The sequence below is a fragment of the Zonotrichia leucophrys genome, chromosome 10 (assembly GCF_028769735.1).
Source record: "Zonotrichia leucophrys gambelii isolate GWCS_2022_RI chromosome 10, RI_Zleu_2.0, whole genome shotgun sequence".
NCBI lineage: Eukaryota > Metazoa > Chordata > Aves > Passeriformes > Passerellidae > Zonotrichia > Zonotrichia leucophrys.
In genome coordinates this window covers 10,369,255-10,657,612 of record NC_088180.1, presented here as the reverse complement: position 1 = coordinate 10,657,612, position 288,358 = coordinate 10,369,255, and the positions used below count along the sequence as shown (strand labels likewise).

General features: G+C 40.9%; 8 protein-coding genes and 1 long non-coding RNA gene across 24 annotated transcripts in view; 1 reads left to right on the top strand and 8 right to left on the bottom strand.

Moving 5' to 3' along the window:
- The window catches only part of PDE8A (phosphodiesterase 8A), a 120,866-nt gene extending 19,146 nt beyond the window's left edge, over nucleotides 1-101,720 (bottom strand). Inside the window, exons 1-9 of one of the 5 annotated variants that reach the window (XM_064721925.1) lie at nucleotides 101,529-101,720; nucleotides 92,070-92,590; nucleotides 11,793-11,849; nucleotides 9,219-9,409; nucleotides 8,017-8,073; nucleotides 6,543-6,600; nucleotides 5,087-5,175; nucleotides 4,777-4,855; nucleotides 3,023-3,160 (exon numbers count right to left, since the gene is read on the bottom strand). In XM_064721925.1, coding sequence (XP_064577995.1) covers nucleotides 3,023-3,160; nucleotides 4,777-4,855; nucleotides 5,087-5,175; nucleotides 6,543-6,600; nucleotides 8,017-8,073; nucleotides 9,219-9,409; nucleotides 11,793-11,849; nucleotides 92,070-92,330 — 930 coding nt within the window. In that variant the 5' untranslated portion in view covers nucleotides 92,331-92,590; nucleotides 101,529-101,720. The other 4 variants (XM_064721927.1, XM_064721928.1, XM_064721924.1 and 1 more) reach the window with 4 other exon arrangements.
- Nucleotides 101,721-126,541: 24,821 nt separating this feature from the next.
- Nucleotides 126,542-149,719, bottom strand: GATM (glycine amidinotransferase). 2 transcript variants are annotated; one of them, XM_064722407.1, is made up of 9 exons: nucleotides 149,658-149,719; nucleotides 138,540-138,755; nucleotides 134,189-134,384; nucleotides 132,853-133,043; nucleotides 131,453-131,590; nucleotides 131,000-131,164; nucleotides 129,255-129,318; nucleotides 129,043-129,159; nucleotides 126,542-127,585 (listed from the first exon to the last, which is right to left on the bottom strand). In XM_064722407.1, exons 3-9 carry the CDS (start codon nucleotides 134,283-134,285, stop codon nucleotides 127,473-127,475), a joined length of 885 nt encoding a protein of 294 aa, XP_064578477.1. In that variant the 5' UTR covers nucleotides 134,286-134,384; nucleotides 138,540-138,755; nucleotides 149,658-149,719; the 3' UTR covers nucleotides 126,542-127,472. The 2 variants fall into 2 exon arrangements, with proteins under 2 accessions (XP_064578477.1, XP_064578476.1); XM_064722406.1 differs by lacking the exon at nucleotides 149,658-149,719 and adding an exon at nucleotides 139,115-139,252.
- Nucleotides 149,720-151,592: 1,873 nt separating this feature from the next.
- Nucleotides 151,593-161,269, bottom strand: HDC (histidine decarboxylase). Of its 2 annotated transcripts, none has more exons than XM_064722012.1 (12): nucleotides 161,160-161,269; nucleotides 160,185-160,357; nucleotides 159,038-159,151; nucleotides 158,170-158,292; nucleotides 157,225-157,359; nucleotides 156,183-156,326; nucleotides 155,862-155,928; nucleotides 154,964-155,126; nucleotides 154,769-154,859; nucleotides 153,510-153,608; nucleotides 152,729-152,830; nucleotides 151,593-152,547 (listed from the first exon to the last, which is right to left on the bottom strand). In XM_064722012.1, exons 1-12 carry the CDS (start codon nucleotides 161,185-161,187, stop codon nucleotides 151,786-151,788), a joined length of 2,001 nt encoding a protein of 666 aa, XP_064578082.1. In that variant the 5' UTR covers nucleotides 161,188-161,269; the 3' UTR covers nucleotides 151,593-151,785. The 2 variants fall into 2 exon arrangements, with proteins under 2 accessions (XP_064578082.1, XP_064578083.1); XM_064722013.1 differs by lacking the exon at nucleotides 161,160-161,269 and adding an exon at nucleotides 160,966-160,997 and having other exon boundaries at nucleotides 151,597-152,547.
- A 2,694-nt stretch (nucleotides 161,270-163,963) lies between these two features.
- On the bottom strand, nucleotides 163,964-183,972 carry GABPB1 (GA binding protein transcription factor subunit beta 1). 5 transcript variants are annotated; one of them, XM_064722590.1, is made up of 9 exons: nucleotides 183,932-183,972; nucleotides 177,193-177,300; nucleotides 176,222-176,389; nucleotides 175,566-175,760; nucleotides 174,358-174,469; nucleotides 173,864-173,977; nucleotides 172,034-172,219; nucleotides 170,623-170,738; nucleotides 163,964-165,741 (listed from the first exon to the last, which is right to left on the bottom strand). In XM_064722590.1, the coding sequence occupies exons 2-9, from the start codon at nucleotides 177,298-177,300 to the stop codon at nucleotides 165,589-165,591; spliced, it is 1,152 nt and encodes a 383-aa protein (XP_064578660.1). In that variant the 5' UTR covers nucleotides 183,932-183,972; the 3' UTR covers nucleotides 163,964-165,588. The 5 variants fall into 5 exon arrangements, with proteins under 5 accessions (XP_064578660.1, XP_064578657.1, XP_064578661.1 ...); XM_064722587.1 differs by lacking the exon at nucleotides 183,932-183,972 and adding an exon at nucleotides 183,694-183,824; XM_064722591.1 differs by lacking the exon at nucleotides 183,932-183,972 and adding an exon at nucleotides 183,630-183,761.
- A 3,526-nt stretch (nucleotides 183,973-187,498) lies between these two features.
- Nucleotides 187,499-208,715, top strand: USP8 (ubiquitin specific peptidase 8). Of its 3 annotated transcripts, XM_064722585.1 has the most exons (21): nucleotides 187,502-187,626; nucleotides 190,575-190,676; nucleotides 192,154-192,324; nucleotides 192,984-193,128; nucleotides 193,631-193,716; nucleotides 196,218-196,362; nucleotides 196,987-197,044; nucleotides 197,772-197,916; nucleotides 198,176-198,338; nucleotides 199,472-199,616; nucleotides 199,801-199,994; nucleotides 201,121-201,738; nucleotides 202,959-203,048; nucleotides 203,671-203,751; nucleotides 204,121-204,383; nucleotides 204,982-205,194; nucleotides 205,639-205,849; nucleotides 206,177-206,413; nucleotides 206,921-207,063; nucleotides 207,431-207,563; nucleotides 207,777-208,715. In XM_064722585.1, the coding sequence occupies exons 3-21, from the start codon at nucleotides 192,221-192,223 to the stop codon at nucleotides 207,960-207,962; spliced, it is 3,360 nt and encodes a 1,119-aa protein (XP_064578655.1). In that variant the 5' UTR covers nucleotides 187,502-187,626; nucleotides 190,575-190,676; nucleotides 192,154-192,220; the 3' UTR covers nucleotides 207,963-208,715. The 3 variants fall into 3 exon arrangements, with proteins under 3 accessions (XP_064578654.1, XP_064578656.1, XP_064578655.1); XM_064722584.1 differs by lacking the exon at nucleotides 190,575-190,676 and having other exon boundaries at nucleotides 187,499-187,626; XM_064722586.1 differs by lacking the exons at nucleotides 190,575-190,676; nucleotides 202,959-203,048 and having other exon boundaries at nucleotides 187,499-187,626.
- On the bottom strand, nucleotides 187,991-200,731 carry LOC135452480 (uncharacterized). Its single transcript, XR_010441624.1, has 4 exons — nucleotides 200,530-200,731; nucleotides 192,137-192,191; nucleotides 189,129-189,321; nucleotides 187,991-188,367 (listed from the first exon to the last, which is right to left on the bottom strand). It is a non-coding gene; the product is annotated as an uncharacterized LOC135452480 (long non-coding RNA).
- A 1,308-nt stretch (nucleotides 208,716-210,023) lies between the features above and the next one.
- On the bottom strand, nucleotides 210,024-213,775 carry USP50 (ubiquitin specific peptidase 50). The gene is given in 5 exon segments (XM_064722592.1): nucleotides 210,024-210,393; nucleotides 211,490-211,632; nucleotides 212,104-212,301; nucleotides 212,907-213,102; nucleotides 213,508-213,775. Coding segments are annotated over 5 exon segments (1,095 nt in total). The 5' UTR covers nucleotides 213,696-213,775.
- A 3,109-nt stretch (nucleotides 213,776-216,884) lies between these two features.
- On the bottom strand, nucleotides 216,885-267,673 carry TRPM7 (transient receptor potential cation channel subfamily M member 7). The gene is made up of 40 exons (XM_064721868.1): nucleotides 267,545-267,673; nucleotides 248,822-248,901; nucleotides 247,352-247,390; nucleotides 246,704-246,902; nucleotides 245,356-245,569; nucleotides 244,701-244,825; nucleotides 243,927-244,098; nucleotides 242,949-243,123; nucleotides 242,128-242,251; nucleotides 241,528-241,600; nucleotides 241,187-241,287; nucleotides 240,202-240,336; nucleotides 239,394-239,447; nucleotides 238,694-238,834; nucleotides 238,083-238,217; nucleotides 237,199-237,479; nucleotides 236,500-236,728; nucleotides 235,110-235,265; nucleotides 234,829-234,972; nucleotides 234,118-234,246; nucleotides 233,163-233,447; nucleotides 231,965-232,139; nucleotides 231,284-231,416; nucleotides 230,287-230,471; nucleotides 229,534-229,666; nucleotides 228,342-229,057; nucleotides 226,258-226,334; nucleotides 225,363-225,422; nucleotides 224,276-224,357; nucleotides 223,831-223,901; nucleotides 223,309-223,346; nucleotides 222,338-222,363; nucleotides 221,958-222,008; nucleotides 221,804-221,869; nucleotides 220,860-221,143; nucleotides 220,465-220,547; nucleotides 219,938-220,143; nucleotides 218,909-218,960; nucleotides 218,709-218,815; nucleotides 216,885-218,409 (listed from the first exon to the last, which is right to left on the bottom strand). The coding sequence occupies exons 1-40, from the start codon at nucleotides 267,545-267,547 to the stop codon at nucleotides 218,279-218,281; spliced, it is 5,670 nt and encodes a 1,889-aa protein (XP_064577938.1). The 5' UTR covers nucleotides 267,548-267,673; the 3' UTR covers nucleotides 216,885-218,278.
- A 10,182-nt stretch (nucleotides 267,674-277,855) lies between these two features.
- SPPL2A (signal peptide peptidase like 2A) overlaps nucleotides 277,856-288,358 on the bottom strand; it is a 23,649-nt gene continuing 13,146 nt past the window's right edge. The window contains exons 9-17 of one of the 4 annotated variants that reach the window (XM_064722217.1): nucleotides 287,997-288,078; nucleotides 287,663-287,737; nucleotides 286,975-287,031; nucleotides 286,764-286,817; nucleotides 286,197-286,296; nucleotides 285,300-285,377; nucleotides 284,838-284,998; nucleotides 282,708-282,741; nucleotides 278,030-278,191 (exon numbers count right to left, since the gene is read on the bottom strand). In XM_064722217.1, coding sequence (XP_064578287.1) covers nucleotides 278,160-278,191; nucleotides 282,708-282,741; nucleotides 284,838-284,998; nucleotides 285,300-285,377; nucleotides 286,197-286,296; nucleotides 286,764-286,817; nucleotides 286,975-287,031; nucleotides 287,663-287,737; nucleotides 287,997-288,078 — 673 coding nt within the window. In that variant the 3' untranslated portion in view covers nucleotides 278,030-278,159. Of the gene's footprint in view, nucleotides 278,192-282,707; nucleotides 282,742-284,837; nucleotides 284,999-285,299; nucleotides 285,378-286,196; nucleotides 286,297-286,763; nucleotides 286,818-286,974; nucleotides 287,032-287,662; nucleotides 287,738-287,996; nucleotides 288,079-288,358 lie in introns of all 4 variants that reach the window. The other 3 variants (XM_064722220.1, XM_064722219.1, XM_064722218.1) reach the window with 3 other exon arrangements.

Sequence of the window (288,358 nt, the reverse complement as noted above, 5' to 3'; positions counted from 1 at the left end):
CTCTCATAATTAAAAGTATGCACATCAATAGTTTCCTGACAACCAGGATGAGGTAGAGATGAGTAATTGATCTCTAACCCAGGTAATAAACCCAGGATGTGCACAAAGGGGTGAAGTCATAAACTACAGATTGGATAATTCCCTCATTGAAAGCATATCCTTTTCAAGGCAGGTTATTCACTAATGTGTTCTTCTTAGGCAACAGATCGATTTTTTAACTTGTGAATTTCTAAAACCTGTGAAACTGTGGCAGGAAATGTGTGAGGGAAAAGGTCAGTGCAATTCTGAGAAGCAGGAGGTCCCAGCCAAACTCCTGCTGGTAGGTGAAGTTCTCCCAGGGATGTCACTTAAACATATTTTAAGAACACCATATGCTCCCTCCCAGAGCCTCTGTCAGCAATCCAGCAGAGAGGAGCTATTCCCAAGATGTGCTGTCACTCAGGCCCATGGTTGTGTCTGCACTGGAGCCACACAAGCTCCATGGCCAGCTCCTGCTGTGGGGATGCTGGGATCAAACCAGAGCAAAGAGCAAACCCCAGACTGCCATTCCTGACAGAGGGCATCAGAGCTGAGCTCCCAAACTCCATGAGGAAGGCACTATCCACAGTGAGGAACCCCCCAGCTCAGCCTTCCTTTTACACTGGGGCTTCCTGCACCACACAGCAAAGTTCAGCAAATGCTTGCAGAAAACAGAGCAAACCAAAATAAACACCATGAACGCAGTCCCACAGAACTGCAGGCTGAGCTAAAAGGCGCTGCCACAGACCTTTATCAAACACCATGGACACAGTCCCACAGAACTGCAGGCTGAGCTAAAAGGCGCTGCCACAGACCTTTATCACAGAGTGGGATTGCTCTCCCACCCCCTCTGCAAAGACCTTGCCAACAGTTCCCAAAGGGGGAGAGGAATTGCATGGCCTGTCTGCTTCATCAGTAGGTGTTCATATCACTGCAGAAAAAGCAAAACTAAAGCAGGCTGCAGAGAGCAGAGGCAGCAGGAATTCTAGTCAGAACTGCACATCTTAATGGATGCAATTTGAATCATGAAACAGTAGAATGAAGGAAAGCACAACTCCTTTTTAACTCCTCAAGTATGGATGGATGAACATTTCAATAACATTGGCTTGTGGCAAATTACAGACAGCTGTAGTAACAAAAAATTAACTTCCAGAGATATGTTTTTTGCTAAGAGAACCTGCTCACAGCACTATGCTTGTCAGCACAAGAGATGAAATGCTGCAAGAGTCCATCTTCCTAAATTCCATTTGAAGACAAGATAAATTTCATGCAGTTTAGATTTTTCCAAAGATCAGAAAAACTTGCTTTCTATTATTTTTATTACTCTGTATGTATAGTACCATATTTGTTCAAAACAAAAGTCAAACCTGTTGACAGGAGATTATCACAGCAGCAGACAGTTTCCTTTTTTTGATGTGCTGTAACCTACACCAACCTACTTTGCTGTAGCCAAAATATGACCTATTGTAGTGAGAAGCAACTTCTAAATTTAGGATATAAAGAAATCACAAGTCTGAAAACTACACAGAGACCACATCAGAATGATCCAGGTAACTCAGGAACCTCTGAAAATGCTGTAATATCTTGACACAAATGATGTCAAAACTTCAAGTATTTCAAAGGTTGTTCCTCACAGTTAACCTCTACTTGCAAATGATTCCTGTAATAATTTAATTGGCAATTCATTTTTATATTAACACATAAATTTAAGGTTGTATAGATTACATATTATACAATGTTCCAGAGGGAAACACAGAACACCTGCAAACAGAATATATCCACCTAAAACAGCTTAGGCTGCTGAGACAGGTTTAAGTAGGCAGCATTTCATTAGCCCTCACTGTTAAAGCCACACAGTCAGGAGTAAAATTAGTACAAGGAAGGAGATGAATTAGATTTAGATTTCTATCACTCATAGAGTAAAATATATTTCCATTATTAATGAATTTTTTATCAGCTCACTAAAATATTAAAAAATTTTATCACTTTATATCTTGAGAATTGATGGTGTGGATTTAAAGCCTGACACATCTAATGCATTTGAATTATAACTTAATAAATACTCCCTCCTAACATCAGTTTTGTACTGCACACATTTACTGAAATAACTTCAGTCAGGCAACCAAAGGGTGAAGCACCATAACCCAAATTACTGCCTGGGACCTCTTCCAACAGGCCAACACTGGTGGAAATGAGCAACACAATCTCCTTGAAATGCACCTGGAATCTGCACCCAGCTTTTGCCACTGAGGCTGTGCCAGCACCCTGACCCCCAGAGCAGGACTCACCACAACTCTGCATTTGTGCTTTTAGATCCAGAGTGACTCCCTTGGGCACGCCCTGCCCTGTGCCAGTGCTGTGCTGCCTCCCAGGACAGTGCCCCTGACCCTGGGCCATGGAGCATCGTCCCACACAGCCCTTCCCAAACCCCTCTGTGCAGCCTCCATCCCCTGCTCCTACAAGGCACTCTGTCATGTTCAATGACAGCAGGAACCAGCTCGTCTCTGAGCAGTGAACCCTTCTAATGGAAATCCATTAGACAGCTCCCATGCCATTAGGGAATTAAACAGACTGGCAGCTGGCACTGCCAGTCACTTCCAAGTGATATTGCAAATGTCTCCTTGGTATTTTTACATTCTGAACTTGCAAATCAGCTTCCACATTTCATGGTGAAATTCTTCAATATGGTACTTTTCCAATTTACATAGCACCAGATAACATGTGCATCCATCTCATTTTTCTTCAATACTCCCACACCATTTGCTATGAACAGCATAAATTATAAAGAAACACAGCAAGTCACTTATTTTTGTAAAACAAGTATCTCTACCAAGCAAGAAAAGAGAAAGAAGCCCTTAAAAATGAGAAATTTTTTACTTCCTGTTCTTGTTTTAAGTTGCAAATGCTGTGTGTCTGTGAAGCTGCAAGTCACAATGTGTTTCACTGCTGGACTACAATAACTTATACAGGTAGCAAATAAAAGTGATTCAATTCCATTACTCACCTTTCCTATCTTTATGCAGGAATTAATAGTATCTAGGAAATCAGCTTTTTTTTCATTTATAGGCACTTCTGTTAATTCCTTTTCTATTAGTTCACCTATTTGATAGCCCATCATTGTTTCAAAAGCAGGATTGACGTACTGTGAGATAAAAAAAAAACAAAAACAAACACCCATTCAACAGAATACTTAAAACACAAGAGAATCCCTTGTTTTGCTAGCTTAACCAGGAGGTCTCTTTCCCAGCCCGAAATAAGTGTCTGCATGTACTATTCCTGAGAGAGATGCTCACATTTTTTTGTTGTGAAGCAAACCAGGAATTTCCATGCTAGAGCAGTTGTGCAGAGTGTGTGCATGTCAGCAAAGAGAGGGAAATTACATAAACAGCTGAGTATCACATATCCACAGAGTTTAGACAGACAACATAAATTCCTGAAAAACTGGCTCTGTCACTTCCCAAACCAATAAACCTCAAACCTACCTCAGTGTTCCTAAAAATCACCAACTGGATGTTGGAATACCATAGGAATATTATCCATATCTATTGGCAAATTCATCACCTGATTCTGTGTCAGGGCCAGCCAGCCCTATCCCCCTGTCCAGGCCAGGCCCAGCCAAGCAGAGTGGAAGCAGTGGGATTTAATAAAGCAGGCTGCTCCCTAAAGTGAATGTTGCATTTCACTGCAGTTTTTGGCCCTTGCCCAACAAAGCTGAACACTGGTACCCACAGTCCACCCTTCCTGGCCTCTCACTGCTGAGGTACAAGCACAGTCCTGGCACAGCAGCTTCTGAAAGCCTTACAATATTTTACAATATTAAACTTACAACTTACAATGTTTTCATGTGAGAGAAAGGAAAAAGAGCCACTCTACATCTAATGTTCTCCTCTAAAAGCTCCATCCCAAAGGATCCCTTCCTTCCCCTCCCTGTGCCTGCTGCAGCTCCAGGACTCCTGCAAGTGTCACTTCTCTCAAACCCTGGGGCTGTCAGCAAGTCTGGTCTGCAAAAAGTGTATTTAAAACAACCTCAGGATGTGTTCTGTTATTTTTGTAAAAGGGATGAAGGAGGCACATCCTTCAATGAAGTTGCCATTGTCAAGATTTGGCTCAAGAAGGCACAATTTGTATGCATGTTACAATTCCCAGGGGCTTAGACTCAAGCTCTTTACTGATAATAAAATCACTTGTCACTGCTTCATGGCTAGGGATGGAACTAACTCCTTTAAAAAGATGATGGTTTTCAGAACTGCAAAACTAAGCACAATTTCTTTTCCCTGTTTTAAAGATATTTCTAAGAGAGGATTACATTCAAAAACAGTTGGCCCAAAAATTCTGATACATCAAACAGTATCAGATTTTAGGAAAAAACAAGTACAATTATTTGAATAGAACATCCATTCAATTTTAAAGAGCATCAAATTAACATCAAATATTTTTGGAAAAGAGTGCACATAAGCCAGCGGCTGTATTCATTCTTGATACAGAGAAGGAATGAATAATAGAGATAAGGAGTCAATACAAAAAATAGAAACAAGAGAGTAAATTCTTATTCATTCAGAAACAGCAATCTCCATTAGAATTTATTTGATTTATGCCAGACACTTTAAATGGAGAAAATTCTACTCTACAGCTAAAATCACTTCAATCTTTCAGAACCATTAAGTTAGATTAGATTCTTGTGCTGTAAGAAAGAGTAAGTGTAATCATAGACAAAATAAAACACAGAGGAATTTTTCTGTAGTTATGACTGGAACAAACCTGTATTACATGGTCTTCACTTGTGATCTCAATGGCTTCTTGACTTTTCTCTAATGCTGTAAATAATGAATTACATGCCCTGGAGAAAAAAGAAAAAGGCATCAAAAGAATTTTATCCACTTTATTCTTCTTATATATGAAAATAAAGTATTACAACTCCATACTGAATAATGTTGTAGTCTAACAATTAATGTATTTTCTTCAAGTAACTGACATTCTATAATTAACTACTGCAGATTAAAATAAATACTCTATTAAAGATCTGGCAAAATTGAAAATTCTTTGTTGATAATAATGTTGGTAAAATTACCTTAGTTTGAATTGTGCCTGCACCTGTCCAAATTCCAGCTGAATCAATTCATTGTAACAGGCCATTCTACTAGAATTTTCTACATATCTCTGCAAATAGAAGGTTAGAAATATTTCATTAATACACATTCCTGTCTGCAAGGATTTGAAGGTCTGATTTCTTTTGCTTGCTAAAGAACCAGAAGAGAAGCAGATATGCCAAAAATGAACATACTGGGACAAGAGCAATGAGAGATTATTTTTTGGTACTAGCAAAATTTTTCAAGTTACTGCATTTTGAAAAGGTGACAGATCCTCATGGCAATGAGGTTCAACCGTCCTGTTTATTCTCTGTGATTGTTGGCAAGATCATTGTAATTTTTTTTAAATCCACTTTTAGCTTTCTTAAAATAATAATGAAATGTTAAAATTTGAAATTATTATGAGTTTCCAACTGCTAATATACCAAATTTTCTATACAGATGACAATAAAATTTTCTGTGAAATACACCTTTATTGACCTTGGGGTTTTTATCGCAATGATCTCAGTATTTTCACTTTTTAAAAACCATTTCATATTTACCAGGTATGAGCCTGAATGTTAAATCTTTGTTCACACTAAACTCCCACAGACATGGATATTTTGGGCAGGACAACTGATTATCACAGGTAAGCCACCACAATCTAAGCTGCTAAACAAAATTTTCTATGCTTTGCCATTAGCCCCATTTCCAAGGCTCTGAGCCATAAATAATTCAGAACCTGTGTTGAATTACTTATGTGCCCTCTGGAATGACTCTGTTCATATAAATGCCATTATCTTCAGGCTGTAGCATTTCCTGGATCAGGCCCATACTAGGAATAAGCAGATGGGCACAAATGGAACGTGATGGAACAGCAAAAATCTGGAGAGCACGCAACCAAATATTTGGAATTGTGCTGTGAACCAGGCCCAACCTTGTTCTAGTGTCAGCTGAAGGCAATAAGGTGCCCATTTAACTGATGCACTAATTAGCACCTTTCCTGCTCAGCTGGAACAGTTGCCAAGGAACAGATGCAGTGCAGTGCTTCTCAGGTGCCTCCAAACAATAGCTAATAGCACTTGACAGTGTGTGAAACCTGTTTACAATGGGAATTGGCATTTGACAGAAGAAATTTCCCACAGCGCATTCTGTTGTTCACTGCAAGCTGCTCTCTGACTCTGCCACTAATCAATTTGTCAATGTCAACTTTTCAAGGGAACGATCAAGCATTTAATCTGAAATTAATGCTTGAAGTAGAGAAGTCAGTCCCACTCCTTACATCCCCAAGAGTGTCATGTCAACGCTCAGAATTGGGACACAGAAGAATGAGCAGCTCAAAAAGAATCTACAGGTCGGATCACTGTCACAAATGGTGACTGGCAGCCAAACTTCTGGAGAGCTTCTTGCATGGCAATGTTGGAATGCCAGAGCAAGGCAGCCGAGCACAGCACATACCCTTGTGAAGCCAGCAGAGATCAGGGGCAAGATGGATGACTCCTCACGATCAGGGTGCCTTTGAAACAAGGAGGATAAATCAGAGATTCTGTAATTCACTCAGACCAAATTTCACAATCCATTCATCTACTTGTACCCCAGATGTCACACTGAGCCTAATACTGCTAGATCCTTACAGGATATAGGAATAAAACATATTTTTTGTAATTTTTATAAGCTTTCGTCTTTGGCATAGATAAGCCAAAATGTTATTTTCCTTCGTGCATGTAATGAGCTGCTTACATCAAAAAAACTCTAATGCTTCAAGGAAACCAATTATTGAGCTAGATAATTGGACTTTTTCTGTACTGGATCCTTGTTGTTTATGCTGGCATTAGTCAGCACCTGAAAGTCTGCACAGCCAAAGTTTTAAGAAATTACTGTTATCTGAATGTACCAAATCTTAGATGGGCAACTCAAGGTGCCTGAATGAAGATGGATTTTCTGGTGTTGCCTACCCACTGCCTTCTAGTAATTCACATTTGGGACACATTCCCAAATGAAGTATCTGAATACTCAGGCTATAACTGTTAAAAAGAGCCTTCAACATACATGAATGTATGGCTGGAATCAGGAAGAAAAGCCATTATAGGAAGGGTTTGTCAATAGGCAGATTGAAGCTGGTCATGTTTAGCACATGGCACAACAGCTTTGATTTATGCAGGAAGTTTTGGATCTTGAAATGTTTAGGGTCCTTTTTTTTTTGGTAGAGATGGTAGTGTGTTTTTAATGGTAAATTTCAACACCTCAGAACTGCTTGTCAGAATTAATGTGTTCTGAGAAATGGCCATTCCCAAATTATACTTGGAGGAAATTATCTTCCACTTATTTCATTTCATGAAATACACAGAATTTCTTTATTTTTTACATTTACATTATTTTACAGGTAATGATTTCAAAGGAGGGGGAAGGAAACAGCACATGCAGTACTTTACTGAGATGTCATAATCTCTTTTGCTTTTAAAAACTGCTGTGGTCAGATAACGCTTTGTACTGATCAAATTGTTCTATGTCACTTTTCACACTCAGCAGATCTCTGGTTTTCATATTGAAAGAATATTGAAATATTGAGATTATTCATATTGAAAGGTAGATTAAGAAAGGTTCAAAACACAAGAGAGTTTTGTACAGGATGTGCAGAAGTTGTTTGAAACATCCTGTGAAAGCCTGCAGTGATGGGGGAGTGTGAGGAGGAACCCAAAACAAAACTCCAAGTGAGATTCTTGAGTTAAAAACCTAGAAATTAAAAAAAAAAACAATTTCTGTCCCAATCCTATGGTAAAGTATAGTAAAAACTATGGTACAGCACATTATTATTAGCACAGTAGGAAGATCTAATTCAGGTTTTTTAATGTTAATGTTTTTCAGGTTAACTTTTACAATGGTAAGATTCACAGTTTTGATCACAGGGAAAAGGAAAGATATGAGTATTTACCTTTGTACTACACAAATAATGACTGTGTTTTCTGAGGCTTTTGTTGTTCTGATAGACCTTTAAATAAAAAACAAACCATTTAAATTCTTTTTAAGTTCACATTTCAAAAAACATGACTTTATAGAACCTTCAGACAGCACTTTTCTTAAAATATCTTTTTTTAATCATTTAACAACAAACAAATGTCAAATCCTGAGCCTGCTGCTAAGAAAGGAGAATAAATGATATCTGAGACTCCATGAACATAGATTAATCTACAACTCAAGTACTCCCAGTGGGGGAATAGCAAAAAATATCCTCTCTGAAACAGCATTTAATGGACTTGTTTGAAGGGCTTGGCCTCACTCATTTAAGGTGCATTTTACTGAATTCTGGGGCAGATTGGTAAAAATGGAACACAGGGAACAGCACTGCTACCTAGTGCTGGCCTGACAAAGATCTCACCCACTTGTCCCAGCCCAGCGAGAGCCTTTGGCCCAGCAGAGTCCCCAGGGCACACAGTGTGACCCTGGCACCCACCCCACAGCCTTGCTCACATTCCCAGGGCGATTTCACTGCGGAGCCTCTGGAGCAAGGCACTGCTGCCTGCCCAGGCTCTGTGGAGAGAGACTCAAATCCTTCCCTCCTTTTTTCACACTTCACAGCAGTTTCTAAAGTTATTTTTGGAATCTGTTTGCAATTTTGCTCTTCATAACGTACTTTCAAATGTTGTAGGTATGGAAATGTGCACACCAAACATTGCCTGTTAGCACTGGGAGTTATTCAACAGGAAGTGACATTCCAAAAAAATTAGAACATTAATGAAGTTAATTAATTAATTTAGGTGCTTTGTGGCACATGCTATCTTTGCAGTTTATTTAGTGTGAAAACAAGGAACCAGGTATTTGAAAAAAAAAACCACCAAACAACAAAATGAAACACAAAAAATATCCAGCAGTTCACTATGGCAACAAACTTGTACACTGTGGCTCCAAGCCAGATGGAGCTTCAGAGACCCTAGGACACAACCAAAAATGCTGCTGCTATCAGATGTAAAACACTGAAGTAACAGTATTTGATGCTGCCAGTGCACACCTGTCTAAAACCAAAAAAAAAAAAAATCACTGCTCTATAGAGTTTATAAAAACATCATATAAAAGCAAAAAACCTGATGCTGTGTTAACTATATTGTTAAGCATTAATTACACTGAAATGGTGCTTACCTGCATAATGCTTCGGCATCAAAGTATCTGGAATGCCTATGGTCAATGATGATAATGTCATGGTGCTTATCTAGAAAACATTCCAGTGCAGACTGGGGTGTCCTGGCAAGGTTGCAGCGGAATCCAGCCTTGTCACACGCCCAGCGGAACCCGCTGCTCTGCTCGTCCTCCTCAGCAAACACCAAAAGTACCTGGGTGGGGCATCACAAACAAGCCTTACACTTACAGGGGATTCTGTGACCTTTTCCTCTTCTAAATATGGCTTTTAAAGCCACTTTTGAGGCTTAATCCATTGTTTTTAAGAGAATTGCTTTCTACAGACCACTGATTTTCTTATAGTTGTCTGTATACAGAGGTGTTTCAAGTGGATGCGACAGTCTGCCCAAGCCATGGCATATCCACATGGGAAGAACAAGTTTTGGAATTGCCTCTCTTGTCATTATCTATAGAAAGAGCTCAGGCAATCTGAGACAAGATGCCTGAGTGTACATGAACTGACAGTGAGTCCACTTCTCTGAAACTGTCTCACATGCAGCCTTTTTCTTGGGGTTTATTTTTCTTGCCAGGATCATATTTCAGAAAAGGGAAAAAAAAAAAACCCAAACCAAACCCAACAACAACAACAACAAAACCCCACAGTTCATCTTATGTGAATAAGTATTTAATGCTGCTTCAATGGCATGACAAAAAAATCTGCTTTCCTTTCCATCTCATCCTAATCCCCCAAAGTAGTGGATGCTGCCCACTCTGTGGGGTTTCTGCAAACTCTGGACAGGCTGGTCAAAAGGAACTCATGCCAGACTGAACTCATAAGCAGTACCACTGTATACGGAGTATGTCCCTATGTGACTCCTACACAAAGCCTGCCATGGGATTTATATGACAGAAGGAGATTATCATAGCTGAAATCCAGAACTGGAGGTCAGACCTGGGAGCCACTATTGGCTCTGCCCTAACTTGCCTTGTAATTGCCAGTAACTAATCTCTCTAAGCCTTTTTAAAATCAACACAATGCCTATAGACTAAAAGTATGATAAGGCCCAATTCCTTTAAAATGTATTTCCAGTTCTAGGATTTAATACAGCAAAGAAGATTAACAAAGTCTGCAAAGGAAGACTCACTGCTGTAATTGTACTTTGTGTCAGGATAATGTTTGCAGAAGAAAACTTCTCTTGCCTGAAAGGATACAGCAGGGCAGACAATGGATCTGTGCTGATTTTGGGGATGGCTCAGCACATGCAGCTTTTTGGGAGAAATGGGTAACTAAGCCAGCATTTGGTCTGTTGTCCCAAGACACCAATCTTTCAGAAGTTGAATCAAGCCACACTCAGATATGTTTTGGTCAGGCAAAGTGAAGCAGGTGTGACTCCCATCACATCCCACTGCTGTTTATCTTCTGTGTGATTTTAGGAACTCCAGTGCTGTTACAATTTGGACCAGGCTGGTGAAATGTACACCAGTAAATCTTAACAATCCCATGTACTGCATATTTTTGTAAGAATGAAGGATTTTGCACACATTCAGTTCAGGAGCCTGCAAAACTGTTTGCAAAAATTATGTCATGGCTGTGTTTAGTGAAGTTAATCTATAACACTCCTTAAGAGGGGGAGAACGGATTTCAATAATAGCACAGAAACTCAGGAGATCTGAGTTGTATGACTGACTCTGGCAAGAATGCAATGTTGCCTACCTTCTCCCTCCCTCACACCTGCCAGCTATATTACCAGCATAAATCAGCAGCATTTCAGAGTGGTCTGTGACTGTACAAAAGTGACACAATCACTAAAAACAATACAGGTGGCAGAAATACTCAAGGACTATTCTGATTTTGGGGAACAGCTGGATGAGGATGTCCTAAGATCTGATTTTTGATGATATTGCTGTTCTGACAATGGCTCGAGAAGAAGATGGTTAACTGCAGTTCTTAAGACAGACATTTTCAAATTATTTGGTCTACATTGCCTCTGCTGAGGAGTTCTGCAGTTCCTGACAGAGGAACACCTGGGATGATTAATGGTTCAGTATGCCTTGGGTTATGGGGGAATTTCCAAAGGATTCCAAAAGAATCACAGATCTCTAAACCTCATGTCCATCCCAGGCAAAGTAAGGGAACAAATGACATAAACCATTTATTAATAAAGGGATAAAAAAAGATTAATTATTGTCAGTCAGTAATGAACAACTAAAAAATATATTTTGCTAAGCTCACTTCATATCTTTTGTAATGATATTACAAGTTTGGTTGGCTTGGTATCAGTTTGATGAGATTGTGATTAAGAATTTTACTACCAGTAAAATACAAAACGAGGCACAAACTAAGCTGATTACAAGGTAACTGATAGCAGAAAAAATAAATAGCTCTATTTTTATGAGCTGAGAGATGGTTGGAGAAAACAGGCAGAGGTTTTAGGACATCACATAGACAGAATGCCATTATAAAAATCTGTTATGTGCACATTATCTCTTGATCAAAATTCTCTGTGAAGATCTCTATAATCCAAGAAGTTCTAGTCGTAAATTTTAACATCTATGATATTTTAGAAATCAAGACTTCAGTTTGAACTGCTGTGTTACCTGAAGTTGATCTTGATGAAGTCTCATAGGGCCAAACTGCACATCTGTTACTGGTGCCTAGAAGAAAGAAGAAGGGAACTCATTAATGAATAATACCTAAGGAAGAAGAAAAATGATCTCTGTTATCTCCCTCCTCCGTGGGAAGGAGGGCAATGACCACAACAGCTTCTCTTTTATATCATTAATCAAACTTCAACATGAATGACTCTTCAACTGGTATAAGACTACTTCTAAAGGAGTTAAACACATAAATACAGAGGGACACTCTAATGAGATTACACAGGTTTGGTTCTTTGAGAATTCCCACCAGGCAAGCATCAGCACTTTCAATGTACTTAAATATTTTTTACCTCTTGTCCCAGAAATAAAAGCTAAAAAGCAGGAATAACAACGTTCCCCATGCAAGACAGGAAACAAAGTCCAACCATTGGTCCTTGGAGTCACATGGACTCTTCAAAAGTAACTGGAGTTAAGAAATCAGAAGAAAATAATACTTGGCAATGCAGTAAATGTAAGGTATCTCTGAACTGAAACATTAAAAGAAAAGGGCTGTTGAGCACAAAGGTGGCATTTTTACATTGTTCTTTTTCAAAATTAAAACCCACTCAAAGATCAGATTTATTGCTTTGCAACCTATAATTTTTCCAGTAAGTAGTTTCAAAGAATCATCAGCACATCCCACAGAAAAATCTTTTAGAACTGCACACTCCACTCTTTCCATGACCTTAATGCTCCATTGCTCAGCCCTAAGGGTATGTAATTTGTGTTTTTATTTATTTATCAACTTGGAAGTCATCACTGCAATATTAAATAAGCAACAAACACAAGTCAATGCAAAATGGCAACACAGTGCTTACAAAAGCATGCCAGGAACCAGTGTTTGCTTGTCTTGCTTAAGTGGGTCTTTAAGAGATGAAATTAAAATGACATGGAGGGGTTTCAGATTTATTCAGCCATTGGGGTCAGATTGGCTTCGTTTAAATACACTCCAGTCATTTCTGTTTTTCTGATCTTGAGACCAAAACTCTCTCTTCAGTCGGAAAACTCAAGCTGCTTTACTCTCCCCTGTGGTACACCATACAATTATTCAAAATCTGCACTACAAAACAGCAAAGACTTTTGCTGGTAGCACACATAACAGGGGAGAATCCAGCTCTTTGCACCAGTGTTACTGGGTTTGCAGTCCTGAATCAGTAGGATCAGCAGAAGTGCCTGAAGGCCATGGAGAGAGCATGTCACTTGAGTAAAAGACACCTAAAAGATGCCTTTTTACAGTTACTTCTCTGACCAGAACTGCACTTCTAATCAAAGCTTGGACTTTTTGACTTCTACCTGGCAGCATAAAACAGGGAGTGTTCCATGTCACCAGGCAATGGCCTGAGCTGGAGGGTTCAGATCCAGAGCTGAACCTCACTGGCAGCTGGGGGGATGCAGAATGACTCATGGAAAGAAGTGCCAGCATACCCTTGGACCATCAGTCCCAGCTCAAAGGGAATTTTAACAAATAAGATAAACACACTATTGCCATTTACTGCTTTTCAGATGCTTCTTTCTTCCAGTTTATGAACAAACAGTAATTGAAGTATTTAAAGGACTGAGCCTGAAAACCACTTTTCTGGCAGAAATCTGTGGCTATTGCTGCAATGAAAATACCTGTCTATGCACCATTTACGCCTAAGTCACAAGAAGTGACCAGATGAGATAACCTGGCTTGTTACACATTAACTTGCTGTCCTGAGTAGAATCAAAGCCCTGGTCTGCATCTCAGCTGGAAAATTTTGGTGAACTCCAGTTAATTCTTAATCCTCTTGAAATCTGCTCAAACAACTTGATTAATCATTTAAACTTTTTGTGTGCTGCAGGTAGCACTGAGGAGTAACATGCCAATTAAGGATTGTGTCAAAAATCAAGGCTTCAGCAAGGATTAACAGAAACTCTCAACTATTGCTGAACTAAATGAGCTTTTAAAATACCTCTAATGCTGCAAACTTATAACAAAACCAAACACAGCCAAAGCTCACACTTGTAGTAACTGCACAAGCACATCTTTATTCACTCACACTTTCTTCTACTTCTTCCTTGGAATTTCTTGCCTAGTGGAAGAGCCCGAGTACATCTTCAGATCGGCAGACATGACTCAGGCATGTGCCAGCCTTCCAGGCAGGCACAGATTGGGAAGAGTGTCTGAGGAGGCAGAGGTGGGACTGGCTGTGGGTTCCTGGAGCTGGCTGTGATGGGCTGGCTCTGCTGCCAAAGCGCTGCTGACGCAGAGCCCGTCAGCGCCGCGCGTGCGGCTCCTCCAACACTCACAGCACCTGCAGCCCTCTCACACCCTCCGACCCCTCAACTACTGCTGGTAGCACTCACTGCCCCTCAAATTTACCCTCCTTATTTGAACACTGAAATTTTTTGTCCTGTGGAACCAGCCCTGCCTCTGGCACAAAGTGGGATTCAGCCCAAGGCAATAGCACGAGCTGTAAGTGACTGACAGCTGTCAGCAGGGAAGGTCAGCCCCTGACTGCTGTGAGCAGCTCAACACTCAGAAATGATCTGTGTGTTGTAGCAGCTGCACTGCAAACACTGGAACTGCTGATAGAAATAGTCCATGTTTCCAATGCCCTGAGAAAAGTGAATGTTGGGTAAATAAAAACAAGTGAAATAAGCTTTAAAAACACAGACCTACACAACTGTGACTGATCTCATTAAAGTACAACAAAGTCAGCCCTGACCCGATGTAACCTGCTAAAGTACTTCTTTCTATGAGTCATTCTTCATATTTTACCAGAACAGAACCTGCAGGAATAGTCTGTTCATCACTGCTGGATTGTTTTTTCTTTCTTCCTACTGCTGGAAAAACTTCAGATGCTCAATGAATAAATGCAGAAAGGAATAAAGGGTGGACATAAAGCCAGCTTGATTCACATGCTCCCTTTGGTGATAAATTGCCTGGCTGGTGACAGGGACAGATCTGTGCAGCCCGTGGGTCTCCTGTTTGCTAGAAGTGGTGTATCCTGGCATTCTCCAAAATATCTCTTACCATTATCCATTGAGGAGGAGAGCACACCTAACATTTTGGGCAGAATTAGCTCCCAAAAGATCCTTTGGCTATTAACCTTCATGCAATACTCCTACTATGGAGGTGCAAATACATTCCTTCTGGAGGCTGATTTTCTTACAAGATCTCTTAGCTGAAGCTTTAGTGGGATGTTTTAAAGCAGAGCCCTGTGCGGCCCAGGGCAACACTCGGCACTGCCCACCCACAGGAGGGGCTGCTGGTGCCTGGGGCAGCAGGAATGACACCCACAGAGCTCCATCCCTTCCTTTCTGCCACGGCAGGAGCTGTGCTGGTGCCAGGAGTGGCTCCTGCTCTGCCCATTCCATGCACAGCCTGGCAGTACATCCCCCAAGGGCAGCTGGCAGCACTTCTGCTCCTCTGCCAGGTGGGCACTGCTGCCCTTTCCTGCAGCTCACTGCAACAAAGAGTGCCATCAACTTCTGCTGAATGGATTGCAGATGGGAGCTGCTGCTGGAGGGCAACATCTGCATTCAGTGGGCAGACAGTCAGAATCTCTGACTCACTGTAATATATGACAAATAACCTCAGTGATTAGACACATGACTTCACTGTTAGTCCTATTGGAATACAGCCAACAAAATTCATCATTTTCCTCAGATTAATGTTTTAAGGTATCATCAAAATTTTTTATCTGATTTTAAAATACATACTTATATTTTCTACATATACTAGGTACATGATATGAATCTGCATGAGTTGACTCATGACACAAGAATTAACAGTCTTCATTATCAAGATATGCTGGAAGCCACAGGACTGTTAACATAAACTTAATTTTTGTAATTCTAAGAAAACCAGAGATGCATTTTACAAAGGAGAAAACTCCTTTCTCTTAATCCACCATTTTAGGCATAGATTTATCACCCCAGAAAACAAAGCTCAAATGAACTGATAGACTTATACAATTCCTTAAACTTTTATTGATTCAGGTTCTATTTGCTGCAAAGAATTGAAATCTGCATGAGAATATACTTCCTCAGAAACCTTAGCCAAATCTTCCTGGATGCTGAAAGCTGGGAAATAGACAATTTCCTACAAACTGGCATGGCAAGGTGCAGGATCTTGTCCAGCCAGGTCATGCCAGCATGGTTCCTCTTTCTCAACAGGGAAAGGTGTTGTGACTTGTTGCAGCTCATACTTCTGGGCAAGAAAGTCTCCATGTTCAGGATCAAGTTTTCACAATTCACATTTTTCTTTGCTTATCATAACACTCATCACTTTTTGAAGTATATGAACACGAATCCAATCCATGTTCATTTACCTACTCCTTTCTCCAACAAAATGAACATCTGTAGATGACTTAAGACTCAGCTTCCTATTTTCCATGTGCTTTCTGCTGGACACTGAACATCACTGTTCATGTCTTCCTTGCACACTTTGACAGCACTCTTTTGTTACCAACTCAACATCAGTGCAAGTAACATCAAATGCTGCCCAAGCAGATCTTCCTAACAGGCACAGCATAAAATTAATTTTATACTTCACAGACTGAATTCCAACCTGGTTAGCAAATCCAGTGAAATCCAGAGCAATTCAAATACAATGAAAATATACTGGATTTACTTCAGTGTAAATGGAATGGGAGTCTGGCCCTGTGCAGCTATTTCTTTTGTTGTTTGGAGGCCACAACAGTTTGAATAAAGAATAAAGAGAACAAAGTGTCCAAGGTTTCTGCCTTTGCTCAACAGACTCAAGGACAAAGGTAAACTTGGCCTTCAAAGACCCTGTGCTGAACAGTCAGTTTATTCTTTGCTGAAATACAAAGACATGAGTTCTGAAGAGTGATTAAAATTTAGCAAAACTGCTCTTCAACCTGGATGAAACCAGTTATTCCAGTCCTTGATATTTTTTCCTATTTCTGCTTCATGAAAGATGTAGACAAATGTCACAGACTCTGAACTCATAATGTTGCATCCTGACTCAGTGCTTTGATAAAATCTAGCATTTAGATTAATCTAAATCGTGTTTTCACTGATGCATCTCTCTCAACAAACGAATACAGATTTCTATCTGTATCACAAGGCCTGCAGATCACTCAATGTTTTGTTCTGGCATAATTTTTCTTTTATCTATTTCCTGGTTTAAATTGATTCCTAGAAAAATTACCTACAATGCTGCCATGTAACAATACAGCAGACAGTAAGTGATGGGTAACACACCCTCTGTTTTCTTAATCTTAAGTTTTAGTACCGTTTTCGGACGCATTTTACATAAATGAGCTCTTGAGAGCCCAACTCTGGCCTCCAATTCACATCATTCGCAACACACAATTTTGACAGCTTGCAGTTTTTGTGAGGAGAAAAGCTTTATTGAGTGTAATGAGTTGCCAGAGTTCTCACATGAGGATGCTGGCCGTTCTCTGGGCATGTAACCAGACACGAGACCAAATTTCTTATTCCCAATGAACTGGCAACACCTTCCCTCTGCCAAAATCCAGCAGCTCTTCCATTACTCAGCCTGGGGGCAATTTTTGTGTTAACCCAGGCCCTGAGGAAGCCTCCCAGGAAATTTACACCCTGGTGGAACTGGGACTGCTTTATGGGAGTGCCATCCAAGCTCCACCAGGGCTCTCCCTGGCACAGCTGATTTTTGGCTTATGTTCAGCTTGCCAACATGCCAACCACTAATATATATGTTTGTTTGTTTGTGTTCTGGGCCTGGTTGCCCACTGCATTTCCTCAGTGCCAGAGTGAAGCCAAGTTGAACTGAACTGCAGCAATGCTGTTGTGAAATCACACTTGCTGCACACTTCAGACATAATCAAGAACTCCCATTCTCTACTGTTTATAAGTTCTCCCCTTATGCTTTACAGGAAACTTTCAAACTGCAAGCGTAGCACATGCAGAAGTGAATCATTCTGTTTGGCTGGGAATAATTAACAGTGCTGTCCCAAAGTTACTTGGATTCTCATCTGCGCTGTGGTGGGGCCTGCATGGCCTCAGGCCCAGACCAGGGGCCCTCTGTGGTCACGTTGTACAGTGACAGCAGAAAAAGCCAGCCAGCAGTGCCTGCCACTGGAAAAGGGCTGAACTTTTACACAGAACAGCCTGACAAACTGGGGGATGCTTTTAGGTCCTGATACAGTATTGAAATGATAAAATAAATGTCATTATTGCTCATGTCTATGGAACAGATCTTCAGCCTTGAAAAGGGAGGTTGCTGGTTTCATTTTGACATTCAAAGGAACTGAGGCACTGAGAGAGAGAGACGACTCCATCTCCCCTTGTGCTGAGCCCTGGCATCCCTGGGCAGGGTGTGCAGTGCCCCTCCTTGCTGGCCAACTGGTCATACTGGGACCATTATACTGGGACACACCCACTTATTTCTGAAATTCAACATTGTGTAGGTGATAACTCAAACAAGTTATATCACATCTCAGTAATCACAGCAGTACTGCAGGTTTCTAAGCTAAGCAGGTACAACTCCCACAAAGCAACTCTGCAAATCTCACACTACACACTTACACAAGAGTGCTCACTGTCAATGAATCACACAGCAAAAAGGGATGGAATACATCAGCCAAATCAGAAAAAGAGAGCCCTTTACTCATTAATCCACACTGACTTTTCTGTCCAGTGAGAACAAAGTTGAATGGAAACCAGTCCTCATATCAAATCCAGCAAGTTATATTTGCTGCAGCATCCACCTGATTCAAAGACCCCTTTTAGACCTGCATTTTATCAACAAGTACACTGGGCTTGAAATTTCATCTATTTGTCTGAGAAAAAAAGTGAATCATACACTCCACAACAACAAGTGTGAATAACCTTAACATTGGTCTGTCTGTGCTTCATGGTTGTCATTTTGCCAAACCCTATTCTGACCAACCAGCCCAGAATTTAAAGTGCCCTAAGTCTTCATAATCTCAAGATTTGAGATGGCTCACTGGGGTCTTCATTAAGAACACCCTTTCTGACTGAAAGTGCTGGCAAGAACTTCTCCATTTGGGCCAAATATGCACAGAGCTTTGTCTGGAGGCTGTGAGGTCTCCCCATATTGAATCCCTGGGCTGCTCACTGAACTGAAGTCAAGTATTTCTGTGCGGTGAGGGCATGCTGTGGAGCATCTGTAGTTATATCCTGCACTAAGAGAAAACCAGCTTAAATGATCTGGCCTGTACTTTAGAAGAATTTTTTAAACCCTATAATAATGGTTTTCTATACATAGGTTGCAGAAATTGATGCCTTTATCAATGCAAAAAAAAAAAAAAAAAGTAGTATGAAGATTTTCAGCTGTTCAAACAGGAACAGATTGTGCAACATGGAGAAACTGAATTGCTTCAGATGAAGCAAAAAGAAAGAGGTCATCTTTAAGGCACTAGCACCTAATTCCATGTTTTATTAGTTTCTGACAAAATTCAAGGTCAGATACAACACCCTGCACTTCAGAGTGAATGCCCTGCCAAGTCAGGCACCCCTGGCACTCTGGGCTTACATGAGGGGAGGGTTGTGATTGCTCTGTGAGATGGAGCCTCATGGGCAGCTGGACAGCACATCTGGGTGGGTATTGCACCTTGCTGAGTTTCCCTGTACTCCAGCAGCCCTGAGGCTCCTCCGTTTTCCCCTTTGCAACCAGGACCAGCCACGCTGCCTCTCACAAAATGCTTTAATGGCAGCCACATAAAACAATGTGCCTAGCAACTCCCAGAAGGCTGAGAGTCTCCTTTCCTCTCCCCTCTTCCCCTCAGCTGACACAGGTCTGGTTATTCCACTGGCTGGGAGAGCTGTAGCTGAGCTCTGGGGACCAGCTCAGCCTCCTACACCAGCATTTTACAAAAGTTTCACTGTGCTGTCCTCTCTCATCTGCTGGCAGCAGTAACTTTCACCCAGATGCAAAGGCTGGCCAAGTCAACAGAGAAGAAATTGGTCTGTAAGTCTTGCAGGTCATCAGCCAAAACATGTTCCAAATCAGAGCATTAAATATATTGGGGTTCATGTAACTCCAAACAAATAAATGCAGCCTTTGGCTTTACCAACACCTTTGTCAAATGGGAAAGAAACTTCTCACTTGTCTGCTGTTGCCTCAGGTGTATTAATTTTACAGGCAGGCTGTGGCTGACTTTCCATCCCCCCAGCTTGAGCAGACACTTCAGTACAAATACAACATTCTTCTGGCCCTGGGGGAAATTCTTCCTGCCTGCATTTTAACAGTTGAACTGCACAGCACTCTGGGAGACTTAAATATGGCACAGTAGTTCTATTGTTTAATATGATTAAAACTGCTTGCTCTCTTGTGATTCTGTAAGATCCTGAAGTATAGCAGTAAGTGCTAATCTGTTTCCTATCTATCAGCTAATTCTGTTTTTTCTGGCGGATACCACTTATTAATTTTATTTTAGAGAGGATTAAAGATGCATCAGAACACAACAGAACTCCATTATCAGTTTTCATTTTTTCCTTATGCATATGAATTTCAGTGACAGTTTTCTTTGAACCATCTGGATTTGAACAGACTCATCTGACTAAAAGGAAGTTCCAGTCTACCAGGAAGTTTTCCAGCTACTTTATGCCAGACAAACTTTTCATGGCTTGATCTACCAACACTGCAATCGTCACAAACAGACCAAGCAAAGCAAGAGTGTACAGCCCAAAAATAGAATTCAGTCAGTAGATCTGCTGGGCTTCCTAGAAATTCTCCATATTGTCCTAAACCTCCATTTGTTAAGGAATAAACTTGCTTTTCTATTGTCAGTAGTAACATATTTTGTGTGCTGACACAGTTCAGCCTTTACTGACCACTGTAATTTTTTCCACCTGCTGCCATCTGTTATCTTTATCCCCATTTCTCCAGCCTGTGCAGAAGTGGGATCCTGGATGTGCCAGTTTACTGCTCCAAGACTGGATGGTGACAGCATGAAGCCACCTCCTCCTCCTCCTCCTTCCCTCTTCTCCCAGCCATGTGGCACACACAGCACCCTCACACAGCTCACTCAGGGGTCTGGGAACCTGCTGGGCATCACCAGAACTCTTTGGGGCTCCAGGGGTGTGCCCTGCCCACCCTCAGGGCACACAAACCCACCTGTGCTCATCCAGCGCCCGCCTGGGAGCTGCTCTGAGCACCAGCAAAGGTGCTGTCTCTGGGGTGGGATGTTGCAGGTAGAATAAATGCAAAGTCAGGGGACAGCAGCCAGCAGAGCAAAGGAGAAATGTTAATTACTGATAATGAACATAACTGTATTTTTGTCTATTGAGTACATGTTTCTCAGACTGAGTGGAACTGTCAATTGACACTTGAGAAAACCAAGAGGAGTTCTTGGCAGTCAAACCTTTTCTAAATAGGGAACTTTGTCTCCAGCAAATGAAGACTTGAGACTGCAGGCATATTCAAGATGTCTTGTTTTTAAAAACTGAGGAAATTCACAGTAGAACATTCTTTTTTTCACTCTAAAGTTTAGCATTAATTTTGCTTGTTCGCAGCTATAACCAATGCGACAAACTAACTTCAAGTTTTAAGATAAGGATGAAAACAGACAAAAATATTTAAGAGTCTTGGGCATCCCTTTCTTTTGACCACTGGGAACTCCACTGGCAGAGGGGAGGAGTGACTGGCCCCTAGTACAGATGTCTCTTCATTGCTGAGGACCTACAGGGTAGTCTGAAACCCGACACCGTTTTTCTGCCTGACTCCTGTTCACTAACTCACAGTGCTGCTGCCAGCCCACAGGGCTCGTTAAACATCACACGCCTGCGATGGGATCACGGGGTTTTTTTTTCCTTAAGTATAAAACCATTTTATAGTTATGCCAATCCTCCTAACTCTGCATGTCTTTAATAAAGTGGGATTTTCATTATGATCAGAACTGCAATTAAGTAGAATTTATTGCAACAAAGCAGTTTTTCATTCTAGTTTTCTTGTAAATATAATTTCACTCTATCTGGATTTGTGGTAGGCACACTTCATTTTATTTCATTTAAATGAAAGAATCTGTGTAATTATACTATTATCTTTGATACAAAGCAATCCTGCATCTTCTGCCTACAAGTACCATTTCCTTTACAAAAGAACTGCTGGATATGCCAAAGGAGATGCGGCTGGTACAAAATAAATTATTATTTTGTACCAGCAGCACAATTTTCTCCATAGAAACGCAGAAGCAATCAATACATTACCAACTCCTAGTAAAGTTTCTCAGTGTTAAAGCTGGGGCAGGCCTCAGCCCAGGAGCCTCCCACAAGGCAGCTCTTTAATAAACAACCCATCATCAAGGAAGCCCTTAAAGCACTCTGACATTGCTTTAACTGGGAAACAAATCCAGCTGGGTATCAAATATCCACTTAAGATGAAATCCTGCCCTGCTGTCCAAACATACTCTCTCCAGGTACCATGTTAGCATTCCTCAAACTGAGTGCACAGGCCATAATTATCCAGATAACAATCTATACGTGTTGAATAGCCTCATATAAATTATTTAACCTTGAGATTTCCAGGAAAGAGAGATAACATCTGGAGATACTTGCATCAAATACATTTACAAGTTGCATGGCATCAGTGAAGCTTTGTCACAGAGAGCTGCTGCAGTCACAAAGTTTGAAAGATTTGCAAAGATCTGTAACATGGGGGGTAAGAAGAGAAGATGCAAAAACACTGAGTAAATCTTTAATGTAAACATGTGTTCACCTGCAAACTGCCTAGCATAAGTGCTCCATAAACTATGAAAGCTTATAAGCAGTGGTTGAAAGGTGCATTTGGTCGAGCAGATGTGGACTTTTCATGTGTCATTTGAAGAGACATTATAGAGCAGTGCTTGTCTTGTCTATAACAAGGGTAGGTGTCAGAAATTTTTTTCTCAGCTTTATGAGACTCCTCAGGTTTCCCACTCCTCAGACCCCTGAGTGGGCCCTTCCACAGGGCCTGTCTGAACAGCAGCATCATGTGCTGCCTCTGAAACAAGTAGATTCTCTGCTCCTCCCTGCAAGGACTGCCAAAATGTGAGCCGACACTAGGGCAGCAAAAACAACTTCTCAGATATTCGGATCAGCAGGTGCCTTATCACCTTCTGCACAATTTTATTGACACCTAAATTTATCTGTCTCATCTAAAAAGGTCTGATGTTGCAGCTGAGAGTGGCACAAATACTTTACAACAGGAACCAGTGCTGGGGCTGTGCACGGGTGGCTCTTGTGTCACAGGGAACAGAGCTCCATAGGGCACTTCCAGCCAGGCAGTGACATCCTTATTCCACTTGGACAACAATGATGAACTAAAAGAAGGAGCACCATGAAAGAGAGAGGCTCCACTTACTCATTAAATAACTAAATAGTGTCCACTATGCAAAACTCCCATAATTAGCTGCAAGGAAAGCTGGCCTCTATCCAAAATCAATCTCCCTCGAGATCCGAATTCTGGCATTAACCAAGCCTGTCTAATCTGTTTTGCAACTACCCAGAATGTGTTTCTCACTCTGCTGGCTTTTCTAAGGAGAGGATGCAGCAGCCCTGGGCCTTCTATTGAGAGCGTGAAAGCTTTATGCCAAAGAACAAACAAGAGAAAACAGACATTAAAGCCCTGTCTGGCGACACCATTAGCAAGTTCACAGTCACCATTTCCTTCTTCCTCCCCTGCACCAAGTGCTTCTTCCCAGACAGTGATCCAGACTGCTGATAGCTCTGGCTGGGAGCTTTTACCAGAAATTTTAGCAGGAAATGTTAATTTGCAAGCCTCGGTGTCCTCCCCTGGGGAGGATGGATGCTGTATCTGCATGACCAAACTGTGGGGACTCAGACTTCCTCAGACCTGCCTGCACCAGGCAGAAGAGAAACTCCTCTGTATCTGCAGCAGAGCCGAGTAAAAAACCAACTGTACTCATTTATTTTCTTTTGCCTTTTCCCCCAAGCTACGAAATACTAGGAAGAACGTCCAAAGCAAACAGAAAAATTCTATTAATGAAATATGCAATTTAGTGCAGTTCCGTGGGCTGACTCTGAGCTCAGCCAGACTTCTAGGACACAAAACGTAGCTGGAAATTCACAGAACTAGAATAAAACAAAACTATTGCTTTGCATAAAAATTATGCTGCATTTCTATAAACCAGTTTAATGGGAAAGATAGCCTATGAGAATCAGTAAATATAAACCATTACAAATAAATTCAATATCAAAGATAAATAGTTTTTTAGTATAAAGTGTAATGTCTCATGTGCAAGCAACAGAAATGAAAAACCAGACTCACTTTATTAACAGTTCCAATAAAACTACAGTAAATCTATAGGTTGCTTTGAGAATTAAAAAATAAAAGTAAACCTATAAACTCACTGAAGAATGACATAGATCTGACTCTTTAAAAGTTTATTACTCAAATATTTCACCTGATTTCTTTTTCTTCCTCTATGAACTTTGAGCATAAATCTGTAATTACTTAGTATAGATGCAGGAGAGAACAGTGTCCTTAATTATGGAAGCTTTTCTCAATCCTGGGAAATTTCATTTGGCTTGTTTTATGTGTTTGCATGCTCCTTTAAGCCAGGACAAATGTTCTTACCACATTCATATTTGTGTGGTTAGCAGCTTTTTCTGCATGTTTTTTGTCCCCATCCTCTAAAGACAAAACAAATGGTGTGCTGCTCAGTGTTGAACTTTATAATTTTTGTAATGGCTTGCAGCAGGAATATGTTTTGACTAACTCTATAGCCACTACCACGTACAGTCTGAGCACCTACCATGGAACACCACAGTTCTAATTATTTCCTTCACTGCTTAATTTGAACCAATATGTCATACTCTGGATGACTTCAGAATATACTGTGAGACACATAATTTAATCCACTCATATTCTGTAATCTAATTTTGCTAAGGACTTTCAAATATATTCCAAAAAAAAAAAAAACAAAAAACCGCACTCTTTATGTGAAACAGCAGGAACACATTAGAGGTGGCATCAAACCACTATTCCATTGGACATAAATTACTCACAGTATGTTCCCCACCAACACAGAGTAACAAGATTTGTAGGCCACAGTATGAGGTTGTACCCAGAAATACTTTCCAGATGAAGCAAGCAAGATTTGCAGCGGTTTTGTGACAATTTCCTGCGAGTGGCAGAGGTTATCTGGGGCATTTGCTGCTGGGATTCTGTGTCCTTGCACATCTCCTTGTCTGAGCTCCACAGAAAGCTGCAGAGGGCACTTGTACAAACCAAGGCCCATCGTGACTCTGTGTCCTTCCCTCTCTGCCCAGCTGGCCCTGAATGCTCAGTAATTGATCACCTGGGAGTTCCTTTGTCAGACAAATCCAACAAATCCATTGCCAACCCACTGTGTGTGGTATTCCAGCCTCGTGCCCTTACGTATTCTTAAATAACACAGCCCATTGCTACCCACGTGCTCTTCAGGAAGGAAGTGAAGCATGGCCTGCTTGTACCATAAATGAATGCTGCTTACAACATTTAAAACAAATTTAAATTTTTTACAAGATAAACATGCCCGTGTTAGGTAAAATATTTTTCTGAGACTGTAAATATGAAGCCATGGGTGCCACAACTCACACTGCACATATTACATTTCTGCTTCAGACCAAGTTTCAAGACAGAATTTTACAGTGTTTATGACAACTTAATAGCTTAACTGATGATTTTGCTTTGCAATTACACTGCTCTGTATTTTCAGCCCATTCTATTTTTTTCTAATCTACATGGCACATAGGGCATGTAGAATTACCAGGTCTACCATTGGACTGCCTTGCTATTTTCTTCTAGAGTAAGAATAATCTCTTGGCTCTGCCAGTCAAAGAAAAACACTTCCTCCCCCAAGTCTGACTTGGAGAATTAAGCCAGAGCCTTTGCAAGCAGCACTGTGCAAATCAATGCTTCCCACATAAGAAGCTTTTCGGAGTCAGCAGCAAGAAGCACCTTATGGTAAGTATAGACCTGTTTTTTGCAGTACATGATTGCATACTTTCTGAAATGCTCCATTATTTCCACTTTTTCTGTCATACAAGATTATTTTAATTTTCTTTTAAATCTAGTTACTACTATTGTGTCATTGCAGTGCCAGCCAGTTGTTTTCTCAACTCAACCCTCCCAGTCTCATCTGGAACTCTCTCAGCTTCATCTTATTAGAAAAACTTTTGTCCCTTTGACTGCAAACCACTGGCAAAGGTAAGCATTCATTTCACTCTGTCATCTAACACAAGACTGAATAACTGGAGCCCCAAGCTGATCATATCAGCACTGGAGGAGTTAGAGGCAAACATCTGGAATTGATTTGTTAGAAATAAAACGAATGACATCTTTTCAGGAGCTTTAGCTTGCACCTGTACTTATAAATCTCCATGAGGGCACGTTGTGAATACATTTAGGCAGGAGCAGGAGGCAGAGGCTCAGATTTTGAGCCCAAGGGCCCCAGGAGGGAGCTTGGTACTCGGATGCCCTGGTGACACAATTTGCTGAGCTCTTCCACTGCAGGGTAAGGAACAGAGTGCCTCAGGCTTGCTGTGTCCCCCAGGCTGGCAGAGCCCATGTGCAGACAGCTCTGCAGGGCATGGGGGGCACAGCCCCCCCGTGCCCCCTCCCCAGTAATGCAGGGCTCCATCCAGCCCTGCAGTCCACACAGGCAATGGGGAGCTCTGGCCACCTTTGCCACGGGGGGAATGTACCCCTGAAGGTTGTTTTTGTAGGCTGTAGCACCATTAGAGGTTCAAACTTGGCAGAAGGGGATAGGGAATGGAAAAGGGCACAGGAGAAATTTAAGGGGACAATTCTGCCAAAAGAATAGTAATGGGGGGAGGGGGGCAGAGGCCAAAAGAATCCAACACCAGCACTGTTATCAGATGGGAAGGCACAAAGATACAGGATGAACCTCAGAAAACATGGAGAACAGGGAATACATAGACAGGAAGAAGGGCAGAGGACAAACAGAGATAGAAACCCCTGACAATTGTTTGGACAAAGCCAAGGCACTGAACTCATTGTCTGCAGCCATCTCCTCACCTGCTTCTTTCCTGAGCCCCCTCAGCAGACAGAAGGTGACTGATGTGGGTCCTGCACTATGGGCAGGTCTGTACCAGGGACTAGATCAACTTCTTTATTTCCATTTGTGTGCAGTGCAAGGTTTGCACCACAAGGGTTTAACTGACTGAGGTGCAAGTCTTGGAAAATGTTCATGTTTGGGCATTGGTATGATTTTATTGAGACAAGCCCATTCAGAATGCAAGCCCACACCTGGAGATGTAAGGCAGATTCTCACAGGTACCCAAGGCTGGGTACTGCATCCAGCCCAGCTCTCTACATGCTGACCGTGGGCCCCATCCTGGATGCAGGATGCTGCAAGAACAGGAACCTGATATTGCATAGGAACCCTCTCATATTCCTTTCTCATTATAATGGAAGATACTCTGAGGCAAACAGCATTTTTGTCTGTGCAGAGATCCAAGCATGAAGATGTCAGAAGTGATGACAAGAGCTCAGCATTTCCAGGAGGTGCCAGCCCACATGCTCCACACTCAGTACTTCACACACTCAGACTATTTCCAGTCACTGCAAGCATCAGTGAGACACTGCAACAAAACTGAATTTAGTAAAGAAATGCAGCAAGCAAAATGTTCTGGCTCTACCTTAATAAAAACCTTTAAAAAATAAAGACAAACTCAATGCCCCCAGTGGTGGGATAGTTCCTATAAATCACTCCAGCATACCCTGTAGTTCTGTCTGTCATCAGATACTCCTGCATTTTTTCAGTGCTCTGCAAGTTGACTCCAAATGTTCTATGTTGTGGGATTTTTATATTTCTGGTATTTGGGTGGGTGGGGCAAGGAGGGGGGGAAGTGCTTTAGGTTTGTTTTGTTTTGTTTCTTTGGAGGGGTGTTGTTTTGTTTTGTTTTAATAAAGGATGTTAGGAGAATCCTTGCAAAAATTGGTTTTGTGTAGTGATTAAATGCTCTTTGGAGAAAGGAAAAATTGAATTTCAAGACAGAGCAACACTAAGTTGGGGGGAGCATGACAGACCTACAGAAGAGAGGGGAGCACAAGACTCAGCTAAAGGACACAGCATCCCCTATTTCACAGAGGTTGGGTGGGTTTCTAACAATAGATGCTCCCTCTTGCTATGGATGACAGGAGGCCAAAATGACAATGTTGGTGTTATCAATGAAAGCACCCCAGACTTTGCCTGGAAGACCTGTTGAACCAAAGCCTACTCTGCTCATTGCTGGTGCTTGCCCAAGTGGAATTTAATGCCCAGTGGCAGTGGCCAGAATCAAACCAAAAAGGGAAGGGATCAGCCCCTGGCAGTGCCAGCACCCCTGGGCCCAGCACCAGGCTGAGGAGTTCCTGATGGAGCTGAGGAGTCACTGAGGTGTGTTCCTGATGGAGCTGAGGAGTTCCTGATGGAGCTGAGGAGTTCCTGCTGGACACACTGCTGGCAGCCCCTCTGCCTGCACAACTACAGCTGTGAGCACCTGACAGAGGTGTTTTCACACCTACATCACACAGCACCACATCATAAACTATTTCAGGCTGCTTCAGGAGGCTGCTAACAGAAACTCACGGGAAAAGATCCAAAAGCCATTAAAACCCCCCACAACCTGAAACAAGTATTTTATCACTGCTCCATGTTTGAGCTGTCAGCTTTATCCCCCTAGTTCACAAGTGAACACCTCCTTTATTTATTTAGCTCTGCTGCATTTAACCCTGCATCCTGTCTGCTGGGTGCATCCGCTCCACGGAGCTCCACGCAGCAAAGCCTGAGCAGAAGGTGGGGGAGCTGCTTTCCACAAGCCAAAAAACAGGAAATTTGATGACATTGTTCAGTGAGCAGACGTCAGCAGAGAGTGATACAAAAGAGTAAACAACTTCCTAGCAGCAGCAGACAAATGGGCCGGAACTACTGGAATCCTGTGATGTCTGGTGTGTTTTGCATGAAAATTACTGTTTCAATGAAACAGGGAGAGATCTTTGGCTGATGCAAGTTGGAGCTGCTCCTTAGAAATCTAGGAACTGCATCTTAATATCTAACTCCAAGTCCTTACCTTTCTGATCCTGAAAACATAGTTTTTGAGAATTCATATTGATATTCTACATATTTTGCAAATATGTACATGTTGATATTCTACATATTTTGCAAATATTCTTATTATTTTAGAACACTCAAAAATTTGAGTAGAAAGGATAAACTTCAGTGAAAATATGGAAGGCAGTACCAATAATGCAGGTGCCACTTCATTATGATCATATCACCATCAGTCTTGTATATACAATGGATATACAGACACATAACCCATAAACTTGTGTGAATACTTTGATATGATGGAAGCACTTTGCTGGTGGAACTACAGCAGACCTACACTGTAGGTCTGACATCTCCCTTTTGGATTTCAGTATTTGCTTTGTGCAATCTGCTCTCATATTTTCCAGCTATGGGCAAATATCAAACGTGATCCAAAATAATTAACCTCTCAGGTAGGCATGCAATGAAGGCTGTTCAAAGCCAGGTTACATCAGGCAGGAAGGAAATGTAAGGGAGGATATTTCTGCTCCAACAGAATGCCATTCTGCCCATCTCTTGACTGCAAGAAGTAATATTTGACCAGTGACCTCAACCATGGAGCTTCACCAATAAATTCCAATCAGAAAGATGGTAACCCCTGGAAAAACTCTCTTGCATACACATCTACTTGTAGAGAGACCACCAAGGCATGTAATTTTGCTGTTTGTACTATCTCTTTCAAAGGGATGTAGAAAAATTAAGTCCTATTCTGAACTAGTTTTTAAACTGTTGACAAAGGACTTAGCTGGGGCTTTATAACCTGGAAACATCTGGGGATCTTACAGAAAATACACAGGGATATTCTCAGTATCCAATCCAGTAGGTACCAAACCCTGGATGCTCATCTCATCCAGGTATCCCTCTAGCCAGAATCTAAGCAGATCTGACTCCTAAGACAAAAATTGGCAGCTAAATTTAGAGCTGTCCATGAGGCTGCCCTACTCCCAGTAACAGAAAGAGAGAACAACAGGAAAGAGCAAGATGCTTCTCAGCTCTCCTTGCCAAATTCTCCTCTCTTTGGAGACAGAAAATGTCCCGCATAATCGTGGGGAGGAAGACACACCAATAACCATGTCAGCAATGCAGCCAAATGACAAGGCAAGCACACTGGGCCAAAGCTATCTGCAGTATAACCAGTGAATTCAGCAAACTTTGTTCTTCCTAAATACTGGCAAGTAGCTACAGGCTAACAAACAAGTAGGCAAAAATAAATAAATACAAGCACTCAAAGAGCAACAAATGCCAATAAAACCCAGCAGGTCTATAAACAAAACAAAACTGTTTTTCACTCATCACTCTACCTACATCAGAATCTTCCTGGCTTCAATTAATTTGTTCTTTCAGCAAAGTATGAGTTTGCACCAGTTCTGTCATTCTTCCCTGACTCCTTGAATGTAAGAATTCAGAGCTTAGAAAACAAACTTCCCTTTGAAGCTAATCATTCCCAATCCTCCTCTCTTTGCTAACAAGGTGAAATTAGAAGTACATACATCACTGGCAAAAACTTCCAAGAATAAGCAAATCAGCCTGGAGGAACTCCAAAGTGTTTATCAGAGAATGATATTCACCTGGGCATGCCAACAATGCCAAGTCAGTCCTGTCAGAAGTCAGGTTTTGTGCAAACCCCACATGGCTTCAGGATGAAATCATTATTTTTCTGTAACTCCCCTTCCAACTTTTCCTTGCCCTAAGGCTTGTGGCTAGGGAAAAAGACCCTGCTCTGCCCTGCAGGAGCAGTGGTGATGGTGCTGTGACACAACCTGAGTGGAGATACCTGACTGTCCACGCCTGTCTACCACAGGCCCCACTGATTTAGGGCCTTCCATTGTTAGGGTGTGATTTATACCAACAGAGGTGACCCAAGGCAGCCAGCCTGTGGTTTTAAATCTGAATGAAACCATGGAATCCCATGGTGTGCAAGCACAGCATGGCAAGGGTGGGTGGCTGTGCTGAGCATTCTGTGGTGGGGTTAGTTACTAACTCTTCTCTATAGGATCTGGCACAAAGGAAAGCAATTTCTACAGAAATTCCCTCCCCCTTTCAATGGTCTGAGGCCCCAGACCAGCAGGTATGCCACAAAACACAAAATACTTCCCAGTTATCTCCACAATGCCATGCTGCTAAGATTGATTCAGCAGCCACCATTTACCATTTCCTGCTTTTTCCTGTGCACCTAAGCAGAGAACTCCTTTTAACTTTCTGTGCCTGGGATCTGTTATCATCCTCCATGTTCAATTAAATTTCTAGGTATGATTTTATTTCATGGAGGTGTATTTTGGAATGTTATTTCTTCAATGTAATGTAAAAGCACCTTTTAATAAGATTAAATTAGTAATAAAAACCCAGCCTGGGTTTAGAGGGAAGTGAACCTGAAGACCACTAACTATGGCATTTCCCCAATTTCCCCTTTTCAGGTCACTTTACATTAAATTAGCAAATTGACTGAACTGAAATATGTTCTGATATAAAGAAAGTTCTTGTCAGGAAAAGCAAGAGCTCCAAGAGTTGGATGCACCTACCATGTGCCATCCACAAAGGGGAATGTGTTTCTTACAGGATCACTGCACAGTGCTAAGCTTTGTTTCTGTAGAGATTTTGACATATGGCTGAAGTTAGACTTAAATTAGAATATTCCTCTTTGAATTGAGAAATGATCTTTCTGTGCAAATGAATAGTGCATTCAGTGTGAATAAAGCTTCTGCTATTGCACAGTTCATCTTATCTACTGATGTCATTTCCTCTTAGCTGCTTCTGTAATATTAATAATCACCATACAGCCAAAGAGGTCATACACCAGGAATGTATACTTAAAAATTCTTCAACATCACAGAGGAGTTGGTACAAAACAAATCTATGTTTCTGCCTACATGAACACACTGAATGACTTGCAAGAACATGACGTTACGCCATTTAAAGGTGGGGATAAAGAAACCTGTCTGCTCAGGGGAAAAAGACTCCACACTGCAAGAGAAACACAAAAATTGAACTGAGGAAGGAAAATCATGAATGAACAGTGAACCTAAGCTTCCTAAAAAAGGGGCACAGATAAAGTAATCATGCTGATATAAGTAAACATTTGAGCCAAATAATTAACTCTCAAGAAATAGCCTCAGAACACAGTAACTGGAAACTTTCAAGATGGGCTGATGAAAAAAAAACCCTAAGAGTATGATCTAGCAAAAATTGCAGTGATTCCTTAGAATATTACAGAAGGACCAATATCTCACAAATATGTTCTTTTTATCCTTTACTTTGGGTGAATCTGAGTCCATGGCAGACACTGTGCTCTTTTATGCACTGGACATCATTCTTTTATGCAATTTGAAGCATACTGTTCTGAAAAACTAATTATTCCCTCCTCAAATTTGAAGGTTGGTTGGTTCATAGAGATAAAGGACTTGCTATTTTTCTTTAATTCAAAGCATTTAAAAACATTTTAAAAGCCACAAATAAAGGTTGTAAACCCTGTTATGGTAGCTGTATAAACTACAACTGCTGAGCAATAGTCCAAACTAGTTTGAGCAGAATTGTGGGAGGGATTGCAGAGGGGTGCAGGCACACACAGCTGGACACAGAGGCTGTATCTGACAATCCTGAATCCCAGTTTATAGCAAATGCCTAGGGAAAGCACAGTTCTCCTAGGGAGAGCTGACTCCCATGGAATTCATTTTGTTGAAAACCAAGGCTCAGCATGTCCAGCACACAAATGTATCTTATTGCAATCAAGAGAATTTTAAGTTAAGCTTGTGCTTAGGTTCTTGCTGAAACACAGCTTGGTGTTGCACACAACAACAAGTTTGTAACAAACATTCATTTTCAATCAGACAACCTAGACATTGTAGGAATGACATCTTACTCTTAGGATTGCACTTGGACTGATTTTGTCAGTCCCCAAAGAGAGAATTCCACTGTTTATTACAAGAGCTGGGATTAACTCTGCACTCTAGTAAACACACTAGAAATCCTAGCAGGATGTAACTGTATAATTACATTTCTCACAGATATCTCAGAACAAAATACAAATCTCAGTTAGTGCTTACTGACACCCCCAGAGCATTCAAACTCATAAATGAAGTCTTTGTAGATTTATAAACAGATAGAGAAAAGCTTTTTGGAAAACAACAGACTAGCCACACTTACCACACAAACTCAATGAGGTTCTGGCAAACTAGAAAATATAAAGGAAATAGTTGCATAATGCCTAATAACTGCTTAAAATGGAAAAAATGTTTCTTTTATCTTGGCTTGTTCTAAGGGGATGGTCAGAGAGTACAACTCTGCTCCAATATGAAATCATGGCTATGATCAGCTGCAGCTTTTAAAAGCTGTGTGCAGGTGCTGCACAGACCAGGTTAGCTTTGAACCATGTTGAAAAGAGAGTAATTTCTATTTGCTGGGAAGCTGTGGTTTTAGCTTAACAGCTCAAAAGCAATACATTGACTTTCCTGCAACTAAGCCAAGAAGGATGGAGTAAGTTATTCTCAGGATAACAGGAAATAAATCTATACATACATTTATATCTCTGAATCTATTTAATACTGATACATCTATATTCCATTTCTTCATTCTCTGACTTTCTATACCTTAAACAGCTATTGAAAGCTACCAAGAAACTGTCATTATTGTATAGTTCCAAAGCTTCCCACTGTCATTTATCCCAGCTTCTGGAAGGTGCTATCATTGGAGCACCAAGAATGCAATGAGCAAGGTCTCTGTTTGCCCAAGGGGAATCTTTGTGGGGAGCAGTCCTTGGTACTGGCCCTGCTCAGGAGATGTGAGGCATGTGCTGCCCCTCAGCACAGCTTCCCTGAGAGTTACAGTGCACCTGTTTCAACACATGCATCAGAAACAAAAAGGTAAATGTAGTCCTGGACACAGCTCTCACAGTCCTGTGTCTGAGCTGTCCCAGCAGAAAACTCTGGTTTATACCATATAAATAGGTTTTGAGTGTCTACAAACAATATATTCATTGTTTGCATTGCAATATTGTGCCTTATATTGCATATGCCAACCATAAATTCAGGCTAATGTACCTAGATTTTTCAGCTTTCATGCTAAGAAAAACACCTCCAGTACTTCTGGTCTTGAACCTTGCATTTCTTGTTAACTTCAGATCCATGTCTTCTGAAGCCAAAGTGCTTCTAGTGCACCTACAGTTTATTGCTGTTACCATCACTCAAAGAGGTCTAATTAAGTGGGATCAGAATATTACATTAATGAGTATGAGTAGTGGTAGTAGCAAAGACACCCCCAGGTGAGGACCTGACCCTTGTGACTATTATTTTGGAAGCTGCACTTTTCACAGCTGCAACTAACTATGGCAAACAGCTTTCTACATGTGCTGTAAAGCTCAAGACTCTCTAACAGATGATAATAAAATTAACAGTCCTTAAAAATAAGAAAGGCAACAATGGCAACACGCAGGCTCAGCATCCATCTCATCTGTTTACACTGGAAAGCTATAAAGTCACCATTCATTATTTCACTGCTTTAGCAATTATTAATCCCTAGATTTTAAATCCATTTTAACATGGATGGTGAGTTTTTAGTACTTTAGATTCTGCTGTGCAACACCTTATTCCTTGAAAGTCTGGGCAAAATAAAAAAATTGGCAAACCTGATCTAAACTTGAAACTACCTTGGAATATTCATTCTGAGTGCAACTGCAGCAGAAATCCTTACACGCAGCTCTACAGCCCTGCAGCATTTCTAACAGATATGCAGGAGCAGTCGGCACAGAGCCTGCCTGAGGGATGCAGGAGAGCATCAGCAGCTGTCACTGCAGAGCCCCCAGAGAGCCTCACAGGGGCTGTGCTTCAGCACAACTTCAGTTCTGTGTGAGTGAACTCTTGTTTTTTCCTCACTAGCTGCACACATGACTTAGCAATTCCATTTTCTGGAGCGCCCCCAGAGCAGCAGGCTGCAGTTCATGGGGTCAGCGCTGTGCACACCTGTGGCCAAGGCTGTGCTGCCAAGCCCTGGCTCAGCAGGGACCCAGGGATGTGAGACCTGAGAGGGCCCTGGTCGCATCCAGCCCAAGTTCAGTGGCACTGCCCTTCCTCCTGCTCAGTGGGGAGGAGCTGCTCACAGCTGCCGTCTCCCAGGAGCTGACAAAATGTGAGGAGTTCCACCCAAACAACACTTCACAGGTGACAATTCCTACAGAATTCAGTTGTGGGGCAGTGTGGCAGGCACACCTGACCGCAGGCTGTGCTTTGGTCCATGCTGATGAAGGTGCAGCAAGCCCTGTGTGAGCCTGGGGGCTGGCAGTCCTGGCTCACACACACGGCACTGAAGATGCCTCAAACATATTTTAAAAGGTGGTCTCAAAGCCCAAAAATGCCAGATAATCCAAGTACAGAACAAGATATCAGAGCTAAATCAAAATAATGTATTTTTTCTATACTATTGACTAACAGCCAACTACTTCACTCTATAAATATTGCCCTGAGCTCCCCTGGAGCAGGGATGCCTCTCCAGGTTTGGGATTCCTTACCCAAGAGAGCCTTCCCTGCCCAAGGCACAGAGATCCCCTCAGTGAGTGACTGGAAGCACACTGAATTAATTCTAATGAAACATTATTAAATCCGTGTAGCTACTCAATATTCATTAGCATAAACTTAATAGAGATAATTATTTCATTTGACTACATTATATCTTTGCCCAAGTCTGAGACTAAGATTGTCCCAGTTGCACCTGCAGTCCATAAGGAGCTTAGAAAGCAGGGGGGTCCACTCTGAACCTTGTGACTCAACAGGAAGGTCTGTGGTCTCTGTGTGAATCATTCCAACCAGATTCTAATCCAATTTTCCTTTTGATGTTTCTTCCACACAGTAATTAATAAGGTGAACCTTGTCATCAAACTTACTGACCTGTAGCAAACCCCTGTTAATTTTTATTAAATACTATCCAATTTATTGAATGCTGTCGAATTATTATTTCACCTTAATAAAACATACTGCTGCTTCTGTCTTCTGAATGAGGTGCATTCTACTCACCCCCAACAGCCAGAATAGCTCACATTCCATGACAGAGTAAGAGCAACTAAATCTTCATTCCAACATTTTGAACATCTTTTTGGGCCCCAGTTTTGTCACAGGTACTAAAGGCCTAAGGCTGTCCTGGAGTTAATGCACCCCTTCTCAATTCATATCCTCCACCTGGATACTGTCCCTGTGACAGATGAAATCCATCCCTTTCCTTTGTTGTTTGTCCTCAGACAACAAAGAAATCTCACAAAGGGTCAAAATGTATCATCTCTGTTGCCAGCTAACAATTCCTTATCACCATTACTCATTTATTCTGTTTATGTTTTCTCATTGCCATAGTAACAACACAGCTACAAAAGGCTTGCATGAAATAAATCAGGGGAGTCTGCAGACGTGAAAGCTGCTCAGTTAAACAATGGCTCACCTCGAGGGGAGAAGGTGAGGCACAAAACCTGTAACACAGTAATGCTCTGACAGTTTTCATCACGCACTGCTAACTGACAAACTGTGGCTAAACAAAACACTGTCTAAAGAAAACTCTTTATTAAAATCTAAGAGAGAATGTAATACAAGGAGAAAGACTTTAATGAGATGATTATGAGTACTTATCATTGTTGTAACATATTAATTAAGCATGGATATTACATGCAAACACCCAAAATTTGGCCTCTAGCCTAATGACCCTGCAGTCTAAGAGATCCAGCCCTCAATCTTTCCTTATACTAATGTCCTTTTTTATATGAACAGCCTCACCACATGCGATGCAAAACTTCCACAATCAAAACTTCACAACAGATAACACATACAGAGAAAAATAATCTATTTTTTTAGATTCAAATGGTGATCTGTTAAATACTTTGAGGAAAGCATGGAGAGAGGCTTTTGTATAAAGGGCACATAGGCAAGTTCTGTTCAGTTTGTTTTAGTTTTTAACCTGCTCTCCCTGGTTTTTCCTTTACTACAAGTCTCAAAATACATCTACTGTTAGTCTTTGTACTTATAATTAAGTGCATCACAATGCTGATGCACTAACAAAAATGCCCAGAAAGAGAACTTTTAAGATCCACGGACATTTTAATCTGAGCACAGGCATTTTGCCCCATTTGAGGTGTCCTGGTATCTCCCACATGATGTTCCCAACTGGTCCAGTTGTGTGCTATGTGCACCATGTGGCAGCCCAGGAGGATCAACTGAGCTACAGCAGGACCAAGTGGCCTCAGGATCACAGTCTAAGATGTGAGAGAGATCTAAACCAAGTGAGGAGATCTAAATCAAGTCTCCCTTTGGTGGATTTGCTCCTTGTAACAATCTTTACCGCTGTTGTTGCAACAGGAAAGCCTCAAGTGCCTTTTCAGCTCTGAGGCCCCACCAGCTCCTCTGTTGATGTTTATTTCTATCACCAGTATATCCTGGGATGCTGTTTTGCTGGATCACCAAAACACAATGATGGGCAACACCTTCCAGATCAAGCACAGAGGGAACAATGGGGTGTGACACAGGGAAAAACACAGACTGTGACACAGACTGGAGACAGCCATGCTTCACTGGGCCTGGCATGGCTGCTATTGCCAGCAACACTGGCAAGCTTTCAGGGCAGCAAATAAACACAAGCAGGTATCAGCTCACTGTAAATAAGTTTAGGTTTGAAATAAGAAGGATTAGAAACCCTCAGAAAGAACAACCTTCTAATAGAAACAGGGAAAGGCTGAAAAGGAATTAGCTTCGAGACAGTACAGGATGCATTTATCAAAGACATTTAATGCTGTGGCTACCCATAATAGCAGAGGGCTGACCTTCATGACCCAGGTCATCCTCCTACTCCAACAACTGTATGTCCCCAGAACACAAAAAAGGCCAAAAGCCTTTATTCAAAGCCCTTTTTCCTCTCTGTGCTTGTTGTGTGCTTAATCCACTTCTCCAGTGGCCAGTGAACAAGCAGCTTGAAAAAAGGTTTTAAATCCAAGAAAATGCATAAAGCAGAAACAAAGTCACTATATCAAAACCCCAAATATGTTCTCTTTGAAATTTAACTTTTAAATCTTCCATCTCCAACTCCAAAGCACAAGAGCACAAAAGTGATTGGGGAACCAAATCTCCTGGTTTTATGGTTGTCATTACACAGGTCATAAAAATTACTGACTCTGGCTCTTTACGCCTTTAATACATTAAACATAATTACAGCCATGCCCTGACTGAACAGCAATCTCACTAGTCAGCATGTGATTGTAGGTTTTGAAGGAAATCAACTGCTCAGCAGCACACAGAGCTCCCTCATCCCAGAGCAGAGGAGCAGGCAGCTGCACAGCCTCGTGACTGAGCATCCCACAGCCCTCTGGCCTGGCTAAAATCCTTCTTTACCATCATCACCTCAACAGGTAGTTACTCCTGGAAAGTACAAGCAGGTTGCTTGAATTCTAAAGAAAAAGGGAAGAAAGAAAGTTTTTTGGAGAGTTGGGAGGAAAAGGAAAAGCTTTTCTTTATACTCACAGTATAAAGAAAAGCTAAACTCCCTTCAAGAAGTACATTCACAGCATGCTCTAAGTGTGCTATTCATTCCTGCTCCATACAGAATTCCCACAGGTACTGAAGGGGGAATGGGACTGAGTCAAACATTCAGACAAAACTTGAGAAATTACTTTCAGTTCTAGGTGCCTTCCATTTTGAGACACTCCTACAACTGATACTTAAAAGGGTACAAATTCACTGTTTATCTTCTTACCTTCTTACCCAGGCAGTGTGATTCTCAATTTGGCAGCTCCACACACAGGGAGTCTGTTAGATCTGCTCTGGCAAAGTAAAGCAAAACTCAGAGACCTCAAGTTCCCTTTCCACAGCTGAGGCTGCCTTACTTCACATCTGTTACATCTTTACATCTGTTCAACTCAGCTAATTCTGCTTAACTCTACAATGACTGCAGAAAAAAATTTATCTTAATTACCTTTAAGAAAGCAAATAATTTAGCATCAATCCTCAGAATGAGAAGATTTGTTTCTGTTTACAAAGTTCTATAAAGCCTAGTTCAAATTCAGGAGCAAATGACAAAGGCACTCAAATGACATTTCAAAACTAAAGCACAGACAGCCCTTGGTGCTGTCAGCATGCTCAGCAAGAATGGGATAACTCAGCATCTAAATAGAGTATTTCTAGGTTAAAAAAACTCAAAATCCATTAATCTTTAAGTCCCTCTTTAAAATCACATCATCCACCCTTGGAGTTAATGCCACATGAAAGTCTTCTCTTATTTCCTCTTAACATTTCATTCCAACTGCCTAACTGCAGGTTTAAAAGCTCTTCCATCAACACTTAGTTTAGAAAATTGCAGTAATTTACTCTCACCTGAGATCATATATAGTAATCTGCTTGTTACCTCTTTGTTAGAGTGCCCCACTGTGAATCCATCAGCTGCAAGGGGTATTCCTGCTCTCCATCCCATTTTAGGCATTTGCAATTTTATCAGCTTTTGAAGAAGTTGGGCTGGGCCTTGGCAGTGAAGCAGGAAAGAAACTGGCTTTCAAGGACTTCTAGTGTGAAAACCTCAGCAGCTTTTTGTTCATAAAAGTCTATTCAAGGATGTGGATATTTAAGGTGCTCTAAAGATGCAGTTACAAAACCTCTCTGTTCACTATTAGGTTCCTGTGGGGTTTTTTTTTTCCACATGGTTCAGTATCTGGATCACAAAGCAGTTAAGACTATTTGACAAAAACATTTATCAATACTAAGCCTTCTTTGTAAGTACATTGATATTATCATATTAACTTTATCATACACAACCACATCAATGGCTTACATTTGCTCATGGCACAAAACTACCTGTGTCTCATTTTATTGACAAAGGAACAAAGATGTCAGTACTATAATCAGCAGAAACATTCTCCTTCACTTGTCAGTCAGGGTTAAAGGGGGATCCCTGTGACATCTGCATCACTTAGGCCATGGCCAATCAAGAGGAGACTTTCTGTTCCTCACCCTCATTTTTGGGCTGCAGATGCTGCAAGGGTGAAGCAGCAGGAGGCCCAGAAGCAGCACTCATCACCATGGGACGTGTCATCTGCCACAGCATCTCTGGGGCCCTCTCAGACCCACAGCTGAGCAGCACTGCACCCACTCCACCAGAACCTCAGCAACTTCTCTGCACTCTTCCTCTGGACAGATGAGTGTCTCCAACCACACAGATGGGAACTCCTTCCCTTAGCTCTTCAATCCACCTCAGCATTTCCTGGTTACTCACTCTTTTGTTCTTTGAAAAATGATTGCCTACTAGCTCCTGTCCCCGGGTCATCACTTCCCATCTGGCAGAGAAGCAAAGCTGCTTTCTGGCACCAGCACAGCTAGTGCTGCAGCTGAGTGACTTCCCTGGAAATCAGTCTGCCTGGTTAGCCCCTGTCTCTCCTGTCCTACTGCAACAGAGAAATATTTCTTCCTATTTCTTCCCATCCTCAAGCAGCATGTCATCCACATGGCACATCCCTTCAGCAGAAAAAACAGGTTTTCCAGTTAAAGGCTGAAAACTAAATTACAAAAGAACATAAAAATTCACACATACCCAATTAATGATCTTTGGCAAAGTATTGCTTGAACACCATGATGGGGTTTTACAAGATTATTGTTATTGTTTGGCAAAGCTTTTAACTGACTGTTACATTATTTTTAATAAGTATTAATTAAAGGGGAGTTTGCTACTGAATTTTAATTTGAAAGACATTTTTCTTAACACATTGGTATATTTAATTGGCACACAGCAGTCCAGGTGAATGCATGCACACAGCAATGCACACCTTTCCCACCAGCAACTGCACTTATCCTGGTGCACATGGCTGTAAATTTCCAGGAAAAAAAAAAAAAAAAAAAAAAAAAAAAAAAAAAAAAAAAGAGAGAGAAGCAGAACAGGAAGGAGACAGTCACAAGACACAGGGCCCAGCTCTGAGACCAGGCAGTAAGATCCATAGCTCAGGTCTGCCAAGAACAGGAAAGCAATAAGTAATGAATCACAAACAGCTGGGGGTAGGGGGGAGTTTTGGACCGGATCCTTTCTAACCCAGTCCCAACCAAAGCAAAGTCCACATTGCCAGGCCAGGGGAACAGCAGGAGGAGTCTGACACGACTTTGAGGCAGGAGCTCAAACATCCATGGACCTTGAAATGACTTGCAAAATCCTTCAGTGCTGCAAACCATATTTACCACCCTGAGAATGGTCTTTAAACCCATTCTGACCTTGCCTTACCACAGCCAGTGGTGCCTCTGTGACAAACAGTGCATCTGCTTGCCACAGAGGACAGGTCATGGGGAGGTAGAGATGCTTCAGAGCTGGCTCAGGAGGGTCAGGGCAGCTGAGGAAGCAAGCATTCCTGTTCATTGTTTGTCATACTCTTGCTTCCCTTTTTCCTCATTGCCCACCTTTTCTCTCCTCCCTACCTCAGCGGTTTTTCCTCTATTTTTTTTCCTTCAGTGCTTTTTCCTTTTTTTCCCCTGCCTCACCTCTCCCTTTCAGTCCTATTTATTTGCTCCCCTTTTCAAGCACCCACTTGTGCCCCTGCTCCCATTAACCAGGATGGATGAGGTCCCAGCCAGACCAGCAGCAGCCTCAGCAGTCAGGGGCACAGAGCTGCAAGCCTGTCCTTGGCCAGCACAGCCTGTGCCACCCAGTCCCCAGCAGGCTGCACCCAGCAGCACAGCAGCTGCTCTCACATAAATCTGTTCCATTTCACTATTTTTACATTCTGAATGCCTCTGCTTCCCAGCTCCATCACTACAGCCAGGGATCATCCTCAGTCACTCATTTTCCTTCACAGGGAATTTCTGATACTCTGGGCAGAGCCCAGGAAAGAGGATCTACCACAAGCAGATTAAGTTGGGATTTCCCTCCCTTTCCAGCAGAGCCTGCTCTCCCTGACCCGTGGCTGGTGATGCTGGCAGACGTGTCAGAGACCGTCACCCCTCCAGCAGGGCTGCCCTGCAGCTCCTAATCCCTGTCCCTGACAAAGCCTCCAGCTCTGGCAGCAGCCCCAGTGCTGGGTTATTGCATGCACAGACCAGTTCAACACATACAGTCTCTATGGCAGTAGCTGCAGTGGAGTGTGATTCTATAATCTTAAGAAGGCTATCATATTTGGGGCCTCTTGAAGATCAAAACTGAAATCTCCCCTCATAAATACTCAACAACCCATTATCAAGATGCAGGTTTGATTTGTGGAAAACTATTTTTCTCTTATTCCCAGACAGCACTAAAATCCTGAAAGATTTGGCTCTGAAGAGTCTCCCTCTTGGAAACACGACCTTTGGGTAGGGCAGAACAAAGACTTTTTCAGTTTCCTCCACGTGTGCAAGGCATCTGCCCTGCTGGACATCAAAAAGAGCCACCATGATGATAGGAATCTTTACTTTGGCAGAAAATGGCATGTAGCACACAAACAACATGCAGACTAAGAGGAGAGCTGCCCTGCTGGGGTTGTGTGCGCTGTCTGTGCTCCTGTACATGCCTGTGTGCTGGCTTAATTTTGATTTACTACCTCTGCCTCATTTGTGTGGATTCATTTAAAAAATTCTATAAAGCAATAAATAACTAAACAGCTAAGGGACCTGAGGATAACTGGACACAGAATGCCTCATTTATACCACATACTTGTATTCCTGCTGACCACTACGTGTGATTTGTTGCTAAACCATAGAGATTCAGCAACTTGTGATTGTATTTAGTCTGTCTGACAGTGCCTGTTTTGCTGACCCCTGGGGCTCCCTGCAAGGCCTGTTTGCCCACACTCCCAGAGGGGTGCACAGAGCTGAGTGTCACATTCACTGCAGGCTGGGCAAAGATGAGGCCTTTGCTCGTGGCTGACATGTGTCAACTTTAAACCTGTAATAAAGGCATTTTTAGAGGCACAACTGTCTGGGTGCCTTTGTCTGGAGCTGTGCCACGTGGACAGGAGGCACATGAGGAGTGAGAGGTTACATAAAACTCTTTTATGGCAGTGAATCCATGGGGCATTGGGAATCAGCTAATTAGAAAGGAAGAATCTGCGTGTACACAGACATCTTGCTAATTGGTGATTATGGGAAAGAAAGGATCAAGGAAATACACAGCAGCTAAACAGGATTTTAACATGATACTAAAGAGACAGAAAGACTCTTCCCTCAAGGCCCAATAAGCATAAGAGTGGCAGATATGGTTGGTAAGAGCAGGCCTGCCCTTCCATGAACAGCAGGGTTGAGCTCATCTGAAGCTCAGGGCAGAGGATGGACCTCAGCCACCTCAGGCCCTAAAACAACCAACATCATGGCAAGGGCCCTCAAAAATATGCTGATTTCTGTTTCAATTCCCACCAGAGGACAGTGCCCCACTGCACAGATGTGACTTCCCATTCACATGGGATAATTCTTGGGGAGAGTCAGGGACCCATCAAAAGCTCCAGAGAGCCACTGGCACTGTGAATTCCTGAATGGACCATGCTGACACAGTGAAGGCAAAGAGAAAATAGATTACATCTCTGCACAAATACCCCAGCCAGGGAGCTTCAATCTGATTTCTCTGAGAGTCTTCTGACTTCCATGGTGTTTATACACTGACTGTGGCTTTTTTCACAATGCTACCAAGTTCTCTCTCCCTCAGGCAGATAATGCCTTTGAAGTGGTGTACAAGACTGTGTAAAATTGTCCTCCTTTTTCATTTTTTAATCAATGAGAACAACAGATCCTTAAAACACAGTATCAGACCTTGAAAAAACAACTGTTCCATGCTACAAAAGAAGACCTTTCAGCACACAGCTCCAATAGTCTGTCCCTGCACACAAAACCTGAAGCACAGGTTAAAAAGATAAAGCTAACATGCAAAATAATTAAGCAACAGTAAAATGTAGCACGGGTGAAAGCAGCAGAAACTTTTAAGTTGACATCTAAGACTAAGTAGCAGAAGTTCCCCTCCCCAAGCTGAGTGTTGAAGCGTACAGGGTTTGTAGAGCAATAACAAGAATTGTCCCAGGAGGAGATGCAGAGCCCTGGCTTTGCACCATTCACTTGTGCAGGGCTGTGCTGCTCACAGCCTCAGTGGGAGCACACTCACCCCAGGGACCATCTGTTATCCTCTGCTCAGCAACCACTATTAACTCATTGTCACTGTCTTACTAACACATGGAGCTGGCTGTTCTTCCTGCAAAAGAAAGCTGTTCCATAAACATAAGGACTTATTTCCAACCCTCAGCATTCAACACTTGCTTGCTTGCCTATTCCAGAGCATTCATTTTTAAAATCTCTTCTTGTGATACAGACTTTGAGGAAGAAATAATTTATTCAATAGTTTGCTTCTGGTCTTGAACAGCCCTGATGAATAAAAAAATCAAATTAGTGTTCCCTAAGCTACTTGTCAAAGTGGAGGCAGAAAATTAAAACATAGCCAGTCTCTGACAATGACTAGATAGAACTGCCTTCAGTGGCAGAGATTTACTCCTCACCTTCCTCTCCATAACATTATTTACTCAAGGAATGTTTTTTCACAGACTGGGACCCTTGCTCATGCAAGGATACTTGTGCACAAGTATCACTTTATCTCAGTGGGATTCATTCAGAGAGATAAGTTTGCAGAAATCAGGGCTACAGTTGCACTTCTGAATGCTGCTGCAGAATAAAGACTGCAAAACCAGACACAGTGTCAATAAAACCTCCAGGCAGAGCAGCTCCTTGGCTGTTGACTGAACTGTGTATCTCTAAAGGACTACAAATGATGCAATCGTGGCATTTCCATTACTGTACAGCAGCACTCATAGCTGGAATGGCACTGGCAAAACCAGACTTAAGGTAAGTCACAGTCCCCAGCACCCCTTTAAAAAACAAAACAAAGACAAATAAACAATTTGAGACAAAATAATAATCTGAGCTGACTTTGCAGTATTTGACATGTTTTCAAGACCATTTTGTGTTTTTAGAAAATACAGTGGATTCTGTACTCTGTGGCGTTTCCAGCGGACACAGCTCTTCCTGTGGTATTAGACCTGGCACTGCCACCAGAACTTTGCCCCTGATTGTCTCAATGAAAACACCACAAAAAGGAACACTTTCCACCACTGACTGAAAAATCTTAAATATACATCTGTACAGGGATACATTTATGTAACCAGGCATGAAGAAAAAGAAGAGAAAAACCTGGGAAATAGATGAAAATGCAATGAGAGATTTTACTAAAATCAAATAAAAAGACAACGGGGAATTGGGGAAGGATTTGTGTTTGTTTGTTTGTTTTTGAGAGATTCCAGTCAGGCTCAAAAGCTTTGCTCATTTTTAGCTGGTGGATTTGAGCCAGAGCCTTTCCTTGGCTCTGACTCAACTCCACTCTATAGCTTTGATTCACTGAAATCAGCTGCAGCTGGGGGAAGGGAGGCAAGCTGGTGCTGCTCCTGCCAGGGCAGGCAGGAATTGGAGGCAGCAGCTCCCCCAGCACTGTCCCTCTCCCTCCAGCAGGACATGGGGTCCCTGCTCCTGGAACCCACTCAGCTGTCCCTGCCAGACAGAGCTGCTGGATCATCGTTATTTGATGTGAGAAAGCAGAGTCAAAGGGAATCAACCCAATTATATACAGATATCATCGGGTTCAGAGAGGTTCCAGTAATGTCACACCCCATGGGAGCTGGTGAGGATGCTCTGCAGCCACCAAACAGGGACCTCCACAGCCTGGAGGGACAGGGCACTCACACGTGTCCAGAGCAGAGCTTGGCTTTTTCTGTCGAGTGTAAATCAGTGTTTGGCTGCACCAGGTCCCCAGCACAGCCTGCCAAAATGCCCCAGCCCTCCCCAGGAATGACCAGCTCCATGGATGGAAGTGATGTCTCTTCACCTCGTGGGTTCAGGGATTTGGCTGTGCCCTCTCCAGCGAGGCTCCCAGCACAAGCCCAGCAGGGTGGGGTGTGTGAGCAGCAGAGCCAGCCTGAGAGCTGCTCTGAGCACTGCCTGCCTGGAGAGGACACTGACTGTGCAGCACAGCCAGATATGCACTGACAATACAGTCTACAGCTTTCATTCAGCTGTTTAGTTACCCAAGTCACACATTTCCCTCTGTGAGCTCAAAAAAATACATTCTAGAGAACGAAAACTGTAAAGGGAAGCAGGTCAGGCTGAGACAGACACGTACACTCTGGGGCACGTGGCAGGGAGGCAAGGAGAGACACACAGCTAATTGCAAATTGCTGCCATTGCCATATTAGTCATGCAACATAAATGCTGTCAAGTAACAAGCTTTATGGGAACAGACTGATTTCTCTAACAATGCCTGAAAGTGGCATTGTGGCTAAAGGCTGTAAATGAAGCATTGTCAGGGTTAGCAGCAGTTTGCCAGGATCTGTTGGCCAGCAGGGGAAATGGGCTGGAAATGTATTTAAGAGCAGGCTCTTTCTGCAAGCATGGCTGACTGGGATGGTGCTTGGGATGGGGAAAAGGCAGAAGGCAAAGAGAGGCAGCTCAGTGGCCAAAGCACACACATAGTCCCAGACTGATTCTGTATGCAGAAGCCCTGGAGAACTCTTTCTCTGTGAAAAGTAACCAAAATCTAAAGCTGCTTGGCCAAATACTTCCCTTCTTTTGGTGAAAACAAAATCCACATTTTTTTACCCACATTTTTCTCTTCATTAAGCAAAACTCTTGACTTCCCTTATGCCCCAGTGCTGCATCAAGAGGGTAAAGGTACAGCTGTGAGACTTAGGCAAGTTGTGCTTCCTTCAAAAGAAATTATTTAGAGATTTTTCAGATTTGTTTGACTGCATAAACAGTTGAGCTTGCTGCATTTTGCTGTACTCTGCAGTAATTAGTATCATGACTCCAAAATGCCAATTTACAGATTCTCACTCAGGAAGTCTTGAAGAAGATGGGAGTCAGATATTTTGCTTTCTGGCATTTATCCTCATCCAAAATGAATCTATTCTTAACACAGAGCCATGTGGCAATGGCAAAGAAATACAGACCCTTTCACCCCAAGTGGGCGATTTCATCAGAATTAGCATCTCTGAACCTACAGCAAACTCATTTTTGTGCTGCTGTGGGAATCCTGGCTGTGGGACCTTTCCCAGACTCCCCAGCTAGGCTCCTTCTCTAGTTTTGACAGCAGTACCCAGCCATCCCACTCTGGTGATGAAAAATTCTAGAAGTGTCTGCAGAAAACACCAGCCAGTAAAAACAGAAACAAACAGAAAATGCAACGTTGAGATTAGAGTTGCAAAACCTGAGAGAGACCATCACTCCAGAGGGGTAGCTAAGCAACAATTGCTTTGTTTTGTTTTGTAATCTATATGAGGAATAAAAATACCACCAGTCCAGAAAAAATATTCTCTGTTCTGAAGAAGAGCTGGGGCAATGTCAACCAGTCCAGCTGCCTGCAGTGCATGAAAAAATGTTTTAAATCTGTTTTAAACCTGCCATCCCAGAGCTGCTATTTACAACCTTGCATCTGACTGTTCAATGTGTCAGATAACGATGGGATGGCTTTACTGAAGTTTGTGTGATGATTTTTTTGAAAGCATTGTATTTAAGTTAGGTGTGCTATTCTTGAAAAACCTGATAGTAAGTCTGATAGCTTAGACTGCATTTACCAACAGAAAAAAAAGCCTCCCTTAGAAGGGACATGTTTTGAGTGGGTTAATTAACCTAATGAGCACTACAATAAAACCCTATTAAACCAGGATGCTCCAAACATCCATCAAAGGAAACATTACCCTACCCAAAGTCAAATGTACTCTTAAGCTCATTAAAAGCCAAAATAAATGAATTTCCAGCTAAATTCTGCTGGATGAACTCTGAAACTCAGGCCAAGGGTGAGACACCTTATACAAGAAAGAACTGGAAAGTGCTGTGTAATTGTTTCAGACAGTAATGAAAACTTTTACCATTTCAAAGGACAAACTCTTCCCCACCAGCTAGCAAGTCCAAGCATCAGAGCAACACTCCTAGCTCCTTAAGCCTCAGGCATGGCCACCTGACCAGCCAGGAGCCACAGCACATCTGTTGCCATGCAGCAGAATTCTCTTACAGAGGAGAAAAACACTGAGAAAAAGGTAACAAAAGATATGCTTAGCCTCCTAAACTGAAATTCCTAGATCTGAGTTGAAGTACACCGTTGATATCAAGGTAGCTTCCCAATTAAATCTTTACAAGGTTGAGATTTTCTTAGTGAACAAATACAGGGATAATCTTTATGGGTGTTTGAGCACACAGAGAGGTGACTCATAACTTCTTAAAGCATCCAAGAGAATTCAGAAGATGAGTATTGCTGAAAATCCTAGCTGGTGCCCACGTGCATTTCAGGAACCTGTCAAAGCTTGTTCTTTAATCTCAACAAATAATCAGAGAATGGTTTGGGTTGGAAGGGACCTTAAAGACCATCTAGTTCCAACATTTGCTTTCAGGCATTTACTAAAATCTTTTTTACTGCTGGACCATTTTGAATATTGTGATGGATATAGGAATATCTGAAAACTGAATGAGCTTCTCTCATTTTTCTACCTTTCATACGGGTGTAACTGTATCAGTAGTAATGGAAGAAAAGAACTCATCCCAACGTTTATAGGCAGAATTCTGCCTTTATCACAGGAGCAGAAAAATACAATCACATATTATTTTAACATTTAGAAACACATTTTGCCCAAATGGCAGAGCTGCCCAATCCCTGCTAAGTCCTGTGGTGTCCATGACACGCTCCCTACCTCAGCAGGACAGGCAGAGGTGGAGAACTCTCCAGAGAACGTGCTGTAGGGTTAGGAGGGAAATCTCTCTGGGGAGGAAGATTTTGAGCAATCAGGCTCTGAGGAGAGCTCCTGGGAGGCTGCACAGCCCTCTCCAACTCCAGCCCCTGGCAGCAATGCACACTGTGCAGTTTGGGTGAAGTGGGACACAAACTCCTCCTATTTCCAAGGCCCAGCTCTGTTCCTTACCAAAGTCAGTGATCGCTCTGATGGGCACTGGATCCTAAGCAATTTATATCCCACGTATTTCTGAGTACTTCAGCCTGTCTTTAAGGAGGCAGAGTCTGTGTTTGAGCACCTGAAGAGGTCTTGCCACAATTGTTATTTTCTAGCGAAGACAAACTTCTGCCTCCATGGCAAAGCACACCATCAAGCCACTGCTGTTGCTGATGTTGGTTAAACTGAACAGAGTGCAAGAAGACCATAAAATAAAATTACAATTTCCATGTGATGGGCCCCAACAAGAAGCCATTGGGGCTATGCCCTTCTCATTCCAACAGATGGAGACAGAGACCTTTGGGTTTAAGCACCATGCCTAAATCTCAATATCTACAAATTTAGATATCACCCTGATTTATCCATGCACTCTCCCAAAAGATTTAGATTCTCACTAACTTTCAATCAAAGGAACAACAATAATAAAGGGGAAAAAATCAGTTCACAGAAATATCTATAGAAATAAAATGGAGGCATAAATTAAAAAATTATATATATATATATATATATATACACACACATATATATCTTGTCCTGTCCTATACTACATTACACTCAGCCGTAGCCCAAAAAGCAGTGTTAGGATGAGAAGCAATAGGTTTTCCTAAACTGTATTTAACTAACTTAACTAAAAATATTTGTGAGTTCTGGGAAACAGTCTCATAGTTGGAGGAAAAAACACAAGCCAAACATTTTCCCTGTTTATTGTACTTTAAAGGTTTGGATACTCTTTGTGCTTCATAGCTGCTGTTTAGGGAACTGAAGCCAGTGAGGGCTCTGAGGTGCTCAGTGCTTCAGGAGAGCGTGTCACACCCCCACAGCATACTGGGTTCCCAAAAATAACCTTAGGAAGTGGAGTCTGTGCATCTGAGCCAACCATGGAAATGTTGCAGTAGGCCCTGTTGTGACAGTGCCTTCTCATGGGCTCCAAGGAGCCTGTCCTTCTCCTTCTCTCTTTGTCTGGGCTATGTGAGGTTACTGAACTCCAGATACCTTTCAAAATATATTTATCTGACTTTTTTTTTTTTTTCATATAGCTCCCTGTGCCTTTTCTGGGAATAGCAGTGCATGTGCTGCCATTTGAACCATGACATCTCCCTCCTTTCTGAAGTCATCTGTGTAAGCATTTTCTGAGATGTTGCAACTGGCTGTTATTGCAACACGCACTTCCCCCCTCCCAGTACTCTCTATTGCTTCCAGGTTGTGACATCCACCAGCAGTTTGCCTCTTTCCTCCCTCCAGGCTCAAGGTTTCACCTTCAGGAACCTCCCAGCTCCTCTGGCCCACAGGAGAAGGAACATGGGCTGGTTCTGTGCTTGGTTTTAATGAAACAATCCACAACACTGCCAAGTTTCCAGGCTGACCATTTGCAAATCAATCTAGTGCTATACATGCCATGTACTTCTGATCTGTGCAACAACCCACACCATGAAGCAAACAACAGAAACAGTTCTCCTTTGATACATCTATTACTCTACTTTCTGAACCTTTGCTGGATTTCATCTAAAAATGGCAGTGCTGATTAAAATATAGAAAAACTTGTTTTGACTATTTAAGGCTGGAGGACTATGCTTAAAAATCTTTGCCTTGAGGCTGAAAGCAAAACTTACGGTTGTTTACCATATCAGTTTTACAAACAATTTTCAGAACTAGACAATAAATTCACTCTCTAGGTATGTCCTGTGTTTCTCCTCTCCAGCAGCTCTAAGCTGTGCACTTTCCTCACTGCTAAAACTCTTTGTTACTGGTTCACCATCTTGACTGTTCAGCTTTTATTTGTCCAGCTTCCCAACCTCCAGGCTTTTCACTCCACCCTAAACTGAGCAGCTAAAATCTCTGAATTTCTCCAGGAGTTTCCTGTTACTGCTGCAAACTAAAGAAGCCTTTTCCTCACAGTATTGTCAGTACTGTACATGTTTTTCACACCATCTGCATCTTTGCTCCCCTCCAGCTCCTTCCATACCATTGTCCCCACTATTATTTTCTCAGCTTTCTACCTTTCCCTCCAGAGTAGCTTCTCACTTTTCTTCAGCCAGTTTATGTAAGACCTTTTTTTCTCTTTACTCATTAACCACCAATACTCAGATTGTCCCCTAAAGTACTTCTTCATGGCTTGATTTTGTCTCTCTCTACATTAACTTCTAACTCTTCAACACAAGAATCCCATCCTGAGCATAATTTCAGCATTTCTTCACAGGGAAGAAAAGGTTGGAACAAATAACCGCAATGCTGTAGGAGTTTCTTGAAGGTAAATGTATTGAATCCCACTGGGAGTTCAAGTTTCACATTAGAACACAGAAGCAGCTCAAAATTAAAAAATAGAAGCTACTTCATAAAGGCAATCATTAATGTAGTTACACAGTTACAGGAAGAAATTGTGTGTATGAGAGATTTTACTTAACTGTAAGCAAATCAGAGATGCACATCTCATATATTAATCACCATCACTGTACTTTTAGTTTTTGCTCAGGTGGAAATTCACAGCTCTAGATGGACTTACAAGACAGCTCCCCTTCCTGAAGTGTTGCCACCCTTGAAAAGCTGATCACATCACAGAGGAAAGAAAGAATATATTTTAATAGCTTCAGTGTAAAAGTAGTCCCTTATTTTTGATTTCTAACACTAAAGTATATTTTTCACTTGGCATTGTTAACTAATTTTATGCTCTTTTTTATGCAGTGACCACAGAAAGCCAAAACAAAGGAAAATTACTTGAGCAAGATTAATCAGTCACAAAGAATGATACTTATTCTGGAAGCTCATTCTATTGTCTTTCTCCAGCAACCTATGACTATGATTTCATTTGTAAGTCTTCCTTTTTTCTGAAGGCACAGTTGAAAACTGAAGATGAAGAAGTTAATAAAAGGCAAGCTCTGTGCTTCACCAGGGACACTTCCAGCTGGTCTAAATCTGCACTTGTTCTAGTGCAGCCAATGCAGTGATGACAGTTCACCAAGGAAGGTTAACTTTATTTTTTGCCTTCAAAGATGTATATTTCCTTTTTGTTTTGCATTTTATTTCATTCCACAAGTAGTATTGATTTTGGCAAAGCATCCAAAGTATTGTTGTCCCCTTTTAAAACTCATGTAGACTGCTGAAAAGACAGGTCCAACAGGAACAGTCAAAGCTAAGACAAAACCACAGGATCAACTTCCTGATAAACAGAACCAACAAAGATGAGGCACAGCAACCTAAAATGTGCAAGGTAATAAGCATGACACAGCTGTCTGAAGAGCTTGCTGCAATCCATGAATAGGGTGTAATGTAACATATTAAAACACACCTCTAAAAGAATTAATCATGATTGGTTCCAGACAATTGTTCATGTAGAGACTGCAGCAGTATTAAGCTTTTATAAAACCTTGAAAGCAACTCAGGCAGTGGTTGAGTAAGGCTATGAAATGTGGGATCAGTAAGGACTACCAAGGTGTCACACGTGCACAATAAAAACTTATTGAGAATACACTCAGAGACAACTTTCTAAAAAGGTAACAGTGATCAAAATCAACACTTCGCCCTTTACTCAAGTAAAAGATAAATAGATATCGATTTGTACACATTGGGAACACAGATGTTCAAATCTGCCTTTTTTTCTAGCCATAAAACACCACTGTTTGTGCACAGGAGAGAACAGACAGAAACAGCCTCACACGTGTCCAGAGGTGGAATGCTGAAAAATGAAAGAGGAACCTCCACCCCTCCACTGCTCACTCAACAGACTGTCAGCCCCTGGATTCTGGGGATGGGAAATGCAGAGACAGCAAATGCAGAGACAGCAAACGCAGAGACAGCAAATGCAGAGACAGCCTGCTGCTGCTAACATCGCACCATGGGCTCAAAGCACCAGGAGGAGGTGAGGGCACCAGGCCCTGGGCACAGCCTGGCTGTCTGGCCCTGCTTCCCCTTCCAGAGTGGTGGCTGTCATAAAAAGGTGTCCCACAGCCACCAGGGGTACAGAACAAACCTCAGGTCTGCATGTGACACACGGCCCATGACAATGACTGAGCAAGCATGAAGTGGAGCAGGTTTGATTTTCATGGTAAGAAAAGTGAGCACAGAAGAGCTGCCAGGCAGCTCAGGAAGGCAGGGTTCAAGTTCCTGGTCGGCCAGAGATTGATTTTGTGTGACCCTGGTGGAATTGTTTATTCCCTGCACGCCTGAGCAATAACTCCGTGGGTGGTGCAGAGAAATTCATTAAAAACCAGGAGGTGTCTGGACACAGGAGTACCCAAGAGCTCTAGGACTGGCATAGTTATACATACAGAGAACATTCAGAGACAGTCACTCAGAAAGCATAAATGCACTGACAGCAAATGTTAAAGTAAGCATAAACAGAGGAAACAAGGAGGGGACACAAGAACAGTGATGATTTCCCTCATGGTCCTAGACCTCAAGAAAAGGTCTTTTCTTACAAATCTAGCTTTTTTTCTAGGTTGGTTTTTTTGTTTTTGTTTTTTTTGTTTTGTTTTTTTGGTTTTTTTTGTGAGGGATTACAGCTGCCCATGCAAAGGATGAGCAGAAGCACACCTGTGTGCTGTGTCCTGTCTGACCTGGGATGGCTGGAAGTGGCTGCAGAGTAAATCAGGGTCACCCTGCAGCTGCAGCCAGCTTTGTGCAGATATTGTAAAGCAGAGAGCAGGAGTTCAGCTCTCCTCCCGATGTAAACACAGGCTGGCTCCTACAGCCTCTGCCCAGCAGCTAGCAAGAAATCCTCATTAATCAGAGAGAATACAACTCTCGCCCAAGAGCTCACTAGCATTTCTTGGGACATGCCAGCTGAAAAAGCAAGACTAATATATTTTACAAATACACACCAAGGATTTTAATTTTTGACAGCTTTTATCTTAAGTGAAAAAAAATTTAACAATTACGATTTAAATGTGGGAGAGATTTTGAGTTCAAATATTGTAATTTGCCATACCAAAAGCAAACCGTAAACTTATTTAAAAATTAAATTCTAATTGAAAAAGGGAACATGTGCTTTTCAAAGTGCACTTCTTTTCTCGTTGATAGGGTAGTTTTAAAAGAAAAAATATCACAAGAGAGAAAAGTAGTACACAATTACTTTTTTGCACCCCACAAAAGTTATAGGTTTTTCTGGGAAAATGTATATCGTAGTGTTAAAGAAGAGGACATTTTCCCAGCATCTTCATCTTTGTTTTTAAGCCAAAGGAACATGATGTTAAATTCTGTGCAAATATAGCACAAACCACAGTCCTTTGTGCATGTTCTTGAACTGTTTCAAGGAGCCCTAGAGATATCACACATTATCCCATGATTCAAACCTTTAACCTTGAGGGAAAATACACAAAGCAGCTTCAGATTTTTTCCAACTCAATACAGCATTGAAAGTACTGTAGCAGCTATTTGATAAACACAATGGAAGGGCTTTTAAAGTGAATACATCTCATTGGCCATGTTTATAGTAAATGCCTCAGTAAAAACTGTTTTAAAATGCAAAACATATTTAACTACTCCAATATTTTTACTGTACTGATTTATCTGCTTTAAGAGAAATCCAAGCGTGTCTCCAGTTTGAGGAATGCAGTGTCACTCGTTTACTAAAAAGCTGACTGATAATTTTTAAAACTAAACAAACTTGGTTTTAATCATCTTCACCTGATATAAGAAATATTTTAAACAAAATACATTTATCCCAAGTACCTAAAATGATTCTAAGGGCTGACAGAGTGGAAAATCTCCTATGGCATGAACACAAATGCACCCCCTTTGGGCTCATGAAGCTTGAACTGCAAGGTAGCAAACCTTCCATAACTCACAGCCACTTACTTATGTTTGCTTGTATTTAGCAAAATAACTGACATAGCAACAAAGTTTTCAGAGTAAAACTATACTGAAATACCCACAAGTAGAATATTAAAATATTTCTAGTCATGGTGCCTCACTTCCTTATAAATGTGAGTCTTTAAAATTGAAAAAGGCCCCCCTAATATTATGCTGCTTTTAAATTCGCTGTTATTGCTTAGGAAATATGTATGATTCTTCAGGAATTTTAAGGAACTTAAACACATTAATTTTCATTTCATCATCATTCACTCAGCCCAGAAATGGCAAAGTAACAAATTCCCTTTTTTCTGCCTTATTCTGCAAATTACCTTCCAAAGGAAATGCAGAAGTCACAACTCTCATGCATTTGAAAAAATAAAAAAGAAAACAGTAGCAGTGTGAAATAATCATTGTTATCGTATTTCTACAGAACTGTGAATTCTATTGGCTTACTGACATGGAACCCTTGGTAAAATATTTTTAGATGTCTGTTATGTAAATGTTAAAAATCAAGCTAAAGTTTTAGGCAGTTTTTTTTTCTTTTTTTGGCATGAGATATGGGAACCAAGATATTGTAGCATGACAATAACTTTTAACAAACTCTTCCTTCTGCATCGTTTTTTCACTACGCCAAATAAACATCTGCGATCCACATGAAGAGAAGCTGGTGGTCTCAAAGAAAAAAAAAAAAAAAAGGCTTCTGAGTCTGAAGTCTGTCATAAAATCAGTGTCTTTGGAGGCCCCAGTGCACAGAGCTCACACTCCATCCACCCTCGCCCATGCCCAGCCTGGGACAGGAGCAAGAAATACATTCCATTTTAGAGCAAGCCAGACATTGCAGAACCACTACTGTATTTATTTCCTCCTAGAATCATTAATAATTTACCATCTTTTTTAAAAAAAGCAGCACTGGAGCTGCATCACTGCATTCTGAGCGAGTTCTAGGTATTCATACAGTTGTTTGTTTTCCTTTATCTCTTAGTTCAGTCCTGAGTTTCAGCCCCACTGGCCTTTTGTAAATCCCTGAAGATAGCTAGATGGAATGGAACCCAAGGTTTTATTAAGCTACAAAAGAAAATAAATTATGCTTAAGCTCATGTGAATATTTAGAATTTTTTCCAAACGCGAGGATAAATATGCAGGACTTGTGATGAGATACAGGAAAAAACAATTCCATTAAAGGGCCACTTATGCCCAGAGAGAACATTCAGAAAGTTGATGGGGAAAAAAAAAAATAAAGCAGATGACAATGTCAGGGCTTTAAATACCCACTTGCCTGTCCACCAGGGACAGGACAGAGCTTTCGTGGGAAGTGCTCACACCTTTGGCACAAATTGAAATATGTTTCTTCTCCACTACTTTACCAGGAACCCAGACCTTCATGAAGAAAATGGAAAGCTCCCATTGGGCTCTGCTGGGGACAAACCAGACCCTCCCAGCCTGGCCTGAGAGCAGCCAGAGGGAATGTGGGCACCTCACAGCTCCCTGCCCACGGGCTGTGGGCACGAGAGGGTGCTTGCAAGGCTGGGAACACAGCATAAAGCTCCAGACAATGATTAAAAGTCTCAGCTGTGGAGGAGAGATTCTTCCAAACAAATCCTTTCCTGTTGTGAGATATTTATTTTTTTTCTTAGCAGACATCAGAACTCTCTCATTTGCAAATGCATGTACAAGTCTCCAGAGGGAAGTTTGAACTTATCCTTAAATTGCTGAAAGTTTATTATTATTATTTTCTCATGGAAAAAGTCACGGATGTCTTGTAATCCCTCATGTTCCCATCTTTTATAATTAAATGCATCTTGACCCAGAGAAAAGCTTGGGAGCCCATTAGAATAGGAGGTGAAAGACAATTCTGAAACAATTTACAAGATGTTCTTTCCTTCCAGACTTCAATGTTATGACTCACAACTGGGTGCTGGAAGTACCACAAGAGCAGCTAGGAATCTATACATTCAGTTTATGAAGTTTCTGGAGCAGCAATGGGCTTTTTCTGTGTTTTACAAAGTGATGCAAAACATTTTTTGTCAAAAGAGCTAATCTGCCCCATATCTTGGTAAGCACTGCTCAGTCTGGGGTACAGATCTGACATATTTGTATTTCAGAATCACAATATCTATATATTTTTAGGGGATGGAAAGAGAAATGGTAGAGGCTGGGAGGCAAGCAGTGTGACAAAAAGCTTTGTCTCTTCTGTAAAATGTCTAATGTGTTTTCTTAGGGCCTTATCCAATCCTTCTTGAAACTAATGGGAATCCCTGCAGAGTTTTGCTTTTACACTGCTGTACACATCCTTATCACCTCTGCAATTACATTCTTGTCACATCTGTGGGCAAAATGGCTGAGAGAGGCTCTGATACATAAAATACATCTATGAGAGTTCTGCCAGAAGAGTTTGCTTTCCTGGCTTCTGCATGGTGCTGTTCAGTGCCTTGGTTAAGCAAGCAAAGAAGATTCTTGCTTTCTGTCTCTTAAAAAGACTTGAGGGAGACGCTATAAGACAGTGAGTAACAGGACTACAGCTGATCACCAAAAATGCTCATGCCAGTGATATTCTGTGCATGGATGGCAAGTAATTTTGCTCACTTTACCATAAAAATGCAGTCACATCAGCTGCACAGGTGCCCTGCACCTCCTGCATTGCAATGCCAGGGATGGACACACTTTGCCCTGCAAAGGAGGTGCCCCCTGCCCAAATGTGTGCGTGGTGGCTGGCAGCAGGCATCACGAGCCCAGACCCTTACAGAAACCAGATAAAACCACCCAAGAACACAGGCTGCTCTACTTGAGTGTTCAAGGAACAGCCTCCTCTTGGGGCAATCCACCAACCAGAACGTAATGCTAAGAAAAATCAGTGTACAGGATGAGATAGTCTAACAAAAAATGCATTATTTAATTATTTTGGAAATGCATGATAGACTCATGTAAGACATGGTGTAAGGGTGTTTTGGATCTCAGTTGGTACAGCCTGTGGAAGAGCTCAGGATGGAGCTACCACCGACCAGGTTCCAGTGAGCTCCAGAAGTGCCATGGCAAACATTCCTGCATTTGGTTTGGGTTTGCTGTGGTCAAAGAAGCCAATGCAGAGGTTCAGAATTAGCATCAGAGATTATGGGTACTATGTAGGTGAGATCTTATCTTAGTGATATGACAGCTTGTGGAAAATATGTAAATATATCAAGTTACAGTGCACACAAAAGCATTTCACAATTACACCAGATATTTAGACAGTTGATCCCTCAGACAACAAATGCAAGTGATACAAGCTCTTAAAACTACATGAAACAAGACTCTGCTTTTTTGCCAAATTAGCTGTAAACTAACACAACAAGCTTTATCTTGTTCTTATTAGCCCACCTGTCTTTGCCCCTTTAATGTCGGGCTTTAAAGAGGAAATGAGTAGTTAACTGATACTGTCTCTTCAAAGGAAATATTTGCTTCAGTTACCTTGCATTTTTAATGAGACTGTTTAGTCACAGCTTGGCATCAGTTCATAGTATGCACCATATCAAAGCTTTCAGGTTTTCAAAGCACAAAAACACATCAAGCAGTTTGAGCCAGCAAAAGTGAAATTCTTCCTGGTTGGCATAAAATCATGGAGATGTTTAACTCCTGTCCTTGGTCAGTGCAAAGACAGAATCAACAGGAGAAAGTTATTCCTTTAATAGCAATCTCTGTGCCATTTTCTGGGGCCTGTTCACAGAAAATTCTCTGCAGTTCAGATTCAGCTGAGGAATCACCCAACCAACTGCAATTTGCTTACGTTTGGGATGAGGGCAGGAGGTGCTGAAGTGGCCTTAGCACACCAAGGAGCCTGAATTTACTGTTATGTCATGCTAGTGAAAACTTTATAATAATGTAACCCTAGGTAGCCTCTTTTTGTTAAAGGGCACCATAAAAGACATCGTATCTTTATTTGCTCTTTGTTTCCTTATAGGCCCCAAATCAAACATTTTGCTTTGTATGGCTCTGACTCAGCACACAGTACACACATCTTTGACAAGCAAGGCATCTTCTGTACACAAAGACAGAAGTCCTGAGAATATTTACTGACTTAAACCAAAATTACAGCTCCAGCCATCATCTCAAACCCTCTCACAGTGCACATGTAGGCAGGTGACCTGCAGCTGAAACATGAAGTCTTGCACGCAAAACTTTTTTTTAAAAAAAAAAAGAAACCACTCATTAATATTTTACATCAATACCCATGTTCAAAACACATTTCTTCTAAGTTATGCCCCTTCAGTAAACACCAGAATGGTTTCATAGGGGAAATGATAAAAAGCACTGGAAGATTTACAGAAAGACAAAAGCACCCCTCTGCCTTTACACCTTGCCATTCAAAGAACAAAAGCTACAGCAGCAGCTGAGGAGGGTACCCTCCCTAATAAGAAAAATTTCCTATTTTTTACCTAACTTTTGTACACAGTTTCTGTGGCAAACACACATGCCCAAGAGCCACCCCCTGCCTCATTTACTCTGGAGCAATAATTAGCAATGTTCATCCTCCACTGACTGAATGGGCTCGTTCATCTGAATGAGGCATGGAACAAGCAATATTTAGGAGGGAAGTGCTAAAGGATCTTTGAAAGACAAAATGAATGCACAGGTAGAAAAGCAAACGAGACTCCCTTAGACACAGCAGCCACTGCAGACCTGGGCTGTTTCTGAGAAGCTTCATCTTGTTCACTACCACAAGTGCTGGGAAGAAATGTATCCTGACATCCTCCTTCCCCAGAGGGAAGGCAATATGATGTGCTAGAAAGGGTGAATGAACAGAAAATAAACTATTTGCACATGAATACACAAGTGTCTAAAAGAACATTAATGTCTCAATATCCTATGTAGCAAACAAAGTGCTAAAGGATGTCAGAACTGCTAACAAAAGAGGTTACTCAATAAAAACCCACTCATTTCAGGGTACTGGAGTATATTACTCATAGCAAACATTTTTGGGTTTTTAAATCAATAAGCAATCTTGGAAATTTAGACCCATGAGCTCCTGCAGTTATGCCCAGCTCAGAGGCCAAAATGGTGGAACCAAAATAGCATCAGGCCTGGAAAAAAGATTATATAAAAACCAAGGAAATGTTCTGCAAAGTACCCATGCTTCCACTCAAGTTCTTTGAGCAGTATATTAATGTACAAAAAACCCAGTAAATTCTGGATACTGTAGTTGTGGCTTTGAAACTACAAACAAAGGAGATGCACCAAAAAGAAACCATGGGCTAACTGAAGATACCACCAGAGATGAAAAGGGAGGAAACAAAACCAGAGGATTAAATGCACAACTCTCACCATGTAAACAAAATGTGTTGCGTATCATTTTGCACCAGTATTTGCTTTCAACACTTCATTTACCAGCGGCCCCACCAACACCAGCCTGGCTCTAGGGAAGGTGCACTTTGCCTACACCAGCCCCCAGAGCAGCTCCTCTCCCTCCCTCTGCCCACACTGGCCAGGCTCTGGGAGGATGAGTGCAGGGGCCTGCAGGGATGGCACAGTGTGGCCATTTCCATGCAGGCCGAGACACTCTCAGCAGCCTCTCACAAATGCATTAGCCATTAGCTCCTAAAGCTCCTTCAGCTTGTTTAATGGTGTGTGATAGAAACGCTTAGGATAACAGCAGCCAGAGAGATCCACATTAAATAACAGACAACTTGACCTGCAGGTGGGATGGGCTCAGCCATGTGGCTGGGTCTTAATCAGCAGAAATTGGATTTCAAACTCCTGCCTGTTGTGTTGCCTTTTCTAATTGATTTTGCAAGGCTGAACTGAATCAAGTCTTATGCTAAAATGCAAATAGCATTGGGACTTAATTTAACATGTACTTTTATAATTGATGAAGCTAAAAGCAATAATGTGTAGTAGACATGGCGGTGCATTCCCTCTACCCCTCCACAATATCCACCATAGTGTCCTGATGGCTGCACTCACCCTAGCTAGGATTTTTGGGAAATGAATGGTAATTCAATAGCAATAGGCTGTCTGGAGCAGCAACCTAGACATTTTGCTAGTATGTAAATATGACTGTAAGTCAGTTATCTTACTCTATAAACAGTGGGCAGCCCAGGGCCCATCGGGCTCTCCCCTTGGGCAGGGACTCACCCAAGGTTCTTCTTCCAGGCTGAGATTCCTTCCTGCAGCAGATCCCCAGTGAGTGGCTGAGAGCCTGCTGAGCTTCACTAACACTGCATCTCAGTGCACACCTGATCCTTGAGACAGAAACCACTGAGCCTGTCTGTGCCTAGATGGACCCAGCCGACCTGGACTCCTCCACACAGGAGCAGTCTGTGTCTCATCACTCAGTGAATCTCCCTGACACATGTGATTTATGCTACTCTCTATGCACTAAATAATTAAGTGTACCTTGCCATCAAATCTTGTTAAACCACTGTCACATTCACCACTGAACTTTGTTGACTCCCTGTATCAATAAAAGATGCTGATCCTCCTGTAAGTGAAGTGCCTCACTCCATCTGGGACAGCTGACAACCCCAAAGGTCTCAGAGAATGCAAACACAAAAAGGACAGAAAATGTTTTGCACTGATTTAAAAAGGTAGGCTCAGATTTCTAATTGATTAGTGGTAATTTAGGCAGCATTGTTAACTTTCAAAGCCAGCTCTTAGAAACACTTGTGTGTGCGTAGCCTCAGGAGGATCTAAGCCTTATGTGCTGTAAAGAACTGAAAAACTTCCTTCAGGCAAACAGAAGTATTTCATTTCCAGGCTGATGCCAAAGGAATTCCAGAATATATGTCCACAGAAGAGTCAGGATATCCCAGAGAAGCCAAACAATACTATTGTCTTACTTACAATTATTCATTACTGCTGCATTATTCATTCTGTGATAGAGGCAGGGACCCAGCCCTACGCCAGAGCTCATTCAGGGCTGGGCAGACACAGAAGTGAAGCCTTTAGCCTGAGCAGTTCAGTAGTGAAGTCACTCAGGCACAGACAAGTACAATCCTCCTCAACCATGAACTCACCTTTTCACTCGCTCTAACAATGCTGCCCATGTCACAAACTAAAATAAGTGACTTCTGGATTGCAGTGTGGTGAAAGAGTTAATTAAAGCCTTGCCAAGTCACCCAAATGTCTGAGTACCTGTAAGCACAAAAGAGGCACCACCTCTAAAAGCACTTCCATAGACCAGCTCCTCCAAAATCCTATTCCCTGTCTGTCCCTGGGCTGCCCTCTTTTTTGAAACACAGCTAAATTAGCATCAAGGAGCATGACAAAGGGCAGGAGACAGTAGGCATTACTCAGGCCTCTAATTCTTGGTGACACTCATAATGATACATCAGATGATTATAATTCTTTTTAAGGCTCTGTTCACAGTAAATAATTTTTGCAGTGCTGCTGCATTTCTGGTAACACACTCATGAGCACACTAAATCCACTTCAATCCTCCCTCCATCAGACCACACCACACTACTAATTACATTTATTTGAACTTTTCTGAAAATACTTTTCTTACCAGATAACTCATCTCTTCAGCTTGAAATATTGTTTTCATCCCTCAATGACATTTTTATCTCTACATTGAAGAGTTTATCCTAGCAGTTTGCTAGGCAAGTAGAACTAAAAAGAAATTAAAAAGCAGCCACAATTCCTAAAGTTTTGATCTGTTTTTAAATGTATCTCCATAGCTGCCAGTCTACAACCAGGAAAACATGTTACCCATGGCACATATTCAGAAAAAGTGTGTGTGCTCTGCAGTATTCAAAGGAGACAGAGCTTGAGGTCTACTCCAAATCAAAGCTGAAACAGAAATTTTCAGATTTTTTCCCCTTTAGCATCTTCCAAATCATTGGTTTGTTATTTCTCATGTGGGTTGGTGTACTGCTCATTCCATACACTCCAGTCTGCTCCCTCCTCTCCATCTACTTTCCATAGCATTTCTGTTCATTTTCTCCAGTTTTCATTTTCCATCCCCACAGATTGCTTCTCATCTTTCAAAATACTCTCATCTATTTGGGTTTCTTTCCTTTTTTATAACCACAGGGTCCTTCCCTCACTGTCCCTGCCCACAGTGGGAGCTTTACCTGGGCAGCCTGGCACAGGAGATCCAAGCACCTTCCAGGGGAGGAGGTGACAGCTTTGGTGCCTGCTCTGCTGACAGAGCCTGAGCTGGCTTCCCATTTTCACAGCAGGCCACTTTCCCTGTGCACTGGAAGGCCTCCTGCAAAGCTGAAAACTGCATCTTTTAGGGTTGTATAGACTGAAAAACCTCAAATATTTTCTGTGGGATAGAGCCCTAACTAAGGGCTCTATTCACCAGAAATATGATGCCATGGACTTCCACAACCCAGCATGTAGGCAGACTGCACTTGATAAATGTGTGTTTATCATAGCTGCACAACTCAGCTCTGCTTTTCCAACCTCCTTTTCCCTTAAGATTGGGAAGATAAAGGTCACATTTTAAAAAGACAGGCCTTTAAAGCTATTTTTAAGTGCTAGCAGCTAAATTCTCAGTGTGAAAATATCCCATCCTTTTCTATTAAATTAAGCTGCATTAAATCAACATGTTTTTAAAGAACTGGTACATTACTGACAAGAGCTTAAGAACTATTTAGTTACAGTGATACACAGAGGGTAAAAGAAAACTTCTGCTACTGAAAAAGGAAGCCCCAAAATACTGAACTAGAAATTCCAATATGGGTATGCATTCAGATCATATTCCAACCAAAACTCCTGTACTAATTAGAGATTGATTTTTACAAGGCTTCAGATCCTCTGTACCTCAGGGTTACAGAACTACCAGTTTTCTCTCTTACTCTTTGGACAAAGATTCATTTTCTGCTCAAATCAACACAATCTGTTGCACTCCAGCCAACTCTACACCTTTAAAATACACACTCATACTCCATTTTAAAGATAGCCAAAACATCCTCACCACCATCTTTTTCATTTCAGCAAAGGCAGCACTTTGGAGTGGCACAGAGCAGAGGCAAAGCCAACCTCACCCTTGGGGGATGGAACAGAACTTTTATGTTCCCCACTCTGCACCCAGCAGGATAATTGGGTTTATTTTCACAATCTCTGCTGCCCCTTTTCCTAACACAAGGTGTGTTTCTTCTCAACATGTAAAATATGCTCAAAGATTTCCTTATTCTTTATTTACACCAAAATCTCAGAGAGCAAAACTGCTACCATTAGGCAAGAGGTGAATTTTCAGTTTCTTAAGGGAATGTTTGCCTGCTTACAACGCCATCCTAATCTGCTGTCCCTCCTTGTTCCACTGGATATCTCCTGACTTTCCAGGCAAGGAGTACGAGGCCAGTAACTCTGTTCTCCTGACTGCCTTGGGCTCTGGCAAAGAGCAGCTGAGAAGAAAGACATGTTACATATTCATGATTAAAAGATAACTGATAACCAGGATCCAGATGTTGGTCTCTGCTGGCCAGCACACAGTGCAATTATTATTCCGTTTATAGAAAGAGAAGTTGTCCTGCCTTTTCCAGCCAACCCAAAGGTCTTCCACAAAGTGCTCAAATACTCTGAAGAGAGGCATTCAAAACAAGGAACGAAGAGGGAACTAATCATATTTGCTCCACAATTATTGCATTATAAAAAGTTAACGTGGCCTGAGCCCCAGAGCGTTACCCAGTCCCACAAACTCCAGGCTCACCATGTCAGGGTGAGCTGGGATTTCCCTCTGCAGCCCAGCACCGGCTCCCACACGGTGCCTGTGGACAGCACTGCAGCCCCCAAGGGAAAAGCAAGCAAAACGTGGGCTGGGAGAGAGGGGAGAGAGGTGAGAGCAGCCCCTTCACACCCACAGCCAGGGCGGCCGCCAACGGGGTCAGCGGGAACAGGCACAAATTGTTTGAGCCAAATGAAGTCCAATGGGGTTATTAAAGCTCTTCTCCCTCCGAGCTTGACCTTGGAAAAACTTCCAAATTTGTTTAAAGAACTGAATGGTATTCTAATTCCCTGCGTTCCTGACAAAGAGCAGGACAGCCAAAGCATAGGCTCTCTTTTGGGGTTTTTGGGTGGTGAGACTGGGCTGGAGGAAAGGGAGGGAATAAAAAGCAAGTGAGACTGAAAGGCAGAAATTTCTCAAAACAGTGACTGTATAAAAATTATAGTTACCAGGCTGAAGAATGACCCACAGCTTTAACAAATTTTAACTGTTTGACATCTGGCTATCTGGCTATAATACTTGCATGATTTGTTTTAATAAATTGTCAGTGTATTAAGTCCAGTCACGAATTATACCAGTAAGTAATACATTTTGGCTAAAAGCATCCACAATTCCATAAAGAAATGCAAGTGAGAGAGGTTAGAAATACTTGAAAAATTCTGACAATCACTATGAAAGAAAGCCTGTGAAGTGTACAAATTTACACCATCTACTCAGACTCTGCACACTAATACATTAGTAATCTTATTTTTCAGCTGTGGACAGGAAAATATATAAACTGTTAATCCATTATATACAGCCTTTTCCCTAGGGTAGTTCTAAACAATGGGAAAACAGAACTTACTGAACTTTTAAAATAACTTTTTGTATACCAACATTTCAGTTTACTTAAAAAATACGCTTTTTGCAGCTGTAGAATCACTATGTATGTAGTGGTGATTTGTTTACTTACTATCATAAAAAGTAATAATGATGAAATGTTGTGGTTCCTATTAACATCACAGTTTTATATTTATACTGTGCATGCCATTTCAAGCATTAGTGGAACTTGACACCAATATGATTTTTTCCCAATTCTCACGCATTTTCTCCTTTCTCTGTCAACAGTTTATTTCCTAAAATGTACAATATGCAGCAATTTCTGCTTTGACTAAATAATCTGATTTTAATTTTTTCCTCCTATTATAAACACTGTCTGTTCCCACATAACAGTAACATCATTTGTATGACAGAAAAATATTTACAGTCAGATCATTCAAACAAAACCCCAAAATTAATATAGAGAGCTACCCATCAAGTTGTTCCTCCTTAAAGTGCCTTTTTTTTTCCCCCATAAAGCCTCAAATGTGTTTAACTCCTTAATGACAGCACAGATCCACCAAACTTCAGATAATTATCAAGTTTCTGGTCCCAAGCTAATCACAGATTTTAACAGTGAACATTTACAGGAGTCTTGCATGGCCCAAATTCATATTTTCATGACACCACTCTTAGAAACAACAGCACTATTTTGGCTGAAGATTTTACACACAACCAAACAGAAACACACACTACCCCTGAGGCAGACCCCAGACTAATTAAAGTCAGTGCTTGAAATCTGATGAAACAACAATAAAACAAAATAAAAAACCCCAGAGCTTACTAGTGTACTGTGTCAGGAAACATTTACAGCAGTGACTCTACACACCCCACCACAAAATAAATTCCTGCCCAATTACGTTTGCTTTGGCCTCTGTTAATTTGAGGCAATTTCAGTTGGATCTTGGTGGTTTGAGCTCTGTCAGCTCTCTCAGGCTTCCTCAGCAGGGCAGGGAAGCAGGGGGACCTGGATGAGCTGCAGGAGCAGCTCAGGGCAAACCCTGCCTGCCCACCCATGGGTGCTGCCCCTGTCCCAGGCGCTTCCCACACTGCAGGAGCAAAACCCTCAGCCAAGCACACACAGGTGGGTGTGATACAGAAACACTGCAGGGGAAATATCAAGGATTTTACCCTCCCATTGTTTCAATTTAAAAAAAAATTTAAAAAAAGGAATAAAGAAACATAAAAGGGCAAAAATCACGATCTATATCAGAGTTCTCTAAGGAAGCAGAAGCTCCTGGTACTGCAAAAATATCTCAGAAATTATAGCTTATAAAATAAAGCTCATTCATTAACTCATTTCCTCAAGGCAGTATTTTCTGAGTATTCCCTTTCTCCTGTTTTACTCACATGACATTATATAACTATTTTATTACTGGTCTTATTTAAAACTTAGAAACTGAAGCTCCAGATAGCAATGCAGTCACCATTAGCTCATTTAATGGCAAACTCTTGCAGGAACTGTAATTGAATTCCAGCCACTTTCCAAATTTGCTTTGTTATTCTCCGTATTTGAAGAATTAAAATTTTACAAATTATTTTTTTAAATATTCATATGAATGATTATTCAATATTCCTTAATTTTAAAATACATATTTCTAAATTTTATTTTTTAACTCAGAAAACTCATCCAAACCATTTTCTTTGAACATTGAATTGTGAAATAGCTCTAAGGTCTCTACTATAAACAGTTCAAAACATCAGAAGGAAAAATTTAATCATTTAAAAGTAGATGCTGTAAGTAGCACTTCCATTAAAAATTGCAGCTCAGTTGTCTATACAAGATTTCTAAAATAACATCACAAACTACTATAAATCTCAGAGTTTTGTATATTAAGAAATTGTATTGCCAGTCTCAAAAATGCTCTGTTTAAAAGAGGAAAATAAATAGTCTTTAATTTTGTTAGAATGAACCAGCAAGTCTTACATTACATACACAACTGGGTAGCTGCAATGTTTATAGAAAGACAGTCATTTAAACCTCCACTGAAAGTACTTAAATCTTTGTTGCTGACAGTTCAGAAGACAGGGAGGAAAAGGCTTTTGCCAGAATCTGATGTTTTAAGAGAGCAAGACATTCCCCTTTTGCTAAAACACCGCCTGAGATTGTGTAGAAATATTTATGATTATCAACAGAAAGCATGCAATGGAAGGTGTGGGTGATTGTAGAAACAGAAAATTAATTCATAAATTGTCTTCTCAGCCAGGTAGCATTAGCTTCTGTTTCTGATTTCATACTCCCTAAAGAAACATTCCATCTCCTAAAGAGAAAACACTGGGCTTGAGGATATACCACTAACACTGAAAAATGAAAAAAAATTAGCTGCCCAGGATTCCACTAAACTGCAAGAACTACAAGAATTTGTAATCTCCTGATGATTTCACCGCTTTTTATGTTTAACTGTACATTTTTCAGCAGAGAGTACACTCACCTATCAGCTTCTCACGTTTGGCTGCACAGACAGCTCCTCTTTCCCAGGTACAGCTCCTGTTTTACTTAAACACCTTACCACCTCAGAAGGCTTCAAGCACCTGCCCATGCAGAGTAACACCACTCCACTCCAGAAGCTTTCAAGCATCAGCCCATGCAGAATAACTCCACTCCACTCCAGAAGCTTTCAAGCTCAGCCCTTCTTGTTCTTTAGCCCTTCTCGTTCTTTAGCCACACCTTTCATCCCCCTGCTGTTGCTGCCCTGCCCCTGTGTGCCCTCTGTTCCTGTGTTTGGTCAGTGCCCCTGGGCACTCCCTGGCTCATTGCTGGCAGTGCTGTCAGTGCTGCTCACAGCTGTGCCCACTGGGGATGAGGCTGCCCCAGCCCCACTCCCATCACCACAAACTGGGGACCTACAGCACAGCCCCACTCCCAACTCCCCCAAATTGTGCCCCCACGCTCTGTCAATGGGTGACACAGGGAGCTCACACCCAGCTCTCCACTCCCTGGGTTCTGCCTCACCCCACAGCCCTTTCCTTCCTCCTCTCTGCTTCCTGAAGGTTATCTGAATGCAGGGGTCATCATCCAGAGACTCTGCTTTTTCCCCCCAAACAATCAGTGTTTTCAAACTGCAGATTATCTGTACTGCAGCTTAGGTGCATGAAAACTGGCATGCTGCTGTTTAAAATCCCCTTTTCAATAAAATGCATCAGCAAACCAATGTCTATTCATGTAAGGAAATGATGATCATTTTTATTTTGGACATAAACCTAGTATTTTATCAAATATAATTTTGTTTAAATCTTACTAATGCTGAATGATTAAATCTTAATAATGCTGAATAAAAAAATGGGTTTTTTTAGTCTTAGAGATTTACATGCTTATAAAACTATTCTGCTTTAAATCTCAGGCCTGGCATAAAGTAAATTTCTGCTCTGCTTGGTTAAAAAAGGTATCAGTTTACCAATTCTTCTTCTGGGTACAATAATTTCAAGACAAAATTAGGTTTACTTAATGTAAAGGCTCAAATTACTTTAAAAGACAAGAAAAGGGATGTATTTCACAGCCTTATGTCATCTTTTTTCCTACGAGTTAACTTTCTCCTTAATCAGTTTCTTACTAAACAAGACACTGGCATTTTGCATCTCTTCTTTGTGTACATAAGAACTTCACCAAACTGGACTCAGTTACAAAATGCTGCCTTTTCTCAGCGACATTTCCCTAAAGTGATAATTTTTCATGGCGTGCTCTTGAAAAGCAATCATATAATCTTGAAAATATGCCCTATTTGAAGCTCTTTTGCTGCACTTGCTGCATGGGAAGGAGGAGAGCCCTGTTTTCCACAGCAGCTGTGGTTTCCATCCATGGCACCGAGGGCACAGAGCCTGGGCTGGGCTGCAGAATGCCACTTCTTGTTGGAGCCACACGAGACTGACACACACCAACAGTCCTGGTACAGGGCTCATGCTGATCAGCCACATGCACAAACAAGAGTGCTCAACCCACACAAGTTTTTCCAATCTGCATGGCCCAGAAAATAGCTGCTCATATCCAGAACGTTGATTTTTAGGACTATTAACTATTTCTTCTCTGTTTTTTTTTTTTTCCTCACAGTGGCTCAAGAGCCACGTTTAATTCCCTGCCATGAAACACCAAGTTAGTTTTCATTTAACAAACCCATCTTCTTTTAATACTAGACTGTAGCACCATTTGATCAAGGAGAGCAGCTAAGACACCAGCAGCCTTCTTGCACTCAGCTGCAGATGACCCTAATTCAGACAGAAAATCAGGTACGTGGCATCTCATCAGCAATGTGGAGATGCTTGAAGTTAGCTGAGACTGTACAGCAAATTTTTAAAAATCTAGCTGTTCTTCATTTCCTGAATTTCTCTCTATTTGAATAGCAATGAAAGCATCAATGTGTCAGCTGAAAGGTTAATGCCTCATCAAAAAGAAGAGCATTTGTCACACTGAGATGGATCATCAAAAGCAGCACTTTGCCGCTGTTTTATCCAGAAAATGTCATCTCCTAAATCAGGACTGTGTACACGTTTTAATTCCATAAGTGAAAAAAATTAGCTAATCTTGAATAGGAAGAAGAGGTATGTATCACCATGCACATCCAAAAGTTTGAGATTTTTTTCAATACAGTAAATTGTGGGAGTCTGCAGAGCTTCTCCAGTATTTTATAATGATTTAGGACATGGTTAAGAGGCATCCACTCTTAAATTTTTCAAATAGTGTTCACTTTCCAAAGGAAGGGTATCAGTACATTGAGTGTCATGAAGAAATAGTTTGCACAGAAGCACTGAAGCAGTCTGAGCCAGAAAGTTTGACTGAACTCTCAGCTTTAGTTAAACTATGCCAGAAATAAATGGGAATAAACAAACAGATTAGGCAAAGAAGGCAGAAGAAAGTAATAAGAGTCGTTAACGTAATCTTCACTTGAGGAATGGGACAAATGTAAACTGAAAGGGTCTCTGTGTGCAGCAGAGACTATAAAAGGAAGACTGTTTGGTATTAAAACTGTTTTGTGTAGGTTTTTGAAGAAAAAAAATATCCAACTAGCCATCCAAAACTTTACACCTGGTCTGTGAGCAGGTTTGGTCCCATGAAGAGGAATAAAGAAACCCCTAAACCTCCCCTAGAGCCTGGAAACTGGGGCCTGTAGGCTTTGCAGGAAAACTGAACAATGGTAGAAAGATCAGAGCAAGCAGGATTTTCCCTGCCAGAGTCCCAGCCATGGCCTCAGGAACAGCCTCTGCCATGGGATGGGAGATGCTGTGGCAGCACAGTCGCCTCCTTTCACAGCCGGAGCCCAGGAACCACAAGGGCCCTGCACAGGGGGAAACCTCAAACTGGCAGTGTCTAATTTGGTTTTGTTTATGTTCCTATGTCCTCATTGATGTGCACAGGACTGAGAATCAACAGCTAAGGCCAGCAACCTCCCCAGCACAAACTGCAGAGGCAAAGTAATCTCAGAATAATTCTTGCTGCTCCAAATCAGAGGAGACAATCAGATCCAGCAGCTGGCACTGCTGGAAGGGGCCCCAAAGCCCACTTGTGACAAGGCTCTGCACAGAGATCAGGGTGTGTTTCAGTCTGGTGTTGGGATCTCTGTTGATCACAGCAGAGGCTCTCCCAGGCTTTTGAATGAAGCAGAACAGGCAGCATCCACGGAGGCAGTGCCTCAACCCCATAATGAGGTGAAACAGGTTCTCAGTAGAACGAGTGTCATGGGGAGGAGAGAGAGCAGGAGAACAACAATGTTGAAAACAATCCTTTGGGAACACTTTAACCCCCAAGTGCCTACTGCCAGAATCTCTAATTAACAGATACACTGACTGCAAAACAAAACACGGATATCTATCCTTTAACAAGAACAGGGACTGAACAGCCTGGACATGCCACATGAGAAATATCTGACAGTCACTGAGACGTGTCCCACTAGAGAAGCGTTCACAAGCTCCTCAGGAGACCAAAGCACACAATATCTGCACAGTAAGGCATAATCCTGCTCTCACCACATCATCTCATTTTTTCCACAAATCTTAGACTCTTAACAGCTTTCTATAAATTCCAATACAGAAGGCACAGCACATCCAGTGGTTAGAAAAGCCCCTTTGTATTTGCTTAAAAGGAAAACAAGTCAGTTAAGAAAGGCAAACCAAAATATCCTGCTTGCTGATTTTCCATTAGATACTTGTGGGACTACCCCAGGTCTGTGACCAGGCAGCACGTCCACCAAAAAACACAAAACATTTTGGAAGGTCTTTTCTTCCTAAATAAGAATACTGCAGATTTCAATGCTGTCAGTCTAATTTACAGGATACAGATATTAGTTATTCTTTGAAACAGGAGCCCTTCACACACAGGGTTTCATCTTACAGAGAAATCAGACTAAGAAATCTTTGTGGTGGTACAGATCACCCTGCCTTTATGGAGCCCCTGGAGGGCCACATTCCTTCTCTTGTCACTTAGGAAGAAATTCATTCATCCCTGAGCAAAACCCAGGCACCAGATAAGGTGCTTTTCCAGCACATGGTGTGTGCATTCCCAGCCAGCAGGTGCCTATGCACCAAGGTATGACCATCATTTACCAGATGAATGCCCAGTATTTGCACATGAACCAGGGTTCTTCACAGTACAGAATAACAAATAGCCTTCAGCCCCTTCAGAAAAGAGAGCAGTGAAATATTAGAACAATTTAACAAGTCCATGGTGTCCAAGATCCATGAAAGCATGCACACTTGATGTTGCAGCTCTGTTCCTAAGCTGTACACAGAGCTTCTCAAAGTAATTCTCCTCCCCCAGTTCCATGTTGTATATTCAGGATTCAGAGGCACTGATGTATAATATTGTAATCTTTTCTATTTTTATTTTTCCATTAAAGTTTTTTCTCAGTGCTATCAGGAATTTATTTTTAAGACAGTTGCAATGTAGGGTAGCTTGCACAGTGCATGGGTTGGCATGACCAATTCTCATACTTTCAGCACTACCAGGAACAAGTGCCATGGCTAAACAGCCAGGAGAGATCTCTGTCAGCAGCTGGAAAAACCCACCACACACTGCTACTCTCCAATAAAAGATCAAGGTAGCAATCAAAGAAGAACTGCATCACCTAATTGCTGCCACCGCCCCCTCCATAACTGATGTTTCATCCATAGCTTCCAAGGACATTCTCAAATCACGAATTTTATTGCACTACAAAATACTGGCCTTGTTCATTCCTAGAAGTTAGAGGTGAAAGGAAAGAATAAACAAGACCAATGGCTTTGGAAATACATTCTGACTTCAAAAGGGCATTTGTATGTTGGTGCCTTCGGAAACAGCGAGAAAACTGCAAACAGCAGGAGGCTGGGAAGACAGATAATTCTGGGGACAGACTGCAGAGTAAACAAATAAAATTAAGCAGATATATTTTTCAAGTTTCTTTAAACCAAAGTTTCATCTTTACTTGTTGCCTCTACAAAGGATTAATCATAACAGAAACTGTCTGCTGTCATTGAAGTAAGGAAATAAGAGAAGTGAGAGGACACACAGGAGGAACAGAGGCCATCAGAATTTTAATAGAGCTTTGAAAATTCTATGAGGAAAAAATTACTGGTTGATAACACATGGTTTCACTTCAGAGATTCAAATATTGGCATTGAAAACAAGAAAGGAGAGGAAGCATGTCCTATAACACGAGTGTTTTTGTTGGAATAGTCAGTAATACATGGCAAGTGGCACAATAAGCTTCATTAGTGCTTCCACAGCCAGAATCTCTTCTTTACCCATGCAAGGCAATGCACAGGGGCTGAGGGTGGTAAAAGAAACACTCAGCTGTTTCAGCAGCGTTTGGTTCAAGCTAAGTCACCAATAAAAAGAAAGAAAGAGATTTTTCTGTACATCTGCTGTCAGGGTGATGTTTCTCTGAGACCTAATCTACTAACTTGGTGAACAAAAACAAGCTTTTACTACTCTTACCTCTGCAAAACCAAAATAACCATGGCTGAACAAGCTGGAATTTTTATTACTGGCAACGAAGTAAAATTCAGACAGAAAACAGCTTGATTGTCAAACCCAAATGTGTGAGTTAGAGAGACTGTTGCTACAAAAATCACCTTCTGACTTGTAAACTTAGCAGAGTTTTATCAGAAAGAGACAGACAGAGTGCAGGATCCCGTGCTGAGATTGTCACAGTTACTTCTGGAGAGATTTCTGCTGTAGGGTTACAACCCTGTGCCCTTTCTGCCAGCCCTCATCCAGCACCCACACCTGCAGGAGCAGGGGGCAGAGCTCTGGGCATTCCTGAGGGGTGCCAAGACCATGCTGGATTACTCAAAGAGGGAAGAGATGGAGAAGGAAAGGGCAGCCTCTGTCCTCTACACTCTGAGCACTGCCCCCTCAGAGAAAGATTGCCCCATCTTCACCAGACCTTTAAAAAGTCTAGAAAAGCCCCTTAAAGACTTGCTGACCCCCTGTAAGACTCCTGCACTCTGACCTCGCCAAGTTTTGGGATTTAGTCTGCTCCTGACAGGGCTGGAGCCCTCATGCAGGGCTGGGGAGCTGCTGTCCCAAAGGCAGTGCCCACTCAGGCTGGGCTGAGCAAAACAGGCAGCTCTGTGCTCCTGTCTCACCTCCACCTCCTCAGCTTCTTGTGAGGCACCTACCCAGCAGGATGCAGGTGGTGCCAAAGGGAGCTCTGGAGCTGCATCCCCACAGGACCCTGCCCACACCACACAGCTCCCACTGCTGCTGCCCAGCTCAGTCAAAATAACTCATGTTGTTCTGGGTATTACTGCTCCACCTCTGCCCTTTAGATACAGTGAGAGATTTCTTCACTGGTTCAGATGAGGAAGACTCAAATTGGAAAAAGCAAATCCCATGAATACAATCCACTACACCTGGATGTGAGATAAGTCTCTCCTGCCTCTCTGAAAACAAAAGTGTGTTGCCACTTGGCCCATATTAAAATTCCTTCTCTATCCAGGAAACAGTATTTTAATCTCTGCACAGCCTCAGATTGAGCCAAGAACGTGAGCTCAGCAACAATCTGTTATGTATCTGACTTAATCCCAATTAAATAACTTAAACCCTAAATAAATAACCTTTTTTCCCAGGGCATTAAGCCACTCTAAGGTCAGCGTTCTGTTTCAAGAGGAGCTGCCAGCCCCTTTATCCATCCTTCAGGGACTCCTTCCTCAGATTATCTGTGGACATTGCCCATTCCAGCAGGGAAGAAAAAGTTGTTATGAGAAGATGAAGTCCCAATTTAGACCATACTGCTTGAGACCATGCCTTTGGAGATCTTCCTATCAAGATGTACTTCAGGTTATTCTAGCACTAGCCTTAGGATCCAAGATCTTATCAAAGAAACCTAAGATTTTAATTTTTAACCATTGTTTCTTTTCTAACTAGCAGACCTAGCATATCAGGTACTGAGGCTACCCTGGGCTTCAGGCTCCCAGCCCACATCCAGGCCAGCAGAGCCCCAGGGAGGAGGCAGAGGCAGGGAGGAAGCACAGAGGATGCTCCAGCCAGCCCCAGACAGGAGCACTGGCAATGCTGGGGTTAACTCTCACCTGGCTTTGTTTCTGAGGGAATATCAGCCACTGATTTTTTTTTTTGCCTAGATATTTTTTTTCTCACCAGTTGACACCTTCAGTTTGATGCCTTTATTATTAATTTCCTTTTTTTACTGTAAATATCTGGGATAGTGGATACCAGTGCTATCATCAGTTATGGAAGCAGACAAGTCATCTATTTCTGAACTAAATTACTTCTAATTGCACATTCAACTCTTGTGCTCTACTTATGCATAAAGAAGTTTGTGTCTTTTTTTAAAAAGTGCATGTCATTACAGGGAGTGAATTGACAGAGTTCACTTCCTGACATCACCACCACTGGTTTTATTTTATTTTTACATTTGTACTGTGTAAGCATTGAAGTGTACAACAGCCCTATAAACAGAGAGGAAAATATGAACCCTGTCCCAGTGAGTTTGCATTCCAAGATGGGATTTCTTGTTAGCACTAATTCTTTCCACTTTCCTAAACTAATTATCAAAAACAATTACAAAGACCTGTGCAAACTATGTGTGCTGTCGCCTGCTAACACAAATAAGATGTATCATTACTTGGGCTTTTTCCTGAATCCATTTTCCACAATGCAGTGTGACCCTCTCCTCTCTGCCCTCCCCAGCAGCACCCTTGGAACAGAAGTTTCCCAAATGAGCTTAATTCACTGCCAGTCATTCCTGAACACCAGCAATGGCATCTGAAATGCTCAAACTATAGCACTGAGAAACAGTTTTTACATACTTTTTATATATTCCCACTTTTTTTTTTCTAAATATCACATTGATAAAGCTTTTGAATAACTCATTGGTTCAGCAAGATGTGGTATTATTTGTATCCAGAAGAAAAAAAAAAAACCACAGAAAAATAAATAACCACAACTCAAGTTAAAAAAAAAGGTTCCTACAATTTAGACAAAGCTAAATAGCTAAATAATAATTTTTAATCTAAAGACTGTGTGTAGTCCTTGCACCACAGTTGCTTATCTGTCACAAAGCAGACAAGCTACAGCACAGCCTTGACTGACCATTATACATCATTCCAAGTTAACATTTTTCTATTTGACCATCTTATCTTCCTTTATCTCCCTGCCTGGGTGAGGAGACCCACGAGTCAGTATGTGAAACATCATTCTAGATCCCAGAAGTCTTTGCCAAGGCACAGTGTGGTCAGTCTCAAGGATTTTTCAAAGAGGAATCTGGTGGGTTTAAAGTGATGGCTGGAAATACTGAAGGCCTTTCCCTGACAGCTCTCTTTGTTCATCTGTGCTACATTTGCTGCTGCTAAGTTTCTTTGGGGTAATTTCTAGTTCTGTGATGCTAACCTTCTCTGGGGAAGGATTATAAAATTTGGAAATACCTACTCAGTAGTCCTAAAAATCTGCTGTTTGACTAAGAGCAGTTGGAATCAAGAAACTGCTTTCTCTAAAGAGAGAGATATTCCCAAAGAGCAAGGAAGGGCTGACCCAAAGATGTAACTCCCAAGTGTGAAACAGCATCAAGTGACATGGAAACAGGGAAGGGACTCCTGATCCCAGGGCATACGAGGACAGAGTGGACCACAAAAGACTGAGCTTGCTTAGTTCCTGGTTGGAGGGTGTTTACCCTGAAAATGCAAATGTATGATCTGTGGAACAACATTGTCATGAGCTTCAAAAATTTAACAGCCTAACATTTATAGAGGGCGACACGTTTTGGAAGGATGCTATAAAAATGGCAAAGAAAACTTAAAGAGGAAAAAATAAAACAGACACAGTAATTAGAGTTTAGGTTTGTTTTCCATGGACTGAACTGGAAGATGATGAAGTGTAAAAGAAACAAGTGCTGAGGTTCCCCAGAGCTTCCCCACAGCACACAAACCTGGGCTCCAGAATGTGGGTACAGAGACAGGGGTGAGAGTCCTGCACATGGCTCTGGTTTACTTGCAGAGCAACACCAAAATGAAATATCACCCCACCTTCAGTGCAGGCTGGATGAGAGTCAGGTCTCTCAGTCTATTCACACACTCAAAAGAAAACAGAGTGCCAGTTTGTAGCCCCAGATCAGAGCAGGGAGCTCCTGGGTGAAGCTCCATAAGCAAAATAGCACCTGTGGGCCACCTTCCAGGAACGGTCACCAACTCTCCAAGTGCAAGAAAGAATGGATATTAAACGTATAAAAGAACAGTTATTTACATTAGAGACAGAGTGAACATGACCCCATTAAGAAAATGGGAATTATGGCAGTTATTGGGGGTGTATCTGGAGGAAAAGTAACAATTTCTTTCACTCAGTCCTTGTCAAAAAAAAAAAAAAAAAAAAGCTGTCACAAAACCAGCTTGAGCTTCAATACTTTGGGAAGACATTGTAAAATTTCTAGTAAGGAGAAAAATCAATTTCCATTTCAGATCAAAGTTCAGTTTGATCACAACTATTCATGCAGATATTCCCTTTACACAGCAAGTATCTGAGCAGACATGTTACAAAAATAGATGAAAAATGTCTAATTTTTATTATGAAATTTTGTCAGCACCAGCTGAATCATAAGAGACTAGGAGTCCATCATTAGTGTCATTTATGACAGTTTCTATTCATGGTTAAACAACTAAAATTCATGTCCACAATCTACAAACAAGCAATTTACCCATCAACTGATTATTTATGTTGTGCACTATGAAAAAGAAAATTATTTTTCCCCATAATATTACTTCTTTCAGTTAAGCAACACAAGAACACACCTACAATTTAAAATGTCAGTACAGAAAACATCTTAAGCATACAACAGCACCGCAGTTTTGAAAGCTTTATGAAAGATGAAAAAAATCATTTTTCTAATACAGCAGATTAGAAGGAAGTTTACTGCATTTTAGCTGAAGTTAGAGAAAAAAAAATTACTGGTTTGTTTATTTGTGTTTGTGTACACATCTATGACAATACTTCTCCAGTATCAGATTGATTTATAATAATGGCCCTTTAAGGGCTATTGACCTTGCTGCAAATGATTAAGAGTACACCGTGTGTACTAAATAAAGATTTTCAGGGAGACATCTGTTTACTAGCTATGCCTCTTTGTAAGCAGGATTCTGCCATTGCCAGGATAGTGTCCTGTGCCAGAGGGTGGGAAGAAGCTGGACCTTCCTCAAAGACCTTCACCCACAAAAGTACTTAATGAAAAAAAGGCTTCAGAGGATTAGTATCAGTTTTGTCAGTGAGAGGACACACACTGTTTGTAACCCCCCAAAATTATAGATATATGCACTTATGAGCATTGGAAACATGGCAATGGCAGCCGAAGGTAGAACACAGTGGCAAAAAGAAGAAAAGGGGCTGGAGGAAGAAACTTCTGCTATGTGTGACTGAACAAGTTAAAGAAAAACTACCAACTACCATGGATGACAATGCCAGAAGGTTAAGCAGAAACAGGCAGTAAAATGGGGGAGTTGGCACAGAAGCAGCTGTGGGGTGACAACATTTCTATCCCAAATTGCCACCATTTGGCATAACAATCAAATTGTCACCAAATCACACCTGATAAATCAGTCTCTTCCATACTTACTTTTTGCATTATTATACGTACTTGCCCCATACTCAAGCATAAATCTGGAATAGTTTAATGAGATAATTATTAACATTAAGTTGGTTCTAAGCAATGCTATTAATTAACTGATACTTCAGCTTTTCTCTAATAATCTGAAGTCACAGAATGCAGAGCCACTTACAGCCTGTTCTGAAGAGCAAAAGGCAAACAAACAGCAACAGAGGACAAAGGCCATTAACAATCATTTATTTGTCCTAATTCAAGGACTGTTCCCTCCTCTGTTTGTTCTACTGCCTAGTCAAGCCTACAAAGTCTTGCTGACAAAAATTACATTTACTTCCCAAAGGTTTGCAAATATTCGCATCGTGATTTCACACCTCAGCCAAACGATTTCCTGTTAAATCTGTCTGTCCAATAGAGGTAAAATTCCAAAAAAGCATCAGTGTGGTGGTGGCAGCATTCAGCGTCTCACAGAGCTCCTTGGAGCTCTCACAGCTAGCAGTGCTGGCTGTAAAGGCCCCATAAAAGCAGGCAAGTGGCCCAAAGGCATCAGCTGCCAGAAACTGTTACAGTCCAAAGGCTCAACAAGGAGCAAAAGGCTCCATGTGCTCACTCCACTTCCATTTCACTTGCACAGACCTAAATTCCTGGCACAGGAATAACACAAATGTCCTGGGAAACCTCCTTATTACAAATGGAGCTAACATTAGCAGAACTGGTTTTGCTGGTATACTTTATACCAATTCCTCAGCTGAAACAAGCTATTCTAACAAAAACATGCTTCCCTCTATCCACTATCACTGTATGCATTACAGACATCTTTTCCAAAATAAAATATAAATAAAACCCAAATCCCTCACTGATATTTCTAATCTAGGTAACATTCCTCACACAGTCCAGTCCTTGACTGTATTATCCTTTACTTCACCTAAACATCTCCCAGGTGCAGTTCCACATGCCAAGAAATACCCAAAAGCTTTCTGATGTGGAAAAAGCTGTACCATCTCCTTTTTACTCTCAAATGGCATAAACAATGCTGCAACAAGCACAGTAGTATCAGTATTGGTGTAATTAGAAGAGGACTTTACCCTACTTATGTCAGTAAGAAATCTCCTGAAGAACAGGAGATTCTTATCTCCTGTTATCTGAGTTATCTGATAACTGACAATACTGACACTATAACTGTCACTGACACTTGAGGTGAGAGGAGATGCCCCAGCAGCTCAGACCCTAAACATTTGTTTCTGTAACATCTGATGGGTCCTTTCAAGGTCATGGGCAGAAGTTTGCAAATGTCTGCAAGAGTATTTACTCTTCCTCCAAGGAGAAACTGAAGAAACCTTGCTAACTGAACTTCATCAGGTGCTCAGACTAAATTTTCTATACTGTCAGGAGAGAAAGGTACTCAAGACAAAGCACAAAAATAAATATCCATTATTTTATAAAGAAACAGATAAGAATTAAAAGAATTGCACTTGTATAATCATTTATAAAAAGAAAAAAAAGTACAGTGGATCTTCAATCAGAATCACACAGGAGCTGAAATCCACTGACTGTTTTAGAGTGCTTATGGTTTTTAGCAATCTAAAAATGGAAATAATTATGAAGCTCCCCAACATGCTGGGAAAGCCAGGGGCTTTCTTTAAACACTTTGCAAAATAACACTCTCTCTTAACACATGAGCTCTTAATTTCTCAGTTCAGAAAAGCACACAGCACTTCCCTACAGTGCATAGCTGGGCAGTTCCAGAGCCTGCTTCTTCACACAAAATCTTTGAAAGAAGACTGGTAACTAAACTTGGCTTAATTAAGCTGACAATTTCACAGCTACTTTGAACAGCTCATTAACTGCAGGCTCCAGCTTCTTTGCAGCCAAGGCTCCACAATACATCACACAGAGAACCTGCTGACAGGAGCTGCAACTTCCAACTCACATTTCAAGAGATCAGATTTATTACTGAAGCCCTGCTTCTTCTAAAACCAGTTCAGACCTCCTGTAACAATGACTGAAAATACTTTTCTCTGCAGTACAGTGCTACACATCACTGCAGAGACACTGCATGCTAAAGGCAATGCTGTTTTACATGGGCTGCCAGGCTGAGAGTGGGGCTGGGGTGAGGACAAGTGGCTGTGGCTGAGCTGCCTCAGCTGAGGGTTTACTAAGCCAGAGGGTTGGATTCTACTTAAATTAACCATAAATTAATTGGCAAACATCCTGTACATATGTATATAGCCCTTGGACAGTATGCTCATGTCTGTTCTAGGACAAAAGTATCTGTAGTTGTAGCAATCAATTACTCTGTGTTTAAGAACTTGTGTTTTTGTAAATTACTACTGCTGGCCTCGGATCATTCCTCAGTACAGAGGTCAAAGTTTCCCAAACCTAACTCAGACTCTTAAGGATATGAAGACCTCTTGCAACACCCAGCAAAAGCATAATTGTGGTGTAAGCCATAATCCCTTTACCCTAGAAATCCTCTGTCATGCTTTTTTTTTTTACATGATTGCTTTATGAGTTTTCCTTAAAATCATTAAACTATTTTAGGATGGACTAAAGGACTCTCCTTTAGAAGAATCTCTTAGAAATTCTACCTGCTGTCTTGGGACACCTTGATGTTGGGAAAGATGGCAAAAAAATGCCAAGCCCTTCACCCACATCCCTCTGCAAAATGGAGGAGAAAAAAGAGAGGAAAAAAATTAGGTATGACACAAATCTTTGTACCTCTCACAAAGTGGCAGGAAGCAATAGTAGTCAAGGATTTAAAGATTCCCAGGTAATATTTCACATGAGTATTTGCTGAGTGTACTGTTACAGGGGTAAGTGGAAAGCAGATGCCAAAGCAGTCAAAGAGATTGGCCACAGCCAGGGAAGCACCACAGCTCTCAGGTGAGCCCAGCTCATTTCCTTGGTACCTTTGTCCTGGAATGGAGCAGCCCTGGCACAGCAAATCCCAACAAGTGGATGCAGCAGGGTACTTCTCTGATCAGTCAGCTGGAATATCAGTCAGCTGGGGAAAAAATGTAAGGGACCATTGACCAGAAACATCAGGTTTCCTGAAGGGGGTTGATAGTTCTTCTTTGCAGGTCATCCGTGGAGAAAGGGCAAGAGACTACACGGCCTCTCTGCTAAACACACACTTGAGAAAACAACAGTCTGAAGGAGACTGTGTCCTGCTCAAACTGATGATGGGAGAATTTATGAGGTTTCTCAACTTTTTGGGATAAATCACTTTTTCATAACTAGGTAAATATCCCTGCGGAGACAAGTGTGACTTGTGCAACTAAACCATACCTCAGAGAGAGCTCTGAGCCTTGCAAGTGCTGGACCCCACCACTCACACTCTCCACTGGCCTCTGGTCTTGGTGTAATAATTTCAGAGGGACTGAGAGAGCAGTGCATCATATCAGTGCATCCTAACCCACAATAAATCCTGTGCACCCAGTAAAAGGGTGCAAATCACAGCTACCTCTTAACACCCACAGCCTGCACTTCCCAGCACAGCTCAAAGGCTCTCAGAGGAAATGGAGGAAAATACTGCCATCCCCTGACCCTGCACCAGGTCTGGTTCATTTCCACAGTCTTAGACTTTGTAAAGCAGCCAAACAAGGTTACCCCACAAAGCAAAAACTGCTCCAAGCACAGTGTCCCACAAACCCAGCAGGGCACAGCAGGAGAGGGTTTACATTGCCCAAAGAGCACAAGAGAGCCTTGTAAGAGCTCTCAGCAATCACAACAGCCAAGATAAAGTTAGCAGAAAGCTTCAGAGCTACGCAACCTCCAAAAAAGAAGTTGCTTTTAGTTTAATTGGCAAAATAAGAGATGGCCATTTCAGCTTGCTTTTTTTGACAGTCCAGCTACACATCTCACTGTAAGTAATTCATAAGAGAGCTCAGCTTTTTAGAAAATGTGAACTTCAGTCACGCTTCTCTGAAAGTTTGGTGCTTGGCACTGTTCCCATGGTCACACTGTGAGCAGAGGCTAAGCCTGAGGATGTGACAAGCCTCTGGACTTCCCACACCTCCCACCAGCCCCTGGCAGGGCTGGCACCCTCTGCCCCACTCCCACTCACACTCTGAGGCTCTGCACTGATACAAACAAACAAACAAGGGAAAAAACCCTCCCAACTGTGTTGGGAAAAAAGAATTCCAACTTACAAACCGTGACAGCAGAATTGTGTTTCTCAGAAAACTATCATAAGCTGATACATCAATATTTAGCTCTCAGAACCACAAGTAGAGAATGCCCAACAAAATTTCCTTTTTATCATTTGCTACCAAACCACGAGGCTGCCACTACTGCCTGTCCTTCAGGGACAGACAGACACTGCCTGTACCCTTCTCACCAAAGCCAAGGGGCAGAGGGATGGGCCAGTTTCCTCACTGAGCAAATCCATAAGTTCAATGAGTTTTGGTAGGACGAACAAGGATCATAAAAGCTAAATCTCTCTTCTCTCCAAGAATCTGGTTTTCCTACTATGTACCACTGCCAAAGGCAACTGCTTTTTGGACAAAACTTGGTTCCCAACAAGCTACTGCTCTAATACATTCATTTTAAAGAGCTGTAACATGCAACAAATTTTCAGAAAACTCCAAATAGCAAGCAGCTGCCCCATAGTAAAACATTCCCTACTTTGGAAGAGGCACAGTGTGACATTATCTGCTGAGGGAAGAAGTGTCACTGGGAGGCTGAGGGCTGTGAGTGACAGCAGTGCCACAGAGGTTGAGCTGACTGTTCGTTCTCCTGACAGATCTCAGCTCCACTGCACAGCAGGGAACACGACCAGCACCTCCAGGACTGAGGACATGCAACGCCATCACTAATTGACAGGAGGAGCAGAACCACCCTCTCATCTGGAATTCTGCAGAAAGCAGATCTGTTCCTGCCAGAGACAAAATAGAAAACCCCAAGTTTTAAGTAAAGGAAAAGCTCCAGCAGCATCAGTGGAAGCATGAAGCACTGTCTGAGTTCACAGGACTTATTCTTCCTTTTGTTAACAAAACAAAACCTGTTTGGGTTTGCAAAATCCCCTCTGCCTGGCTTTGAAATGTTTAATTCCTCTAAAAAGTCAATTTTACCCTCAGGTTTTTCATCTGGAGGACACACTGACCTATGCATGGAAAAATAACTAGTTACCCTGGTCGTGAAGTCCTCTTCAGCATACAAACCCATACTTAGTTTCAATTCATGTCCCCTGCCTTCTTCTGAACTCTTTCATTGTTTGTTTGTGGTCCCTGTAAGAGTATCTGCAGAAACAAATACATCAACCATCCACACTAGTGGTGCTGCAGTGATAAGTATGTGCCAACACAGGTTAGGAAATTAATTCTCCATTCACAAATCCCACTCAAGAGTTCAATTTTTCATTGCACTCATCAACCAAGTTTTAAAGACATAAAACTAAAATATTGGCATCATACTACACAAAACTGCCAAAATGGCAAAAAATGAAAAGTAAATCAGTTTGTTCAGACTAAAGCCAGAAGAGGAACATGAAGAACTCCTCTCAGTTTTGTACCTTTAAATAGACCCCTTGCATCTTGTGCTGAGGGCAGGGACAAAGCCCTGCACATGGGGACACAGCCTGGCCTGAGTGCAGCCCTTGTGCTCTGGGTACATGGTGGCCCTTAGCCTGCAGGACACAGAATTCCCACCGGGCATCCAAGTGGAAAGAGACAGCGAGCTGGCCGGTCAGGACAGCTCAGCAGGGCAGGTCTGGCTCCTGCTGCATCACTGCCACAGAATGAGCCCTGGGGGTGAGGGGGGAACAGCACAGGTACAAATATGGGGGGAAAAATCCTTCTGAACGCTCAGAAATTAAGGGTCTAACTTCATGAGTCATCACCCTCCAAGATCTTAACAGGGTTGAAAGTGTCATTTCAGTAACTATTTGGCCCACTAATAAATCTCTTCAGTATTTGAAAACAACACTTTGCTTTGGTTTGGTTTGAAAAGTAAAAAGCAGATATCTCGCCAGCAATCCCAGTGCCATCCACGCTTCAGTACAAACTCTGGATTCCAGTATTTATGGGCCTACACTCTGATGCTCATCCTGTGCTGAAATATTTATCTTTGAGTTAAAGCTCATGGAAAAGTGCAGTTTTTACCAGGCAGTTAAACTGTATGCAGGACACATCACTTCTGCTTCAAGTTACCAGAGTAATAGGTGTGGCTGTCCTCAACCATTTGTGGAATTTCTCACCAAACTTATGAAAAGTTATGAAGGAAGGAAAAAAAAAAAACCAAACCAAAAACCCAAAACAGCAATAAAAAAAAATTAAAATTGGAAGGAAAAGCAGACAGTATTCCAAAAAGAACACACATCTGCAAATTAATCATCTCAGCTCAACACTGATTTTGACCTACCTACATATCCCACAGATATGTTTGTGCATTTAAGCCTGGAATTAAAAGCACTGCTGTAAACAGAGCTCTACACCTCAGTGTCAGAAGAGCCACAACCCTGATAACTCAGTGGGAATGAGGAGCATCTTTCTGATGATGCAAAAGGGCAGCTACTCCTAAATAAAGGAAGACTGCTTTCAATGCAGATCAAGGTTCTTTTGTTGTGCTTTAATTAACAAATTACCTTAGTTTTTTTTCAAAGAAAATTCTTATAAAGAAGGTCTACTTTGCCAATTACTTACTGAGGTTGTTTTTCTGCTTAAATTTTATTAGAGATAACATAACCTCAGACTCAAAGGCAGAACGGGGTAGTAAATGTGTAACTTTAAAAATAAGTTGTCTTTTAGTGGCAAATAAGACGAGACTCGTCAAGTTTCCACCACATCCCTGCAGGGAGCTAAAGGTCACTGCTAACTCAAATGAAAACAATGGGAAGCAGAGGATGCCATTCTTTCATTTTTGTCCAGTGATTCTGTGTTTTCTTTGCATGGATTTACTTAGGAAACTGGGAAGTTTAAAACACAATGAAAAGATTTCAATGTCACCATTTTCCCTGTAACAAGACCAATAATCTGTTCATGTCACTTTATAAAATGTTTGATTTACAAAGCAGATACATCTTCCTTGAAATAGGCATATAAAATGTTTGGTTTCCTATGCAACTTTCAAATTAACATGGAAAATAATTCTGCTCTTGCCAAAAAAATAGTGAGTTCTCATTTCCAACAAAGAAACAGACAGGCCTTAAATATGTTAAAACATTATTTAACGAACAGACTAATATATATCTTGATTTTTAAAACTCCTTGAAATAGTATCAGTTTAGTTCACTCAGAAATGAAAGACCCATCTGGCCAACAAAGAGATTTTCTTTACACAAAAAAAAAAAATCCCAATTTCTCAGGATCTATTGCTCAAAAATTGTCTATCAGGTAATAAAGTGGCAGAACCAAAGCCACATTTCCTGCCACTCCAAGCAAGGGTGGGAATCCTTATTTGAGTCCCCCATGCCGGAATCAGTCTTCTTCATGAGCAACATTTTACTCCCAAAACTGCTTTTAAATCTTGAATATCCCTTTTTCATTCCAAGCTCTTCTGCTATGCAAGGACATTAACTCTGTACATATATCTGCAGACTACCTTTGAACATTGAAAACACTATCAAAACCCATCTCAGATTATCTTGTCTACCACATTCAAAACAGATATCACCTAATTTATGTCAACACATTTCCATGTCAAAAAGCAGGTTCCAGCTCTCTCCCTTTCTCCTGGAACAAAGCCATACATGTGGGAGCTGGCTTACACAATGCTAAGCCTTTCACTTTATGTAGAGTGACAGAGTTACAGATTTTACAAGAAACAGAAGAAAAGGGCCTGGGAGTTTGATGTGAGGCCAACAGCACAACCCATGGCAAAAGAGAACGGTCTGGAAGAATGCACAAATTAGAGACTCTGCTGTTTAACTTCACAGCAAGTGTAACACCATCATTTATTACATTTTGGCCCTAAAGGGGGTATCAAGAAAACCTAAAAGGGGCTGAATGCTGAAATGTTTTTGCAAAGCAGAGGACTTAAACATCACTTCCTCGGTGCCTTTGAAACTTAAAAATCTGACTCTGGGCAATAAAACTATTTAGTATGTCATGCACATTAAAGCTATTCAGTTTGTATCTTGTCATCCTGTGCCAATTTAAATTACAGTTCTATGATGATACCTAATTATTTTACCCAAAGAGCAGATAACAATGTGTAGAATGACACAGGACCAAGCCAATTCTTACTGAACCTCCACTGGATGAATGGGTCTTATATACAACATTACTGAAATTCACATGGAAAACTGAGCTTGGGACATTGCTAACAATGTCTTAATTCCATCCATGGCTGGTAAAGCAATTTCAGACAAGTACATACACCAATATTGCAGTGTGAGCATATTATATCCATATACAGCACCAAAACAGAACACAATGCAAAATTGTTCTCCTACATCTGCCAGTGCTTCTGTGGCCCCCTTCTAAAATGACAATGTAAATCTTGCATTGAAACTATTATATTTCACCTTGAGGCCACTCTGCTCATTATCATATTTTCTTTAAGCTTCTTTCACTTTTTGCTGAGAACTATAAAACTTTAGCTGTCCATATCTCAAAATACTTATTTCTTCTTTGAGGACTCATTTGAAAGTCAGTTGAGATTCCAACTGCTCAAGAAGTGGAATATTTTCAGTGTATTGTTACTATTCCTTAAGTAAGCCATTTCTGGAGTCCTTTCTCAATGTGACAGCCAAGAGAGGTGAACAAATGTTCATAAAATAAAAAAACAAAACAGCTATTTATCACTGTTGGTAGTGGCGACTGCTGGATATAACAATTTCAATGGATGTTAAAAATAATTCTCACTCAAATACCTCTCCCTTTCTTGACATGGACATTTACTTGAACATGAGGAACAAATATAAAAGCATGCAGAATGGAAAGCAAAAGTTTCCAAAAGGTATTTTTTTCTTAGATTCAAATTAACTATGAACGACTTTCTTAATAAGACATTCTTCATTGTCACATAGATTGTAAGCATCCTCCAACCTACAATTCATTGAATGAGAAGTATTTGCAAGTGGGTGTAACCATTTTGTACCTTTAATTTATACTTAAACTTAGCATTTTGAATGTAAAATCTGAATTGCTGGTATATTAAATAGCAAGGCAAAGCTGTTAACTTGCATTGGAATTTCACACCACATGTAATACTGGGAATGGTAAAAACTCATTAATGCATCACCTCCTGTTATTCTGCCTGGCTTATAAGTACACTCTACAAGTAGAAAATTTCTCTCTGTAAATGTACTTACACTTCAATCTGAGCCATACAATTAGGAATACAAAAGGTACAACGCAGTAAGAAAAATATCTAGAACTAAAGAGAAATAAAGGCTTGGTTTTAATACTTCCTCTATTGACGGATTCAGGTGGCAGAAAAGGAAAAGCTTAGTACTTAACTACATAAAATGGCCAGGGAAAAGACAGAGCAAACTCAGAGAGCAGCACTGAAGAACAGAAAAGGCACAAGAATTTTCAGCTGAGTTTCAGTGAAGTCTTTACCAACAGCAAATACTCCAAAAAATTCAGAGTCTAACCTTGCTCATCTCAGGCACACCAAGAATTGCCCTCAGAAGCAGTGACACATTTTGCATGAGTTGGTTTGCACGACAAGGAGAGGCACCAACAATAATGCTTTGAAAATTGAAACCACAGCTTATGCTGTCTTTGTAGTTTAGCCATCTATATAATGTGAGTGATTTATAGTTTGGGTTTTTTCCAATTTACATAACAAACAACAGGAAACTTAAAAAGATAAAAATTAGACCAGTTCACATGTTACTATACCACTTTATACCATTTAAAAATTAGACTCCCATCCCCTGGAGAAAGGATTCTTGCCTTACAGCAACAGCATTAAAAGTATCAGTCTGAAAGTCTGGAGCTGCAAAGACTGAGAAGAGTTCATGGATGTCAGCGTGGGAAGGATCCTCTCAGTGCCAGCAAGGATCTCTGTGCAGGAGAGCTGACGTCGGTGGAAGTGGGAGGGAATGGGATGGGAAATGATTGAGGACAGCTTCGGTGGGAGCAGGGAGGACTCAGCAGAGGGTGGATGGCCTCGCTGGAAGCATGGACAGAGAGTGTGGGAGTATCAAAGGAGGGAGTGCTGGTGTGTTCCGAGGGAAAGGAATTACCAGACAGGGAGGAAAGGAGCAGACAGCTTAATGGACTAAATAACGTGTGCTAACTGCTGAAATGAGATCCACTGCAGGTGCCATACAGCACACAGCCATGCAGAATTATGCAACGTGGGCTTGCAGTGACTGCAAAATTCACAGGCAATTTCAGGGTTTGAATGCAGAAAACTTACTGGCTGTAGGGGCATGGATTTTAACTGGTTGCCCCACATCAGCTGATAAATCAAAAGACTATTTCACATTCGGTCCTTCTGACTTGGGAGTCATTTTAATTTCAAGCAAATGAAGTGTGGATTCACTCTCTGATCCCCTTGCAACAAAATGCACATATTTCTGTATTAAATGTACCAACAGGGAGAGTTCCTCAAGGAAAGAGGAAGGAAATCTTGCATACGTAAAAGAATGACAGAGCAAAATCAAGGTGCCACAGTGTATATTAATGTGCTGGAGAAGAGCCACACACACAGGATGTTGGGATAGCATATGATTATGAATATCACAGCCAATTCTAAATAAACACCCAAGAAGTCCTTATGCCTTTCAGCATTTACTCCATTTATGTTATGGATTAAACAGTTATTATTCTAGTGGTGTTTAAGCAGGTTTCTATAAATCCAAGTACCTTTATCACAAATTCAACTATAAAAATATCTGAAAATCATAACTAATATATATGAAAAGGACAGACTGTCACAATTTTGAGTCCACTTCCTTGAGATTTTTAGAGTTAAAAATCAGGGAAACTCCTCTTTGCAACAGTACTGGTTAAGTGTAATTTGACATTCTTTATGTAGCACTGGATAATCAAACCCCAGTCCTTGCATCCAAGTCCTGCTCTTCTTTCACTTAGTACAGGGTTTCATCTGCAGAGGCAGTACGTTGAAAATTAAGGAAGAGTTTCCATGGCTGGTTCACTGTTTAAATATGGCACTTAATCCAAGATGATCATAATTGTCAAATAAAAGCCACATATGAAAATATTAATTAAGGAGGGAAATACAGGTGCCATGACCTAAAAGAGGATTTCCATTTCTCACATATTGTCACCATATTCATACATAACAGAAATAGGTATTACAGCATTTACCTCTGCTCACACACACTTTCAGGATTATTCTGCAAATTTGGGTGGATTTACTTAGGGTTTCCCATACTAGAAAAGAACATGTCACTTTTTTAGCTACAGTTTATACACTGATGCAAATCACAAAATACAGTATGCTCACACCACCCATTCAGAAAATGACCCTCTGCTATTTGGCCAGGAGAAAGATAAAACAAGACATGAACACAAAACCAAAGTCAAGGGCTAGTTACCAACAGATATAATGCCATTTTACAACTAACATGGGACTTTTTTTTCTTTTTGATACATTTTCTGAATTGAAAAATGTGCACTATAGCTAGCAAACTGATTCAGTAATAGTAATATAATAGTAAATATTATTGCGCTATTGAAACTATACATGTTTTAATGAACTTAGCACTAATGCCAGTCAAAGTGAAAACATGAAATTTACACACAGGCCAACTTCTGTTGAGAGCTCTAACACAGCATTCTGTTGGCTTTAATTTGAGACTATACAACAACTTAAAGCACCCTGAACCAAGTGAAAAATCAATCAGGAAGATTACTGGCAATTCACACAAATTGTGGGTGACACTACCAGTGCCCAAAGCACACCAAGTTTGCATTTTGGGTTTTCTGAAGGAATCCCCAGTGTCATAAAGAATGTACTATACACTCCAAGAAATAGCAATGGTTCTTAGTAGCACCCTAACTCTCAATTCTTCCTAAAGTCAAAAATCCTTTTAATTACAAAACAGCACAACATCCTGCCCAATGCTCCTGTTGCCTTCAGGAATTTCAGGCTCCTGCACATTGTTTTCAGTTTTCTCACTCTTTCCAAACTTCACTGAGTGGTGAGAACTGCTCTGCAGTGATCCCTCTCCAGCACAATCTCTGAGACAGCACAGTTATCCAGCACTGCAAATCTGGTCCTACTACACACGCTAATGATAAATGCAGAGAAAGAAATACCATGCTGCCTGACAGCTCTAAAGATTATTACAGGGTTTTGCACATGAAAATAATGTAGATTTGATGTGTCCAACAGATTTTGTATTCAACTGATCACAAACAGAGCTCCATTTTCATTTCTCAGAACCCATCTTTCACAGAACTGTGCTAAAGAGTGATGACAGGGGCAGAAAATGTGACTGTGATAAAAATCTGAGTGGCTGTCAATGAGATGACAGCATGCACACAAACCAACAGCAACCTATGGAGTCTGGCTGAATTATCCAAACCTAGTAACAAGAATTTGTTCAAAGTTCTTGAAGGTGAACAACAAAATTTAACTAAATTAAGACTGCTTCCCACACATGCTTCTGGAAACAGGTTTGAGGGATTTTTTTTTTTCCCCTTAAATAATCACACAAAACAAATTCACAGAACAAAAATTTGAAAAGACTACTTTTGATTCAGGTTTTGTAGCATTCAGTTATAATCCCTATTACAAATTCAGCTAGCAAAACAAGTGTCAGGACTGAGATGACAGCTGAAGCTTGCTCAGCGTGGCTGCTGTGTTAAACACCCGTGAGCTCATCTATCGCGTGTGAACAGGGCCGTAAAGTTCATTTCCTGTGCAGGGCTGTTAACACTGAAATTGAGTTTAGTACACCACCATTCAGCTTCATGTTCTTAGTTAAGTATTGCTAATTCCTCCCCAGCTCACTACTCTCAAAGTGTCTGCTAATTTTCAAGACTTTTTTTAAATTATGAAACTTACTAAACTATGACCAAAGATTGCTAAATCTGAAGGAAAACAATCAAAGAAAATCACCCACATAACTGAAGTAAATTATTCCAGGTCAATACTCTAGAAGTTGTCTTCATAAGCAAGTAAAAACCCTAAGAAAACAACAAACCATTAGATTTTCTGTTAGTCTGCAAAGCACTAACAGATTCAGCTAGATCTCACTTGCATCTCAAGCCTGTATCTTATATTTACAACGTGTGTATCTCAGTTCTTATCACAGCAACCAGAAGAGATCAGCCATGTTATATAATATCCCCAAGGCTGCTACAATGTGATTTTTCTTACATTTGCAACTCATTTTTACAAAATGAAAAAAATAGTTTCCAAAAAAAAAAAAAAAAAGCAAAGAAGCAAAGATATAATACAAACCTATAACATTAGGAGCTAAAGTACAACTCATAGATAAACAGATAAAGAGCAAACAGACAAACACGCACTCTAAACCACGAACTGTCTCACTTCCAAGAAAATAATCACAAATCACAATTTTTTTCAGTATGTGTCTGTCAACTCCATACAGTCTTGTGCTGTTCCTCTAAAGTACGGGCGCAAACACACGGAAAAAAAACCGCAAAAAAACTCCCTATTTGCAGCAACAGACAAGGTCAACAAGTTGTTAATGTAAATCAGGACCCAGAGCAAAACACGCTGCCGCTCTCCCTTAACTCTCCAAATTGAAGGGCTACGAAGAGCGGTCAGCCCAGCTGGCAGACGGCGATGTGCCCCCGTTTGCAGCGGCGACAAGCGCGGAGAGCCAGGCGGGCCGGGCCGGCCCCAGCGCGGGGCTCGGCGCATCCCGCACGGCGCGGCCGCTCCATGGGGACATGAACACCGCTCTCCTTGCCGCAATCAGCAAAACTCATTCTGCGGAGCGAACAAAGAGGCTTGGGTACCTCTGCAAAGTCGCCAAGACACGGATTAGTGTATAAACGAAAGTAAAGCCCAAGCCGGGAAAAGCTCCCGCACAGCGGCCGGGAGTGCCTGGGCTGAACCGCTACAGCCAGCGCCTGTTCTGAGAGAAACCGTGCTCGTGTTTAGCACCCTTTTTACCTTAACATTGGGTCTGCCGGTCTGGGCCTCTGCCTCCATGCTCTGGCTGTTCTCCCTCTTGTCTTTCTTAGAGGAATTAGTCCTCGCCTCATAAGTGGATGTGTTGTAGCATTTAATGAATAATCCTGGGACGGGGTTGCCTTGCTGCTGTTGAGACATGGTTGTGTTGGTCTGGTGAGGGAAATTGTACTCCTCAGACTCATTGCTACTGTGACAGATCACTCTGCTGTCAGAGAGGTTGGTGCTTGGAACACAGCCCATGCTTTGTGGCCACCTGGGGAATACTTCTAAATTGTATATATATATACGTGTATATATATATGTATATAAATCTTTCCTTCCCGTTGATATTCTCCCCCTGCTTAATTTTTTTTGTTAACAGGTTGAATCTCTGTCCTGCGTCTCCACTACACTCTGAAGCATTGCCATCGGTCCCTTCTACACCACCAGAAACGTGTCTGTTCTCCTCGTCCTCCAGGAAACAGGTCCTTTTAGCTCAATCTCAGCAGTGGGCTGGGGAGCTGGAGGGGAGGGAAGGGGGAAATCAAGAACCGGTCGACTTCGTATTTTCACAGATTATTATTAATTTGTCTAAGCCATCTGAGAATCTTGGTAACGTTTTCTTTTCCTTCTTGTGAAAGCAGGAAAAAAAATTGGAGAAAAAAAAGGCAAAAACAACAAAAAAGGCAAAAATAACAAAAAAAAACCCCAAGCCCCAAACCACACACACCTCGGCGTCGGCTCGGCGCTCAGAGCGGCCGGGGGCACGGCACCATCTCCTCCCCCGAGCCCGGAGCGCGGCGCATTTTCCACCCGGGCTTGCTCCGCGTTACCGATTAACCCGGGACCGGGCCGGGGGCCGCTCCCCACCTCCGCGTCCGCGCTCACTCCTCGCGGTCCCGCTCGGCGCTGCGCTGTGCCGGGGGTGCGCTTTGCGGTGCGCTTTGGGGCCAAAAATCAAAAAACCCCAACGATTTATTAAAAAACACCAGCGAAGAGCGAGAGCCGCCCGGCCGCGCCGGGGAGCGGGCTGCGCCCCTCACGCCGCGCTGGGCTCGTCCCGCGCCGCCTCGGTCGCGGGCGGGCGGGCGGCCGCCGCGGGGGTGACATTCAGGTTCCCGTCGGAAGGAAGGAAGGAAGAGCCCCCCGTCAGGCGGCAGCGCGGCTCTCCGGCCGCCGCAGCGGCATCCCGGCTCAGCGCCGCGGGGCAGGGGCGGCCCGGGCCGCGGGGAGCCCCCTCGGGGGACGGGGCACGGCCCGCAGCGCTTCCCTCAGCCGCGGGGGCAGCCGGCGCGGCGGGCGGACGCATCAAAGGGCCTCCATGATGCGGCTGGTTTTTTGGGCAGAGAAGTGATGCGAAACGGCGAGAAGGGAAAAATTTAAAAAATAAAAAAAAAAAGGGCGAGGAAAATCAAAAAGAGCGAGAAGTAGAAGGAGAACGATCCTAGCGTCCCATCCCGGCGGCAAGGGCTGCAGCGGCGAGAGCTCTGGTTCCCGGGGCCGTGGTGTCTGCATCCCTCAGCAGGGAAATGCCGGGCTCCCCGCAGCCGCCGTCCCTCGCGCCGCGCTCACCTTGTTATTATTGATGTTCCTCGGCGGCGGCCGCGGCCCCTCCGCGCCCCGCCCGCCCCGCCGGCCCCGCCCCGGCTCCCCCCGCGCCGCCCCGGCCCCGGGCCCGGCCCCGGCCGAGCCAATGCAGCGCCCGGCGGCGCTGACCTCCGGCCCGCGCTGGCGTCAATGCAGATCAGGGCCGCGGCCAATGCCGCGCCGGCCCCGCCCGAGCCCCGCACCGCAGCGCAGCGCTCCGAGAGAGGGGCAGCCCCGGGACAGCGCCTCGGGGAGGCAGCGAGCCCCGGGAGACACCTGGTGTCCTGCCTCAGAGAGCGGTCAGCCGCCTCGGTTGGTGCTTCCCATCGTTTTCCTTTTCGGCTCTGCCCATGCCAATTTCTTTGAAAATATTTTTGAGAGCGAAGCCTGTGAAAAGGGAAGATGGTGCTATGGGTGGAGCCAGGCCCCGGGGCTTGGGAAATCAACTGCAGGCAGACTTTTCCTGGAATATGTATGTAAAATAAACCTTTTCTCTTTCTGTATCATATGAAAGTAACCATGCTTCCTTATCCTATAGATGTGCTGGGAGACTAGATGTCTCAATGTACTTTTAGAGAGAACATGCTGTATTTAAAGCCCGTTAGACGCCATACCCAGAGCAAAACAAGTTACCACCATAAACAATTTGTGTTCCAGAAGTACCAGCTCAAGTGCAGCCCAGATTCAACGACAGAAATACAACAGTGTACTCTACCACAGACCACACACAGCCCATGGCATCTTCACCTGCCTTTCGCTTTTTTCACTATGTCATTCATAGCTTCTGCTACCTCTATTCTCAATGACTGACAGAGGTGCTTCTCCAAGCTCCTGCCTGTTTTCACTAACTCAGTGGCAACAGCAATTTAGGGAAGGCCCAACCAAATTTTAGATTTAGGAACATGGTGAAAACCAAATATCAAACACGTGTCTTTTATCAATAAGCTCCAGCATTTGAAGAGGGGAAAATGATGTGTTACACGAGGAAACTGTTTGAACTACTCCTGCTTTGTGCCATGAACACTTCTGTGGTCCCCTGGCAGAATCACTGTGTTTCAGAAGAACCCAATTCAGCAGGAGCACATTTGTGTGCATTCAGGAAAGCCACACTTTTAACAGTACCTTAACTACATGACAAATGCCATCAGGTCATAATTAAAAGTAAAACATGCAGATAAGTGATGACTATGGACAACAAGAATGGCAAGAAGCAGCTTTTCACTCATACATGTAACAGCATCACTTGATCCAGATGAGAGCACCTTGCAAAGTTGAGAGATGCAAAGCCAAAAGTCAGTGCTTTTGAGAAATGTGGTTTTTCAGGATAACCACAGTACTTGCAATGCAGAAATGCTTTTATTTACTTCTCATAATTGCTAGCATTAAAGGCTGGAAAATCAAGTCTTTCCTTCCTCGATGTTCCTGCTACTGTGCAGTTTCAAGTATAAGCAATAGTCACATAAACTTCACCCACCCCATTAATTTAGCTGATCTATGGAGCCTGTTATAACCAGGAGAAGAAGTCAGCTTCCTGTGCCCTCTCATCACTTTGGAGAGCCACTCAATATAAGCATTTAACAATAAATGAAGGGAAAGGCTTACCATACCCATTTGAAACAGTGGGCACTGCTTGGAGATGGATTTCATCCTCATTCTTTTCCTTTATATTAAACATTATTTACTAAATGCCATTAATAAGAACACATTTATGTGCAGCTAGAAAAAGACTGTGGAAGAAGAGAATGCTACAATTCCTACTTGTGCTGTTAATTCCTACTTGTGCAGGCTCCCTTCCTCAGCCCTAATGGATCTGTCAGCAAAACTGCTCTTGCACTTTATTTTGGTGGCCCTGGAGGAGTCAGAGACAGCAAAACTTCATTTTCAGAGCTGCACATTCAGTTTGCAGTGCTGACACCTAGAGTTAAGCTTTCTACTTTGTAAAATAAATGGGTCTGGTTTGCAGGTACATAAAATGTACAATTCATGGTGTCATTTAAAAAAAAAATCAATGTTGGAAAAATCTCTGCTTTCCACTTTGAATGCAAACAAATTCCCACTCAACCAATACAAAATATATGTAAATTACAGGCAAATACTGGGGGGGAGAGGAAATGCTTTGTTTGATAACAACATGACAAAACAAGAAAATGTACATGCAGATATGATGTGCATGATCACTTTGCTCTTTTAAAAAGTAGTCCCACAACTGTCCATTGGCAGGTTATTACTGGTTATTTCTACAGCCTAACTTCATTAAAAAAACCAAACTAAAATGAATCCATTTGCAACATTTCCAGATGAGAACTCACACTGCCTTGAATGGGAGGATGAGATGAGACTGAATAATCCCTTAGTAGTTTAATAAAAGCCATTGAAAAATCACTGGGGTTATTGTCACACTGATAAAAATTCAACTAAAGACAAAAAAACTGCTCTTTGAACAAGACACTGGAATTGTCTTGTTTCTCTACAATTTGGAAACGCTGGTGCTGGGTTTTATTGCCAATAGAAAAATACAGTTGAAAGTATACATTTACCCAGAGCCTAGAATCAGAGAGAAGGAGTAAAAGCATCAAAATTGTTGGCAATGGTTGTCATTTGTCACTGCACTGTATGAAGTGTGTGGATAAAGGGCCTTGTTCACACTTACTGCTGAAATGCAGCTCAGGAAATGGTGGACCCTGTTATAAAAAAACAAAAAAGTCATGCAAAATAGCAGAGGAAGCCTAGGAGTGTAGACACTGGCAGATTAGGGCTGTGGGGGAAGTGCAAGGTCAGTACAGAGTCAGTAAGGGAGAGGTCAGAAGCGAACCAGCTCTAGGAGACAGCTGGAGGAATGAGAAAGGTTATTTATGGATAATAAGGTTGAATTTCATTCAGGACTGCAGAATAAGAAAGAATGCTAGGAAAGAGCTTGGAATGATTGTTATCAGCTTCATCTGCAGACAAGTGGGTGCTGGGGAAGATCAAAGTATTTGGAGAACAAAACAAGTGTCAAAATTAAAAGGATTGAAAGGACGCTATTCAGCCACATCCTCATCCTTCTCACAGAGAAATCACATTGGATCCTGCATGTTTTTGAGAAAAGACTGAATATACTGCCCCCCAGATACCCCCCACTATTCCCCATATCTGCTACCTCCCCCACATTTCCATAAGCAAAACCCTTTCTGTGCCAGCAGTGTCCATCCATTTCCCACTGCACATTGTAGGAGTTCGTGCTCGAGCACTGGGACAGTTCACTCCTGTCCAGTCACACAGAGATGCATGCAAAGGCCCAGAGCAAAAATTTGCTGCCAAAATCCCAATTCTGATAACACTTCAGTACCTGAGACAAGGGCAGGCAGAATGATGCAGAAGGAAAGATGGGCTAACATCTGCATGAACAACAAATATCAGTGGATACTTCGGGAAAGTGTCTGTCCAGCAAAGGCAGAGTGAGCATGACTGCAGTCCTGTGAGCACAGGCAGCAATCTTGGTAGGAGATTGCTCTGTGTGGTTTTAATTGCTTCTCCCCCCAAGCCAGCTGTATGTTCCAACTGTGTCTTTTGGCCTTCTGAAGAGTTAGGCAATCCTGTTGGTCTCTAGGCCAGTGAAGGAGGCAGTGGGGAGAAGGAGAACTGTGGAAAATGTGCCAGCACGCCAACAGCTGAATGGACTCTACAACACTAACTACTGACACGTGCAAGCTCTGACAGAGTTTTCCTACCCATCCCAAATATTCTAGAAGAGGAAACAAGGACCATATGCTGCCTTAGCCCCAAGTAAGTATCAGCATTACACCCCACCAGGGTTATCTGCTTGTTTGTGTTTGAGCATCAGGTATCCTGGAACAGGGTGTTTCCAGGTGGCACAAGAGTGAAATTTGTCCTGAGAGAGCTCATCTCCAGCTCCTGGAATGTACAGAAGTACAGTGAGTTTGTTTTGTGCAGCACTTTGCTGATGTCCTGAAAAGCCCCAAAGCAGCTGAGAGCAGGCTGTCCTGGTGTCCTGGCAGGCTGTCCAGCTGCTGCTGTTGTGTAATTGCAATTGCAGAACACAGACAGCTGTCTGTACCACTTGGAAATCAGAGCCTTCAAGGCAGCCTAAGTCAGCAACTTTTTCAACTCTAGCACTAAAAACATTCAAGTCCAAAGCTCAGATACTTCATGTATGTACAAGCTCCATCATCATAACTGGTGTGAGAACAGCTTTTACAGCTGTAGTTTACACATCACACTCTGCACTGCTCAGTGATCAGCAGATAGACACACTATTTCTAGGAGAAAAGTGTACCCCCTTCTCCACTGCACCTTCTTTCCACTTTGACTACCTTCTTTGCTGTCCATCTGTCCAATGCTTCTCAAGTTTCCCTCAGCATTTTACTTTCTCTGCTTTGTTTTTGGTGGGCTCTCCCCAAACTGCCCAGGAGCAGCACCTGCTTCCACAGCAGGTGCAGAGTGAAGGTGAGCAGATCTCTGCCACTCAGCTTCAATGGCTGGGCACAGACCTTCAGATGCTGCTGCTCTCCCTCCCACTCCTCCCTTCCCCAGCGTCCAGTGCCCATTCCTACCCCACATGTTCCCAGTGCTTGAGCCTGGACCCTGCACAGCCCAGGGAGAGCAGCAGCTCTGGGTGCAGGAGGCTGCCCTGGATCACCCAGCTGCTCCTGACCTGCTGCCAAAGCAGCCTCCAGCAGCTCCTACTGCCCGGCCTCGCCTCCAGCTGACCAGAAATTTGTGGGGAAGGGAGGAACAAAGCGCTGTCGTCCCCACCCAGTCCCCTCTAATTACCCAGTGCTTCACAAGCAGTATTATCTGTCTGCATACACAGGGCCATGCAGCCAGCTGTGACCAGAGAGAATTAGCTGTTCCCCTCTTGGAGAATTTTCCCTTCTCTCTTCCTAAGTTTTTTTAAGCCAACTTACATTTATCGAGCATGCAGCCTTTTGAGTTTGTGATTTACTAAACCAAGGATGACAATTGGTGCCTTTAGGTGGAGCGGTATACCCAATTCTTACACCCTGCAAGTGCCTGTTCCTCTGCTTCCTAGGAGCATTGGATCCTTTTCTTAGTCAGCCTCAGCCCAAAAGTGACCACAGCCTCAGGACCCTTCAGACTCCTGAACTGGTTCCCAATGCCACAAGCCCCTATATTCCATTGTGGCCTGCCTGGATCCAATAAGATAAAACAAAACCAAAAAAAGATGAGTAAAAGAAAGAAGCAACTTGTGTCCTCCCTCAGTAAGTCAGTTTTCTTTGTTCATCAGAGCTAGAAGGACAAGCTCTTAGTCTTTATTGTCCACCCCAGCAACTAAAAGATCAGTTCAGGCTAATGAACTCACTCAGGACAGCCTCTCAATTCCAGACTCCTTGCCCCTGAGTCTCCCCCAGGATCTCACTGTCTCCTGCCCAGCAGCCACTTTCTTGTTTGCTCCTGGTTAACCAGAGTGCTAGTGACCAGCAGCCTGCCTGCCTTCCTGTGCCAGCATCCTTAACCCTTCCCAAAGGGAGACAGAGTAAGAATGGCAAAGAGAATGACAAAATACGGAGCTAGAAGCTCATTCTTGCTGTATGGCAGCAGCAGAAGCTGAAAAACTCTCAGAATTAATCATTAAGACTAGACTGTACACCTGCAAAACAGATGGCTTTCATGGTTGGTGAATTTATTATGTAAGGAACAGATACATCATCCATGGTCATACTGAGCAGTGATTTATTATATATTCACAATAGCAAAAAAATCCCATGTCTTGTCTGTGAGATTTATGTTCTTAGATCACTGAAACAACTGAAGAATTTATCCTACAAAGTTGTCTGAATATAACACAGGGAACTCGAACTCATTTGAATACTGAACAGCTCCTAGCTGTGTTCTCAAGTACATTTCTTTTCTTTGGGTCAAAACAGTATCTTTAAAGACATTCAGTCATTCCTGGCTGTGTACAGTCCTTCTCCAATGTAAAGTCTTTCTGTGGATCATATGTGCAAGCAGCTGAACCCTTAATTAACCAAGGGGATCATACCCTACCACCAACAGGTAACCCAGAGATGACTGTGCAATTGAATATATCCCTTTTCCCAGGAATATTCCAAATCCAATCTTTCATTGCAGTCAGGCTCTGATTTTCCAGCAATGGCAGAGCATTTGTCCAATCCTGTTCTTTCCAACTGCATTCTCATTTCTGTAAGCTCCCACCAGGGAAGTTGCAGTCCTTGTCTCCTGCCAACATGCAGTTCTGCCTGCAGACAGCTGTAAGGAGGGATGTACAAGAATCTCTGTGGTGCCATGGCACAGCACCCATAGATCATGGTTCTTGTAAACTCCATTTTATAGCTGTCTGCACATCCAGCTGGGCAGCAGGAAGAGCAACACCACAAGAATTGCAAGAGGAGATGACAACTCAGGGGAGAGATAAGGAGAAACCACACTCAAGGGAGAGGGCAGGTGGAAAAAACCAAGCCATGGAAGTTTTCTGGGGATAGCTATGCAAAAAAAGAGAAACAGACTCAGGATGCGTCAGGGAGATAAATCTTGGGAGTTTTTGAAAAGGGGAAGGCAGCGCTTGCAGGCTCACTCACCACAGCCCTAACAAACATAAATCTTTCTCACATGGGCACCATCCTTCCCAGCACATTCACCAGGGCTGCCTGGAGCACAGCTATCACGGAAGGATCTGTCATATTAAGCAGAACAGCACTTGGCAGTTTGTGTGAATTATGGTTAGGGCCAGCACAGCTGGGTGCTGCAGGGGTTGACAGGCTCTGTAACACAAGCACAATAGCAAGCACTAAAAAAAAATTTAAAAAAAAAATCTCCAAAATGTTTTGGGAACAGAGTTGAAAAATACTTTTAAAACACGTCCTTTAAAATGCGTGAGAGACTTCCAAACAGATGGGGTGGGGAACGATGTGATGAATTGAGGGGGCTGATCTCATGGTTTAGATCTGCCTTGGCAAGATCTCCTGGGTCTGCACTTACTGTGCCCAAGTGGGTGGGTGCTAGTGCTCCATCAAGAGGCTTTTTAATCTGTGCTCACTTGCAAGAAGCTGCAGTGCCATCTCCGTCCATCTCTGTGTCCCTGACAAATCTCCAGGCACAGCTCCCCACTTCCAATCCCTGCACACAAAGGCCCCACTCTGGTGGCTGCCGGAAACCAGGAGCAACCCTCATCTCTCACAGGGCCCCAGTGCCAAACACACCTTCCCCCAGAACCCAGATCTGGTTTACACTTCTGCTTTTGGGGAGTTTCAGAGCAAACCATTCCACACATTACCTTTACAATGAATTAATGTAACCAAGTCAAAACAATCACTCCTAAATTCACTACCACAACAAGTATACCAATCTGGACACAGCAATTGAAGATATATCCATCTCCTTGCACTCTTGGAAGTTCAGTGGGCAAGTGTCAGTGCACTTTGAGAAGGTCAGGATCATACCATGCATGTAACATCCCTTCAGACCCCAAGCAGACTGCTTCCCTCTTGCTCAGCTGCTATAAACACCTAAAGGTCACATTTTCCTTTCAACAGTCTTGGGCACCAAAAAAACAAGCACTTTTTAAAATAAAGCTGAGTCTTTAGGACTTCAAAAAACTGATCTAAATTGAGTATTCTTTTAAAAGGAAACTAAATAACTTCATTTCACAGATTCACAGGGGGAAAGCTATGCGGCCTTTTAGGAGGAGGGGGTGAATTGAGAAAAAAAAAAAAAGTATGTATATAAAGTGCCTATTGTAAGACAATCTCACTATAAAAGTTTTTTCCAAACACAGCCACATTTCTTTTTCAGGAGGAACAGCAAATCTCAGAAAAATCAGTCTTTCTCTGGGGAGAAATACAGGTATTCAAGAAAACTTTTACAAGAGGGAGCAGTTTAAATTCAGCTTACCTGGTGCAGACTGCATGGACTGGTGCTGCACAGGGCAGGCAGTGGTGGTGGCACTCTGTGTGACTCAGCTGAGCCTGGCTCTCCAGAGGATCACTTCTGGGCAGCACGAGGGTTATTCCCCTCATCCTGCACCCAGAGCTGCCATCTGACTTGATCAGTTTTCACTCAGTGCCCTGACTCACCCATACATCACACACAGGTGAGCAAACCTTGCTGCCCACTGCCACCCAGGGGGAATTTTTAGGAAGTTCTGGGAGAGGGACATCAGGACATTTTCCCCCAAAATAGCAACAGTTATCCTGGACTTATACCTGCCCCTGACTGAGCAAAGCATCCCCCAAATCCCTACCAAACCCCCAGAGAGATTGAAAGAGGAGAGATATAACAGGCCCTGTACACCTGCAGTTAATTTAGTGTCTAGGCAGCAGCCCAGTCTCACAGCTGAAACTCTGGGTCCAGCTGTGAAGTATTTCACTGATTGTGTAATGATGATAAAAAAGAAAAATTAAAGAAGTAAATAGCAATATAGCAAGTTCCATCCCTCATAGCATTTCCATTCAAGTTTTTATTAATATTATAAGCTAAATAACAGAAAACAGTTTGTATACAAGGGATGTTTTGGAAGCACTCTGCTCAGAGACAAACTGTAGGTGTACATGCTTCAACTTCTTTCATGTAAATGCTGTTTTCAGAAAATAAACCAGAAAAATGCAAACTCTCCTGACTGTTAGCTCAGGTTGTTGAACATTTGAGAATGGAAAAGGGCATTAGCCTACAATGACAGTTAAGGGATTTTCATCACTGTATGAATTACCTGCAAAATTACATACACACACAGGGAAATCACTGACACAAAGGTTTAAATACGGCTGTAAGTGCTTTGTAAAACACATTTTATATACTTATTTGTTTGCTGGCTGTGTTGGCTGCTTCTTAACATGTGGAAAAGAGAAATGAAATTATCACCCAAGGATGGCTCTGGGATACAAAGGACCCTGTGGAAGTGCCTGGGCTGTCCCAGCATCCTGGGCAGGGTGGGCAGCTGCAGCTGGTCCTGACAGCAGCATAATGGCGTCCCCTCACTGCAGCCCTCCATACTATGTGAGGAATATATAAATAATCAGTGTTTCCTCCTGGCAGCCCTAATTTCTACTTCTATCTTATTCTTTCTTTTTTTTTCATTTTCTCACTCTTTTGTCACATGACACATTTTAATTATTTTAATATAAGACCCTTTTGATAATATCGACACATTAATAATTACAGTTATATTTTCCCGTCTGAGGCATTTATCTGATGCAGAGATGAAAACTGCAAAAATTCTATGAATAAGAGAAAGTAAATTAAGCAGGACTTTTCTACAGAGAGACTGGAACAAAAATAAAAGTTTTTTGCAGTGCTGTAGATTTCAGACAAAACCTAAATCCCCAGACCAGCTTCCTGTCAGAGTATAAACTGCACGTACTTTGGCCATTTTCTCATCAGTTTAAAGCCAGCATCATATTTGTTACAATGACAGCATATTTACTGATGAAAGCCATTTTGGGAAGAGAAACAGAATTTTATCAGACTAAATTCACATTGCACAAACAATGTTTTTTTCAATACATTTGTGCCCCCTGCATTATTGAAATAAACCTGAGGCAGCTCCCACATCACAATATTCTTCAAAACAAAAAAAAAAAAAAAATAAAGGCAGGAATTACCCAGCTCTTCCTCCACTTGAGGAGAATGTGAACTTCTGATAAAAAGTTTACTTTAGTTGCTCTGCCAAGTGCTGGGTCCAGAAGTTGGGAGGATTAATAACAGGAATGGGCTGGGGACACGTGATGGAGCGAGCCTTGTTTGCAGCTCGGCTCCTTAGCAAGGTACAGCCTGACCTGAGGTGACTGTGGCTAAAAGGAACAATTATGGAGCTCAGCAGTGGAAAAAAAGGTAAAACAAAAACAGACAGACCGGAGCCATATAACTGAAAGAATTTAAAGTGTTCAGCTAAATTAGGCACATTAGGTTAGAATACATTACATCCAAGCTTTGTTAACCACTTCAGTGAGAAAAAAACTTCAGATAAGATTATAGAAATCGTGGATTTCTTCTAGAAAAGATGCTGTTCTGCTTCCTTCTCTCTCTTAATAACAAATAAAAGTAAACTTTCTTTTATCTAAAGTTACATGGCCCTATCACAGACATAGTGGAACACATCATAAATACTGGTTGATTTATGATCCTAATTCCTTAGAGATGGGAAAATATTGAGTGATTTGCTCTTAATGACCTGGGAAATACTTGTCATTGCCGAGAAGCAAGGCTGTAATCTGACCTCTTTCATCAAAGTCTCCACCTTTTGAAGCTTCAGTGGTTTCTGGGAAATCATATATTTAAGACAGTATAGCCAAGTAAAATTCTGTATTTTTTAAGTGCATATAACATAACATATGATTCTGCAGCAACACTTTGCCTCTTCTAGAGTTAGCACATCTTGCTCTGCACCAGTGAAAAAGCTTGAGCTGACTAATGAGCATCTAAAAGGTTTTAAACAAAACAGCTTTCTGATAAGAGTGCATTTCTCTGAAGGTCAGTTTATCAGGAAAATGCTAGTAACAGTCAATTGAGATGACATTTAGTGTAGCAGGTTTGCTCCTAGAGGAAAATCTCCCAGCTTTTTTCCAAATGGGGAACCACTGCAGAAAAAGGAGTGGGTGGCTGTGAAGGCACATGCAGAGAGTTTATTCATATCTGACTGGTATTGGGGGAATAACCTGACACTTTTGAGGAAGCTCAAACCCGGAAAGAACCTTTACACAGCTGTACAAGGAAACAATTCTCATCTCCATCTATTTTCTTAACTCTGCTTGTTTAAAAGACTTCCTAATTCTTGTTTGAGTATGGAACTGTTGGCATTTTCTGTGCATCAGCTCAGTTCCTGTTCAGGGGAGCAGCGTTCCTGGTGGGATGGAGAGCAGGCCCAGAGGTGTGCTGTGTGCTCCTGCAGCCAAAGCACCTGGAATGCCCAGTGCTGGTACCCAGGCAAGGAGCTCCTGGATCAGGAGCAGCTCCACTGAAGCCACTGGAGCTGATTTTGGTTCTCCACGTGATGTCTTTCAGATGCTGTTTGTGGGCACAGAAAAACACCAGAGACATGGCTTTGGGATACAGCCATCAAACACAGGCATCCTGGGACACTCATAGATGCCCACTGCAAGCCGCAGAACACAGGCCTGCTGCCTGCCGATCTGCTCTGGGGAAAATTGCTGGGATTGAAGGAATTTATTTTGTTCTGTACTTCAAGGGCCTCCCGTGGGCAGGCGGGCGGGCCGGATGCAGCTGGAGCTCTCCCTCCCTTTCCTGGTGGGAGTCAGGGAGGCCAAGAGGGCTGCCCAGAGCCCTGGGATGGCTCCCTGCACTGCCTGGGACGTGGCATTCGGGGGGAAAATCCCCAACCCTTCCACAACCCAGCCAGGCAGGCAGGAAACTGCTGGCTGGCACCCACAGGCCCTCCTTCTTCCCACCTAAAGCAGCCATTTTGTCCTCTTTTGATGGGTGTTCACAGTGTGGAGTTGGATGAGTTTAAAGTTGGGCTTAGCTAGCCACAGTGAATGGACCCTGGCAATGAGCTTTGAAGCCTCCTCAGTAGAGACAGCTGGTATTTTAAGGGACAGGTTAGGACATGACAATAGCTCCTTGCACTGGTGCAACTGGTTGCTGGCTGTAACTCTCAGCAAAGATTCATACAATAGATTCATGCAGCCATAAAATTGAAGAGATTTATAAGAAAATTCAGTGTTACCTATGAAGACAAGACAATGCAATGTATTAGCTGGGGCTGGGAAGCCAGTTTCACTGGTGCACGGCTCCCTCCTCACATAACTGGCTGTGATGGAGGTCAGCTCATCCTCCTGGATATCCATCCTGTCTCAGTCAGACAAGAAAGTACTGTGACCTGATCCAACCCATCAAGCCCTGATCCAAACAGGAGATACAAGGCAAAGGGCTTCTATATAAGGAAAAAAAAAGGAGCTGGTGGAGTTCAGAAAAAAAAAAAAAGAAGCAGGATCAAAAGGAGTATTTTGTAGCACAGTTGAACTCATCAACACAGCCTGCACAGTGCCATCTTTGGCTCATTATCCCACAGTATAAGAACAAAGCTAGATCCAAAAAGACAATTAAAAGGAAACCAGACTATCTAGACAGGACATCTCTTCTGCAGAGCACTAATGATTAACCTTTGGAAACCACAATAATTTATCATGGAAGTAAAAAGTACAGTGAAGCCCCAAAGATCATGGACATGAACCAGAAGTAGCCTCTGGGAGATGTCCTGCCTGCAGGAAAGAATTCAAATACATACAGGACGTAGCCAGGGTCTGGACATATAATTATGTTTTGAAAACAAATAATGTTGCACCTTAAACAAAAAGGAAATTTCCATAAGATGAAGCTTGAATATTCCCTGGAGCATACCTTGAGACAGCTCTCAAGACACAGTGAGTCACAACACTCCAATTTAAGGGAGTCCCTCAGTAAATGCAAACAAGCAAGGTTAGGTAGCAGAATAATGTCTGAGCCTGGGATCTCTTTGCAGAAAGCATGACCTCTCTTACTGTAAATAGTGTGATCTGGTGTGACCAGTGGCTGATTGCAGAGTGCTGTGTCTTGTTAGCTCACCTCTGGCCATAACAGGTAGTCGTCACTTGCATGGAAAGGAAAACAGAAGTTAATGGACTAATTCATTCAGCCTGTGTTTAAAAATCCCTCACTGCCCATGACTCCTAAGTAAACCATCAAGAAAGGGCTCTGATTCCCCTGCATGTCTGACTCTGAGCATGCACATAATGCTCCCTGCTCACAAGGTTATCTTTGATGTAAAGCCACTGTGCACTGGCCACTAACTCTGCTTACATCCAATACAGGAACCCCTTGTATAAAATGCACCTTGCTTCAGCGTGCAAGACATTTGGTTCCCAAAAACACATAGGATGGCTGGAGTAACCACTAACCAGACATGCTGGAATGCCTGGAAGTGTCCAAGATTAGTCATTTGGCAGCAGTCTTGAGGAAATGCAGCTTTACATATCCCGCTCTGGACAGAAGGGTTTAGTGCTCAGGCCCTTCTGGCAGGTCTGACCCTGATTCCTTCCCTTGCAGAGCACAGCAGAGCTTGGATCAGCTGTGGCTATGACAGCTAGAGCTGGGATGCGACTGCCACAACAATCTGCATCACTCACTTTGTCAAATCAGTCTCCAGCATACTCTTTACTTCACCAAGAGAAAGAAACCCAAACCGAAACAAACCCTATCCCTATGCTTGGCCTTGGTATGCATTTTTCCTGGATAATTTCAGCTTCAGTGTTTGTCAACTGAAAGGAAAATGCATGTGTCACACACTCATGGGTATGCATGTGTGACATATGAGTGTTCCTTTCAGTCCAGAAATCTGGTGGGTGTTTGTACATTATACAGGAAATCAAAGATTGGAGAAGCTTCATTCTAACCTGAGGACAACAAAAGAAGGTTGCTGAAGAGCAGTGTGCCTGCTCATCAGCTGTACAGCCATTTCTGCCCAGGGCTGCAGCAAATGAAGCAGTTAAAGCATGCAGAAACCAGCAGCTGCCCTGGTTTGCATGCACCAAGCTGCAGAACTGGAGCCAAGGACTCTGCACCCAGGAGTGCACAGATGATATTGCTCCTTCAGTGTGTGACATTCATGGGGCATTCCTGGGGTGAAAGAAACCAGCACGGCCAAATGGAAAAACGAATGGCTGCAAGTTGATTTAAAGGAGATATTTAGTCATGCATGGGAAGGAAAAGAGAGAATAAGTGACCAAAATAGAACGAAGCAATTGGAAACAGCTGATGTTTGATGAAAAGAAAGATATTTTCTGGGGTGAGAAATTTAGAAGCCTTGAGTATTTTGAAAGGGCAAATGATGCATGAGTTTTTAATCCTTTCAGTGATGCCAGGTTATCCAGAATCCACTCCAGAAAGGTTTCTGAAGCAGTTTATTCTAGAACTAAGCCAAAACCTTCAGCCAACTCTGGAAAATCTTATTTAGAGTCAGACTAACATATTGTGAGCTCATGTCACTGTTGGAAAACTGCTCCAGCTGAAAGCATGAGGGAATAGTTTTGCTAAGGAACCTCAAAGTTTAAGCCTTTTTTTTTTTAATTTGCAATAAGAAAAGGCAAGAAAGGAAATTAAAATCCTTGATAAAAGAAAAAAAATTATAGAAGGGCTGAGTTTCATTTTCTTATATTGATTACTGTGTTTCTGTTTCACAAAGATTGGATAAATTTCATGCTGTTCTGTAAGTGAAGGGTTTCCTTTCCATGAGGTTGACATTAGGGCAGTTCTCATACAGAGGTGACAGTTCCACAGTCCCAACCCACAGAACTTTGTGACTGCAAATAGGATAAATCCAATTGTTTTGCTCCAGCCAGTGTCCAGATCACACCAATTGCCATTGAACATCTCTGCCAGAACGGCAGCTCAGACAGTGCACCCCCCCAGGCAGCAGGAATTCAGGTGTCGGACCCCACAGGGCACCATGGGGGACACTGTCACAGCCACCAACAAATAGATTTCACAAAGCATCCTTTTCCAAGGCTTTGTGTAAGCTTTTGGGAACATCCAAGTCTGAGGCATCCTAGTCATTCATGTTTCTGCATCTTCAGATGTTCTTTATGAGCTATGAATGTTTTGCATTTCTTTCAGTTTTGGGCTGGGCTGCTTTTTATTTTAGCTTGGCCAAAAAAAAGTTACTGGATAAATGACAGACACTACCTTGTCCTTTTAGTAAATCATTGGCAGACATGGGTCAGCATTTTGAGATGAGAGGAACACAGTTTAGTGGTGGACTTGTTGATTTTATGGCTGAACTTGATGGTCTTAAAGGTCTTTTCCAACCTAAATGCCTCTCTGATTCTATGTATGGACACAGGTAGGAAGCCAACCAGACAGTATATTACTACCTTTTATAATATAAATGCTAATGTTTTGCTCCCATGAATGTCCACATCTTCTTAAGTCACAAGTGTGCTGTAATAAGCAAATATAAAGTCAAACACTTGTGGTTATATGAAGCCATGTGGAAGAAGAAAAGAGAAGCTATGTGGAATCCACGACACCTGGATTTCTACAGGGACAGCATACATTGCCAGCCCAGCACAGAGGACATAGATTTCCCAAATAGAGGCCTAAGAAAATAAAAAGCAGTAAATACAAAGTTGATCCCAAAATAGTTGGGGAGGGAACACAGATCTGTTTAGAAATTCAAGCCAAATTTGGGAAATTACTGTGGACACAGATAAAAATTCAAACCAGAAATGTATAGCATACTCAAATATGCTTTGGGCAGAGGGGTTGAACTAGATGATCTCCAGTGTTCCCTTCCAACCTCAACTATTCTATGGCTCTGTGAAATGTTTTGCTTTGGTATTTTCTAAATGAAATGGGTTGGGTTTGAGTTTTCTTTTCCAAAATGAAAGGGGACAAACAGAAACCGCTCTTAAAGCAACTGCAGGCATTTTGTTTGGGACTGAATAAAAACATTTTGCAAAATTTAACAATTTTCCTCCTAAGCCTCCTCAATTTTCTCCAAAGCAACCTCTGCTTTTAGTTTCATTAGACCTATATTTGTATTTCAAAGCTGAGGGGGAAGGGTCAGAGGGCAAACAAAGAAAACTCACCATTGCTCCAGCTCTGCCCTCAACTCCTATTTTCTTATTCACAGATAAACCCTCTCAGATGTACCCCAGTTCCTTCAGGGCTGGAGGTGCAGAGCAGGCATCTCTGCAGCCAACAATAACAAACACTGACACCAGCTTTGCACGTTTCCATGGCCATGGTGCCCCAGAGACCTCCTCTTTCCTCCACACACTCCTCCCCTCCAAAGCCACCTCACCACCATCTCTCTGAGGCTGGGGAAGGAGGGACAGCTCGGCTACACCCTCTTACCAATACATTTTGTTACTAGGGGGAAGAAGAAGACGGGAAGAAAAAAATAAAAGGTGTTTCTGTTTTCTCATTCTTTTCCCTCCTTTCTTATTTGCTCGGGTCTGGCTACCTGCCCCACGTGGTTGCTGTGGAGGATAAGATGTCATCCAAGTGCAGAGGCAGCACAGGGAGCTCTGTTGCACAAGCAGCAGCCACCAGGATCATGCTGCTGTCCCCAGGGCAGCACGGGCAAAACGGAGCAATATTTTCCGATAAACACTAAAACCACTTGCAGCTAAACCTTGTGCTTGGTCTGGCATGGGAGTGCATGACACTGGCACATCAGCCACACCAGAGACTGACTGGGGTCCATTTGGGGTCGATGACAGCTTCAGCCAACCACACGCAGAAGGTGCTGCAGAGGCTGGGTGGGACTGACAGGAGGGGCATCCCAGGAACATCCCAAGGGCAGAGGAAAAAACGTCCCAGGCCTCTACTACGAGCAGAAAGGAGCTCCACCACTCCTAGGAGGGAGTTTGGGATTGGAACAAATAGAGGAAGAGTCGAGGAGAATGCCAGCCTTAGGGAGGGGAGGCAGCGGAGCTCAGCTCATCATATCAGCACTTGTTCGCTCATGCAGCAACACTTCAGCACAAAGAAAAGCAAACTTCCATTATAATCTCTCATTTCTGAACTAGTCTCCTGCATATTAATTCCTATTGACTGACAAGTGGAACAGCACACATCGATCATCTTGTTAATCAGGTATTCTTGCAGCAAAGCGTGATGCAGTTTAAATAAGCCAGGGTAAGTTCCTTGTGTACACAAGGAAGCTGTTACAAGAAAATGTAATGATGAAACCATTTTTTGCAAGAAGCAAGCAGAGCTTGAGCACCTTATATGCTTTGGAAAATTTCACTTCATTTACATCATTTTTCATGACCTTTTACTTAGCATGACATGATGTTGTCCCCCAGCTGTGCCCAGTTTGGCTTGAAAGTCAAGATTTCGCAAGCCTGACTAGTGCAATCTCCTGAGGCTCTGAGCTTTCAGGGAACTCAGTACCTTCCTTTTGAGGGGGCATCTCTTCTATATAGGGTGTTTTGGTAGCTCAGAATAATGCCCACTCTTGAGCTATTGCTCAGATGCACAGCGGTGCTTGGCAGGCAGGACTGCTGAGTCCTGGGGTCCTGTAGGAAAAGGCCCTTCCTCCCCATGGCCCCGATGGGGACACACCAGCACTGTCCCAGAGCAAGAGCACTGGTGACAAACGAGGCTGCCCAGCCCAGCTCTACACCCCACTGCTCATCTGACCCTGTTGCCCAACCTCCCAACACAATCATATTTACAAAAGCATCTGATTTGCAGAAACAGTGCTCAGGCTCAGCTCCAGTATCGACAGGGACTATGTGCGCTGGGATACTGAAAAACCAGCGCCGTGTCACCAGCCTGTGCTTCCCCTCTCCCACTTTTACAAGGGTGGCTCAGCCTCTAAGGGGCCATAACTGAATCTTTATGAAGCCCTTGGATGGGTTTTACTGCAAAACAACGCTGAGAATGCACATGCACCATTACACCAGGACAATAGCCTGGAGTTAACAATCGCTTCCTGCAATTGTCTGAGGCAGCCTGTAGAACCAAGAATCATCTCATGATAAATCCTTGTTGGTCATTTACCATCATTAATCTATACTGTCAGAATGAATTAGGTGCAGAGGAGCATATTAATTACAATGCAGATGACACTCCAGCTTTAATTATCAGGACTTCAGGGTGAGCAGTGCCAGTTAATCAGTGTCAGCACCACTGGGGCTGTGCAAGGAAAGGCTGCTCAGCTGGCAGCACTGACACCCAGCCTGCAGGGTCTGCCCTCACAGTGATGCCATTCTAGCCTCAGTTTTCCAAATTGCTCTCTATTTCTATCCACATAAGTCAGGTCTATGGGAACACTTTTTCCACTGCCTATGACATGCCTTAAATTAGGGGTGACCAGTTTTGTCAATATGTAGCCACCTAGCTTTATTTATAGAACATTTCATATTAAACAGCAAAAGGTCCCACTGTCTTTTTATGCCTGTTGCATAAAATTTAGCATTTAACAGCTACTTACTCATTTTACTTACCAGCTAAGGCTACATTTTCACAGGTTGTTGTTTCCATGTCAATATTATTTTATGCCATTTTCTGGAGGGCCGGGATTATGGAATAAACCTAAATATCTGAACAGTTTGTAAAGCGGTGGTAGAGGAGCTAGCAGTGTTGCAAAGGCCCCCAAATCCCATCAGCCAAATGCAGCCCTTTTGTTATTGTAAGAGTAGAGACAGAAACTCTTAAAGCCCATCAGATTCTTGCTGACTCTGTGTGATTCCAGCAGGCAGGCTGACCACTCACTCTGGCTGGGACCCCAGCAGCTCCTGGGGAGAACAGATGAAGCTGTTCTGCGCCTCTCCTGCAGACAGGACATGAGGAGGTGCCCTGCACAGCACAGAGACAGCAGAAATGCAGTGCTGGAGCTGCACAGGTGTTGGTGTGGCTGCTCAGTGGGGCTGGGATTTCCAGCAGCACAGACTCCAACAAGCTGGGTGTGCACTGCTGAGCCTGGGGGGACCTCACTCCACTCTGCTTCTTCACACACCTTGTGAAAAACACTTAATTCTTCCCAAAACTGGTGTACAAAATGCAAAAGCCTGAGGAGATCCAAGCAGCTTGAGAAACGTCATCAAGGAGAGCAAACCAAAGAAATAAGGAGTTACAGAAACAAACCAATAAAGTAAAATTACTGTGGGGAATTTAATCACCCAGGAGACAGGAAATTCAAGGCTATGGTACCCATGACAACTACTATTTGTCCACAGTGTATGGAACATTAACCTTACCTCCATATGCGGAAACAGAAGAAATTATGGGACATATCAGGTAGGAATGCATACTTCATGCACAGGGTACTCTTTGAGGGCTGCTGTGGAAGCAATAATTAAATTTCCTGACTGCAAAGCAAGTAGGTTCATGCACAAGCAGCTCTTCTGAGACACGAGTGAACATCACCAGACAGAGCTCCCAGCTCACCCCATGGCTTAGGGAAGATTCCAGGTCTCAGTTTGGTCACAGCACCATCCTCTGCCTTGTAAGCTTCTGGCTGCTGTTCAGACTTTGTTTTGAGAATTGCCATGTGTTGATTTAGGAAATGTTGTGATGTTTCTTTCAGTTGTTGGGTCAACAAGGATTCTGCATTTCTTGTATGTTTTCCTTTTGAGCAACTAAAGCAACATTCATCCCTCAGCAAGGCACAAGTCCAGGTCCTGCTGGGTGATCAGTTTACTCGAATGCGAGAAGCAGATTATTGCTGAGTTAGACAGTAAACAAGTTATCAAACCTTGAGAGAGTTTTGCACTTGTCTTGAACTGAATTTTAACCCCTGGCTGGAATCTGTGCAGTCAGAGCCAAAACCAAAGCAGCCAGATAGACAGCAACTCTCTGGGTGGAACTGCTGTCCCTAAAGTCTCAATTTTTACATGATCTTAGACAATTGCTGGCTGGTATATCTATTGGTGCTAAAATTTGGTAGACAAGATTTATGAATATAGAAACAAACAGCAAAAGTATAGCAGCTGAGAAAAATAATTGCAATCAGGTGGAAAGGGGAGCTATTGAAACAAGAGGTTTTTAATAATAAAAGTTAATTTTATCTTTTGTCACTGCTAGAGGACATAGAAGTAGACAGTCTGCTTGGTTATGACCTATCACTAGCTGACTCTGGAGGTGCCAATATGCTGTTTCCTCTTTGGGCAGCTAAACCCAAGGCCCAGCATCTCTCACACAGAATTTTGCATTAGAAGCGGGGCCAGATGCTAATCCAGCCCATCACTCTTAATGAAGTGATTTAACACATCCACAGCACCAACCAGCACAGCTCAGATCTGACATCTGTCACCAAATGATGCCAAAATCCAGCCACGCTGACAGGGGGCTGCAGAGTCAGGGTCCAGGGCAGGCTCAGGAGCTGTGGGGTGGTGGTGCCTCCCCAGGCTCCCCATCCCTGCTCGGTGCCTCACTCTGTGGGTTTGGGGAGCTCCCTGCTCCACGGGGCAAGGAGGGAGCACTTCCACACAGTGAAACTCTCTTTATCCCAAGCAGCAGCAGCATCTTCAGGCAGCACCCTGCCAGAGGGCTTCCATCCAGTTTTGGACATATTTAACCGAGTCAAGGCCACATTTATTTAGCAGTAATTCAAAGTGAGGAGATCTCCCACTGTGAAAAAGGTTGGTGTTTCTTTCACCTGCACTTCAAACTAAGAGTGCTCCCATGAAGTCCCTCTGCCAGGAAAGCGTCCCAGGGCTGTCCCAGCCCAAGGGCCAAGCCCAGGGGAAGGCATGGCTGGGACAAAGAGCCCAAGTTCGCTCTGCACAGCCTCGTTCACACTTGCAGCCTGCACACGTGGTGAGCAGAAAGCAGCAATCCTCTCCATGGCTGACCTACTTAGAGGTCAGGCTTGCCCAGGGGCTCTGAGCCATGTCCTGTGGGCTGCTCACCACTCAGATATGCACTCATTCACATCCTGATCTTGCTTCTTGCTGAAGTCCCTGAAAACCTCAGAGTCAGCTCTGAAACAAAGGCTGATGGCCCCTCACCAGCAACAGCCCACTGGTTTGAAACTCCCCACAGGGCCATAAAATCCAGAAATAAGCCATTTTACAGGAAGGAAAAAAGTATGATGCACCGTTCTTGTAAATCCCCACTGAGGGCAGCACCAGAAGGGTGCCAGGGTTAGCCCAGCTGATCAGAGCCCTGTGATAACACCAGCATCCATCATGCAACATCCTGCTCCAGGAAAGGAGGGAGCTCCCAGCAGTTTTTCCCTTTGCTCTTGGAGGCACAGGCATGCTCCTGCAGCAGAGTTTTCATCACTATTGCAAACCCCAGACCAGCTTCAGGAGGGCTGGGCTGAAATCACCAACCTCATTTCCAGAGAGTGGTTAATAACCTTGGACTCTTCTCAGTGTGTCTTAAATCTGAGCTGTTCCTCAGCAGGGAGAAATCAGGACTTGATGCTGCACAGAAATGAATAGCTGAACTGCCCAAACCTTGAGAAGTGGCTCTGCATATGTTTTCACAGAAGTCATGGCAGGCTCTGGAATTAATCAGGCCAGAAACCACCAATATATCTGCATGCTAACCTGAGCTGAGGCAGGTTTGAATACTGCTGAAAAATCCCAGCCTGTGAATGATTTCCATTTCTGAATCTCTGCCCTGCTGTTTATGGAAAGGCAAAGAAGTACAGTGATGAGGAAAATGTGTTTATGAATGCACTACTGTTACCTTTCTACTTTAACAACTCACAGGAATGACTTTACCACCCTTATTTATTGCTAATCAAGCTCAGCACTGGGGGAGGAGAAGGAATAAATTCTGCCACAAAGTTTGTGCTAAGTCATGTTTTCTTCATTGCATGAAAGCCATAGCCCAGGCAGTCTCATTTGAAGCCTTTTCATGGTTAGAAATACCATTTTTCTAGGAGTTTGCTCTTCTTTCTCGGAAGTGCTCATACTTTATCCAGCAGCTCTTCTGCAGAGCAGCAGAGCAGCCTGAGCTGCAGCAGAGCAGCAAAGTCCAGGAGCTCAGCAAGCTCCCCTGAGCTCCTGTTTGAGGAGTTTCCTCAAAAGCTGCACCAGCTCCTTTGCCAGCTAATCTTTCCAGCCTGCAGCTACAGAGCAAAGCATAGCTGTGGACCTGTGTCAAAGGTACATTTGTTAACACATTTCCCCTGGAGTGCTAATTAACATTTACATCGAGTACTATGAGAGTGAAAAAGCTTCAACACAAACACACACTGCAGGGAAATGTGGAGAGTGGTGCACTGTTTGCCCTTCAGGAGCTGGTGAAAATCCAGTTTGTTTTGTAATCTTCTGTTCTCTAAAATCAGATATTTCTTCAAGTTAATAACTAACCCGTTCTTTTTCATTTAAAAGCCCCTGGGTGCATTTAGAATTGTGTGGCAGCAGGGCCCTGCTGGCCCTGGTGCAGGCCAGCCCACGTGCAGGTCTCTGTGCTCAGCCACAGCACAGGCACAGCCCGGGCCAACCACAGAAAATGACGGGATTTTATGATCTTATGATAAACATAAACAAAAGAACATCCACACACTTTTGCTTAAGATTCAACCCTCTTAAACTAAACACTAAGGAAACACAAACAGAAATATTTGTAGCTGGCTCTTCAATTACCACATTTTGGGATGCTGACAAAAAGCTCTAATGAGTAACACTTGTACCCACAATGAGAGGCAGACAAAGTTATTTGCAAATACAAATTTGCACTTGAAAGATGTGAAGGCAGTTGCTGAACAGCTGAATTATGAGCTATTCTCAATATTATTTCTCAATATTTATTGAGAAATAAATGTGCTATCACAGTGAAATAAAAATTTTAAGACTGCAACCAATATAACTAAAATATGGTTGAGAAAATCCTCTAGATTTTTCCCAGGGCAGGGGGGGAGGTTTTCCCATTTTTTAAAGAAAAAAACAGAAAATATCAGGGCCACAGAAAGAAAATCATAATCTATGAGCCACTAAACAATAGTATGTAAACCTCCACCTACTCTGTGAACTTTTAGGCCATGATAGAGTGCATGTTGTTATTCAAGATATTCTTTCCTGCCACAACCATGCATCCTGCCCAGGCTCCCATGAATCACAATCTGTGTCTAAAAAAGCACCAATAGGCACACTTGCAGATGTAGCAAAAACTGACTGAGCACACAACTCCCAGAAATCAGTTTCTAGCCCTCCACCTCCACAGAAATCAGGATCTGAGATGAATAATATATACTACAAAAACACAGACTTTCTGATTGCAGACTGCTCTAGAGTTCTGTAAACATATTTTGTTACTGATGCCAGATATTTGAGGTGAATAATTTTCAGCCTTCATGCTTACAAACTACTCTCATTGTTTTGTCCCTTTTTTTTTTCCCTGAGTATTGCTTCTGTCTTTTCACTGGATATCCAACTTTGTAAACAAAAAATAAGCGTGGCAACCAGCAAATGCAGCAGTAGGGTTTTTTTTAGTTTTGGTTGGACAGGCTGAATTGAAGAACCCTCAGCACTGATGAGAATGACTGTCTGGGCAGTGCCATGGGACATGCACCAAGCAATCAATGCTGAGATGTCCCAACAGGACAAAGTGTTTGTGTTTCTTCTGCTTGACCAGCTCTTCAAACTTCTTTTCATTAGATACACGTCTGTATTCACTAAGAATATTTTTCAATAAGTCACAAGCACGCAGATATTTTCAGATTTCCAGTTTCCTCAGTTCCCTTAGTTTCCAGTAACTCCTATGAAGAAAAGGCAACGCTGAGCTCGAATCTAAACTGGCGCATTTCTGACATGAGCTCCCAGAAACTCCTTCTTCATAGCACAAATGGCTGAATTGAAACCCTGGCCTCAGGACAGGCAACAGAAAATCTTCCACCAGTCCCCTCTAAAGCTTGTGAAGACAACAAACCCCAGCATTTTGGGGGGAATCAAAATGGAAGTAGAACATCCAACTTCCAAAATGCTAATGGTTTAATTTCAAGTAACAGGATGAGATTAATATAAACAGGCCAACCTGCCCAAACTGGAAATCTTTCAAACATCAAGCACAGGAATCAACAAGGTGTTTTTTTTTTAGGCAGGATGTCAGAGTTACCCCCGTGGTTAGATGTGAGCCGAGGACAATGTTATTACACGAGATCAGATTACAAACACAAGCAAACAGAAAACAATCTCTGAACGTCACTGCTGGGGTTTGACAAGAAGCACAGCTGACCCGTTCGGGAGGCTGATGCTCTCCAGTGAGCGCTGGGGGAGTAGGAGGAATTGCTGCTGGACACGGAGTTCCACGCAGTTAATTTGCCAATTTGTTTGCACAAGTTAATGCTTATCTTACCCTGTGCTTGCTATGGTTTCACTCAACATATTTGACCTGCAAATCTTAAAGCAGTGGCTTTGCTAAAATTATATGGAGTTTCTGGATTCGCCAAGCACCGAAAAAAACCTATTTTGGTCGTTTCCACAGCACAGAAACCTACAGTTAGTCAGATATTTGAAACTTCCAGCGAGGTGGATGACAGACACTTAACCACACACATCACCATTTCATTTCTGTGCCTAATGTTTAGCACAGCCTTGCTCTAAGGAATTTGTGAAGTTGTTTACAAAGCTGATGCAGAGGTTGCATTCAGTCTGGTCCAAGGGCAATGGTTTACTGAAGTCACTTGTAAACAGCAGAAAGATAATATTTTCTGTGACTGAGGGAGGAGAGGGAATAAAAGCTCTCACCTTGCACCAAGGACCATTAGAGACAGAGCTGGTTTCCAAAATATCTGCTCCTTCATATTCTTCCATGTCTGAATAGTTGCCAAACTTTGTTCTCCAATGAAAAACATTAAATCATCTTCCAAGCAAAAGCAAAGCAAGCCATGCAGGCTCCAGTATCCCGGTTTGTGAAAGCCCTGCAATAAGTCACATGTTGATTTTATGGTCACTGGTCTAATCCAAGGTTGCAGATCCTGGCTCCGTGCTGGATTTCACAGAGCTTGGCCTTTCTTTTAAGCCTCAATAGTTCCTCTTGTCAGGGATTTATCTCCTCCAGCCCTTCCTGGTGGATCCAGGTTTTCACATAACAAATGGCAAACAGCTTCCCAGGAGAGCTGACACTGGAGCTCTGATCATCTCAGGAGAAGCTGACAGCAGAGTGAAGTACGTGGCCACACCTCTCTGCTGCCAGAGCTGGCCTAGACCATAAAATCAGAGGCAAGGTCACCCAGCAACCAACCACCCAACGTCACTGCAGTAATAAAGCCAACTTACATTCAACTTCTTGCTTGGGTAGATAAATGTTTTTATTACAAGAAGGCCCAGAGAAGATGGCAGGGGGCTGAGTGTTCTGAGCTGACATAGATAAATTCTGATGGATGCAAAGCTTTCAGCAGACATTCACAGGCCACATACAAACCACAAGGCTCTGTTTGTGAATGCCAGTGGGGCCAAACCCACAAGCATTTTTCCCTAAGGATGCATAGACCCTGTACCCCAACAGGCTGGGTGGGTAATGTCCACAGGATATTTTCCAGCAGAAATCACAAGTCCCCATCCAGGTGCCCTCAAGACTTTCATCTGCCAAATGCTCATCTTAAAAAAGTTCCACTCACGCTCAAAAGTCTACATAAAATAGGGATGCACTTACAAAATAGCCTCCATTCCCTGCCAGAGTCAGTGAAAATCAGGTCACACCATAAGAGTGCATGCAGGAGCTTTCTCAAGCAAATGGAGTATTTTCCTCAGGAGCACCCACGTGCCTGGAGGAGCACACTCCGTTTAGGAAGTGACGTCTCTCTCCAAACAGACGCACACGTTAGGCAGAAGGGCTACAATAAATATAAATAAAAGCAGATAACAACTGATCGACCCTCTGTGTTCTGTTTGCACTGTGTATCAGGCAGTGCCACTGCAGATAGCTGGTGCCCTAACATTTCGAAACCAACTGTGATCTCTGACATCTATTCAAAGACAAACATGGCTTCATGTTCTGGGCAGCCACTTGGTCTGTCTCAGGAAAGGCCTCTCTTTAAAGACAAAGAGAGGAATCCAGGATTGCTGGCTACTCTTGGAAATTAAGGCACTTTCCCCCCTCTCTGATATGCAACTTTTCTTTCTATATGGCAGGAAACAATTTTAATTTTTTTTTTTGAGGGGGAGAGTGGCAACTGTGCCGGAATATTAAAGTGAATTCTGTTCAAATATAACATATTCTAATCCAATGCTCATGTTGGCAGCATCATTAAAAATTAGCTGTGCAGGAATCTAATTTTTAGACCTCTTTCTGCCACTGACACACAAAGTGTACAAGTGATTTGGTAGAGTTCGCATGCTCAATTATCCTCATTATTGGTCACATAGGGTTTCATGAGATATTTCTCAACAGTTTTTAAGTAGTTTGAGATTACATTTTATCAAAACTGTCAGTAACTGTAAGTGTCTGTCTTGTTGGGACATAATAGCTACAGGCCCTCAAACATTAGGGTATATCCCACTGACCCCAGTGTACACACTGCTTGATTATGTATTTATGTCAAGGAAGTGAAGACAAATGTGACAAAAAAGGCAAGAATCAAGAGGGCATAGGTGTGTCTTTAGAGAGAGAGCAAGGCAAAAGATGAGTGCAGATTGGGAAACCAGCAACTTGGCTTGTCTCTACCACTGATTTTTGAAATTGTGATTTCAAGGGGTAAATTAAAAGCCCTGTGCCTCAGTTTCCCCTCCTATGCTGTGAGACCAGCAATACTCAGCATTAATATCTTAACCACAGCTGGTTGAGCAAACCAGCAAACAGTGCACTGGAGAGGTTTGATATCTTCACAAACTTGCACCTCTCTCTACTGCCAGGCAGGCTGCTTTATGATTTGCCCACAGAAACTCAGGGAAAAGCAAAGCTGGCTTAGCCCCACATGCACAAGTGCAGCAACACACTTCAGCACACTGCAGCAACACTGAGCAAGTTTTGTCTGTTTTGGAATCATTCCCACAAACTCAGTATCCAAACCAGCAGATAACCAGGTGAGGAACTCCCTTCCCAGCTAGGAGATTCTGCTACAAATGTGCACCAAGTTTAAATGTCCCTTTCTGTGATTTTTTTGTGCCCAGGTCATTTTCTGAGAGTCAAAGAGCTTTCCCAGCCCAGAATCCCAGGGTTCTCAGTCCTGGCTCCCAGGGCCCCTCTGGCCAGCCCTCCCTGCCCAGCTGGGAGCCAGCTCAGCCTCAGGCTGTGGCACAGGAACAGGGAGGGACTGTAGCAATCCTTGCCCCAGTTATTCACAAGGGCTTTTTATTCAAGGACCCCTTTTCCCCTCCATTTAATTCTCTGGGGCAAAATAATCTCTGCTCACTAATTGCCATTTGAATTTTAAGAGAGCAGGCAAGGGGCCTGATCAAAATATCAAATTGCTTTGCATTTTGTTTTTTCTCTGGTTTCCCTTCACAGGTCACCCATTTAGTGACACATTAGCTATGTTCCAGAGGAGGCAGACCCAGCCTTCTGAAGTTTGCTTGCATTAAATACCAGGCAAAGTGCTGTAACTCATTATCCACGTAGGTGTCCATGTTATGTCTCCTGCTTTGATGACATTCTGTGGCAGCAATTTTCACAGGTTTTTTTGGTTTTGAATTGGCCATTTCCTAATTTGAAACAGCAATCAAAGGAAACACTTTCCACATACGCAGCATAACATAAGATAAACTTTCCTATGGTTGCTGCAGAGAAGCAAACTCACAAGGTTTCCAGCTCCAACCTTTAGTGTAAAGCAGACATCTGTTTCGAGTTGTGTCAGATCACAGGAAGGAGAGCCCACAGCTTGGTTTACTCCAAACTAATTTAGGAAATCAGAACTCTCCCCATGGATGAGTCACGAGCTTCTTGGGCAATGACAGGCCAGACACATTTGTCTCTGAGGCTTGCTGGTTTCCCTGCACCAGGGGTGAGGGCTCTTTCCCCCATCTGGAGGCGACTTGCAGCTGGAGGATGCAGCCCCAACACCAAGCCCGTTTGTGCATCTGCAGTCCTGATGTCAAAGTCCACCAGGAAAGGAAATAAAGGATGAAAAAGAAAAGGGAAAGTGCAGAATGGCTCTAAAGATGGCTTTGAAGTAGAGCCCAGGAGCGGAGATCAGGAAGTGAGAGCTGTAATTGCAGCTGGGTATCAGTTTCCTTTTTTATTTTGGGATCGCCCACAGCCTGCTGGAGTTTGTGTCTCAGACAGCAGCAGGAGCAACACTCACCTCTGCAGGAGAACAGGAGCTGCTGGTAAATGAAGAGCCACACAGACAAAACAGCTCTTTGCACTTCTAATGCAGAGGCAAACAGAAAGTACCTTGAACAGGTCTGAAATTGCTTTTACTACTTCTGGACCAGCAAGGAAAGCTAAAAACTGTTTCTTGTTTTGCTTCCTAAGGAAGTTGCACTGTATTGCTTGTGGGCTCTGCCTGAGTTCCTTGAAATGGGGCCAGATTCAAGTAAACTCAATAGAGAGGAAACATCAGGCTCACGAAAGTAGGTGGTCCAGCAGACCAGAGAGGTCCTGCAATATCCCCAGAGTGGAAGGCTCCAGGCTGAGCTCAGGCCATCAAGGGAAGGCAGCAGTGTCACAGACAGGGGCATTTGACATCAGGCTGGGGCAGGTTTATCCCAAGCAGCCTCGAGCCTGGCAGTGCTGGCCATTAGTGACAGCCCAGCACTGCTCAGAGCTCACCAAAGTGCACCTTCAGCTGCTCATGGTGGGTGCAAACATAAATCTGGGACCTCGGGTCTGGCAGGCCTTGGCCCAGGCCCTGGAAAGGCTCCCCTTCATGGAGGCTGCCTCAAGCAGATGTGTCAGAACAGGGTCATAGACATCCTGCTGTCACTTCAATGCTTTTAGCAACATTAAACAAAGGTTTAATTTTTTTTCCTTCCCAAGATAAGACACAAGGCAGGGATCAGGGCTGCTGTGAGAAAACATGGACTCTTGGTATATTGAAATAAACCTGTTTGTTCCAGTTACAAAAGGCTGTGAGCTGAACTCTGGGGCCCAAGTTATCAGGGAAATGACAGCAGCTTGAAGACCATTGCAAAGGATTTAGGTTTTGGTATTTGCTAGGCATACCTTGAGTGCTTGACCATTATAAATCTTTTCTTGTTTGGGAAAGAAATCTCATTTTTCATGATATTGTGCTTATCTTTTAGCAGAAGCAGGAGCAGGATATGATTATGCTGGTGTTTGCAGACAGCAGCGGTGCACTACAGCCTGTCTCTCAGCTTCTCAGTCAAGAAAATGAGCTACAATTGTGAAATCATTGCCTAACAATTGATAAGGACAACTGCTGCAATCCTCTCCCTGCCTCCCCTTGGCCAGCATCCCAATTACCACATTACTGGACATATAGAAAAGAGAATGGCAGTGTGGTTAAAGTACAAGCCACACACATAAAAGACAGAATTTATCTCCATGTCTAGTCTGGTTTCCTCTTTCACCTTTGGCCAAGTAATTCAGTCTTGGCAATAATTCTTTTGCCTCCTTTCATGACAATATTTACCATCTTTCTGACAGCCCTTGAGTTCTCCCAAGAAATGGGGCTTTGTGAATAGGGGAGAAACCTGTCCCATCAAATAAAGCCATGTCAGGTACCTTGTGCAAGGTGCTGCAGGAGACTCCTTTAGGAGGCCTTTGCTTTGCTGAGGAATGAGGTTTCTTCAAGCCTTGTTTCAAACCAAGACCATCATTCCCATTTCACCCTTCTTTTCAAGGGCTCCCTATGGTACCATAACACCTTGCAGCATGAGCTGCCAGCTCTTGATGTCAGCAATCCCCAGAAAACTCTAGCCCACCACAAGAACAAAGAGATTTGGTTTCACACATTCTCACCCTGAAATGGAGAGGGATATATGCAATTTCTCAGTCTCCAAAATTTCTGGCTCCTGAGAGCAGCAAGCCCACACCCTCTGTTGCCACTACCACACTGAAGGATGCAATGACCATTTTCTCCCATGAGAGAAAAGCTTGTGGTAAACCAAATACTTTTATGTATTAAGTATTTATCTAAATACTGATGAAGTGTTAAGTAATGGTACTTTCAACGATATTTTAAAAACCCCAAATGTGTTATCACTTCCTATTCCACACAGATGCCCCTGCAGCTGTATTGCTCACTAGACAGCTGCAGGACAAAAGCTCCCCAGTTCTGCATGAGCTGAGTAACAAATCCTGGGTCACTGAACTGCAGCTCCCCTGAGCACAGCTCACTATTACAGCCAGATAGGGCCAAACTCTACCCAACAGCCCTATAAACATCACCCCTATAAACCCAGCAATCATTTCAGTGCCTTGCTGACTCAGAAGTAATATAAACAAAAGAGGAAACAGGAGAGGTTATGTTTGGATTTAAATTTGCCGTTCAAAAGTGCAGCATAAATGAGGTTCTACCAAGGTAGGAAGGTATTAGGTATTTCAACCTGCAAAAGAAATAATGTGCAATTTGCAACCAATTCCTGCTTCTGTAAAAACTTAAATTGCATTTTGTCCCAATGAGTTGGAATTCCTTAAGGGTAATCAGAATAGATTCTAGTTAATCTTAAATTCTAGTTTTTCCAAATACATTTTATGTTTAAGAGCGAGTGGTATTTTTTCATTAACTGAATTAATCTGACAGAACATGAACTACCAAGACAGACCACACCATCCACAGAAATCTCACCTGTATTGGGTCTCAATAAAATACCACTCTTTGGTCTTAATTTCCTGTAAAGAAGGAGGCATAACTGAAACCCAAGAAGTTATCTAAAAGAGCAGGGAATGACCCTATAAATGTGGCTTTGGGGCCATAATTTTAAAGTTAATGGCTATGTCAGAACATGTGATGCTCAGCCCATGTGAGGGAGTATTAAAAAGGCAACAATTGTCCTCATTTGGCCCTGATTTGATTTCTGACATGCTATGTAAGCCTGAACAATCCAGCCAGCCCTTAAGGAAACACCCAAGTCCCTACACTCAGAGCCATTATTTGCATGTACTTTTTTGATACTGAGAAATAATACTTTATGTACCATCACAAAAATTATAACTACAGCTGGGAAAAATCTTGAGGTGTTTTCAAGGGCTTTGATCCAAACGTCAGCAGAAACAAGATAAGTAAACAAAGAATGGTTCTAAAACATCCCTTAGGATAGGCTGGAGGAGAGCTACTGGTGTCACAGCAGCACCCTCTAGTGCTGCTGTCACTGAGCTTTGCCAGCCTTTCCTGGATAAAATTTGTCATTTAGGGTCAGGATTAAACTTCTCTTGTCCTGGACACAGCTCACAATAAGGTCAGAATATCAACATCATCTTATGGACAAAATGAGGCATAGATGTCTGTGGAGACAAATCCACCATTCACTGCAAATATTTTGAGAGAGAGCTTGCAATTAGCTGTGTTAACAGCACCTACAGCCCAGTAACTCCCAAATTATGGAAATAAAGACCAGTGCAAATGCAGAGGTTATTTTTTGGTTTTTCAGTGGAAAAGACTCCAAATAATTCAGAGAAAGCCCAAAATTAACAATTGTCAGACTGCTGTGTTTTACCCCAGGCAGCAGTTTGCTGACTTTCCCTGGTGGGATGGGGAACTGAAAAGGTAAAAGTGACAAAGCTCATGGGTTGAAATAAGTAGTTCAATGGTAAAGCAAAAGCTGTGCACACAAGGAAGGCAAAGCAAGGGATTTATTCACCACTTTCCATGAGCAGGCTGTTCAGGAGAGCAAGGCTCCATCAAACCTAGCAGTGACTTGGGAAGACAAACACCATCACTCTGAACATCACCCTCTTCCTCCTTCTCCCCCCATGCTTTCTATGCTGAGATAGATATCCCAGATAGTCTGGGATATTACTGGGGCCAGTTGGGATCAGCTGCCACAGCTCTGTCCCCTCCCAGCTCCTTGTGAGAAGCAGAAAAGGCCTCGGCCCTGTGAAAGCTCTGCTCAGCAATAACTACAACATCCCTGTGTTATCAACACTGTTTCCAGCACAAATCCAAAACATATCCCAAGACCAGGCTACTGTGAAGAAATTAGCTATGGCCCAGCCAAAACCAGCACACAGTCACTTCAAAATAGGTACATAAATGAGTTAGATACTCACCTGCCACAGTGGTGAACACAAAAAGATGAAGGCAAGATTGAGCACGTGAAAAAGGGTGGGTGAGACACCAAACTTGAGGAGAAGAAGGTTAAGCATGACTTTACAGAAACAGTTCATGCTCTCCTGAAGTCATGGAGCAGCTGCAAGGCAGCCAAGGCACAGTGCTCACCACTCTTTCCCCAGCTCATTCCCTGTAAGGAAAGCCCAGGAGGAATTGGGTTGCCTTAAGAGCCACATAGACACACCCACCCAAACCTGCTAACAAGCCAGCCCTCATCCCATTACATGCCATTTCCAGAATATGCTTTTCTCCAAGGGCCTCACATGGGACAAGGCCGCAGTTTTAATCACACTGGGTTTGTCACTGCAGCATCCAATGCCCCAAAAAGATGAGGTGAACATCCAAAACTCCCTAAAAGTGAGTACTGGAATGTTAAGAGAGACAAGTCTGTTCCCAAACCAGTCAAGAGATCCATGGGTAAGGTAAAAGCACTTGTATTACTGGCAGAAATAAAACTCAAACAAGAAACATAATGGTGGTGTTCAAACTGAAAGACTTGCTACTGTGCACACAGTTTAAGATTTTTTTTTTAATTAATAAGGGATAAACAAAACAAAAAGTAACTGGGAAAAGGCTGAAATGTTTATTAAGCCAGAGTGTCACATATAACATGATACAAAAATATAGTCTCCTAAATCATGGAGGCACCCAGAGTGCACGTCTTATTAATCCACTTTTAGCCAGTTTCTGGTGGTTTCAGCCATAGCTGGTGGTGTGTTATGCCAAGCACAGACCCACAGACATTTTGGCACTGCAGCATGCAGAGCAGTGGGAGAGATGACCTGCTGTGTGTGCTGCTCTAATGCAGCTGCCCAGCTCCAGTGCTAATCATGGAAAACAAAGCTTGGTTAGAGGAAGACTCAGACAAATTTCCAAATTTCCATTGTCTATAAAGCCTTGATTTTAGAGAGAAAATAGGCACCATCTTTACCTCATTAAGTGCTGGCAGCCACCTAATTACCTCTTTCCATATGTCAAAGCATTCTAGATTGTTGATATTTGACCTGTTTAGCCCTACCCAACTCTAAAATATGGCCATGCAGCTTGTATGTGAGCATGTTCTGCCTGACATCTTTTCTGTCAGGGTACACTGTGTTGTAAGAGCAGATTCCTCCACAATGTAGCAAGAAATATCAGTGGTACTTTCCCCTACCAGTCTCACCTCTGTGAAAAACAGAAGTAGAAACATGGTATATGAATAATACACTACAAAGTTTTTCTGCATTATACAAGAGTTTAAGATGTTACCAATTTTCCAGGGGCAAAGAATTCCATGTGTATTTTGTATTCATCCAGATATTTTATACTTACAGATTAACAGAAGGGCAACACATTGAGAATGCAAAAAACTTTATTAGCATAAAAAGTACATATTCAGGAATCAAAACTGAAATTCCTCCATGGCATCAGGCATGTTTGATACATATTTCTGTATCTGCTACAGCTGAAGGAAGTCTGGGTTGTAAAATGTCAGAAGCTTAAGGTTGGGGGGGGAGTTATTGTTGGGGTTTTTGTGTCTCTTTTTAAGTTATGTAAACAACTCAGAGTGAAACCTGTACAAGCAGATTATTACCTATCATTTGTAAACTTAAAAGTTAAATAAAACTCAATTTCAGCAATACAAAAAGCAATATAAAAAATACTCAGGTGCATGACATGCATCAGAAGAAAATGTAGAAGAACATGGCAAGTAAGTGAACATGTCTTTAAAGTTAGCTCATACTGAAGATTCTCTGTAAATATCAGTATGGCTAGACATGAAAAACATGATAAAATTACTTGGTTCCCTAAGAGATCTATACAGTTGCATCTATTTCAACTTCATTAGACGTGAATATATTAGAAAGTTGAAGTGGTTAAAAGGAATAAGAAAAGTTTACTCAAGTTTCACATTTCAAGCTGCCTATTTGATAAGGTAACTAGACAGAGGTAGATATCCAGTTTTAGTGGCCAAGCTATTCTAACAAGACCTTTTAGCTATCCTGTCAAGATTTTACATTCAAAGCCAATGTGAAAAGGCTTCACAGATGAAGGATGTCTTTCAAAAAGGCAGCCAGAAACCCTGTATTGCTGATGGAAGTCGTTTCAAATCATCTTACTGAAAGCGAAGGGTATTTAAGAATAAAACATCACCCAGACCATGATGAGGACACCACTTACCAAGCACTAGAGCTCATGCAGCCATTTTAACAAGAGTGCCAGTGATTTGCTCATTTCCTATGCCTACTTTAGAAGCTGAACCCTCGCTAGCTGCGGGCCCTCTCCTAGTCAAGGTAGGACTGCAGGGTGCCGCGGCGGCGGATGTCGCACGTCCAGCAGTGGAAGCCGCCTCCCAGAGAGTTGGCGTGGCGAATGTTCACTTTGACTGTAGAAATGCCTGCAGGAAACACGCAAGCCACGTTTTAAAACTGGGTTATCAGCTTCACGTGGCAAGCTCTGATCAGAACGTTAGGTGATGCTCTGTCAGATCACGTGGCAAGATGTAAATGGGGAAGGTATTTGCTACTGGTTTGTTAGGAATTTGTTTTCCCAGATTCTAGGCAGAGAACAAGCTAGGAACACAGCTGACTTGTCTGTCCTGGTGATACCCTCAGGATTACACAGGGGCTGGAGCGCAGCCAGTGTCTGATGTGTTATAATGTGCCAGTACTAAAAAGATAAATTTAGGCTTTGCAGTATGCGAAGAATTAGCTGAAATTCTGCTACAATATATGATCAGGACACATTTTCATAAATATGTGTAAGCACTTGTGATTCAGACACTGAATGTTCTCTTTCAAGTGCCTCTCAAGAAAAGAAGTATTCAAGGTAGATAACTCTGACTCCCTTTTTCTCTGAAAGGGAAAAGAGGCTCTTACTACCCAGGTTAAGCTTCCTACCTGCTCTTTTCAGCTCTGAGGGATGTTTCAGCTGTGGCTCAGCTAATTCAAAGTCCCAAAAGAAGGATCAGAAAATTTCTCGGTTACAGAGTTTGCCTTTTTTGCTTCTCAGCACTTTCAGGAGCTCAGGGGCAGCTCAGTAGAATCTGCCTCCCAGGTCAGCAATACTTTTGCTCCCAGTAGACCCATCTCAGTCCTTCAAACTTTCTGACTACCAGAGCAGTCAGAACTTTGAACTGTCAGAATATTTAGAACTTACATAGACTGTGAAGTTCGAGGGTGAAAGATAAGTCATGATTAGCATTAATAGCCTCATTCGTTAAGTACTTTCAAGTATTTTTAAATCCTCAAATCTTCGCTCACACAATAAAACAACCTAAGACTGAGCAGTTGTGCATAATTAGACTTCCATATTTTATATTCAAATACAATTCTCCTGTCACTGCATATCTGAAGGAATTCCATGCTATTATGAAGTTACATCTCACAGGACTGAGATTCTCCTTAAATGAGCAGAAATACTTGGGTTAAGAGATTTTAATTTGACATTTTAAAGTACAGTGGGTTTGTAACTAGAAAAATCTGAAAGAATTTAGGCGATGATGGATTCCCAGTTCTATATCACTCAGCGATAGGTGCACTCAACCTCTGCAAGACAGATGTTGACCTCAAACTGGACAGTTTACATTTAAAAAGCTCATTCAAAGAAATCCTAGCAATAACTTTAGTTGCTACTCATACCTTTATGTGCTGCAAGCTGCAGGGGGAAAAAGAAGACCATATTTCTATGACTGGAGTATTCAGGAAAAAAAATCATTGAATTATTCTTACTTGCTAATCCAGCTGCTTAAGTACTTTTTCCAGTGCTGTCTGCTTTGAGTGAAACCTCCATTTACCCCAGCTGGTAGCACAATAATTTTCTTGTTAGTGTATGTAGAAGTGTGTTAGGACGTACCCAGCTTTTCAAACATCTTCTGAATTGATGTCTCATTGGCATCCACCATCACACGTTTCTCATCCAGCATTAGGACATTCATGGAGAGCCACTTAGAAGACATCCACAGAGGGTGATCTAAAACAGGAGAATAAACCTTGTACCAGTGCTACTCCTTATTAATACCCTTAAGAGTACTCTTGGAATCCTTGGGAAAGGAAGGGTGACTGTACCATCTGGGATGAGTGGCACTGGGGGTTGAATCACAGTCCAGCCAGCTTTCTTGAAGAGCTCAATCTGGAAGAGCAATTTAAATATATTCTCAAGAGGGTTCTTAGAGTATCACATTATTTCCTCCAACCTATGCCAGATTTTCCCAGAGTACTCCAATATGCAGGACATCCCCTGCCCTCAGTTCACTATTCTGGCCCTCATTCAAGCTTCATCTACAAACCCAGCTTTCATACAAGCATTTTTTAAAGTCTTTTTAGATTTTGCATACCAATAGCATTTATTTCTATTGGTTTAATATAAGCTAGATATGTTAAAGACAAAAGGCAGCATTTACATTTTGGATCTTGTTAAGTGAAAGCATTGGTCATATTCAAACATATTTAACCTTTTTTTGGTGTTATTTCTTCCCATATGATTATAAAAAACATTAATATGAGTTACACTGCTGTTTCTAAAAACAAACCCATCAAAAATAACACAAAATTACCTTTCCTTCACACTTTATCAGAAAAATAATTATGCAGTTCATTTAACAAAGAGAACAATGTAAGGGCATCCCAAGGAATAATTTATGTCTCTAAGATTTACACAATTAAGTTAAAATTAAGAGAAGAATAATTTGGCCAAGGAGAACACTTTTCATCTTCACTGTCAGAATAGTTGGCAGAGTATTGGCGAGTGCTCCAGCGTTACCACGAGGTGGAGCCCCAGTCCCGAACCCTCAATAACCAGCCCGGCCTGCCAGGATTTTAGAGAAAAGCTCCTTTTCATCAGCACCATTCAAGAAAAAACCCCTTTCATCGGCGCCATTCACACACCCCCATCGCTCCCCGGTCACCCAGAACGGCCAAACCAGTTTCTGTGAAAGCAAGCTGCATTTATCTTTTCTATGGACACAGACAGCAATTTTTCCTGAAAAAAGGCCCAGAACATGGGTTTAATATAAGGAGACCAAGAAGAACATCCTGTTGCAAGTGACACTATGAAAAACTGCGGAAGGGAAAATGGGAGGAAAAAATAAGATTGTTTTTTAAATTATATTCTCAGAATGGATGCTGAAAGAGGCAGCAATTCAATCAGACCGCTGGCATTGAAAGCACTGGCTGAGAGGCCAATGCTGCTTTCAGGAGCTCTGTACATGCTCCAGAGTGGCAGCACCCAGCTCTGTGTCTGATTCAGCTCAGCTCAGCCATCCCTGTGCTTGAACAGCTTCTGAACCACAGGCACCTCCAAAACCCCTCAAGCACTGCAAGGCAGTGACACAACTGTAGCAGAGATGAGCTCTCTCTCTGGAAAGTTTTCTGATCTCATTGTGCTGCTCAGCAATATTAGATTTTTCTCAGTGTAGTAGCAGGTTTTATGCATCTCTCCTCTTCCCTACCCTTCAGAAGGTATTCAAAGCTGGAAGCCTGAGCAACTATCAGCTTCCTGCCATTGGTTCAATTAACATCTAAGGAGAGGCTTCCAAAATAGGAATAAAAAGGGAGATTTGTCATCTGAGCAGCAGAAGCCCTTCAGTTTCTCTTAGGATACAATTAAAATATTTAAGCAGTGGAAGTGTTCAGAGAAGTAGTATATCCCAGGTTCTTGCTTTGATACATCATTAAAAATTAGATTACTTCCATCATTTTCAACCATGGGAGCAGCACCCAGTGGAATGTGTGGAACATTAATTACCCAACAGGGAATGAACCCAGCTGAGTGGGTTTTAGACACAAAACACTTTCCCCCCTTATACACTCACCTGATGGCAGGGACGGTCTGGGTTGGAAAGCACAAGACCAGGCCCGATGATATTGAAAGTGGCATCAATGTGCATAGGGTTGGGATCCTTAAAGGATATTATATGCACTCTGTAGTCTGGTGCAAGGTGTCTCCTCATCCATTCAATACCCATGTAGTTTGTAACCTGAAAAGCAGGACAAATTAAGCTTTAATAGGCTAGAATATAAACTGCATCCAAGTTTACTTTGTCCAAGGTTTATTCATTAAATATTTAAAGCAAATTCAATAGAGAATTTTGTGCCTTCAGCTAACCCCTTACCTGGAAGGCGGTCTTATCCTGTAGATCAAACATTCTATGAAGAGCAATTTCTTTTGCCAACTCTCTTACTTTAACACTGCTCAGGAATTTTAAAAGACAAAGCACCAGTCTCTAAGAGAGATACCAAAACTGTTGAAAGAAATCTTTGTTTACCTGGCTCCTTTGTACAAAGATATCTCTTCCAGCTCTAATGAAGTCAGCAGCATCAAAGCATGGCTCAAATTCAGTAGTTACAAATTTTCCCTGAGCAGCCAGTTTGTGCCTGTCTTCAACAGAGTGGATTGGATAATTCTAGTTGTAGAGAAGAGAACAAGTTATTGTTGGTTGGAGATGTTAAAAGAAAGTTCTCAAATAATTTGCTAGTGGGGAATAATTTGAAATTAGGAAAATGTGTTAATATTGATAGCTAGTGTGTTCCTTGGAGGTGGTTTTGGTTACTTCTTGTTAGAATAGAAAAGAAAATCTAAATGTGGACATAAAAGTGAAAGGCTTTAAGCACATTCAAGAATAGGTCATGAGATAAGAGACAAGAGTTATATCAATAAATTAATTGCTCTTCAGAGCCAGATCAAAAGTATTCATTACCAGTGGAGTTTAATACCAGTCCAACAAACCACTGCACACTGACAGAAATACTGGACTGGAAGCTATTTCCAAACAGATCTGGGCTCCTTACTTTTCCACATTTTGGAATGGAGAAGAACTTTAAGCTAGAAGATTGATCTTTATTATTACAAATAATCTTAAAATTAAACAAGGCAATTCAAGTGAGATGTAAAAATCCAGCACAAATGAAAATACCATATAAATAATTACAGGCTCTAGAAGTTTTCTTATACTGAAGGTGACTCTAAGGTAATTTTGTCAAACAAAGTCTCCTTTATATCATTGATGACACTGTTCCTAGAAAGCTGCAATCATTTCACAACTAGTTCACTGCATTTGTTGCAAATACTGTCACCAAGGTTCTGATGCATTTAGGGGCTTATAGCAAACTACCAAAATTGTCCAAGTCAAAATTATTAGGAAAAACATTTTAAAAACTATTCACTAAAATATTTGGAAGGTAAATACAGTTTAAATCCTTCATTACTTATTTTATGTAACTTTCAAAATACCAATCATCATGCAAAATAAAGATTAGGAGCTGGGTTTTTTACTGTGACAAAATATATATTACTTTCCACTTTCCCAACGCACCCAGGACATATGGACATTCTCAGGGAATTCTCTTTATTCTTGAAAGTAATCTCTGTGATGTTTTTCTAGCATTCCTTCCTCTTTAGTAATGCTCAGTTACAGCCAGTAACCAAAACAATTCAAAGCAGAGGAATTTAATAGACACAACTTCCTGATCCTTGTTCTCTAACTTCACACACAGAGTTTCAGCTGGAAAGGCTGCAGCATGTTTGCATACAGTAGAAAAAAAGTCTCCAGAGTTGTTTTGTGCCATTCCTCCTCACAGCTTTGTGAATCCTAAATGTCACATTGAAACTATCAACAAAATTCTGTATCATGGGAACTGAAGTTCTGAAGGAAAATTAGACCAGTACCTGATCATAGAGCTCATCTGCCATGGTGGGTTTGGGGGCAGTTGTCCACTTAGCACCACTGTTGAAATAATCTTTGATTAGTCGTCTGTAGGCCCTGTACTCAAAGAACCGAGCACGCCAGGCCATAGGTGCTTCAATAATTTCATTTCCCACCACTAGCAGGATGTCTCTTGGCATGGCACCATACATACCTGAAAGGAAAGTGGCCATTAATGAGACAATTCTCAGCTCTTTCTGCTCAGGCACTTTTCCCTTTAGGTTTACCATTATTTCTATCCAAAATAATGGCAAAAATAATTCTAAGCAATGTAAGGAAGCCAGCACATAATGTCAGGTCCTTAAATCTTCAGTAATTTTTCAAAGTAATATTTTTCATTCAAAATACATGGAACTTTTGCAACAAAGCCCCACTCATAACAGATTCACAGCTAGGTGAAGGCCATCCACCATCAAGCCTCCACTTCATAATTTGGCTAATGAAAATTAACTAGACCAAGGCTTATGCATTACCCAGATGACTTTAAAAAGTGATGATGGGCAGCAAATCTACCAAGTGAACAGCATTTCTTTATAAACTATCCTTTTTAAAATAGCATAGAGGAGGAATTTGATGGAACACAGCACTAGTGCAGAAAGCAGTCCCATTAGACTTTTCCTTAACATTATCAGTTCCTCAATGAATTTGAATTCCACTAGAAAAAATTAAAAATATATTTTACATTAAAGAATCCTGAGGACTAGACTTGATGCAAAGCTGGGTGAGCCAGTGTGCTCTCACTGCAGATAACCACAGGTGGAGGAATGTGTGTAGGTAAAGGGACATTCACATTTCCCTGTCACTAGTGAGGATCTTCCTGGTAAAGCATTGCCTCCAACTGTTTTGTTTTCCATAGTTTAAGATGGATCCAACTCCAGGATCCATCAAGAGCTATCAAGAGGGTCAGAGGGGCTTTGAGCACTGGGCTTTCATGGAGGGGACAAAGCAGAAACATTCTACAGCTACTTTGAGGGCCATGACACATTAACACTTCTTGGCAGCGGCAGTGACAACACAGAGAGGGAACCTGGCAAGAGGTGCTGGTGTGGGAAGTTCAGGCTGGGTGTCAGGCAAAGGTCTTACCTCAGGAAATTCACCCAGCACTGAAACCAGTCACCAAATCAGGTGGCAAATCTCCATCCCTGGAGATCTTCCAAGTCAGCTACAGAAAACAGTCACTGACCTCCCTTAGTGCTGGTGATAATCCTGCTCCTGGCTGGAAGGTAGACTAGATGACATCCAAAATATCTCAGACAAGAGTTAAACAGAAAAGACCTTCAATAATGGAAAAACATTTACCTGTAGACTCAAAATCAGGTGTTTTATACTTCACAGACCAGTCAATTGGATCAGGCCTCTTGACAATAACACCTTCTCCCTTCAAAATATTGCACATCTCTTCAATTTCAGCAATAGCTTTTTTTAAATGGTCTTTGGGGAAACCCTGGCCTCCAAATTTCTGGTAAAATCCCCAATATTTTTCATACGTGTTTGCCTAGAACAAAAGGACATGAAGTGACAAAGAATAAGCACCAGTTATCTTGCAGTGAAATAGATGCATAAGATGCAATTCTTAAGTTTAAAGTTTCTTGTTCTTGATCCTGATATATTGGAGTGTGCATTTTATCTGTTCCTGCAATATTTTGACTGCATTACACTTCAGTAAGTATTGAGTGGCCAGTGTGGCCAAGTGGCCATTTGGTTCCTATTACAGAACACTTTTGCAAACACACCAAATATGGCAAACACTGTAGACTCTGCTATTTAATAAGGCTATCAGACATGTTTTTTAATTAAAACAAACTTGAGCTCATCTGCAAAATGCACACATCTGTAGTCACCTTCTTACAATCTCACTTCAGTAATGTCACAATGGTGACATCAGAAATTCTAAAGCCATCCCAAGTGCAGGTAATATGCTTTGTTTGCCAGAAGGGGCCATACTCCACGTGCAGCAGCAGTCTAGAAAAAGCAAAAGATGCTAAATTCACCTGCCAGGATTGGATTAAAGCATGTTCAACATTTACAGACCTAAATCCTCTGCTGAAATGCTGTGATAGCCTTCTTAAATTACAAACAAATTCAAATAATGTTCCAGTTCTCATGGGTAAGTAAAGTCAGACATATAATCAAAACAAATGATGCTGCTTCAGTTTGATGTGTCTGATGTTCCTCTGTCGTATCAGAGTTAGCTGAGATGCAAGTGCACATGGAGCCCTTCTGGAATGACAGCAAGCTGGAGGGACAAGCAAGGGGATGCAGAAGAACCTGCCCTTCAAATATGAGGCTGTCTCCTGGCACTGCAGTCCTGCCCACCTCCTAGAACACAATGCTCCCCAAAACCAGAGTGATGGTGTTCCTTTGTGCTAGCACTGCCCCTGAGCAGGCAAGGCCATCCATCTGAAGGCATCCCTGATCCCCTTTAACAATCCAGGCTGTTCCCTCTGCTGTTTCTGGAGATTTGCCTCATGCTATACAGGTAAGGGAGAAGAAATAAAATTCAGCCTTAACATTTACTCAGAGAGCCTCAGCATGGCCATCCTGCTCCTCCGGTACTGAAGCTTCTTCCCATCCTTCCTGAGGGAATTTGTTCTTTTTCTGTGAGTGAGGGCTTGGGTAATTTGAGCACCTCAAGCTTGCCAGCTGGTCAGAAGTCACATGCAGATCACATGAAGTGCTCAGCATTCCTATGGAGACATGTTCTGCTAATGAGATAAATTCTTCCTGTGGATTGAAGCTGGTTATTTTCAGAGCCAGCCGTGGTGTATGTGAATATCATCAGTCCCTAAGAGGTGCAGCTCCTCTCTGCTTTTTTCAGACCTGAGGAACCACATTTGTGTTGCACTAATGGATGGTGTAATCTTAAAGTTAGAACAGAAAAAAGGTTAGCACTGTAACACTGCTCATCTTCCCTGCCTTCCAAATAACTGGGAAAAGGGTAAATGGCTGGGACATGTATTTCACAGCAAATCAGGGTTGACATTTCAGGCCCCTTTGGCCATAGACATACAAGTCAGTTCAGAATGTTCAAAAAGGACCATGGATAGGACACAGAAAAGACAACATTTAAAACAAACTGTTTCTTTTCAGAAATAGGATTTTAGGAAAGATTGCCCTTAAGAAACAGCATGATTGTTCCCTATCCCTATTAAATATTTGTCATGGAAAATAATTAACATTATCAAGATACACCATTAACCTAGTAAAGACAGTTAATAAATTTAGGATATTAAAACTTAAATTCAGATAAAAATTCTTATTGCCTTATTCAGTAGTAAACACATGTATACACTCTCATCTTCTTATTCAAGATATAAGGATCTGTGTTAATAATACTCCTCACCCAGAATGCATTATTATTCACAAAATGTACTGAAAAGCATTGCAGAATACAAAGCTATAAAGTTCAACTGCTGATTCAACTGCTTCAGAATACATCTCAGTTGTGGGATTTTTCATTGCAGTGCTGATTCAAACAGGACATCTTCCTAATTAATGTTAAGATTTTTCAAGTTTTCAAATATTGTATTTACCTCTACATAGCCTGTTTCAAGCTCTGAAAGGGATATACAATAAAGTGTCAGCTCATTAATATTCATCAGAGATGCAGGGCTTCTTATTCAATTCCTTCCTTCCTCCTTCTTATGCCAAGCACATCATTCCCACATCACAGCAAAAACACTTGAGTATACCAAACCCTTGTCTCAAAGCAGAAAAGAGTGCTGAATGCAGCCATACTTGCTGCATTTAAATATTTAGCAAATAAACACACATGCAATCTTAAAACACAATCTCAATACAAGTATTTACCACACTGCTATAATTTGAGATACGTTTTTTGAAGTGTCTCAGGTCCAAAGCTTCGAATTTTCCTTATGAATTAGAATTCATCAGTTTTAAACTGCATTTTTCCTAAGCAGTGCCCCTCATGCACTCAGCTGACAGCCCATGATACCATCAGCTCTGGTTTTGCTGCTCACAGGGGCAGGAACAGGACACACCTCACCTCTTGGCCACATGGAGATCAATACAATCATGTATCTATTAATTAATAATAATAATAATGTCAAGGTAGGACTGGAATACTGCTTGGATTATCCAGCAACACCCTCCCAGTGTTACTGTTGCAGCTTCTTCAGCAATATTTAAGACAAAAGCAGAGAAAATTAGAGGAAACCACATCTCAAATTGGCTCTGTTCCCATTACATGTTGTGGACTTGGCAATTGACATAAAGCAAATTTAAACCTTGCTTTAACTCTAAGTCATAAGTATTTGAAATGCAGAGGTAAGCCTATCCTTTGACATTCCTCACTGAGCTTTTGATATCACATGTTAAAGAAAGTGAAGTTCTGACCTATTGTGAGCAGTTATGGCTTAATAGCAGTAAAACCTGTATAGCATGTGGCACTTCAGCAAGTTAGACGCTTGAAATATTTTTTTTTGTGCTAAAGCAAGCCCCTGACCACTGCTTAGAAATTTAATTTTGCCTCATTTAATGTGACAATGTAAAATGTTAGACATTTTTTCCTTACTCTTTCTGTACATTCATTATGTCAGTACTACATAAATGCACTTGCATATTAGAAATGCTAACCCTCATTCATCTCCTTCTCTGAAGCTGCTAGGATATCTATAGAGTCTGAAAAACATAACATAGATTCTAAAAAAAAAAAAAATATATATATATATATATAGAGTTAAGGGAAGAGAAGTCTTCTACACAAGTAGATCCCAAACTTTCCCTAAACAACCATTTGCAGCACTTAAACTTATTTTTAGTATCTTTGTTTGCCATTCTTTCAATGTCAGATATTTATTTTTTTTTTTTTAACTGAGTCAACTTTGTCAGGTTATCCTTTAAATTTTCACTTGGGTAGAAGCCATGTGCCAGCTCATTTTGCTGTGATAGCCATGGAATACATGCTGCCCTGCAGGTAGTGCTGTACTGTAATAATGAAAGATTCCAAAACATGCCCACAAATGCAGGTAACACACACACAGCAACTTTAAAGTCCAGGTGAAGAACAAAAAAATCTGGAGCAAGCCCATCATTTCAGTATTACCGTTTTAAATACAAGATTCCAGAGAACAAAGAATCATGGATTTATTGAGGTTGCTGATGCAGCTTTAGGCACAGAAAATTCCTGAAAGAATGGTGGACTATGTATTTCCACAAATTATTTACTGTAGCACACAGGAGTTTCAGTAAACTACTTCAGAGCTGTCTGACACAATAGTCCTGTTGGTCTACAGCTACAGAACTCAATCTTGCTCAGACTATTGAGTACAAAACAACATTTTTTTTTCAATTGTAACCCTACTTAACTTCAAGCCAAATTAAAATTTCATCAGTGTAACCGTCTCAGAAGTTTGTGTGTGTACTTTGATAACGTCAGGGCTATATTACATATATTAGAGGTTGTCTCTGCTAGTGACTTCTGTTAAAACAGGTAATTCAGTTGAAAGTCCAAAGAAAAAAGCACATCCCTCACCAACACGGCTATGCTGTAAAGTTTCACAGATGTAAACAGCTACCTTGAAAGCAGAATTCCCAAGAGTAAGCACCACACCTTATGCATTGTAAAGCTTAAGTAAATTTTAGATATAAATTCTACATTTTCTATTTAAGGTTAGTTCTTATTGTTTACCTTAACCTCCACAGAAAAAGGTGGGACACAAGCATTTTCAGCCCTTCCCACGATGACCTCTTCCAGCGGGTCCCATTCATTGTAGGAGCAAACAGGGCAGTCCTTGGGCACAGGGCTGGCAGCCTTGTCATCGGCAGCGCAGGTGTTCTGCGAGGCCGCAGCTGCCTGGGTGCTCTGGAAAGTTCGCTGCACCCATCCTGTAAAGGCTCCTCGAAGCTTAAAATAAAAAAAAGAACGAGAATTATGCTTCCCTTACAAAAGACAAAAAGCTCTGCCTCAGCCCACAAATGCCTTAACACTATAATCCCACAGCAATGTATGTTATTTGGAGTATTAACAGAAACACGGCTGGTTACAGCCATTCTAATTTATTCACAGCCTAGCAGATGCTTAAAGGAAATTCTGCCCTTTAAGATACACTCAGCTGAGAAGGGTAAGGAGATGAGAACACGGCAGACTGGGGCGGGAGGATGCTGGGTGAGCCTCAGCCTCCCGTCCCGTCCCGGAGCGCCCGCGAAGGCACCAGCGGGACCCGCCCCGGAGCATCCCCGGCCCCGGCTCCGCGCGGCACCGACCCTGGAGCCGATGTAATGCGCTGCCTCGGCGCCCCGGCTGCCCCCGCGCAGGCACCGCACTCGCAGCATCGCCGCTGGCCCGACACGACGGCACGGCACCGCCCGGCCCCGCTTTATGTGCGCCCGACACGGCCCGGCCCGGCACGGCACGGCCCGCCCCGAGCGGGGGCAGCGCCCGCAGAGCCGGGCGGGGCCGGATCTGCTGCCCCGCTCCCGGCTGGGCTCCCCCGCTCCCGGCACGGCTCCCCCGGCACGGCTTCCCCAGCTCTGCCCGGCTCGGCTCTCCCCGGCCCGGCTGCTCCGCTCCCGGCTCGGCTCCCCCGCTCCCCACCCGGAGCTGACCGACGGCCTCTCCCAACACTCCTGGATTTCTTTTCCACGCAGAGTTCTTCAGCAGCAGCCTGGTTTGGAGAAAGTCACGTTTCAAAATGTTTCTCTAAAACGTGTACCGAAGTGCATCGTATGGTTACTTCTAGTCATCAAGCACACATATTACCAAAAATTCCAATGTTTCATACGTTAAGAACTCAAATCTTTAGACTACAGCCTGAAGAGTTTGTGATTCACCTAAAAATATTCAAATTCTTTAATTGCTGAAGAGGTGTTTGAAGAATATCCCAAACAATTTCAAATTCTGGCTTCTCAAAATCCATATTGTGGTATGATGAAAAGCCATCCTAAAATTAAAACCTAAACTGCTTAGCTCCTAGCAGACCAGTACATAGGTTTCCCTGCAAAAGCTCTCCATGGCAAAATCAACAGACTTATCTTCAAAAATACCTCTATCTCAACAGAAACAGTCTACAACAAGAAATATGTTTGCAACCAGCTCTACTCATATTTTGTATACCCCACTTAACCTGTTCTACATTTGCTCTGCTTTGCACATAAGTTCACTTTTAATAATTTCACTTTGCCATGTAAAAAGCAGACATGCCAAAAATCATTCTTATCCAAATTATTCTGTATGAAGTTGTAAAAAATCCGTATCTTTCTTCCAACATGATTTTTAGTTCTGCCTTTATCGTCCATGCAGTGCCTTGCTCAACACTCCTCCCGCCTATGCTCTGCTCTCCAGGGCTCCTACACTGGGGCTTGAACAGACACAACATTTAACATTATTTCTACATGCACAATTGCAGGTAGTGCTGGTGAAGTCAGCACACATTTCCATAGCAGGAAAAGGTAAATATCACTACTGGTTACATACATTAAAACATAAGCTATGGTCTTAGAACACATCAAATCAGGCACAGTCTTAACATGCCTTAGATACAGAAGCAACTGTGTTTTATTCTGCTAGGTAATTATTCATTCAGCAGTTTGTCTTTTTGGCACAGGTAAACACTACACCTTCCCAGGACAAATAACACAGTACGAGTTCTCCACGAACTTACACAGTTCTCAGAGAAAAGATAATTATTTTAATTGGCATAATACCAAGTATGCATTACCCTGTTTCATGCAACTGCAGAATTTTCTCATAACTCACTCAGCTTGTTAGGACTCATTTGTAACATAATTACATCAAACACTATTCTTGTACCAAAAAGTACAGCGGGATTATTTTTTCAAGTTTCAAAAAGAAATTTTCTTTATATTTTTAAATTCCTAATTACCATTTTTTGTCATCTAATTTAAAATAAATTTTAAAACCAATACAAAAAACCCCATGAAGTTTATGCTAGTTCTGCTCAAATTCTTGCTTTTTGATTCAGTTGATTTTGCTAAGGTCACTCTACTCACATTGACCTAAAAAAAATTAATGATTGGCTTGTGGCTAAATCCAAAGGTCTTGCTTCCTTTTCTGTCCTTTTCAACTTATCAGATAGTTTTGGACCTTTGAGTCATTCTTTATCAACTCAGTTTACATAGTTTTTCTGACTCTGCACAGCACTTCTTTCCCCACTTACTACATGGGTCTGATGCTTTTTAGAGCCCTCACCATCACTGCAACAAGTTTTTGCTGCATGCTCTAACATTTTTTTCTTTTTTTTTTTTTTCTGGGTTGCCTTTGTTCTGCTCAGAATTATTTTTAGTGGAAACATTCTTTCCCCTATCTCATACGTCTCTCTTCCCTTTTTAGGGCTAGCTCCTCATGGATTCAAGCCAATGTTCACCTAAGTAAAACCAAAGCAGATGATTTTTTTCCTTTTGCTAACTGGCAAATTTGCAGTCTGACCATGAAGCCTTGACTTGTGGTAAATAGCATTTCCCTCCCAGCCTTTCTGACCCCCAGACTGCCCTAACCATCCTCAGTGCACTCTAGAGCTGTCACTAACTTCTGTCCTCACTTGACCATCTTCTGGATCACTGGAATAAAACACTCATTTGTCTCCTTAAGCAGTTACTTACTGTTTCTTTGCTTGCATCTTTTTATTCCTTAACATCAAATACAGGCATCATCAGTTTGCATTTGTGGAGTGTGAGTGTCATTCCTTACAGTTCCCTCTGGCATCAAAACCAGAGTCCTCTTCCTTTTTGTATGGTAGGCAGCTCTTTATTCCTCTACTTCTACAACAAGGACTTGATCTAGCAGTGTATATTTAAATAGAGACATAAATCAAGGAGCAAAACACCAGCAATGATTATTCAAATTTAGAGAAAGCCAAGTTCATTCATTCAAATACAAGATATTTATCTGAACATGTGGTTGTCTGAGCAGACAGGGAGCTTTTCGTATCAAAAATCTTTTTATAAAGATCACATGGTTAGTTTTATTACACAAAATTGCTAGAATTATTGTAACACCTTGAAAGCTCACCTCACTAACCAAAAGCTTGCCAATTATTTTTAAATTATGTGCTGATCTAGTAAAGATACTTCCTTCCTCTGCAAACTTCACCTTTGTATAGAATTTTAACTTGAAACAGAAGAAAGAGTTTCACATTTCTATTGCTGAGATTTGGCCTATGAATATTAATTAGCAAGTAATGGCGTTTTTTTAAGGGGCTCTATGCATGCTTTTTAATAGTCTACCCATCATTTTTAAATGACACAAGGTGCCTTGAATGGTTTATGTAAAATCACCTCAAAACAGTATAGTTCCAGCTACTGAAGAGAAACATTCTGGGCCAACAGCATGACAGAATGAGGTACAGAGTAGTAAAATTCAAGTTTAAAACTACAGAACTAGAAAAAGCAGCAGGAGACACAGCAGAGAGAAGTCACCCTTGGCAACGAAACCAGAGTTACTGCAGTTCAAAGTATAAACTCATCGATTTTTTAGGACAATGTCTTGTCTTACCCTCACCTATCTTGTCTCTAACACATCTCTATTAGAGAAACAGAAGTCTCAATGGATTTTATTACTGCTTAGATATGAATTTCCATCTACCCAGTAACTGAGGTCCTAAATTGTTGTTTTGATTTGTAGTGTGGTACAGCAACTTGTGTGACTTGGGAGATATGATATTAAAGGCTAAGGAGCAGCTTACCCTTTCTTACCAGGACTTCTGCTATATTACTGATTTTTAAAAAATTGGGAAATCTAGTGTTAGCTGACTCAACATTTACATCTACTCAACAGTTTTTGTGTTACTTACAGAAACTTAATCTGCTCAAAAATACAAACGTAAGAGACTTCAGTTCCTTCCTTCTACTGCCTTGTCAAGGATATTGCTTGCTAAATTCCAACAGACTATCACCCCCAGGAAGAGAATTTGGCCCAGCAAATCTTATCTGTCAGCTATCAGAAACAACACAGAAGAGTCCAGTATGCTTCTTAGAAAGCAAGTTTCAAACTTCCTGAAGTTCAAAAGTCTGAACTGTTCCAAATGGAAAGAATAAATGCACCTCAAAACATTAAAATTACTTTCGCCCCTCCTTTAAGCTTATAATTTTGTAGTTAACTCTGAGCTCTAAATCAGTAAAATATTATTATACACAATTAAAACATTTTCACTAATTTGAAATATCTTTAACTTGTGACTTGTTATAGAGTTAAAGCAGCATACTATTGTCAAGTACTTTAAAAAATATTTCTATTCTAATTTAATAATACAAATCTTGCTTTATCATTCTTTACACTCAAAAGATAAAATTAAATGTATCCAACTAAACAAGTTACATATATATTAAATGGCAGGAAATTCCTTCTCCCTAATTCCAGCTTCACCAAACCCTATTTAATTTTTAAAAGTTGTAATAAACTCTACATAGCTTCTGCCTATTTATCTTATGTAGTTATTGAAGGGTCCTGTAGTTTTTCCCAAATGCGAGTTCTGGATACTTGGAAGATTTTCTGTTCTTCCTTGTCAGGACATCCTTCCTGTGTGACATGCTAATGTGAAATTGTCCATCAGACTGGACACCATCTGCTACAATGCAGCTTTGAGTACAGAATGAAACACCCCTGTGAGCACAAGAGCTAAGATGAAACTGACCTCCTATATTTTCATACAACTCATATGGTAAATGCTAAATCAGAAACATCAACTTTTATTTCCTGTGTTCACATTCACTGAAATCACAGATGAGAGTTTAAAAGAAATCTCCATTATATGGATGCACTGGTATCTTGCCCCTTTTTGCTAGGGGATTTAAAGAATCTCTTTATTCCTATCCAGCTAGTTATTATCATGAAATTCATGGAAACCTAATACCATTGAGACCTATGACCCTTTCCCAAACGTGCCTGAAAGCAGCCAGCAGGTTCAAGTTGCAGGGAGGGAAGGAGAGAACAGACACATATAAATGCACATACACAACCCATGGCCATGTAATCTCCTGTTCTTGGAAGCAAGGCCAAAACCTTCCTTGTCTTTGAGAAATCAAACCTCCTTTGGTGAAAGTAGATGACTTCTGTAGATGCTTTCTACAGAAAACTTAGGTAGCAATAGATCAAATTTTTGTAAGTCTGTTGGTGTGAGGCAATTCTTAGTGCATTTTTCTATTTTATATAAGCAAACATTGTTCTTCATACCTATTAAAATTTCTTTAGAAATTAACTGCAAAATGCACTCAAAAACATATATAACACATTTCAACATATATAATTCAAAATAATATATCAGTTCACCAAACCCCACTCAAAGTAAGGCTCAGTAACTGAGCCAAGGAGACAGCACAGGTAGTAGAAATATATAAACATGAGGGGCAGGACATCGGCCAATGAGGAGATAAAAGTTGCAATGAAATAGAAAACACAATGACAGAGCCATGGTGAGATAATTGTTAGACTCAATTTTTGGCTTAAAAGTAGTAAAAAACCACTTTGGGACTTTGAGCAAATAAAATTGTCCTTGTTGACTGAATCCACCTGATTTCAGGAAGATAAGAGTTTCCACTGTCCTTCTGGCCAATCATAAACTATGTTACATCAAAGAAATGACTGACTTAATAATTAATTTCTTTTCCTCCCTGAGTTTGCAGAAATCTACATTCTGATTAGCTGCACTGTATGTGCATATAAAGATGAGTTTCAGCATACATGTAAATACCTGTTTTAATTTTAGATGCCACGTTTCTATTATAGAAAGGTGACAGAGCTGAATGAAGTTCTATGAAGGCAAAGAATGTGGTGTTCATAATCCCTGACATTTTACACTCTGTCATTTCCAGAGGCACTGCAGTGCTGACTACTGAAAAATGCTGGAGGTTCATGCAGCAAGAGGCACATCACTTGGTGGGATAGATTTCCTTCAGCCCAGCAGTTCCATGCATACAGTAACACGATCTGCCAGCATTTTCTAGGGTCAGTACTGTGACAATACTTTCTCTCAGGGTTGCCAAGTGAACTTCATGGCTCCAGGACATATGAAATTTCTTTAATCTCAAATTTATGGTAGTGCAGTGCAGCCTGTTGTACGTAAGCATTTAAAATTTGAAAACTGCTTCACATCTTTCTTAAAGAATATTTATAGAAATTGTTCATATAGCTTTGCTGTGCCCCTGAAAAAACAACAGCATTCAGTTTTCTGCTCACTCACACTAGTTAGAATTGCTGCCATATCATATTATACAAATTCTGGCTTCTTTAACCATTGTGTGAGTGGCAGCTGTAAGCAAGCTACTGTTCTCATAATTTGAAGGGGTTTGTTCATGTGAAGGAGGCTGAAGAACCCTGCACTAAACCTGATGGCAGAGCTTGTCTATTCACTTTGCTGCTGCCCAGGCAATGAGGCTGTGAGAGCAAAGCCTCTTCCTCCACCCCTCTTTCTAGGAAATCACTGCTCTTTGATAAGCACACCCTGTCATTTGATGCTGCTGTTGGCAGCAGCTGGGAACATTGCTCATACTGTACTGCCTTTGAAAAGTTTGCTGAGTATAATCTTGCCTTGATGGTAGATAGCAACAAATTATACGTATATATTTGATTTGAGTGCCTCCTTCAGAGGATTTAATAAATTCATGGAGAGTTTTATGCTGAATCTGAGTCAAGCTTAAGTGAGTGGTTAAAAAACCCACTGGATTTGGACACATGGATGTCAATTACTCTTCCATCATAAATGAAGAAAAAATGGCAAAATCAAAATTTGGTGGAAATTAATACTTTAAAATTCTCAGCTAAGATTTCTGCTTAATGCTTACCCTTTCATGTCCCCATGGTCACTCCAGTTCTTGACAGGTAATTTCTCAGCAGCCAAGAGAGCAAAGAGCTTGCTGTGACTGGGGTGCCTGTACTAACCCAGCTGACTGAGCTCTGAGCTAACTCTGCTGCTGTAGCTCTGGAATGAGCTTCACTGTGTGTCTGTGAGGAACCAACAGAATTCAAAATCTGCTCATGGGATGGAAGCATTTTTTGAATTTCATGAAAGAGAATTGAGAAAGGCTCCTTTAGTAGGTTCTCTACGAGGAGAGGAGATAATTCCTGAGCTTTGACAGCTCCCTCCTCCAATCCTGGAGAGCACATCTGTTCTGATGAATCCAAACAATGTCTATCCAAGAAAGATGAGGATGGGCTCAGTGCCAAGAATTTAGTTACCATCCAGCACCAGGAATCTCTCACATGTCTCTGCAGAATAGTAAAGTTTTGTTCCTAGAATTTCATAGCAGTTGCTTCTACCTCTGCAACAGAAAGATGAGTCTCACTGTGACTCAGCTTCACCTAGAATTTCTTTAGCCAGTCATAAAAGAGCAGAGAGCAAAACCAAAGCTCTCCACTCAATCTAAAATAGTTGAAGAATTTTAGCTTCAGTAGCCTGGAAATCACCACAATATCAAAGATTCCATCCTCTGAGCAGTGGGCTAAATGACAGGTGATGATATGGAGTAGCTGAGATCCATAGTCAGTAAATGCATACTCAGTAATAGCATTGCCATTACCCTAGTTACACACCTCTCATCTCTGTGGAGTGTAGCAGATTACCTGTCTGTCTCCACTTTTAACACACAAATCTGGACTGTCTATATGACTTTATCTAATGAGTCATGACATGTTTATTCCCAGCCATGTTACACCATTTTATGTCATTAACACAGAGGAACATAAAAGAGCTTGTAACAGAGTGCAGCACAGTAAAGGCACCCTGTAACATCTAAATTTCTACATTTTAGGAGGGATCTGGGTAATCCACTAGACAAGGCTTCCTTGGAAATTCTACTCACAGGAGTGGCTCACTCCTTTAGAAGGAGACTTTTTTTGAGGTTGGTGATTGCAAAGTATTCCAGTGATGTCAAATCAGCTGCAACTGGACCAGCAAGTCAACTCCCCTGGCTGACCTGCTAGAAATCCTGATGCATTACAGATTTGTGAGCATCATTCTCAGAAGTGGGGAAAGATATGGAAAAATACCAATAAACTGCTGATGTAAGCACAGTTTCAGTAGCGCCAGAGCATGTATGTACTGACCTTCATCTCCTGAACCTCTGCCAGGCACCAAGGGGGAAAATGGAATGGCTTGAACTCTGCTGTGAGTAGATTCATCGATTTATCTCTGCACAGACTGCAAACCTGCTTCTTACATTTACAAAAATTATTTTGGTCAAGAGATACTTTACACTCCTTCCCAAGTGGGAAGGGAACAGAAGAAGAATTTGAGATGTAGGTATGTAGGAAAGGGAGATTAAGCTTATTGTTTCCTTATTCCTTCCTTTGTATTCATCCTAGTATTGGTACTAGTATGATTCCTCAATAAGCCAGTTCTACTCAGTGATTCAACTCACCCTAAAAATACAGGGTTTTGCTGCCTTGGTGAGCTGAATCCATCACAAAACTGTCAGAAGGGCATCAGAGCTGGAGCGAGGGAGGCAGTGGAACTAGAGGGTCACATAAGGAGGACAGGGAAACAAAATGACCCCTTTTGGCAGCACCAATTAATTAGATCAGGTCAGCCTGTCTCATCTGATTGAAACCTTAGAGAAAAACTGTGGCAAATCTGCAAATAAACCTTTAGTAGAAACTGTAGTAGCTATTAATTTAAAAGGTGACAGAAGGACATTTGAAACTGAAAAATGAAGCTTGAAGGCTTCAATTTAGCACTCCTGAAAAATACCCAGCTGGGATTTTCCATGGGAATGGTCAGGTGAAACAAACAAAGAAAGAACAAACCCAGCTGACCTGTTACACAGGTTCACTGAAGCCACCAGTCTGAGTCCCATCTCTCTGCCATTCATCAGCAATTAGGTAAGTGTTGCTTTGTGCTGTGATTATTGTCCCTTGAGCTGGCTGGAATGGTGCATCCTGATTGGAGCAGTGAAGGCTCCTGTTACACCATAACAAAACAGAGAGAAGAGGCTGTCTGCACAGAAAATGCTGCAGCCTGGAGCATCCCATGTCAGCCAGCATGAGGAGTGCTGGGCTTTCCCATATTCTCTTTCTAAGTACCTTTCTCTTAATTAACTGTATATTGAGCCTGAATCCAAATTTAACACAAACTTCCAGTTACTTGTTGCCCTCTGGTGGCATCTCGTGGATCACAGCAAGGTGTCTTTGCCTTTTGGCAAAACCTGCAAAGCCTTGAGCTGAAAACCTTTGTGAGAAACATGTAGCTGGAGAACAGTGGAAAATGTTTATGTCAAGGAGTAGCTTAGAAAAATATTGCACATCTTGTGCAAAACCAAGTATTTGTGTGTGAAGATTTACAAGTGTTAAAACAAATTAGCCCTGAATAATGGCACATAATGGTCCTTCAAAATGTCACGTTCACAATCAATAAACCTGAGGGTTTCAGCTCTCCACGCTGGTGATTACAACTCCCTACTGAAATCACAGTACTAATGGCACATCCCATGTTAGAAAGTCAGAGATGTAACTGAAGAAATAAAGGTTACACACAAAAACTTCTTCAGAAAGCCCATTGAAGGACCATAGCACTAAACTGCTACACACTCTGAGCAGGAACCTGGAATTAGTTATGGAAGTTCAGCAATGCTTTGGAAATACTGTCTGTGACCCTAGCTAACAGGGCCTACTAATTTCTCCTATTTTTCCCAGGCAGTTGCCATCACATATGAAGCTTCAAAAATGTTCTGTAGTGTTTACAGCTGTGCAGCAACTTCTAAAAAATTCCTGTGGCACCAGGACTCTGATACAGGAGAAGTGCAAAACCCCTCTAATTTATCCAAATGCTAACGTCTAGCGATAGTCCAAATTGATCCTAGACATAAAGCAGTTGATTTTCTCAGGCTGGCTCCTGGGAGCAGTGTGGGAGCAGGGGAGGCAGCCCTGGCTGGGCCACCCCAATCCCCGGGCTCAGGTTCCAGCTGCAGGGAGCTCTGAGCAGCTCTGAAGTGCAGGGATCTGCTCCCACCCACCCTGCTTACACACCCAGGGCTGGGGCTGCACCAGAGCTGGCCACAGCTCACCAACAGCAAAGGGAATTTACCCCGCAGGGGAAAAAAAATCTGCAGTGGAAAAGTTTCCTGGCAGATCAATGACCTGAATCTGCTCACCTTGTGCTGGAAGGTATCAGATTTTACATAAGAAGGCAGTAGAAGGCTGAACAAGAGAGAAGGAATTTGTCCCCTTAGTGGCACATGGCAAAATATAAAATGAAAAATAATTATTTTTTAAAAAGTAAGAAAGGAAAAGCCATCCTTATTCACAGTAATGGCTGTTTAGAACCAAGAAGGACTAAGCCCTGGTCCCTAGGTCCAGTCAGAAGGGCGAAATTCCTGCAGTTTGCTTCAAGATTGTCTGAGTAATTAGGAAATAACTATGCTGAACTCAATAATACAGTTTTTTATGTCATTAAAGTAACTTATCTCTATGATAAAATATGGATTTCAAAGTTTATTGAAGGGTTATTTATCTCAGTGAAAGTTTATTGGGGGTTATTTACCTCTAGGGTGCCAGGTCATTAGATATTTGCATAGGCTACACAGTGTGCCTCAGGCATCATTAAACAACTTTTCTTGTTGTTTGCTAACTAAATAACAGGGAACATTTGTTACATTTTGCTGAAAATCTAACCATAAAGGAAAGGGGGAAGACCAACAAAAACCTCTCCTAATGAGGTCTGTAGTCTCTCACTGCAAAAATGAACTTTTTTTCAAGGAAAACAAAGGACCTTTTGGCTTGAATTAATCATTCCCTTGCATAGGGGAGCAATGGCAAGCCATTAGCTGACATTCTGTTACACTGGATAGAGAAAACACTTACCTTATGTAAGCACTTCAGCTGCTCACCAAAAAGAAGAAGTTCTCCAGAAACCTATGCACCTGTGGTTTGGGTAGTGTGAGTTTTGAGGGTTTTGTAACCAAAATATCCTAACCCAAGCCAGGTGATCCCAGGTAAAAGTGCTAATGTGAGTGTTTAAAGAGTGATGCACTTAAGCTATTGTTTGTATGGGGTAATTACTCATAAGTGCTTCATGGATGGTTTGGATCACTGCAATTATATCAGTTCCTCCTTCATTTCAAAAATATTTTTGCATAAAATGAATGTCACAGCAGTAGAACTGCAGTTAGAATTTAGTAAGGAAAGAGGGAACAATCAGTCTCTGTAGCACCTTATGATAACCATAAGCTGGGACAGAGAACCAGGCCCACAGTCTGCTTGCAATTTATGCACATTATTTATCTTTGCTCAATGCTTCAGATTTCTTTCTTGAATCACTCCTTGAAACAGTGTTTTGCAATTCTAGCATTCCATGTTCATCTTTGACTTCTACCATCTACTGCATTGCCCTCTGCCCTGTATTTCCTGAAAGCCATAGAGACAACATACTTATTCTGCATAAATACACATTCTAGTCTTTGCTGACAGAAAAGTCTTATCCTTTCAAGGAAGTATTCCAAGTTAAAAAGCCAATATATATTTTGAAAGATTCTTAGTATCTAATAAAATAATATTAAATTACATAATAAAAGAAACAGTTGGAGGAAAGCACAGGAAGTGGGGGAAAAGACTTTCCATAATTTTCTAAAATTCTATCACAGTTCTGTTACTCACTAGCACATTAGATATGTTTATAAATTACAGGGCAGTACTTCCTATTGCTGAATATAAATTTAAACATCTAAGACTAGGCACAAAGGGACTGCCATCCTCACTGTGTGTTTATTGCTTTATTGTGTAAACAGAAAGATTTAATAGCACTATTAAAAGTGATATGAAACATGGTTATTGATTTTTAGCAGAAATAAAGTGTGAATAAGAGATTGTCTTAATAAAGCAAAAGTACTGCAACTCCACCTGAATCTTAGCTGATTTTGTATAAGGGCCTAGGCACTAACCAGGCTCATTTTTTATATAACCTGGGAATATTCTGGATCAGAGGGAAGATCCTTCTGTCTGAGTGCACTGCCTTCAAGACAGGGTGACTGTAGGTGTCTGGAAACAGCTACAAGAAAAACATTGAGCATCTAGCAGTGCTTTCCCAGAATAAATCAATCAACATGTTTCCTGGCTCAACTGTACTATTCCTAAATTTAAATTTGTCCTTAATAGATTTTTCTCCCCCCCGATTTTTTATATACTTAAATCACTGGTCTCTTGTACCAAAACATTTGTTTGCTGTATAAAGACCCTTTATTATAATGCCCCTTAGTTCTTCGTTATGAGAGAGAAGGAAATATCATTCCTCCTCTCTTTCCTCCTGCATTTGTGGTTTACAGACCTTAGGTAATGCTGAGAAAGGCCACAGGTGCTGTGCAAGGGCAACTGTTTTGTAACATGGTTGCACAAAGCCTCCCTCAGCTGATTAGAACAGGTGAACTGGAAGGGCTGCTGCGCTTAACTCTGGGGAAATTGCCCTGCTGCAGCAAAATCTCTTAGAGAGGTTATATCCTTCTTTTTGCACTGTTCAAAACTGATGTTGGCATTGACTGCACACACAGATCCTCACATCAGTCTAGAGAATGTAAATCAAGGTATCAACACCCCCTCCTCAAAAAAAAAAAAAAAAAGGAAAAGAAAAAAACACCACAAAACCAAAAACCAGAGATGCAAATGGAGACCTGGATTGTTTATCACCTCCTGGGGCCAGCATACTCTGTCAAAGTGGTTCCAGCCTACCAGCTGGAAACTGTCCATTACCAGCTCTGGTAAGGTAGAAATTGGCATTTTCTTTACCATAGTCTACATAACAGAAGGTTTTCATGTTATAGGCCTATAAGGTTTATTTGATATTTTAATCTATAAATACATGAGGTTTTCACCAGTAAAAGCACAGGCATTTTCTCAGTGGTCATTGCCACAGCTTACATTTTGAGCAAAAGAACATGTAGTATTGCATGTGAATAAGCAAACTTTGGTTCTCTTTCTAAGGACCAAGCTCTCTTACTTGTTAAACAAGGGCCTGCAGAGGACAACAAGGCAGCTGAAGGCCACACTGAAAGCTACACTCTGGAAAACTTGGGACACTGTAGAATTTAATTAGTTTTTTGAAGGCACCTTTTTTGAACATCATCATGTCTTCAGGCAGCCTGGAAAGAGCTCTGGCATTGGCACGAGGCTCCTTCTTGTCAGTGGCTGCTGCTTTGGGGTTACACTGCTCCAGATTACCAGTCACTGGCACACTGGTGCAGCTAAGGGAACGTGCTGTCTTTTTCTTGCCTTGAACAGATAAATAACTGAATAAAAAAGAGGTTAACTTATGTTTGGTAACATTTTGGACATCTTCTGGAAAACAGTCATCCAGAGGATCCTCTTGACCTTTCACCTGCTGACTAATCACACACTTACTGGGACTTACTGATAATTTCTTAGGCTGTACTACTGTTTTTCTGGGAGGTGTTTTGTATTTCCCTCCATCTAAGTAAAGCTGAGGAACATTGCTAATGGCATCAGAAGTAGGCTGAACTATTGTAGTGGGGATTCCTGCCCCATCACCAGAACTGATGCAGTGCAAGCCATAATTCTGGCTGATGATTTGGGCTGCAGTGTGTTGAATGATGCTCCAGTCTTGCAGGATATCTTCCCTGGTTGTGAACTGAGATGTCACAGTAAAGCGAATGATGAACTTGTCATGGATGGTTGCTGGAATGAGGAAGAGCCTGCCAGAACTGCTCAGTTCTTTCAGGAGTTTTTCTGTCAGCCAATTGGGACCCTGTTTTAAATATGAATAATAAAAAATACTATAGTTAGAATTTCCAGTGACATCCAAACATATCTCAGAATTGCAATCACAAATTCTTAAATGGAAATATATTCACAGTTATTCATGTCTGGGAAGAGGTCAGCTGTGGTCAGTTCATTCCAAAGGAACATGCAAAAGGGCCAATCTTTACCTTTAGGCGAAATACAACCAGCCCAAGATGTCTCTTGGCAGGAATTTCAAAGAGTGGGTCACTTTTAACCAAGGATTCAAAGAATTTGGCTGTTTCTGTACCCTACAATTAAGGGAGGAAAAAAAGTTATCTGTTTGTCACAAACCCGCTGGTAAGATGCTAAACTGGGTAGTTAAAAGGAATTCCTTTCCTTACTAAAACACATCACTCCAATGCATGAATAAGAGCAAACAGAAAAATTACACCAAAGCTAAGAATTTTAAAGTCTGTCCCTATTTGCCCAAAGCCTTGACAATGAACATGAGTAACTGGCCTATAGATAGGGATTTTCTATAGGAGGTTTGAAGAGAGAATGTGCCTTCTCATATGAGAGTCCTTTTGCAGCAACCACTGATCCGCAATGTGACCCTTCCTATTTACACTCCATCAGAGACTTAAGCCTGTCCATTTTCATAGTGGTGGGTTCAGTCATTCATCATAGCCCGCCCCAAACAGCTGCCACTTGACCTCAAAGAAAGCTTCTGCAAACTATGGCTCAGTAAAGTGCAGAAAGCAGTGATCAAGTCCCTTTCCATTGTCCAGTGCTGTCAAGAAGGGGACAGGAAATGTTTTGTCTGCACAGTCAATCTTCACAGATTATTATAGAATAAAACCAGCAGGCATTTAGAATTCACACCAGCGTTGCATGTGAGAGGATTCCTGTTACTCCTCTCTGCATCTCTGAGTGTACTAATCTCACCCACCAAGAACTGAACATAAAACACTCTGGTAACTCACACACCTGTCTGACATGAGCTTGAAGCTTTTTCACCCCAAAGGAGCGAAGCACAAACCACAGCTTGAGAGAACGAAATCGACGGCTCAGTGGAATTTGCCAGTGCTGTGGAAACAGAACATCAGTGAGTGCAGAAACAACAGAAAGGAGAGTTCTCCTTCCACTGCTACATCTCCTGCTTCAGACTCAGGTCAGAGACCTCTCTCGAGATGAATAGTGTCATATTGCTGAAAATCTGCTAAGCCTAGGAAACAGCCATCAAAGAAACACTGTGTCCCCATATTTTTCCCCATATTTGCAAAAATAAGATTTTGGCTATTCCCCTTAATTTATGGCTTAGATATGCTTAGAATTTTAAATTAATTACAAGCTTATAACAACTTTTTGCATTTAAGAGCATAATCAATTCAGGATGTGGCCATTTACACTTTAGGACTGACTAGTGCTGGCCTCAGCTCCTGTAATTTCCTGAACATTTTCCCAAATCAATTATAAACAGCAAGATTTGATACTGGGGTAGGCAGTTCCAAACAAAGTAACACCTATTCCAAGGAAAAGAGTGAGAATACATGTAAAGGAATATTTCAGGGAAGCTGCACAACCACGTGCAGAATCCAATTTCACCACAAGAGGGACTCAACATCCTTTTTTTCCATCCCTCCCTGTCTCCACTCTAGTGAAAAGCACTATTGATTTCAAGAAAACAATTATCTTTTCAGGACTAGGGTGAGATCATAGCAGAAATAATTGGCAGTGAATATTCCTTTGTATTACTGTACTGAAATCTGCTGTAAGATGTATCTGCAGTGAAATGCCTCTTAGCTTTCCTATGAATTCTTTAATCTGAAGAAAAAATGTAATTAATTCTCCTGCTGTTTCAGAGCATGGCTTTTCCATTGCTTACTCGTTTCTCTCTTTTGTTACATGTACAGATAAAAGAAATCCAGCCAAAATGGCATCAGTAGGAATTACTTCAGCAACACAATAAACAGAAATGAACCTTTGCATTAGAAAGGCAAGGCTGGATCTGCACCTGTGTAAAAATCTTAAGTACTTCAATCTGAAAGCAATTTTATAATTAATCCTCATAACCAGAGCTTACTGCAAAGTTTTGCTACTTTCTCTGCATTAGGATCTTAGTATAATTTGGTTTACATAGTAAGACCAGCAATAAGATAAACATACTCCAGAATGTGAGAGGAATTTCACAGTCTGATTGAAAATTTTATAGGCAATACAAAATATCAGCTTAAATAATAACTTACCATGAAGTCAATTGCAGCTCCTGAATTGGCATGTCTGAGGTAGACAGGATTAACACTGAAGGTTTGATGCAACTTGTATTTATCTTTAACCCTATGATTGTAGAAAGAAGTAGATTTAGCAAAGTAAGTGCAGAGAAAAACTTTGCAATTTGCATGTTATCCTTTTGGTGTTGTTTGTGTTTTGACTATACTCACCAAAATCCAGTGCAGTCAAAATGGACCATCATCCACTTAGAAGGATTAAAAGTAAAGGAGTCTGCATATTCAATTCCATCCAAAAACAACCGAAATTCAGGACATACAAATGCTGTTCCTGCATATGCAGCATCAACATGAAGCCAGAGTCCCTCAGCATCACCTGTAGGAATTGAGACTGTTGTTATGTAAGGGATATAGGGAATCAAAGTGCATGCTAATCTCTCCTCCCTGCAAACCAGGTGCAGTGACTTGGAGGAGGCTGACAAGCAATTGACAATCTAGTTCTATTCTAAAGGTGTAGATCCATAATGCTAAAATATAGGATAACGCTGTCTTTTTAACATTTGATTTCTCTGACCCACCCTTTCACTAAGTGAAATTCCCCAGTACCCCTCAGCTGCACAAAGCCAAAATAAAGATATAGTGGCTAGCAAAAAAGGACCCAGAAATAGAAGCCACATTCTGACCCATAAGAGAAAGCTCCTCTGTCTTCAGCAGCTACTGGTCAGAATTTATGCTGGAATAGACTTTGCAACCATGTCAAATTTACCTGTGATACTGATTGATCTAGAGGATGTCCTACCAGAAACTACCTTCAAAACTCCTTTGCTAGATTAAATATTAATGTATCCATCCTACAACAGTACCACACAGTCTGTATTTCCTGAATAACCACATTAAAGATTTATCAGTTGGCAAATTTCATCCATCTCAAATAGAATGTATTTTGGCATCCTAATCTAATCTTACAGAAATCACTGCAGTCTTGTACTGACTTCAGCCATCCCTAAGACATGTCTGAAACACTCTGCTCTACTTCATTTTGGCATGAAAAATCTAAGAGTATCCTCTAGATACTTTCACAGAGCAAAATTAGGGGGGAAAAGATACTTACAAACTGGACCCAGTTCTGAGAGATTGTCAAAAGCACAGACACCAGTTGTACCCAAAGTTGCACAAACCTAGGAAAAAACCAAATCTGTTAAAATGGATTTGGTTTCTTTTAATATATGGATGCAGCACTTTAAAAGTGGGCACTTTATTGCAAGCAGTCAAAACATTAAAACTTTTTATTTAATATAATAGAAATTCCTGTATACATATGAATCTTCAACTAATGTATTTCAACACAATAAGAAATTTTTATATGTAATTTCATTTTGACATAAAGAATATAACACTATGTCAATACCCCCAACCAGAAAGTTGAACATACAAAGACTGGCACTAAGCCTTTCTTTCTGTCTTCTGCAATGGCTTTCTTCAAAGTTTCACCTCTGAGGGAAAAGTTCTCATCCACAGGCAGAAATTTTATCTTCACAAGAGAAATCAAGCCAGCCTTTTCTACAGAGGAATGTGCCTTTAAAATAAGAAAAACAGTAAGAATTCAAGCTCTGAGGCTGAACAGCTGTGATAAATTATGGCTTTATTAAAGACAGTGGTGGCAAGAAATGCAGAGATAACAACCTTATTGTAATCCCTATTAATACAAGTCTGAAAGCATCTTCTTTGTGAGTAACTGTAAGAAACTGTACCCTGTAATTCTAAAGAATGCTTCATTTACTTGGGTAGTGGTTTCTAAAATATAATAATAGGCATCCTCATCTTGTGTTTGGAGGGACATTTATCAGAACTCAGCTCTTAAAGGAGCCTCTAGAAATGAATCAACCGCAGTTTATTCCCTCCTCCCTGCCATAAGAAGATAAATGCCCTGAAGTGTGTTTACTTCTGGATAGAGCAAAACACCTTAGAAGATACAGTCCTTTTAGTTAGACTAAGAGAGAATGAGCATGATGTCTCTCCTGTGGTAGTTTTCCCAGGGGAATGTAATGCCCAGTTCAGGAGGCCAAGGACAGAACAAGTTTGCTGGCAAAAGCCAACAGTGGAGCCCACAGCCAGGAGCAGCATTCAGGTAACAGTGCTTTGAGCATGCCTGTCTCTGAGGGGAAGAGGCTGGGAAGAAACACGAGATGAAGCAGCATGAGCTCAGCACATAGTTCCTGGATCAAGGCTTTGTGAAAAACAGGAAGGAAATGCAGAACTCAGTCATGTGAAACAATCTCTTGAGGACTGCCAAGGCCCAAAAAACCTCGCCTCACACTGATTCCATTTCCCCATCTGCAGAAAGCAGCAGCAGGGGAACTGGTCCATGCTTGTGAGACATTCCTGTGTTGCTGCACAGAAATATGACTTCACATGGCAAAGGCTGAGTGAGACAACAGAAGCAATTTGTCCTCCTTGGAACCATCAGAACCTACTTGATCAGACGCGTAAGCGACGAGGCGAGAATTGAGCGAGGACTCATCAGTGTCTGGCTCAGAAACCTTCAGCTCCAGAATTTTGTTCTTCCTTGCTGCCAGCAGTGCAACCAAGGTTGATTCACTCACAGTGCTCTGCAAAGACATTGCTCATTTACTGCAACTGCTACTTCATTGCTGTTTTGCCAGGGATCTGCAGAAATCAGTGAAGTGCCCGGTGCCCACCCCCTCTTTCATTGCTACTCCTGATTTCTCTGACGCAGTGGAGAGTCATTAGCAGATGAGCAGCTCTCTGGGCCAGCAACACAAAACAAAGCACTTTAACTGCTAGAGATTTTAATATTCAGCACTGAGTTCTGGGCAGTAAATAAACCACATTTTCCTTTTGTTCTACAAATAAAACATAGTATTTCCCATAAATTACAAACATGATCAAAGCCCCTTATAATAACAAAACAGCACTGATTCCAGGGAACTCTTGCTTACACTTTCTGGAAGGAGGTAACAGTTCAGGCCTTGACCTTGCTCCTCTCAGAGACAAAAAGCAGACATGAGAAAAAGGAATAGAAACTTCTTGTGTGGCTAAGGACTGTGGCAGAAGGATAGTGACAAGGATTCCTTCTCCAATTAAGTAAGAATCATTTTAGTGCAAAATTTGGTGATGTGAAAGATTGGAAACAGATTAAAGAAATGAAATCTGACTCATTTATCCTTAAAAAGACCACAAGAATACCTGCTGTTTGTCCATAACACAGTAATAAAAGCAACAGCAGTTTCTATTCTATAATCTACCACATTTAATACTAAAATTTGGGAAAATAATGCCAAATTTGGATTCAGAGCCATATAGAAAATTTTGTTGGTTTTGTCTCTAGTAAAACTATCACCCAGAGAGCAATTCACTTGAAAACAGATGTTGATAAGACCGTCTCTAATCTCCCCTACCTGTAATACTCCTCCACCCACACTGTCAGGATGGTGGTGCAGGAATTTATCTGGAAGGCCCAGCATTTTAGCCAACCAATCCATCACATTCATTTCCAGTTCTGTACAGGCTGGGCTGGAGGCCTAGAAAAAATTGAAAAAGGAGAATCAGGCTGTAATTCACCCTGGGCACTGATCCCTCGTCCAACTGAGAGCTAAGAGAGGCAATGAGCTAATCTGATACAGCTACATGGAGACCACACCAACCAATTTCTTACAGGTTTATGAGCTTCTACTTTCTTACACAGAGACACATATCTAAAAATCTGGGCAACTTTGGCACTGTGGAAAACACTGGCTTCAGAAACTACTGTGGTGTGCAGAGTCATAAGCAAGTAGTGCTCTGTAGCTGCTGCAGGAGGATACAAAGCATGCAGATATTCTGGCCCAGGATACCAAACAATTATTTTCACAAGAGGAAAAATAGGAAGTGTGTTCTCTCAAAGGAGCAGGAGAACTGGAATGGAGCCCAATCTAGCCTGCAGTCATGGCTGGTGGCTGCTCTATTGCTAACACTGCTTGTGTAAGAGTTTTGGCACTGAGACCAGATGACAAGGAACAATGCTCAGTGGGATATGCAAAGAATTTGAAAACAGACATTTCTAGTATATTTTCTTCATTCACCTCTTACTACTAGGTAATGCTTGTTCTTATATGTTCTTTTGGGTTCTTTTTTTTTTTTAAGTGACAATTTTCATTTATGCAACAACATACACTTGGTTAAAACAAATAATTATACTGACTCAGAGAACAAGAAAGAATGACTAAGACCTGCTCTTGCATGTTACACACAGGACAGGAATGTCTAAAATAGCCCTAAAAAATTTACCCATGTGAATCCCAAGCAGTTAATTGCATCAGCCAACATATCTCCAAGAAGTGAAGGCCAGGAAGTTAGAGCTGGAAAGTAGGCGTGCATGTGTGGACTTTGCCAATGGACTACCTAGAACAGAATTATGTAGAAATTCAGTCTGAAAATGTCACAAAACTTTCCATGAGGTGTAGTGGTTCCTATCTGTTTAGAATGAGAGAAAAGGATTACAGCAACATAATACATGCAACTATATATCTGCAGCAGAGAGCTGTACAGATAATACCAACAGGGGAGCAGCACTAGCAGATGATAACACTGCATTATTAACAGATAAATTACAAATAACAGCAAAAGCATTTATCTGAATTAAACAGGCAGACAAAGATTCTGAACAGGAAAGAATGTTGTGCCCTGTTTGAAAGACCAGAGGCAGAAAGATTTATCAAAATATTTATCTTTATAAAGGGAATCCTTGCAACAACGTTGCTCATTTTGTCAAACAACAAGTTACCTTTAGCCACACACAGCAATTTACAACTATATAAACCCTTCTATACACCTGAATGAGCTGGTGTGTGGGACACCAGCATAAGTGCATGTAATCTGATTGCCTCTCCTACATCAGATCAAGTTTCTGCAAACATCTACAAAAAAATTTGAGAACGGGCTTTGAAAAAGTTTCTTACATAAAACATGCAATTTGGTAATATGAATTCCCTTAGCAGAATCTGCAGTATTTATGTACAAGAGGAAGTAGACTTTTACATTCAAAGCACAGGAAACAAGCTTTGCATGTGCATGAAGCTGGGCAAGAATTGTTTCACCTGGCTGTGCCCAGTTTCCACATCTCTGAAATTAAGATTATATGGTTCAGCAGGTAGAGACATTGTGAAGCTAATGATTTTCTCATACTGCTGAATTTGTTTCCCTATAAGCAAATATGAGTTATATACAAAGTAGTTTAAAAATACACTCACAATCTAACCCTTAAAATTAGTTAGGAACACAACTGTGGAGATAACATCTACAAGATTCATGCTACATTTTTGGGTACTTTACTTATTTAGAACAATGTTCTGCAGAAGCTGTGCATTCCCAGGATTTGGTGTTCACCCCAGGTAGTAATGGCTTTTTCCTGCCATGATTATATTTTATTTCTTACCCCTGGCATAATAATCTTCTCTATATCTCCAAAGATGTTGTCCCAGCTGTCTGGGTCCATTGGGGCAGAGTCAGGCAGCTGGGCTCTCATGTAACCTGGCTGTACATCAGGAGTCACCCGTCTCTCTCTCACATTGCTCAGGTACTGGCAAATGTAATCCACCATCTCTTTCCCTGCAAGAGGCAAACCAGTGGTTTCAGCTTCAGTTATGGAAACGCTAACTAGCAGTACAGGCACTGCACACAATCTGTCCTTAGCATTGGACAGAGGTTCTAACAGCATTGGAATACTGCTCCCAGCTCCTCCCTCCTACACCCTACTTGTCCCATCCAATAATGTTCTAAAACAGCCTCATAGGGCTTTTTCAGTACCATCATTGAATAGTTCAAATATACCTTTAAAACACAATCATGGTACAAGTACAGTTTGTTTGGTTACTGAAAGGTTAGATTTTCTTGCCTACAAATTAACTGAAACTGCATTTCACAGGTATTAAATTTTCATGTCCTACACTTCCTTGTCATTATAGCAAACCTGCTTTTGCATCCCCTGAAATCAGCTGCATTGCTCCACACCCCTTCTCCACTTTTTAAGGCAATCTCCCGCAGCCCTAGAACCAAGGTTGGCTCTCCATCTCCAGAACTGTCCAAGTCTGGAGTCTCAGGGTGTGAAGCCAGTGAAAAGCTATTGTGCACAACCCCTTAGCACAAGTTTATTCAGAATTATAATTTTGCAGCTTTCCCACAGCATCTTAGATGTATGACCAAAAAGGCTAAGTTACCCGCAGACACTAAATCCATTAATTTAAACTCAACCCTGGGACACATTTTTGCCTCAGCAGATCCAAGTCTCAAGGCCAAGTGCACATTTAAAGAGGATACAGCCCATCCTTATTTTGGGTATCACTCCCAGCCCCACAACAGCTGATCTCCATGAGCAGATGTTACCCATTTGCAAGAGGCACAGATCACTCACCTCTCTGTCTGTACTCCTCAGGCTCCATACTGATTCCTTAGGAATGCACCTCTCCAAACCTGGGCCACAACCTTTTGGGAGCTGTGGTCAGTTTGGTCTGGTGCCCTGCCAGCTGCTTCCCCCTTTATAGCTCCCTTTATCTCTCAGACTCACACATTCTGGAAAAGGTTTAACAGGCAGGTCATTGGTGAGTGTTTATCTAACTCCTCCCAGCTGAGGGTTTTTACAATCTCTCATGTTCTCATCTGTGCTCTTTTGATGTGTAAGATAGTGTATCACTAAGAGGAGCTGCCTCTGCACTTTCCCATTTTCAATCAATTTTTTAGAAGTCTCACAGTAATCCATGACATGAATACAAGGCATATTAACATAAGACTTGTGGGAAAGAAAAAGTTCAAGAGCTTTCAAAACCAAATAAAAGCTAGCAGATATTAGACCAGCACACCTGGCTACTGCGCTAGCAGTAGCCATGAAAACAAGGTACCAGCACAGAACAGATTTGATATGGGAGACAGGAACTTTTCCTAAGAATTGTTTTGAGAACTCTTTTTTCCCCAAAAAGAGGATATACCTACATCCCCACAAGTGTTCAGTCCTTATGCTGTCAGTCCATGCTGCTAAAAGGAAAGGCTTCACAGCCCTTGCCAGTTCCAGAAGCACAATGTGAAGCAGCAGCAATCCTCTGTGGATGTCCTGCCCTTCAGATGAGAGCAGAGCAGGTTACACTGAGCAGGGTGATGTTCCTCCAAGGGTAGCACCTTAGACCACTGAGCGGGGAAAAGGCACCTCTTCCCTCACTGTGCTTTCCCTACTCCTGTATGACATGCATAAGCACTGGGATTTAGTCTTGTCTCTCCAGAATTCCTCCAAGTCCTCCACTTGGATCATTCTCAGTTTGAAAGAACAGCCTTATAGATTGCCTCTTGTTCCAGTTTTAGGACCTGAAAACACAGCCTGACCTCTCTGTGGCAGCACAGTCTTTGACACTACTCAATGTTGAATCCTTATCCATCTTCACTTGCTCCACACTGCACCAGGCAGCTCTGGGAAAAGACAAGAGGGAGGACTTGTGGATTAAGCACCAGAAAGGGAAATTATTTCCCATACAATAAATTCTTGCCATTCTTTAGGCTCCTGCCTGGGGCTGGCACTGCTGGAGACAGGATGCCAGGCTGGACCCTGTGTCTGACACCTCCCAGCAGTTTTGCTGCTCTGTCACAGGAGAGAACTGGCTGCCAGAGCAGCTTTGATTCTCTGCCCCAGGTACTGTAATGCAGCACAACCACTTACATAGTTCTAGAAAGTTTTTACATTGTTCTCACACACACTGTCTACAGAACAGTGTGGAACCTTTTCTAGCTTCTGCTGCAAAGAGATACTTGAGAAGGAACTGTTTTATAGATATGAGAAAGATGCTCTGACACACACACATCAGATTAATGTACTGAAACAAAAAAACCCAAATTGATAAAAAGGCATTGAGAAAAGTGCAAAAAACTACTATGTTCATTTGGTTTATCTCATATTGCTCTGGAAACATTAGGACAAAAGTACCAAGCTGTCAACATGCTTAATGGGAATTTATGAACATCTCTTGGCTGCACTGTAAATGATCCCATACAGGGGAACAAGCTAAGAAGGGACAGGCATCAAGCAAAGGACCAACTCAAAATGAGCTCAAAGTTCTCAAAACACCTGATTTTAGCTCATTACAAGTGATTAATTTCTTTGAAATATCTTTCAAAGAAACAGATGGTAGCTAATTACATTTATATTTTTAATTTGGAACAGCAAATAAGGAACAATATTTTTAACAATGTTTTCAGAGCTAAACTATATAAGAAATATTTCATGTAACATATACCCTACACTTGAGCTCACAGGTGATGGCTTCATTGGGTTCATCTCCTGTTCTGTGCAGAAGAGAACAAACAGCAGGTCCTGTTCAGAACTAAAATAAAATAGCTGATAATGGATTACAGGCAAGGTAAATACTGCTGGTGATAAATAAGGTTTTGTTATAGCTACACTGCACTCAGAAGGGTTTTGTTATGGATAATGAGGAATAGAATATTTGCTCACAGGAAACAGAATGAATAGAAAAGGTTCATTTCATTGTTTGCTGCCAACATCTGCTCTCACAACCGTGGGAAACTCTCCACTTGGATGTTGCCACTATCACCACTCAAACAGTGCCACTCTTATCATTATTAAGAAATCACTGAGATTACACTGTTGTTAAATTTGCGGGATGTGAGGACACAAATATAATTTTCATCACAACATAATTCACTGCAGCAATGCCTAAGCAGCACATTTCCCTTGGTTAACTGGTTCCTCAATCTGCTAATGACATAATGGATAGTTCCTGAAACAATCCCTAAAATAGAGCAATTTGCAGTTAACCACTGCACAAGATTTGCTTCAAGTCCTAGTACTAACATGTCCTTGAAAACAATTCTTCTAAAACTCATCACCATAGATTTCCCATTTCTATCTTTTGATTATTTTTAGTTTGAATTTGCCAATCAAAATCAAATTTACCAAACATATTAGAATACAAATATATTTAGAATTTTTCCTAAATGCCAAATCTATAAACCCAAGTCAGATTTTGACCGGTTTGACAAAGTTTTGTATGGTACAATGCAATTCTTTTCCCATTCCTCCCTCCTACCATTTAAAGCCATTTTATACCCAAAACTGTTTTTTCATGTTTTTCCAGATGTCTAATACAGAACAGCTTTGACCTTCTCATTCACACACAAACCAATTGAACTGATTCTACACTTTATATATGTGGAAAAGATATTTAATTGTAAAATAGAAAAAGTAGGCCAGAGTACAGTTTTAAGGGTAATTCTTCCGTGTACAGTATAGATAAACCAGACATTTTGCTTAAGTTTATATAAACAATTCCATAAAAGCAGTGAACATGGAACAACAAAGCAAAGCACAAAGAGTTTTATCTTACAAAAAACGGATCTGCACAGTAGTTCAAAAATTTAATGTAACACAGCACTGAACAATCTTAAGGCAGCTCAGTCTAAGCACAGGACTAGAAGCCAGGAACTCCTGAGATCCATTCCCAGGTGACCACAGGTTCACGTGGTGGTAAGCCAGTCATTTAACTCCCTCATGTTGCACTTAAACCAGTTAAAAATTGAGACAGTAACACTCACTTACCTGCCTCAGGCAGAGCAGTAAGGGTTCTTTAAAAGATTTTACAATGCTCTGAAGATGTAACGTGCCATATAAATTTTAAGCATAATAGATCACTGCACAGACACACACAAACACAGTATCACAGTGAGGAACAATGATGCTGGCTAGGAAGAGCATCACTACAACATAAAAAAAATTACTCATCCAATTGCGTAATTAAAATGCAAAAGTCCGTTAAAAAAATGTATCACTGAAGTCATTTCAAGGCTATTGGGGAAGAGAGACCAACAGGGACAGTCTAAAATAGCTACTATTTGTGTTCCAGTGGAGACATTCCTTTCTATTCATTACTGAACTTTAAAATGTTTGTACAGGAAAATCATAAGACACACAAAGTGAAGTTTTGACGCCTCCACTACCAAATTTTGCCTCTTAATATGTAAATTAAAATACTTTTTTGTTCTCCTTAATTACAAATTACATTCTTCCAAGAAATATACCATCCACAATAAAACTGGCTGCTAGCTTACTTCAAATGACCTATAGGCTAAACATTTTTCTCATAATTTTTCTCATCTTTGCTGAAAAATACCTATGCAAGATGTATGTGTAGAAATTATAAAAACATGCAGCATATGTACAAACTGAAAAGTTTAAAAAATATTAGCTTCATATACATGTAAATCTACTTGGATATATCTGAAATTAAATATAAAAATTTCACCACCTAAAATAAAAAAAAAAACCAAAAATGGTTTTCAGAGAATCTGAGACAACTACTTAAAGCTGTACAAAGATTTCCACCTGGAAATGTCTTATTCAGAGAAGTTGAGCTGTTATCATGTAGAAATAACTGTTAATTAATTTTGTCACATAATCAAATTTCAAATTGTCAGCTTAAATCAACATCACCCTTAAAACTGTTCTGTTTTTCAGAAGTTAGATTCATACTAAAATCAAAAATTTCACAAAAACATTGGCTTTTCATGTTTCTGGATCCCTTCAAAAAGATTTATCAACTCATTTTGAAACTGTAAAAAAACCAACTATTTACAGTATTTAATTTTAAATACTTTTCACAATTTCTAAATTCAGAGTTTTTATGTTACAAGAAATCAATCAGAGCTCACGGCTTAAGTCCAGTTATCAACTTGTAGCATCTTCTCTATCATGAAATCCCATGGCTGTACCTATATAGTGTACAGTTCAAGATTGTACTGCAGGTTTTTGAAAGTAACAGGCTTTGCAGTGTGTTCATTTTTTATTAAACAGCTTCTTTATTAGTCTGGAGGCGGTTCATTGCCTCTAACTTCTGCCGATAGGCCTCTGCTTCTTGTTCCTTCTTTAGAAGCTGCTGACGATATTTTTGTGCTTCTCTGTTTGCCTCATCCAGCTGTTTCTGAAGAGTTTCTCTTTCCTATTAGAAACAGAACCAGCAATATTTTGTCAAAGAAGTATCAAATACAAGCTAAAATGGCAAATACTTTTCCTTTACATGCAGTTCAAGTGTTAGGGTATCATGGAGAAGCTGTTCAGTTCAGTTCTTACTCGGGCAAACCTGTAAATGCTGCTGTGCAAATTAGACCCCAATTATCAAGCAGCCAACTCCCCACACAGGGCTGTGGAGACACCAAACCCCAGTCTACTGAGCTGCAAAGGTACCATGCAAATCTTCACCAAAAAAGAGCTAAATGAAAAAAGCAGAAGTGTGGTGATTAAATACTAACAGAATATATGAACATTTCCCCAATCATCCAATCTAACAGGCTTGTCCCTTGCTGTTGTATATCTAATCAAACAGTAAAAATGACAAGCTGCTACCTATCAGCCATCTGCACTGGAGAGTGTCAGCTGCCCACTGACCAAAGCATAAACTTAACTGTTTCCAAACAGGGATTGACTCTGCAATCCAGAGGTCTAACCACATCCCCAAGGACACTGTATCTTTATCAATTAACAGGCAATTAGTCAGATAAGCTTTTTTTCCTTTTAAAAGCAGCTAGTAAAGAAATCCTTAAGTCGCTGCAAAAATCCTGCATACAAGTTTGCTGAGGGTGGATATAAAATGGTTTCCAAGCAAAATGACAGGGGAAATGCCACATCCTCTGAAGCTGCCTTAGGAACTGAGGAGAATGCATTTCCATCTCTCAGTGATGTAGGTACTGACTGTCATTTTGTCTGATTTTCTCTGAGCCCAATTGAAAAAGCAATTTGCTTAGGAAATAGTTTTGTTTTGATCAAATATTCAATCAAATACCATTTCATTGAAGTGCATCATACTTTTATGAGTAAGGTAGTATTGGATTTAAAAAATCATTCTTTCCACTGTAGTTAAGTAGGAACAGTAAGGAATGTTGCCAGAGAAACAAGCCTGCTCCCAGAGAAACAACTTATCAAAAAACCAAGGTCCAGTGAAAGCAAGTCCTCTTTTCACTATATTCCCAGCAGTTCAATATCACATTCCCATTCAATACCTCTAACAGTTGTCAGAAGTTTCAGCCCCCCACACTCCCCTAAGAGCATCCCTATTCTTCTTCACTCACATATTCTCATGGTAAGAAAAACAGAAAAATACTCTGCCTCCCTTCTGCTTGCTCCTGTTCTCAGTACTTGTCACAGTCACATGTCAGCTGAATGTGCTTAAATACAGTGACAGAAGTGGTCAGATCACTGCTAACAGCAAAACCAACAGGTGAAGGAGATGATATTAACAGGTTATAAAGAGATTAGCTAGAACACAGAACAAACTGCAGTAAGTGCAACTTGATTTTCAAATGGGTTTCAAGAGCCGAAGGCAGCAGGCTAGGGTTTGCTTCATTTGGAGTATATGCTGATAAAATGAGAGCTCATCTGATTTTGCCTACTTATTTGAAAAGGAAGTTCAGCTTCCACCTCTGAAAATTTGGATTCTGCTTTTAAGGCAACTTTAAGGATGTTCATGTAGCAACTAACATGGCAGATGCCAAATGAACAGCAGAGCCTACACCTCAGAGGATCTGAAACACACCAATGATCCTCCAGCAGCAGCCCAGCCACAAGTTCTGTCTGTAGTATGAGGGGACCAACAGCTTATGTAAAACAGCCTCATGGATTAGAGCCTTGCTGAGCAGAGCTACAAGACAATCCCAGTGAATTAGTCAAAACAGTTGATCCTTCCACATCTGGAAAGCAGCCTTTCCTTTTTGAAGGCTGGGAGGATCTGAGCTGGGCATTATCTATCCCATGAATTGGTCTCAAAAACCATCAAAAACCTAATACTGTCAAAAAGCAAAGCTGCTCTATCTGCTGGCCTGCAGAGAAATAGGAACCATTGGTAGTTCACTGGCAAGAAGTCCTGTGGTGCATTACAAACAGCAAGGGGCTATCCCTGCTATGGAATGTGTGCAAACATTTGGGGGTGGAATCACTGCTGTGGAGTGAGGGCACACTGCAAACATTTGGGGATGGAATCACTGCTGTGGAGTGAGGGCACACTGCAAACATTTGGGGGTGGGGAGGTTCCCCTGCACAACATTTGAGATATTTCGCATGAGAGAATAACTAAACTTGGGGATACCAAAAGTGTACAGCACATTAGCAAACATGGTAGGAAAATGGATAGGAAAAAAATAACACTCAAGGCATGGGCAGAATGAAAACCCTATTGATGAACACTGCATGTGCAGGAGGGTTACACAGCTAACATGGGTGAGGTTTTACACATTTAACAGTTTCCCAAAAAAAGATGAATTAAGAGTGCAACCAAAGTGGGTAGCTTGCAGCAAAAGCAAAGGGATTCCTGGAGAGAAAATAACATAACAACAATAAACTACTGTCGCAGCTACAATGGTTTCCCAAACAAAAAAGGCATCTTCTGAAAATTTGGGGCAAAATAACTATGTGGACTAATGGTCAAATCTTTGACATCTAGGGAGGAGGACTGTATCTCATCTACCAATTTAATCAAACCCAGAAAGCGTTCTTGGGACATTCTTCAGAACACAACCAGAAGTGTTCTAAAGATCTGGAGTCCTTTTATATCATCTACTCAGATAAAAATCAAATTAGAGGATGCTCAGTGCTCTAAAGAAATCTTCCATTTTACCAGGGAATTTTCTTCATACATGTAACTTTTCATCGACAACAGGAATACCTATAACTAAAATAATCAACCACTCTTTTAAACAACACAAAGACACAGGATATGAATCCATGAATATAATTAGTTTACAATTATGATTATTTTTTAGTCTAATCAAATTATTCTCCTGGTTCTAATGCATGTCACCTTTCAAACATGGAACATGGGAGAAACAGTCAAATTAAAGAATGAAAATAAAGATCAATGTATGTTAATGAATTATGCATGAAAATGAAAAACAGAGTATCTGTGTGACAGGGTTTTTTTGCTGCCATCCCATGTTTAAAATATCAAACTGCTTAGGAAAAATTGCTGTCAATCTACAAAATGAGCTGAAATGTTTTAACTTAACAGACCCAGAATAGAAAATTTAAAAACACCACTACAGCTTTAGTTGTTCCACAATACTTTCACAGGAAAGTTTGTCACCTCACATGGATGAGAGGATTTTCAACTACAAAAGCTCTACAACTACAGTAAACTGTTCACACACTATGAACTTAAAACAGCTGAAAAAAGCATTCAGCCTTGAATCAACCTTCATAATAAAATCAAGGAATGAATTAGAGTGAGGCAAAGAAAACAAACATTTTTTGTATTTCCACATTCTAAAATTTTTTTTTAAATACTTTAATGAGGGGAAGGGTCCCACTCCAAATTTAAATATCTACTACTGTCTGTGATGAAGAAATTTTAAGTGAATCAATTTTGTGTGCACTTCTTTAGTAGCAGTACACCCCTGTGAACCACCACAAGGCCTTCACACACAGGCAGAGGTCTGTATGTGCATTTCCAGTTGTACAGGCAAGGACAAGAAAGTCATCAAAACTTCCACTTAAAAGTAAAAGACCAAGTAACTCATGTAAATCTACTTCTTTCAATATTTGAGAAATATGTTTAGCATATATAAATAAAACTGGTAATTCCCTTAAAAAGAATTATTGGTATTTTTATACCAATTATCTGTACTTAAGAACACATCAATTTATCCCTTAACCAATCTGGATTTTTTAAAAATTAATTTAACAAAATTACTAAAAAGCTTAAGGAAATGTAATTTCCTTTATGAATAATTCAGGCAGATTTTTAGAAGTGTGAACAAAAGAAATGCTTTTATTTTAACAGTCATACATTTTAAAAAATGCAGCAAGAAAATTTCAACTGTCAGGATAATCTGTAATGACCACAAAGCTGCAAAGGCCAAAAGTATTTGATGCAACAACTTAGGGACATGGAAAGTAAATGATGAGGGGTGGTAATTATTGTTATTAGACATGGATAACATATAGCACATACTGTACAACAAAAAGTATTCAATTAGGCACAATTTGATAATATGAACAGAAGTTGGAGAATACAACCTTGGATAAATGAAATATCATGGAGTTGACAAAATGAGAACTTACAGTCTAGTCAAAGCAGACAGCAATTTTCATAAACTTTTGACCAAAACTGGTCAGCACAGTTAGAAGTAACCGGAAAAGGAATGAGATGGTTGACCTTTTGTGGCTAGTATAAAAAAAGCTACAATTTTAAACTGAACCATTTGTCATATAAAAAGGAAAGAGCTCTCAACATTCTTAGGTCTTTTGCAGTATAGTTTAAAAAAAAACAGATGGTGCAAAGTTGTGTAATAATAAACTGCTTCAGAATTTAAAAAAAAGGTGGGGGACACCACACAGATAAAAATTAACAAACACAGAATCTTACTGTTTCACACTTCCATCAACAGTTATCTAGATACCATGAATGGAAAGGAAACATTGCTAAAAATGATCTCCCAATCAGAAGCATGTGGCTGTAACAGAAGGATGAGGGCACAGCGCTCTCATTCACTCCTAGCGGAAAGAGTCAAGTCACTCGATAACGTATCAGCACCCAGTTTGAAAAACCAGCTAGTGATCTTCAAGAAAAACAAAAAAAATGTTCTCACATACCTAAACAAGTGTCATTTTTACATGCATGACCACAGGATCAAGCAAACAGCCCTCCTATTTTCTTTTTACAACAACTTTGTAAAAGATGAGTTTCAGTTACAGGAGAGACTGAACAAGTTGAACGTTTCACACACTTCATTCTGTGGTAACACAAAAATTAACCTCCTGAACAATACAAAATCCATAACCAGATCTCAGTCCTGAACACTGTTCAACACAGATCACGTAATATACTCCTTACTTCTATTTCTGCAGACTCCACACGATTTTCAACAATCTCAATGCACTGTCTCTTCACTGGCGGTTCTTCACTTATTACAGTTTCTTCAGCAATGTCTGTTGCTGGAACTGTTAGCACTGAAAATGCATTTGTACATGTAAATACATTTATTTCCAATAATATTTGCACTACATAAAACTTTTATTATTTAAGTAATTTTATTAACAGCAAAAATACAAATACTTTTGCTTGTGAAAACACATCTGTATAATAAAGTGCACAATAAGATCAGTGAAAATCTACTAAAAACTTTAGTTGCTTGTATGCTACTTAAGAACTTTAAAATTCCTCATTATTAAAGCCTACAGTAATTAGCTCTGGAATAACACTGCCATTTTTCTGAGTAAACAGACATGGCAGAGAACTGCAGCTGAGTCACCAGCCTGTCAACTCTAACTTCTATAGAAGACCATTTATATAATATTTCTTGAATAAATACTAAATACAAATCTTGCTTTTGTTTTAATATACATTAAGTAACCTAAAAATCCAGTAGTTATAATCCAGTAGTTATTAGCCACGAATAAGAAAATCAGGGTTCTCAGTGAAATCATACTCTAATTCCTCACACAGCCATCTGACAAATAAATGTAACTGTCACCTCAGTTGCCATCTACAGCCACTCACTCATAATGATAACAAGGTGTACTAGCTCAGGCAAACTGTGAACCAAATCATTTGCCTCCTGTGTACAACTCTTCAAGCTTCACACTGGGAGTCCTCATGAGGAAACCAGAGAAGGGATCATTTTTATCTAAATAATGCCAGGGGTCTTTAAAAGAAACCACCCAAAGCATACACATCACAAAAAAGGACTTAGCACACTAGCAGTACATATGGCCCAAAACCAAAGTTGTGTCACTCTGGCTTCACTGGTTCTGCCAGTGCTGCTCTAAACTTCAGGCTGTAAGAGCTGACATTTGTCAGGTCAGTGTGTCAGTGTACCAACACTCCATGGAGCCTGCAGACATTGCTTCATGCATCAGATTTCCAAATCCAAGCCTCACCTCCCCACGGTACTTCCAGCAATGCAACAGTGTAAGAATTAGGCAGGTTTTTGTTTTACTCCATCATTTAATTTCTGTAACAAGTTTGCAAAAATCAAACTTAGTGAAGGCAAAGCAATCTTAAATGTCCCATGTTTTCTCCACAGTTTAGTAACTCTTCTACTCTGTCTCCTAAAGCTGAGGCTCAGCTGACATGTTAACCCACTGAACTGCAGAGGTTTATGTCTCAGCCTTCTTTAATTTAAGAATTCATAGATGTACACAAAATGGTCCAGGCTATTTGCACCTAAAAAGTCATTATTATTACTGTTATTATTACAGCTAAAACAGTTCCTCAAGCTGGAATCATACAAGTGTGCACTCACCTTGCTGCCCATCTGGCATGGTGACAATGATGGGCTGCCCTATGCCACTGGTTGGAATGGAATGCAGGTTGCCCAGCTGAATGCCATCTGTAACTATGGTAATAACCTGCTGCCCTCCAGAACTGACCACCTGCTGAATGGCCCCATCCACAGATTCTGCAGTCACAACTTCTTCTGTGGCCACAACTAGCAACAGATTAGTAAAGGAATTAAGTCAATTTATAAATGAAATTTTATGACTTCAAATGCATTTTGGTACAGCTAAAGAAACATTTATTCCATGGCTTTCATAACTTGACCCTCTGATGAATACTTTACTATGTATTATATTTTAAATAGAGTCTTTTATCAGGCCAACATAAAGCACTCACATTTTGACATTTACATGCAACACCATCCTTGCTCAATACAATAATATTGATATACCCCACTCAAAATTGATGCTTTGGGGTCAGTGTTAACAGGTCAGCAAGAACAGCAGCTGCTTTTAACAACACAATGAACTTCTGCATTGTACACAAGCTGGACTAAGTTATACTAATAGCAGAATGAAATTAACTTGTAATACTACCTTGAACCAATGCCTTGCCACTGTATGTCAGGACCCAGCTTAGATTTCTCTATTAATATAATGGTCTACAAGACTAAAGGACCCCTAGAGAATCTTAAGTTTTGTCTGCACCCCATGAGTACTTCAAACAACTTTATTTCTTATACAAAGTATGAAACAAGACTAAAGGAAAAGTTCTGCAGAGCTGACATTTTTACACCTTCGAAGAAGAAAGATAAAGCTTAAGAAGTAAAATAAACCTTGTATGTATATAATTTTACAGGTGAAAGTGAAAAAATCCAGCTCAACTATTTGAAATTCATGACTCAATAATGAGTATAAAGCAGTGAACTCTCACAGCTCTGTATCACTTCTACAAATCAAGGCAGGACAAGGAAAGCCTGCATTCAGAGCTACAGCACACAGCCCAGCTTGCACTCTATGCTGCAAATGGGGTGCTGTGCTACCATCCAACAGGATGCTGAGGCAAAGAGCAAAACCAGTGGTACCACAATCAGGGAAACTCAAGAACACTAGCTCTGTATTTTATTTTCAATTTGTCATGGTAAAAGCAAAGCCTTTGATTTAGATAACAGACATTAGAATGTTCTCTATCTGCAGAGATGAAATTAAAACCCTATAGACTGTGTTGTGATGTTCAAGATGACAGAAGGTAGATAAAACTCTGAAGCTTTCATCTTTTAAGTTAATTACAATGTAACATACACAGAAAAATCACTCTGTAATTGAAATAATGATTGCAGACATTGTCTTCTGAAGATCTTTATGTTTAGAGATTACTGTCCTATAACACTGCTTAAATATTCACAGAGTGTTTATTCAGGAAACCAAAACAGCAACTCCCACATGAATAAGTGGTGTTGTATTGAACTTGATTTGGCTTCTAAGTACAGGCTCAGCAGTAAGAAAAGGCCACTGTCACAAAAAAGTCTCAATTGGAAGTGCCAATTGAGGTGCTGTGGCAAACAGCTCTGATCTTTCAGTGTCAAACTCAGTGTTGGGTTTTAGTTCTGGAAGGAAACATGGCTAGAACTTCTTCAAAATCTTGAAAGAAAAGGAAGATTTTGTCTAAAAAGAAGCTATTCTGTATAAAAAGAAAAAATAGCCCCCCAAAAAATAGTCATTATTCCTTCCTTGCTCTCCTTCCTTATCTATAGCCATAGAATCATTATTTACTGCACTACTTCACGAGCTGACAGAAACTTGAAGTTATGTATTTTAAATTCATTAAATGAGTTTAAATGACTTAGCTTTCTAACCTGGTGTTTCTGAAGAATTAGACAGTGGAGCTGATGCTTCTGCCAAAGCTGCCAACGTAGCTAATACTGATGTTGATGAATTTCCAAACTGTACAGCAGACACTCCTGTTTCATCTAGAAGGATGAAAAAAAAATTAGCTGATAAATTTAAAACCAGCAAAGTCCCTTTTTCTATTTTTATTGCACTGAAGCTTCTAGCACACACTCCATTTTCAGCAGCATTCTGCTGAACCAAAGTGCTATTCTGAAGTGAGGTTTGTTAAGCAAATAGAATTTCTGACAATTTATGCCTGTGAAGATCATTGTTTTAGGTATGTACATATTTACAACACACAAAAACCACTGACGAGGAATATGGCAACTCTTCTTAGCACTGTTTTTCCTCACACCTTTCCACTAAAAGGTGAAAATCAGTGAAAGTATAAAATCCCACAGCTATCCTTTAGGCACCTAAAGAGCTGTTCTATTGGATGGATGTGCAGAAGATACCAGACCTGTCAGGTTGACCACCCCTCCAGGCCCGATGATGAACTGCGGCGTGGCTGCGTGTATCGTCACCGTGTCCGGACTCTCGGGGTTCGTATTGATCTGGTTCTGCATTGCAATCTGGGACACAAAGGGAACAACATCATCCCCACTGCAGCTACACAGGAGCTGCTGCCTTGTGTAACAGCTACAGTCCTTGCATGCTTCACACAAACAAGGAGGAGCTCCCTCACTGCACCCCTGCAATACACATACATCGTGTCCTATCTCCAAGTGCATAAGAAACTTTTTTTTTGTTGAAATCTAAAGATAGAAAATCTGTTGGAGTGAAAGAGTTTAACAACACACCACTACTTCTCCCTACCAGTTATGTAAACAATGAGGACAAGGCTCTTCTGCAGATATGCAAGCTCACTTATCTAAAAGAGAAGTGTGAAGAACCAAGACTGCTGGGGCAGATACATGTCATGGAAAGCTACTCTGACAGCTCTGCAATTGCCACGAAATGGACGTGGCAGTCTTTGTGTCTTTCTATGAATTATCACTAACTTCTGTTTACTCCACCCTTTCTGCAGTCAGGAGGAGGCTAAAGGAACACACCAGAAGTTCAGACATTTAAAGACACAGGGAGGTTACAGATTTATACACTGGCCTAATTCATACCGTGGATATTTTTCATTTGCTTTGCATTCTTTCTCAGTAAGATTTATCACTTAGTTTGCTTTTAACAACACTATTGAACAAGGAGCACACATTTCCATGGAATTATCTATTAAAATCAATTCTCCAACAATTCAATCTTAGCTTTTCTAATTCTGGAAAAATTGGCATCTCTTCTGTCCTGTCTGAACTCCAACTAGGAAATTATTATCCATATATGAAGCTAACTGAATACTAGGGGATAGTCAGAATAAACTGTCAGAGAAGGGAGGGTTTTTTTACACCTCAACTTTAAGGAGTCCACCTACCTCTGTGTATTACATCACTCATACTTAAGAAAATAAAGAATACTTATCCTTGACTTTGTAGGTGGTGAAAATGTTCTTTGACCAAGTAATGTTTACTACCATTAATCTCATTTCATGTATTGAACTAGACTGGAGTGTGGCATTATCAATAGATGGTGTCATAGCTGCTACAGTAAAAGCTGAGTTTATGACATGGGTAATCAAGTACTTTGCTGCAAGTTCCCTTAACATGAGGAATTAAAAGTTACCTGTAATATTTCTGCAATGTCTTCATTTCCATTGTCTACTGCAATATCTAATGCCGTTTTGCAAAATTTACTCTGAGCATGAACATCTGCTCCATACTTTATCAAGAGTTCTACAACTTCTTGGTGGTGATGTTCAGTAGCCCAGTGAAGTGCAGTCATTTTGAGCATGTCCTTGGCATTGACATCAGCACCATGCTACAAACAAGATCATTGCATAAATTATGTCATTACAAATAGCTCAATTAAATAATGCTGGTCACAGAATGAAGCCCTAAATTGTTTTTCTCCATGAGGAATGCCCTGCTATCTTACAATTACATTTTTTTAAGTAATTCAATCTATCTACTAAATACATTATTTATTTCAAAAGAATTACAGATTCTCTAAAGTACATGTTACTTCTAAAATCTATTACTAAACACAACATCAAATTAGGGAGTATTCTTATTTTGAAACAGCAGTAAATAATTCACCTGAAATCATGATGATTTTAATGTAAAATAAATTACAGTGTAATTGGAAAACAAAGCTCCCAATGCACACAGTTTAACTATTCATGTAATTTCAATGCTGGTTTCACGACCATATTAATTGCAAATATCTGATCATAAACCATTGCAATAACCCCACTTCAGACCTGTTTCAGCAGTTTGTACCTTAAGTAAGACTTCTACGATGCTGGCATGGCCTTCTGATGCTGCCATATGTAATGGAGTTCTGTCCACTTTGGTTCTGGCATCCCGACTCACTCCTGCCCGCAGCAACACCTCTGTGGTGGAGTAATGTCCATACTGTGCTGCTAGATGAAGTGGAGATGTTCCCAGCTGTAATGAACACAAAACATGCAGCTCTAACAGATGGCAGAACAAAGCATTTCTTCTTACTCTCAAGATACCAAACCCAGGTGTCAAGCTGCCATTACAAAACCATTTCCCCTTGTAGTCTCAAGAAGAGAAGATGTTGAGGCTTTTACAGAATATGAATGGGGGATAGAAGTTTGTTGTTGCTTTCTTTTTACTCTGTTTTTTCTGCCTTTTTGTAACATTTCAAGGGGTCTAACTCCATTTTTAGGGTTGGTCAGCAGGGACCTTTGGAAGTCAATTAAGTCCAACCTCCTGCTCAAAACAGAGTTAATTTGGAAGTTAGGTCACTAAGCAGATTAAGGCTCTTAAGAGCTTGTAAACACCCTAGGAATTTTGGGTACCTGACCTCTCTCTACAACCTATTCAAAAATCAGCACACCCAAAAGACAACTCAGTATCCCTATGTCAGGAAACTCTCAGCTGCACATATTAGGTAGTTAGGACTGTTTTCATCATTCAGACCTCTTACTACACTAAGTGTATAAACACAGTAATGAGGAGGATGATTGCTGCTTTTCCTCATTAACCATTCCAAAGCTCATCTTGAAAGTCACCACAATGAGCTCACTCACAGTCTGTTACTAAAATCAGTAGGAGGACATATGAAGAAACAGACATGTTTAATTTTGAATTAGAGACTAGATGATGAGAATGCAGAATTCCAAGAAGAACTGTAATATAAATGCTGAATTGTAAGAATAGTATTTCCTTCTTCAGGTGAGCAAAGTAAGATTTACTTTCTCCACTGGAAAAGTTGTCATTACCCAGTCTGTGGTGAAAGGTGCTCCATTTGCCATCAAAATGCGAACTTCATCATCTTGACCTGCTCGTGCAGCTTCTAAAAGTTTCTTTCCCAAATCTACTAGTGACATCTAGTGAAGAACATAAAGGAATATAAAGACAAAATAATAACATTAACACTATTTTAAATATATACATGTTGCCTTTTTTTTAAATTATTATTTCTGAACTACTCTGAAAAGTTCAGAAACCGGAGTTGGTATTTTAGCCATGAGAACAAGCTCTATTGATTGCAAAAAGCACTTTGATTTTAGAATTACTTTTGCCAGCCAAACAGAACTGATATTATTCTGAAGATTTCAGTATGACAATGCTGTAACCACTGCAGCTGTAAAGTTAAACAAAATTTAAACTGAACTGGATGAACATTTCTTATAGCAGAAGGCAGTTTCAAAGCTCTCACCTGATACTGCAACCTTCTGCAGCTTGGTCCAGCTTTCACACAGTTCTACATCTTGGCTGCTGTGTCATGCACCCAAAGGCACTAAATCCACTTATCCAAAATGCCTACATGTATTTAGGGGGTACCACTATGTAAATGCACTGAGATAGGTATGAAACACAGCACCTTTCTGACATCTTGTCCACCACTATTTTTGTTCACCCTAAAATTTAATTTCTGTATCCCTAGATGCAAAACTACACAATAAGCACATTATTGTCCTACATACAACAGGTACCTGAAATAAAACCCTTGCCTGAAAACAAATATTACTGCCTGCTTTAACTACAGTTACTAAAACCATGTGAAGTGCAAAGTTTTGAGACCTGACTGAGACACTAGCTGAAAAACCTTCACATCACGATTGGATAACATCCCTTTCACACCAAGGTTCCATATAATACTTGCAATAATATATGCAGACAAATTACACCTGTTTCTGTTGCATCAAAGATTTGCTAGAAACACAACTTTTTTAAATTGCCCCATTTCATACTTGTTATTAAATTTCTCTGGTAAAATATTAGAACTAAACCATAACTTATGCTACTAACCAAAAAATACTACTGCTACTACTACTAACATTTTAGTATTCCTATAGCTATGTTTTCTACTACCAGGATGTTAAAAATGGAATTGCTTTCATCAGTTTCCAGTCACAAACAAAGTTAAGCCTGTATTACTAATAACAGCAGTTGTGAGGCCATGCAGCCAATGTCCTGCACAAAGTGAAGAGTGTATCAGTCCAGGAAAGAAATCCCATTAAACATACAAATCTATCACAAAAACAGTATCTTTAGAAATTTCTCTGTTCCTGGCTCAACTGGCACATTGCTCAATAAACTGAAAGCTGTTGACTTTGGAAGAAACTAGAAAGGAGACCAAAATACTGCACAAGCAGTACTGAACACAGATCAGCAGGGCTGTGAACTAGGGCAGATGACCTCTGTCTGCAGAACTGACTGCAGGCAGCAATATTCCTGCCACCAAAATACTCCATTTATGCCCATCCTTCTGGTACATGTGAACACACTGATTTGTCTCCAGCCAGAAAAGGGAAGAGAAGCAGGAAGGTGATGGGACAGGACAAATACTAACAATGGGAAAAGGAAGGAAAAAAGGAATACAGTCAGATGCAGAGGAAGGGACAACAGCTGTCTCTTTCCCATACAGGAAAGGAGCAGAAGAGAAAACCTAGGAAATATCCTAAGAAATGGAGTAAGAAAAAATCTGTCATACCTGTTAAAAAGGGACACTAGAAGTAATAATACCAAACATAAGGCAAGAGCTGGCACTTGGCAAGTGCAGCAGTGAAATGAAGCAATAGAGCACTCCCTTTAAACGGCTTTTTTTTCCCCAGTGGGGATTGCAAGTCAAGGAGGAAAAGTACACTCACAGACAGACATCCTTTTTCTGGTGGTCTAACACCACCACATCAAGGCCCTCAGAAGCAAAGGCAAGCTGGGAGTTACTGAGGTTACAACTTGCTCAGAAACACAACTATTCATTTTCCTTTTATTTTTGGTTTAAACAGCAGTAGAGCAAAGGAACTAATAAAATCCCATTTTGGAATTGCTGAATAATTAAGGCTGAAGGAGACCTGTCAAGATTATGTAGCTCAATATCCCAGCCAGAGCTGGATATTAATAGGGCTCAGTCCTGTTGAGTTCTGAATGTCTCTCTAAGGATGAACATCCCACCACTTCAGCCTCATTCCAGTGTCCAACCACCCCCATGGAGGGGGGGAGCTGCCTTCAGGGTATATCCATCTTCCTCCACTGACCAAAAAGATACTCATGATAACAAGTTACACTTCATGTCTGTTAAACTGAATTAAATTAGCCTGTACATTTAGCAGCCTATGCAGAACCCACTGCCCACATCTATACACTACTGAAATGAACTGCAGAGCTGTTATGAAAATCCTGTGCAGCAAAACTCGAGCCACCCCCCAAAAAATATCAATTATGGTGACCTGCAAAATACCAGTCTCAGTCCCAGGAGATGTTAGGGACAAACTTCGGATCCCTGAACTCCCTGAATTACTGTGGAGCAGTCAATGAAAGCACACCAGTTCTCTTCTCAACACAAGACTAAACAGCTTTGATAAAAAATGCTCTAATCAAGGAAAAAATAACCTTTCATTACTGCATATTCCTTCCATTGACCAACACTCTCTTGGTTGATAGGTGTTTGTATTTTAAACAAACACAAAGCATCACACAGGTTGGTATGTGCCTCTCAATGTAGAGTTTTTACTTCAGTTAGAAGAGAAATGAATCAAGTTTCAGTTCTCATGGGGTACTTGGAAGCGTGCTTGGGCCATCTAGTGGAAAAAAGAAAAAAACTCACAAAATTCCACTGTTCAACTAAAATAATAAAAATCCCTTTGCACACCACTAATGCACTAACAGCAGCAAACAAAGAGGCATTTCCAACAAAACTCATGCACGTTTAATCACTTTGAACCAATCACTTTTAACTAGCACTCACAAAATTTCTGAAGAGTTGTCAACCCAAGGCTGATTTCCACTTGGCAGCCCATCCCAAGGACTGGCACTGTAAGAAACCCCCCAGTGACAACATCCAACCTCCCCTACACTCACCCACAGTCCTGGACAGAGTGAGAAGGGTGTGCAGAGCCCCAGCCTCCCATCCCACCAAACCCTTCCAGCTGCTCTCTCAAGATGGCTCAGCAACTCTACAATAGTGCAGTGATACTATCACAAGCAAGATACAATAATACATTTAAAATTGAAATGAGATTGCTATTTCAAAGAGCAGTCTGCTGCTACTCCACAGAGCTAAAATCAACTCTGCTGAACAGTGTTTGAGGGCTCTCTTCACTGTGTCATTTCCATCAAGCTCTGCTAGCATGACAGCTGTGTAACACTTTGCATGAGGACTTTTTTGGAGAATAAAAGCATCACTGGCTCTGAAATAAAGACTTGAGACTGTTGGAGTTACTCTTATGGCAATGTGATAATGTTTTCAGACTTCTAAGAGCTCCTACACAAATGTGTGAAGAGAGGGTTTTGTCTACAAGTGAGTAAATAGGGAAGAGCTTCTGCTGGGTTTAGACTTCTCTGATTTAATCAACTCCTGAACTTCCACATTACTGCAATGTATTCTGCACAGTCTCATTAGCCAGATGCCACAATTAGCTGGTAATTAAAAATAACATCAAATTATTATTGCTATTTTACTTATGTTCAAAGGAAAATGATACTACTTTTTTGCATCCATCTTAGATTTAGGTTTTTATACACTCAATAAAGATGACACTGTTACCAGAAGGGTGTAGAATAGCACTCAACAGGGGTTTAGGTGGAACTGTGTGTGAAACAGGCTCTGTGGGAAGCAAGTGGAGCTAAAACCTGGCAGCTTGGGATGCCTGGCTACCACACCACAGTCTACAGACAACAGAGCAGCAGAGACTGCAGCCCAAATCAAAATCAAGTTTGGCTCCAAATGTTGCAGCGTCTCTCAGGGTGGTGTCCTGCCCCCAGGAGCCCAGACCTGCTCCTGAGTGCTGAGCATCAGCTGGTCAAGATCAACAGGCCCAGACCAGCTGCTGCAGAACATCTGGCAGCATGGAGGTCTCCCAGCCCAGTGTCTGTCCCCAGGTGCACCCCTGAAAGGGACACCCTTCCTCCGGAGGAGCATGGACAGCAGCAGTGCAGCTGATCACAGGTACCTGAATCAACACAGTGTCTCTGATAAGGGCTTGAAATCACCAAGTTCCATTAAAGGCTCATTAAACACTTTTCCCTGCTCAAGTGACAGATGGCAGAATTGCACTGAGAAGATGGCTGGAGACCCATCATCTCTCACATCCATTACATCTGGGAAAATAACACCCTTTGAGAATGTCTTTTTCTTCCCACTACTGAAGAAAAAACCAATTTAACCTGCTTGCCCAGACCCGACCTTCAAAAATGCTACCACCCTACTGATTTCAACATCTCACAGTATTGCTAGAAATTCAGAATGGCCATTTCTAGCTAATTTTATGTGCCTGTCCATACCAAGGTCAGTAATATTTTGAAGTTCAGCATAGAGTAGTTAACCTCATGAACACTTTGATATCACTTTAATGTACATTACCAATTATCAGTGATTATAGCAACTTACAAACTCAAAAAGTTCCTGTTTCCTACATGAATCAAACATCTTTTGATAATGATTTCACAAGCAATACTTCAAATATTGATATAGATATCATAGACTTAGACTATCCACACTGCTATCATGACAGTGAAAATTACACTAATATGTTAATTGCAGTCAGCTTTAATTCCAGTGCTTTCTGCTTTCCTCTGACTGTTTTACTTGTAATTAAATTCTCTCTAGTCTGCTTGAACAGCAACATGACCTTCATGTCACACATGCATCAGATGAAAAATACCTGATCTGAGAAAAGCAAACATTGTTGAATAGCTTAGTGGCAAAGACAGCCAGGCCTGTTAGTAATGCAGGTCTGTCCTCCTATTAGGCTCACACATTAACTTAAGCACCAATCAGCAAAGAACTCAAATAACTCAAATAAAAAAAAGACTTTTCTACATCTTTTTTCACATAGGAGAGCACAGATTTGGCCATGATCTGTAACATCTAAAGAGTGTTATGCAACAAGGGTGAACACTGGCACCAAGATTTGGATTGGCACTGCCAACAACCTACAGTTTTCACAAATAAATTTGGCACTAGATACCAAAAAGGTTAATTTGCAGCAGCTGTGATTGATATGAAGAATCCAAGGGCTTGTGATGTAGCCTTTGAACTGTACCACAGCCTTAGGAGAATGTCTCAGGTTGATTAAGCTTGAAAACACCATCAAATCAAAATCATCCACCTCCTACCAACAACATCCATTTTATCATGAGGAATCTTCCTCGACAGTTTCTGTCTGGCACACAGGCCTAAAAAAAATCCAACTAGAAAACAAAGTGTTTTCAGCAAAAAAAGTAGGTCATGAACAAGTCTCTATTTAGAGTATGCTGATCTGCACATATACTCTTAACCTTACTTACATGGCACAGTTATGTTCCCTTGCAAATACTTGTATGTACAAAACTCAGCTAGCTGCACAGTCTTACTAATACTTCAGAAGTAACGAGTAACTTAAAATAGGCTGAAGAACTACAGGGTATGCATTCACAACTGTGAGCACATTTAACGCTACTATGAAGCATTCGCCGTTAAATCAAAGCCACCTTAGCAAGCAGGTCAAAGGAAAATACACAAATGCCTTGAGAACTACCACAGACGACTTCCTACAGGGGATTTCACCGACGTGCCACCAGCGTCCCACCAACGGAAACTACTTCGACTATTTGGGGAAATCAGAACAAAAAAAACGACAATCCGCACTAACTCATCGTATCCCACTGTTATGCTCCCATAGTACGCTTTATTAAGAGTCCAAAGCAAGAGTTACAGACTCCGGGCGAGGGGCACTGCGGAGGGGAAGCCGCTCCCTTCCCGCCCGAGCCGCCTCTCCCCAGGGCACCTTTGGCGCCAAGCTCGCGCACGCAGCCCCGCCGCCTCAGGAGCCCGGGCCGCGGCCCCGCCGGCCCCCCCGGCCCCCGCGGGGCTCGGGACCGTGCCCACGCGGCCCGCACCGCGCTGCCCGCCGGAGAAACCCGCGGGACCAGCCCGGCCCCGCTCTGCCCCGCAGCTCCCGGGTCCCTCGCCGGGCGCGTCGCGCTCGCCCGCGCCCCGCGGGCCGCCCAGGCCGCCGCCGGGGCCCAGCGCGCCGCCCGCGCCCCCCGCGCGGCGGGGTCCCCGGAAGGCCGGCCGGCCGCCCGCTCTCCCCGACAGGAAATCCTGGCTGGGCTGGGCGCTGCGGAGGGAGCCGCGGCGCCGGGTTCCGGGGGAAGTGGAATTATTTTTTACCAGCGAAGAGATCAACTTCCACATCCGGTAACAGGGCCCTATACAAAGGCGCAGACTGACCTGGAAAAGCTTGGCCGGCCCGGGGGGGGTGAGGGAGAGACGGGGCGCGGAGACGGGCCCTTACCGTGCTGCCGGCCCGGCCGCCGCCGCCGCCGCCGCACCGACCCGGGGCTCCGCAGGCCGAGAGCCCCACACGAGAGTCCGCGCCGCACCCGGCGGAGGGACACGGCGGGCGGAGGGGAGTGGCGCGGCTCCGCGCGGCTCTGCCCCGCCGCGGGCGCGCGGGCGGGCGCGAGGCGGCGCGGGGCGCCCCGGGCGGGCCCGGAGGGGCGCCCGGCACTTACCATGGGCGCGGGAATTACCTTATTAACACAGACATCGAGGGAAAAGGGGCGCGCGGAGGGATACGGCCTCACCGCCGCACAGCGCGCATGCGCGCCGCCGCGGGGAAAGGCGGGGAAGCGCGGGATGGAGGGGCCCCGCCATGTTCCGTTCCGCTTCCCGCCCGGCGGGGGCAGGGTCGGGCCCCGTGCTCTCGGCGGGCCCGGGTGGCCTCCCTAGAGGCAGCTTATGAAATAAGGGCAGGGGTCGCTGTCCCGGGTTACTCTGTTGCACAGGATGGTGGAGCTTGCGTTTCCCGCCTCGTGGCTACTGGAGCTCTGCTTGTGCTCCCAGGCGAGGGTACAATCTCTGAGTATGGACTTGCCTGCCTTGCCTGTGTGAGGCAGAGCTGTGGAGATAATCACGGAGTCAAATCGGTTGGAGAAGGCCTCAGAGATCATGAGTCCAACGTGTGACCCAACACCACTATGTCAGCTTAAAGCCACTGAGTGCCAGGTCCGGTCTTTCCTTCCAACACCCCCAGGGACGGTGACTCCATCACATCCCCATTCCAATGTCTAATCACCCTGTCTGTGGAGAAATTCCTAATGTCCAACCTAAACCTTCTCTGGTGGAACTCCAAACTCTATCCTCCTGTTCTTGCGATGGTTACCTGAGAGAGACCAACTCCCTCCACATGGCCACAGCCTCTGATCTGGGAGTTGTAGAGAGCATAAAGTCACACTTGAGCCTCCTCCAGACCGAACCCCCACTCCCTCAGCTACTCCTCACAGAATTTGTGTTCCAGGTCCCTTACCAGCTTCATTGCCTTTCTCTGGACCTGCTTACAGCCCCAAAATGTCCTTAAATTAAGGGTCTAAGAACTGGATTCAGTATTGAAGGTGTGGCCTCACCAGTTGCAAATACAGAGGAAGCTCCACTTAGGGGTCATAGAAATAGGACTTGATAGGATGACAGCTCCAAAATAGCCTTCGGTTGTTGCTGCTCTCTCAGAGGGCTCTGGCCCTCAGTCCCAGGCTCATACTGAACCTGACAGCTCAGGCCTCGAAACATTTCTCTCCCAGTTTTGCTTCAACAATGCACAATGGTTGTGCTCACATTCTCCCCAAAGCTGTTCCAAGTCATACATCTGCTACTGTGAAGCATGGATCTCAGAATCGTCATCCTTCAGGAAAACATACCAATGACAAAATTCCAGCCTGTTATTTTGGAGATTATAATACCCACGAGATAATTAGAGGAATACCTGTTATAATGCTGTTTACAGAGCCATTATTATTTGCCTTTGACCTACCTAATGCAGCTTTGTACAAAATACAAATAACATTATTCCAAGCAGTAACCATTTCTTCCTGTCACCTGTGGACTGGTTTTTCTGGGCGTGCTCAGCCAGAAGGCGGCACTAGAGAACAAATCCAAGCACCTCGGGGCTGCCACTGGTCACCCAGGGCATGGAACCCTTGAATCCAACCTTCAGCACACTTCTCTTTCATTCTGACAAGTGTCTGTGTCTCTCAACAAGGATTTAGGGTGTCATGTTGGCTTTGGTGTCATGGCTTTCATTTATGCAGTAGCGGTAGACACAGAAAATGTTACAATGTCCTCACAGGCGTGTGCCAACAAAACAGGAAGACTGTGGTGTTAGCAGCAGTGCTACAGAAAAGCCAAGCTTTCCCATATTAATGACAATCTCTCATGGAGGTGAACAATGCAGTCTGCATTTAGTCCATTAGCACTGTGTATCAGTTCATTATTATGATCCCAAAATAATCATGTCGAGGTTTTTAAGGCATTCACCAAAACTCCATTGTAAGAGAGAGACATTGGATGTCTGATGTAGGCAGTCAGAACATCTTTCAAATCTGTAAAGCATGGTTTCTATTTTACCCTGCTTTAGAAAATGTAAATGTTTTTTTAGCTAAAAATCTAATACATTCTACTAAAAAGCGCACCAATTTCTACTAAAAAGCACACCAATTTCTACTAAAATTAATTTCTTTATTTATTTAATACTGCTACACAAGAACATACATGCTGATAGGGAAATGTGTTCTAACCTGAGGCAACCACAGCATGTTATAACTTAATCAACATTATTAGCATGTTTTAACAAGCTCTGGAGTGGGGTAAAGCTAATTGCATAGGCAGCTCCTCCCCACTTTTCTATATATGGCTGGGGTGTGCCCATACAAGTAAAACCAAAGACTGTATCATGGAATTTTTTCATATAAGAGAAACAATAAAAGGGTTCTCTGAGTCCAATTTGGACAGCAGTGAGTATGAGAGTCAACATGAATTTGTACACATCCCAAGCTCTGGCATCAGTGGACTCACTCCTTCCATCTTGTCATAACTTTTTGGCATCACCCACCCTGGCTAAAACACATAGAGCAGGTCTGAAAAAGGCACTTACAAGAGCATGGTGTTATTGATACTCAGTTCAGCTTAGAGCTATTGGAATCTATTGACTTACTTTGGTATTCACCTTTCTGCACAATAAAGGAGACATATCACTGTTCTCATTGCTCCCAGAACCTTTCACATGCCTGATCACTCACACACCCTGCAAAGATAAATTGTCTGTGCCTTTCATGTGGCCAGTACCAACCAACGTTGCTGTGCTAGGGGCTGTGATATAATTCAACTTCCTGGGCAAGGGATCAGAAGTATTTTGGAACATGGAGACAGGCATCTCCATGTTTTCTAAACTTCCCTGTTTAGGCTCCAAGACCTCCCTGTTTTCTAAAGTCACTGATGCAAACTGCTCCAGCTCACAAGACACTTCCATTGGCAAAACTGAGTCCCAGGTTGAAATGTAGCTGTTGAATCCCCTCACCCTCCAACACAGTTAGGGGACAGGTCAGGATTGTGGCAGCATAGAGCATCTTCTCCATTTGTGTAAGATCTCCACGGCAGGACCAGCCTCTCCCCTTTTCCCAGCACGACTGTAGCAGCATGTCCACACATACCTGCCATCCCTGAGATACGATGCTTGTAGTAACACAAGGTGCACAGAAAACACTGCCATCAGCAGAAAACTTGGAGTGTCCCCTAGCAACCCAGTTTTCTCTAAACTAAAACTAGGATATTTTTATAAAGCGAGGTGTCTCGCATTCCTACACCAGATTACACAGTGCAGTGACAGTTTAACACCCCATACAAACGCTGGCATGTCCTACACACTGTGACAGCCCCCAGAGCCCGCTTAGTGCCCTGGCCACAGTGACAAATGTCCCGCTCCCGAGACGAGGAGCGAGCTCCGGCGGGCAGCAGCCCGTGGAGGCCGGCGGGGCACGGCGGGTAACGGCAGGTAACCCGGAACGCTCTCCAGGGCCGGCCGTGCTGCTGGGCGAGGTCACTGCATCTCCTTCCTCTCACACCGCCCCGGAGCCACCCCAGCTCCGAGGCGGCTCCACGGCGTGTGGGTCTGCGTCCCGCGGCCGCCCCGGCGCTGCTGCCCCCGCAGGACCCGCAGGACAGCGGCGGGGCCGGCCCGCACCCGCACGGCCCGAGCCGGCCCCGCGGCACGGATAGGGCCGTGACAGTCCCCGCCCCCGTGGGGAGCGGAGGCCGGCAGGAGGGAGGGAAGCGGGGAGGGAGGGACGCCGCCGAGTTCCGCCCTAGCAGCCATGGCCGCGTAGCGTCTCCTCGGCAGCCGCGCTCGGACATGGGCCTGCCCCGGGCCGGCGGGCGGAGGCAGCGAGTCCCCGCGGCGGTGAGTGCGGGGCCGGGGCGGCTCTGGGCCGGCGGGGAGCGAGGCCTGCGGGCAGGGGGACTCCGGCAGTAACGGGAGGGGCGGGCGCCCTTGGAGGGAGCCCCGGGCCCAGCCCCGCCGTGCGGGGGGAGCGGCCCTCGAGGGGCTGCGGAGGGCAGGGAGCCGGTCTGGGTCTCGCGGGGAGGATCGGGCCTGGCCCGGCGGGGAGCCGGCGCTGTGACCTTGGGCAGCCCGCAGCCTCCCAGCCTTACCCGGCCGAGTGAGGAGCGAGCGGGGCCGGCGGAGCCGCGCCGAGCCCGAGAGCGGCCGGAGGAAGATGGCAGGGAAGCGGCGCTTCCCAGAGTGCCGCACTCCTGCGGCCGGCGAGCTGCGGTGTCATGGAGATCGCCACAGCCCGGCCGGGCCGCCGCAGCGCTATTGACCGCCCGCTCGGAAACTTGAAGGAGTTTTCTGCCTCCCTGTCACCTCCCCGGCTTCTTATCACCTCTGCTGTTTGCCTACGCCTTGCAAATGTTCATTTATCTAAATAACAAGTGGAACTATTTGTGGTTTTACTTAGAATAACTTTCAAACTTCCTGCAGAAAATGCAGTGTATTTAAGAAACTTTATAGCGTGGGATGGTTGTCTGTCAAAGCGTTTTCTCACTGCGTGGACAGAGTCCCTGCGAGGCTTGGCAGTGCGGGCTGGTGCGGGTTCCAGCAGGGTACATGGCCCAGAGAGACCCGTGATGTGTTACTGCCCTAGAACCAGAACAGTGAAAGTTTGGGTACTCTCTGTGAGCATAATGAACTTGCCATAAGAAGCCCCAATGGTTATAATCATCCTATGCACATTAGGTTACAGGACCAAGGCCTGTAGTATTAACAATATCTGGAAGAGAGCTAGAGGACTCCCAGAAGTCAATGTGCTTGATTGTGTAGTTCAGTCATTGAAAAATTCTCAGTCTCTACACTCAAATTGATAATCTTAAAGAAAACCAACTCTTGTGTACTAAGTGCAGACAGTTTAGCTTAATTCTGAGAAGATTTAGCAACTTAATGCTCATGAGAAATCCATTTCTCACTTGCTCAAGTGCTAGAGAGAAAAATAAGTGAATAATACTTTATTACATACCTGAATTGGTGATGCACTTTACTTGTGTCTATTTCTCAATGTGTTAGTGTGTGCACTGCTTGCAGTGTAACTACTTCAGTGCATTGTTCTTTCTGTAGTCATTCCACTTAAAGCTTACTCATATCCTTAGTAAAACTGGCATGATAATTACATGTTGAAAAACCTGTTACCAACAGGTATGTTTCTCTGTCAGGGTAAAACTATCCATTCTAAGTGTGTCAAATGCCTATAATCATACAAGCATGACTTCACTTATATTTTGGGATATTGGCCTTGTTTTCAGCACTCATAGGCATGAAAAAGGAGCCAGAGATAATACTTCAGCTGGGGGTAGAAAAGATCTCAGGTTTTGAGTTTGATCTTAATTTTTAAGATAAAATTGACAAACCTGAAATAGGTTGTTGCTTCTTCCTCATAGGGTCGACTAATAGTGGATTTAGCTATTACAACTTTTTCAGTCCCTTTTATTCATGGTTTTATGATCCAGTTTTCTTTGATGCTGACTAGTTCCAAACTGCATTTGTGCAACTGGATTTTGCTGTATTCCTCCACTGAGACTAGGCCAGTTACGAATCTGATATCTGCAAAAAAATTGTGTTCAAAATCAGATGGCAATATTTATCAGTGAAGGAGCTGATTTGGACTCTGAAATTATAGTCTTCCAAAGCTTGCTCAAAAATTAAGGAAATAAACCATGTTCATTTGAGTATGAGGAAAATTAAGGTAATGCACATCTTAAAATTTACTAGAAGCTTAAGAAATTTTAAGTGTCCTTAGGAGCTAAGACTGAGCAGTCAGCAATGGTCAGTCTGTAGTAACTAAAATCCACTTGGGGCATTTGTGATGCATAAACCTGAAAATGTTAGTTACAGATCCAAAATTAAAATTCTGCATAGAAAAATGTTTTAGAAACTGCAACTGAAATCTCATATCAACTTATCACATATGCTGTGTGTATTTCAATTAAGTATGTGGTTGTGAATTTGATTTTTTAAAAAGTTTAGAAAATGCTATTCCTTATCCATTCTTTCTCATTTCACTGCAGCATATTGTATGAATTGTGATGCTGTGGGAGGTCAAAGGGTAATACCTCATTCATCAGCTACTGTGGTTAGAAGCTCATGTTTTAAAAAAGGTATCGAAATTTCTTATAATCAGAAAATAAAAGTTCAGCAGTGAACTTGCATGGCAGTTTAAAGACCTGCAGTTATAACTTAGTGACCACAGAAAAACGTGGAAAGACAATTTTTGTTTCAGGCCAAAGCTCAGAGGTGGCTTTTACTTACTAGTTCTGCATTTGTATAGATGATGTTCCAGAAGATCTGCCCTTTTCAAGGTGTGTCAGCAACACTTGAGAATTTACTGACATCATTAAATGGTTCATCTTCCACATAATCTTGAGCTTTTTTTGCTCATATGCACACAGCACCCTAATGCTATGTGCATATCTTATTCAGACTGCGTATTTAGTTACAATATTCTGTCAGAACACAACCAAATGCTGCCACTTAAGATTAAGAAAATACTGGTTACATAACCCAGCAAACATTGAAGATATATTTGGAAAGGACTTAAAAGCTTCAAAGGAAAAGTCTATTTACAGTTCCATGGTGAAAAAAAAAAAAAGCCAGGTAAAGACATGCTCTGAAGGTAGAATGAGAGAAGCAGTACTAAAATCTTCATAAGAGTGAGCCTCTCTTTATGAGGTTGCAAAAAGTATGTCTTTGTTTTTAGGCTAAAAGGCTTTTGTACTGGAAAGGTCTTTGGGGCAGGGAATGTCTGTGTTTTGTTTCTACTGCATGCAGTTCTAATGAATTATCTGCCTTGTTTTCAGCTCCTAAGTATCCCCCTGAAAGTTACAATTGGATGAATCATCATCATATCATCATCATATCATATCATCATATAGAAAAGACAAGGTTTTAAGATGAGTTAGGTATGGGATATGTTTTTAATTGTATGTATTAAAGATAGTATTTGAGGACTTCAGTACTTACGTTATAGAATTATCTGGAAATCAGTCTACTAAGAGAGGATTTTTAACAAAATTTTCAGTTTTAAAAATATGATACCTAGTTATCAAGGAAAATAGCAAGTACAGCATCTGTGTTGAAGCAGTAAGTTATTTTGCTGGATGTTGTTTAGTCTGACCTTGGCATACCAGACCTTAGACCAAAGGCTTGTGTTAACTCAGTGTTTTGTCTGATAACCAGTTCCCAGCCCAACAAGAGTCAGCTTGGCAATACTCTGTGCAGCAATACTTCAGGGAGTACAGCAGCTCTGAGCCTTGGGAAGGATCCCATTCCCACCTTAGCCTCTCATTCTTGACTGCACATGCCAGCTGCTGCCCTTGCACAAGCTGTGTCGCCTTTCTGCTTCTTCAGCAGGATGAATTGGCCCAAGAACAGATTGGAGAAGTACCAGACCAGCATGAGAAAGAGGGAGGGAAATTGGGACTACCTCATTGAGTGGCTAATGATCAATTTGGTCAGGTGAAGCTTCCCTCTGAGGTCACTGTCTGGTTTTTTTGGTCACACTTGATGCTGATCGCATTGCGAGTGCAAGAGAAATGCTCTGCCTTCATCTTCTCAAAAGCCTCTAAAGGCTTTTCTCTACTAGGAAATAACTTCCTTGCTGATACCATTTGAGTGTCTGTCTTCTACTGAGTCTCCCTTCATTCCTTCAGTATTGCTCACATCTGAATGTCTCCCCTCTTCCTTGTGAGGGAGCTCAGTTCCTCCCCTGCCACCCCCAAGGCTACAATAAAATAGCTCACTGTGTACTAGATGCCAAGAGTTTTGGTTAGACTGCAGGAGACTTCCTGGACTTCCCTGTCTCAGATAACATGATGTAACAGCCCCTTGTGACCAAATTCTGCTTAACTATTTCATGGCTGCCTGGAAACCACTTCCTAATGAAAGCACAGAGTCAATGGCACCAAGGGGTTGAAGACCTACAGAATGTCCAAGATGTTTCAGTAGACTTTAATGGTAGCAGCCTCCCTGTTCTCAGCTTATCTCTTAGCAAGACTTTAGAAGTCATTTTTCAGGGGGAGTAATGTGTATTTGCAGAGTACAGAGGAGTCAGCTATTTTTTGATAGTATACTTGCTGGCATTTCAGTGGAATAAATTTGCTGGATATGATGATTTTGAACATTCATGAGTCAGCATTTTTTTTTAAATTTTCCTGTTAGCACGGATATTGCTGAACATTCTTGATCAATTACATGAAGTGATTTCAAATAATTCTGTCACTTTGAAATATTAATTTATACTATTAATTGTTCAGACACTCTGCTAGCTCACATAAGGTGAGATAAATTAGGTAATAAACCTACACAGGTAACTATAACTACTGTACTAAAAGGAATTGGAATATAATTTGGCTCTTCCTACCTTTTTTGCTCCTCCAGAAAAATACTGGTAGAGACTTCTAAGAAGCTGTAACATCCTAGAAGGGACATAAGTAACAATATTAACATGCCTGCTGTGGCATCTGTACCTAAGGAGCTCTACCTCTCTACTTCATTGAAAGATCTCAACAAGAAGACAGAAGTAAAACCTGAAAAGACCAGTACAAAAAGGTATATATGTTATAATTGATTTTGAATTAATACTTAAAATATTTGTGGTTCCAGAACAAATTTGTTGTGGATCTAAATTTCCTTCGTTATTTCTGCTAGATACAAAATCTTCCATAGTCTTATATATGGCTCTCAACTGTCACATTGGATGTGCTTACTGCCTTCAGAAGTCACTTGGCATACTGCCAAAACATGACTTGGACAGAGCACAATGCCCATGAAAACCCACATACTTGGAGGAAAGGCTACATAAATGCAAACCTGTAAAAATGACAAAACCTTTAGCAATTGTCTGAATGCTTTGCCTCCCTCTAGCATTTTTAGACAATCAGTGATTTAATTTTGTCTTACTATAACTTAATTTTTCCTAGAAAGAAAGTTATTCTTAGAAGGGAAGGGTACCTTTTTCCATATCTCACTATGGTATTTAATTATGGAAGACTTTAAATAAGGCTGGTAAACAAACTGGCAAAGATAAACATTATTTGGAGGAACATGACTGCAATTCATATTTAATGAAAGCTTTATATTAAGGTGGTAAAAGCAGATGCTTAATATATTGGTGAAGTCTGTAAACACTTAAAATGGCATCTTGTAATGAAAAGGTGTTTGAGGACAAGTCAACAATTATGTGCTTTACTCCTCTTCTTCGCTTTCAGTTATGTGCAGAGTGCCCTTAAGATTTTCAAGGCAGCAGAGGAAAGCAGACTGGATGGAGATGAAGAAAAAGCTTACATCCTATACATGAAATATGTGGCTGTTTATAACCTTATTAGAAAGAGACCTGATTTTAAGCAGCAGCAGGTACAAAACCTTTCTGGCTGATCTCTTCTGCATTGGTCAAAGTATGAGAAGTACAGAGAATTACACTAATACACATTCAAAGGATCACACTGATATTAAGTAAACTGTCTCACTTATGGTGCTATTTTTTTCTTTCTTGATTTTGAGAAGTCTGGTGTTAATTTTTTTACAGTTTTCTTTTTTATGTATGAACTATACAAATTGTCAGATCTGTGAATATTTTTTCATGGAAAGGTATTCCCATAATTTTTATCAGTCAGACTTCTTTGGTGAAGTTGCCTTGTCTAGTCTTTAGACTAGACAAGTAAGACTTTAGTAAGTCTTAGACTTTAGTCTTTCTTACAAACTCATATTTGAATGGAAAATGTTTTGATTCAAACTAGTTCTTTTTTTAGCATTAATATTATAATATCAGCTCTCCATACATTAGTGACTCTTGACATGCATAGAAGTAAGCATTGTTAAACTGCATATTTATATTATGTGATGCTTGTCATTTTAGGATTATTTTCATTCAATTCTGGGACCTACAAATTTAAAAAAAGCTCTTGATGAAGCTGAAATACTGTCAGACAGCCTTAAACTCAGGTATGTAATATAGTTGATGGCTAAGACATTATTCCTTTTACCTTGAGCCTGTATCTGTGCCAAGTGCAGATTTTCATGCTATTTAGTAGTAAGCAATTGCATTTGAGTAAACCATAGGTACCTGAAACTCTTGAGAGCTTAAATTTATTCCCAGAAGTGTTTTACTAGAGATAATTTTCACTACCACACACTCCAATAACTTGCCATTTTGTACACTGTCTGCTAATTCCTTGGTTTGTTGGCAGTGTCTCCTGGTTTTGTTAATTGACTAACAAAAAGAAACCACAAGGTCTGAAGTACATACACGGGAGAGATGATCAAGAGCAATTTCTTCCTCAACCTTTTAAAATAATACATTAATCAACATTCCTAATAATCAGATATGCTAAAAAGTCCTCCTAGTCTGGATGTAGTTTCCACTAAGAAATGCCAGGTTTTGATTCTTTAGCCACTTGCAGATGTGTGTGTGGAATGCAGAGTTCTGCCAGTATGTAAATGAGCAGATGCTAATGGCCTTTTGGGTACCTGATTATCAGCTGACAAGTTACATCTTTGTGCCATAAGCCATGAAATTGTGTTAGTAAGAAGTTGTAAGGTAGGGTCTATCTTTAGGTGATATTTAGCACAGTAGTTCTTATTTCCAGCCTTCTCTCTTTCTTGCATCCTTAGCAACATTCTCACTCTTTTAACTCTCTCTCTCTGCAGCTGGGCACATTTCCCTTCACAAGTGTCTTGTCCCAGCCCCTCCTCCCAAGTATTCTTGTGAAAGTGTATTTTATACTTCCAAAGTGCTAAATCTATAAAGTTAGTTCAGGTGAACTGTGAGTGTAGTTACATGTATGTGAAGACTGACTTCACAAAGATCTCATGACACTGTGTATGAAACAATCTTGAGATTTTCTTTGTTTAGATGAGTCTTACAATTAAACACAATTAAAAACACATTTTAAAAGCTACAAATTCACTCTAAGCATTGATAGAATCGGAGAAACCCAAAACATAGAGACTTGTTGTTTAAGTAACTTATGTCTTTTTATAAAAGGAGCAGAGTTTTGGAGTTGATGCAGTAACTTTTAACTACTCTGGCAAAATGTGTAAATATTTAAAGGTAACAGAAATGAAACATGACTCCTGTGTAACTACAGAAGTAGTTTCAAGCAAATTATTTGTATAATTTCTTCCCCAGGCAGTAGGCCAGCAAATAGTTTGAATGTTAACAATTAACTAAAAGTAGAGGTGATGAAACTTGTATAGGAGCAGGAATGCTTGCATGAATGACCTACTACGTGCTTCAGAGGTATAAATAGGAAATTGATGGGTAAATATTTCATACTGACCAAATTGAACTAAAATCTGAAATATGCTTTAATGTCATTAATTCCAAGTGGGAACAAAATGCTCGGTTCTAACTTATAATGCCTGTGCCAAATCAAGAAGCCTGTTTAAAAATAAAATTACAGACTTGCTGCCTCCTTCCTCTTAGTGGACAATTAGTGCAGTAGACTTGGAGGTGGAATTTGAATGATCTAGGTTATTAACATACAGCTGTATTGTCATTGTTATTTTAACCCTCATTATACAACATGTGGTTAAAATGAGCGCTTACTAACACAGTTCTGAGCTCATGTTTTACTTCTTGCTTCAGATCCAAATTGTTAGGTCAAACATTCTCTTTTTGTTCTATGATACTAGTAACCCTTAAACTACTCAGTTATGTTAAATATAAGTGAATACTGTTGAACAATGATGTCACTGTACAAACCTCCAGTGGGTGATCTGAAAACTGTAGTTTGGAGATCACTGCCTTACAATACCATGATTGTCCTTCCAGTGGTGAAAGGTTGGGAGGGTAATTTTCAAATCTGAGGCTTTATGAAAAGGACAGTTGTATGCATGACCTCATCCCCCAAAACTCCTGAGTGAACACAGGTCTTGCATGGGCTTCCCTGTAGGCCCAGTGTTTGAAACAAGCACCAGGCACACCGGTGAGCACATCATGGAGTCAGCTTACATTCTGAAGGTGATTACTGTACAAGTAGTTCTGATCCAACTTCCAGAAAAAGCATATTTAGATATCTGAGCTAAATTACTCTTCACTGTCTCAATTGCAAAATATTGCAATTACTGTTGTGATATATTGGAGTTTACCTGTAAGTTGCCAGTACATACAGTTGTCCGTGGAAAGTGAAAAACATTCAGAGACACCATAGCTAAGCATGACACCAGGTTTGAAGAAAAAATAGCTTTACAATCAGTGGCTATGTAATAGGACTCAAACCAAGATTTAGCAATAAGAAAACCAACCCAAAAGTTGGAGAAATAAGACCACATAGTTAGGAAGCTGTATGGAGTTCGTTGGAATACAAAAACAGGCAGTACTTTAACTTTTTAAAGTTCTAAATCCTTCTTTTAAGGTTTTTGACTGAAGACTTAGTGATTTTGATATTAATAATCCAAGTTTAGCCAACATTGAAAAAAAGGCACTTTTTTCCCCCCAATAGATACGAGGAAGCTGAAGTTCGGAAAAAACTTGAAGAGAGGGACAGACAAGAGCTGCAGAAAAAGCAAGAACCAAAAGATGATGGAAAGAGCTCAGCCAAAAACTCCTCAGAAAGTGCTGTGGATTCCAAAGGAAAAAGCCAAAGGGTAAGTGAATATGTTTACAAACTCTAATTCAATCTGAATGTATAGTTTCAATGTAGAATTTGGTCTCTGCTAGTAGCTATTTCCAGTTCAGAATCAAGGTGGTGTTTTTTGAAGTAATGTACACTCTCCATAACCCTTCTTTGACATTTCTTTGGAATATGTGAAGTCCTTGTAGCCTCCAAGTCTGGTTTAAGATAGACTGAGCTTCATGACTAAGTCAAATTCTGTTTTATGCCAGAATTAGCCCAAGAAATCCAAGGTAATGTTGACAAACTGATACTAAGGATAACATGTCTCCATTTTAGGGGAAGGTTGACTTTTTAGCAGTAGTGTGGAAACAATTAACACTTAATTCTCAACAAATACTTAAAGAATTTCTTCTGTTAGATGATGGTGTCCTAGGTTGTGTTACCTTTGTAACTGTTTTCTGTCTAGGCAGGGCAGCAACCTCAGTATCTTTTGAGTACATTTGTGAGCACATCTTCAGATGCAGCTCCTTTGTGCTGTGTTTGTTCCTGTGGCTTAACTGTCTGACAAGTTTCCTTCAGGCTCTGTGAGAGTCATTGTCTGTTGGCCACCTCAGTTCTCAGTATTACATGCTAATTTTTTTTTCCCCTTATACAGATTAATGGTGAGACAAAGCATTCACTGGAAAGAAAAGATCAGTCTGATAGCCTGAGTGGTAAGAGATGCAGTGCTTGCACAAATGTGAAAAAGATTTCTGTATGACTGTGCACTAACCACCTCACAGCTGCAGTCCTTCTCAGGAGTTATTTCACAGTTAAAATATTTTGATTAAATTCTAGTATCCTGCATTTCAGTTATAACAAATCAGTAATTCGTTAAACTTTGTATTAAAGCCTTCATTACTTCTCATAAACTCAGAGATCTGTAGTTAGTTTTTCAACTGTTCAGTAATGGAAGATGAACTAGTCCTGAATTGGTCAGGTTAGAAAGAAAAACAGCTCTACTGCTGATTGGAAAAATTTTGTATTTAACTGAGTAAGATGTCATATTTCATCCTTGCCTTTCTCCTTACAACCTTCTGCTTTTTGTTCTTGTAATGAGTATATGAAAATGTTCTCTGGAGTTCTTAAGAGGAATATCTGCAGCATATAGTTCACAAATGCTTGCCTATGTAGCTTGATTTAAATGAGACCACAGTACATTAAACTTGTTTATCACTAAATATTCAGTATTGTCTAATCTAACAGATCAGGTGCTGATCACTACAGCAGTGGGAGTAAAAGGCCCATGCTGTAATGTCTCACCTCCATGACTTTGTGGGACTTCTTAGTTCTGTTTCATCTGTTTGCAGTCTTGATTGCACCAGTCAGATACCATAGCCCTTCATAGCTATCTTCATTTATAATGTGGCTTCTTACATGTAATTGTTTTTCTCTTTCAAGGAGCAGTCACACCTGAGAGACTGTTTGCAATGATGTCAGACAAAAATATTGAATTGCTTATAATGGATGCTCGAAAATCAAAGGATTATCAGGAATCCTGTATTCCAAAATCCATCAGTGTCCCAGAAGAAGCTATCCATCCTGGGTAAGATATGATGTTAAATGAGAGTGAAATATTTAATTTTCTAAAAAAGTACATGCTTTTAAACTTGTACACCTAGTGTCAGAATCCCTGCTGTATACCAGTGGGTGAGATGTATCTGCACAGCTCTGTTCTTGCATGTACTGACTTCAACATAATGTTTATTTATTCTATCCAAGCACATAAACATCTATAGATTATATATTGTTGGACAGAATGTTACTTGTACATGAATCTTTAAATGCATGTTAATACATTTCAGAGATACTGCTTACCTGATTGAAGCTAGACTCCCAGAGGAGTCTAGGGATGCATGGAAGAGGAGAGGACAGTTCCATTATGTTATACTGCTAGACTGGTTTAGTTCTGCTGAAGACTTAAAGCTGGGAACAACTCTACAGAGCCTGAAAGATGCACTTTTTAAGGTTGGCAAATTTCATCTTTTAATTTATTAATTAATTCATCTTAGTAAATAAGGCCTTGAAGCACTTATATTTAATGACACTTGCTTGAGTTTTCAAAGCTTGCTTGTTTTGATAGCAGAACTGTAGTTTGAAGTTTCATACTGTACTCTAGTAGATGACAGTATAATTTATTAAACAGGTAAACAGCAGAATGATTCAACTCACTTCCTCAACAAGCAGCTCATGAACTTACAGTTCTTTGGGAAAATACTTTTAGTCCTGTTTCCCAGGAGCAGTCACCTTCTCTCTCAAATTAGCAACAGTAATTCTTTATCCCTGGAAACTGGTTGGCCACCTACACTGCAGTCCTATCAGCCCAGGTACTTCCTACAGTGGAGGGGCTGCAATGAAGCAGGCTCCAGAAATATTTTCAGCACAGTTAACTTTTCTGCATTTCTGGATATAACTGTTAGATAAACATTAATTTAAATTTGAGTTTCATCAGTGCAGGAAGCTTATAGACTCCACAGTGAGCAGACGCCCAACATTCAAGTCAAATTCTCTGTGGCTGTGTTGTCCCTCCTCTGTACAGTGGTGGCTCTTGTGAAAGACTGCAAATCTTTCTGTTACCTTGACATTCAGGACTGGGGTTCAGAGATAGTTCAGCAATTCTCCTTAATTGCTTTAGAGACTGTTCTCTAGACTGTCTTGTTCCTGTACTAGTACTGAACAAGTACTGAGGACAGCAGGAGGAGGGCAGTCTGAACCCTGAACTCTCAAGGGGTTTCAGAAAGTCAGTGTTATGCTTTCTAAATCACTAATCCCTCAGCAAACATACCAGATAAGAAACTGAAGCAAATACTGTAATAAAAATACTTTTCTGCATGGAAGATTGTTATGTGAAGTAGCAGTAAGTGGTTCTTTTCTACTGGAAATATTCACACCCTGTTGTAGGTAAAGCCAGGAACCAGCTGTGCTGCGCATTCTCCAAACACAGAGAGGATCCCTGTTTTTGCAACCATTAATTCTTGTTTAAAAATCTCAAAAAACAATCTCTATATGTCTAGGCACAGGAATTTAAACAATACTATTAAGCTGTAAAAGCTTACTTTCTATTTTTAAATCAATTAACTTTAAACTTTTTTTCCATGCAGTGGGAAAGCAAAACCATCCTGCAGAATGAACCTTTAATTCTAGAGGGAGGTTATGAAAACTGGCTCCTTTGTTTTCCCCAGTACACAACAAATGCTAGAGTAACTCCACCCCAGCATGGCAGGACTGAAGCAGTGACTGTTTCTTGTAAGTACAAAGGATAACACTCCAGCAAGCATTTGTGCTTACTGGATGAGTCTTTCATTCATTCAGGTGTTTTTAGCAAAGTCTTGTTATGGCTAAAAGCTAAATTTTGAATTGGAATGGAGAGTTTATTTTGCTTTTGTTTTGAGAATTCTCTTATGGTTCCCTCCTGTCCCCCCTCCTGCAGTGGATTTTACATATCCATCTCTGGAAGAGCCAGCTCCTGTGCTACCTGTTGTTGCTGAAAATGAAGAAATGGGAGATAATTTGGAAGAGAGACTAAAATCACTTAACAGACCAAACATACAAGATGCTGCTGTTCCAAAATCTGACAGTTCCTTTGTAGTTAATCCCATGTCAGTTACAAGAAGTATCCCTGAGGTAAGCTTTTTGACCTGTTCCTTTTTTTCAGTTAGTATATGGTTAATGTGTTAGAGACCCACCACACCCAGAACTCAAAATCCACAAGTAAACATAATACATTTGTTTAAGCCTTGTACATGAGTATATTGGTACAGAGACTCTTGGTGGTCTGTAAAGTTGTGGTAACTGATCTACAGAATTATATGAAACTAAATACACTCAACAGAATAGCAGAACTTTTCATAAATGTTTTTACATGAGCATGTGAGAAACTCAAGGTCAGCAATTGATCACTAATTCAGAAAGTTTATAAGTAACCTTTCTACTTAAAGCAACATAGGATGAAATACAGAGAGGACAAGCCATGGTTTACCTTAGCTGTTCCACAGGTCTGATTTCCAGCCACTGCATCTTCATTCAAATAATAAAACATTTAGGTGTTTTGTCACTCTGGGCCCAGTAGTGAAAGTATAGGAATTTGTTTCTTCCTTTCACGTGAATAAGACTTTATAAAAACACCTTTGTAGAATTCTTACACTAAAATAGTACTTACCTTAGTAGACATGGCTAAAAGCTCTTCATTTTCTAGATGCAGCCTTTAATATAGATCTCATTCAAGAGACCCTATACTGTAAAATTTAGAGATCTTATTTCTGTTTGTCCCTGAACCAGATGAGGTTTTATTTCTTCAGAGCACTCACTCCAGCCTCAAAAACAACCTACTGGCAACAGTTGAGCATAAGCCATTCTTAAATACCCCTTCCCATCAAGCAGATCTGCCTTAAACATGTGCTTTGTCACATGATTGAGAGGGCCAAGCCCAAATTAGGCTGCCTGATTGCCCTAAAATGTTTACCTTTGAAAGGTCAAAAATAGAGGGCTGTGGTAATCAGTGCATAATGCTGTCCTTATGGTTCTTCAGGGCTTGTTTATTAGTTCATACCTGGAATGAATACCTAATTTTACTAACAAGCACTTTGAATGAGAAGATGTAATGAAATTGAAAGATCTCTCTCTCTGGCTGAAGTCAACTTGATATAATCTTTATTCTCTTACAAATCTCACTTAGGAAGAGCTTAGCAAAGAGAGTAGTAGTAGCTGTAGTGAATTGTTCTGCACTCTGTGTTCTGCACCTGTGTTACAGGTGGATCGTTCTAAAAAGCCTTCACTAAAAATCCTCGGTGATAACAGAGCAAAACCTGCAAGTACAATCAGTGACAGCCAGTCTGGTGAGAGTGGAAGAATAGTTCCAGACCGCTCCACAAAGCCTGTGCATGATGGGAGGAGCACTCTGACAGAAGAAGAAAAAAGTCGGGTCCATGCAGAAACTGCTGCTCTGTTAGAGAAAAACAGACGGGAAAAGGAACTGCGGGAGAGGCAGCAGCAGGAACAGAGAGAGAGGCTCAGGAGAGAAAAAGAAGAACAAGAACGAAAAGAAAAAGAACAAGAACAAAAGGCAAAAGAGGAACAGAAGGAGAAGGAACACAAAGAAAAGCTACAGCAATCTAAAGAGGACAGAGAGCAGAAGGAGAGGGATGAACAAATAAAAAGAGAGCAGGAGGAAAAGGAACAAGAAAGAGCACACAGAGAAGCAGTAGAAGCAAAAAAGCAAAATAAAAATGAACCAGAAAACATTGGTGCAAAAAGGATTGAGAGTGACAAAATATCCATGGAAGAAAGAGAAAAGGGAACTCGAACACCAGAAACACAGAAACGGGCACTGGGTGATGCATCTCAGACCTTTGTGACTGTTCCAGGCAAGGTCAGTGAAAAGAAAATCATCATCACATGTTGAAGTAGTTATGCACTTAAATCATTCTGAATAGTCCAGTTTAATCTAGCAATTTGAAATATGTAATTGGATGTGTATTTAGACCACATTTTACTTTAAAGTAGAGGAGAGAGTTAAAACCAAGACACAAAGAGATTTTTTTCCCCCAAGACAAGCTTGTTTCTTTCTTGTAGGAGGGCAGCATGTAATCCCCAGGGATAACAAAACTTCCCACTCACGTGGAGCTAGAAGGGATGATGGTTCATAGACTGCAACCCTCTGTTTCCAAAATAGAAGCCTGGTGGTATTTAATCTTTTGTGCCAGCTTGGTGCTGTATGTGGTGTTAAGGACGCAGTGGTGTCATAAGGAACCCTTTAGTGCCCCCAGCTGTAGAAACACTGACAGAACAGGATTTTGTTACCTGGCACAGGAAGCAAAGCAACATCCTCATCTAGGATTTTTGCTGAAAACAGTCCGGTACCAAACCTTGGGGGGAAGGGAGGAGTGTCACAGTTCTTTCTTTCCTCATTCTTGAAAAAAACTGCAAAATTTCTCAATGTACAAATCAACTGATCATAGAACTAGAGCCACTTGCAAGTTAACAATGGAACTGATGTCTTTACAACCACTTCTCAAGAAGTTGAATTAGGATATTTTTCTCTGCTTTTGTGATTGCAGTTGTGATTTGATCATATTCTGATGTTCGTTTAATCCAGATGCACAAAAAAGCAAAAATAAATCTTCCTGTGCAAATTTAGCACAGTCATTCATGAGCTTTTGACTGACAGAGAAACGTCACATAATCCCAAAATGATGGCCTGTGATCAACCAAATTCTTGTTGGCTTCACAGTTTGCCTTTTCCATGGAGAGGTTTGATAAGTGAGGAGCAAAAGGGAAAAAAGCCTGAAGTTTAACAACAAATTATAAACCCCACAACTTTTAGGGTGGAAAGTAGCATAGGTGGAATATCTGCATTTTATTTCTGAGCTGTTGAAACTACAGAACAAACTGTGATACAACATTCAGTTTCAAAAACTATTCCAGTGAATTGTCTAGAGTATGCAGAAGGAACAAAAATCACCTGCTTTAACCACTTTGTTGTGGTACGTGCATTTAACAACCGAAAAAGAAAGTGTAACTCTGCTTTATCAGCATTCTTTACTGACATGCCAGATGAAAATTGAAGCCTTCTTTCAAAATCTTTTGCAGCAAATGGGGGTTAAAGGACAACCAGACAGTGAAGCTCAAAAGCCAGGACCCCTTAGAGAGGATTCTGAACAAGATACTGAAAGACTTAAAGTAAATACAAATGTATTGTATGTAGTCAAAATAATTAAGCACAGATGCTTTATGATTATTATGTTAAACTCCATTTCATTTCAGTTTTTAAAGTCACCATCTTAAGACTATGCCATGTTCACAGTGTTCATTTGCTTTTTTTCACTTGTCAAATGTGAATGAAAAATACTTGAAACTTCCATTAGAAGTCTTGATGTGTTTCTGGTGGCACTAACAAACATTCTCCATGCATTCATCATCTCATGCACACACCTTCAAGTGCTGCTTTAAGAGAGAAAAAAGCTCAGCCTTATGAATTTAACAGAAGCTTATACTCCTACTGTTTCCTGATTCTTCAGGGAAAAAATTGAGTTTTATGACTTTCATGAGACTAAATGGTTGGTTTGTTTCTTGTTTTTTTGGAATGTGTCAGAAAATGTTTTGTTTAGGTTCCTGTGTTTTTTGTTTAGATTGAGCAATAGAAAATACTAAATTACCATTACAATACATTTTATTTCTATCTGTAATCAAGGATTTATTGTACTGTTTGCACTGAATCATGTAACTCCATAGAGAAGTCACAGGCAGCTCGTTGCTGTGCATAGGGAACTGTACATACCTTACTTTTCTCTTTGTTTATTAGTCCCAGCGGGAGCCATTAATGAGAGCACGAAGTGAGGAAATGGGAAGGATAGTCCCAGGGCTGCCTGCAGGTTGGGTAAAGGTAACTCCTCTTCTGAAATGAAAATTAAACTGTTCTGTGTCGTTTTGTCCTGTATTTCAGCTGTGTCTTACTTCTAAGTTAGATCTTGTTTCATTTTTTTTTTACTCCCCTTTAACTTTCACACATTTACTTTCTGAATTTTAATATTATTTGTAATGAAACTAGGACAGTTCATCTGCTGTTCCTGGTTTTTGCTGTTTAATAGGCATTTTGGTGAAAATTCCCCTTCTACTAAATTTAATCCATTGAATGTTGAGGCCAGTCACAACTTAATATCCCAATGTCTGAAAACCTCGTGCTGTTGTTAATAGGTAAGTTAATGATGGATTTTCACTTGAGTTTGAAACTATTTGTTTTTTTTCCCCCAAGTTCCTGGATGACATCACTGGAACCTATCGTTACTATCACTCACCAACCAACACTGTTCAGATGTACCCACCAGAAATGGCTCCTGCAGCCACTCCTCCATCCACCCCTCCCACGCGCAAAGCCAAGGCCAAGGTGGCAGCTGAGCGCGAGAGGGAACACTCCAAGCTCAAGCGCTCCTACTCGTCCCCAGATATCACCCAGGCCATCCAGGAGGAAGACAAGAAAAGAATTCCTGTCACTCCTGCAGTCAATCGTGACAATAAGTATGTTTGCTGGATAACTTAGATCACAGCTCAGGCAGTATGACAGCACAAAGGACTTTCTTTGTGTTTAACCAGCTGAAATTCCTTACTGTTTTCTAAGTGGGTTTGAAGGATGCATGAGTAATAGACTGAAATTTCACTGCTAGAAGTTCAATGTATAGAGCAGTTCTCTCATCATAGTTATGTATTAGCAGGAATTTCAGAGGTTACAGTCTATTAATTGGATGACAGTTGCTTTTTAAGTTCTGTTATTTGTGTTATCATACTAAAAGTCTGTCTTCTGACAGTTTGTGAAATGCAAGTTTTCACATTTTAGACTGTATTAAACAGCTAATTCTTCATCTGTGAATTAAAGAAATAAAGGAAGAAAATATATCAATCTCACAGCTGATGGTGCCTAAAACTCAGCCTCATTATAGGGCAGTGTATATGGATTTCTCACTGTTGCATTGGCTGGTTTTGAGTACCCTAAATGGTGGTGTTTGGTGCCAGGATGGTCCAGTCCCTGTGGGTGGTGGGGTGAGGTGTGCTGTCTGTTGGTTTATGTGAACAACTTTATCAAGTCTGAAACTCCTAAAAAATAATTTTTTGCTTGTAGACCTGCATGTTACACTAAAGCAGAAATTTCCAGGCTCTCTGCATCGCAGATTCGCAATCTCAATCCCGTGTTTGGGGGATCGGGACCAGCTCTGACAGGACTTCGTAATCTAGGGAACACTTGCTACATGAATTCCATATTGCAGTGTCTGTGCAATGCTCCTCACCTGGCTGAGTATTTCAACAGAAACTTGTATCAAGCTGATATTAACAGGTAACAATCTCTCACCTGCCTTTATACTTGCCAATTCAAGAAGATAAGATGACTTAATGGGGCTATTTTTTTAAGTAGGAGGCAAATGGTAACTTTAGGTACCTTGACGGCATTTTCAAAATTCATGTGTGTCACTAAATAGGTTTTACTGGACTGTGATAATTAAATTATGGTCACCACATTCATAAAATACATGTGTGCTAGAGTATCTTAAAACCAAACTGAATATTTAAATAGTTCACAAAACATACTGTACCTTCCATCTGGAATATGGTACCAAATTACAGGGCTGACACAGATGAAAATTTAACTCAGTCTAATAGCCAGTTTTCCTTAGTCTAAAGAAATATTTTAAAATTGGGATCATGTTTTGAATTAAAAACATTCATATTAAAACCCAGTTATTTGAATGGCTCAGATTTTTTTTTGTTTCTTATTTTATAGGTCAAATTTCCTGGGGCATAAAGGTGAAGTGGCTGAAGAGTTTGGTGTAATAATGAAAGCTTTATGGGCAGGACAGTATAAATATATCAGTCCAAAAGACTTCAAAATTACAATTGGGAAAATTAATGACCAATTTGCAGGATATAGCCAACAGGACTCCCAAGAATTGCTTCTCTTTCTAATGGATGGCTTGCATGAGGACCTAAATAAAGTAAGCAATACACTTAAAACAAATTATATATCTGTCAGAAGATCAAGAGAAATTTTTAAAATACTTTCCTATTCCATAAGATTATGGTACTGCAACCTTGTATAGAAAGAAATGTGATTATTCAGAATTGAAGTAGGAATTCTGAAGTAGTAGGTATAAGGTGGTGGAGGGAGTCACAGAAGAAGCCTCACTAGACAAGAACTGGATGGCAACACTGACATGTTTAAATATTCTTGTGAATAATCAATCATATCCTTGCCTGTGTGAGATTTCTGACTTACATACATATTAATAAATTGCTGTCATATTTAAACTTCTGCTATCCAGGCTGACAACAGGAAAAGATACAAGGAAGAAAATAACGATCACCTGGATGACTCAAGTGCAGCAGAAATAGCCTGGCACAAACACAAGCAGCTCAACGAGTCCATCATTGTGGCACTGTTCCAAGGGCAGTTCAAATCCACCGTGCAGTGTCTGACGTGTCACAAGAGGTCCCGAACCTTCGAGGCTTTCATGTATCTGTCATTGCCACTTGCATCCTCCAGCAAATGCACTCTGCAGGTAAGGGCAACTGGAGAGAAACAGAGAAACTGCTCCTGCAGTGCCAGCTGGCACTTGATTGTGATGCTGCTGCTGCTCACCCTCTGCTTGAAGGGGTTGGTCAGCATTCTGCTTAATTTGCATTGACCTGAAACGTGAACAGAACCGAATCTGCGGTTTTTTTTCAATTCTTCTAAAGTTTAAAGAAATAGGTCATCCCTTAAAAGTTTTAAGTTAGAAGCAGGATGGAAATACTGAAGCTGCAACAGCAGCATGTATATTACTTGCTTTGGTAGGTCACAATGTAAGTATTCTGTGGTTTTAAACAAAATATTGTCTGTACATTTTGAAGGACACTAATTAATATCTGCAGTAAAACTTGCTTCCACACGTAGATTTAAGTCACTTTTCCTCAGTGAAATGTAGGATGTAGATAACCAATGCAGGCTAACAACCAAATGGGAAACAAGCATTTTTGTTATACTTGCAAAAACACCTACCATTCACAATCTCTGTATTTTTTTTTAGGAATGCCTTAGATTGTTCTCCAAAGAAGAAAAGCTCACTGATAACAATAGATTTTACTGTAGCCATTGCAAAACTCGAAGGGATTCTTTGAAAAAAATAGAAATTTGGAAATTACCACCTGTTCTTCTTGTGCACTTGAAACGGTAAGGAAATGGCGATTGGTGGATATTACTGGGGATTAAATGACCAGGCTTTGATGGAACTGGATTGTTCCATGGTAGTGGCTGAGCATTTTACCTTAGAGAAGGTCACAGATACATTACCAGTTGTAATGTTGCAAGAATTTGATTTTCATCTGATGCTTCTTTTATAAGGCTGTAACTCCCAAGGCACTTTCACAAGTGATTTCTTGTTATTTTTGCTAAGAGACACATGAGCAAATGTTAACAGAACTGGGGGCTTTAGTTGAGATCACATCCTGGTTAAAAACAGGGAAAACAAACATGCTTAATACAGTGGAATAGCTTGTGAACAGCCTGTAGCTTTTCATGGTGCTTTTTAATTCTCTAGATTTTCCTATGATGGAAGATGGAAACAAAAGCTTCAAACTTCAGTAGATTTTCCACTGGAAACTCTTGACCTCTCTCAGTATGTTATTGGTCCAAAGACTTCCTTGAAGAGATACAATCTGTTCTCAGTATCGGTGAGTAACCAGTCACGTTTCAAACTCCAGCTGCACTTTATGCCAGGACTCAGGGTGGCCTGTTGTGATTCAGCCAGGCTGCATTGTAGTTACAGATTAAGTTGCGTTCTGAAAAAGAACAATTTAGTAAAAATTTCACATTCTAGATGATTTCCCTAAGCAGGGAAGAAATGGCAGCTTTGAAGGCCACTAACCCTTGCCTTACATTCACAGAATCATTACGGTGGGCTGGACGGGGGGCACTACACAGCCTACTGCAAAAACGCTTCAAAGCAGCGCTGGTTTAAGTTTGATGACCACGAAGTGTCCGAGATCTCGGCGTCCTCGGTGAAGTCCTCAGCTGCTTACATTCTCTTTTATACATCCTATGAACAGCGAGCAGTAGACATGGCCACGTAAAGGGATGTGGCTTAAGGAAACTGGTTTTCTTTCTTCAAGAGCAAAGTAGGCCTGGGAATGCACACGAATATGCAGAAGTGCAGCAGACACAGTCACTGGAGTGGGAGGAGCAGGGTGTCTGCCAGCAGGGCTCGCTGGGGCCGTGGCAGTGCTTCACAATCAGACTGATGGGCAATGCTTGTGGTCATACTGCCATCTGTGGAACCATTTACAAGCATACTTGCATTACTGTTTATTTAAAAAAGAACTATATTTTTAGTCTGCTCCAAAATTAAATTCTAGCTTAGTCATCTGAAATCTATTAACAAGTAGTTTAAAATGTCTTAAAATCCCAAGGCATATCTTGGTTTATTTTTTTCTTTCACTGTTAATGGCCTTTTCACATTTCTAACCTTAAGCTTGACTCTACTGTGAATACTCTAGAACGATGTAAACAGTTAGGAATGTAAGTGTACATATTGATTGCATACTTGCACATCAGAATTATGTATATAATAAAATGTTGTCCTTTTTGTGAGAATCTCTAAAACTCAGAGGATTGCATTTATTTGCCAGCTCTAAGTAATTGCAACACTACTTAATAAAAAAGCAGAGCTGTATTATTTTTTCTGTTAGCTTTTGTCAATATTTGTGCACTTCAGAGTTATTCTAAACAAGATTTTCCTTTTTAATTTTTTAATATAAATTTTCATGTACACATGCATTAAAAACCTTAATGAAGAAATTATTTAAAAATATATCCTGTTAAATGTATGTTTGGGTTTGGTTTTTCATTCTCAGCTGTTATGTAATGATCAAGATTGTACATAATAACAATCTGACTCACACTCACACAGTTTAAAGGTTCTCCAGATAAAAATACTGTTTTGCATAGAGCTGATTAGTTTAAAAACTTCTTTTAGTTGCATCTTACATATTTCTCTGCTATGGATTAGGGTTAGTTTTCCTTTTCTGATAAGGTTGGCATTCAAAAGTCTTACATTCTGAGCTTTTACCTGTCTGTCTGTGTCTGTCTTGCTGGTGGAATTAAGGCCAATATTGATTGTTTTCCAGAAGCTTGCAAGTTGCAAACAAGTTTGAAGTGCTGGAGAAACAAAAATTACATCAGTAGAGCAATGCCTTTTTCTTTCTTCTGTATTAATGGTCACTCCATCCTCTCTTCTGTAGCACAGTCTGGTCTGGTTGTGTGCTTTCACTTTGGTATCCTTCTGTTAGTTTCTGAAAGGCAGCTTAGAACAACCTACTATGCTTAACCAGCAGAAAAACAAGAATTTCCAGGTAAGTGCATCTGTGTGCTCAACATCCATGTTGTTTTGAGGGGTGCAAGAAGGGTGTCATGGAAAACAGCCCTGGCCCTTGTGCACATGGAGCAGATGCACATTCCGTCATGGCTTAGGGCTGTAACTGTCCTTTCTAGGAGTCACTTCCTGAAAGACCACAACAGCTGATCAGTGGTGCACATGCTCTAGTTTATTGATGAAACAGGAGTTGGCTAATGCTGCTGGTGAATTCTAGGTGCTGCCCTACCTAGTGTTCCTTTTCAAGACTAACAGGGTGTCAGTAGCCTTGGGAGATGTAGAAGAGGAGGTAAGCTGTGTCAGCCTGCACTGCAGAGTCTGGGATCTTGGTGACCTGGGCATCATCAAAGCTGTACCAGTGCTGGGTGATTGAGTGCTTGCAGAAGGCCGTGTAGTGGCCATAATCCAGATCTCCAGCATGGTTCTGTAACAAACAACACAGTCTGTTAAAACCAGACTCCTGTTCTGTCTCCTTACAGGCAAAGCTAGGAACTGGCAATGGTTTCATGTATGCATTTGGAAAAGATGGCACTGAGGGTTCTAGCCCCTTTTGGCCTAGGGCAGGGAATGTTAATTCAAATAAATTCTTTCAACCAGAGTTAATGGATGATGATCATGCTTATTTATTTTGCAGTTATATTTGCAATCCAACTATTAGCCCTAATGCAGGACACTATAAGAGGACCCCATTGTTGTGAGCTATGGCCTTATTTAAAACCAGGATTCATGCTGGATCAGCCTGCAAGTTTACTCTGAAGAGGCATTATGTGCCAGGAGAGCATTCTTTTAAAACTGGGATGTTGGGGAAGAAGGAGAAATAATGTCTCTGTCCTTCAGTTATGTACTGTTACTGGATTATGTCCACGGCTGGTAGAAAAAAGTGTACAACAAAACATACATTAAATTATAATTCATTATACATTCAGTCCAAACCAACACAGGCTTCATCTGCTCCATGAGCCAGGGCATTCCCAATAAAAGCAGGAAGGGCAAAGCTTACCACTACAGCACACAAGCTGTACTCTGTATTGTTGTTACACGATGTGGAGATGTAGGGAGAGAGATCCAGATCGCTGAACGGATAGCAGACAGTGGTTGAGAGTTTCCTTCTGTTCTTGTCCTGCCAGGCAAACCTGAAATGAATTTTTGGACGATTTTAAATGACCCTCAGCTTCTGATTGTGTTGTGGTCATTGCTTAACTGACTTTCCTGGGAGGAGGGAAAACCAACAACTGACTGCCCAGCATTTGAAAGAAAGATCTCTGGTAATGTTGTGTATTGCAGTAAACTCACAAGAAATGCACCAAACCCTCATGACATGTCCAGCAAGAAAAGCAAAGCTCTTGCCTCCTGATCCTTTAGTCAAAGACTGAAGTCATATCTGTGCATCACTCTCTCTGTGTCCTAAACATTTTGGACTGGACTGCAGTGCCAGTGTCAGCTCTTCTCTCATGCCAGACTTCATCCCTCTTCCCTCTGTAACGTTGAGTACATCACTGCATTTTTAAACATTCACAGTGTGGCCAACAGCTGCAGCTGGGGACCACATGTCCTTTGAGAATGTTGAGAAAAGCAGATGCTGAATGGAAAATTAAATAAGAACTTCAGATACATAGTTCTGGGAAGTCAAATCATCCCAGAGTAGTTTTCTTTATAGGTGGAAAGTTGTTAAGAAAAAAAATTCTTTAGAATAAATTCAGCATCTGGCTATGTGTGGCTAGTGAAATCTGCTAACCCAGGTGCTCCTTTGCTGAGGCATCACTCTGTTTAGGACTGATTTAGAAAAGGGATAAACAAAACCAGAGTCTCAACTGCAGCAGCAGCAAGCAAACCAGTCAGTCCTGCTTTTGGAAGCCAAGGCACAGGCTCTGAGCTGCCACAGGAATTGATTCACAGGGATCATTCAGGGACTGGATGAGCCACTGCACTGGGCTGTAGTCAGTCACTGCCTGGTGCAGTTCTCTTCCCTCTGGAGAGGGGATCCCAAGTATAGGGAGAAATTTGGTGGGCTGCAGGACACAGGCGGAGCACCGTACATGAAATTCAGGAATGCAACTTGCATGTTTGACAGCTGTATTTCTGTAAAGGCCCTTTTAGCTTTCAGGTATCTAAAGTACTAAACCCACTTATTTGCAGTGATTTGTTTCCATTCAGGCAAACACAAGTGACTGTCCTTCATGACTCACATTGCCCAGGAGCTGGCCATGTCCTACCTCACTTAGACTATACCTCTTTAGATGAAAAATGATGATCTGTGGTGCCTTGGTTATGGAGGCTGTTACTGTTGCATCTTGGTTGCTTCCACACCAGTGGCAGTAGATTTGGTTGTTCCGAGTCAGTGTGTCTGGCTGAAAAAAGCATTCCAGGCAGTCCTGTCAAAGGAAAAAAATCCAATCATCACTTGATTGAACAGATCTCCCTCCACCCATGGAGGTGCTAAGCAATATAAGAGATGAATTTGCTCCCCCTAACTGAAGTGTGATGCAGCAAGGCTGACAAGATTCACAAGACAAAGCAGCCAGGATTGGCTTCCATTCTCCCCACCAAGGCAGAAATATCTGGATGATTGGAATAAAACCTTCACGGCTGCTATTGAATAATCTTAATATCCTTCATCCCCTGGCAACTCTTGAGCATTGCTCTTGTAACCTTACCAGCCTCCATGGTTCTGAGACCAGTAAAGACACCCCACTTCTCTAGGGACCAGATCCAAGACTATCCATTAGTGCTCAGGAGACCAAAGTAACTAAAGCAAGCCCTGCATTTTTCCAATAAAACTTATTAGTCTAAGCGTCTAGTCCCAGCTGAAGCAGAAAGCAGCAGGAAGGTGCTGGCTGTTGTACCTGCAGAGAGCACACTCTGGTGGAAGGGATGGGCAGGGAGAGGACGGTGAAGCTCTCGGGTTTGTCACTGAGGGCTTTGCATGTCAGACACCTGATGGCATAACTGAGCTGTCCCTCAAATAAGTGTGTTATAATAGATGTGCCACTGCTACTCCTTGTGCTTGCTCCTGCAGCAGAGCTCCATCTTTCTTGGCTTGGCTATACAGAAGGAAAAAGATTGACAAAATGTAGATAAGCAATTGTTTTGTTAAGTGCCTTCACTGGATTTTAATAGGTGCTGCCCACTCCCTGGGTTGATCAGTTGTTAGTCTTGCCACAGAACATGGCTCTAAAATGCTGTTACTTGATGGTTCATACATGTAGACTAAGATTGATTCATTTTCTGAGAGAAAAGTAACAAAAATACAACAATTCAGACATTTGATAGCATTAATTGCTTGAAAAGCTCTTTATCAGTGGCTCTGCAGGGGAGAAAGACATGGGGGCATGGCAGACATTTTCAGGCAGATGAGAAAGTGGAAGAACATTAACTGTGGAAGGAGAAAGGAGAGGCAGAGGTAGGACAGTGAAGCTATACCAGCATTGTCATTTAGGTGGGGCTGCAATTTGATGGAGCATTAGACAAGAAGCAAATTAATAATTGTGCGTCCATGGGTCAGAAACAAAGATAGAAAAGGAAAGTTATTAGTGGCCCCATCATAGAGTTCAGAAGAGGATGATAGGCAATTATTACATGGAATGCCAAGTCATGAAATGCAGAGGAAACAGCTGTAGTTCCCAAAACACCACAGCTGGGCTCTCACCTGCTTGAAAGCCTCATGGAGGTCATCCAGCACACAGATGAGGAACTCCTGAGCATCATGCTGAGTCTTGCTGCTAAAAGCTGGGTGCCGCTTCCCAAAGACAGAGTGAAAAGCCTCAGGGGAAACAAAGTCAAACTCTCCAAGCCACATGTCAGACACCAGACAGCCAAAGGCAGTCGCAGACTCTCCGATCTCCCTTGGAAAAAAGGGGAGAGTTTCAGGTGATGGATGAAAAAAGAGTGTCTGCCTTCAAATGGGAGCACAGTACAGAAACTGAGAAAACAGATGCTGGTACAGTACAGCTCTGGCAGCTGTCACTTGGCTTGAGGGACTCTGCAGATCCCAGAAAGTGGTAGGAATCATGATCAAGACAACAGTAACAGGTATTACCATCAATATGGGAAGAAAAGTATCATGCTGAAGGACCGGCAAGGAAAAGGGCTGGGCTCTCAGAGAAGGAAACCAGCTGGTGGCCAATCTGACTGGAACTGCCTGGGGGAAGCTGGCAGGTACCTTGGACATTCTCATGACAGCACATATCCTTTGGCAGGAAAATAGTGCCAAGCAGAGAGCCCTCAGTACGGAGAACAAACGGACTCACTGGTGCAGGGCTGGGTTCCACTTCCCTGAGAGGAAATACTGCACGAGCGGGGAGAGGCTGCAGAGGCACTGCAGCACCGCGTTCATGTAGCACGTGTTCTCCAGGTTCTGCAGCCCTGTGAGCCCTGGGTGCAGGCTGCTCATGTCCTCCAGCTGTTCCTTGGGGGAGTACTTCCATTTCCATGCCATCCTTCCACCTACTGTGAGAAAAATCCACACCAGTGGGAATCTAAAATGCTACGGTTTCTTCTTTAAAAATTACATTCACATTTATTTTCACCAGGTTTATAGTGGCAAAGACTCTTCATCTTCCCCACTAAGCCATTATGAGGTGTTACTTAAACACCTGAGGTTTTAAGACTTATTCCTAAAATTCTATTCACTCTTTTACTGCATACACAATTACTCAAAAACTACCACCACTTGTGAATAGCCATTTTTAGAGCAAAATGCTTAATAGTACATATTACATTATATTTCATTTCCTTGGGTACAGTACTCACCTGTTTTCTAAAACCATAGGTTGCAGTCCAGATGCTACTAGAAGCAGGTTGTTCTTCAGATTTTTGCTATAAAATGTTACTTAATTCATGCTAGGAAAATTTTAGTACTTTTGTTTTCTGGCTGCATAAGTCTGTCCTGGGCCAAAGTGTCCCCATCCCCAATCAGACAGTTGAGATGCTGAACACAGACTCTACACCACCCACACCTGCTCACCAATGTTGCTGTTCTTGTTTAGAGGCTGATGTTGTATTCTGAGGCAGGGCAGAGAACTCTAAACCCGCAGCAATCTCCGTAGAAAAAACACGAGCAGTGCCCTGTGTTCAGTCCCGTGTTCCATCCTGTCACCCCAGCATCTCCTGCCCCAGCCCCTTGTGATGTCACCTGGTAACACTGGCCAGGGAACACACCTGGCCAGCCCTGCCTCTATCTCCTTCCCTGTGCCAGCCAGAACAGAAAACTTTGGGAAGAGAGCTCCATTCCACTGAGCAGGGAACTTTGGCCCAACACCTTTATCCATGTTTGCTCACTTGGATTAGGATTTATTATTGCCATGCTCTGCTGGAAGGGCAGTGATGACCGAGAGTGTTGATCATAAAGGGATGGAACTACCTCAAAACATCATAATGAATTAGCTTCTTGGTGTTATGAGGATTTTCCTGAGGGAAGAAAAAAGGTATGGCAGATGGCTTTTAATTAGCTATGTTAATGCAGTTCATCTCTAAATTCCACATGCCACTGAGAGCAGCAGTTTTTCCCTATTTAACAGACAACCTGGAATGTAACAAGTACCCACAGAAGAGGCCCATGAAGTGATGTAAAACACCTCCTAATCATCTTGTAAAACTTCAAAGGATGTCTCCAGCACTCCTGGGACAGCTGTCACTGCTATTGACCCCTCAAAAATCTGGTTCAGTTTTGTAAATGGAACTGGATATGTTTATTCCCACATTTTGTGTAATCTGAATCAAGACTTTGACTTACTATTTTAATGTAACATGATACACAAATCCACATGGATGCTACCAACTGCAAGCTCTGCGGCTGAGAATTAACTTCCCATTACTCTCACCACAAAATGGATTATTGCAAGGAAAAGTGTTAATCGAGAAAAGAAATATTAAACCATCAGAACTTTTTTCAGAAGCCTTGTTACATATTAAGAAGTGCTGTTTTTTCCCAGCTGGTCTTTTAGGAACATTTAATATGAACTGTTATTACCAAGTCTCCAGCTGTAGTCTTTTTCCCTCTCAAAATTCCTGCAGTGTTAAGAGTTATGGCATTAAGTGAGATGCAACCCAAAGATTTAACATGTAGGAAATCACTGTCAAGCATAAAAACCAAACCCCTCCTTTTCCAAACCACAAGGCTGCTGAGCAGCAGCTAAAAAACCAGTTCCCCAAGAGCTGGTTGTATATATTTTACCACAGTGAATTTAGGATTGGTTTTCTCTGAAATGTTTCACCACCTAAATACTGCAAGAAAGCAGTCAACAAATGACTTTTAATTAATCCACCAAAGTCTAAATTATGTAGCTTATTAATTTCTCTATAGGATAAATACCCTTTTAAATACCCTCCTAGTTGGAAATTCACTAAAGCATTTCAGATTTTGACTAAAAAATAATCAGAGAGGGTTTGAATTATATCCCTCTATTTAAAAGCTAGGTTCTAAGAAGATATGCCAATACTTTTTTTCTTGAATAGTTATCAGAAGTTCCAGTTCCATCACTTTCCTCCTTTTTGGTAAAGAAAACTTATAAGCTAAAGGATCACAACACTTCTCTATTTATAGAGCATTTCTAGACTGATGAGGTTTCAGCAGAGGAGCCACACTTGATGTTCTCAGACAAATTGAATTCCATGGAATAGTTTTCATATTCCTACTGCCCAACATCAGCAGGATGTGGCACTGTCCAAACAGAGTCAGGCTTCGTTTTCAAACCAACTTGTTTTTGCCCTTTGCCACCACACTTTTCCAATTCCTTCCCTAAAGGGTACTTGCCATTTATGATTTTTTTCCCAGCAAGTATGAGGCAGATCACTTCTGGAAGTTACACATTTCTCCCCTCTCAGTCAGTTTAGACAAACACTTCTCATGTAATGCAAGCTGTAAGTCACACAGCTCATGCCAGGCAGATGTACAGAAATGTGAACAGTGGTAACCACTCCAAATCTTACAGGCATTTCCCAACCACATTTGTCCCTTTTGGTCTTGAAAAAGCTCCAGGCCTGAGTCACTGCAAGACTGAGCAGAAGGAGCACTCCCCACGATCACTCACACCCATCACAAGGTGGTCACATCTGTTTATTTTGCTAAGAAATGAGTCACAAGCAGAACTACTGAAGAGCAGTAACACAGCTACAAAATAACTGTGCGTAGTTAAGTGTTTGTCAAGAAACAAAGTTTCCCAGCTTTTACTTGCAATTTTCTCAAAATGCTTTTCTTTTTTCCTACACTGAAATTCGGTCACATTTTCAAAACACCAAAGTCTCCTCTGGAAATCTCTCTCAATTTGCAGAGCCAGTCACGCTTACAGACTCAGTGCTGCTGTTACTTTAGAAAGGTGCAAGTACATTTGGAGTATCTGCCCATTCCCTCCCAGCAACAGGAGGTGATGCAGTCAGAAGAATTAAACATTGTGAAGAGCTATTTTTGACTCATTTACTCATGAATCCCCTCACATGTGTTTGGCAGCTATGACAGTTTTCACTTTTTTACCTCCCTAGTTTCTGGTGTTGGCCCAAGCTGTGATACCTCAAAGGCTAACAGCTACTTTGATCCAGCGTGGCAAATTCTACTTTTCTGCATAAAGAGTTAAATTCACCAAAATAACCCTTCAGACTGAGACGGAGAGCAGAAGTCTGTAAACAAGAATAAATTTATTTTAGATTCTTTAAAGATTTAATGATATACAAAATGTATACAGTATTATATCCTTATAACATTTTACCTTTCCCCATCAAACATAAAACACCATTTAAACAACTATTGTGTTCGTGCCTTAGGTCTGTATCTATAAGATACACTACTGAATAAAAAATTTATAGAGCTATATACTGCCCTTTTAATTAAAAATTACAAATTAGTACCTATGTAACAAAAAAAAAAAAATCGCAGCATGAAACTTCAGTTGGACAACAGGTTCTTTTCTTGCTGAATGCTCAACAATATTTGGGACAGTTAAATTACATTTTATTGGCATGAAGGTGCATTGCAATCTCCCGTACTTTACACAATGCTAATCCAACCCTAGTCTCTCTTAAGTAAGTACCACAAATAACATAACATTAAAGATGTTTTCTACACAATTTTAAATACATTTACAAGTTATGTGTACATTCGGCTTCGATACACTGGTTGTAGGAGATCTTTGGAAGGCAGAACTTCTGAAGCAGTCACTACGTACGTACAAGGGAAAGCACTTCCAACTTGTGTTCTTACAAGGCAACTTATTTGGACCAGCACAAACTAATTCTTCTATTAAATATGATTATACCAGTCTATCATGGCTTTGTTACTATTTGACAGTGACTTGATAAAATTGAAATGTGTAAAACAAGAAATTTCATTATGCACAATTCAGGCTCTATTTCACAAAACAAAAGCAACCAAGCCCAGTTGTACAGTCATGAAGCTGAAAGAATCCTGATTCAGGAGACTCTCTCTCTCTTTTGGAACAGATCAAGTTCCTACCTTCAACTTCAGCCTATTGGCATCCTATATACACCTCATTTGGCTCTGTCCTCTTCAAAAGGTCAGATTAAAAGACACCTGGTGAGAAAATATTAGTGGAACACTTCCGAAAACACTCTAAGAATACTCTGGCTTTACAGAGGTAGGTGCTTTCTCCTGGTTTTGCTCATTGCCAGTAAGACAAATGCCAAAAAGACAAATGCTTTACCTTAAAACATCAACTACCAAAATCCTTTTGGTGGAAGGCATATTTCCCACCACAGGACTACAGGAAGAAAATCCTCCACTAAACCAAAATAAAATAAAAAATAAAACTTTCTGCTTAAAAAGCCCCTTTAAAAACACATCTTAAATACTTGTCATTATTCCACCTTTAGAAGGATCAGCTGCCACGCTGCTCTGTAGATGGTTATCACAAGGTAAAATCCTTAGATTATGGACCAGCCAAAATTCCACTTATGAGACAGTAATCCTTGTTTTGACAAGTCTTTCTTTTCATTATAGTGAGGAAAGGTAAGTGACAACTTGGTGAGGTTCCAGGAAGTTTGAGCGAAGCCACTGAGTTGGTCACATCATCAGAGCATCAGACGGATGGAATTGGCCGGATCAGAATCTTTGGTGCAGCTTCCAGGCTGAATTGTCAGTTCAGGGGCATCGTCCTGAGGAAATATGATCTTGTCAGGTGTGTAGTCATTCCTCTTCAGATCTGTACAAACAGAACAAAGTCATAATGATTACTATTTCTTGAGCTAGTAGAATCAATGGGGCATAAATGTCTAGCAAATAATTGGATACACAAATGCACTTTTGAAGAGGAATTCTAGGATATGCACTATCAAAAAAGGGATTTTTTAATCATAGGTGCAATCAGAAGCCTAAAGTCAAATTACGTAATTGCTGTTTATGACTTGTTAAACTTTCACAGCATGCCTTGACTATTTCATTACGTATCACACAACATCTCATGACATCAGTGTCTCAGAAGGAGGGTCCTGCAGCTCTTACCAGGAAGTTTCAGTTTCCTGCAGCAGGAATTACAGTGGTGCTTTGCTCTGAAGTTTTTTATTGCATCCTCTCCCAGATTGGCTGGCCCAAACACCATATCATACGACCTTGGAGACAAAGTGCACACAAACATCACTTGGCATGTGTTCTCTTTCCAGGGAAAGTTTTATCTAATACTTTCAGTCTTTCTTAACCCTTACCTTTTTTCCCCAGCTTTTATCACAGAGGGATCTGTCAAATTTTCACCAACACCTTCAGACAGCACATGAAGAAAAAGTTAAATCTGATACACTTCTGATTACATAAATATATTAATATTAAAAAGCCTTGAATCCTTAGCTATGACTTCTCAGCTTTTCCAAGAATAAAACCAGAAAAAAACCCACAACAAATGCAACCCAAACTACACATGATTCTCTACCCTTAGAAAATTGCTCCTAAGCAAGCACTTTGTACTGCTCAGATTTTTTCCATCTATTTTTTGCATTTCCTAGCTTGAGTTTTCACCCATGAGAAAAATCTCCTACACAGTTCTCACTGCCAGAATATTTGGCACAGAATTCAGGATAAAACCAGCTTACCACATTGGCACTACACAAATGTGCCAAAAAATAGCATTTCTTATGGCACATTTCATTAGGAAAATGTATATATTTATAGTTTCTGTGTTGCTGCAAGATGTAATACTATATTAGAGCTAAAAAGCTGGAGCACAGGTCCTGTGAGGAGCAGCTGAGGGTGTTTATCCTGGGGAAGAGGAGGCTCAGGGGACACCTCATCACTGTCTAGAACTACCTGAAAGGACACTGTAGCCAGGTGGGGGCCAGTCCCCAGCAGTAGCATAAGAAAATGCTACGGGAGGTTTAGGTTGGATATGAGGTAAAACATATTCACTGAAAAGGCTGTCAAGCCCTGGAACAGCTGCCCAGTGGTGCAGTCACCATCCCTGCAGGGATCTAAAAGCTGTCTGGGGTGGTTTCTGGGCACATGGAGTGTGCTGGATTTGGCAGTGCTGGGTAAAGTTGGACTCAATGCTCTTAGAGCTCCTTTCCAATCTTTATCATAATATGATTAAATAAGAAAATCATAGATCCTAACTAACTAGAAGAAGCAGCACTAGATAATCCTTGTTGTTTATTACAAATATACAAATTCTTAACAAAATGCTATCAAAATAAAAACCCACATAGACCTTGGCCCCAGTCCAAGTTTCAAAGTCAGGGCCTTACCTTGCAGATCTAATACCAACAGTTCTCCTCTTGTATACTCATAAGTCCAGTGGCTGAAAGCCAGCATAACCTCCTCCAGCATGTTAGTTGGGATTATTTCATCCCCATTATTGTTATTATATTTTCTAAACTCTCCAGTCATGCACTCTTCAACTGCAAACCACTGGCCAGCAGAGTGGCAATATAACAGGAAAACTTCCAAGAACCTGGAAAAATTACAGTTAATTAATATAGTTCCAAAATAGCGATCTATCATTATGGTTAAGATTTTTATTTGATTCTAACAATTTAAATACTTTTAAACTATTACACAAAGCCATTTAGATTATCTCACTAGATTAGAATCAGTGCAGAAAATATCAGTGGAAAATACTGCCAAGGACAATTCTGCTTGCCACATTCACAGCAATATTCCAGGATATGTCTACATATCAGTACCTTAATATATGTGATGCATCTATTAACATCCTGTAGGCATTGCCCTGAGCCAAAAGCATGCAATATAATGGCAGTTTAAATACACTCACCTTGGAGAGTATGGGATGGATTTGGGCTTCATCTGGTTGAATGCAAAGGTGAGCTTCTGTGCTGCTCTCTGCTGCTGAATTTCCTGTGAGTCAAACCCACACCTCATTAGCTGCTTAACAGAACAGGGACCAGCAGTGGGAACAGTGTCTATTCCCCCAAGGCAGAGTAACAGATTACTTGCTTTTAAAATTATATCTGTATTTTAAGAATTTGAGCTATTTGATTAAACAAGCCATCCTGGAGTAGAGTTTTTAACACTTTTGCTCATACAGAACCCCACACTAACTTTTTTTCTTATTCTAATAAGTATATACTAGTTTTCAGGTGGGAAAATAATTCCTGTTTAACATACAATGCCTGTCCATGTTTAATAATTGACAAAGACAGAACTTACTCTCAAGCACAAGTGCAACACAGTGTCCTCCTTATAAATGCTTGACCAAGTGTTCACAACTTCAGGAAGAAAAGACTTGATGATGTAAAGATGTCCTGATTTCAGGATATCATACTCTGACCACGTGCACACAACTTTGAGAGCTCGACGTAAACCTCCTCCCATCTCCTCTTTACTTAAGAATTCAATTTTAGCACAGAGCCCCAGCTGTGACCAGGAGGACATGCTGTTGTTCAGGATGCTGGGAGAACTCTCCTCAAGGCGATACACAGTGACTGGTTCACCTGCAGACAGCACAAAAGCCATCACTGAGCCAAACTTGCCAAGTTTGAAATTAAAAGCACTGAAAACACATCGCTTCTTACAACAAGCTGCAGTGTTAAGTCATTACAAACATCTTGAATTAACAAAAAATGCACCCCTCTGCAGCTTTTTTCACAGAGCTGCAAAATTTGTCCTCCTATTTAGACCTATTAAGGACACTGTTCAAAGAACACTAAGAACACTGAATAAATGTTTAAAGTTCAAACAAGTGAAGACAACTTAAAGGAATCCTTCAAGAAGAGTTTGTTATAAAACTGTTAGTACAATACTCCCATCACTGTAACACCATTTCTGAGGACAACTATAATTAAATCTACATTTCATAATCAAGTGAGTTGCCCTAGAAAAGGTGTCATACTCACATATATTTCTGAGTGCTCTAAGACAGACTTCTTTTAGTTCATTAAGACTTCAGTTTCACACTTGCTGTGACAAACTGTGAACTTTGCCTTGATCCTTCTATATCAGATCCTTCTTGATCCTTCTATATTAGATATATATAATATATATCCTTGATCCTTCTATATTAGAAGGATCCAACCAAATTAGAATCCATATAAGGTTTGCTTTTCTTCCCCAAAAGACCACAGTGAACCAGCAAGAAGAAATACAAGTCTTACCTCTTGGAGGCACAGGAGTGAATGGAATGCTCTGTGATAATCTCATCAGGTTATTTCTTTCTACAGCTAGAGGAAAATTACAGCATTTGTTGAAGTTTAAGGATCTTACAAATGTCAATAAAAATACAAGCATTAGTTTGTAAGAGGGACTGACCTGAGTAATAGTAATTGATATCCATGATAGGCTTGAAAGGAGAAGCAATGCCTGAAAAGAGATTAAGGTGAAAAAAAGAAGAAAAAAAGAGATACTCTAGCTACTAATTTATGTACTAAAATACCACACTACAGTTTGAAAAGGATCTGCTGTGAAGATAATTAAATATTGCACTTGAGACTGTGGTACCTCAGGGGGGAAAAATGTAGTGCTTAAAGTTTGGCTGCTTATTTAAAAATTGTTAAAAAATTTTTTCAAAATCACACTTTTGTGTGTCCAATAAATTCCAAATTACCATCAATTAAACACATTCCCATACAAACCCAAGCAGTTGGTTATACATAAAAATCTCTCACCTTCAGAGCAGAAAGAAAACTTACCATTCAATGCATCTTCTTCCGATGGCCTGTCAAATGCCAAACACAACAGTCACCTTCAAACTTACTCTGCATTCCCTGATTTTGACACCTCATCCTAGGTCACCTTGTTAACCTCACAGTACCACTTTTATCCTGTTATCCTATTTTTCAAGGGCAGTACAAGTTTCTTAATTACTAAATAGTAATGGAAAGCTGTTAAGTAATCTCATGTTTTTACAGCTACACTTTAAATACCTCCAAGTCATGCACAACATTATGCTAAGTTTGCATCACAAGAGCTCGTTCCCACAGAGGTGCTTTAATTAAAACTTGTTCACAACAGTTTACCCTTCTGTTATCAGATAAATAATAAGGTAATGGCTTTAACAGTTAACTCAGGGGGTAATTGTTAACAATGCATAATTTCAGAGGTGGTTACAGTTGAAAAGGCTGGGTAAAGACCTGAGCAGGAAGGGAGCTGTGTCCACACATTCTCATGCTTGCCCTCCAACGTGTGACACCATTAATCTAAACAGAACCTGCTAAAGCATGGTGAGAGCTCAGCCTGACCCCCCACGAGCCCCTGCAGCCCAGGGAGCCAACCCAGCCCTGGGCTGCACCCCAAAAGAGGGGCCAGCAGGCTGAGGGGGTGACTCTGCAAGAGACCCCAGCTGGGGCACTGTGGCCACCCCTGGGGCCCCCAGGGTAAAGGGACCTGTTGGGGAGAGCCCAGAGGGGCCACAGAGATACTGGGAGGGCTGCAGCCCCTCTGCTCCAGAGACAGGCTGGGAGAGCCTTCCAACCCAAACCATTCTACAACTATCCTACGATTCCAATGAATACATTTGGTTATTTATTAGAAGAAAAAAAAAGTCTTGTGGGTTTTTTCTTATTAAATGCAACTAAATATCACTATAGCCAAAGACAACCAAAAAGAAAAACAGATCAACATCCAGAGTGAAAATTGCTCCATTAGTAGAAAGCTTACTTACATTTGACTGCTATTTGAAGGTCTACCTTGCAGCCAATCCTTTAAAACAAAGGAGAGGAAAGAAAAGAGGGCTTCAGTTTTGTAAGGAAAGCACAGTTTATTCAGTTGGAGGTGGAGTGGTAATGTGTATAATGTGTTTTAAGCTCTCTGAGTAAAGCCTGTTTATTGGAAATAAACCAGGCTGTACTGAACTGCAGTTGAATGGAGAGACCCAAATACAACCAAGAAATGGTAACTACAATTAAAAGAATAAATAAGGCTCTATATTCACTAATGTTTATGGACTATATAAGTAATTCTTTTCCTTAAAAGAAAAGAATTTTGATTTTATTTCTACAAACAGAAAACAGCACAGATTTTCATAGTGAGAACATACACAACTTCTTCCCTTAGTGAAAACAGGTCTCCTGTTGCCTCCTAGAACAAGCAAGTCCACAAATCAGTATTACTCTTTATCTGTTTCTTCTCCTTTATTTGTTCAGCTTCTAGTTTTGCTATAATGTCACAAAAGATTGATACACACCGTCAGTAAAGCTGCTTTGGAGTCAACTTGCTGTGTGTCTTCACTGGATGCTCTCCTGCTCTTGCTGTACACTGCAAATGAAGGAGATTTGTAACTGGACAAAGAATGGCAGCTGTCACTGTCACCCATTTCCTAACAGTGAACAAACACACAGCTCAACAGAGCTCTCATGAAACAAGGCAGACCCACAGCTCTAGAAGAAGTTTTCAGTCCTAGCTGGATCACTTTGTGCTTTACAGCTCTGGCTGTCCGTGGTAAACCCAAGGCAACAGGGCTGAGCTAGCACAGCAAGGAGAACCACAAGAGGCAGAAGAGTCAAGTACTACCAAACATGAGAATATTTCAAGATTATTCAACCATTTGTGTTCCCTCTGCATCTTAGGACAGCCATTAGCAAGGCAAGTTAGAGACAGCATTAGGGGACCTGAGCAGAGCCCAGACTTACACTGCTCTGAGTGGGCTGTCAGAGGGTCAGTGAAGCCACCACAAGAACTGGATTGCTGTAGATCACTGTCAGTCTGAAGACCCTACAAAACAAAAATTTGTAAAAAAAAAAATTACCATCAGTCATCATTACCATTATTGCTTTCAACTACTGCTCTTGGAACACAATCTGGCCAGGATTCTTCAAAATTTCTGGATGTACTTCAAATACCTCACTGCACAGAAATGCACAAGTTGAGTGCATTAATTCAGTTAAAATGCTCTTCTCACAGTAGCCACCAGCTGTAATATTTTCAGATATTTCACACATTAAGAATCCTGACCCAGACCAAGAGAGTTCTTTGCAAGGCAATGTTACAATAGCATAGAACTACAGAAATGTCAATTACACTGGATCCCTACAAGTACCATGTTCTGCTCATCTGTTTTGTGCCTTTGTTTGCTATCAATTCTTACATAATTATATGGCTCTGGCAGAAACTAAATTTCAATTTGCACCCACTTTAAAGACCAACAAAATGTAGTAAACTCTTGTAATGTAAAAAACCTGTGGGTTATGAATACAACTTCCTTATGGACATACTCCTTCACAGCAATTACACACTGTTGGAATATGTACTGAGGTGGTCAGTGTTTGACAAGAAAATATTTCTTTAGCAAAAAAGGAGAAAGGTAGTTTCATCACAAACTAGGACTGTGTGTAGAGTGGCACAGGGCTTACTCATCTATTAACTCCAGTGGTGAATAAAATGTAAAAATTCATTGTGCCCTGCGTTTGATTCCTGAAATCATAACAGTTAGGATTGTTGCCACCCTTTTTCACCCTTCCTCTTACAGAATACACCCCACACTCAAACATACACAGACCTCTGTGAGTGTGTGTGTGTGTCCAAAATGCCTTTCTGGTGTGTGGTTGTGTGCATAAAACCTATTTCTTTACATCCCTAAACACTAGAATGTCTTAGACCTCTGCCAAGGAGACATCCAGTTTGCAGATAAGAACAGAGACCCTTGTCTTTACTGGAAAGAATACTTTTAGTACCTGTTGAAAATAAGATTCCTAATAAATGGAAACTAACTTTACTTACTTGAAGTCTGGTTGTCTCTATACCTTCCAATATAGCTTTTTTGAAGTCTTCCTGCTGCTCCTATCAAAGAAACAAAGCAAATTTTTAAGAATAACACCAAAAAACCTGTGCCAAAAATACATACAAAAAGCTTTTTGGTCACACATTATACTCATTGAAAGGTTCAGAAGCAGCAACTTAGCAGAATAGAAGCATTTCAAATGGTCACAATGCAATTCTCAGGTGTATTCTCCCCTGAATGCATAACTGCAAATTTGTATGTACTAATTCAACAGCTACATAGCAAAAACTGTATTGATATACATATATATAGATACACACACTATAATACTTGGAAGGCAGGTTTATGATTAATTACTTTTGCATTTGAGTAATTTTTATTATTCTCTAAGGAAATTTCTGTAAGGAAATGGAAATGACTCATTTTAGTTTATTAAAGAGCTTTTTCTTCTTGGAAGCATAATGAACAATTTTTGTCACTTTTGAAAATTATATACACTGTCACCTTGCTCTATAAATTATAACATAAATTACTCTAGTCTTTCTAAAGGCTGATCTTGAAAGTTATGAGTGTAAAACATTTAGTTGAACACTAATTATGGGATACTTAATTTTATCTCCATTCACAGTTGTAGTCATCTTAGCTTTCATAACCTCAGAGCTTGGTTATTTCACTACCATCCTATTATGAAGCAACAGTACTTGATGGCAGTTAAGGTTACATGAGTTTTCACCGGATTTTTTTTAAATCATGAAACAGATGCAAAGTGCAGTCTGTAATGATTGTGTTTTTTGATTATATTTGGTCTTAGACTATTTCCAAACATACTGTGACATCAAAGTTTAAAAGAAAACAATCCCCATTAACACATTTGACAAAGACTTTCATGCTCACCTCAATATCAGCACTTCTCTCCCTCATTTTGCTGGCTGCCTCTTTGAACCGCTGTAGGTCCATGCTGTCTCTGTGACCTTTGACACAGTGAATTCAAAAAGAGAATTCAAAATCAAAGGCAACCTCCAACGTTCTGACCATGCCAACAGTCTGCATCACCATAGCAAAGGGTTACAAACCACCTAGGGTCTGTGTGCCTGTTTGCACTAGGAAAGACATTACAAACATGCTCAAGTGAAGATCAGTGTAACAACATCAAACTACTGCCTTTCCTGCACTGAGGTGTGGAGCACCACCATTCAGAAAATAAAGCTAATATTTTAAATTTTTACTCAAGCGTATGCTCCTCACAGGAAAGGAACAAGGCCTGGATTACAGCACTTTCATGTATGCTTGACAAATGAAGGGAAAGCAGACAGTTTCCTGGAGGTAGCTTTTACAATATACCCTTCATCCTCCCAGTTGAAAGCAATACTTTTCAGAATTTTCCCATTCATGTGGCTCTATAATGAATGAAAACCTACTTGGCTTCACAACTGAAACCTGCATGGTATCACAAGTGATGCAAATTGTGGACAGTAAGAATGAAGGGTATGTTCTAAATGCTAGAGATGTCAGAGGACCATATACAAAAAAATCTGGCTCCAGTAAATAAGTATAGTTAGTATTCAAAGTTATTAGTGGTGAAGTACATTTAAAGATTAGATAAGAGTTGTACAATCACTGTCCATAACTTCTGTTTAGCCTTGCTTTCTTTTTTCAACCATGAGGCATTTATACATAAATAGCTAATGTAGGTAACTTCTTAGAAATCCAAGTTTCACAGCAGTAGAATAAACTCTTGTCTACAGATTTAAATTTATACAACCTCAGCAAATCTCTGAAAAACACTGAGACATCCCTAAAGAACTTTAGCAAGACAACACCTCTGCAGACAACCTGACAATTCCAGATTACAATCTTCTACTAAACACTAAGCATACTTAAAGCATTATCTACTTTACAGGGATCAGTTAGTAAACCCACACCTGTGTTTTGCAATGAATCTGCCACTGTTTTACCATTCAAATAGATAAGTAACTAACCAAAACCATCCACCTTTTTACTGTTAAGCAGAACTTGAGGGGAGGCAAAATGTTGTATTGAATTAAAGGACTTTGGAAGCTTCCAAAATGACAGCCCCAACCCAGGTTAGCCTAGGCAACAGTGGAAGATCCCAGCTGTAACAGTGTTTAGAAATAAAGTATAGGAGGAACCCTCAGCTTGACACAGATACCACAAAGATATTTGTCCAGGACTCCATCAGCCTGAGTAGTGTTCTGTATTACGTCAAGGAATAGACAATATTTTTGATTTATGCAATCAGAAGGCAGGAGCTTTATAATGAGCCACAAAAGGTTTGTCTACAGTGCCCGTACCAAGTTGTAGAGCTGCTAATTGCCCAAAAATGCTAGACTCAACAACTGGATAATGTTTTTCAGAAAAATATTGTCTATGTGACAGAATTATGGAGAAATTATAATTTCAGTTAAAAAAAACATTCAAGCAACATAGGGAAATTAGAGATGTTAAATGCAAAAAAAGCAGAGCAAAATGGTAGAATAAAGTCACCTGCAACCGGAATACACCCAAAATACCATACAATTCTTGATAAGTCAAACCTTGTGGCTTAGATTTGGTCCACAGTTTATGAAGCAGTCCCATAAGGATGTTAGAACATAAATCTCGGGTTTGCAGTTCCATTGCATGGACATGCTGACTTTTGGAAAGTTCATCTTTAATATTCAATTTTCCATGCGAGCCGCCACGGTTGACTGTTGCCATCAAGTCGCCCGTTGACAAAGAGAACTTCGTTTGGGGCTTGTTCTTCTCTAACTTGGCAGGGGACTGGTGAGCACTTTTGTCAACTCTGCAGCTGTAGTTATCACTAGTGTCACTCTCATCATGAATAAAACCACAATTAACGTATCCTCCATTTTCAACACAAGGTTGGGTGAAAGCAAGGCAAGCAGAGCCAGAAGCAAGAGGATAAGAGCAGCTAATAATGACTTCAGGACATTCAGAATCTACTTTGTTATACTTACCCACAAATGCACCAAATTCTACATTATTATCTCCTTCTGTAGCCTTAGAGAAAACAGTCTCTTCATGCTTTGCTGAAGAATCCAGCTGACTTTTGCAACTGGGTCGAGATGGAGTGCTAACAAAAAACTTTGTAGTTGGGGATGTTACATGAGGCATGCTGTTGGATGAGTTGCCTAATTTTTTACTTTTACTAGTGGATTTCGAGATCTCTGCAGCCTGTATTCGTTGGCGAAGTTCTGGAGGGGAAACAGCATTTGAAAATAAGGCACTGCCTGAGGAACCTGCCTCTTGGAAGTTTTTTTCTTCTCTTCGGGGAGCCAGAGCCAACTCCTGACCAATTGTCTTATGCTGGACTTCTTTGTCATCACGGATGGAAATGTTACAGAGTAAAGCATTGTTGCTCTCAAGGCCTCCTTGCGGAAAAGAACCAAAGACGTTTCCAATGCTGTGCTTCTTCCACACAGAAGATCTGAGAGAGCCATCCTCAATGAGGTTTTGTGCCAGATGCTTTGAAATGCTCAATTCCCGGGTGATTTCATTATGAACCTTGCTGGCTTCTGAAGCTTTCTGGGCAGTCAGTGTTTTCAGAGTATCCACAGTTAGAGCAGACAGATCCTGGAGGTGGCCAATCTGTGAATCTAAAGACTGTAATGACCTTTTAATGTAGTTGACACGATCACCAACTTCCTTTATCTGAATGCACATTTGTTCCACCCTAAGAAAAATCAAATAATGAAGTAGATATGAATTGTATTTTTCTCAATATGCAAAAAAGCCCATAATTATAACCCTTTCTGTCCATTTAATTAGGAGGAAGAATAACTTTGAAATGTCACAATAATATAATAGCATTGGACTGTTTCGTAATACAACATTTGTACATACTTCTGAATCACAGCATGAAAACAGCTGTCAATTGAGGGCCTACAGCACTTTCTGAAATCTATCAGTTTCTTAAAACTTCATGGGAAATTAAATAATACAATTGCCTCAGTTTACTGAGTGCTTCTATACATCAAGAAGAATCAATCACATTATCAGTTTCTGCTCAGCAATGGAAAGATACCATATAAAATTTGCATAAACACTTTATGTTCTTCAGCTGCATTTCTCCCCCTTTAAAGTACATTTAAAAAAAACCTGTAAAAGTTCTAATTCTCTATTCAGAAATTATAATTGTAAATATTCTACCGTTCGAATGTGACTCGAATCCTCTCCTCACTTCCAGAATGAAATTTATCATCCTTTTCATTGAAATACATCTCAACACACAGCTCTTCAAAATCATGAAGTTTCTTCTGATCTTCTTCTGTCAGGTAGAGTTCTAAAGAGATATCAACATTTAAGATGACATATGTAGTGAAGCTGTATAGGTGCTGAAAACTAATAGTCATAACTCTACAAAATATGTTAACAATAAAACTGCAATAAAATAAAAAATAAAAAAAATCCTACCAGAAGGCCACCTAAGACCCTTCCTCTCTCATTGCAAAAATAAGTTCAAGGTCAAAGATTGACAATAAAATAAAATGAAAATAGTAATTCTGAGAGGATCTGTACACAATATTATCAATCCTTACACTCTACCCTTTAATGCCCCTTTGAGGCAGAAGCTAGATTCCTTAGCTGGATTTTATTTTTAAAGTTTCAAAGAAGCTTTACAGAAAGAAAAAAAATATTTCTCAATTACAAATAACAAGAAATCTCATCTATTTGTTTATGTGATAGGTTAGTTTTAGTGGAGATTTCTAGGGGTTAGCATTAAACTCCAGAGAAAACCATGGTGATTTTCAAAAAAATTACCAATATTGAAAACACATAAAATTAAGACCCACTTTGACTTTCTTCACAATACACATTATAGTCAAGAACACGGTGCTTTTCTGACAGTTGGCTTTAACCATATCGAAAACATTACTGAATTTTTCGGGTAACTGTTCATACTTGGCCCATCTGAAGCCTTGTCTGTCTTTCTTCTTTTACATATACAGCAGAAGAGGGAAGCCATGTGGCTGAGAATGATCAGTGGCGGAGGCAGAACAGGTTTTTCATGGTAGGCCATAATGAAATGATAGCGCTGATACTTCCACACGATGTTTGAAATTGCCTTGACTTGTAAATACACGTTGCTGAAAGGGAACAGAACAGTATTAACACATTAAGGTGTTTTTTGGGGTGGTGGGAGTTGTTGGTGTTTGTTTAGTGGTTGTTGGATTGTTTGCTTTTTAAGACTTTGATAACAATCTTGAATTCTGAGGCCTAAGAGACAAAAGCTTAAACTTGTTTTTTGCAGCAAAATTATTTTTATGGAAGTGGAAACACATTCAAGAGAACACCATGATTCAGAGCAAGGAGAGGGCTAAAGGAATTCTCCCACCAGGTAACAACTCAGTATCTTTACTCAGAAAGAAGTTACACTGAGAGCAAATTTTAAGTTTCCTGAACAAAAAAATTAATTATTTCTAACTAAACCCAGAATTTTATATCACACCATGTCAATTCTGCAGTCTGCCTTCTTCAGTGTTTGTGCCCATATGCTGCTTATGCCCATAAATCAAACACTTGCAGAGAACTATAAACTACAATTAAACCCAACCAACTGGAGAACAATAAATGAATTTAGGAACAACAGTCAATTAAGACAAAGAAACAAGTTTGTTTTGTTTGTTTTCTGACAAACAGAAGGTACAAAATGCCTTCAAATTTCCTTGAACTTCTGATTCCCCTGAGGTCACAGATGGGACATAAACCAGTCACATCACACGCTTCCCTAACTTAGTCATGAGCTTGCAGTGAGGAAGAGACAAAGACCAGCCTTAGAACCTGAAAAAACTTCCAGGAAATTGGATTGCTCTGATTTGGAATCAGATCTTATCTTATTGCAGTGAGATAGACACTTGTCCAATTATTAGCAAAAACTAACTATTATCTACACACTTACTTGAAAAATGCAATCAGGAGATTAACCATGATTATGTACTGTACAAAGAGGTAGACAGCTTGAAGAAACGGGGTCAACCATGTTCCTGGGCCACAGAGATGAGCAACCTTTTCATCAGAATTATTTGCACACACTGTGTTGGGAAAAAAAGACACAGAGATGACATGTACATCTTTTAGAACTCCCAGCAGGTACAGACACAAAAAGACCCCCAAAGATCACTTACATTTTGCAACAACCAACTATCACGCAGTGGTTCTACAGTTTGAAATGTCTCCAGGCATTTAGAACATGGTAGAAAAATACCAGAGACAATGTTTCTGGCTGATACCATGCTGTAATCATATTATTGGCTTTTTAAAAAAAGCATAGTACATCATCACAGCCAGAACTTTGTCATGATAGCTGTGGGGCAGAATTCCAAAATCTTGCTAGGAATAGCCTTGAGAGAAATTGTAATTATGTAATTTTCATTCTTAGCCAAACAAGTTTTTAAAAAGAAAATGAAGAATCAGGTCACATAGTTATACAGCTGCAACCCACAAAAGGGAAATATTCCATTGAATGGAATCAATACCAACAGTACTGGGACTTTGATAAAATTGGAATTTCATAAGATTTTGATAAGACCTTATCAGAGTAAGCTCTCTCTTTACTTGCTTCATAATTGCAGTCTCTTACCATCAATTTCATAGGCATAGACTTCACCAAAAATCATCCAGTATGGATGAAACACAATATCTCTAGCAAGAGTCCAAGAGGGTGCCTCATCAGGATAGAGTATTGCCTTCCTGGGAACACCAAAACTAAGTAGTACAAGTGCCATAATCACCACAATGTAAAACATGTTGGCCACCTGTTAACACAAAAAAAGTCAGTTAATCCAAAAGGCCATAAATATGATCTCAGAACTCTAAAAACTTTTACAGTGACAGGTTACACTTCAGAAATTCTATGTATTATATAAAGAAAAGAGTCCAGGACACAAATATTTCACTCAGAAAATTTTGTTAAATAATTTTAAAAACCCACATTTTTCCTGTCCTTTTTTATCATGTATTTAGTACCTTTGGCCAAAGGCAACTGAGCATTTTTCCCTTTCAAGTTGAACGCTACTAGGTACACAAGGAAATATTCCTTCATATAGGTACTCAACAGCTGCACAAAAAACAGAGGTAGATTTCCAAGGGCAGGAACAGAGAACCTATACCTCTTGTAAGAAATCAAAGTGAGAAATGAGCAACTTGATGCTCTTGTTTTTAAGGAATGAGAGGATGCAATTTGTAAGAACCATTTTATAGAGGGAAGAAACACGAAAGCCCCTTCCACATTCATATATACAGCTCTGAAGCCTTAAAATGGTTTTTAACATTTACAATAGCTACTTACAGTAGAGATAGGTTATTTAATTTTAAGTTTACACAATTTTAGTATTTTTTGTGGGAGATGACAAGAAGCACAATCTATTCCCAGTTTTCCATAGCACAAAACAATGAAGGTGCTTCAGGACACTAAAGTTAAAACTTTTGGCCTAAAGAACACAAAGGCTACAGATTTCAGACCTAAATGGGAAGCTGCATCAAGACAGGTTTCATCATATTCATTTAAGTCTCTGACATCTGAGAACAAAACAGACCAGAGAAGGAAGATTTGCCATTTTTTACATTTATGTAACAGGGATAGCTCCATAAAGGAAGCCTTCTAATCAGTGCTTCTTTTGAAACCCTTTAAGGTATATTCCAGCTGGCTAATTCTGCATATCAAGTTGTTATCCTAGTACAGAAGGAAAAGAAACTTCTAACTAAATAAAACTACTGAGAGAAGTTGTAAATGGATTCAGTTGGGGAAAAAAAAAATCAGTAACAAACATAGTACTTACCATTTTCCCAATCATCATAACATAAGGGCCAGCCTGTTGATTTACAGCTAGAAAATCCAGTAATCGCACATACCAAAAAATGATATTGAGACAGTATGTTATTCTTCCAGCAACAAAGATGTAATTTTCTCTGTAAGTGTTTTCTCCAAAATTCCCCTTGGCTCCAAATCTTAATGCAAACCCGATGAAGAAAGTGACAATGGCAACTGTGTCACTGATATTGAAGTAATCACTGAACCACACTTTGATCTTCTGATTAATCTTCCCAGCCTCTGACATAAAAATCTGTAAAAGAAATGGAGGTCAGGACAGCTCATATTTATTGCACAGGGATCAACAGTAAAATATGTGAATCACCAGCATTTTTATACTTGCAAAAATAAAATAGCTATTCAAATGGAGAACTCTTGAACGCTGAGCAATCAAAACCAGTGTTTAACTGTGCCAGCTTCACAACAAGGAAAGGAGGAGTTTGCTCTGTCTACACAATTTATTAAGGAATTTTGGATTTAGTGGGTTTTGGTGATGTTTTTACTTCTTTTGAGGCAGTTACTGTGACAAAAATGAACCCTAGCTGCCTTCAGTTGAGCCTGAGGTACCAGGTTAAGGGACTAACTTCATCTGTCCCATTTAAAAATGATCACAGAGCTTCCATACAGTCTCTTGCTGACCAGGAACATTGTAGTTGTGATGGCTCTCCTGTGTCACTAAAGCTTTTTCTTTTTTGTTTTGATACCTTGGTCATAGCACAGTGGTAGAGCCTGCCAAACAAATTAATACACATTTTACAAAGCCTCCATTTAGCAACCTATACCAAGCTTTAGGATAAAGGTATTAAATAATGTATTCTGATGCTTGAAGTTTCTTCACTTTTCTTGTTTACAGAATCACAGTTTAAAGCATACTGCTTTAACTGACAAAAAAAGGCAAAAACCCCAGATTGTTACAGGCATACCTCACGAATTTTCTCAATTGCTGATGTGAAAATGTAAGCAATAACAATCCACTCCTGAACAGATGGCAATTCTTCCATTTTTACGAGAACCACAAAAGTGTAGAGCATGAGGAATCCTAAGTATGCCAACTAAAAAATGAAATAAAAAATATACATATAATTACTGAAGGATCCTTTCAAGATGTACATTGAATCTTTTGATGTGGTACACAATAAAAGCTTCAAGTTAAATTACAAGACTATATTTACCCTTTTTAGCAGACAAGTTATTATTTATAAGGGGATACAAACATTTTCATCCTAGAAAAGGAAAAATAGCTGTAACAAGCTATTTATTGTTAGCAAAGCTTTGCTCTTATTACAGCTATTTTCCTTTAGAAAAAATTCTAGCATTTCTATCACAGTGATTGAAACGAAGCTGTGCATGCACTTGAGACTAATACATGGTTATAGAGCTCCTGCTAGCAACTGATGAAAAGAATTACTCAGAACAGAATTAAAAAACCCCAAACCACAGGGCACAGCATGTGCTTATGCGGTTTCATAAAATGAAGTATTTCTCATTTCCAGCTCAGCAAGGTAAGGGGGTTTCTGTCTGCTTTTTGGATAGTGCTTAACATTGACACAATCAGAGCTACATGTTGGGAAAATAACCCAAAAATCTGTGCTACATTTTCAAATAAAATACACACTGTACAGAAAAAAACTCACCGTGTTAAACCAAAACTTCACAATTGGAGCATGATAAAATGCATAAAACTTCTGTGTTATTGGGAGTCTTTTAGGCTTTGCTGGAGTCTCCATATCATGCTTTTCGTAAGTACTGTCCAAGATCCTCACTTCTTTAAAAACCTCCTAAAACAAAAAAACTGTTAACTTCCCACACAAAAAAATGCATGCTTTCTGGCACTAAATTGCACTTCTTTGACTTGAAAATTTAATTATTTAAGCAAGGAATATTGTTTTTAATATCTCCCTCTGCCCCACATTACCATAGGTATTTCATCTGCTGCAGTCTGGAAGTTGTTCTCACTGTCATCCATTGCCATTTGATGTGCATCTTGAGACTGAGGAATGTGTGACATTTCAGCCTTGGTCTTATATTCCAACAGCAGTATAGCAGGAGGGAGCAGAATACTCAGTATCACCTGGAAAAAATGAAGACTAAGCGTAAATAGTTCACAACTCCATTAAAGCATCAGAACACACCAACACACAGAATAGCCTTTGGAAATGTATTATCTAAATTTCACTTGCTTGCTATTGAGGGGAAAAATATAGAAAATAATTAGTTGTTATTACTTGTATGTACACCTAAGAGCTTAGGATCACATACACAGAGTGTTTCTTGACTTGAAGGCATAGGAAATGGGAAAAACCAAAAAATTCCAAAATTCAAAGCTATTAGAAAGAATGTACTCCAAGCCTGAAGACAGAGATGTTCTGTTCATACTCTGTTATTTAATCCACTCCCACAAGCTTTGGAACAGTGTATTGTTAAAGTGTACTTTAAAAGCCTGTACCAGATTGTGGTTTGTGGGGGGAGAGGGGAGTGGTGTATGTTTTGTTTGGAGGTTTTTTTTCAATTTATGGTAAAAAAATGAGCTAAGGTACAGATGAAGAGAGTAAGTGAAAGCTATTTACTGTCATTAGCCTGTTAAAAGCAAGCAGGAAAATAGTTAATCAGTTATCAAAGAGGATTTTTAGTAGGTCACAAGTTAAATGATGCTTGTAGGTATTTTGTAGGAAAGTTTTCTTTCATTTTATTTCTAGCAACGATTAAGTTTTGGTACCTAATTTTTCAAGGAAATATTTTGGTTCAATTGATCTAGACCAGTTACCTCTGTCTAGATCATAATTGATCTATATCACACAAAGGGCACCACTGGAAAACCTGTCCCCAATTTGCCTACCCTTGTTTCATTCTGTGCCCTGCTTTTTTGCTCAGTTCCTCCAAAATAGGATATTCATAAAGCTTTTTTACATCAAGTCTTATGTGCTCCCTGTAAAAAATCAAAATGCATGAAACTACAGTCTTACAACAGGTTTTCCATCTGTTAAGGATTGTAACTACTATGTTTTTAGTAGTGGATTAGTATTCACATGATCTCTTTAAGCCTCTGATTAAAGGCTACTTGCCTGGTTTTTGCCTTCTATATTTCTGTACCTTATTTAAAAAGATAATAGAGTGTCAAAAGAAGCAAGTTTACAACAAATATTCCAGTTTTGATTATGTTACAGGAGACTGGTTTATAGGATTTATTAATAAAAGCTATAGCTGTGAAAGCTTTACATTAACAGCATTTAAACACACACTTTTCTATCCTTTAAACATAAACTCCACTGACCATTTTCACATGAATAAACTGCAACAGTGCTTACTTTGTACCATGAATTCTTCCTCATGTTCAGCCTCCCCATCCACATATCCGACAGCAACATCTGTGTGCAAGTGTGTGCGACGAACGGACGGAGCCTCGAGGACACGGCCAGCTTCAGACAAGTGGAGTTGCTCCAGTTCTTAAGTTCATAAGTCAGTAATTTCATGGCCATAGTTTCATCCTGTCGGAAGGACTGCTCTAACAGCTCAACTGCCAGCTGACCAAACTCACTAAAATGAAGAAAAAATCAACAAAACAAAAGATCGTATCTATAGAAATGGCCATGAGTGAGTTTTCTTGCACAAATTCCCAACTTGCATAACTTGAAGGGACTATTATTTGTCCCTTCTGTACAGATATGCTGTAATTTCTAACCACAATACATCAGTCTGTGACTTCTGTTAAAAACATATGCAAGCTAAAACAGCTATTAAAACATGCACAGAAACTACACAGAAGAAAATGGCAAATTAGGAGTTTCCTCCTAATTTGACTATAAATCAAGACTTCTAATAAACAGCCTTCAAGAAAGAGCAATATCTAATATAAAGCTTCTACTAGAGTTCCACTTAAACCTTTTTGCAAAACAGAATTGTCTTCAAGTGTGCTAACAGGATAATTTGTGTTTTGTTCATACGTAGCCCACTACTTTTATCGCAGAGGTCAAGAAAATATTTTGAACAACAGGAATGTAACTTACTTGGAATACTGTTTCAGCTCTTCTGAAGTATCATCAACAAGGTCACTTTGTTTGGCCTCGTATGCCATGGACCGATAGACTTTGCAGGCCACCAAGGCTTTGGCCATGGACTCCTCGCCGTGCTGCCAGAAGAACAGAGCCATCTTCTGCCTCTTCATCAGCACTGCCCACAGCAACAGCTCGTTCAGAGGATAAGCAAAACGTCTCGTTTCAGGGTCATCTATGTCAACTATTTCATCTTTGGTTCTTTTCTTTTTTCCCTCTTCTGCACCAGTGTCAATCTGTAAAATAAAATCACAAAGTCACATTTTAAGTCGCTATACTTGGTCATTATGTAAATTGAAATAAAATGCTGAGTGATCAAATAGCAGATTATAAATAATTATAAAAAGAAAAAAGAAAATTTTTGAGAACTTGAAAAGCAGCAGCAACTTTTGTTCGCAAGCTTCAGTTGAGTACAATTCATTTTAATAACTGTGAGACTGAATTAATTTGAATTCTAGATCAAAGAAAAGCTGTAATATACCTACATACAAATAAAAAAATTCTTGGTAACTGCTTGTAGTAGTAACACATGGCCAAATCTTGCCCTATCTACCAAGCTGTGTGAGTCCCACCTACAACTCTGTCAAAGATAAACTTTTTGGTCCCTAACATACCAAAGATTATCCACAAGACTCCTATACAGAAAGAGAAACACCCTTTACAGAACCCTGTAAAAAAGCTGCAGGTTAGAAACAGTACAAAAGCAAGGTTGAAATTCCAGCTTTACCAAAGTCAATGCAATTGCTGCTATTCATACCCCAGTGGCACTTGGCTTTCCAGCAGGCTCCCCACTCAGCTTCTTGAAACAAACCCCACTGTGCTCCCCTCACAGCCCTCACCTTTGGTTTGTACGGCTGCGCTGTTTTGATGAAATGATTGTGGCGCATTTTTTCTTTCTTGTCTGCCCTATTACCAAAAGACTCATGGCTTTTACACATCTGTGGAGTGGTACTTGAAGGATTTCGCCCAGATCTCTGCAACAAGCAAAAGGATTTGGTTACTGAAACATGGATGAACTCAAACAGCAGAACCAGAATTCTCACTGGATATTTAACTTGGTTTGTTGTTTGTTTTCACTGCTTCTAAGAAGTCACTAAATGGGCAGTTACACTTGTTGGTTAGCGTAGCTTGCACAAGAAGCTAAAATATCTGCATCCCAAGCCCTGGTGAATCTGCATGTGTACTGTCCTTTCTTCCCCTACGAGCAGGAAAAGAGGAAATCACAGAGAAGGAATTATGATATGCTAGAATAAGGTTGAGGAGAACAAAACCTGTTGTTTGCCCTCAATCCCAGGACAGTTCTCAGCTGCCCTCATACACCTTACTACTGCATTTAAAAGAACCAGTCCATTGACAAGAAGAACAAACCAACATGGATTCAATGATTGCACAAAACACAAAGGTTTGGGGTTTCCAGTTGGGAACAGATGGCTGTTCCCCATGCACGTACCCGGTTGTTCCCGCTGAGGCTGTTGTATATCGCCCTAAAGCGCTTCCTTGTGTACGTGCATCTGTAGGTTCCTCCCATCAGATACTCAATAACCAGTCCCACATCAATCAGGTTGATTTTATACCCTGGAGGAAGATTTCCCTAGGAATACAAAAGGTATTTTTACTTTTTCAATGTATAATATTAAACTTGCTTAGAGTGTTTCTACATGTTATATCACAGCTCTAAATAATAATTTTTAAACAAATAAGCCTTTCATGATTAGAAAACCCTCCAACGTAAAACCCAAAAAGCATTCTACATGATGCAACAGTTATTATTTTTAAAGAAAGTCCAGGTTATATCTTTTCTTCATGAACTCCCCTAACAGAACAGATACTCATTCCATTGGTGGGGGAGGCACTGGGGGTTTTTGTCTATTGTTTTAACAGCCAAAATTTCTCCATGCTGGAAGCATCAGCTTTCAATCCCCCCAAGAAGGAAAACAATCAAAAGAAAAATGAAAGACAACACTCTGGGTTTAACATCTTTTAGGCAGCAGGGCACCAAGCATAGAACAGGAATATTGAAAACTACCAAAATGTCTGCAGAGGTAGCTTAATACTTTAAATAAACTGCAGCTGAAATTGACAGTCAAACACAACAAATTATTAACAAAAAAGAACTGCTAGTTTGACAGATTTTTACATGGAGAGCATACCTGCTTGACGTCCCGAACAAGATGAAAGAGTGTTGGGTTGGTTGGGCCTTGTTTCTTTATAACAAAAGAGAGGGAAAATTTGGAATGAGACATTAGCATGCAAGAGCAGCCCCATAAGAGGTTAATTTTAAAAACTCATTTAGAATATAACAATAAAATATAAATAAACGAAATAAATAAACTTCTCAAGGAGGCTTCTCTACAGAGCTTCATTAGCTGAAGAATTTTTTTTTCTTTTTTTGTCAAAGCAGATACTGAGACTGTCAACACAAACCTAAGCCATATTTGTGTACTAATCACATCAGCTTGTTTTTGGTGGAAGGTTCTTTGTTCTGTCTTTGGATACTGTTATCAAAATTACCTTGGAATTCTTAGATCAACATCAACAGTAACAAAATTTTTCCAAGTAATAATTATTACTATGCAGGTTGACAAATTAAACTCTTCCTAGAACTACTATGATGTTAACTGCTACAGACATCCATCCAATGAAGCCCTTTAGAGCTCAGATTCTGGGCACAAGTTTCACCCACATCACTTTCTCTTGCTCTCTTCCCCACTGTGTTTTGCACACTTTGTGTGTCCACAGAGCTGCAATTTTCCCTTTAGTGTCCATCCCCACCATCACACACAGATGAACACCCTGCTGACAGACAATTCTGGTGCTGACAGACAATTCTGGTGCTGCTGGGGCTGTGCCTACCAACACCCCACAACCTCCAGACTGCTGCACACGAGCCAGGACACAACAGGCTGAGCAACTAAAATGCTGCTCTAAAAACAGCTTAAAAAGCAATCATTTACTTACTGTGTTATAAAGTTCTTCCAGCCTGGGAATTGTAAGAAATTTGTGCATGCTTACTCCATTTTCAATCAGAAGTTTCACAAATGCAACTCTGTCCATCACAAGGGCATCCAGCATAGCCTGCTCCAGGGAGCCAACCTACAACAAAGAAGCAAAAAGGTGGAGCCTAGAGAGAGCCACCAAAAAAGTGAACTAAGATACTGTATCAACCTCCTTCACTTAGAGGGCTGGAAAAACCTCACACGTCTGTACAGATGTCACCCTTGGTTCAGAATATCCCCTGAACTTCACACAATTACAGATGGGAGAATACCCTGAAGACTTGAACTGTTCTCTAGGTACTGCCTACTGAGGCAGTGGGACTAAGGAGACATTTGGTTTAACATAATTGAAGTGTTCTCATAGGCTGATATTGGATAAAAGAAAAAAAGACAAAATTTCTAAAGCTCAGTTTGGTTCAAAGATGTCAGAACCGTCATGGCAATCGACAAGGCTTACACAGTACGTACTTCTGAATGCACACTCAGTAAGCTCATGTTTTATTTTTACACAGGGAGAAAAGACAAGAGCCACCAGGTAGTTCTTAAACTCATTTTCAAACTACAAAACCCAGACATTTTGTCCCTCCCTCAAAAGACATTGCAGTGCTGCCAAGAGTGCATTTTACCAGATGCTTCTGAAGAACTTTCTAGGGCCATGCAACTGTAATGAAGGAAGAGCATCTGACTAACATGAATTCAGCTTCCACCTTTTGTGTTTTCTCTGCCAGTTATTCAGAACAGTTAGCACATTTCTATAATTTTTTTACTATTTTCAAATACAGCAAAACACCTTTAAGGCTATGCAGGATACCCAAATTACTGTCTCAAAATAAATGCATAAGTATTCCAAAGTCTCTCTCTACAAAAGTCAAGATTAATCTTTCACAGTCAACTGTGCTTCTCTCTATTAGGATTTATCATTCTGCTTAATCCAGACCATTACATACCAGCCATTGTTGCCCATAAACAAAAACATGATTTTTGGCTATGTCAACTCTGTCCCATGCCAGTGTAAGAACAAGCTGGTCAAACGCAGATGCATTCGTGCCTTAAGAAACAAATACAATGAAGAAAATTTAAAATTAATTATAAGACAAGATAATAAACATTCTTGCTTCCTAAAAAGGCCAAAATCATCATTCATGTCATGTTATAGCATGATACAATGAGAACAAAGATATTTGTTTAAAAACTTAGATTCTATTGGTATTTTATAAATAATCCATTACATAAACATTAATCAATAATAGCTGAATGTTCCAAATGATCTTAAAAAATTAAGTCTCACCTTTCAACAATGCTGTAAGTATTGCAACATCAATATCCTGATGCTCATCTGACCCAATATGAAATACTGTAATCTGTCCAAAATAGCAAAATGGGAAAAAATATTTAAAGTTATTTTCAGGCAGAAGTTATTCAGTCTTTTAAATCTTTTTTAATTCCTGACATAAAAGACACCTCATCTTCACTGCAACTTGAAGCCTATGTTCAAATTAAACTTTTAGTGTGCATTCTGTGGGAATCTTCAATTAACTTGAACTTCTTTTCCTCCCACGATTATAATTCATTGCTCTCTATAACACAGCATCCTGTTTACCTCTCCAGTCCATTACAGATCATGAGATTAACCTGCCAGCAGACATGGTTAGCTGAATAAGGCATTTTTTTATCTCAGAACAGCACAATGTGATGTTCAAATGAGACACCAGTCCCTGAACTCCGGCTACACATTACCTCTATAAAGTGGTTTTGCTTTAAGCATGCAGTGATACTATACATTTATTAGTAGTCAGAACTAAAAGATCCAATAAAAGAAGAAAATCCTATCACATATCCACAAATGCATGCACATTGCATAGAAAAGTTTATGGCAAGATCTACTTACAAGTTCTTTTTTTTTCATGCACTCCAGCAGTGTCTGAAACAAATGAACTGCTTCACTTTGACCAAAGTTAAATGTCTTTTTGATGGTTGAAATGATTTCAGGCTCAGCACCCTCAGGAACATTCCTGAGATTGAAACAAACACACAGGAAAACAATTGTTTTAGATGAACAGTAATAACAACAATGCATTTAATTAGTTTCAACATGTCCATTCAAAGTCCTGCTATCTATAAGCTTATTACTGTTGCTGTGGCAAAACCTTGGGTAACCTTTAGAAAGAACTACAAGCTACTTAACCTACAATTCTATACTACTGCCTCCTAAAAGTAACTCAACTCTCTCTCCCTTTTCTTCCTATATTGAGTTCTGAGATATTCTTAACCAGAAGATTTTGGCACAAAATAATAAGCAGTCACTCATCTGAGCAAGACACATTTGTGATCGCAGGCTGGACAAAGCTGTGTGGTTTACAGCTACATTAGATCCCTGCCTCCCAAGGTTCAGAGGCAGCCCCTGCAACAAGGACCCAGTGTGTTTAAGGGACTTATGCAAGCCTGACACTAACAAGAAATCACCAAATCACCAAGTACTGTGGAGCCCAAGCACATCCTTTTTATTATTTGAAGCTACACTCGAAACAGGCATGTGTTTTCTGCACTAAACAGAAAAGGCTTTTGTACAGATTCAGGAAGAAATAGTCTCAAAACTCATCTGTGGATGACAAGAACTGTCTGGACACAATCCTGGGCCACATGCTCTGGGATGACCCACTGTGGGGTCCCTTCCAACCCTCTGTCCAGTGTGGCACTGCTGGCACTTACCCCCCCTCCTCTGTCTGCTTGTGAACATAGGCCAGGATGTCTGCAGCCCTGCCCGTTCCTTCACACACCACCACGGGCACGGGAGGGCTCTCCTGAAGGAAGTCGAGAACTGTCAGGATGACGTTGGGGCCGCCTTCAAACACAAGGGCCACCACAGGCACACCTTGGCCAATTCCTGGAAAATGGCAAAGATAAAAATCCAGATAATGCTGCAAGTGTATAGTGAATGCTAAGGCCAGTTTTAATAAATTAGGTTTGTCCTATTAAATTAGCATTAAAATACTGTCTGCCAGACATTAGCTGTTGATAACGCACAGTTTCAAGCACTTTATGTTCTGGGCTGGGACACAAGCACTGCCAAGCTGGTTAATACAACAGGATACAATCTACAAAACAGAAGATTCCTCACAGAAACATTCATGAACTAATGCAGAAAACTGAAGAATTTTTCTTTTTGAAGCTCGTCTTCCAACTTCCCCCCATAATTTCCAAAGGTGACAACACATACACAGCTTGAACGCAGGTACATGAGAACCCTCTACTGATGGGAAATATTGCAAGAGCATTCCTGTAAGGGTCAAAGTACATGTGTTGCTCCACAACTGGGAAAACACTATACTGCAAACTCTGAAACTGCCAGCGTCAAAACCATTAATTAATCAGACCAATCAGGACTTGGTGACAACACCATTAATTAATCAGACCAATCAGCATGTGGTGACAAGACCTGAAGTGACTTATATTTGTTTTTACAAAGTAAACAGACAACTTCATTCATAAGGGATTCCTCTGTGGACCCAGAGAAATCATAAATCTACCAGCAATAACTAGGGTCCAGAGCAGCTGCTGAAATTTGCAATTTAAGACTTGAAGTGTAAACAACAGTTTAATTTATTTTATTTTCTCATTCAGACGTTTGGTGCAAACACCTTTTTCATTAAGCCATAGTAACAACCCTCAGGCACCAGAATTACTTACTTGCATGGATCCGTTGCAAATTAATAGTTTTTTCCAGTTCTCTTCGCAGTTTAACTTCTGCTCCATATTTTCCAACTGTTCCATCATCCACCAGAATGAAATGGGAATGGAGGTTATTTAGGACGTTTAGTTTACTTAATGGATTTAACAAGGTCTGATATGGAGCAACCACCTAAGTGCAAGCACACAACAAATGTCTTTTACTTGCAAAGATTCACACTTGTTTCTGTGAAACTTAACTAGACACAAGAACTGGTGGCTCAACAAGAAGCACTGACACATATAAAGAAGCACTGACACATATAAGCATGCCTTGGATCAGGATACACCAACAGCTGCAGCTCTGAACTTGGTGCAGGGAAGCAGATAATTGTATCACTAACGGATGCTGTTCTGAAGGGTAACAAAGATCCTTTGAAAGGGATGTCTTTGGGGAAAATCTGTGACTTCTGAAGACTCCACATCAGAATTTTTCAACTTATTGTCTTCTCTAAATGTGAATTCTCTGTAATACTTTGGCATATTTGTTATTTAACTCAATAGTATCAGTGGGGGAGGAAAAAGGATTGTACTTAAGAACAAGCTCCTCCTGTAGCACATTTGCATTTTGCAACTTGTTTACAGTAACGATCTTGCACAAGTCACAGATGTCAGTGTATCTTCATAGCAAAGCAAGTATTCCAATGATGCAAAGCGAGGGAAAAACATGCTTGAGCAGATGTGTCAGAAGTAAATGAGGTAAATCATTATTTCAGTTAGGTAATTCCTCCTTACATCTCTTCCAACAAGGTCGTTTCTGTTTTCAATCACTCCCCACGGAGCAATCCCAATAGTGCAAATCTTTCGAGATGATCTGGAAGCGTGTTCTCTTAGAGCATCACCAACATGTTTTGCAACACCTGTTCGTGCATAAAAAAGATTCCAGTGCATTGAATGGCACATTTTACTAGGAATAAAAATATTTATTTAGGTGTTTAACTGTTTTATTTAGATAATCAGGCCTTTAAGGAGCTGGAAACTTAGTGACACATTACCAAAGAAAAGGCACCGTGCTACATCTACTAGGAGGAAACCAAGTCATTCAACAAAACAAATATTAGCCTAGCAAGAACTCAAGAGTTTCCAGCACATTAGTGTACCTTTTAATCACATTACACTCTTCCTTGTTTCAAAAGCAAAACCCAGAAAATCAAGCAAACAAAACAAAGCCCAAAATCCAGCCCCTCTTTATCTTATTTCTTTTTTCAATACAAAACAGTAGCCCACTTTCAAATACATATGTTCAAAATGTATTATTTTAATTTCCTTTGACCAAACTCATTCAAATTTCTTTGGTTTAGGACATAGCAATGCATCCCTACATTAAATCTTTTGGCTCTTATAAAACTGCAATCCAGTTAATTGTGCACAATGTTTGCTAGTTCCTTACCTGTGTTCACTCCTCCAGTTATAATCCAGGCCCCTGTGGTCACTGCAGCTTTGATAAGACCTTTGCCAAGCAGCTGTTTGATGCGTGGGTGAAGTTCAAATTTCTGCATGCCCCCATGGACAGATATAACAAGCTTTGGCAACTCCATCTGCCATTCCTTGAGCATAAGTTGCAGAATAGCTTCAGGCTTAGTGTCATACGACAATCGCACATACTGCAGGCACAAGAACAGAGTTAAAAGGTTCAGATGTGTAAAAAGAGGAACCAGGATGTATTTCAGGATATATTATCCTACTCCTGTCTATGAAAACTGTAATTCACTTTCTCAAAACACAGCAGATGCAATAAATGCACAAGCTTCCTTTATATCCTCTGTAGTCCAGATGTGACAGTTCTGAAAGCAAGTTTTGGAAAGGAAACAACTACAGAAAGATCATGGTATTCCATCCTACTGGCAAAGTGACCTAGGAAATGACTCTATGAAAGCACTGGATGATCTCTAAATTAGATGAAATTCAGAAGTATCTATAAAGCTCTGCCATCTGCTGGGAGAGGTTTTTGTGTCCCCTGCAAAGAGTTTTACAACTGCTTGGTTTTCCTTCTCCATTCCTGGTAGAAAGGAAACCTAAATTTTTCAACAGACAACTTCAAACCTGGCAACCTTTTAACACTATGTTTAACAGCATAAGATTAAGTAGATGGTTGATCAGCTACAATGCTGCCACATCTTCAGTATGAGCTTTTGAATAGGGATGGGGACAGCAGGCAGAAATGAAACCTTTTCTGAATAAAGTTCTAAATTACAAAACAACACTACTCCATTAAACTGGTTTGAGCAACCCCACTTGCACTCTGCAGAAGGAAGCAGAAATGAGAGTGGGCAGCCTGGTGTTTCTGTGCTCCTAGGAAAGAGCTCACAGCAATTTTAAGCTACACTAAGTACAAAGGAACCCACACACTGCTATTAAGAACATGAAAGAACTGTGCCAAGGGCCCTCCTCTCACAGAGATGATCTGACCTGGAGCACTGGACTGTCCTTGGGGCTTCTGCCAGCTGCAGAAGAACACAGCTCCTCACTCAAGCACTTTGGTTTGACCACAGAAGTCACACTGTACAAGCACTCCCTGTAGCCTGTAACTGCATAAGCTTTAAATAACTTCTACCACAACTAAAAATCTTTTACAAATAGAAATTAGAAAGAATTCAAATCACAACAAAAATGCTAGAATAGAAAAGGGCACTGGTTCGTCACAATAGACGTATTAATATTTTCAGCCTTCAACTTCAGAAGTTGAATTAAGCATGGTGAGAGTAAGAAAAAAAGAAACAACAAAACATCATACATGCCTTAGCCCTGTAAGAATGAGAGCCACCTTGAAAGTTGATGACACCATAAGCATCAGTAGAGGTCTGTTCTGTGTGTTTTTCCACGGACCACTCTTCTATGTCCTGGTTGTAGTTTTCACCCAGCTTCACATCGGAGTATTTCATGGCCAGGCTGGCAGTGAAACAAGCGTGTTGTCTGACCAGGCGGCCACAGCAGCACCTGCACCCACACCAGGGACAAAGCTTGGTAAATACTGCCATTGCAGGTGAAAACTGCTTTTATTGATAACAGCAACAGAACAGATTCGGAAAGCAAAGATTCTAGACATTACATAAACCTCTGTTCCAGAGCGAGCCTTGTTGTCATAAATATTTACAGCAATAGTCAATTACAATACATATTATTATGCAAAATACTGAAGCTCACTAAGGCAGCGAGCTGCAGGCCAGGAGACATTACTTCTTTGAAGCCAAGTAATTTATATAACATTTATAAATCTGTGACCTACTTATTGCAGACAGTTCTTTAAACATTAGTTATATTTATTTTACATCTAACCTTCACCAACTTGTCACTCATAATATTGATCAAAACTTTTGAAAACCTTACTATGAAAGCACTTAATGAAAAAATATTCATAAATATTGTAATTACAAAGACCTTTTTACCTGACAAGTTGCTGACAAATCTGACATCCTGGAAGGCATCTGTAAGAAATATTTTAAGATATGACTTAAACTTCTCACATAATTCACACAGTGAGCAATTCACCAACAACCATAGGCCATTCTTAGAAACTGAAGGACAAATTCTGGTGGGAAAGTTGTAAAGTCCATTGTAAGCTACAAATAGCTTAAACTGAAAGGGCAAGTGTTGAAGACCATTCTGTTCCTTGTTAAATGCTCTGGAAATTTTAACAGCTTCCTAATTACTTTATTTGCATTTGCAAATTTTCCATGTGCTGCAATTGTGGCTATAAATTCTAAAAGCTTTTAATGTCACATGATTTCAAGGAACGTGGTGAATTATTTACAATAATTTGAAAATTCTACAGCATTTAGTTCCTTTTCTGTTTATAAACAAAGTACTTAAATGAAAAATAGTAACCTGCCCCAGTATAACAAAAGAGATTAACAAGTGTTTTTTAAGGAAATGAGTGAAATAGAAGTTTTTTCAATCTCAGAAGAAAAAGGGTTCTCAGCTGCTGTCACATATGTGAAGTTGAAGAAAAAAATGGTGATTTTAAATCCATAATTACAACAGTAAATATTACAGGGGGACAAAACTGCCTAAAAATACCAACTTTAAGTCTATTTCCATTTTGTCTTTATTTTATCTGCGACACAAATGTCATGACTATGCATGTCAAACTCAATCCTTGTAGGAACTCTTAAATTATACCTGTAACACTTGGTGAAAGTCAGCTAGATATGCACTAGAGTTAGCACTAACTTGCTTGATTTCACACCTCTAAGTTAAGATAAGGTAAAAACAGCATGTGAGAGATGCTAAATATTCTTAGCCTCAGCCTCCCCTCTAGAAATATATTACCCCATTTTTCAGCCTAGTTTTTTCTCCTTTAAGAACTTAAGGATGAAATATTATTACACATCATATGAAATCTGAACAGTTCCCATTTATCTGTTTTCCCTGGAAGCAAGTATTTTTTCAGCCTTTATTATTTTTTTGTAATTTTCTCTCCACCCCAATTCTTGGTTTTCTTTATTCTTCTATGAATTCTTCACCCTTTTTTTCTACACTGTCAGGTTGATTTTCACACTTCACCCTACACTTACAATGGTGTTGTTTAAATTCCAGTAGAGGACATCTCTATGAGACTCTCTAACTTCAGAAATGTCTTTTTCACACCCCCCTCACTATAAACAGATCACAGACATCAGTAGGAAGAGTGGTAAGAAGCAGCAAAGGGAACAGGAGAAGATTTTTTTTTGAGATTTCTGCAATGCCAAAGTCCTTTCAGAAAAAGAAAATCCAGTTCACAGAGCAACAATGTCCAGTCACGAAAGCACAAACCCAAGACAGTATTTCATACAAAAAACCAGTCCAACACTCAAGAAAATACTGACTTTTTAAATATTAAAGAGCAGCAATGAGTTCTTGCATCATTTCTCATTTACCTGTGGGGGTCTTTTGAACTCGGTATAATGTACACACACTCCCTCTTGGTGAAAGTATTTTCTATCCAGGATTTCTGGGACTGGAAAACAAAGAATTTAACAGTATTATAAAATACAAATCACATACCTTTGCAATGAATAAAGCTTTTTAAGGAAACAAGAGCTAGAATATGAGGGGTTTGCTCTCTCAAAAAACTAACAAAATCATGTATGACCTTAAAAAAGCATCTCACACAACTCTCCAAATGTTGAGATAACCAGAATCATTATGTAATTTATACATAAATCACCTAAAATTAGAAGTAATATTTTTCAAAGCTAATATAAATAGCAAAATTTTAATACATAAATAAATATATACCCCAAAAAAACAACCCGTAAACAATTTTAAGACACACTGTTATTCTATCTTATTAAGAAAAAAAAATCAGGTAAAATTTTTAAAAATTACCTGCATTAAACTCAGATAGTATTAATTTCATCTATTTCTTTCTTTGATGAAGTAAAATTTTCATCTTGAAACTGTGGGTAAGGAAGCTTTCTAACAACACGGGCAATCTTTTCAACTAGCAATAAATAGGTCATAATCTTTGTTCTTCATCAAAACACTTTTCATTCCAGTAAATAAAATTAATTGGGATCTCTGAACTGTGTTCTAAGGTTAAATTTGAAACATGTTCTGAAACATGAAATTAAGGATGTTCACTACTTCAAATGCTTACTATTCTAATCACTGGACATAATTTCTTTCAGTTGCTTTAAACAACCACATGAACTTTATCTCACATAATAATCTTAAGTTAGCTGCTAAACAACATCATAATGTGTAACGTCTATGTCATGTTTCAGCAATACATTGGGAAAGACAGACAGGACTTTTAGAAAATAAAAACATGAAAAAATCTTGGAATGCTAATTTGCATCTTATGCAACATTACTTTAAATCCTTACTGAGATGACACAAAAATTACTTCATTGCTAACAGCAATGCTCTACATTTACATTTTACCTTTAGAAAACTTTTATTAATTTCACAGTTTTATTTTACAAGAAGGGGAAAAAGACTGATGGATATTATTCACAGGTATCTAATCAGAGGTCTGCAGCAGTGATGAAGAAATTAAGATTTTTTTTTTTTTTTTAGATTATAAAAGAAGTTAAAGCAAAGATGGATGAATTTTTCACTCACTGTAACTTCAACATCAGTTGAAGATTATAACAGTAAAACATTATCAGTTTAAGATAATAACAGGGCATTACTTTAAAACTGCAGTAGTTTAAGCTTAACTCTGCAGGTCCTGCAGAATATAAAAAGATACAGAAGAGTAATTTAATACTTAGATGTTTCAGCCAGCTGGCTAAAACCACACCTTGAAGCAAGAGATCACAGGCATAACACGCTAGATGTTAAAATCCAAAGAACATAAACCACAAGCAATTGCGTCAATTGCTCCACGCAATATTGTTTTATTATTGAGTGGTGATCAAAGCTGGGGACAAGGAACTCTAGTTCACAATGTGCAACACCACTTTTCATAATAATAACAATAATAAACACTTCCCAAAACAGAAAAAAGAAAAAGCCCCCAAAATAAAACAACTAACCATCAATTTTTCTCTTAAAGAACGTAGTTTTAACCCCTTACCAAGGATTTCTCTCAATTTCTCAACAGTGCAACTATTGTCACATCACTACTATTTTATCAGTCACCCCAAAGCCACCCCAAGTCAGTTACTTATGTACAAGCTCTGTAATGCTATTAAAATGTACTTGAAGCTTCTTGGTAAAATAAGACTTCCTCCAGAAGCATGCCTGTATGCTAATTAATCTTTATTGCAGAAGAGTTTCTACAGAAATTGCTAATTCCAGAGTCTTGTTTTCTTTTGAGAGAGGAAAAGAAAAAAGAAAAAAAAAGAAAATACAAACCAAGAAGAGAAGAGAACTGAGTGAAAGACAATTCCCATAAATGGGTAAAAATCACATTAAAAATGCAGGAAGTATTGCCTTTCATGAAAATAAGAACAATTATTACATAATCTTCCTGTGATGACCAGAAAAAGGAAGATGCTATGAGGACACTGTTGAGTATAAATTAGTTGCAGCAGTTACCTCTAAGAAATACTCCTCATGAGCTAAAGATTAAGTTAAAATAGAGATCCAGTCTGAAGTCAAAAATCAATACACAAGTTAATCAGACTGTTTAAGAAAAACTGCCTACTCCTATTAAAGCTTTTTCATCATCTGAACAGGATACACAACCCCACCCCCAAACTGTTTCCAGTAAGAGGCAGCTCCTGCTGCTCCAAGTGCTGTTTTCCCAGTGTATTTTTAGCAGATGCACTTTACACCACGGTTCTGGGTAACATGGGTCAGCAGCCTTTTAGCAAAAGGCACAAGCAGCATCAACACAGAGAGATCTACTTTTCAACTACTTACTTTATTTCTTTTCAAAATTGTGGAAGAAAAAAGCTTAGCTTCCCATATTCTTCCCTGCGCATTCTCAATATCTCAAGCTAAATAAAACACTATTTTAAATAAATACGTCCTCTTCCAACAGTTTCAGCAGTAGTGAAATAATTCTAATTGCTATTTGAAACAACTTACACAAGTACTTGCTGAACTACAAACTCAAGAGAACTTGCCCAATTATTTCCAACTTCTGGAAGTATCTAAATGCCAAGATAATCCCATGGCCTTTTGTAAAAGGTGGAAGTTTTACCATTGCCATTTTATTATTAATTATGTTTGACATAGCAATAGCATTAGCACTCCAAAGCCCCAATAACAGAGATTATTTAAATGTACCTGCTCAAGATTTATATGTTATCTTTACTGAAATTCACACTGGATAACTTTAGCAAGTCTCTTTGTAGAAAGAACTTTTTACCACAATCATGTTTTGTATACAGCAGGTGAAAAAAGAAAATTTATAAAAAAAGATAAACCTCCCTGAAGTACAGTATGAGATCAGGTCTCAGAAATAAAAAACAACTCCCTACCACTCTCCTCCCTTCAGCTCATGTGTTTCTAAGAGCCTCTCATTTAATATATTAAAATAAAAGGACAATTAAGTTCTAGCAATTGATGCATTGGCAATATGGCAAAGCCTTATCAAGCCATTGTGAAATTCTCAAAGTTTATTCCACAAGTTTGGTCTGAATTATTTTCTCTATAGAAAGTAATTTGCCTGCTTGCCAAGATCTCAAAATTACTTTCAAGATTTTCAAGTAACATAAATATGGCAGGTATAAATAATATTTGTAGTTGGCAATCCTGAACTACTTCATGCACAAAACGATCCCAGTTTAATTTTTCCTGCTCTATTGTGATACTGTGTACTGTTGTAAGATAAAAAGTTACAATATTGTAACAATGTTTGTTACAAAACTAAAATTTCTCTTTTCCCAACTATATTGCCCTGGAGCCTGCCACAGTGCATATCAACCCAGCAGTTCTCCTGACAGTTTTTCAATAAAGCTCCCCACTGAATCAGCAAAGTGACCTGAATTAATAAATAATTTGCTAAACCGTGACCTTTTTTGGAGGGCTGGTAAAGGGGATTTTAGTTACTGATAGCATAGACTGAGCTTCAAATTTAGAAATCATATCACTTTCCACACAGTCTCATATTTCATCTTTCAAATCTCTGCTTACACCATATGGCAGTTCAATACACGCAATACTTCCTCAAGGAAAAGATCCGCCAATTTCATTTATCCTTTATTTAAAAACTAATATAGACTCTATATTGTTTCTCCACTACCTCAAATTTTGCAAAATGTTTATTTTCCATCTGGACAGAAGAAAATACAGGAAAGTTTTCAGTTTCAGGCCTGAAAACAAGAAGGCACAGTGGAAACTGTGCAGCAGGAACAGTCGTGCTAGCGCTGCCGCAGAGCAGTCCTGTCTGCCCAGGTCACTCATAGCCAACCAGATAAATTTCAAAACATTTCTAAGAGACACACTGTACTAACAATGTCCTTTGTCTTGTCTATTCAAGGAATCGTCCACTGACATTGTTCCAACTTGAAGTTACTGCTCCTTATGTAACCATACATACCACAGCACCCTTCGTGACTTACCAGAGGATCTCTTATCTGAGAAACCCACTCCATTATCCAAGCACGTGCTACACCATGGGACTGACCTGTGATCCCTGCCCAGACAACCAGCCCCAGCCAGGCACTGGGCTCCTGCAACTATAGCTGAAAGGCAGAAATTCCAGACAAACCTCTATCTTATTGCTTTTATGCTAGATACATTGAATAAAGCCAAACAGCCCTGATAAATACCATATTCAATTAGGTTAATGCGTACCAAGTAGTTTAGAATTCAGAAAGCTTCTTGTGGGAAGAGGAGCCATAAATAAAATGAACCAAATGAAAAGTTTCAAGTATGTTTTAATAATGTTACAGAGCCTCCTCTACATGAATAGCTCACTGAAATGATTTCTAATAAGTGCTTCAAATCCTTAAGGCGGTAAGAACCACACTGCATGTAAAGCACCTGGACTTGTTTTTAGGACAAATTAACTGAATGATACTGAAAATGTGCACCCCAGGATGAGCTGAGTAGCCAAGCCAATGTGTATGGGGGGCAGAGCTAGCTGAAAGACAGTTACATCTATCTACCAAAGAAAACACTTAAAATTTTGTATTAAAGATATCAGCAGAGCACATCTCAGTTCCTCAAGGAAATATTTATCACTTGAGGAAACTCTTCAAAACTTCAGCTAACTAAGCAAATAAGCAGATAGAAGGAAAAAGAGTTAGATACTTTAATGTCATATATTTGCTACCACTTGTTTTAAACTCTTGGCTCCATCAAACCCCAGACATTTAATTTACTGGCTCTCCCTTCAATTTAAAGTTACATACTTCTATAATTTTAGCTTGAGGGTTTTTGCTTTCTTTTTTAAAAGAGAGGGGAGAAAACAAAGCATTTGGCCAGCTAGTATTATGAACTATATTTAAAAGACTTTGACAGAGAATAACAGTGCTGTCTGTCCAGACAAGGCACAACACAGAGCACCTACAAAACTTGTTCCTGAATCAGAATCTACAGTATCAGTCAACCTTAATTTTTTGTACTAACTTGTATAGAAAGTATGGATATGTGCAGTACTCAAAAAACAGAGGCTCAGACACGATCCCAATGCCAGAAGATATTTCTGCAGTGCTTTAATGTATCCCTGTGAACAATGTCACCCTAATGACAAGGACTGTGCTTTAATCTTAATTGTTGTTTAATCCACTACAAATGAAAGTTTTTGCAAAGATATTTCACCTGCTGCATCAGGATTACTTATTAGTCTAAAACCAGCTTCATTTACAAGAAGTTGGTTCTTTTCTTTTTTCTCCCACATGCATTGGGGCATCTCTTGTCTCAGAACGTACCCAGCTCAGACAGACAAACAGACCCATCATGCACAAAAGGGGTCTCAGCTATGCTGAAGATCCTGCTCTCAGCAGAACAGCTCACCAGGCTTCAATGGGCTCCTAAGAAAGCAAACAGCTCCCATTTTCTGGATTGAAAAACTTTTCTAGTGAAAGTATCACCACAGTCCTGAAAATAGACTGTTTGACAGCAAAAAAAAAGACTGGGTTTATGTTAAATAAAAACTGTTGAAGCAGGCAAGGAAAGAGGGCAGTCAGAGAAAGCCCTCTGTCAATTCTGCACATGGGAAGCAGATCTCAAGTGAGCCAGAGAGCAAAGATAAGAATCTTCCTCTCAATGGCTCCCTCAGTGCTGAAAACAAACCTTCAACAATCCTATTTTTTATTAAACAGTTCAGGAGATTTGCTCCGAACAGATTTCACAGCAATCCAGGTCTGTAACAGAGCAGCTATTGTTTCATCAAGTTCTTCTCTGATGTAATGAAGCCACCACAGAACTCCCTGAGTCCACGTGCAGTTCTGGATGCAAAGGGTAATCAGGATTTGTCAAAAGGGATTTTTACAGCTCTCTCAAACTTGAGGAAAATTATTCCAATCTGCTATTTGGAGAACAGGCTGGTTTTGAGAGAATTATTTCACTGTACAATTACAAAGCACATAATTCAGTTGTTTACGGATAATATTTTTCTGCAGATTCATTTAATTAAGAATACCCTAAATTCATGAACATCATTTAGCACTATGAATTGGTGCCTTTTAACCCTGATAGAATAGAAGAGAATCCACAGACCTAATATTTTTGGTATATTTTTACTACATTCAAACTCAACCAACTTTACCCATCTTGTTGGGAAAATTTTCTTCTAACTGCAATACAGGTCTTTCAGTGGAAAGCTCAGAGTAAATGCATATTTTAAAATAAATAATAAATTTATTTACTTAATAGTTTAAGGTCTGTGCTGTTCTGCAGTTAGACCAGCCATAAAATGACTCCTCTTTTTCAGAAAGTACTAGATTTGAAAATGCCTACACCATCCACACAAGGCATAAAATAAATATTAGTATGCACCTAGAAAATATTTCACCACTGATTCTACAGTATGAGATAGCTCAGGTCACTATGGAATGAACCAGCAGTTGATTTCAGAAGAAAATCACCCACTGGTGATTTCACACTGGCTTTTTCTCAGCTGATGTAACAATAAACACCTTCAGGGTTAAGTGCCCAACTATACCAGCTACAGTAATTAAACTTGCCAAAACCAGAGACTCCCTGAGACTGTGTCAGCACAGCAGATGGCAAACTGTTCCTGAACATGCCTTCAGAAAAGCCGAGGGGAAGCAAGGAGAGAAATGCATTTTCATTTTTATTTTCCATCAACTTTCATTGACAGAATTTGCAATTTTGGTAGGAAAAAGAAGATACAACAGAAGGTAAACCAGTTTCATTGCTGTGAGCTGAAGTAAATTGATTTCTAAATAGTTTACATTCACAGTCTTCCCAGCTAATGAAACACTAAGCTAAAAAATTTCACTCCTGCTAAAGAGCCTATAAATTACTTCCTCTGAGTTCACAGACCAATCACATTTTGATGCATTCCATAAAATATTTCAAAGCATATACTGAATTTATGACCTAGAAGCAACAAACTAGTGAGTTTACAAAGGAGATGAAAATAATTCTTTACTCCCTAAAACTTAACTCCATGGATGAAAGAAAAGGATAGAGAGTGTGGCTGTAACTACAAGAAATATAGCTACAGCTTTTCAGCCAACATTTTCACTTGAATATTCACTTTGTTCAAAACAAAAGAAAAACCAAACAAAAAAATTATGGCAAAGTACATAGGGATGTCTGCAAGCCTGTCATACAGTCCCTGCTTCTTTCTGATAGGGATCCTCACTTAAAATCCACTTTTAATAATGTTGAATGACCCATATAAACCAACCTCAGATCTCTTGCATTTTCAAACATCCAGCCTCCTTTCCCTTCCTTATCCAGTGATACAACTGACAGTCTGCATGCTCCTCACCTCTCGCAGCACCAGAGATTTTGCTGCAGTCTGTGATCATTCTGACCCTACCAGATGCAGATGGCAAGCCTACACACTCTCTCAAATAGGAGCAGCAGGAAGGCAGAGTCAGCATTCCTACTCACCACACACACAGAACGGTGCCAAGTCTTTTTAAGTCGCTCAAAACATCTCTGTGGGTTTGAGGGCTGGTGCCTGTCCCTGGTCCTTTCTGCAGGGACAGATGGACACTCTGTGCTGGCTGCTGAACCCCAGATCTACATCAAAGCACTCGTTTGGCTCAAACCTCACATTTCTGGCAAGTGCTGGGCTTACCTTGCACGTGCCACAGAGGGTGTAGGAGCAGACAATCCTATAAACTCTGGATTTATTTTTGCAAGGAATGAGGCTCGGGGCATGGTTTCAGCAGTAAAGCCACTCACACAGTCTGGATGCAGTTGCTGTCCTCCTCCAGTGCCTCCCCATTGACACAGGGAATACAGGTCACAGGTGCAAGAAAGGAGGCAGTGGTGGCCACCTCGGGAAATAGAGCAGTGGGAAAGGGCTCCTGTGACCAGCCAAATCATTAATCCTGCCCTCAATTTGCTTCTGCTTTGTTTCCTGATGAGAAACCTCAGCTCTGGCAGCCACTGTTCCTGGACAGCTTTAGAGGCTGCAAACCCCTCACCTCGTGCAAAGGATGTACTCCAGCCATATCTGAGTGCAGATTTAAGCAAAGTCCTCCCTTTCCAGTTCATGAAGTGCATGAACATCTGATTAATTCAGTATGTGCTGAAGCACATTACAACTACAAAAAGGTGGAAGGGTGGATGCTGTTTGTCCTGCTCTACCACTTTCTTAGCTGTTCAATTTACAGATCTGACTTATTTTTCATGTTGTACAAAGAAAGACACTTCTCTATCATCACAGCAAAGATTCTGGTGCCTCCTGACTTAAGTAGGCTATTATTAACTCACTAGAGAAATGGAAACTTGTTATCACTAAGGAATTTTTGACATAGCTGGCCTCAGACAACTCTTTGAACATCTATTAAAAAAATAAAAGGAAGCCTATGCCCACATTAATTATGGTAGATCAATAATATTTCTCTGAACAGCATGAGTGAGAAGGAAGAGCAACAGAACATACTAGTGGGCACATGATATAGGAGATGGAAGCAGAACACTGCTAAGGATTATGAAATTTCACAGAACCTATGTTTAGACACAGTATCTGGGAAAACAACTTTATTGTTAATATCGAAACTACTGAAACTAGGAAAGAGACCCATCTGCAAACCAAAGAGCCAGCTGAAACAGGTCTGGAAGTTTGGATTCTCCCTGCCTGTACACACGTGCACACCAATGTGCCAAGTATTTGTTAGGCACAGGAGGGGAAGCAAACGTTTTGGTCAGCTCTAAAGTGATCAGAGTTCTTGAATAATTGAATAAACTGGAGAAAGTAGGATGAGCCGGCATCAAAGCAAGCCAAAACAAGAATTTGCTATAGCTCACCTACTGCAGAATTACAAAGACTTTAAGCATTTTTAAATGCAGCTCGTAACAAAGAGCTGCTGGATTCAGTTACACTTGCACTCCTGTCAAGACAAAGCAGCAGCTCCCCTCTCACAGCCTGCAGCCCCACCTCGGGGCACAAGAACCCTGACAGCCTGGGAGAGACACCCATGAACCTAAACACTTGTCAGCAGATAAAGTTCCCCACTGAAACTATTCAAGTGGTTTCTGTTTTCTACACTAGAAAAGTGCAAAGAAGAAACTTAACTGGGTTTGTTATAAAGAAATGTGAAAGCAGCTAATTACTGTTTGAAATAATATACAATGTGTATTTAGGCACTTTTTAAAAATTCCACCCTCTTTTTGAGAGTTGTTTGAGCTTTTGATGCTTTCAGAGGCTCTTCTGTGTTAAATACCACAAGTCTAAATAATTACTCAGAAACTAAATATATTATTTTTAGAAATAAAGTACCCTCTTTTTTTTTTGGTTTGTTGGGTTTTTTTGATTTTCTGTCTCTTTTTTCCCAGCATAGGGGAAACAACTAATTAAATAATATTGACAGACCACAACACGACTTCACATGGAAAATGTTTTCTATTTATGGCAATTTCTTCCAGCATACTAAAAGCCAGTACAACTCACCAATGCTGTGTGGTATGTGGCACAAAGGCCTGTCCAAGCTGGACTAATACCTGGGCCAGGCTCCTCCCTGGCCTGCTGGGAGAAGAGTGAAGACAATCATTCTAGAGAAACAAAAGACAGCAGCAGGGAGGTGGAGGTCCTGGCAAAGCCAAGAAACACAGCAGAAATATTGGCTTTCACAGATGCAATTCTTCAAATGATAAAGTGAGGGTGCAGTCAGAGAGGACAAGCTGAGGAAATTCCTGCTCTGCCCTCCCACCCATTCTCCTGCTACTTCTCCCCCACCTGCAGTTGTGCACTCTCCCTCTGGGAAATTGATTGAGCTCCCCAAACCAGCACATTACCCTCAGGGAAAAAAAAAATAGGTAGCTTTAATGTCAGAATGAACAGATTCAGATGTAAACTGGACAGAAAACTAAAGCACAAGACAGAATCACACAGCCATGATCAGGGTGGGGAGAAGGGAAGTAGGACATCCCCTTTGGTAGCAGAAAGATACTGGGTTGGCAGAGGAGCTGAGCTGATCTAAGCATATTGCCAAAGTACATCAAAATAATCCCCAAAAGCACACAGGCTCTAGGCACACAGGGAGAGACTACAGAGCTATCACACAAAAAGATTCATTTTTTTAATGTACACACATCCTGATATTCAGGAAGGAAAGGAAGTTAAGACTGTATTTCTTTATTTCTCAGAGAGGTGACAATGAAGCAAGAACATATTGCCTAAGGTCACATTTTGGAGGGGCAGATACCCTGTGTTTAAGAACACCATTCTCATCTGGCATTGAAGATTTGTTCTAATTCATGGTATAATTAACATTCAACTCCTAATACATTAATTACTAAAGATTTTCCTTGTCCTACATGCAAGATCTTTATATTTGTCAGAAAACCCCCAAAAACCCAGTAATGACACTCAAGAGGATAGTCAAAATTACCAACCTTATCTCAGTTGTGCTAATTTTTCTACATCCTCTTTGCAGAGAGAAAAGAGCTGCTCTGAAACCCCCCTGGTCTCCACTGAGCCAGCCTGGGGACTCACTGCCTAATTAGCTCTTGTGAATAATCCTCCCCTCTCTGCACAGTCTACCTGGATGCTGCAGATTGCCTGTGACCACAAAACCTCCTCCTACAGCCTAGAACAGGATTCATCTGAAGGCAGAAAAGCTTTGTTCTTGCACATTTTCTCCACCAGGAAGAAAGCACAGCTGCCTGAAGCTGACTGCATTGTGCTGTCCAGCAGAGAGCTGTGATGTTACAGGACCAAATATTCCTCTGGAGGGCCAGGGAACACGGGGCAAGGCAGAGGATACATGCACACAATGACTGGTTTGTTAGCAGCCCTCAGCACCGCAGAAGGTTCACCTGTAACTCAAGCTGGCAGCCCAAACCAGGACAAGGGTGATGAGAGGTTTCTGCCCTCTTTCCCTACATCAGCAACATAAAAGGCCACTTTGTTTCACTACAGCATTTGAAACAATTACAGGGAATTTAATGGTGAAGAGTCACGGAGTTGCACATGGAGCAGTAAAATTTACACTGAAAACTGCGTGCACAGAAACCATGGGTTTTCTACAGCTGAAAATTAAACAATCATTTTTCTGCATAAGACCTTGATAAAAGAAACCAAGACTAAGACAGATCAATTGCTTAATGAGGCATGGGCATAAATCCTCATCAAGAGCATTTCTGAAGTTGCACAAATGAGAAGGGCGAAGGTTATTCAAGTGGCTATTTCTGTTTTTCAGTGCCTCTGGCTGCAAAGCCAGTTGATGCCAGTTTAAGAGGTAAAAGTCCATCCCAACCTCCACATCTGTGCTTAGCGGCCCTGGCTGAGGCCAGGTGAGGGCTCACAGGGCTGTCCCCAGGGCAGCAAAGCCAGGAACACCTGCAGCAGTAACGGGGTCAGCAAAGAGGAACCTGTGAAATCAGGGGGACTGAGCCTCTTCCAGCTCTGCAGCCAGAGCCATTCCTCACCAGACACTGCCACGCTCCCAGACAGCTCTCTGGGACATTTGTCAGCTAAGGTATCAGTCATTTATTGCTCTTTCCCTAGTGCAAGGTTACTACCACAAGCAGGAGTTCCTTCAAGATGAATCTCTCTCATTCAGAAAATCACCTTCAGCCATATACACGCTTCTAATCTCCTTCATAAACTACAGCTGAAGTTAATAAAACTTTCTGTTTAACAGGATTCTGCAAACTACAGACAATAATGCAGCCAGGGAACACAGGAGAAACTGGTAAGAGTTTGACATTTAAAACATCATTAACTGCACCTACTCGTGTAGATTAACTGATTTTTATAATTGAAGAGAAAGTTGATTAACAGTTCTGTAATTACACAACTGGTATTTTTAGGCTCTAATCATGTGTCACTTAAGCACATGCATAATTTAACCTATCCAGGTGACTGAAGTTATGCCTAAAGACTTGCACGACCTGCAGCAGCACCAGGGACAGGCTTTGAAAGGAAACAGCTTTTTCAGAGTGGCTCTAGCCACAATCTGGAATACGGCATTACACTCACAACACAAAGCCAATCTACATGCAATTTTAATAATGTTTACAGCACCATGACTGCCTTTGAACCTGTCCACATGGCTGCTGTGCTGAGCCCTGGCACATACATTAGTAGAATGCAGCTTTGCTTTCTCCTAACTCAAAGAAACAGGTTCAGCTTCCTGAGAAAGTCAAACAAGAATGGGAACAGCACTAAAAAGCAAATATGCTGCATGCTAAGAACACTGGAAAAAAAAACCAGCAATATTCTGTTACACAAGACACGTTACCAGCAGTAAATCATTTCCCAACAGAAAAAACCTGATGGGAGGGATCAAACTCATCTTGGTGCAGCTCAGTCCAGAGACAGACTGGAGCACAGCACATCTGGTAAAAACAAGTGATCCTGAATCTGCTAGCACACATTCAGAAAAGCAGGTCAAGAAAAACATCCTCTGTGAACAATGATTTAGATACAGGAGTACTCATGAATAGCCACCAAGTGCCCACAGTACAATTAAGGCTACAAATCAATTTGGTTTATACTTTGAAGAGGCCATGGAACCTGACTTGTGTTGGCACAGCTCCATCCATGCCTGTGCACAAGGCAGAGACCCAGAAAACATCCATGTGCCGTGGGTGATGCACAGAGGAACTGAACACTCCCTAAGGCAACAGCACAAACCAAATCCCAGGCACCTTGGAGGAGGCTTCAGTCCAGCCTCACAGCTCCTGTCAAGCCTGGGCTGCCACAATCCCATTTGCCTAAGCCTCTGCACATGATCCCAACCTATCTCATACCAGCAGCAGCATTTGTGCAGTCACATGGAAGCTGGTTCAGGGAAATGACCAACAAAATAATCCACAAAAAAAAAAAAGGAAAGGAGGTGATGGGAAGTTTATTCAAATCAGATCCCCAGCAACTGAGCACAAGGAAGCACAAAGGGACAGGTGAAAGGGTGAAAGGGACACAGCCAGGTTTTATAGGAGTTTTGACTGGATTACAACACACCTTTAAGAAGAGCTTTGGCATATATGGGAACAGCCAGCAAAGGGCCTGAACAGCAACCCTTACCCTGAGGTAATTACCCTGCAACACATCTCAAGCACTCCAGGTCAGTCAGAAAAGATATTGCCAATAAAATGAGTAAGAGTGGGAAGGACTGGGCTGCTAAATAACACTAGCTCTAGGACAGCCCAACTCTAGAAATTTTTAAGCAATAAGTGCTTGTGTAATTAAGTTTTCCTAATAAAGCATCTGGAAATCCATTTGCAGAAGGCATAAATTTAGATTTGTTTATTAAACTTAAACTTTTAGAGCCAAATTTTTCAAGTCCACATCTCACAAAAACTGCAGCATTAGAGAAAAAAATAGCAGACATTTGGGTAAGAACCATCAGCCAGGGATAGCCTGCAAAATTCAACCCAGCATAAGGGGACTAGGACTACAAAGTGAAAATTCTGAGCAGAGGTGACAAGAATCAAGTAGATAAGGTAAAGAAAATGAGTAGAGGTAATGGGAACAAAGCAGGGCACAAAAGCTGGGATTCAATTACAAAAACCATTGTGCTACCACTGACTGAGCTGTAACAGACACTTTCCCAGCCTTTGAGGATTACAGAGTTATGGTGAAAGGCTGAACACCTAGATTAAACTCATTTACAGTTGTAACTGAGAAAATATACTCAAGCTAGAATGATTTAGTGTAAAACAGCAAAAATACACTTCATTAATCACCCAAAAGGTTGTCAGTAAAAAAATCAAACCAAAAAATTAAAATCAGCAAACCAGAACTTAATTGCTATATGCCAATTCTCAAAACTACAACTTCTTTCTTTTTTTTTTTTTTTAATCTCCTCAGTTTAGCAGTAAACAATTACAGGCAGAATCCAATAGCACTGGGAGTCATAACAAAGAAAAAAAACTAGACCAGGCTGTTACAGATCTTGAAAAAGAGGTGCAATGCTCACCAAATCAAAGAGGAGCTGGTAAATTGCTAGTAAATTCCTATCAGTAAGTGTAGACATTGGTAAGACTCACATACACGTGCATAGTTTTCAAAAACTAGAAACACACAACTACACTTATAGAAACTGTGTATTGGCCTGGTGCATGCTCCTTGCAAAACACATGATTTGCATTTAAACAAAATAAGCACTTGGCGTTGGACGGTATATGATGTAAATTAGGGCTCTCCACAGACAGGCTGAAGTCCCATTAAAGCTTCAGAGGGTTTGCCATAGCTGTTTCTGAAGCTGGATGACCTAAAAACATCAGTTGTCCAACTACATGCAGCACAGTGCTAACTTGATTACTGAATCAGCCTCTACAATTCAGATTTTCCAGCTATAAAAAATCAACAGATATACCATCACACAAATCTTACTCCATCCTCTTTGAGCTGAGAACAAATGAAACAAAGATGGCTTGACATACATTAACTCAGCAATTGCACATTTGCAATACACACAGTGATCAAACATTGCAGAAATCATGACAACAAAATGCTCAAGCTAGAATGAGTTTGTACAAATCTTCAGGAAAAAAAAAACTTACATGGCTCTTAATAATATAAAGATTAAATAAACTAACTGTAATGCAACTCTTAGGATTTTTTTTAAGAAACACAGAAATCCCCATAATTAAGATTCAATCCAAGCCTACAGTTTCAGTAGAATTTGAACTTTGGTTTAATTAAGGGGCAAAAACTGCACAACTTATAAACCCAGCTTGAATGTGCTGTTGGTTTGGTACCATACTTAAAGTTCTCCTTGGCAATTAACCACATCTATCTTACAGACTAATCCTGCAACACCCTTATACCATATGCTGTCAAACCACCTGCCACAGCTAAATATTCTGCCCTTTCATAAAGCAGTTTTCAGACCTACCAGCACCACTATTAGCAATACAGTTATTTTACTCCCTGTATTCCCCATATGTTCAGGACACTTTTCATCCAGTTTTGGGAAGGAAAAAGAAGTCGTATACAGTTTATCTCTTGTATTTTTATATTTTATTATCCCATCAGAAGTTCACTGGCCTTTCCTTCTTAGAAAGAACACAGGAGTAAAAACTGTCCTCTGCTCACCTAGCAGCAATTAGGCTACCTGTGTGGTCCCTTCTTCTATGCAAAAATTATAATAGCTGGGGAAAAAAAATCAAACTCAGGTTGTTCTCTGGGTCCAGCACACCTGGCAGTTAAAGAAAGTGGCTCACATTCTACATGCTAAGCAAAATATAGGTGTAAAGGCTGAAAGAAACTCACCACGCCTCAAGAAAGCCAGCACTCCATCAGGGGAACAGCTGTGATGGAGACTGCTCCTGGCACCCACTGCTGCTCAGGGCTGTGGTCCCACCCAGGAAGGGTGCAGCTGCTCAGCTGCTTAATGACTGGCTGCTACCAAAAACTCAAATAACCACCTGCACATCCTCCCTGCCCTCCTGCACATCCTCCCTGCCCTCCTGCACAGCAGCAGGGATGCCCAGCTAATCCTGTGCTGAGCCAGGACGGGGAGCAAAGCTGGCCAACACTAAGGTTTTGGGAGTTTACTTTTTCTGTTCTTTTGTTAGATTAGTTTTCTGTTACTTAAAACACAAAAACACCTACAATTTAAGCACAAGAAAAGCCAAACTTCCCATAATAAAAATAACAGAAAGCAAAGATTAGGCAGACCACTTTCAGTACTGGCTGTATCACGATACATGACACCACCACCTCTATGTTCTCATTATGTGAGGAAAGCAAAGGGATTAAATTTAAAAAAAAAAGACAATAACAAGACTGCAGAGATTACAATAGAGGAAAGAGGGCTTCAGGCCAGAGAATACAAAGAAAGTGTGCAACAAAAGTTCAAGTTTACCACAGGTCAAGTGGAGTATTTTTTGTAGAACCAATGAAGCACAGACTCACTGGTCAGGGGCCACAGCCATTTGTCAGTATCAGAGGTAAAAAGTGACATAGCTTTAATAATTATGCAAGTATCTTATCCAAATACACACAGAGAATGAGATTAATCAGTAATTTATCTGATGAAAAGTCAGCTGCTGAAATTTCAACCACTGAAGGTAAAATGCACCAAGACAGAATTACTCACAGACACAATGAACCTCACCCCAAAACCAAAATCTCAATTCTGAAAAACACACACACTGATTTTACTATCAGTCTGCCCTTAAAAAAGTGAGGAAAAGAAACAGAACTAATGTTGCTTGTTTCAGGAAATAAACAGGGCATGTAAATGTCATAGTTTCATGAAATAAACAGGGCATGTAAATATCACAGCCAACATAGACGTTGCTGAACGAAACTTGAAATTCCAAAAGAAATAAATATCAGCTAAAAAAAAGACAAAGACATTTTTCAGGTTAAATATTTTGGCATGAGAAGTATCATTTCATATTGTCTTGGTATTTCAAAGCCCTAAAACACAGAAATCCATTGTGAAGCCTTTCAAGACTGCAAAATTCTATCAAGCATCTCTCTTCCCACACAATTTTTGACAAGTCTTCTTAGAGATTTATTTGCAACATTTCTGGTGTCAAAGAGCAAACTCTATCAGTCAGTTACTGAAGTTCAAAACAATATTTTTCTATTTAGAAAAAGTTCATCTGTCATGACTGTCCACAAGGATTGAATGGTTAACAGAAATGCACCTCATGAATGGGCCATGAAAGAGAGGCATGAAAAATTTGGGTGTTGGTCCGAAGTTTCCAGGAAAGGGAAGCACAGCAAGTGGTGAAGATAAGGATGAGAAAAAGAGAGGACTTTAGATGCTGCAGTCTATCACCAGCAGAGCAGAGAAAGCTGGGCTGATGTGGTAAGAGAAAATGGTAATGCAGCAAGACTAGTTAGGCAGAGCCTCAAGGGACAAGAAAATAAATGAAAGTTTAAAACACAATGGAGCAACTCTCTCCAAGACAATCCACGTGGGGAGATAGATGATCTGATACAGATAGTGAGAGATAACTGTCAAATGCAAGGTGATGTTTCAAGGTGCCTTTGTATGACAAGTGAACATTACCCTTCCACTGCTGAGCTCAAGCAAGCAAAAAAGTATCAAAGTACAACATCAGGAAACCAAGGTACAAACAGTCCAAACTCAGCCGAAAGAGCTCCACATGCACAAAGGTTCCCCCCTCCTGCCTTGAAATAGCAAAGTCAAGAATGGCCTCCTACCAGAAGGTATGAAGGATGATCTAGCAGACATTTATCTCACCCACACAGACACATTTTTTTTAAGACTGAACAGCCGGAATTGCCACATTGAACGACTCATTCCTTAGAATAATTCCTGATTTAATGTTGGACACCGTCCAGCAATTATTCAAAGTTGCTAAATAGTCATGGAGCAGCAGGGAAATTTTTAGCAAAATGAGCTTGCATAAAATGTCCTATATTCATCTCAACCAAAGCACCTGTTTAACAGAGGTTTCAAAACATTTGGTAAACACACAGCAAATATTAAACGCTGCAAACACACTACAATGCCAGAAAGGCTGCTGAGCCTCAAATTTACAGAACCATGATGGTTTAAAACAATCTGTACGTTTCTAGGCTATGTCAGCACCAAAAAAAAAAAAAAACACCTACCAGAGATAAATTTAAAAAATTAAATAAAAGAACCCAAATCCTCTACTCCTCAAAACAAAACCCAACACCAAACCGCTCCAGGTGAGAAGAGTAGGTACCACGCAAGTGGCAGATGCCAAGCACTCTTTCAAGTCAGAATGGAAGGTTGCATTTGCAGCTTCTTCCTAGAAGAGTGCTGGATTTGCAGTTTCTAGAAGAACACAACCCTACTTTTCCACATAGTTCACAGATATACTCAGAAATGGAAGATTCGTAGGCACGAATCCCCATGGTTTTTAAGAAAACGCCGTGAAATAAAACACCTTTATTTAAAATGAAACAAAGCATCTTACTAGAAGTTCAAACAGACTGTAGAAATCCATATATTTAGACTTGTCACTTATATTTTCAAAATTACTTGAAAGCACTTGATGCGATAAACCACCCTAAATTTTTTAAATATTACGGAACAAACTTATAGGGATGAACAACCGTTTAACAGCCAGAATATAGAGCTGGATTTGAAACTGTTTTCTTTGGAGACACTCATACATCTCTAAGTATACATATGCTCCCTTACGCATAACATGTTGTAACTGCAAAAATGAAATATGAAATAGGTGTAAGGATGAGAAGGGAAGGACTGCTGCAGCCCAGAGAATACACCGTGCGAATTCCGGTTTCAGACCAGACCACCACGGCGAACAGAGACAGCACTAACGGGGAGTTCTCGTTTCTAAGCGCTGCGGTGCCACCGCTCAGGGCGCGGAGGGTGCGCGGGAGCGGCGGCTGCCCCGGGCACGGCGCGATGAGGGCGGCGGCGGCGGCGGGAGCCTCGCCCGGCGGCGCGGGGCATTCCCGGCCGGCAGCTCCGGGCCCGCGGGCGGGAGAGCAGCGGGGGCCGGCAGCGCGGAGCCCGAGCGTCCCCTCCGGCCCGGGCAGCGCGGCGGCGGCGGGAGGCGGCCGGGACCCGCAGCAGCCGGCTGGGACAGGTCTGATCCGGCGGCCCCGTCCCTGCCCCCTCCCCGCCGGGCGCGCCCGGCCCCGCCGCCCCGGCACCCCCGCAGCCCGCGGCTCTCACCATTCTCCTCAGGGCCGGGCTGGGTCTCGGCGCCGACTCTGGTTCTCCTCCCGCCGGGCAGCTCCTGCTCGTGGTTCGGCGTCGGCGGTGGCGGGGCCTGTCTCCATCTATCGGGGCTGGGCTCGGCGGCAGCGGAGGGCTGGGTGGGGAGCGGCCGGGCGAGGACGACGCTCCGGGGACGAAGGGAGGCGCGGGACGCGGAGGACGGCTCTGGTTCGGCTCCGCACCGGGACTCAGGGCTGGCGGCGGTCTCGGCCCGGCGCCTCTTTCTCATAATTGTGCGACTCGGCCGGCGGAGGAGCCGCGGCGCTGCCGCGTCAGCGCGCACCGCCCCCGGCAGGAGGAGGGGGCTGGCGGGGCGGTGCTGCCCGCCCGGGTCCCCTCGGGGCGGGCCGGACCGGCCGCGGGTGTTAGGGGGGCTCTCGGCCGCTCCGCAGCACCGGTGAGCCCCGAGCGGGGTCCCGAGAGACCCGGAGAAAGCGTCAGCCGCTGCGGGCGGGCAGGCGGCCGTGCTGCCCTGTGCTGCCGGTGAGGTGAAGGCGGAAATGTTAAAAATGGAGCTTCCGAGAGAGAAACCCGGCTGGCTGGGGAGGCGCGGCTCGCAGAGGAGCCCCGCAGAGGCAGCGGCTCCGCTCGCGTGGGGCTGCCGTGCGTGTTCCCGAGGGCACGGAGCCCGCAGGGACGGGGCTCCTCGGCCCGGCTCCATCCCGTGGGCTCTGCCCCCTGAGGGGACCCGGCCTTGCTCCTGTCAGAGCCGCAGGGCAGCGAGCAGCCTCAGCTCACATTAGTTCACGCTTTTCTTGCCAGCCCTGCTCGCACATGGCACTGCCGCCATTAGCTCCGCGTCGGAGGCATCTTCTAACAGGCCTGAGCCAAACTGGAGGAAATTCCGTTTGGGAGGGAAAAGGAGGATGCTTTTCTTCCACTTCAGTCCACTCAGTTTCCCGTTTAGATTAGGAAGTGCCCAGGGGAGGAACCTTGTCTTTGTCCCTGTATGCAATCTGCAAACTAGGAGAATCAGTTCCACAAATTAAAAGCTTCATACAATAATTTCTGCTATATATGTCATTATACAGCTTTTGCAACAACCTCTGTGCTAGAGTAAACGGCATTTGTAAGGGAAGAATAAGAGATTGGATTTGGCGTAAATTATTTGTGTCCCTTAAATAAAATAAAATAAAAAAAAAGAGATCCTAGAAAAATCTCTCGTCTCTTTCTGAAATACCATGACCATACAAGAGCAGTAATTATATATAAACTCAATCCAAACATTCAAAGTCATTTAAAACTTTTGGTTTTTCATATCAGGTTTGATAATTTTCAGCTGGGAGTTATCTCTCTCCCCTTGCTGCAGAATGCCAGCATTAGCGTTGGGCTGAGCTGACGTGTGCTCTCACCTGGACCCTGGGCTTGTGCATCACAGGGTAACAGAGTCCACTCCAATGATCAGACAGGCACGATCAGAAATCAAACCCAGCATTAATTTGCAGCAGTCACTTTAGCCTTTTTTTTTCCTTGCCCTTTTTTTTTTTTAACACAACTGTAGCTAACAAGAAACAAAACATTCTTGCATTAACAGCCATTTAGCAGGGCAAGTCCAGTTGTAAATTCTGTGTCTGAAGACCTTTGCTGCAGACAATAGGTGCAAATTTGGGAAGCCCCAGCAGCTGAGGCATCCTGCTCAAATTAGTGTGTTGCAGGGAGTTCCTCAGCTGCAGGGGAGCTCCTAATGCTTGTTTTAAGTTAACTTCAGAAGAATTCCTGCTATCTTACATAGATATGAAAATTAGGCTCTTAGGACTCTCAATTTCCATAGAAATGGAAAATTAGGCTTTTCCAGGAAAAACTGTTCTGAGTACATGATCACACAACAAAGAGGCTCCATTCACTCTCTTACTGCGTAGAAGTCCCAAGCCTGCTGATCTGCCACTACTTGTTCCTGCCCAGATTCCCATGTGCTAGTTCTTGGCGAAGGGAGCAGGAACAGAAGGAGCAATGGAAGACCAGTAATTTTTTTTTTTTTAAATGGTTCAAGAATCTTCCAAATTAGAGAAAATGGGGGATTTTTGAATTCTTCAGTTGATACCATAAAGCATTTATGAGAAATCACCTCATTCCTTCTCGCTCTCTCCCTCTTTTTCCCTTTCTGATTAATTGATCTAAAGCTCACATCCCACATTAGATGAATGAGTCAGTTCTTCTATTACAAGATTTTCTTCACCTCATCTCACAGCAATACTTGGGCTACACTGATTTGATTATCCTGATTGTCATGTTGGCCTCTTAAGTTTCATATTTGTAAATCCAAGAGCTAGAAGAAGCAAGGAAATTAGGAAAAAATAGCTGAAGACCAACCTGGGTATTAGTCTTCTCTGGTACAAGCTATTAGTTTAGGAGAATGTGTGTAAGGTGAGGAATTTCCATGCCTTGGTTTCCTGTTGATCCTGCAAAACTGAGATCAACATCAAACTGTTTCAGAGTTCAGCTGCGATAAGCTCAGTTGGAAAGAGCACATTGTTTCAGGAACAGCTTGGGATGAAAATGAAAGGAAAGTGAGTCATCAACATCCTCTGTGCCTCGTGCTGTCTGGGGGAGCGTGAGCCTTCGGTGCTGCGGAGGCAAGGCCACGGCAGCAGAGTGACACACATCCCTGTGACCTGGCACTGAGGCACAGTCACCTCAGATCCTCCTACTACCTTGATCAGCCCGTGCAGAACATGGCATGATTTGACCCTAAACTAGCAGTTAGTCATTCAAAAGGTGAATTCTTGTACATTCAGATGTTAAATCTTGTATTTGCTACTTGTCTTCTAAGTGTTACCTTTCATTCACACCAAAAGTCAACTCAAAATTCCTCTATCTCCTTCCAAATCAACACTCTTCAGCTGTGAATGACAAGGAAATAATGAATCATTATTTTATACCTTATGGCAGTTAAGGGCCATTAACCTGAAGCAAGCTTCTGCTATCTCAGATTGAATATAACTGTTTTTAAAAAAACTCCTTTTGTTATGTGGTTCCCATATCTTATTTTGATATCTCAAATCAAGCTATCAGTCTGTCCTTGACACATTTATGGTGTAAACATCACTAGACCTAGTAGAGTTTGTGATGTCAACTCCAATAGATTTTATATCCCATTTAACCAACTGTAACTGGATTTCAATGTAAGTGCTAAAGGATAAGAAACCTTTCTTGGGAAGCTCTTATCTCAATATTGCAATGCCCAGTAGCCAGGATGCTGCCCTTTGGTTGCTCACCCTCACATGGATTAAACACTGACTCATGCTTAGGAAAAAAACCACAGCATTCCAATTGATGGGAAACTAAATGAGTTACCATTAAATGAAGGTGACCCGGTTTTGATTTTGTTTGTTTGACACTATTAAAAGTTTTACTAGATATGTGCTATAACTCTGAATTTGTTCAAAATAAATTCTAGAGTTCAAGCAGTTAAACAAGTTGCAAATGCTAACTGATAAGGAGATCTAGTTAATGTCCCACTCAAAGCCAAACAGATTCTCTGTAGAAAACATTTTTTTGTCCCACAGTGAAGTAATCTGTGGCAGAAAAGAGTTATTATTTATTCACTTTTCATATTTTTGAAACAGGGGTGAATTCTCCCAAATGCCTTATTTTTTCTATGGCCACAGGTTTGTCCTTTTCTGACTTACCCAGGTAAATAATTTCTCCAGCTACAGCTGTAGAGGTAACTCAGCAGTTTACATTCAGACTGCTACTCCTAAAAACTGAAGATAACTTTTTTTTTTTTCCTCACATGGAACTTTAAAATTTGTCAAGTAAGGCAAAAACATACAATGACACAGATTAACGGGATCTGAAGGTCCCCTCCATTATTTGTGGAAGATTTTCTGTGCTGATGTTGCTGATTTTTTGTGACATTTGTCCAATACCTTTCATATAATATACCAAACAACATTACAATCACATAACTTGGCAACAATTCAAAATATAACATTTCAGAATGGGATGAAGAAAAAACAGCTAGGAAGAGGCTTCTTGCCATTGAAACTGGGGAAAATAAAAGTTAAAAAATTTGTAACTTCACAGTTTTTAAATGGTTTAGTTATTTCAGTTACTTTGTTGGTTTGTGGTACAACTCAGAGTCACACATCTTCTGAAGAGGTCCTGAAGTTTTAGTAATATCTTTGCATTATATCAAGGTTCCTTAAAAGCAAAAAGCAGTTAAGCTAAGCAATGTGTTAGCTTTAACAGCTGAGATATATTCCCTCAAAAGAAACAGGCATACAGAAATAGGTCATAAAATCCAGGGTAAATTCAAGCCACACCAGAAGAATAATGTACAAAAAGTTAATTTTGTATATTTAACAGTCATTAAACAAATTATCCCCTGTGACTGATTCAGACTCCAATCTCAGAGACAATAGATGTCTTTAAATTCAAATAACAAAATTGCTCAGGTGTTAAAGTCTTAAAACATTGGCATCTCTGTACCACACAGCCCCAGAGAGGGGGGCATGGCTTTGGAGATAAGAGAGCTGATCTGCTGTCACCTGAAGGCCACCAGTGCAGTTCAGCTCCTCTCTAACAACTGCATGTAAGTGTTAACTAAGGGCCAGAGCATAAGGCAAGGTCAGACAGAGGCTTGGGGACGCAGATGCAGGGAATGGCACCTGAGGCTTCTCAGTTGTTCGGTGCTTTGCTGGCAATGGCAAATCCCCACTAACCCAGGGAAGGACTGGAGGGTGGCTTTCTGATTTCTGCTTTCTGATGGCTGCACAAAGGGCTCGATGACCAAACACACCAAGCTCAGAGTGCAAAACCAGTAACTCCAGTTCGACTTTGTGCTAGCACTCCTCACATCCAAATTATGCAACAGAGAGTGTGGGTTTTCAGTTTAAAAATCTGCATTAAAGATATTCCATAGTAATAGCAAGGGATATCAAGTTAATGAGGTTTATTGAGCACAGGCAATTCAGAATGTTCTTTTTACATGCTCCATGAGTGCACAAAAAGAGATACATTACCCAACCCATCATCTAAAGCAGAATGTAAGCAGATCCTGTATTTGGGAATATGATATGTTACTTCCTGCTCAGAAAATAGTGAGAGCTTAACCAACATAGGCCACAGCCTTGCACAGAACTGCCAAGGGTGTGCCTCCACACATCTCTATTTAGATGTGCAAAATCAGTAGCTGCCAGGAACTGTATGGGTGCATTTACAACATAATGGTGACCCTTTGCAAGATTTTATCACTGCCTGCCTTCAAAAATACAAGGAAAATGACTTTATCTCAGTCTCATTCCTTCTGAACCTTCTCCTCCCTTTAGCTTCTTAGAAAAGCTTCCCTGTGAAAATTGTTTCTGCTGCAATCTTTGAGCCTGTAAATTCTTGTGTTTTCATTGGCAGTGGAGCAGATGGTCAGCAGTGAGGTGGCCTTTGCACAGAGATGTTCCAGGTGCAAGACACAGACGTGCAGCATCTCCTTCCAGGACTGTGCTGCTGGAATCTTGAGCAGGGAAAGCAACAGCAGCTGAAGGTACCAGAATTTTACCAATACAAAAAGAGAAAGTTCACAGAGCTCTGCTTCTTGATGTTTTTGGTTTTTTTAAAATCCAAGGATAGGTAACCCAGAGTCAAAACATAAAATTTTATGTGACTCTATATGGGATAGGTCATAATTGTACAATTTGAAATTCTTACGAGATCGTGACCATGACAAAAATGTCACTTTGTCCTGCAGAAGCTTGCTCCTCTATTTCTTAGAGAAAGAGGTACCAGTGGGCATGCATTTGCTCTTGGTTCCATTGCTACTATAATGTAAATTTACTTAAATTTACTTTACCCAAGTTCACAAATTCCAACAGCCTTTTTGCAAAATATAGGGAGAACCAGCATGAACACATTTCAGCCTGATGAAACCGCAAAAACCCTTACTTTTTTTGTTTCCAAATCTAAGCCTGGCAGTTACACCACCATTAATGGAACCCCAGAAAGTCAGTGGGACCATCACATGCAAAAGATCAGCTTGTTTTAAGTTCCTGTTACTGGTGGCTTGAGCTGGTGGGCACGATGGCTGTGTTTGTTTTCACAGAGTCCAAAAGATCAAACCTCCTCATTTATGGTCTCCATACTGGAACAGAGGAACATATTATTGTCCAAGATTATGTGCAAAGTCACTTCAAATCACGCTGGTACTGCTCCAAATAGAAAAGAGGAAATAAAGGAGGTCCTATGTTCATGGGCAAGGAGAGAGCACAGAAACCAGACAGCAGAATACCCAAGAGCACACACCTAAAAAAAGCTGAAAGCTCTTTGATCTAAGCACCTTCTTGGTTAAAAGGTCTTTGAGCTGCAAGCAAAAACCTATTCTCAGCTATTTGATGTCCTGAGTATTCAGAGAAACAGGATCTTGCACATTCTTTATCAGTAAGAGGAATTCCAGAGATACCTGAGCTTCCACCATCAACCTTTCTCAAGAACACAAAACCTTGAACTTTGATTGCTCACCACTGACAAAAAGGATAACAGGCTGAGTTGCCCTTCTTTCCTCAAAAACTGTAGAGATAAAGCATTCACCCAGAAAATGTGCTGTATGGGCTACTTGAAAACAAAACAGTGTTTTAGCTTCTGAAAGCATTAGAAATCCAAAGACAACTTTTAAATAAATTTCAATCTGACAGTTTAGTATAAATTATTCCAAATGGAAAAAAAAAAAAAACAAACAAACAAACCTCAAACTCATGTTGGGGTGATAAAATATGAGTTTGTCCATGAATTAAAAAAAAAAAAAATATTGCCGATCATTGGAGCTGGAAAACAAGGAAAAAAAAAAAGCAACCACTTTATAACCAGAGCAGTAGAGGTGGAATGCTCCTCTGTGGGTTGCCTAGTTCCAGCAGACTGCCAAGGTCTGCGGCCACTTGTATTTTGTCTGTCTCCAAGGATGGAGACTCTACCACCTCTGTGTGCAACCTGTGCCAGTGCTTGACCAAACTCACAGGGGAAAGTTTATTTTTGTGTCTAAATGGAATTGTGTTGTAAAGATTGGACTGATCTAAAGTGTCAAGTTTAGAAGAAACTGTCTCTTCTACTTGCAATTTTGAGATTTACAGTTTAGCCAGTGTGTCAGAGGGAGCAGCCTTAATAATAATGGACTGCATGGGGAACAGACAGTGAAAAACAATTTTGCTGATTGCAGCTATGTCTGTTCTTCTTAACTTCTACTTTTTAAAAAGAGTAAATTCAAAGAGCATTTTGGAGGGTTCTCTCCCCATTAAGCACTCCCTTACTGTGACTCAAAGCTACTGGAACCTCTAGTGTACAAGTAAAAGAGACTTAAAATACCTAAGAACATGTTACATCCAAAGCACTGTATGCAGGGCTGTAGGGATGGCTCAAGGATCACACATCAAATGCACTCAGGTTCAGTGATTTTTTCTTTTTCCTTGCCAACACTCCCAACCCAGCCTGGGTTTCAAAACTGGAGGCTTGGCTGTTTCCTGCCCTCATGGCTAAGCACCTTCAGCTGAAGGATGCCTCTGCAGCACCAGTTCCTGGCTGACTGCAGGGAACTTGTTTCCATCAAGAACTTTGCAGCTGTGAAGTTTCCAGCTCACTGTTTCTCAGGTGTACTTTCAGGCAGCCTCAGCACTAACAAATGTGCAACAAGCATTTCCTGAGTCACACCAGGAAAATTGATGTAGCTCAATTCACTTCACTTCCTCCCTCTTCATCCCAGGGGAGAAAACAGAGAAAAGCAATGTACCAAATGCATCACACAGGTACTTACAAGTGGAATCATAACTTTGATACATCAAGAAAAACTGGAACTACAAATCCATGGGGTTGCATTATGGATTTTTAACTTGGTATTATGAAGTGTTAATTGTTTTGCCATGAACATTCATAGTAGGAAAAGGATGAGTTAGAACAAAGCAATTACTCAACTATTTTTTTCCAAGTAACATTTATTAATAACATTTTTAAGGTGATAACTTAAGAGTCATAAGGAAGGGGGCAGTTGTCAGTAAACATACAATGAAAAGGTAGTAAGATTTTTCTATTAAAGTATAACTAACAAGGCTTTTAACAGTGTTTAGCTCAACCAAATTTAATATTAAAAACATTCAAAATTGCTAGAAGTGTTGCAATCAGTTCTACTGAACTTATAAAAACCTCATTTCAGTAGTCAATACTAACCTACTATTTATATAAAATTTTAAACTCCATTCATAATTTTTGTAAACAAAGCACCTAAGCATTTGAAAGACAAAAAAAGTTAGTTTACATCCCACTAAATGGCAACACGTGTGTGAAACCTCAGGCATGATCAGGCATGGAGTATTATTAGGCACAGAACAAGACAGAGCTTCCACAGCCAGCTGCTGAATACACTTATGTTGCCAAAGGTCTTTTTTATTTATACTAATTCCATTATCACTTACAGCTGAAAATTTAATAAATCCTCCATGTGGAAGATTTCAAAGAGACAAAGAAGTCATCTTACATAGGTTTGTGAAGCTTCTGAGGATTTTCAATTGTACATGATTTTGAATGAGTTATGACTTCTTTATCTGCTTCAGGAATTTCCAGAAACTTCTTCAAAACCACTGAACTTTGGCAGATACTGGGCTTGTCAAAAAGCATAACACATCAGAAGACACATTTTCAGTCTGCTATTAAAACACTGAGGTATGCTTTAATTTATTATGAAATGCCAGTTAAATAAAACAGAAGATGACCACTGTACTCCGAGGCTGTCAGTTCAAGCTCGAGTCAAGGGGGGAACTACTGACATACAAAAACTGCTTTTAATTTCTATTTTCTTAGGGAAGCTGCAAACAAGGTGAGTTATCTTACCCGTATCAACTGGCACCACGCTCAATCTCTGTGAATGGCAACAACTGATATCCAGGCTGTCCTTTGTCTGCTCCTGACTCTTGCAAACAAAACTTTAAACTTGATATAAATTAGGTAAATTTGCAGTTAGCCTTTGTTAACTGCCCATACAGATTTTCAGTTGTCTTAATTAGCATACTTCCAAAGTAAATCTAGCTAAACTAGATTTAATCAGGGTAAATTTTCCTGAGCTGACATGCCCCAAACTGACTAGAAAGGTCTAGAGGTGACCTTCAAACAAAGGAGGCGCTGCAGGGAAGCCTCCATGGCCACTGCCCAGCATGTGCTTACTCAGTTGTTTTCTCCAGGGTTCTTGAACTTGTACTTGCTATAGGAATGACATTCATTTAAAGAATAGGAAAAATGTTTTAACAACTACCTGACATGACCACTAAGTGAACTCAGTGGTCTCCCCTTGTTGCCTTCTCCAGTTTTCTTTGGTGTCAAGTGTTAGCATTACAGCTATACAAATTTTCTATGCCTAATCCCCTCAATTTGCAGTTTCCTGAAAAAAGACCAGGTGTCAAACAAACTCAAACTCTTCTAAATGCAAACTAATGATTTAAACTACTTATCCTTTTTCCACGTCCTCAAAAGCAAAAACAAATTAAGATTAAACAAGTTAAACACATGCATTTGCCTTAGCTAACACAAGTACTACTTTGCACTATTCAAACCTGTTTTGTCTATCAGTTGCAAAGAATTTTCAAAAATACTTTTAAAAAAAGTATGGTGCAGATGCAAAAGGTAAAAAAAAAAACCAACCAAAAAAAACCTGTCCTGTTTTCCCCTATCCCTCTGAACTGATCCACAGCCAAATGAAGACCACAAACACACACCTACTTCCAACAGGTGAGAGAACCAGGCCAGTGCTTAACATCTTATCCCATCCCTTAAAATAGCACCTTCTGAGCAAAAAACCTCTTGCCTTCCACACCATCTTGTCTGTCAATTATTCCAGGAGTGGCACAGAAGTATTCAGGACTATGTGTAAGTGCCTCCCCTCTTTTATTATTTTTAAATGTTTGGACATGTATATAATCCAAAGACTTGCATCAAAGCTTAACAAATTTCACAATTAAGGCATAAGCCAGTGATACAATGAGGGGAAGTGGGGAGGAAGAGTTCACAACCCCACACTTAATTTGCCCTGTTATTTATTTCATGGCTCACAATGTACATCAACATACACACTGTTTACTGAATTACTTGTAGTAATGGAACTACAGTTTCATTCTTCAGTTGCTATAGTTACATTACTATCCAACTTCGCATTCAAAATCTGGAAGGAAAACATATGAAGGGTACTTCATTATTTTTTTTCAAAGAAACCTAACTAGTCTTAATCAAAACTTTAAAAGAACATTTCACTTACAATGATATGGGCAAGCAACTTTTATAAAAATATACTGTATAGAAACACAGTTGGAAAATTGCATAGAAAATATCATTTTATTTAAATTGAAATAAGGCACGGTTTTACTAGCTATGGTTTGGCTGTAAAAATGCAACTCTATTTTGATTACTTTTATGTTATTAACAGTATTTTCCATAAAAATATAGGTGCAGGAATAAAAAACCCTTTTACACAGAGTGGGAAACACTCAATTGTAAAATTTCACCAAATTTACTGTAATTCAGCTGTCAAAAATTCAAATGCTATTTTAATTCAGGATATCCCACATATTATTGTCCTCCAGGCTGTTCAGTGGCTGATGCTGTGCTTTCTTCATTTCCTGTGTAATCCAGGTGCTCCATCATCTAAAAAAGGAAAAAAAAAAAAGGGAAAAGAGATGGCTCTTTATAAAGAAATACTGCTTTACCCCATTGATCTAAAGTATTTGTTAGCTAAGAGAAATATAATTAAACATGTGTTAGAGTGCATTTTAGCAGCATACATTTAGGAAGTCCTTTATAGATCAGAAAAGTATTTAAGCCAAATAATCAAAGCTGTATTAGCTAATGCTTTCCACTACAAAAGGAGTCTCCAACCAAGGACCTGAGTCCTCTACAAGAAAATGAACTTGTGAGTCACAAGCATCTCAATTATTAAATACAGAGAACAAAAAACAATTGAGGTTAAGCAAATTTTTCAAAGATATGGCTTGCAAAACTGGAAGTAAACTCTAGGATCTTACCTGACATTTACAGAATTTAACTCAAGCAATAGCTTGATCAGAAAAGACTTGCTCTTGTCATGGCTGTAAAGGCTACCTATATTACACTTAGTCAAAACTAACTGTAGTGTCACATTTCTTTGTAAATTTTCCTTTTATTTCAGAAAGGATAAAGGAAATGGAACTAAAGTCCTGCATCAGGAGAGAATCCAAACTAGATTATTAAATGGACTGATTCTACCTGGCATTGGTGTAACTGATTGGATTGCCTGAATAACTTAAAACAAATTTGTAGTTGCCCTGACAAAAAGCAGCCTGTTTCCCTATCCTGTTTCCCTATCCACTGCTGTACGGCTGGAGCCAATGAAGGTTCTGGGACAAGGCACTGAATGAATGACAGAGGTAATACACACATTTGTTAGTGTGACAAACTGAGCCTATCAGTTTGAGGGCTTCAGAATTGAGCACAATTAACAAGGGGCCAAGAACTGCACAGTTTGGGTAGCTGACAGCCAGAGATAGAAGACACAGAATAGTACAACTAAGGCTGAAAAAACAAAATGTGCCAAGGAGCTCATACCCAGAGTGGCAGGATTATTAGGACAAGAGATAATGCTTTAAGCATCAAAAGGTAGAAAACCCTACTTCTGTTCTTCCATAGTGGCAAATCCTGCCTGTCTTTCTGTGCAACAGCTGCTCACTGTGTGGGTTCTGATCTAAGGTGGGCAGATTTCCACACAATTATTTTCTTGTCTTACTAGCACCTGCTCAGAATCCTTGCCAGGACAAAGCCGGGCTCTGAGACTGCTGTGTTGTACACACTTAGTGTGGTATAATTCTATGTACAGGGTAAAAAGACTTGTTCCATTAACTTTTCTCTTCTCCTCTAGTTATGACCCAGCTCTGTGCCATTCCTTCTTTTATGCCACCAGAATTGTTTCATGGAAAGTACACAAACATGCCTTATCAAAGGCACTTTTGCTTAAATAAGCTGTTTCACAGTCCAGCCACACCAGCATGCTGTGCAGTTAAACCAAGATGACAGTTCCAAAAAAGAAGTCAGTGGGACTGGGGAATGTTTAGGAGAGCCCAGTGGCCACAATATCCATCTAAGACCAGAAAAGGCCTTTCACAACCCTCCCTTCACGTTCCACAATAATGACAGTAAGAACTAAGGCAGGCAGCAGTCCTGCCAATAGGCTTAAGGACTGAGTTAGAGCAGCAGCACACACTCAGTCCAGCAGTGAGTGCCCAGCTCTTGTGCTAATGACAATCTTGCATTTATTTCGGTATATCCAGAATTTTCCTCTACATTGACCCAAAATCCACATCAAAAGTCACCAAAATCAAAACACTCCCTACAATTACAGAACTCAAACCATCCCTTTGAATGAGGATTAAAGTATTCATTTCCAGGATAAAACAAGAACAACCTCTCCCCACAGTACCATATTACATCAAGTCATGCCATATATCTCCCTTCAGCCTAGGGAGGATCATCTAAGAGAAAGTAATCTTGCTAAGCATTTTTGTACACTCTTTTCCTATGCAATTGACAAGATGCTTCTAGAAATAAAAGTACTTGCAATAATTCAGTGTATTCCAAAGTCAAAGATTCTTCTGGTAATCCTACAACACTAAGCAGTAAAAATGTTCTTTTTTGTACAAATGCTGGAGATAGCACCTGTATCTAAATCTCCACTCAATATTCAGATTTTGAAGTTAAATTTAAAACCAAATGCCTTGTAAAACTCTAAAGGTGTTGGGGAGGGGAGGGGGGTGTCTTTTCTATAAATGTTTCAAGGCTAAAAAAGCCACCCCACCCCACTTTTAATCTTCCCTCCACACAGAAGGACAGCCCACAACTTCAAGCTGGGGACAACAGGTGCCTCTCTAAAAGGTGGCATTTGAGCAGCTTTGTCCATTCAGGTGTCTGCACTGTGGATGCTCTCAGGACAGCCCCTGCAGGACTCTTTACAATACCCAGCTGCAGGATGGAGGCACCTGGCCACACTCCTGGACAAAGCTGCTGTTCTAAGCTAAGAATGAGGCAAAGCAATCTGATTGTACATTGTGGAGAGCTCATGAACATCTCTGAAGTGGAGGAGACTGAGAAGCTTTGCTCTCACATCTGAATTTCTGACAGTTTTTAAGGGGGAGGTGTTAAGACAGCTTTGTAACAAAACCATTTCTGTTTAACCTATCTACTAACATGGTGAATCATTAAAAACTAAAACCAGCAAACTCACCCCCCAAAAATCCACTTCCACAGAGCCAAACTAGAAATGGCAGTACAAGTCTCTCCCTGCAAGAGCACACAGTACCTATGCACAGTTGCTTTCAAGATTCATGGCAATAATGTTGCATTCATGGAATTCTTAACAACTCCCAGTTATGATGAATTTTCAAGAATCTAAAAAAGTGATTATAAAACTTACTAAATAGCAGGTGCATGCTGTATAACATGCCAGTGACAAATCTGTTGATTTATTACTTCAAAGACAGATAAGAAGTGCTAAACACTTCAAACTGACAAACTCCAACAAGTTTCAAGACTACTCCATGTAGAAGACTTCAAAGTTGGAGTAAGACTTCAAAGCCTTAGGCCACTAGATTTTCCATGATTTTGCTAAAATTATTTCAAAGATTGCACTGATACAAAAATGAGCATTCTAAAAAAATCAATAACTGGAAAATAAGTATGAAATTAATTTATCATGAAGGCATCCATGAGGAGTATAAGCAATCCAGAAACCTAGAGAAACCTTTATTTTACACTTCACAGCAGCAATACTGCCAGTTAGATGGCAGGAGGGTAAGTACATTACTCTTTCAAGAAATCTCTGCACTTTAGTGAATAGTTAAAATGTTTTCTGTGCAGCAACTCTTTACAGCTCAAGACTACACCATAAAAGAGCCACACTGAACATAACTAGAATTTAAGACTGCATCATTATGCAGAAACAGAAATTACCTCAGCTATGAATTATGGGACCTTAGAGCTATCTTGGGGAGTCAAGCATTTGTCATACGTGTAAAGCAGAAACTAACAGAGTGATTTTAACCAACCTATCCAAGAACTGGAGTGTGCACAGCAGGACAGAAGAATTCTAAGTTATAAAAATAGTCTGGCCATCTGCTTTTAATTTGCACTTAACCCCTCCCACTTCCTAATATCATCTTTGGTTTACACCTAATTTCTTTATTATTAAGGCTTTTTAACAAGATTTAAATTGTTGAAGTACTCTTTCCTAGAAGAAAGGAGCTAATGAGAAAAGTACTTTTTATTTGAGAATTTAAGATAACAGGCAGAATTCACCAGCTCCAGTTGTCTTCAGAGCAGACACCCTACACTTTATAAATAGATGTATAACTCCAGCAACTATAATTCAAGATTATATTTAAATGCGTAAATTCCACGAGAAGCTGAAATTTGAAAGCTTGCACTGCTCTCTGCAAGCTGTGTGGACAGCAAAAATAAATGGCATCAGTGTTAGCAGTCAGGAGCTGCTGCCAAGAAAGGTCAAAGCTCGCTGCAGCCCAGACGAGCTGCAGCAGAGAGCCGGCCCCAGCCCTGCTCCCCAGCCCAGGGACACACAGGACAGCAGGAAGGACACTGTGCAGCAGGAGGGTGACACAAGAGCTGCAGACATGATCACTGAAGGCAAATTCACAATGCTCAGCGTTGTAACACAAGACAACAAAATTGTTGCTTAGCACTAAGCAGGTTTTCACATCTACGCTGTGACAGAAAAATCAGCCGAAGGACTGCAATACAGGTAACAGAAGAGCAACGAACACCAACTGCAATATTTGAAGGCAGTCCTAGGGTTTGGGAAGCTGGAGAGTAGAGAAGCAAACAAATCCTGCCTTCAGGCTTAGGAATCACGGCTTCATTGCTACTCAATATTATGTTTTCCTGCACTCCTTTAAAAAAGAAAAACCCCAGAAGACCTAAGTGTGACCCCTATTCACACCTAAGTGTGAATACAGATTTGTGTCTTGTCTTCAGTTCTACCCTCTTCTACCAAGTAATTTAAACAAAATTAAGAGCCAGATGCAAAAAAAGACTGAAAAGAGGAAGCAGAAGGGGAAAAAGAAGAAAAAAGGAACTGTAAGACAATTAATAAAGTTGCATTAAAAGAAGGCCATAATCACACCTTGTAGCAAAGGCGTCCTGGAGGAGTCCGATACCTAAATAAAATTCATTCCATTATTAAAATCATATACAACAAAACCAACAAAAAACCAGAAAAACCCCAAACTCCAAAGAGGTAACTAATGGACTATTATTATGAAGTTTAGTCACCTGATGCACTCTGCATGCTCTTCTACCCCTATTCTTAGGACACTTTGCTCTAACAACTCTGCAAGGTTTTTCTGTTCCCATGAGGGCAAAGCAAACCTCTACACAAAGAGCAGCTCTGCCTGAGCCTCAATCACTGATGTAGCAAAAAAATTGTCTTCTGACACCTTTCCATATCTTTCCTCCTCAAAGTGAGCACTGAAAGCTGGGGATTTCAACCCTGGAGCTGTGTGGGTTGGGGCTGCTTGGGGTTTTGTTTGTTTGCTTGGATTTTTTTGCATGTTTGTAAGTTCAGTAAGGACAGTTCAAAATACAGTTTTAGATAAGAAGGACAACACATGAGAAAGATCAACCCTGCAGTTTTTCAAGAGTGACACTTGAATAATACTCTCTGAGAACAAAAAATGAATATAAAAATATTCTTCAGAAAGTTATAGAAAAATGGAAGTTAGTAAAGTTACACACAGCTCAACTGCAGGCTCAGTTACAGACAAGTCTAACTCAGATGGTGGAGTGGGGGGTTGAAATCAACATTTTAAATTCTGCTAGAAATGAAGTCATCTAACTCAAAACAAGCTGAAGTTCAGAGTAGTTTAAATCCTTCAAGAAACCAGTTGAAAGGACATGAAATAACTACTATGGCAACATAATTCTTTCAAGTATGAGTTTTGCTACAAGAAGTACAAGAAATCTTTGTTGCTAAGGAGACCTGCCAAATTTACTTAGGCCAATCTTACTCAGAACTCAAGTGAGGAAAATAAATTGCAAACTGTTTTCCCCACAACAAACCCAGAGTCACTGGGCTTCATAAATGTGACTTTGTTTATTTTAGAAGATCAAATAGTCACCAATTTATATATAAATGCACAGTAAACCAAAGTCATTCTGACCTACAGAGAACATTTCTATTAACTGGACATATGAAAGGAGGAGTTGATTTTGTAAACAAAAAGACAGGGTATTTAGTTAAAGCTGAAAATCTGAGTAATTTCACGCCTAGGCCAACCTCCAGCTGAAGCAGGTGTAGTGTATTAGATCAATAAAAGGCAGCATTTTGCTGATAATACTTTAGGAGCTGGTGCCTGTAGTTTTACAAGAATTACTCTTGACTTCCACTGATCCACTTAAATTTTCCAATCCTGAAAAAGCAGGAGCTGCTTCTATCCACCACAAACCTGACACCCACCTTTTCCCAGAACAGACTATCCAAGCTCCAAGTTCAACATGCCCTAGATATAAGTGATGGTAAATTCAAACAATACTGAACTTAGTCTCAAGCAAAACACAGAATAATCTTGAGACTGCCCTGTCTGATGATAAATGCCAGCTCACAAGGGTTACTGGCACATCCAGTTACTACAGCACATCTCATCAGGGAAAACGTGCACATGTCAACAGGTGAGAGTTTAAGAACTGCAATTCCTGGGCAGTGTTAGACATAACCAAGGGGTCATACAGAATATCCAAGGCAGTGTGCCCACAGTGTGTGCTGTGACAGGAAACAGTTACAGAACCCAGCTATTTTGTTCCTAAATGCTCCATACAATCCTGATAGGCCATCAGTGATGCATGGAAAGTTTCTCAAGTTCTAGTTGTCACCAATTTTTTGGAACTGTCTCTAATACAGAACTAGTGCAGTTTGGAGTCTGCATGCTTAGTTCAGTGACTCATGTTATACCACATCAAGATGATAGATGGGGAATGTTAAAATACAAGAAAACATTTCAAAGTAAATAGAACAAATTACTTTTCCTCCCTGAGGACTGAAGCAGCTATTTCATCTCCCTTGAGCTTTCTTCTGCCATGTCAACCACTAGACTAAGATTTTCTAAGAGTAGACTACTTTTCCTTATTAGTTCCAGAAGATCACAGGAAAACTTGCAAAAACTGGGTTGCAGGTGATCTATCACCAAGTTCTCAGAGAAGCATATACTCAAAGGAATTAACAAGAGAATAAATAGAATACTCCAGGCCTCCAGCCTACCTGGTAATTGCTTCCTTTCCAAAACTTCTTCATCTCTTTGCGCCTCCAGGCAACCAGGGAGCTCGTGATGAGTGTACATGGTACAAGATAGAGGAGGGCAGGCTGCCCCATCTTCATCAGTGCCAAAACAATGAAAGTCAGCACCATGCCAACAGCATAAGCTATAAAGAGACATTCATACATACACAGTCAGGAACAGGAGAATTTTCAGATTAGTAAGGCAATTTCTTTTTAAGCAGTATTTTCCTCGTTAATACAACTGAAGAGACACAATAAGTTGCTCTATATTTCCAAGCAACTCACTGCCATAAGGAAGTCACCTTAAGTACAAGTAGGAACACTAAAAAGAGTTTCTACTGAGATTCTTGACAACATTGAACCTTACCTGAAGAAAACCATCTAGATCTGCCATTTTAAAAAAGCCACCATGAAGATCAAGCATGCTGAAATATCACAATTTACCTATTGTGCAGGAAATGTAGTATATAGAAGATGATCTTGTTTGTACATCAAATCTTCGACAATAGGCAACCAGAAGGCCTTGAAGAGAAAAAAAATTAAAAAGGAAGAGGATTAATGAAATGTTTAGTCATTATTTTTTTCCTCCCCAATTATCCAAATGAAAGCAGCATAAAAGAATTTATAGTAAGACTTCACATTATGGTATTTTATCTTCTTCCAATATCTTTTCTGTAAAGGCAAGAACCAGTCTAAGAAATCCTACAGTAAATGTAGTAAAAAACATAATGGAAACATGAGCCAAGCAAGTTTGGAATTAGAGGTTTGGGGTTTTCAAGCAACCTAATTACATTGTGCTATTTTCAGCTTTCTAACACAGAAGTGTAACAACCTATTTTTAATTTCTTCAATAGGATTCTAATGCTCACTCTTAACATTCAGCAATTTTGTCTGCACATTCTTGATTAAAGCAATTTGCTCAAGACTCCAATTATGGCCAAATTCAGTTCTTCTGAGAAAGATGGAAAAACTTGGCAAAATATTTTACATTACCTCACCTCTAATTACATAGTCTAGGATATGAAAATCCTACGAAGTCACAGAATATTTGCTTTCTGAGACTTTAATGATATTTAGTTAATACTGACAACTGGATTTACCTACAGGACTTGCATTTACTCAATCCAGTACAACAGAAAATGAAAAACCTTCCACTATTTAATTATTCTACAGCATAGTGAGCTCCTTCTCCTATGGCTTTTGCTGTATTCTGCACTAATTGATCAAGGCAAACTGCTGCACTTGATTCAGTAATTACCCTGTGAATAAACTCTGCAAGCCAGCTAAGAATAAAACCCAAAATATTTATTCATAAGTTAGTTACCAAAGCCATTTGCTCACCTGGGACAATGATGTCTCCAAAACCCAACAATGAAAAGGGCAAGTCACAGAGTGTTGATGCAGAGTGTTCAAGTCTAGGCACTCTAATAACCACGGGTAACTGGAAAACATTATTGCAGAAGCCACATAAATCTCATCTAAAGCACTCTGGTGTTCTGGGTATTTTTGGTTGCTTGAATTAATAAACAGTTATTAATAAACAGGAAATAAACAATAAACAATTAATAAACAGTAAATATAATTAATTTATTGTTAATGCAGACTTCAAAATAGGTAGAACCTGAAGTAAAAACCAGAAACCAACATAGAAAGTAGATAAAGCTTAAGGCAACTGGTAAGCTGGAATTTCAGATTTACAAATAATATGAACACACAAAAAAAAAAAGTTAAAACAATATTTAACCATGTAACAGGAGTAACAAATCTTGATTATTAACCTAACTATAGAATACTGATCAATGATATCCAGGCCCTAAAGAGAAATTTGGACAGTAAGGTTTTCCCCAAAAGAACAGTCTTTTCAGAGGAAATAATTTAAAAATCCAGTATCTGAAATACAATCCTTACTTTCTCATGGGGAGCTGAGCGTTCAGTAGGGACATCCACCAAGTTTCCATCACTCTAGGATCAAACCCAAGTCAACAGGCATTTAATACTTATAAGAAAATAGCAGAAGCTGGCTATATTTTGTGAGAAAGTTATGCTGAAAAGCACACTATGAATTAGCTACACAGAGTCAGTACTTTAATGCTGCACTTATTACAATGACTGTTCATACCTTTTCACTGTTTCCAAAGGGACCAGCTGCAACTTCAACCATTATACTTGCCCCATTCTGAAATTAAAGTTATTTTTCAAAATTAGTGGTTTAATGAACCAAAACTTTCATACTACATTGACAAAAGCTGCTTGTACCTCCACTTACAATTCAGGATTAGAAAAATCCTGAATATCAAAGGGAATGCCCTGGTATTGTACAGTATTATACTGCATTGTTTGACAATAAAAACATGTAGTCCAGCCTAAAATAATGTTAAAAAAAACCCAAACAACAAGTCCACTAGATGTAGCTGGAATTTTAGATTAAAACATGTCAGCTTTTTCTGCCATGAGCTTTCAGCTTCAAAATAAAAGCAGGTTACACTTGCACACAGTTCATACCACACTGCAAGTGATCACTGCAGAAAGTACTAAAGCATATTCCAATAAATGGGTGTATAAAACAAAAGAAGGACAAAAACTGGAGGGCAGTAATTTCTCATGATCACACTAGCCCTCATATGAAGTGGGAATGGTTTACTTTTGACCATGTGATTGCCATAAAAATTCAGGCCACTGCTGTCTTACATGGGAAAACTGGAAATCAGCTTTTCCACCTTGAGACACTGCACACACTGACCTGTTAAACCAAAATATTCTCCCAATGACCAGACATTTTTGTTCTCACTGTAAATTCACAGACATACCTTTGTGATAAATGGTGTTATGAAGACAAAAAACACATCATATAGAAGGAGGAGGCCTAGAAGTATAACACAGGACTGGCAAAAAAAGAGAAGAAAATATTACTGTGGGTTTTCAAGTATCACACAGCTACATTCTGGAACCATTGCAGTACCATGTGTTTTAATCTGGCACAACGTTTAGAACAGGATTAGTTTCTTTTAATAATTATTAAAAATGGTAAAATTTATGTTTGTTAACATATTTCTTTCATATTGAAAAGACAGTACTTCCTGACAGTAAACTTGCAGATTCATGGCAGTAGAATATTATCTTAAGGTAAGCAACTTACAGTACCTTAAAGTTGGGCATTTTCAGTGTTTTAATGAAGTTTAGGCAGAAAGCAACTCCCAAAATATCTTGCAAAATCCAAGCCCACCTGAAAAAAAGACCAAAACATTTTTACAGGTTGTTCAAACTGCTGCTGGAATCTAGATTTTTCTGGAAATACCACGGAAAGTTTCTCAGAAAGGAAGAAATAAATTGTTCTTTTTCAAAATAACTGCTAGCAAAACCACAAAAGTCCTAGTTTCAAGATGGTCAATTTATACCAGCTTTTGATGATAAACAGGTAATTGTTTGTGCTGGTAATGGCTGGGATAGAGTTCACTTCCTTCACAACAGCTGCTAAGGGCTATGTTTTGGATTTGTGCTGGAAA

Excerpts from the sequence above, each read along its gene's own strand:
- USP8 (XM_064722584.1), top strand. The coding sequence starts at position 192,221 with ATGCCTGCTGTGGCATCTGTACCTAAGGAGCTCTACCTCTCTACTTCA. Across the intron at positions 199,617-199,800 it reads TGAAGCAGTGACTGTTTCTT|TGGATTTTACATATCCATCT; the intron begins GTAAGTACAAAG and ends CCCCTCCTGCAG. Across the intron at positions 207,064-207,430 it reads CTTCTTGTGCACTTGAAACG|ATTTTCCTATGATGGAAGAT; the intron begins GTAAGGAAATGG and ends TTAATTCTCTAG.
- GATM (XM_064722406.1), bottom strand. The coding sequence starts at position 139,183 with ATGCTGCGAGTGCGGTGCCTGCGCGGGGGCAGCCGGGGCGCCGAGGCA. Across the intron at positions 134,385-138,539 it reads CTTTTTCTGTGGAGGTTAAG|GCAAACACGTATGAAAAATA; the intron begins GTAAACAATAAG and ends CTTTTGTTCTAG. Across the intron at positions 131,165-131,452 it reads TCTTTGTACAAAGGAGCCAG|GTTACAAACTACATGGGTAT; the intron begins GTAAACAAAGAT and ends CCTGCTTTTCAG.
- GABPB1 (XM_064722590.1), bottom strand. The coding sequence starts at position 177,300 with ATGTCACTAGTAGATTTGGGAAAGAAACTTTTAGAAGCTGCACGAGCA. Across the intron at positions 170,739-172,033 it reads CATGCCAGATGGGCAGCAAG|TGCTAACAGTTCCAGCAACA; the intron begins GTGAGTGCACAC and ends ATGCATTTTCAG. Across the intron at positions 165,742-170,622 it reads TGGAGTCTGCAGAAATAGAA|GAAAGAGAAACTCTTCAGAA; the intron begins GTAAGGAGTATA and ends TGTTTCTAATAG.
- TRPM7 (XM_064721868.1), bottom strand. Across the intron at positions 245,570-246,703 it reads CTCATTCTTACAGGGCTAAG|TATGTGCGATTGTCGTATGA; the intron begins GCATGTATGATG and ends TTGTGCCTGCAG. Across the intron at positions 229,667-230,286 it reads CAAGGCTTCAGATGGGCCAA|AACTCTACCTGACAGAAGAA; the intron begins GTATGAACAGTT and ends ATATCTCTTTAG.
- HDC (XM_064722012.1), bottom strand. The coding sequence starts at position 161,187 with ATGGAGCCTGAGGAGTACAGACAGAGAG. Across the intron at positions 157,360-158,169 it reads TGGGTGGAGGAGTATTACAG|AGCACTGTGAGTGAATCAAC; the intron begins GTAGGGGAGATT and ends ATGTCTTTGCAG. Across the intron at positions 152,831-153,509 it reads TTCAAGCTCATGTCAGACAG|GGTACAGAAACAGCCAAATT; the intron begins GTGTGTGAGTTA and ends CCTTAATTGTAG.